At 42.9% G+C, this 252439-nt stretch overlaps 2 protein-coding genes across 7 annotated transcripts; one reads left to right on the forward strand and one right to left on the reverse strand.

Annotated features, from left to right (window-relative positions):
• Window positions 1-633: 633 nt before the first annotated feature.
• IGF2BP2 (insulin like growth factor 2 mRNA binding protein 2) lies at window positions 634-171549 on the forward strand. 4 transcript variants are annotated; one of them, XM_060198555.1, is made up of 16 exons: window positions 634-958; window positions 125910-125958; window positions 127219-127270; window positions 132632-132695; window positions 136084-136156; window positions 136244-136356; window positions 138974-139108; window positions 143183-143305; window positions 143943-144078; window positions 146240-146368; window positions 154747-154815; window positions 155736-155852; window positions 162318-162392; window positions 166285-166416; window positions 168146-168259; window positions 169657-171549. In XM_060198555.1, coding segments are annotated over exons 4-16 (1311 nt in total). In that variant the 5' UTR covers window positions 634-958; window positions 125910-125958; window positions 127219-127270; window positions 132632-132693; the 3' UTR covers window positions 169750-171549. The 4 variants fall into 4 exon arrangements, with proteins under 4 accessions (XP_060054538.1, XP_060054537.1, XP_007519841.1 ...); XM_007519779.3 differs by adding an exon at window positions 2528-2588 and having other exon boundaries at window positions 653-958; window positions 136084-136356; XM_060198554.1 differs by having other exon boundaries at window positions 136084-136356.
• Window positions 171550-186287: 14738 nt separating this feature from the next.
• Window positions 186288-227666, reverse strand: SENP2 (SUMO specific peptidase 2). Of its 3 annotated transcripts, none has more exons than XM_060198560.1 (18): window positions 227329-227564; window positions 224543-224598; window positions 219976-220109; window positions 218513-218579; window positions 216923-217013; window positions 212872-212994; window positions 211784-211949; window positions 209068-209174; window positions 207417-207511; window positions 206770-206821; window positions 205800-205863; window positions 201177-201353; window positions 199091-199222; window positions 197675-197860; window positions 195178-195257; window positions 192025-192109; window positions 191256-191351; window positions 186288-187582 (listed from the first exon to the last, which is right to left on the reverse strand). In XM_060198560.1, the coding sequence occupies exons 1-18, from the start codon at window positions 227427-227429 to the stop codon at window positions 187520-187522; spliced, it is 1875 nt and encodes a 624-aa protein (XP_060054543.1). In that variant the 5' UTR covers window positions 227430-227564; the 3' UTR covers window positions 186288-187519. The 3 variants fall into 3 exon arrangements, with proteins under 3 accessions (XP_060054543.1, XP_060054542.1, XP_007519842.1); XM_060198559.1 differs by having other exon boundaries at window positions 197657-197860; XM_007519780.2 differs by lacking the exon at window positions 212872-212994 and having other exon boundaries at window positions 197657-197860; window positions 227329-227666.
• Window positions 227667-252439: the final 24773 nt, after the last annotated feature.

The following is a 252439-nucleotide window of genomic DNA, read 5'->3' on the forward strand; positions in this document are numbered from 1 at the left end:
GGAGAGCCGAGCCGGGCTGGGAGCGAGCGCCGCGCCCGGGAGCGCGCAGGGGCGCCACTCCGTCAAGTGGCCGCCGAAGTTGTCTCGCAGCGGGCTCTGGCTTCTCACCTCCGAGACACACCTCGGCGCACGCCCGGGCGGCCGCGCGCTCACATCCGGTCCACCTTGCACGCACCCCTCCACGCTCGCCCGCAGCCCTCTCCCTCCCACGCGCGGCGCCCCTCGCGCGCTCCCACCCGCAGCCGGGGCGGGATTCCGGAGCCCCCGGCCGCGACCCGCTTCCACCCACCGCGCGCGCGGGACGCCAGTGCGGTGGCCTCGCCGAGCGCTCGGAGCGCGGGGCGCCGTCTCTCTCTCTCTCCGTCTCTCTCTCCCTCTCGGCCGCGCACACGCCCGTACAAACTCTCTCACACAGACACACGCGGAGTGCGCGGCCACCGCCCGCCGCTGCTCCTCCTCCCGCCACCGCCTCGGGAGGCAGAACGAGGGAGGCAGAGAGAGCGCTTTGTCCGCGCTGCCGCCCGGCCCGGGACTCTGCCCCGAGGAGGCAGCCGCGCCGAGTCCCCGCCTCCGCCTCTGCCCCCGGGCGGGCCGGGCCGGCCGCGGTGGGGGGAGCCAGGCCGAGGCTGAGGCTGAGGCTGAGGCTGAGGCTGAGGGTGGGGGTGGGCGGAGGGCGGGGAGGGGGGGCGGCGGCGGAGGAGGAGAGACGCGGGCAGCGCAGGCGGCGAGGCGCGCTGGGTACCGGGCCGGGGGAGCCGCGGGCTCGCGGGGAAGGGCCGGATGATGAACAAGCTTTACATCGGGAACCTGAGCCCCGCCGTCACCGCCGACGACCTCCGGCAGCTCTTCGGGGACAGGAAGCTGCCCCTGGCGGGACAGGTCCTGCTCAAGTCCGGCTACGCCTTCGTGGACTACCCCGACCAGAACTGGGCCATCCGCGCCATCGAGACCCTCTCGGGTGAGAACTGGGTGCTGCCCACCCCCCACCTCCCGGTCCGTGGGCTTCGTCCCGGACGGAGCCCCGAGGGAGGCCGAGCAGGGCGGGCGGCGCCCGGCGGGGGGCTCCCACGCCCGCACGCTGACTTCCACGCACCAGCCCGCAACTCTTCCCCCTCGCCGCTGCCGGGACGCCTCGCGCCCCTCCCCCAGTGCCCCCCGCGCCGCTCCCTTCCCGGTGTGACGCTCCGAGGGTCCCCGAGACTCGCTCGCTCGCTCTTCGGGGGCACCCGGATTCCTCGGGCGCCCCGGAACTGCCCTCTGGAGCCCCCACCCCAACCCCTTGGCTTTGCTCTTCCCCCCTCTCTGCCCTTCCCGCCACCCCTTTTACGGGGACCCCCACACCCTGTACCCCGATCGCCCCTCTCTGGACCATACCCCTTCCCATGCCTCGTGCCCGCTCGCTCTCCCGCGTCCCGGAGCCGCACTCTCCGCCTGAGCCCCCTCCTCACCGCACCCCGCCGGCCCCCACTTTCGGCACCCCTAGGCGCCACTTCGCTGACCGCCCCCCCACATACCCTCCGAGGTCCCGGGCTCCCCCACTCCCCTGCGTGGTGGCACCTCTCTCTCTCTCACTTCTCTCCCGAACCTCAGTCCCCCTCTCGCTCAGTCTCCTATTTTTCTCTGAATTTTTTGTCCGATTTTATTGAGAAGAACTCGGGGCTGGGGGCTTTCCGCCGCCCGTCCCCCCGCCTCCTACTCGGCCAGAAGCACCTTTTTACGAGGTGCCCGGTCTCAACTCGGTGGGGGCCCCGGGCTGAGAACCGGGAAAGAGGCGACCGGGGGGCCCGCGAGCGCGCCCAAGCCCAGACGGGAGACGGAGGGCGACACACACCAGCTCGCTCGCTCGCTCTCACCCCGCGCTCCCCCGCTCGCCCTCCCGCACGCGCTCCCCGTGGCCCCGCGCTCCCTGCACCCCGTGGCCCCCGCCCCGACCCTGCGGAGCCCCGGGCCCGTCGCGCGCGGGTGGGGGCGGCGGCGGGGCGGCGGCGAGGCCAAGGTGACACCCCGAAGCCGGCAGGAACTGGGCTCCGGCCGCTGCGCACCCGGCAGGGGGCTTCCGCGCGCCTCGGCCCGGGGGTGGGTGGGGGGCCTCGGCTAGAAAGGGGCTGGGGGGGGCGGAGGGGATCTCGGTGGAGCCTTGGGGTCCCAGTTAGCGGGATCGAGGCGGGGGGGTGGCCCGCAGGGGAGTGGGGCCGTGCCAGCCCTGCAGCTTGTGTTTCAAGTGAGCTCATCCTTTCAAATTGGCGCCGTTCTTTATTAAATGTGTTTTTCCGGTAGTGCCACCCACAGCTCTACCTGGGGTCGGGACGGGCGCCGCACCTTTTCCACCGCGTCCGGGGAAAACGGGGTGCCCGCCTCTCTGGCCTCGGGGACCGGAGTTTGTTGGGCTTCGGCGGAGTAGGAGACCCCTGCAGGGCGCCCGTAGGCGGAGCCCAGGCGCTCAGCTCGGTGCGCGCCCCTCCTAGCCCCCCACCCCCACGCGCTTGCTCTAAGGAAGGTTCTGAGTGCTTTAATTTCTCTTTTAAAGGTAAAGTGGAATTGCATGGGAAAATCATGGAAGTTGATTACTCAGTTTCTAAAAAGCTCAGGTAAATATATTTTGCTGTGTGTGTGTGTGTGTGTGTGTGTGATTTGGCTTATTCACGTGCACGTAAACAATCAGTTATAAACTATTTTTGTAGCTTAAAAACTTTTGTCAGGGGCGATGGCAAGGTTTACAAAGTTGCTTTTTTTTTTTTTTGCTTTCATTATATAAGGTGTTTACTGTACTTTAAAACTATTTACTGCCATATTGGAAGTGGGGGTGGGGGGTGAGGTACAGTAGAGCTAACTCACTGGGACTGTTTAGCTTGTTTATCAAAGCGTGCCTCCCACCCCCCACTTGCATCCCCACTCCAGCACAATGGCAGCAAATGCTTGTCAAGACTTCCTGTGAGATGCTAAGAGTAAATATTTACTGTGTCAGCTAAATTGCCTAACTAAACTTCGCGATTAATTAGTTTTCTTTTTCAGATAGCTTAATGTCGAGTGATAAAATAATCCAGTAAAGCGTCTAGTGTATTCCATAGCATTTTAAAGAAGCAGGTTGTTTGGATCGGATATCAGTTAAAAAACACACTTAAAAAAAAAAAAAAGTCCCTGAGACTGCTATTGCTTCTGAGCATTTTTTGTTGTTGTTGCTTTTAAGATGTGCTTAAGGCTAAACAAATACCATGGTGGAATCTATAGTCATACTTGAGTGCATGGCTGTTAATGAAGAAGCAAAAGGTTTGGTAGAAGTTGGATTTCTCCACAGTGATTGGATTATTTGAGAATATCTGCCTTCCAGGAGAAAATGAAGGAGGACATCTTTGTTTAAAGTTTATTGTGGACTTTAAATTTGGACTCTTGGTTACTCATTCCAGAATTTTTCCCCTATGTGTTGTAACTTAGTTTATATCCCATTCACATACATTTCTTCACCATTAGTCATTAATTAGCAGAATTGGAGACTCAAAGTCAAGTCTTTGGTTTACCAACTTTACAGTTGTGATAGCCAATAATGTAACTTGATCTTTGCCAGAATGAATAGATTTTAAAATAAACTATCCCAATTTTATAAATACTTAAATATTTTGAAGTTTTGTAAACCATATGCACATTTTCAGATGTTTTTTAATGTAACCATCAGAACATCAATTTTTTTTCCCAGCAAATGATTCTATAGCAGATCAGAAAACTATTTGATGCCTTTAGAAAAGAGATGAAAGTTGTGATTTGCAGTTTCATGGAGATAATGTATAATTCTATGTTATTTTTTTTCCTCTTGGAAAAGATTAGTGTGTAATTTTTTTCAGTTAAGTATTCTAAATCTGAGTATTTAAATTTTTTTTTTTTTTTTGCTTTAGAAATTGAGATTTTCAGATTAAGGATTTATTGTATCTTAAATTATTTGTCTCACAATACTTAAAATCTCAAATATATTGAACAAGTATTGAAAGAACCACCAAGATGTTGGATGGACTTATGTCTCTACACATGCTTAATAATTCTAATGGCTGTATAGTTTCTCTGAGTCCTTTTTGGGCTGTAACTAGTAAAAATCTTCAGAATGGTCTCATTTCAAGTTGCAGAGCTTGTCATTTAATGTTGTTGTAAGAGTGAAACAGTTTAGATCTAAAGTGGTTACCATCATCTAAAACTCACATGTATACTTTTTAGCTTATCCCTTTCAAAATGTCGTTACTTTTCTCTTACCTACAGTGTCCTTTAGATCATTTTATTGTGCTTCTATGGGTTCAGAATTAGAAATATCGTCCCCTTCCTTTTTTAGTATGACTTAAAAAAAGTGCAGTCTAGGACTTATGCACCCCCTACTAGTACATGAGTTTCTTGAACATGGGGGCCATATGAAATACCTAGGAGGTAGGCTAAAATGTGTTGTGTATGATTCACAGCACTAAAGCTGCCTGACATACCAAATGGATGTATAATCTGCTGCTGGAGAGGGTTGCATCATTTCTGATTGGGAGATTTTAATCCCCCCCCCTTTCATTTATTTGTTTGAAATGCAGAAATGAGTTACTCGCACTGCAGGGTAAGGGAGATAGAACTAATGACTGGCGTGTACAGAGCTCAGACTCCTTGGGTGAGGCAGCTGTGTGTTCTCAGGGAACTACCACGGTGATGGCTGTCTCAAAGCTGGGAACTGCGATATTTGAAACCAAAGCTTTTATGTTATATGTTGACTGGGTGCTCTTTTATTGAACTTTCAGAAAATTAACAGGACAAAAACAAATTTATCAGAGCCAAGTCAGTTGTACATGTAATTTCATATAAGTTAATGTGAAAATATGAAATCATTTAATCACATTGCTTGCTTGTTTGAAAAATAATTTAACATCACACACACACACACACACACATATATAACATATATATATTTCTGATTTCTTTCTGTTCCCAAGCATTAACTTTAATATATACATTCCAGGGAGTCTGGCTGTAGCGCAGCGGGTTAAGCGCAGGTGGCGCAAAGCACAAAGACCGGCATAAGGATCCCGGTTCGAACCGCGGCTCCCTACCTGCAGGGGAGTCGCTTCACAGGTGGTGAAGCAGGTCTGCAGGTGTCTATCTTTCTCTCCTCCTCTCTGTCTTCCCCTCCTCTCTCCATTTCTCTCTGTCCTATCCAACAACGACAACAACAATAATAACTACAACAATAAAACAACAAGGGCAACAAAAGGGAATAAATAAATAAAATAAATATTTAAAAAAAAATATATATACATTCCAAATTGTCCAAGCTAGTGATACTTTGGGAAGAGATTTTTTTTTCTTATAAGTTGTGAATCATTATTATGCCACATATAAATTGGACCTTTTGTTAAATCTCATAAATCTCATTCTAGCATCATTTTATATATACTATTATATTAAGCAGACCGACTACAGTTATTTTCTTAGTCATCCCGAAGTAGAAAACTTCTTTTTCTTTTTGCCATGCTTTTCCTTCTTATTAAATGCAAATTATTGTAATATAAACCATGTATAAGTCTATACTTTCTTTACTTCCTAAGTTGGTTTTAGGGTCTGTTGAATGAAAAAAAAAAATTTTTTTCCCCCCTCTATTTCTTGGTATTTCCCTCATATTTTTTGGTAGTGTATGTGTATCAGAGCTTTCTTAAAGAGGGAAAACTGATAAGCATTAAAATTCTATTAAAATTGTGGCAGCTTCTTTGATAGAATTTCATTTTTGATGCTGATGAGTCTGGACAGAAAGTACATATATGCATATCTATACACACATTGCTACATTGTTTTGAGCTATGCCATGCAAATCTGAATGTACTTTGTATCTAAAGTTGAATGATTCTGTGAGAACCAAAACTTTGAAAAATGCAATATCTGCCCACTCGTAGGAAGTAACTAAGTGGTGTGAGACATGCTTTCACCGAGATGGTGTGAATAATATGAGGTAGTGTAGGAAAAAGCTATGAATTTGTCTTTCATGAGTTAAAGACCAGTAATCGTATTCTCTCCAATGCAAATGAATTTGGTCTCCTATAGGAATGTTAAAGAAAACAGTATCTCAATTGTATTTTGCTTGTATGTACTACATTGTGTATAGTTGAATTAAATACCAAAAAAGAAAAAAAAAAACAAAAAACCAACCAACACCAAGCCCTCCCAGCAACAAAGACTTTTTGCTGCATCAGTTTTGAATTTTGTGGAAATAGAAAGGGCTTTATTAGATGAAAATTATACATTCACCTCCAGTTTCAATAACTTGAATTCAAGATTGATAGAATTAAATTACATAGATTTAATATGTGGCTATAACATATTAATATAAAACAAATAAATAAAATTCTATCACACTGTTAAGATTACTTTTGATTCTACTTTTTAAAAAAAATATATATTTATTTATTTATTTATTTATTCCCTTTTGTTGTCCTTGTTTTATTATTGTTGTTATTGATGTCATTCGTTGTTGGATAGGACAGAGAGAAATGGAGAGAGGAGGGGAAGACAGAGAGGGGGAGAGAAAGATAGACACCTGCAGACCTCCCCTGCAGGTGGGGGAGGCGGGGCTCGAACAGGGATCCTTACTCCAGTCCTAGCACTTTGTGCCACCTACACTTAACCCACTGTGCTACTGCCCAACTTCCTGATTCTACTTTTAAATGGACATTTGGTTTCTCACTTTTGAAAAGGCTAGTATTTTTTTATGTTCTAGGTAATAACAAAGAGAATAACAGTTTTATGATCTCTAACAGATAAGCCCTATAATGAAAACAGAAGTAATAGAATTTTACTTTATGATTCAGGTGACAATATAGTCTTAATTCTAGTTGACAACCTAAAAACACCGGTCATTTGATGTTTTCACATTATTTGTTTAAATACTACTAACTAATGATGTTTACAAGTCAAGCTAGATTTTATATATTGCTTGATTTTTCTAATTCATTAAACTTATCATTTAAAAATTATATTGTATATATTTATAAAAGTACTCTAAAAGATAGTCTGGTAATATACAATACTCTTAACCAAATTGTATTTTTTCAATGACAGTGATGTTTTCTCGTAATTGTGGTTGGATAATATAGATGACCAATAAGGTATAATCTTAGAGTTATTTTTCTTTTCTTTTGTTTATATATTTTTAAAATTTATTTATTTATTGCCTTTTGTTGCCCTTGTTGTTTTATTGTTGTTATTGATGTCATCGTTGTTGGATAGGACAGAGAGAAATGGAGAGCGGAGGGGAAGACAGAGAGGAGGAGAGAAAGACAGACACCTGCAGACTTGCTTCACCACTTGTGAAGCAACACCCCTGCAGGTGGGGAGCTGGGGGCTCGAACCAGGATCCTTACGCTGGTCCTTGAGCTTTGCTTTGTGCCACCTGCGCTTAACCCGCTATGCTACCGCCCGACTCCCAGTTCTTTTTCTTTTCTTTCATCCTTTCTAATTTCCTCCCTCCCTCCCTCCCTTCCTACCTACCTTCCTTCCTTCCTTCCTTCCTTCCTTCCTTCCTTCCTTCCTTCCTTCCTTCCTTCCTTCTTGGGTCTCTCCCATGTGCATCCAGGAGGTTATATGTTTTTTTTTAAATATTTATTTATTCCCTTTTGTTGTCCTTGTTTTTTATTGTTGTAGTTATTATTGTTGTTATTGATGTTGTTGGATAGGACAGAAAGTAATGGAGAGAGGAGGGGAAAACAGAGAGGGGAAGAGAAAGATAGACACCTGCAGACCTGCTTCACCGCCTGTGAAGTGATTCCCCTGCAGGTGGGGAGCTGGGGGCTTGAACTGGAAGCCTTACACCAGTCCTTGTGCTTTGGGCCACCTGCACTTAACCTGCTGCGCTACTACCCAATTCCCAGGTTATATGTTTTTTAATGTACTTTTTTATTCTTTTAAAAAGATGAAGATTAGTAACATTCATATGATATTTATACACAATGATCTAAAGTATAATGTATTTTATTTAAAAATATTTATTTAAAATGATATTAGAAAGTTTATAACTAATTTCATATTATGTAAGTAGTAAATATTATTTACTCAAAATGTTTTTTTTTTTGTGGTAATGGTTCCAGTTTTTCATTCGGGGGTTTGTAAACGATATTAAAATAAGCATGAACCACTTGTAACTGGGGAGAAATCTATTCAAAGTAAAGAATCTATGAAAGTCAGATTTCCACAGGAACTATTTATACATATATGATACATTTTGACTTTCTAAATATTTGCTCTGTACTGCTGAATCACCCTTCAGAGCTACTGCTGATTCATTCTTTGAAGCCGGCTAATGAAATCCTCAAAAGTAAATGAGCAATTGGTCAGATTTGTTAGAGAATATTATTTGAGCGAAGTGTGTCATCTCTGATTCAGTGGGGTGTGTGCACATGGGTGTGTGTACTTGTGTGTTTTTGGGGGGATAGTAGTTTCAGACAGATGATATCAGGAGTTTGGGAAAGGAACAAATCTTAATTAAGCAACAGTCCCTCTGCATCTTAGTCTTAACAAGGAGTATGAAAATCCCTTTGTTTAAACCTTGCGGCAAAGGGAATTAAATGCAGCATTTGCCTTGAGTAATACATAACTCTTGGAAGTGGTTAGCCTTATGCAACACAAGGCACAGGTATGTCTAGTGACGGTTTCAGTGAGCAGATTGCTGGAAGAAGCCTTAAAAGCATAATCTACTCACTCTTCTTTTAGCTTTAATATCCCCTCTCTGAGAGAGTAAGTGATTCTATAAGAGACCCCGACAATTTAAATTTTTTTTCAATTTTGAAAAAATTCAGTATTTGGATATGCATGTTGATTTAGAAAGTCCACACTTCTGAAGATGATTTATCATTTTGTATTAAAGAAGCACTCAGTTAATTTCATTAGAAACTTAATTTCTCTAGAGGTTGTTTAAAGAGTTGATAATTATTCAATTAAAAAATTTATTTTTTCACTTTTGTTGCCCTCATGGTTTTATTGTTGTAGTTATTATTGAGGTTGTTGTTCTTGGATAGGACAGAGAGAAATGGAGAGAGAAGGGGAAGACAGAGAAGGGGAGAGAAAGACACCTACAGACTTGCTTCACTACCTGTGAAGCGACTCCATTGCAGGTGGGGAGCCGGGGGCTTGAATCGGGATCCTTCTGCTGGTCCTTGCCCTTTGTGCCACCTGCACTTAACCCGCTGCACTACCACCCAACTCCCGATAATTATTCAATTTTATATATTTCCTTTTTATTTATTTTTTATTATATTTCCTTTTTAAAGATTTATTTATTTATTTTTTGACTCCAGGGTTATTGTTGGGGCTCAGTGCCTGCACCATGAATCCACTGCTCCTGGAGGCCATTTTTTTCCCCTTTTGTTGCCCGTGTTGTTGTAGCCTTGTGGTTATTATTGTTATTGTTGATGTTGTTTGTTGTTGGATAGGGCAGAGAGAAATCGAGAGAGGAGGGGAAGACAGAGGGGGATAGAAAGACAGACAGCTACAGACCTTCTTCACCACCTGTGAAGCGACTCCCCTGCAGGTGGGGAGCGGGGACTCGAACCGGGATCCCTACGCTGGTCCCTGCGCTTTGCGCCACGTGCGCTCAACCCACTGCGCCACCGCCGGACCCCCTAAAGATTTATTTTTAAGAGAGGATGAAAGAGAGAGACTAGAACACTACTGAACTCTGGCACATGGTAGGACCAGGGATAATAAAAAGTACTTTAAAGAATAATATTTATTTATTTTAAATTATATTTATTTACTTCTTGAATAGAGACAAACCCGAAATTGAGAGAAATGGGAAAATAGTGAGAAAGACATCTGCAGCACTGCTTCACCACTTACAAAGCTTTCTACCTGTAGGTGGGGACCGGGGTACCCAACCCCATCCTTTGGCATTTTTTTTCTTTTAAAGATTTTATTTATTAATGAGAAAGATAGGAGAAGAGAGAGAGAGAGGAATAACCAGACATCACTGTAGTACATGTGTTGCCGGGAATTGAACTCAGGACCTCATGCTTGAGAGTCCAGTGCCCTAGCCACTGTGCCACCTCCTGGACCACTCCTTGGGCATTTTGTAACATGAGTGCTCACCCAGGTACATTACCTCTTGCCTCGTATTTATTTATTTTTAAGAATTGTATTTATTTATTAAATTCTTTAAAATTGTTTTTATTTATTGCATAGAGACAGCCAGAGGGAAGGGTGTGATAGAAAGGGAGACAAGAGACACCGCAACACAACAGTGTTTCTCCACTCATAAAGCTTTCTCCTCAGGTTTCGACTGGGGCCTTGAACCTGGGCCCTTGTCCATTGTAACATGTGCGGTCAACCAGGTGCATCACCTCCCAGCCCCTTTAAGTGGGTTAAGCGCAGGTGGTGCAAAGCGCAAGGACCTGAGTGAGGATCCCAGTTTGAGCCCCCGGCTCCCACCTGCAGGGGAGTCGCTTCACAGGCGGTGAAGCAGGTCTGCAGGTGTCTCTCTTTTTTTCCCCCTCTTTGTCTTCCCCTCCTCTGTCCATTTCTCTCTGTCCTATCCAACAATGACATCAATAACTACAACAATAAAACAAGTGCAACAAAAGGAAATAAATATAAAAAATATTTTTTTTAAATTATATTTTAGGGGGTCGGGTGGTAGCATAGTGGGTTAAGCGCACGTGGCGTGAAGTGCAAGGACCCACCTAAGGATCCCAGTTCGAGCCCCCGGCTCCCCACCTGTAGGGGAGTCGCTTCACAGGTGGTGAAACAGGTCTGCAGGTGTCCATCTTTCTCTTCCCGTCTTCCCCTCTCTCCATTTCTCTCTGTCCTATCCAACAATGATGACATCAACAACAACAATAACAAGCAAGGGCAACAAAAGGGAAAAAAAAAGACTTAAAACAAAAGAATTATATTTTGGGGAGTCGGGTGGTAGCACAGCGGGTTAAGCGCAGGTGGCGCAAAGAGCAAGGACCAGCGTAAGGATCCCGGTTCGAGCCCCGCCTCTTAACCTGCAGGGGCGTCGCTTCACAGGCGGTGAAGCTGGTCTGCAGGTGTCTCTCTTTCTCTCCCCCTCTCTGTCTTCCCCTCCTCTCTCCATTTCTCTCTGTCCTATCCAACAACGACAACACTAACTACAGCAATAAAACAACAAAGGCAACTAAAGAGAATAAATAAATAAAGAAATATTAAAAATAATTATAGTTAAGCACACATGGCACAAAGCACAAGGATCGGTGTTAGGATTTCGGTTCGATCCCCTGGGTCCCCACTATAGGGGGTCGCTTCACAGGCGGTTTTGCAGGTTTGCAGGTGTCTTTCTCTTCCCCTACCTGCCTTCCGGTCCCCTCTCGATTTCTCTCTGTTCTATCCAACAACAATGACAGCAATAACAACAACAATAATAACATCAGGGGGTCGGGCGGTAGCGCAGCAGGTTAAGCGCACATGGCGCAAAGCACAAGGTTAAGCTTAAAGATCCAGATTGGAGCCCCCCTGCTCCCCACCTGCAGGGGGGATCTCTTCACAAGTGGTGAAGCAGGTCTGCAGGTGTCTGTCTTTCTCTCCCCCCTGTCTTCCCTTACTCTCAGTTTCTCTCTGTCCTATCCAACAACAATGACAGCAATGACAATAACAATCACAACAACAACAATAAAACAACAAGGGCAGCAAAAGGGGAAAAATAAGTCTCTGGGGCAGTGGATTGGGCATGGAGCCCTAGCGATAATCCTGGAGGCAAAAAACAAAACAAAACAATAGTAACAACAAAGATAAACAAGGGCAACAGAAGGGGAAAAAAATGTCCTGAGGAGCAGTGGATTCATAATGTGGGCATCAAGCCCCAGTGATAACCCTGGAGGCAGGAAAAAAAAGAATTATATTTTAATACCATAAAAGCATCTTCATGTTTTCCTATTTTTAAATTTTTATTTGGCAAAGCTTGGCTTTTACTGACTCTTTTTATTCCCCCTCAGGAAGAGACGGAGGGCTGTTGTTGGCACACCCAGTTAAGTGCCCATAGTACTATGCTCAAAGACTAGATCTAGGGCCCTGCTCTGGGATGGCTTCACAAGGGGTGAAGCAGGGCTGCAAGTGTCTGTCATTCTTTCTCTTTCTCTACCCATGGTTTCTCTTTGTCCTATAGGATAAAATAAGAAAATAAGAAAAAAAGAAAGAAAGAAAGAAAGAAGGAGAAAAAAATGGCTGCTGGGAGCTGTGAATCCAGCAACTGGAGGCAGAGAGAGAGACAGAGAGAGAAAGATGGATGATGAGGCAGAGAAATGAGAAAAGATCACAGCAGGGAAGCTTCCTCCAGTGTGGTGGAGGCTTGAACCTGGTCCACACATGGCCAAGTAGCACACTATTCAAGTGAGCTGTTTTTCCAGATTCCTAATAAAGGGAGTGCTGGGACGTGGCAAAATCAGTTTTCCATACCAGTTAACTACTTCATATCTATAACAGTATCTTTAATCATAAGCATAACCTTTCCCAAGATGTGATTGATTTCCTAATTTGAAGGATAGGACAAGTTTGCTTAACAAAACTGTCCCCTATTATTTGTGAGTGAAGGTTTATCCTTTTTGCTCTCAAATTCAAATTCGTTTTGGGAAGTTACTTTAAGACACTGTAATTGAAGAGACTCTAGTAGCAAATAAACGTGAATACCTGCCAGCAAAGATAGCAGCTCCCCCCCATTTATCACCATTAAACTATTTAAGAAAATCTTTTACTTTATAATTTGAATTGATGCTTACAAAGTTGTAATTTTCATTTGGTGGCATGGGCTGTATGGCTTCTATTTTGGGACGCAAAATTGCAGAGTGCTTAGAGCATTATTTTAAGGTTTTACTTTTCCTGTTTTGATCATGGACTTTAGTCTGATCTTTCCATAAAATAGTCAAGAAAAATTATTCTTGTCTACAGGTAAAAATTAGATTCAGTTGCTTTGGCTTCCACAGAGAAGGGGTGGTGGTGGATATAACAACCGTTTCTTTAATTTGGCTTAGAGTTTGATGATTATTAAGGTGTAGAATAAGCAGACAAGTGAAGACAAAGTCATTTTTGTTAGTGACATTCAGGTCCAAAAACCTATCCAGTGTTCATCTTTTAATAGATATGTCTTCTCCTTCAAACCTGTGACTTCCAATAAATAGTATATTTGCACTTTTGAGATACATTCTGTTCTTTAATTTTCTAATTATTTATCTGTGCTTCACTTCACTTTTTAAAAAATATTTATTTATTACATTTTGTTGCCCTTGTTTTATTGTTGTAGTTATTATTACTGATGTCATTGTTGGATAAGACAGAGAGAAAGGGAGAGAGGAGGGGAAGACAGAGCGGGAGAGAAAGATAGACACCTGCAGACCTGCTTCACCGCTTGTGAAGCGACTCTCTTGCAGGTGAGGGGAGCCTTAAGGACCGGGATCCTTAAGCCGGTCCTTGCTTTGGACACCTGTGCTTAACCTGCTGCATTACCGCCCAACTCCCTCACTTCTTTTTTAATGACTTATTTACTGGAGAGAAGGGGAGGGAGAGGGAGAGAAACGAACCTCAGTATCACTCGGCGCATATGATGCTGAAGATTGAATTTGGGACAGCATGATTTGAGGAGGCTTCAATACTTTGACCACTGTGCTACCTCTGTGGCTACTCTGCCCTCCCTCCCTTCCTCCCTCTCTTCCTTCCTAACTCCCCCCCCCCAATCACCAGGGTTATCTTTGGGGCATGGCACCTACACTAGTAATCTATTGCTTCCAGGGAACATTTCCCTCCCCCCCTTTTATTTTATTGGATAGAACTGAGATAAATTGAGAGGGGAAGGGGAGATAGAGAGGGAGAGAGAGAGGAGCCAGGTGGTGGCGCACCTGGTTGAGCACACGTTACAGTATGCCAGGACCCAGGTTTGAGCCCCCACTCTCCACCTGCAGGGGAGTCGCTTCACAGGCAGTGAAGCAGGTCTGCAGGTGTCTGTCTTTCTCTCCCCCCTCTCTGTCTTCCCCTCCTCTCTCCATTCTCTGTCCTAACTAACAACAATGACAGCAATAATAACAACAGGGAAAAAATAGCCTTCAGGAGCAGTGGATTCATAGTGCAGGTACTGAGCCCCAGTATAACCCTGGAGGCAAATACACACACACACACACACACACACACACACGTTACTGAGGTCTGCTGAGCAAGTGTTATAGGGTGTCTGTTTAATAACTGCATATATATGAAAATAGATTTATTTGTGAGTGATCCTTTGCAACAATACTACTTTATATCAATTTGCGTTGCCTGTGCCAAAGGTGGTAGGAAAAATAATTGGAAGCAAACATTGGGAATTAAAAGACTGTCAGCGGTGTTGCCTTCTGCGTGTTCACAGACAAATGGTAGGGTGAGTGGGTGAGTAGGAAGGCTGCCTTATTTAGCAGATTGGATACTGTTGCTACAATACATTTTTCCTGTTAGTTACTCAGTTCATACTAGGAAATAAGACATTGGTAAGGAAGGCATTTCTGTCAGCATCTGAACCAAATAGATTCCACAGTAAGCTTTAGCCCTGGTCCAACCTAAACTGAGCTCAAAGAATAACTTCGGTGGGTTCTTTTTTTATCTTATTTTATTTTACTTTTATTTTTTCATATATTTATTCCCTTTTGCTACCCTTGTTTTATTGTTGTTACTGATTTTGTCATTGTTGGATAGGACAGAGAGAAATGGAAAGAGGGGGGACGACAGAGGGGGAGAGAAAAAGATAGACACCTGCAGACCTGCTTCACCGCTTTTGAAGCGACTCCCCTGCAGGTGGGGAGCCAGGGGCCCGAACCGGGATCCTTACGCTGGTCCTTAAGCTTTAGCGCCGCCTGCGCTTAGCCTGCTGCGTTACCTCCCGACTCCCCTTGGGTGGGTTCTTTATAGGCTTTAAACAACTCATTCCTGGAGGTCAGGATGTGTTTTGTTTAAGAGTTTAAAGTACTGGCAGATCTTTCCTCAAAGGACTCTTTTTTAGGGGCATAAAGATAGAAAGCAAAAGACACCTCAGTGCTCTACTGCTCATAGATCTCCCCCTTTGGCATAGTTCTCCCAGAGTGGTTGGTGGATTGAGCCCAGGTGTTTGTGCATGATAAAGTGTTTGCTCTACTCAGTGAGCTATCTCCCAGATCTCCAGGTCTCTCCAGTATATCTATATTTGTCCTGGGGGGAAAAAACACTTTAAGCTTTTTTGTTTGAGACCTAGGGGAGTTGCGTAAGTTTGGCAGGCCTTTTTATCTGTATTTAAAAAAATGAGGGGGGGAGGTGGTGGTGTACCTGGTTAAGTGCTCACACTACAGTGTGCAAGGACCCAGGTTCAAGCCCCTGGTTCCCACCTGCAGGGGGGAAGCTTCACAAATGGTGAAGCAGGGCTGCAGGTGTCTCTCTGTCTCTCTCCCTCTCTTTTTCTTTCACCCCTCAATTTCTCTCTCTGTCTCTATCCAATAATAATTAAATACAATAAAAAGTTTGGGTGGGGGAGATAGGATAACGGTTATGCAAAGAGACTTTCCTGCCTGAGGCTCCAAGGTCTCAGGTCCCCCCTCCCATACCACCATAAGCCAGAGCTGGCTAGTGCCCTGGTTAAAAAAAATGTTTGTGGGGCTGGGTGGTGGCACACCTGATTGAGTGCACATGTCACAGTGTGCAAGGCCCCAGGTTCAAGCCCCCAGTTCCCACCTGCAAGAGGGAAGCTTCACAAGTCATGAAAGTTGAATGTGTTTCTCTCCCCCCCTTTTTTTCCTCCAGGGTTATTGCTGGGCTCAGTGCCTGCACCATGAATCCACCGCTCCTGGAAGCCATTTTCCCCCCTTTTTGTTGCCTTTGTTGTTGTAGCCTTGTTGTGGTTATTATTATTGCCATTGTTGATGTTGTTCGTTGTTGGATAGGACAGAGAGAAATGGAGAGAGGAGGGGAAGACGGGGGAGAGAAAGATAGACACCTGCAGACCTGCTTCACTGCCTGTGAGGCGCCTCCCCTGCAGGTGGGGAGCCGGGGGCTCGAACCGGGACCCTTAAGCCGGTTCTTGCGCTTTGCGCCACATGCGCTTAACCCACTGCGCCACCGCCCGACCCCCCCACCTTTTTTTAACCAGAACACTGCAGCAATACTTCACTTGTGAAGCTTTCCCTTTGCAGATGGGGACCAGGAGTGATATGTACATTGTTTTTTTTTTTTAAATCTTTTATTTTATTTATTATTGGTTAGAGACAGAGAGATATTGAGAGGGCAGGGGAAATAGAGGGAGAGAGACAGAGGGACACCTGCAGCCCTCTTTCACCACTCACGAATGTGTGTGTTCAATCAAGAGCACCACCACCTGACCCATCTTTTTCTTTTTTCCCAGTGAGTATCTATGGGGATGGCCAGGCAGGGTTGGAAGGTGCTTAATGTGCAGACCTGTGCCCCCTTTTTGCCTGAGGTTTGGAGAAGCCAGGGGAGGCATGCGTGCACTTGCTCAGTGTGATGGAATGTGTGGGTTCCCTGGCTCACACTTAGAAGAATGTGTAGCAGCCATGCGCCTTGATGGTTGTGGGGTCAAATGGCGTGGGCTTTTGTGAGTGATTAAAAAGTGGGGAAGGAATTTCCAGGTGCTGAAAGCATTTATTCCCCCCCAAAACTGTTTTCTGTTCCTGAAGTGTAATTGTGTTTGTTCTGATATGAGGTTGTAAAGAGGTGTGTGTGTGTGTGTGTGTGTTTGTGTGTGTGTACCTTTCTGTTTTTTTCTTTTTTTGCCTCCAGGGTTATCACTGGGGCTCGGTGCCTGCACCACCAATCCACTGCTCCTGGCGGCCATTTTTCCCATTTTTATTGCCCTTGCTATTATTGTTGTTATTGCTGTTGCTGTCGGATAAGGCAGAGAGAAATGGAGAGATGCGGAGAGAAAGACACCTGCAGACCTGCTTCAGCGCTTGAGAAGCGACCCTCTTGTAGGTGGGGGATCCGGGTTCTGGAACCAGGATCCTCACGCTCTTTGTGCCATGTGTGCTTAACCTGCTGCGCTACCGCCAGGCCCCCGTGTGTGTGTATTTTTAATTGGAGGATAGAAAGATGTGGATGCATGATCTGGTCTTTATTTTGGATCCCCCACCACGTTGGATCCATCTGTGTATTTTTCCCCTCTCCAAACTGAGAGTAGTGTTTTCAAATTGTGGGCACTGAATTTATAAATTGAACTTTTTCTTTTGTTTTAATACTTTGCTTATTTTTAATAGAGAGAAATAGAGAGGGAAAGGGGAGATAGAGGGAGAGAGAAAGAGAGACACCCGCAGATCTGCTTCACCATTCCTAAGACTTTTCCACTGCATGGGGGGTGGTGGTCTGGGGCTTGGATTGGGGTCTTTATGCATGATAATAAATGTTCTCTACCATATGAACCACTGTCTGACCCTTACAAATTGAACTTTTCAAAACTCTTGAGTAGTCTTTTCACCAAAGGTGATGAAGTGAGGAATCTTTTAAAAAAATAAATCTTTTTAAATGTAAGACTTTCTCTCCCTTTTAAGTAAAAAAAAAAAAGTGGTTAATATTCTTAAAAATTTAAACTGCTTAATGTTTTTCATTTTATGCACTGATGTTTTTTCCCCTTCACAAATGAGTTGAGATGATCGACACTGGTTGCCAAGTTATTGGAAAGAAAGAAGGCAGCAAAATCGCTCGTGTGGATCCAGTGTTGCTTTGCCATGTGCGCGACCCAGGTTTGAGCCTGGCCCCAGCACATTGAAGGACACTTTGATGCCTTGGTCTCTTTCACTCTCTCTGTGTCTGTCAGCTTCTTTCTATCTCTATCTAAATAAAGGGGGGGGGGGAGATGGGGGATTTTAGTAGTAAGTAAAATGATTCTTTTCAAAAATGTCATAAAGGGGGGTGGCGGGGGGGCCTGGTGGTAGCGAAGCAGGTTAAACGCACATGGTGCGAAGCACCAGGACCTCCCCAAGGATCCCAGTTCAAGGCCCTGGCTCCCCACCTGCAGGGGGGTCGCTTCCCAAGTGGTGAAGCAGGTCTGCAGATGTCTATCTTTCTCCCCCACTCTCTGTCTCCTTCTCTTTCAATTTCTCTTTGTCCTATCCAACAACAGCAATGGCAATAACAACAACAAGAAGGGTAACAGAATGGGAAAAATGGCCTCTAGGAGCAGTGGGTTTGTAATGTTGGCACAGAGCCCCAGCGATAACTCTGGAGGCAAAAAAAAAAAAAAGTCATAAAGAACTAGGAAAAGAATTGGTTCCATGATAACGATAACTTATTGTTGCTATTATTACTCTTTCCTTTCTTTCTTTCTTTGTCTTTCTTTTTCTTTTGTGGTTTTCACTGGGACTTAATGCCTGTATGAGTCTACTACCCCTAGATGATTCCTCCTCCCCTTTTAGATGTATAGATGGAGGGAGGAAGGGAGGCAGAGTGAGAGAGAAAGAAGGAAAGATACTATAGCACTGTTTGCCATAGCACACTAACTACCTCTTTGCATGGTCCTCCCGTATGGTGGTCAGGGAATGGAACCTGGATTTTTCATGGTAGAGTGTTCACAATACCATTTCAGCTATCTCTTATCTCAGTTCAGTATATTTGATTATTTATATCTTAAGGGGATTACTAGGGAAGAGTTAATTCTTCGTTTCATTGGTTTTGTTTTCATGATTTGCTTTGTATCTGTTTTGTTAGTCATCTCAAGACAATGATTTTTATGTTCAAAATGATTTGTTCACATATAATTATTACAATCAAGGATTTAATATTTGTCTTAATAGTTCCCAGACCAAAGACATATTTTTTATTTCCTATTGAGCTGCTTTCAGAAATGTATGTGTATATATATATATATTTGCCTTCAGGGTTATTGCTGGGGCTCAGTGCCGGTACCATGAATCCACTGCTCCTGGAGGCCATTTTCTCCCCCTTTTTTTGCCTTTGTTGTTGTAACCTTGTTGTTGTTATTATTGTTGTTGTTGTCGTTTGTTGTTGGATAGGACAGAGAAATGGAGAGAGGAGGGGAAGACAGAGAGGGGAAGAGAAAGATAGACACCTGCAGACCTCCTTCACCTCCTGTGAAGTGACTCCCCTGAAGGTGGGATGCCTGAGGCTCGAACTGGGATCCTTAGGCTAGTCCTTGTACTTTGTGCCACGTGTGCTTAACCCGCTGCACTACCACCCGGCCCCCTTTTCTTTCTTTCTTTCTTTCTTTCTTTCTTTCTTTCTTTCTTTCTTTCTTTCTTTCTTTCTTTCTTTCTTTCTAGATAGACAGACTGACCAGAACATTTCTTAGTTTTGGCTTATGGTTGTGCTGGGCATTGAACCTGGGAGCTCGGAGTCTCAGGCCTGAAAGTCTTTTGCTGTCTATCTGGCTGGCCTTTAATATTTCTGACTCTCCTTCCTGTTAGAGTGCCTTCTATCTCCTGTCACTTTCACTTTAGTAAACAACAGCCTCTTTGCATGCCCATTATGCCATCTACCTTCCCACCTATTTATTTTTCCTTCCTCCTCCTTTTTCTCCTTCTCCATCCCCTTCTCCTCCTGCTCCTCCTCCTTTTTCTTCTCCTCTCAGTGGTACGGAGTGTTTCCCTTCAGGAACTTTTCTGATAGCTCCTTGGCCAGAGTTTGCACTCTAGTTCTTGGCTGAGTCATTAGAATCAACTGACTTTGAGGAGTCATGAGTCTGGTGACACAGAACCCACTCAGTCATTGAGAACAAATTTTTTTGCTTCAGAAGGTCCAAGTTGTTGACCTTCCTATGCCTTCTTCAGGCTAAACAACCTCTTAACCTATTCTGCCTGCTCCTCTCCTCCTCCTCCTCTTTTTTTTTTTGTCAAGCCTCATACTTTCAAAGCATGAGCTCTACCTAATAGCTATACCCCTACCTAGAGTTTACTAGTTTTTATCTGTTGTGGGGGTTCCAATAAAAATAATAAAGTGGGAGTTGGGTGGTAGTGCAGTGGGTTAAGCGCACGTGGCATGAAGCGCAAGGACCATCGTTAAGGATCCCAGTTCAAGTCCCTGGTTCTCCACCTGCAGGGGAGTCACTTCACAGTTGGTGAAGCAGGTCTGCAGGTGTCTGTCTTTCTCTCCCCCTCTCTGTCCTCCCCTCCTCTCTCCATTTCTCTCTGTCCTGTCCAACAGCGATGACATCAATAATAACTACAACAATAAAACAACAAGGGCAACAAAAGGGAATAAATAAATATTTTTAAAAAAGAAAGTGTTTTTTTAAATAATAAAGTATTTTCACCATCTCTTCTTTATCTGTATTCCACATGTAATTGAAAGTGTCCGATAGCTGTTTTTTTTAATTTCTTTACATATTTCACTTAGCATAATAACCTGTAGTTGCCTCTATCTTGTTCTGTCTGAATATGGCCACAAGACTGCTCAAATCTGGTATGAAGTGGTGCCAGGGGGTTTGACTTGCAACCTCTGAGGCCTCAGACGTATTCAAACACTGGTGTTCAAACAGGCTGAATTATCTCTCTAGCCAGTTGTCTTTTTTAGATATTTTATTTTATTGCCAACAGAATTATTGCTGGAGCTTAATGTCTACATAACTGCACTGCTCCCTGTGGCCCCACTTTCCCACATTTTATTATTTTATTTTATTTATTTATTTTAAATATTTTTTTATTTAAATATTTTATTTTATTTATATATATATATATTTATTAATGTTTTACATTCAACAATAGTTTGTACATGCACAACGTTCCCCAGTTTCCCATTTAACAATACAACCCCCACTATGTCATTCATCATCCTTCATGGGCCTGTATTCTCCCCACCCACCCACCCCAGAGTCTTTTACTTGGGTGCGATACGCCAACTCCAGTTCAGGTTCTACTTGTGTTTTCGTTTTTGATCTTGTTTTTCAACTTCTCCCACATTTTAAATAGAGGGTGAAAGGCAGATTAAGTTATAGAGGGAGATGGAGAGAGGGAGGGAGGGAGGGAGGGGAGGGAGAGAGAGACAGAGGGAGAGAGAGGGAGAGAGAATGAACAGAGGAAGCTTCCCCCACGCCCACGGTACTCCATGTAGAGAGCCGGTTCTCTTGACTATGGTAATATGTGCACGTTACCTGGTGAGTCACCTGCTGGCCTCCTCTTGGGTCTATTAAATGTTTAAAAATGGAAGTTCCACGAAGTTTTAATTTTTTAATTCTTTTTAAAATTAATTTTTAAAAATTTACTTATTACTGGATAGAGACAGAGAGGAAGGGCAAAGGGAGATAGAGGGAGAGAGACAGAGAGACACCCGCAGCCCTGCTTCACCACACTCGTGAAGCTTTCCCCTGCACGTGGGGACCGGGGGCTTGAACCTGAGTCTTTGTTCACTGTAATGCGAGCACTTAACTAGGTGTGCCACTACCTGGTCCCTTTATTCTTTTTTTTTTTTTTTTTGCCTCTAGGGTTATTGGTGCCTGCACTAGGAATCCACTGCGCCTGGAGGCTTTTTTTTTCTAATCCCCCCTTTGTTGTCCTTGTTTTTATTATTATTATTTTTTATCATCGTTGTGATTGTTGTTGTTGATGATGTTACTGTTGTTGGATAGGACATAGAGAAAAGGAGAGAGGAGGGGAAGACAGAGAGGGGGAGAGAAAAATAGGCAACTGCAGACCTGCTTCACTGCCTGTGAAGTGACCCCTGTGCAGGTGGGAAGCTGGGGGGCTCGAACTGGGATCTTTATGCCGGTCCTTGCGCTTTGTGCCACCTGCACTTAACCCATTGTGCTACTGCCTGACCCTCCCCTTTCTTCTTCTTCTTTTTTTACTTTATTTTTTAATATTTATTTATTCCCTTTTGTTGCCCTTGTTTTATTTGTTGTAATTATTGTTGTTGTTATTGATGTCGTCATATTTAGATAGGACAGAGAGAGATGGAGAGAGGAGGGGAAGACAGAGTGGAGGAGAGAAAGACAAACACAGACAAACACCTACAGACCTTCTTCACCGCCTGTGAAGCGACTCCCCTGCAGGTGGGGTGCCATGGGCTCCAACCGGCATCCTTATGCTGGTCCTTGCACTTCACACCACAGTGCACTTAACCCGCTGCACTACCGCCCAACTCCCTCCCCTTTATTCTTTCAACTGCTGCATCTTGAATGCTTTGAATATTGGAGGTAACAGCTTATTAAATATTATAATTAAATGATTAAGTGATATGTATAAGTAATGTGATAATAAAATAGTAACTTTTATTTCTGTTCTTTATTTTGAAGCTGGAGACACAGTGGAAGAGTAGCAATTTAAAGATTTTACTCTTTTGTGAGGGTGTCTTACAAACTTTAGACTGGATCTATTGGCCTGAGTGAAATCAGCCTTTTCTTGTGTGTGTTTAATTTTATTGGTGATTTAACTGATTTGTACAATTATGAGGTAACAAGGGTATAATTCCACATTGTTCTCACCACCAGAGTTCTGTATCTGCATTCCCTTCACTGGAAAGTACAGTATTTTCCCCCAGATATGGGCTGACTGTTATTTCCATAATTATCTATCTATCTGTCTGTCTGTCTATATTTGCCCACCTGCGGGGGAAGCTTCATGAGTGGTGAAGCAGTTACTGCAGGTGTCTCTTTTTCTATCCGCCCTTCTCCTCTTAATCTATTTGGAAAAAGCCCACACCAAACAACCAGCTATTCTTTCATTGCAAATTATTATAAGTGGGTGTAAGAATCAAATGTAATATGTGTTTTTATATAGTAAATGAAGAATGATCAATTTAGGGAGTCGGGAGATAGAGCAGCGGGTTAAGCGCACGTGACGTGAAGTGCAGGGACCGGCAGAAAGATCCCGGTTGGAGCCCCCGGCTCCCCACCTGCAGGGGAGTCGCTTCACAGGCGGTGAAGCAGGTCTGCAGGTGTCTATCTTTCTCTCCCCTTCTCTGTCTTCCCCTCCTCTCTCCATTTCTCTCCGTCCTATCTAACAACGATGACATCAATAACAACAACAATAAAAAAACCAAGGGCAACAAAAGGGAAAATAAATATTAAAAAAAAGATCTTAGATCTATTTAAAAAAAAAAACGAATGATCAGTTTAAGCTAACAACATCCAAAGTTATTGTGAAAACAAAAGCAGACAAGTGCAAAAAAAATGATAGCATATTTCATTGGATGAGGTGGTTCATAACCAGGAGAGCGATGGATTGTAATTATTAATTGTAAACAAGATGCTGTTAAATGTTCTGTATTAGTAACTTGTACTGCATGCAAGTTGTTCCCAAATTTGGCAACTTTTACAAGTCCTTATTTTGGAAGAGTAGGAGGGTTTGATGGAGGGTGAAATGTATTGACACCTGTCTTTGGGAGATGTGGGAATGTATCATTTTGATATGAGCACTTCTAGAAGTCAACATCTCCTCCGTAAGATGATACTAAGGTTATTTTAAAAAAAATCAAAGCAACAAAGTTGTTATTGCGCATATTTTCTGAGGACTGTGGCTACCGCTTAGCTAGGTTGTTGGAGCTCAACCACTTTGTATCTGAAGGCTCAGATGTTTAACTGTGTGGTTATTGACGGCAGGTCTCTCAGTTTCTGTCTGGATATTGGATGGACCTCTCAGTTCCTCTCAGCAGCAACTTTCTGAATGAGTAAACCTAGAGAGACCCCTGCCCTTGGCATCATCAACTGCACATCAAGTCTATCTTTTTTATTCTTTTGACATGCAATTCTAATCCAACACACACTCTTTGATCAGGAATTACTCAAGATGTATACACCAGAGGTGCAGACTGTTGGCATCATCTAAAATTTTGTTAGACCAATCAAGGAAAGTTAGCAAATCAAAGAGGGAACTGGTTGATTTGTGACTTGTACTGCAAAGAATCATCCCTTTGTGTTAATATTTATTACCAGAACATTGCTCAGGTCTGGTTTATGGTGGTGCTGGGGATTGAAGCTAGACTTTGGAGCCTCAGGCATGAAAGTCTTTTTTACATAACCATTATGCTATTCCTCTGCCTCCTGTATTAAAATTTATAATTAACTCCTTCTGGAGTAAAACAATTCCCTTATATAACAAGGCGCTTATTGCTACTGAATTCTGATATAATCTTTATTTAGCCTTAAAAATGTATTAAATTTTTTTTATTGTCTTTGTTTATTGGATAGAGACAGCCAGAAATTGAGAGGAAGGGGTTGGTAGGGAGAGAGACAGAGAGACACCTACAGCCCTGCTTCACCATTTGTGAAGCTTTCCCCCTGGAGGTGGGGACTGGGGGCTTGAACCTGGGTTCTTGTGCATTGTAACATGTGCGCTCAACCAGGTGCACCACCACGCAGCTCCCCCCAAATTTAATTATTTATGAGAGAACCAGAGCATCATTCTAGCACATCTGATATCAGGGATTGAACTCAGGACCTTATGCTTTTAAGGCCAAAGCTCTAGCCACTGTACCACCTCCAGGCCTGCAGTTTATTTTAGTTTTCATGACTCATTGCAGGACAAGGAAGGCAAATGTCATGGTCCTCATTTTACAGTTTTTTAAAACTTTCTTTATTGGGGGATTAATGGTTTACAGTCAACAGTAAAATGCAACAGTTTGTAGCTGTATAACATTTCCACATAACAATACAGCCCCCTACTAGGTCCTCCTCTGCTGAGCTGAGCAGTGCTCTCAGGAAAAATAAATGTAGGTAATAATAATAACAACTGTAAATGATAATAACAAGATCAGAAGGGAAAGCACCATGCAGAACTTTAACTGGAGTTGGTGTATTACACCAAAGTAAAAGGCTGGGGTGGGGGCGAGGGTTCAGGTCCTGGAACATGATGGCAGAGGAGGTCCTAGTGGGAGGTGTATTGTTATGTGGAAATGTTATGCATGTACAAAGTATTATCACCCTTAGGCCAGGTCCTCCTTCATCATCATACACCAGGACCTGAAAGTTCCCCCACTCCTCAGAGTCCATTACTTTGGTGCAATACATCAAACACACACACACACACACACACACACACACACACACACACACACACACACACACACACACACACACACACATTTGCCTCTAGGATTATTGCTGGGGCTCAGTTCCTGCACTACGAATCCACTGCTCCTGCTGGCCATTTTTTCCTTTTTGTTGTTGTTGTTATTGCTGTTGTTGTTGTTGGATAGGGCAGAGAGAAATCAAGAGAGGAGGGGAGACGGAGGGAGAGAAAGATAGACACCTGCAGACCTGCTTCAACGCTTGTGAAGTGACCCTTCTTCAGGCCGGGGGCTTGAACTAGGATCCTTAATGCCAGTCCACTACCACCTGGCCCCCATAATTTTACATTTTAAAAATGTGGAACTTGGGCCTGATGATGGTGCACCTGGTTAACGAGCACGTTACCTTGAGAAAGGACACACACTTAACACACACCCATACACACCCATACCTATTTTTCCTTCTCGTATTTTCCCATCTTAGGAGAACTCTCACAACACCCTTTCATTACTTCTCTTTCTCTCGACCTCTACTTGAGCAAGACTGTAGTGGGAAGAGAGAAGCATGAAAGTTAGCAAAGTAAGGACTTATTCTTAGAATAAACATTCCTTTGTTACAGCATTCCTATTAGAATTTATCTGTAGAAAAAAAATCTGGTATTTTTCTATAGGAATGCTGTTGTGGAGACAACAAGTTATAATGACCCTGTAAGTTTTAAATAGCTAGACAGGATACTTAATTGCACCTAGAAATTTCATTTTGTTAAACTTACTGTGTTCTTTCTCCTCAAGCAGTCCAGTGGTTAGGTAGGTACTGTGAAAACTGGACTTCCAGATGAGGTCAGCTCACTTTGATACCTACTATGGGGATAAGGGTCCTGTTATCTGTATCTGTGTTAGCGGATGCTACTCCCATGTTCCCAAATACCGGCATGAACTAGATGAAACTTAAGGAAGAGAAAGTTCTGCATTCTCTATTCTCACCCTCCAGTTTTTCAAGTACTGACTTCCTTCTTTCCTCCCTCCCTTCCTTCCTTCCTTCCTTCCTTCCTTCCTTCCTTCCTTCCTTCCTTCCTTTCTCCCTCCCTCCCTCCCTCCATCCCTTCCTCCCTCCCTCCCGCCCTCCCTTCCTTCTTCTATTCCTTTCTTTCTCTCTTTCTTCCTTTCTTTTTTCTCCTCCTTCTTGTAGTTTTTTATTATCTTTATTTATTGGATAGAGACAGCCAGAAATCTAGAGGGAAAGGGGAGCTAGAGAGGGAGAGAGACAGAGACACCTGCAGACCTGCTTCACCGCTTGCCAAGATTTTCCCCTGCAGGTGCAGACTGGGGGCTCCAGCCTGGGTCCTTGCAGAATGTAACATGTGCGTTCAACCAGGTGTGGCACCACCCACCCCCTTGTTTTCTTAAGTATTTATTTATTGATTGATGGGAGAAAGCGGGAGCAGGAAGGACACCAGAGCCTCACTGTGACATAGGCAGCGCTGGGGCTGGAACTCAAGGCCTCATGTTTGTCAGTCCTGTGCCCTAGCCACCACACTGACTCCTGGGTCACTCTCAAGAACATTTATTTAATTTTATTTTTCAAGAACCCCCTCTGCCTTCCTACCTGAACAGAAAAGTCAGCCCAGGAACAGTGAAATCATACCTGTACAAGGCCTCAACTCCCTTGGGGGGGGATATATATATTTATTGTGGCCCCAGCTCAGAGCCCTCTTTACCACCAAGAGAACCAGCACCTTCTGCTAGGCAGGACTGTGTCTTTCTCTTCCTTTCCAGTTGTTCACATGAGTGTTGACACTGATATGACAACAAGTTGCCAAACCCTTTATTTGGTTTAAAGATACTACAGAATTTACATGGTATTGATATTATTGCACAGGAATAAACTACATTCATTCTCTACCCCTCGCCTATCAGTATGAATCTCTGAGAAGAGTCAGATCTTGGAGAAGCATAGCTGGGCTGGGAGCTGGGCACAGAATGGTGTTAACCACTTTGGGCATTCATGTCTTGGAAGTGGAGTCCCCCCCCCCCCACACACACACAAAGCAGTGAATACAAACTGTTATGGTAGCATTGACCTGTAATTACAGTGAAAGTGAGACACCCCTGTTAGACTCTATGATTTTTTAAAAAGTAGTTATTTATGAGGGTCAGGTATTGGTGCACCTGGGTTCGAGCCCCTGCTTCCCACCTGCAGGGGAGCAGGGGATGGGGAAAGCTTCATGAGCAGTGAGGTAGGTCTCTAAGTGTCTCTCTACCTCCCTCTCTGTCTTCATGTCCCTTCTGAATTTCTTTTTCTATACTCTTTTTAAAAATATTTATTCCCTTTTGTTATCCTTGTTGTTGTTTTTATTGTTGTAGTTATTGTTGTTATTGATGTCATTGTTGTTGGATAGGACAGAGAGAAATGGAGAGAGTAGGGAAGACAGAGAAGGGGAGAGAAAGATAGACACCTGCAGACCTGCTTCACTGCTTAGGATATATCCCCGGGAGAGGAATTGCAGGATCATAGGGTAGGTCCATTTTTTAAAAAAATTTCTTTATTGGGGAATTAACATTCAACAGTAAATACAATAGTTTGTACATGCATAACATTTCCCAGTTTTCCATATAGCAATACAACTCCCACTAGGTCCTCTGTCATCCTTGGATCTGTATTCTCCCCACCTACCCACACCCACCCCAGAGTCTTTTACTTTGGTGCAATACAACAATTCCAGTTCAGGTTCTACTTCTATTTTCTTTTCTGATCTTGTTTTTCAACTTCTGCCTGAGAGTGAGATCATCCCATACTCATCCTTCTGTTTCTGACTTATTTCACTTAACATGAATTTTTCAAGGTCCATCCAAGATCGGCTGAAATGGTGAAGTCACCATATTTTTATAGCTGTGTAGTATTCCATTGTATATATATATCCCACAACTTGCTCAGCCACTCATCTGTTGTTGGACACCTGGGTTGCTTCCAGGTTTTGGCTATTACAAATTGTGCTGCCAAGAGCATATGTGTGCACAGATCTTTTTGGATGGGTGTGTTGGGTTCCTTAGGATATATCCCCAGGAGAGGAATTGCAGGATCATAGGGTAGGTCCATTTCTAGCCTTCTGAGAGTTCTCCAGACTGTTCTTCACAGAGGTTGGACCAATTTACATTCCCACCAGCAGTGCAGGAGGGTTCCTTTGACCCCACACCCTCTCCAGCATTTGCTGCTGTTACCTTTTCTGATGTGTGACATCTCACAGGAGTGAAGTGATATCTCATTGTTGTCTTGATTTGCATTTCTCTGACAATCAGAGACTTGGAGCATTTTTTCATGTGTTTCTCGGCCTTTTGGATCTCTTCTGTGGTGAATATTCTGTCCATGTCCTCCCCCCATTTTTGGATGGGGTTATTTGTTGTCTTGTTGTTGATATTTGCAAGCTCTTTATATATTCTGGTTATTAGCCTCTTGTCTGATGTATGGCATGTAAAGATCTTCTCCCATTCTGTGAGGGGTCTCTTGGTTTGGGTAGTAGTTTCTTTAGCTGTGCAGAAGCTTTTTAATTTGATGACGTTCCATAGGTTTATGCTTGCTTTAGTCTTCTTTGTGATTGAAATTGTTTCATTGAAGATGTCTTTAAAATTCATGAGGAAAAGAGTTCTGCCAATATTTTCCTCTAAGTATCTGATGGTTTGTGGTCTAACATACAAGTCCTTGATCCACTTGCAATTTACTTTTGTATTTGGTGAAATATAGTGGTTCAGTTTCATTCTTTTGCATGTTTTAACCCATTTTTTTCCAATACCATTTGTTGAAGAGACTCTGCTTTCCCCATGTAATAGTCTGGGCCCCTTTGTCAAAGATTAGATGTCCATAGGTGTGGGGCCTTACTTACGGGTTCTCAATTCTATTCCACTGGTCAGTATGTCTATTCATGTTCCAATACCAAGCAGTTTTGATGACAATGGCACTATAATGCAATTTTAGATCTGGGAGAGTGATGCCTCCAGTTCTGTTCTTTCTTCTCAAGATTGTTTTGGCAATTCTAGGTCTTTTCTGGTTCCAGATAAACATTTGTAGCATTTTTTCTATTCTCCTAAAAAATGTGCTTGGGATCTTGATGGGGATAGCATCCAATTTGTATATGGCTCTGGGTAGTATAGTCATTTTGATTATATTAATTCCTCTAACCCATAAACATAGAATATCTTTCCACTTCTTTGCGTCTTTTTCTATTTCCTTGAGTAGTGACTCATAATTTTCAGCATACAAGTCTTTCATTTCTTTGGTTAGGTTTACTCCTAGATATTTTATTGTTTTTGTTGCTATAGTAAAAGGAATTGATTTCTGGATTTCATATTCTTCTAACTTAAGTGTTTGCATAGAGGAATGCCACTGACTTTTGAATGTTAATTTTGTAGCCTGACACCTTACTGTATTGCCTGATGATTTCCAAAAATTTCTTGCTGGATTCCTATAGGTTTTTCTATGTATATTTTCATGTCATCTGCAAATAGGGAGAGTTTGACTTCTTCTCTTTCAATCTGTATGCCTTTAATTCCTTGCTCCTGCCTGATTGCTATGGCAAGAACTTCCAACACTATGTTGAATAGTAATGGTGATAGTGGGCAGCCCTGTCTAGTACCTGATCTGAGAGGAAATGCTTCCAGCTTTTCACCATTGAGTATGATGTTGGCTGTAGGTTTGCTATATATAGACTCCACTATCTTCAGGAGTTTTCCATCTATTCCCATTTTTTTGTAGTGTTTTGATCATAAGGGATGTTGTATTTTGTCAAAGGCTTTCTCTGCATCTATTGATATGATCATGTGGTTTTTGGTCTTGCTTTTGTTGATGTGGTGGATCACATTGATTGATTTACATATATTAAACCAACCTTGCAAGCCTGGGATAAACCCCACTTGGTTATGATGAACAATCTTTTTAATATACTACTGTCTCTGGTAGGCTAGAATTTTGTTCAATATTTTAGCATCTATGTTCATCAGAGATATTGGTCTGTAGCTTGTTTTTTTTTTTTTTTTTTTTTGGCTGTGTCTCTGTCTGCTTTTGGTATCAGAGTGATGTTGGCTTCATAGAAGCTGGCAGGGAGTACTCCAGTGTCTTCAGTCTTCTGGAAGACTTTTAAACGTAGAGGTATTAGTTTTTCTTTGAAGGTTTTGTAGAATACATTTGTAAAACCATCTGGTCCAGGACTTTTATTCTTGGGAAGGTTTTTGATAACTGTTTCAATTTCATTAGCTGTGATGGGCCTGTTCATGTTATCTAGTTCCTCTTTACTTAGGTTTGGAAGTTGGTAGGTATCTAGGAAATTATCCATTTCTTCCAGGTTCTCTAGCTTGGTGGCATATAGTTGTTCATAGAAGCCTCTCATGATATGCTGAATTTCTGCGGTGTCTGTTGTGGTATCTCCTCTTTCATTTACTACCTGATTTATTTGGATCTTCTCCCTTTATTGTTTTGTGAGACTGGCTAAAGGTTTGTCGATTTTGTTCACTCTTTTGAAGAACCAACATTTACTTTCTTTGATCTTTTGTATGGTTTTCTTGTTTTCAAAGTTATTGATTTCTGCCCTAACTTTAGTGATTTCTGTCCTTCTGGTTTGCTTTAGGGTTCCTTTCTTTTCTCCTCCTCCTCCTCCTCCTCCTCCTTCATCTTTAAGATGTGCAATCAGGCTGTTTATTTGTGTTTTTTTCTTGTTTCCTAATGTGTGCTTGTAAGGCTATAAACTTCCTTCTCAGTACTGCCTTAGCTGTGTCCCAAATATTTTGATAGCTTGTGTCTTCATTTTCATTTAAGTCTCGAAACATTTTGATTTCTTCCTTTATTTCCTCTTTGACCCAGTAGTTGTTAAGTAGTGTACTGTTGAGTTTCCACATTTTGGGACTATTACTAATTTTTTGTTGTTAACTGTTAATTTAATTCCACTGTGGTCTGAGAAGATGCTTGGGATGATTCAATGTTCTTGAATTTACTGATGCTGTCTTTGTGGCCTAACATATGGTCTATCCTTGAGAATGACCCATGTGGGCTTGAGTAAAATGTGTATTCCAGTTTCTTGGGATGAATGACTCTGAAAATGTCCAATAGTTCTAGTTTAACTATCTCCTCATTTATCTCCCTTATGTCTTTATTGATTTTCTGCCTGGATGATCTGTCCAGATGAGAGAGTGGGGTGTTGAAGTCCCCTACTATAACTGTGTTGCTGTTAATATATTACTGTAGCTCTTTCAGTAGATGTTTGATGTATTTAGATGGCTTCTCATTGGGTGCATAGATGTTAATAATTGTTAAGTCCTCTTGATTGACTGATCCTCTGAGCATTAAGTAGTTACATTCCTGTCTTTTTTAAATCTTATCTATTTTAAAGTCTATCATGACAGATATGAGAATAGCTGTTCCTGCCCTTCTTTGTGGGCCATTGGTTTGTATGATAATTTTCCATCCTTTCGCTTTGAGTCTGTGTTTGTCTTTTTGAGTTAGGTGGGTTTCTTGTAGACAGCTTACTGTTGGGTTGTCTTTTCTGATCCATCTTCCTACTCTGTCTTTAGTATATAAAGAGCTCCTATATAAAAGTTGCTTTTATTTATTTAGAATGGGTTCTGTGATGCCAAGCTTTTTTAAAATTTATTTATTTAAGAAAGTATTAATTAACAAAACCATAGGGTAGGAGGGGTACAACTCCACACAGTTCCCACCACCCAATCTCCATAACCCACCCCCTCCCCTGATAGCTTTCCCATTCTCTATCCCTCTGGGAGCATGGACCCAGGGTCATTGAGGGTTGCAGAAGGTAGAAGGTCTGGCTTCTGTAATTGCTTCCCCGCTGAACATGGGCGTTGACTGGTCTGTCCATACTCCCAGTCTGCCTCTCTCTTTCCCTAGTAGGGTGTGTCTCTGGGGAAGCTGAGCTCCAGGACACATTGGTGGAGTCTTCAATCCAGGGAAGCCTGGCCAGCATCCTGATGGCATCTGGAACCTGGTGATTGAAAATAGAGTTAACATACGAAGCCAAACAAATTGTTGAGCAGACTGAAAATATTTTAACACCATTCTTGTAGAGTTTTAGAGTGTTCTGATATATGGCCTATTTATGGTGGTCTGATTATTTATAGGAGAACTTCCAGAACTTCTTTCAGGTCAGGCTTGGTGATAGTTGATTCCTTCAACTGTTGCTTGTCTGAGAAGGTTTTATGCTTCCATCTAGTCTGAATGACATTCTAGCAGGATACAGTATTCTTTCTTGAAAGCCATTCTTATTGATCACTTGACCGATACCTTGCCATTCTCTTCTGGCCTGTAGTGTTTGTGTGGAGAAGTCTGCTGCTAATCATATGGGTTTTCCTCTGTAGGTGACTCTTTGTTTTTCTCTTTCAGCCTTCAGGATCTTTTCTTTATCCTTATTCCTTTCCATTCTAAATAGGTTGTGTCTTGGTATCTTTATGTCTGGGTTAATTCTGTTTGGGACCCTCTGGGCTTCTTGAATCTTTATGTCTTTGATGTTGTCTAGACTAGAGAAGTTTTCAGTTATTATGGCCTGAAGAATGCTTTCTTCCTCTCCCTCTCTTTCTTCCTCTGGTAAGCCAATAATGCGTATATTGTTTCTTTTGAAGTCATCCCATAGGTCTCTGTTGTTGTTTTCAGAATCTCTTAATCTCTTTTTGAGATCTCTTACTTCTTTTTTAGTTGTCTCTAATTTTGTCCTTGATCTTGCTAATTCTGTCTTCAGCCTCATTGATTCTATTCTCTCTCCCCTCTACTGTTTTCTGAAGTTTATCTATTTTGTTACCCTGTCCTGAAACTGTTTTCGCTTGTTCAGCTAGTTGTGTTCTTAGCTCAGCTATTTCAGCTTTCAGCTCTCTAATAACCTTGAGATAAGTAGTGTTTTCTTCCAGAGTCTCATTTGTTGTTTCTGTATTTCTGATGACAATTCTTTGGCAAACGCTAGAAGAAGATGATGACAATTCTTTCAAACTCTTTACTCACTCCTGTGATTATTTCCTTAGCTAGTGTTTGGATGTTGACCTCATTATTTTGTGTTTCAGCCTTTGGGGGGCTTTTAGCTGGACTCTTGTCCTAGTTCATTTCTCCAATATTTCTTCTTGTTGGTTTAACCATTTTGTATATTATGTTATGAGGTTCCTCTCAGTACTTTTCAAATTACTGATCACTCTTACCTGGATTGACTTGTATCTAAGTAAGGTAACTAAAGGGTTCACAGCTGTTGAAGTTAACAGTTGTTTCAATAGTATTTTAATCCCTGATTTGAAGCTCAGTGGCTTAAAAGCCTCTTTTGTGCTTTTTCTTCTCTGTAGGCTATGGGAGGCTGAGGGCTTTTAAACTATAAGTAGGCTTCTTAGCTTAATCACCGACTCCTGTCCAAGAGATAAAGCAGGGTGTGGCAGAGATAATCCAGTGGTTATGCAAAGAGCCTTTCACAGCTCCACAGCTATGCCACTGAGGTATAGGTCTTCTCCTGGGTTTCCTGGTTAGTTGTCTGCCCCCTGGTGTCAGTCAGCACAGGGCCTCCCTGCTGCTGCTCCAGATTCTGAGGGTTGTAGCAATGGAGACTCAGAGTTGCACTTGGTGAGTCTCAGGGGAGTCCTCTCCTCCCTTCAGCTGTCCCCTTGTTGGTGGAACAGACAGACTGGAGGTGGTGTTTCAATTGATAAACTGCTGGACTCTTACCAGCCACTTAACCTCTCCTCGCTGTCCACCGGCCAAACGTGTTTGCATTCACTGGTGATTTGGTGTGTCCTGAAGTCGTTCTAGTCCTGTCTTGTTTCAGTCCCAGGTGGTCTCAGTTGATCCAGGAGAGAGACCCCCTCTGAATTTCTATCTGTCCTAGCAAACAAATGAAGGATGAAAGGAAGAAAAGAAAAATGGCTGCTAGGATTGGTGGATTTGTTGTATAGCCGTGAGCCCCATTGATAACCCTGGTGGCAATAAAATATTTTACTGTTATGTTTTCATTTTATAGGGCAGAGAGAAATTGAAAGGGAATGGGAGATAAAGAGGGAGAAAAGGAGAGACACCTGCAGCACTGCTTCACTGTTTGTGAAGCTTCCCCCCCGTAGGTGGGGACTGGGGCTTTAACCCGGGTCCTTGTGCATGGTAATGTCTGCACTTGGTCTAGGCCTTCCTCCTTTGGTTTTTAATCCCAAAGTTTGTAATCAATAGTTGGGCATCTCTGAGAACCCTTTGTTCTGCCCTCAAGGTTGAGAATGCCATTTGATTGCCATGGCACCACAGTGATGGGAGGTGAGTTGGAGGGTGTGGGGGGCTGTGATACCTTTTAAGTCCTTCTCTGCCTCTGTAAGTTGCCATCAACCCTGTCCAGGCCCACAGCTTTCTGTTTGCTGAAGACCAGGGTGGAATTAGTTCTCCATGTCCTTCTCAGAACAGAGGCGTCACAGCAGCCCAAATGCTCAGAAACATGCATGTGTGATGGGGATCCTTTTTACTGCTGTTCACAGAGCAGGAGGGTCCAGCCTTGTTTTACAAGCACCTCACATGTCTCAAGTCTGAATCAAAACTATGTTAGCCTTTAATTTCATCATTATATTTTTATTCATACAACTTCGTAAGTGGCATAGTCTCACCATGACAATTTTAGTAGAATTGAACTTGAACTGAAAGTTATGTAATTAATTACAGCTGCTAATTGAATTGAGCTTGTAACTTGATAATACAAGGCCCACAGCTGACAGGTGGTTAATCCCTACTGCCTAACTTCTTCATTTGTGTTCCTTACGATAGGATTTAAAACAACTATCCCAACAAGATTTCTGCAAACTCTTAAGTGGGCATTATTTGCTAATCAAACTAGGAAGCTGGTGACTTCCACCCCCGGCCCTCGCCCTGAGGTCCTGGTCTACCTTCATGGGGGCTCTCTGTGCGATTTCTGCATCCCACAAGTTTAGTGCTTTGACATATTCTAGTTACTATGTGAACAGTTAGTCATGTGGCTATTTTCAGACAAGATCAGTGTAGCTGTGCTCATTAATTTACATTCTGAGCTTCCAGTGAGGGAATAAAATCTGTGAATAACCCTCTCTCTCTTTTCTCTTTTTGATGTCCACCTTGTAGGTGGGAAGTCTTTCTTAAAATTAATGAATGCTGATATAATTTTATGAATGAAAGTAAAAAAATTTTTTTTTATGCCACCATCGTTATCTCTGGGTTTGCTGCCTGCATGATGAATCCACTTCTACCTGTGGTCATTTTTACCATTCCCCCCCCTTTTTTTTTTACTTGAAAGAACATAGAGAAATTGAGAAGGGAGGGGGAGATAGGAAGAAAGGTAGACATCTGCAGACTTGCTTCACTGATTGTGAAGTATACCCCCTGCAGATGGGGAGCGGGGTGGGGCTCGAACCCGGGTCCTTCCACATGGTGATATGTGTGCTTATCTGAGTGTGCCACAGCCTGGTCCCCTAAAAGTAAATGTTTAAAATACGATTCTTTAAAGAAAGCCTTGATCAAACAAGATAATTTCCATCAGATGATAAGAGTATAATTTATTTCAAGACTCATGCAAACATATGGAGTTACTGCCTTAGTTGAGTGTCAGTGTGGTAAGAGAAAAAAAGGGGGAGGGGGTCAGCTGAATTAATTTTGGAAATTTGTTGTAGTACTAATCAGGTTTTTTTTTTTTAAGTTTTTATTTATTTATTCCCTTTAGTTGCCTTTGTTTTATTGTTGTTCTTGTTATTGATGTCCTTGTTGTTGGATAGGACAGAGAGAAATGGAGAGAGGAGGGGAAGACAGAGAGGGGTGAGAAAGACACCTGCAGACCTGCTTCACTGCCTGTGAAACGACTCCCCTGCAGGTGGGGAGCCGGGGGCTCAAACTGGGATCCTTACTCTGGACCTTGCGCTTCGTGCCAAGTGTGCTTAACCCGACTCTCAGGGTTTTGTTTTTTTTTTAATTGTCCTTATTTATTGCATAGAGACAGCCAGAAATCAAGAGGGGAGGGGGAGATAGGGAGAAACAGAGAGATACCTACATCCCTGCTTCACCACTCGCAAAGCTTTCCCACTGCAGGTGGGGACCAGGGGCTTGAACCTCTGGGTCCTTGTACATTGTAATGTGTGCTCAACCAGGTGCGCCACCACCAGGCCCCCCAATCAGGTGTTTAATGTCTTCAGTCAGTTTTCAGTCGTCCAGAAGAAAGGGAGGAGGAGAGGGCTAATAATTGTTTACATCATTAAAATGTTCCTGGCAAACAGAGAATGTGTTAGCAGTTCTCTCTGCTAACACTCTCTCCCACTCTTCTCTCTAGCCAAGGAGTAAAGGACTTGTCTTAATACTGAGTCAGGGTTTAAACTTAGCAAGACCCCAGATTTAGTAAATGTATGCTTTCAGTGGTTCTGGGAAGCATGTCTAGTAAAATGAGCTGCACTCGATTCATACTTTTAACGCTATGTATATTCCACCCAGTTCTTAAAAATGTCGCTTTCAGGGGAGTCGGGCGGTAGCGCAGTGGGTTAAGCGCATGTGGCGCAAAGCGCAAGGACCGGCGTAAGGATCCGGGTTCGAGCCCCCAGCTCCCCACCTGCAGGGGAGTCGCTTCACAGGCGGTGAAGCAGGTCTGCAGGTGTCTATCTTTCTCTCCCCCTCTGTCTTCCCCTCCTCTCCCCATTTCTCTCTGTCTTATCCAATAACAACCACATCAACAACAACAACAATAACTACAACAACAATAAAAAAGACAACAAGGGCAACAAAAGGGAAACTAAATAAAATTAAAAAAAATCTTTAAAAAAATGTCGCTTTCAGATAGTTAGTTCATTTCTTAGTCATACAGTGACTCGAATGTAATCCTGATCAGAGCTTTTCACAGGGCCTTTCTTTCTTCCTTTCTTCCTTTCTTTTCCCAATGAACCTTGATTGCTTTAAATGCACTGGATTTCATTTTGCACATATGCCAAATACAAGCGCAATTTAGGATCCAGTTTTTGGGGAACAGTGTTAAAATAAGCAATTATTAGAAAGTTGTGAGGTACTCAAAATAATTTGATTTCCCACCCCTCTTATTTACTAGTGATTCAAGTGTCTTACAAAATTATAAGATTCCTGGGTATATTTTTCCTACTCAGACATAGTGCACACAAAAGTCACCCTCTACCATAATCACAATAGTTCTCACAGTGTCCAAGAGAGACTTTAAAAAAAATTTTTTTTAAACTTTATTTATTGGATAGAGACAGCCAGAAATTGAGAGGAAGAGGGAGACAGAGAGAGAAGGAGACAGAGAGATACCTGCAGCCCTGCTTTACCACTTATGAAGCTTTACCCCTGCAGATGGGGACCAGGGGCTCGAACCCGGGTCCTTGTGCACTGTAACATGTGCACTCCCCTCCCCTCCCCTCCTCCCCTCCCCCTCCCCTCCCCTTCTCCCCTCCCCTCCTCTCCCCTCCCCTCCTCTCCCCTCTCCTCTCCCTTCCCCTCCCCTCCCCTTTCCTCTCCCTTCCTCTCCCCTCCCCTCCCCTTTCCTCTCCCTTCCTCTCCCCTCCCCTCCCCTCCCTTCCCCTCCCCTTTACTCTCCCCTCCCCTCCCCTTTACTCTCCCCTCCCCTCCCCTCTCCCTTCCTCTCCCCTCCCCTCCTCCCCTCCCCCTCCCCTCTTCCCCCCTGCCCTCCCCTCTCCTCTCCCTTCCTCTCCCCTCCCCTCCCCTCCCCTCCTCCCCCCTCTGCTCCCCTCTCCCCTCCCCTCCCCTTCCCTCCCCTCCCCTCCCCTCCCCTCCCCTCTCCTCCATTTTGTTGCACTTGTTCTTGTCATTGTTGCCATTGCTGTTGTTGTTGTTGGATAGGCCAGAGAGAAATGGAGAGAGGAGGGGAAGACAAGGAGAAAGACACCTGCAGACCTGCTTCACCGCTTGTGAATTGACCCCCCCCCCACTCCCCAGCAGGTGGGGAGCTGGGGCCTGGAACCTGGAACCCGGATCCTTACACGGGTCCTTGTACTTTGCACCATGTGCGCTTAACCCACTGCACTATCACCCTGCCCGTTACTACGACAATTTTTCTTAGGAGCCATGATAGTTGCTAAAACGGGGTTATGGGTACATAGTATGTATATATTTTTAACCAGGAGACGGCTCAGCTCTGGCTGCTTCTCATGTAGAAGTTCGATGTTCCACTACTGCATGATGACCCCAGAAACCTCGATTAGAACAGACATGTTGAACAAAACAAAACCAACTAACCAACCAACCAATCAACCAACTACAGAATAGCTAGAATTCACTCTTTTTCTATTTTTTGACGGGAATAGGATGGTAGTAGTCTTTCACTTCCCTTTTTTTCTTTTTCAGTTTTGTCATTGTTAGGGCTCCATTCCTCCAGGATGCTTTTTTTTTTAATTGTGATTTATAAGATTATAAGTTAATAGGAGCATATATTAACACCATTCCCGCCACCAAAGGTCTGGATCCCTACCCCCATCCCTTTATAGTGAAGCTGAAAATCTACCCTCTCCCCCCACCCAGAGTTTTTTACTTTGGTGAAATACTCCAAACCAGTCAGATTCTACTTTGTTTTTCCCTGAAGGATGCTTTTCCCCCTCAGTGCAGTGTAGGAGGCTGGACTCAAACCTACGTCACACACAATGTGTCCTCCTCCCCCAGTCTCATCTCCTTGTACTGTTCAAAGTATTGGAAAAAAAGAAAACCTAAGGAAGTAATTAAATTATATGATTCCAAACATATACATGTTATTTGACATTTAATATGATTCTAAGTATGTACATATTATTTGAGATTTAATATTTTTCCTGGTAGCTGTCAATCTGAAGTGACCTAAAATTGTCCTAAAGTTTTGAGTTAGTCATATATATATATATATATATATATATATATATATATATATATATAATTTTTTTTTACCAGAGGACTGCTCAGCTCTGGCTTATGGTGGTCCAGGGGATTGAACCTGGGACTTTGGAGCCTCAGGCATGCGAGTCTCTTTGCATAACCATTATGCTATCTACCCCTGTCTGTTAGTCATACATTTATATATGGCAGCATAGTAGTTGTAGTATCTTAGAAAAGGCTTGGAAAAACATAAAATGTGAATCAGATCCTAGCTATGCCACTCATTAGTTAGATAACCCAGCCCTTCCGAACCTGTTTCCGAACCTCAGATATAGAATGAGTGAATGTGTTCTGCTTATCTCTTAGAGAGATTTTTTTAAAAAGCACCTAATATACATAAACCAGTAAGTCAGCACATTTATTTTGTATCTAGTAATATCTCATTAAAGTAGGATCAGAAATATGTAAAAGTAGGAACAGTCATTATATGATCTTGTTTTCGAGTGACTCATTGAAAACCAAGGGGAATACCAATGTACACAGGAAAAGGCAGCTGAAATAACTCACTTGGATAGCGTGCTGTTCGCCATGTGCACGACCGAGGTTCAAACCCGGTCCCCACAGTCTCTTTCACTCTCTGCCACTTATTTATTTGCTTTTTTAAAAAAGTCATTATAATTATTTTGATCTATTAGAGCACTGCTTAGCTCTGGCTTAAAGTGTTGGGGATTGAATCTGAGATTTTGGAGCCCCAGGCATGTCTTTTGTTTTGTTTTATTTGTACAGAAAAAAATTGAGAGAGAATGAGGGTAGAGAGGGAGTGATTAAGAGAGACCTGAAACTCTGCTTCATTGCTCATGAGAATTCTCCCTGCAGGTGGGGATCTGGGGCTTGAAGCCTGGCCCTTGCTCATGGTAAAGTGTGTATTCTACCAGATGTTCCACTGCCTGGCCTCTTAGGGTTGGCTTTCAACTCTTGGGCCTGTCTCACAGGTCAGGAATTGTCTGTTTCACTGGCTGATCCCCCCCCCCCCACACACACACCTTTATGCTTCTCTGCATCCTTTGTGACTCACTGGTTAGTCTCTTAGAAGTCACTTTTCTCCAGGACTCTAGGCATAAGTCTTTGTATCACCACTATGCTATCTCTCCAACTTCTGTGCATCTACCTTTAAAAAAAAATTATGGGGGTCGGGCGGTAGCGCACATGGCACAAAGAGCGAGGACCGGCCTAAGGATCCTGGTTCAAGTCCCCGGCTCCCCACCTGCAGGGGAGTCGCTTCACAGGCAGTGAAACAGGTCTGCAGGTGTCTATCTTTCTCTCCCCCTCTCTGTCTTCCCTTCCTCTCTCCATTTCTCTCTGTCCTATCCAACAACAACAGCATTTATAACAACAACAATAATAACCACAACAAGGGCAACAAAGGGGAAAAAATAGCCTCCAGGAGCAGTGGATTCGTGGTGCAGGCATGGAGCCCCAGCAATAACCCTGGAGACCAAAAAAAAGAAACCACAGGAAAATGAACAAACATCACTTTTGAAAACATTTTTAAAGTAGTACAAATTATACCTAGTACTAGCTATATGTCTTTTTGTTTGTTTGTTTGTTTGTTTGAAGAGAACAAAACAAATACATATAGACATCTCTGATTTCTAAATATCTGTAGTTTGTCAAAAGTCTTAATTTTTTTGTTTGTTACCAGAGCGCTGTTCAGTTCTGGCTGATGGTGGTGCAGGGGGATTGAACCTGGGACTTTGGAGCCTTAGGCGTGAGAATCCATTTGCATAACCATTATGATGTCTACCCTCTGCTCAGTCAATCTTTGAATTTTTATCCATGTTTCTGGAATCTTACTTTGTTGTATATCGAGGTTTTCTCTACATTAACCTGTTTGGGGTAGGAAGTTGTGTATCACTTTAAAAATATTTGTAACTGGTGGAGGGTGAGATGTGCTGACGCCTCTTTTAGGGAAATGTATCCTCGTGACAACAACTAACCTGTAAATCCGTATTTTCTCAATAAAGTAATACTGAAGTTGAAAAATCAGCCTGTTTCTTAGGTGAAGAATGAATGCATTCTCTTTTCAAATAGACAGAACATTATAATCATCACTTAACCTCCTCGCTTCTAATCCCTGGACCCCTTACCACTTCACACATAGAAGCATGACCTCCTTTTCCTATCTGCCAGCCAACCCGGACCTTTTCTCCATTTTATTTTATTTTATTTTATTTTATTTTATTTTATTTTATTTTATTTATTTTATTAGGACAGAGAACAACTGAGAGGGAAGGAGGAGGGAGAGAGATACAGAGACACCTGCAGATCTGCTTCACTCCTTGTCAAGTTTTCCCCTGAAAGTGGGGATCAGGGGCTTGAACCCACGTCCTTGGACACTGTAATGTGTGCACTTAACCAGGTGTGCCACCACCCAGCCTCCATTTACTCCTTCTTTAGTGCACATTTTCATTGAGCCAAAATACTTAATAAAGCATTTGTTTTTCTGTTGCTTTAAGCAAATGTCTTAGGCTAAGTGGAATGTTCTGCAACTTGCTTTTTGTTGTTGTTGATGCTGCCATTGGCCTCATCACTCTGGAGTGATCTATCTATCGATCTATCTATCTATCTATCTATCTATGGGGGAGAGGGAGAGAAGGAGTGATATCACAGCACCATAGCTTCCTCCAACACCTTGGAGGCTGGGCTTGAACCTGGGTCTCACACATGGCAGAGCAGCACACTATCCAACATGCCTTTTTGTATTTCTCCCTACTCAGGATCATGTTCAGGAGAATACTCCACGAGATCTGGCTTCCATTTCTGTCCTAGTTTGTTTCACCATTGCAAACAATGGCAAAGACAGACCTAACCAATATGTGTAATTAGATTCTTTCCCACTTCAAATGGTGCTGTGTCACATCTTTGTAATTTCCTCTTTAAGCATAATGTGGCTGTTTCTCTAATGTAGGTGTTTGAAAGTGGAACTGCTAGCTCGTTAAATTATGTACCTTTAAATTTGTCTAGTTAGTGGCAAATTACCCTCTGTAGTAAAACATGCACTTTTTAACTTTTCAATTTATTATTATTATTTTTAACTTTTCAATTTCTTGCCCAGCTCCTCTGAGCTACTTATTGAAGAAAAAAAGTGAGCAGAGGATAGCAGTGGTGGTCTAGATAAAAGCCAAACCATCTTAAACCTTAATGTGTGGAGCCAGGCGGTGGCGCAGTGGATTAAGTACACATAGTATGAAGGGCAAGGATCCCGGTTGGAGCCCTCGGCTTCCCACCTGTGTGTGTGGGGGTCACTTCACAAGCGGTGAAGTTGATCTGCAACTGTCTTTCTCTCCCCCTCTCTGTCTTCCTCTCCCTTCTCACTTTCTCTCCGTCCTGTCCGAAAAAAAAAAAAAAAAGAAAGAAAGAAAGAAAGGGAGTCAGGCGGTAGCACAGCGGGTTAAGAGCACGAGGCGCGAAGTGCAAGAACCCGCGAAAGGATCCCGGTTCGAGGCCCTTGCTCCTCACCTGCAGGGAAGTCGCTTCACAAGCGGTGAAGCAGGTCTGCAGGTGTCTTTTTCTTACCCCTCTCTGTCTTCCCCTCCTCTCTCCATTTCTCTCTGTCCTGTTCAACAACAACGACAACAATAATAACTACAAAAACAAGGGCAACAAAGGGGGAGAAAGCAAAATTTAAAAAAAGAAGAAAAAAATAACTTCCGGCAACATGGGAAAATAAGCTGGTCCGGCCCCTGAAGTTGTTATTTTTATTTGAGTGTATCTGTGTGTGCTTATAGTAACACACAGGCATAGGTGTGTTTCTTGAGGGAGCCATATTTATTTATTTTTAAAAATATTTTATTTATTTATTGATGAGAAAGTTGGAGGAGAGAGAGAAAGAACCAGACATCGCTCTGGTACATGTGCTGCCAGGGTTCAAATTCAAGACCTCATGCTTGAGAGTTCAGTGTTCTGCCATCTCCCAGACCATGCCATATTTATTATTATCTTTAAAAATTTATTTATGGGGGTCGGGCTGTAGCGCAGTGGGTTAAGCGCAGGTGGCACAAGGACCAGAGTAAGGATCCCGGTTCGAGCCCTGGCTCCCCACTTGCAGGGGAGTTGCTTCATAAGGTGAAGCAGGTCTGCAGGTGTCTTTTTCTTACCCTCTCTGTCTTCCCCCTCCTCTCTCCATTTCTCTGTCCTATCCAACAACAATGACAACAATAATAACTACAACAATTAAACAACAAGGGCAACAAAAGGGAATAAATAAATTAAATATTAAAAATTATTTATTACTGTATAGAGACAGAGAAATTGAGAGGTGAGGGGCATATAGAGAGGGAGAGAGACAGAGAGACACCTGTAGCCCTGCCTCACCACTTGTGAAACTTGACCCTAGCAGGTGGGGACCAGGGGCTTGGACTTAATTAACCAGGTGTGCCACCGACTGGCCCCTTATTATCTTTTCTTTCCAAGACTTCATGCCTGTATGATTCCACTGCTCTGGGCAGAGTCTACACCCCTCTTCCTTTTTATGCAGATAGAGCCAGAGATAGATAGATAGAGAAGAGAGACAGAACAGCGCTATTCCACAGCACATGACATTTTCCCTTTGTGTGATCCTCCTTGGTGGTGAGCAAGGGCTTGGACGTGAGGAAAGTGTGTATTCTACTGGGCGAACTATGTCATGGCCACCAGGAAGCTGTATATTTATAGGCATTTGAGCTCTAGCCCTAGGTGGCTTGTTAAAATTAAATCTCATGAACACTTATGTCAAAATAGTGAAGGTTGTTGAAACCAAGTAGTAGGTACACATAGGTTTGGTGTACTATTCTCTCTTCTTTTGTGTGAAGTATTTTGTGGCAATGCTTATGTATACAAACTTTAGGAGGTGTTGGTGGTATAGTGGTGAGCATAGCTGCCTTTCAAACTGTAATATAGAGGCACTCTTCGGAAAGAATTTTATTTTAAAAATATTTTATTCATTTATTATTGGATAGAGACAAGAGAAATTGAGAGGGGGTGGGGAGATAGGGAGGAAGAGAGACTGAGACACCTGCAGCTCTACTTCACCACTGTGAAGCTTTCCCCCTGCAGGTGGGGACTGGAGGCTTGAACCTGTGTGCTTAACCAGGTGCGCCACAGCCCCTCATGGAAGAAGGATTTTTCACCGGGGAGTTGGGCGGTAGCACAGTGGGTTAAGTGCACGTGGTGCAAAGCTCAAGGACCGGCGTAAGGATCCCGGTTCGAGCCACAGCTCGCCACCTGCAGGGGAGTCGCTTCACAGGCGGTGAAGCAGGTCTGCAGCTGTGTCTTCCTCTCCCCCTCTCTTCCCTTTCTTTCTCCATTTCTCTCTGTTCTATCCAACAACAACAACATCAATAATGATAATAACTACAACAATAAAACAACAAGCGCAACAAAAAAGAATAAATAAAATAAAAGAAGGATTTTTCACCTTGGTTTTTACTGCTATACTTTTCCTAGATTTCTTGTGGTAGGTGTTTTAGAAGTGTTTTATTTCAATCAGTATTATATTTTAGCTTGTGTGGGTTTTTAATTTATTCAAGTATTTTTGGAAGGTTTAAAAATAACTGTGAAAAGAATTGTTTGTACATCTGTCTACCTTAGAGCCTGGAGTCAACTTCCTATTTGGGCTTCCTCGTTCAGAGAATGTCACAAGCCATGACCGATGTTATGATCATGACATGATATGATAGCATGGTAGTGCTGGAGAGATTTGAGCAAGCCTCAGGGACAGAACTCCTATATTTATTAGTTGGTGATTACCTGGGACTCTCTATAGCAGGATTTTGTGAACTTTTTAGAACTTAGTAGAAAACCGTTCTGCAGTTAGTTCGCAGAATCTGTGAGGGTGTGTTGGATTGGATTATCTTAGCACAGATGCCAGGTGTTAGATGACCCTGGCTGAGTGAAAACACTTAAAGTTGAAATAATGAGATAGGAGCCAGGCAGTGATGTACCTGGTTAAGCATACACATTAAAGTGAACAAGGACTCTGGTTCAAGCCCCTGGTCCCCACCTGCAGGGAGAAAGCTTCGTGAGTGGTCAAGCAGGGCTGCAGGTGTCTCTCTGTGTCTTTCCCTCTCTGTCTCCCCCCTCTCAATTTCTGTTTCTATTCAATAATAAATAAAATAAAAAGATTTTAAAATAATAATAAAAACAAGAAAGAATAAAAAAGTTAAAAAAATAACGAGTCACAAAGAATTTGTCTACTTTAGGTTGTAGTTAACAAAGGAGCTAATATACTAGGCACCCTGATTTTTTTCTTTTTAAAAAATATTTATTTATTTATTTTACCAGCTCAGCTCTGGTTTATGGTGGTGTAGGGGATTGAACCTGGGACTTTGGAGCCTTAGTCATGAGAGTCTCTTTGCATAACCATTATGCTATCTACCCCTACCCTAGGCATCCTGATTTCTAATGGCATTCACTTTCCACTGTTCCACCCTTCTTCTAGTGTTTGCCCTTCTTCCGTAGCCAGTCAACAGCGTCAGATTGAAAGCTGTCAGAAGCTGCTTGTTGCTGGCTTTGAAAGTGACTGGGATCCATGTGGATTCAGTCGGCTAGGAAGGATCGTCAGTTTACCCAATGAATGGGTACTCACGGGATGCACCACGAGAAGGTCGATCCAATGCATCCCTTGTTCCACCCTGATAATGAGAATCTACCTACATTATAGAGTTTTTACATACTGAAGCAGTATAGTAGACTTGAAGGAGCTAAATTCCTTTTCACTGGGTGATCTTGGGCAAGTCAGTGAATCCTCAGAGTATAATTTCTTTGTTTAGAGGCAATGTACACAGCTAACTGCCCTCCCCTTTTACTTTGGTTACTAGGATGCTCAGAGCCAAGCTTGCCACTTACTGTAGTAACTCTTTAGTCACCTTTGACCTGAATAATTGTACTTAACACTTTCTCCTCTAGACTGCTTTCATCTTGAACTTCTTATCTAATTCCAGATTTTTGCTCTGGTTTATTTTCATTTTGCCATTTTATTATATGTCTTTACTATAAGCTGCCTTAAATATTTGCGAAACAGATGGTATGTAAATAAGGAACATTGGGATGTTTGAGAAAGTTGTTATTGTCAAGGATGAAAATAGAGGCATAGATCCAAGAACACGTTGATGGCTATGGTATCCACTCTCTTTGCTCTTCCTGGTTATCCTTTTTTCCTGACTGATCCATCTTGGTCTGGATATACTGGATGCTCGCCCACCCTCCAAAAAAGATGAAACAGTATGTACCACTTCATCATCCTTTTAATTTTTTTTATTTATAAAAAGGAAACATTGACAAAACTGTAGGATAAGAGGGGTACAGCTTCGAACAATTCCCACCACCAGACCTCCGTATACCAACCCCTCCCCTGATAGCTTTCCTACTCTTTAATCCTCTGGGAGCATGGACCCAAGATCATTGTGGGATGCAGAAGGTTCAAGGTCTGGCTTCTGTAATTGCTTCCCCGCTGAACATGGGCTGTCTCTCTCTTTCTCTAGTGGGGAAGCGCTCTGGGGAAGTGGAGCTCCAAGGCACATTGGTGGGGTTGTCTGGGGAAGTCTGGTTGCATCCTGCTAGCATCTGGAACCTGGTGGCTGAAAAGAGAGTTAACATACAAAGCCAAACAAACTGTTGGACAATTATAGACCTAAAGGCTGGAATAGTGCAGGTGAAGTGTTGGAGGGTCCTTCATTTTGTAGATAGCTAGTAGGCGTATTTTAGTTATATTTCAAAGGGCCTGTAGCTATACTAGTGTTTTTTTTTTTTTTTTCCTGTGATGAAATCTGATATGCAGGTGAATCCTAATTATTGTCTGGGAAAATGATGTCATGGCTGGGAAAAAGACCAGAAAGCTGGATCAGGAAAGAGAGTAGCTCCTTAATATGGGAAAGGGGTATAAGTATTACTGTAAACCCCATCAATTTGATGTGATCTGGGGCCCATAATTAGCTTAGGAGCCTGTGTGACCTCTGCATCCCTCTAGATCTGAGCTCACATTCTGTGGTCATGAGTAGGAACATTCCATGCTGCCCCAGCATCACCCATCTTCCTCAGGTGTAGCACAGAGTATGTTGTCCAGCCTCCCTTCGGAGGATGAAACATTCTCTACCCTTGTTGATCCACGTTGAGGGTAAGGTCCTATGGGGTCCCACAAACGGGCGTCCTTTTAATTTTTATCCTTTAAAACAGAACATGAGGGGGTCGGGCAGTAGCACAGCGGGTTAAGCACACATGGTGCAAAGTGCAAGGACTGGCTTAAGGATCCTGGTTTGAGCCCCTGGCAAGCGGTGAAGCAGGTCTGCAGGTGTCTTTCTCTCACCCTCTCTGTCTTCCCCTCTCTCTAGATTTCTCTCTGTCCCATCCAACAACAATAACAACAACAATGGCAACAAAATGGAAAAGTAGCTGCTAGGAACCAGGGAATTTGTAGTGCAGGCACCAAGCCCAGCAGTAACCCTGTAGGCGCGCGTGCACGCACAACACACACACACACACACACACACACACACAAAACAAAACAACCATGAGATATAAGACAAATGTGCTTCTGTTTGCTGTAAGTCAATGAATCTGGCTGTTGAGCCTTAAGAGTAATGAATAGAAGACCGGCATAAGGATCCCAGTTTGAGCCCCCGGCTTCCCACCTGCACGCGGGGGGGGGGGGGGGGGGGTGTCCGCTTCACAATTGGTGAAGCAGGTCTGCAGGTGTCTATCTTTTTATTTATTTATTTATTTATTTATTTATTTATTTATTTAAGAAAGGATTAACAAAACCATAGGGTAGGAGGGGTACAATTCCCACCACCCAATCTCCATATCCCACCCCCTCCCCTGATAGCTTTCCCATTCTCTATCCCTCTGGGAGCATGGACCCAGGGTCATTGTGGGTTGTAGAAGGTGGAAGGTCTGGCTTCTGTAATTGCTTCCCCGCTGAACATGGGTGTTGACTGGTCGGTCCATACTCCCAGTCTGCCTCTCTCTTTCCCTAGTAGGTTGTGTCTCTGGGGAAGCAGAGCTCCAGGACACATTGGTGGGGTCTTCAATCCAGGGAAGCCTGGCCGGCATCCTGATGACATCTGGAACCTGGTAACTGAAAAGAGAGTTAACATATGAAGCCAAACAAATTGTTGAGCAATCATGGACCCAAAGCTTGGAATAGTGGAGAGGAAGTGTTAGGGGGGTTCTCACGGCAAACTCTAGTGTGCTTCTGCTTTCAGGTATATATTTTGCAGTAGTTTACGGATACGTGTGAACATATGCTCTCTCTTACAGAAACTGGTGTATATCTAGGTTTTGGGACTTTGTTAGAAAGTGAACCACCTGAGATGGAATTAGAGTATACTGTGAAAGGAAAGGTCTCACCCGAGTAATGAAGCTGAAGGGTTGTCATTCCACATGTGAAGTCTCTAGACACAGTCTGAAGTGAAGCATGTTGAGGTGGCAATCGTTGTGTTGGTTAGGTTGTGATCGGCAGATGCAATATTATTTGATATGGATTGGAAGAGGCAGGTGTCTATCATTCTGTCTCCCTCTCTGTCTTCCTCTCCTCTCTCCATTTCTCTCTGTCCTATCTAACAACGACATCAATAACAACAACAATAATAACTACAACAATAAAATAACAAGGGCAACAAAAGGAAAAAATATATATAGAGAGGGAGAGAGAGTAGTGAACAGAAACCTCCTATTTTTAGCAGATCAAAAGAAACAAAGGAGCCCTAGGCGATCAAAACTAGAATAATTTCAACAGCAAAGTGCCTTTTTAATTTTAATTTTTTTATTCAGTCAGAGAGAAATTGAAAGGGAAGGGTGATAAAGAGGGAGAGAGAAGAAGACACTGCAGCACTGTTTCACCATTCATAAGCTTCCCCCTTGCAGGTGGGGATCACGGCTTTGAACCCAGGTCCTTGCACATGATAAGAGCACTTAACCCAGCACTGCCTGGCTCCCGCAAAACATGTTGGATTGCACCGTTTGCATCTGTTTAACCATATATATAAAATACAATATATATTCCATGGTAAGTATTCATTCAAATATTTGCAATTCTTAGAACTTTAGAAAGTAACACTGGTAATGTAATGGTATTCACACCAATAACAGTTACTACTATGACTTTTTTTTTTAATCAGAGCACTTGATTTATGGTAGTGCAAGGGATTATATTTGGAACTTAGGAGCCTCAGGCTTGAGAGTCTGTTGCATAACCATTATGCTGTCCACCCCCACCCTTGAGCTTTAAAAAAAAATTTTATTGGTGATTTAATAATGATTAACAAGATTATAACAGCGGTACAATTCCACACAGTTTCCACCACCAGAGTTCCATGTCTCATCCCCTCCATGGGAAGCTATCTTATTCTTTATCCCTTTCTGGGAGTATGGACCAAAATTCTTTATGCGGTGCAGAAGGTGGAAGATCTGGCTCCTGGTAATTGCTCCTCTGCTGGACATGAACATTGGCAGGTTCAAACCCCGCAGCCTGTTTCTGTCTTTCCCTAGTGGGGTAGAGCTCTGGAGAGGTGAGGGTCCGTGATACATTGGTGAGGTCGTCTGCCCAAGGAAGTCATCTGGATGGCATCATGGTAGTATCTGCAACTTGGTGGCTCAAAGGTGGTAAGATATAAAGCAGTACCTATTGTTCAATAAACAGGAACCCAAAGGTAGGAATAGAACAAAGGAAACTAGGAATCTTCCTGTGAGAAGAAGCTAGGAAGTCTATTTTAGGTATGTTTAATGTGGCCCATGACTTTAGTAATTTTTGCCCGAGGCTGATAGCTGACATGCAGGTGGAATAAAAATACCGTTTGGGAAGTTTGTGTCAGAGTTGAGAATAGGACTAGAAAGCTGGATCAGGGCAGAGAGTAGCTCCCAAATATGAGGAACTTATATAGAAATCATTAATTGTTAACCCTGTTGATCTGACCTAGTTCCCGTATCTATTCATATTTAGCACAGGAGCCTGTGTAACCTCCCTATCAGTTGGAGCTTACAGTCCATGGTCACAGCTAGGAACATTCTAGACTGCACCCATTTCAGGACCTGTCTTTCTCAAGTGGTCGAACGGGGTCACTCAGCCTCCCTTCGGAGAGTGGGACAGTCCCTACCACTGCTGCTCTACAGTGAGGGCCAGATCCTGGAGAGGCCCACAAGAGGGCTTATGATGATGTTCCTGATGGAAGTGACCAGTGATGGTGGAGAGAGGAATCTATTAGAGGTCTAGGTCCATCATATCTTTTTGGGAATTCAAGGATTCCCTGACTAGAGCCCCATTGTTGAGCTTTTAGTGCTGGGTGCTATTCTACATACTTTATATGTTTATCTCTTGTAACTGCTGCATATATTGTCAGTCCTGTTATTATCCTCATGTTTATAAATGAACAAGTGGGGACACAGAATTTGAAATAAGTTGCTAGAACTTACCCAAAGAGTGGTAGAGTCAGGATTTGAGCACAGGCTTCCCTCTAACCATCACATCCACTAATTTGTTTAATTACTTATTTTGGGGGAAGTCAGGGTGATTTCATGAAGTCACTTTTACTTTCTTAGGCTGATTTTATAGTAGTGGAGAAAAACAAGAAGACTTTTAGAACTTGTTGAATGTTGTTAGTTTCATTGAGTCTTGCATAACAGCCCCCTGCTTCTTTTCCTTCTGTTTTCCTATTCTCACCCCAGACTCAAGAACTGGAGTAAGATTAGTGACAGAGTTCTTTGCTCTAGAAAGGACACACTCCTCCAGAAGACTGTTCAGCACTGTATTGCAGAGATGTGGCAAACAGCACATAGCTTTCACTCCAGCACACCAGAAGAGACATGATTTTCCTTAATCAGTGAAGTCAGAACTTCCCGGCAGGGAGAGCTAGTTAGAATGAGAAGAATCTGGTGGGGAAGTAATTACAGAAGCCAGACCTTCCACCTTCTGCAACCCACAAAGACCCTGGGTCCATGCTCCCAGGGGGATAGAGAATGGGAAAGCTATCGGGAGGGGGTGGGATATGGAGATTGGGTGGTGGGAATTGTGTGGAGTTGTACCCCTCCTACCCTATGGTTTTGTTAATTTATCCTTTCTTAAATAAATTTAAAAAAAAAGAATGAGAAGAATCTGAGATGGTGAGTGCAGCTGAAGAAGTCAGACCTTTGACGCGTGCGCTTACCAGGTTAAAGTATCACACAAGAGTTGTAAAGCACACGATGCTAGAGCGCTTACCAGGGTAAAGTATCACACAAGAGTTGTGAAGCACACGATGCTAGAGCGCTTACCAGGGTAAAGTATCACACAAGAGTTGTGAAGCACACGATGCTAGAGCGCTTACCAGGATAAAGTATCACACAAGAGTTGTGAAGCACACGATGCTAGAGCGCTTACCAGGGTAAAGTATCACACAAGAGTTGTGAAGCACACGATGCTAGAGCGCTTACCAGGGTAAAGTATCACACAAGAGTTGTGAAGCACACGATGCTAGAGCGCTTACCAGGGTAAAGTATCACACAAGAGTTGTGAAGCACACGATGCTAGAGCGCTTACCAGGGTAAAGTATCACACAAGAGTTATGAAGCACACGATGCTAGAGCGCTTACCAGGGTAAAGTATCACACAAGAGTTGTGAAGCACACGATGCTAGAGTGCTCAGGCTTCTCTAAGAACCTTCTGTTTTCCTCATCTGAATGTGCAATATGAACTTGAATTTTATCTAAGAATAATGCATATTTTTGTCATTTTTTAAAAAAGCTTTTAAAAAATATTTCCTTTTTGTTGCCCTTGTTTTTATTGTTGTTGTAGTTATTGTTGTTGATGTCGTCATTGTTGGATAGGACAGAGAGAAATGGAGAGAGGAGGGGAAGAGAGAGAGGGAGAGAGAGAGAGAGAGAGAAAGATAGACACCTGCAGACCTGCTTCACCGCCTGTGAAGCGACTCCTCTACAGGTGGGGAGCCAGGGCTCGAACCGGGATCATTATGCTGGTCCTTGCTCTTTGCGCCATGTGTGCTTAACCGGCTGTGCTACCGCCCGACTCTCAGAATTATGCATATTTATTTAACATTTCTGCTTTTTAAATTACTTGAGAGTTCTTTTGCTACAAGAAAACTATAGACCTTTGTTTCTGATGAACACTGGTGCAAAGATCCTCAGTAAGATTTTGGCAAGTCAAACCCAATAACATATCAAAAGAATGATTCAACACGACCTAGTGGGATTCATCCCTGGGAAACAGGGTTGGTTCAGCAGCTGCAAGTCAATCAGTGTAACCTACCATATTAACAAAAAGAAAGATAAAAATCACATGGTCACAGTACCTGATACGGAAAAGGCATTTGACAAGATCCAACATCCATTTATGATGAAGAACCTTCAGAAATTGGGGCTAGAAGGACAGTTCCTCAACACAGTAAAGACTATTGAATACGACAAATCTATAGCCAGCGTCATTCTCATCCTTTGAGGAAAAGCTTTCAGGTACCAGAGAAGGATGCACACTAGCATCACTATTGTTCAACACAGTCTTTGAGATTCCCCACCACGGAAATCAGACAAGAAAGAGATATTAAAAGTAGACATACAGATAGGAAAGGAAGAAATTAAACTGTCACTATTTGTGATGACATGATAATATACTTGGAGAACCCAAAAGACTCCCAAAAAACTACTGGAAATAATGAATAAATTCAGTAAAGCTGCCGGAGACAGAAGCAGTACACATAAATCAGTGGCATTTCTGTACACAAACAAGGAGTCGGGGAAAAGGAAAATAAAAGACTTAATTCCATTTACAATCAAACCCCGAAGGATAAAATAGCTTGTGGTGAATCTCACAAAGGAGGTGAAGGACCTTTACAATGAAAACTATTAACATATTGCTAAAAGAAATAGAATCTGACACACAGGAATGGAATAACATTCCTTGTTTCTGGATTGGGAGGATTAATAGTCTAATGGTCATTCTACCAAAAGTGCAATCCCTATCAAGATCTCAGTGGCATTTTTCAAGGAAATTGAACAACTTGTTCAAAAATTGGTGTGGAACCACAAAAAGCCACACGTAGCTAAAGCATTTCTGAGAAAAAAAGGAAAAGTGTGGAGGTATTCTGCTACCAATTTTAGTTTATATTACTAAGCAGTGGTATAATTACTACTGTAAAACATCAACTCCCCCAATAAAGAAATTAAAAAAAAAAAAAGGAAAAAAATGGCCACTGGGAGCTGTGGATTCATAATGCAGGTACCGATTCCTAGCAATAACCCCTATGGCAAAAAAAAAGAAAGAAAGAAAGAAAGAAAGAAAGAAAGAAAGAAAGAAAGAAAGAAAGAAAGAAAAAAAGAAAAGAATTTTGATTCATACTCCCAGAGAGGGAAAAATGTTAGGGGAAGATGACCAGAGGACTCTGAACTCCAATTTCATCAGGATCTGGAGAGAGAAGAGGACAAAAGGAAGGATACTTGGAAGTAGCAATAGGTGAAGGTGTGATATAGAAAGGAAAAGAAGGCAGAACCGTAGAAGAAAAATGGGCCAATATATAAATAAGGAGACCCAGCCCCATGGTCATGGATCAATGTTTTACAGTCGACAGTAAATACAGTAGTTTGTACATGCATAACAGTTCCCAGATTGCCACATAACAGTACTAGGTCCTCCTCTACCATCATGTTCCAGGACCTGAACCCTCCTCCCCACTCACTCCCAAGTCTTTTACTTTTACTTTTACTTGAACTCCAGTTCAAGTTCTGCTTGGTGTTTTCTCTTCCACTGAACAGGTTTTTAAAAAATTTTTTTAAAAATTATTTTTCCTTTTGTTGCCCCCTTTTTATTGTTGTTGTTATTGTTGTTGTTATTGATGTCGTCATTGTTAGATAGGACAGAGAGAAATGGAGAGAGGAGGGGAAGACAGAGAGGGGGAGAGAAAGATAGACACCTGCGGACCTGCTTCACCGCCTGTGAAGCGACTCCCCTGCAGGTGGGGAGCCCGGGGCTTCTTGCGCTTTGTGCCTCGTGTGCTTAACCCACTGAACTACCGCCCGGCTCCCCACTGGTCAGTTTTTTAAAGAAGAGATATTCATGGCCCACAGACATGAAGAAATGCTTCATTTCATTATCATTAATGAAAGACAATTTAAAACTACATGGAGATTCCATTTCACACATGTGACAGTGGCCTAAGTCAACAAACCAGGAAATGACAAGTGTTGGCAAGGTCGTGGAGAAAAAGGGATTGTTACACTGCTGGTGGGAATGCAAAGTGATACGGCCCCTTTGCAAGACTATGGAGAATACTTTTTTTTTTCTTACTAGAGCACTGCTTAGTGCTGGCTTATGGTGGTTTGGGGATTGAATCTGGGACTTTAGGGAATCAGGCATGAGAGTCTCTTTGCATAATCATTATACTATCTACCTCCACCCTATGGAGAGTACTTGAACAAATAAAAATGGTATTACCTTATGGTCCGATCCAACAATACCACTCTTAGGCATTTATCCAAAGGCCAATCAAACACTAATTTGAAAGGATATACACACCGTTGTGTTCATAGTTGCTTTATTCATTATAGACAAAGAGTGGAAGCAGCCTAAATGTCCATCAACAGATGACTGGCTAAAGACGTTATGCTTTATATATTCCATGGAATACTGCTTTGCCATCAAAAGATGGTTTTGTGTCCTTTGGGTCAAAATGGATAGGACTGGAGGTGATGATGCTTAGTGAAATATGTAAAGAGATGAAAGACAACTACCAGATGGTTTCACTCATGTGAAACCTAGAGAATTGATACTTACAAAAACAGAAGCAAAGAAACTGTTTCTAAGACTTTGTAAGAACTGTGGTAGTTATCTTTTGGTGAGAGGGTGGGAACAAAGAGTTTTGGTCGTGGGTGGGGTGTGGAACTGCACCCTGTGACCTTACAGTTTTGTACCTCACTTCTAATTCCAAATAAAAACTAAAAAGAAAGTTACTCAAGAGTCTTACAGGTAATTTTATCATACTGAAACACCAGGATCTTCAATATAGAGACACAGGATTATTTCCTAACCACAGAGCATTTCAGTGGTTTGCTTGTGAGAGATGAAACAGTATCTGGGAAGTAGAAAGATGTGGCCAACTATCTTTTAGCAGTTTGCTTGCTCCTTTGGTCCTGACTGAGGGGATTTGGAGGTGTGTTGATATTGTTTGGCTGCCTGGGGTAACAATGACATGTTTTACTGCTTTTGTGAATCTGATTAGAATTGTAATGAAATCACTTATTTCCTGAAGTGTCTCGTCATCCACTCTCTGGCATCATTTAAATGCTAGCGCTTACAGGAAAGGGACAAGTTCCTCTGTCCATTTTCTTTTCTTTCCCTCCCTTTTCTTCTCTTGTCTTAATTTTTTATTATCTTTATTTATTGGGTAGAAACATCCAGAAACTGAGAGGAAGGGGGAGATAGAGAGGGAGAGAGACAGAGAGACACCTACAGCTCTGCTTTACCACTTGTGAAGCTTTCCCCCTGTAGGTAGGAACTGGGGGTTTGTACCTGGGTCCTTGTGAATTGTAACGTGTGTGCTCAACCAGGTGTAACACCACCTGGCCTCCCATTCCATTTTTTTTTTTTTTAATTCTAGAGCATCTGACCAATGGCTTTACTCAGAGCAGAGATTTGGAAGAATAAAAGAGAAAAGGAAAGAAAAATAGAGCTTATTTCATTTGGAGGATAACATTGAAGTTCACTATCTACAACAAATACAATGAGATCAAGTTCTAATGAGATTCTTTTAGAGACTGCAACATGAAGAATAGATTTTTGGGAATAGGTGAAATTGGAAATCTTTCAGATACATGTGGAAGTATGGTAAAGGTCAAACTCTGAAGGACTAAGCCTCTTCTTTTAAAGCAAATAGAACATATACTGTGAATAAAACTTCCAGTGGTGGCAACTGGGGAAATAGTTCAATTGGTAGACTGATGGATTTGCATGCCTGAGGCTCTGAGATTCCTGGTTTGATCCCCAGCACTGAATGTATTAAAGTGGTGTGCTGACTTCTCTTTCCTCTCTCTCATGTGGAACTCTTCTCTCAGATGAAATAAAACAACTAGGGCAACAAAAGGGAATAAATAAATAAATATTAAAAAATAGATCTCTTCCTGATTTCTTTTTTTAAAATATTTATTTATTCCCTTTTGTTGCCCTTGTTTGATTTGTCGTCTACCATGATTTCCTGTTGCTCCAGCTGTGATGAACCCCCGTAGGTGCTCCACTTGTCTTAGTCCACGGTTGCTGTTAGTTAAGCTCCCTCCTACATGCATCTCTCAGATGCTGTGGGACATGCAGTCGACTTCAGGGCGACTCCCCTCCCCTGTCTCCTAGCTTGCTAGGCTACACAGACAAAGCACTTCTGAGTTTCTCTTCTTCATCTGTAGGCATTCTTAATGTAGACATTCTCTCTGTACCTCGGCCACAATTAAAGAAGCAAATGCAATATTTGTGAAAATATTTTGCCATGTGTAGAATCAGCTGTAATTGTCAACCACAACTACTGTTCACACCACCAGGATGCTATCTGCTCTTTGGTATTCCCTCTCATACCACATCTCGGTTTTTTTTTTTTTTTTTTTTTTTTAACTCAGAGAGCTGGAGTTTCCTGTAAATCATGAGACAGGCTCCCTGGCACTGGGCAGTCCTGAATCCTAACTCTATGGCTGTAGTTCCAAAGAACAGGAAGATAGGTTTCATTTATTTATTTTATTATGTCAGTTATACATCTGTTGCCACATCCCTTCCTGAGATATGCATTCTCTTGGCATTTAAGCCCAAGAGGGAGATGATTTCCCTATTACTTTCTGAGGGTCTTGGAGGAGGAGTCATTTCCCTTACAGGAAGAGCTGGAACTTACATGGTTTGCGTGGGTCCCTCGTCCACCAGGGCTGACCTTTGGGAAGCAGAATATAATGGCTGCCATTATGGGCAGTCAGCATTTTGCTAGAGATAAAATATGAGAGGGTGGTTTTGTTCATCCTTAGTTTGTGTGTTTTGCTAACTAGGCAGCCAGCATGGCAGAGACATATAGCTCTCTTGGTTCATGTGGTTTTATGGCTGAGACAGAATTGCTGCTAATCTTTGGAGACCCCGGTTTCTCTATATGTAATATGAACTTGAGAGCAAATCAAGGTATGGCCTGTAAACGTGTCACAGCCTCATCCATTTTAGAGTCATAGGCTTTCAGAAACATTTGCAATAGGAATGGGGAGACCCCATCCAAACACTTTTGTGCCTGAGGCTGTGAGCTCTTAGGCTGCTCTTAGGCTTAATTCCCAGAACCACCATAATCCAGACCTGAGAAGTGCTCTGGAAAGGAAGGAAGGGAAGGAGGAAGATTTGCTGTATCTTCATACCTTTATTTTTGTAGAATTGATCATTTAAAGATGTTTGTTGACTATGGAAAGTCTCAAAGTGAAAGTATGACGTTCTACCACTAGGGGGCGAGACTGCCTTAGTCACATGATCTGTACCTTCAAATTGGGTTTCAATCTTTCACTTAAAATTTCTGTTCTTTTTAGAGAGACAGGCTGGGAGTAGGTATCGACATGATCTGTACCTCCAAATTGGGTTTCAATCTTTCACTTAAAATTTCTGTTCTTTTTAGAGAGACAGGCTGGGAGTAGGTATCGACATGATCTGTACCTCCAAATTGGGTTTCAATCTTTCACTTAAAATTTCTGTTCTTTTTAGAGAGACAGGCTGGGAGTAGGTATCGACCTGTCAAGGCCCATGTTTAGCGGGGAAGCAATTACAGAAGCCAGACCTTCCACCTTCTGCAACCCACAATGACCCTGGGTCTATGCTCCCAGAGGGTTAAAGAATAGGAAAGCTATCGGGGAGGGGGTGGGATACGGAGTTCTGGTGGTGGGAATTGTGTGGAGTTGTACCCCTCTTATCCTATGGTTTTGTCAGTGTTTCCTTTTTATAGATAAAAAAATAAAATAAAATTCGGGAGTCAGTCGGTAGTGCAGTGGGTTAAGCACACATGGCGCGAAGCGCGAGGATTGATGTAAGGATCCCTGTTCGAGCCCCTGGCTCCCCATCTGCAGGGGAGTCGCTTCACAAGCAGTGAAGCAGGTCTGCAGGTGTCTGTCTTTCTTCCCCGTCTTCCTCTCCTTTCTCCATTTCTCTCTGTCCTATCCAACAACGACATCAACAACAACAGCAATAATAACTACAACAATTAAAAAAAAACCAAGGGCAACAAAAGGGAAAATAAATAAATATAAATAAAATAAATAAAATAAAATTTCTGTTCTTTAAAATTTTTTAAAAATTGTTATAATTTATTGGATAGAGACATCCAGAAATTGAAAGGGAAGGAGGAGATAGAGAGGGAAAGAGACAGAGAGACATCTGCAGCACTGCTTCACCACTTGCAAAATTTCCCCCCTGCAGGTGGGGACCAGGGCCTTAAACTAGGGTCCTCTTGTATTGTAATAGGTGAGCTCAATCAGGTGCATCACCATCTGCCCCCTAAAATATCTTGTTTGTTTGTTTGTTGTTGGATAGAGAGAGAAATTGAGAGAGGATTATAGAATCCTTTTCCCCCTTTATTAGGATTAATAGTTTACATTTGACAATGAATGCAATAGTTTGTACATGCATAACATTTCTCAGTTTTCCTATAGAATCCTTTTTATAGGTAGAATAATCTGATAAAATCATATAGAAACAGAATTATATTTGGAAGATAATGATGGTAGTGGGAAATTGTTTCAGAAGTTTTTTTTTTTTTTAGGAACTACTGTAATGTAGTGCTATAAGAATTTTTCTTGGCAGTCTGGCGGTAGCACTGCGGGTTAATCACAAGTGGCGTGAAGGGCGTAAGGATTCTGGTTGGAGCCTCCAGCTCCCCACCTGCAGGGGAGTTGCTTCACAGGTGGTGAAGCAGGTCTGCAGGTGTCTCTTTCTCTCCCCCTCTCTGTCTTCCCCTCCTCTCTCCATTTCTCTCTGTCCTATCCAACAACGATGACATCAATAACAACAACAACAATAAAAAAGGGGGCAACAAAAGGGAAAATAAATAAATATAAAAAATTTAGTGGTCCAGGAGGTGGCGCAGTGGCTGAGGAACTAGACTCTCAAGCATGAGGTCCTGAGTTCAATCCCCGGCAGCACATGTACCAGAGTGATGTCTGGCTCTCTCTCTCCTCCTATCTTTCGCATTAATAAAATAAATAAACTAATAAAAAAATTTCTCCTGGACTTCAGTTGTTTTGATATGTGATCTCACTTCTGGAGAATGGGATCTTACAGTAGTTTGATAAATCAGAAAAGATTCTATTGAGGTAAGTACCACATAGAATTTGGGGGTAGAATGAAAAAAAAAACAAACAGGCTCCAAGTCGCATTTCTAGGAACTTCACAGAACTGTCTTGCCTAGAGAACTGTTATCACCGCTTCTGTTTGGAAGTTTCAGAGAGGGTTGCCTCTGCCAACAGAGAAAAAGCAGAGACCACACTCTTGTGTTTCCACTCTAGTGAGAAATATTGGTGTTTTGAGTCCTGTTTTAGGAAGGACTTTTACATGATAGTAGACTGTCAAACATGGCAAGAAAGTTTAAAAGCTTCTAGATAGTCATGCTTGGTGGAGATCCAAGAAGCAGTTGTGTAATGTGAACACCTATAGATATATGTTAGAATACTCAATCCAGTCCTGGCCTTGCTTCTTTTTTTTTTTTTTTTTTTTTTTGTACCTCCTCCAGGGTTATTGCTGGGCTCGGTGCCTGCACCATGAATCCACCGCTCCTGGAGGCCATTTTTTCACCCCTTTTGTTGCCCTTGTTGTAGCTTCGTTGTGGTTATTATTATTGCCCTTGTTGATGCAATTCGTTGTTGGATAGGACAGAGAGAAATGGAGAGAGATGGGGAAGACAGAGAAGGGGAGAGAAAGATAGACACCTGCAGACCTGCTTCACCGCCTGTGAAGCGACTCCCCTGCAGGTGGGGAGCCGGGGGCTCGAACCGGGATCCTTACGCCGGTTCCTGCGCTTTGCGCCACATGCGCTTAACCCACTGCGCCACTGCCCGACCCCCCAGCCTTGCTTCTGAGCAGTAACAAGACCTTGAACAATCCATTCCAAACTTCTGGACTCTCGTCTCTGAAGAGGCAACTGTAATTTCTGCTGTAGTTTGCTAACTCCTGTTCTGGACCATGCTTAAGATATTTCAGTCTGTAGAGTTGCTTTTTACCTTAGTGAAGTAGCAAACATTTCCCTTTTATTTTACACTTGAGCTCTCTCTGAGACAGAGAGAGAGAGAAAGAGAGAGAGAGAGAGAGAGAGAGCAGAAGATTCTACCATCCATGGAGTTTCCTTGGTGCTCTGGAAATCAAACCTTGGCCTGATATATGATAAGGCAATGCATTGCATATATGCTAAGCTATATTGGGAGCTCCTGGATTTGTGTGTGTGTGTGTGTATGTGTGTGTAAGAGTTACCATCTTTATTAACTCTCCAGGCTAGACTTGATAGTAGCTTCCCATTATTATTATTATTTTTATGTTTTTATTGCCACCAAGGTTACCATTGGGCCTCAATGCCTGCACTATGAATCCACTGCTCCCAGCAGCTATTTTTTTCCTTCTCTTTTCCTTTTTTTTTTTTTTTTTACACCAGAGCACTGCTCAGCTCTGGCTTTTGGTGGTGCGGGTGGGACTTGACAGAGCCTCAGGCATGAGAGTGTGTTTGCATAACCATGGTGTTATCTACTCTCCTCCCTTTCCTTTTTGTTTCTTTTTATTTGATAGCATATAGAGAAATTGAGAAGGGAGAGAGGGATAGAAAGGGAAAGAAAAAGACACATTCAGTTTCTGCTTCACCACTCATGAAGCTTCTGACCCTGCAGGTGGGACTGGGGGCTTGAACCCAGGTCCTTATGCCTGGTTCTTCTAGCATTTGCCCTTCTTCCGTAGCCAGTCAACAGCGTCAGGTTGAGCCTGATGTAAAGTTTCAAGACCTCCTCTGAATCTGGAGAGGTGGCAGTCGTTGACTATGTGGGTCGTAGTCTGTCTGTAGCCGCAGGGGCAGTTCGGGTCGTCTCTGGCTCCCCAGCGATGGAACATAGCGGCGCACCGGCCATGGCCTGTTCGATAGCGATTGAGGAGGGCCCAATCATAACGTGCTAGGTCAAAGCCGGGTTGACGCTTGCAGGGGTCTGTGATGAGGTGTTTGTTCTTTACCTCAGCTGACTGCCAACTCTGTTTCCAAGAGTCTGGAACAGAGAAGTTCAGTGTAGGCGTAGGGGACCAGATTGCGTGACGAGACGCCAAGCGTTGAACAGGGTGGGCGAAGATATCCGCGTATATTGGCAGGTCCGGTCGGGCGTAGACGTGGGAAATGAACTTAGTTGATGCCACATCCCGACGAATATCTGGCGGGGCGATGTTGCTAAGAACTGGCAGCCATGGAACCAGGGTAGAACGGATGGTTCCAGAAATGATCCTCATGGAGGAGTATAATTTGGAATCGACCAAGTGGACATGGGGGCTACGGAACCATACTGGGGCACAGTATTCTGCAGTGGAATAGCATAATGCCAGAGATGATGATCGTAGTGTGGAAGCGCTCGCGCCCCATGAGGAGCTGGCCAGTCTTGCAATGATGTTATTCCTCGCGCCCACCTTTGCTGCAGTTTTTATGAGATGTTCGTGAAGTGACAGAGTGCGATCGAGAGTAACGCCAAGATAGACTGGCTGGGCTTCATGCCGGATTCTCGTATCGCCAAGCTGCACATTAAGCTCACGCGAGGCCGAGGCATGGTGTAGATGGAAAACAGATGATACCGTTTTTGCAGTGCTAGGGATTAGTCGCCATTTTTTACAGTAATCAGATATCAGAGACGTGTCTTTCGTGTTATGCCTGGTAATATGTGTGTACTCAACTGGGTGCACGTTGCCACTCCCCACTCCCTTGGTTTCTTCTTTAGTCGAATTGAATTCGTGTGCTGGACTGTGGGAACATGAGATACCTTACCCCTAGGTGAGAATACTCTGAAGCAGGAATTAGGTTCTAAGAACTCCACACTTTCTTAATTGTCTTTATCTACTGGATAGAGACAGCCAGAGGAGGGAGATAGAAAGGGAGAAAGAGAAACACCTGCAGCAGTCTTTCCCTCTGCAGGTAGCGAACCGGGGCTCAAACCTGGGTCCTTAGGCACTGTAACGTGTGCGCTCAGCCAGGTGCACCACCACCCGGCCCCAAGAACTCCACATTTTTTCCTTTCCTTTCCTTTCCTTTCCTTTCCTTTCCTTTCCTTTCCTTTCCTTTCCTTTTTTTTTTTTTTTTTTTTGCCTCCAGGGTTATTGCTGGGCTCAGTGCCTGCACCATGAATCCACTGCTCCTGGAGGCCATTTCCCCCCCTTTTGTTGCCCTTGTTTTAGCCTTGTTGTGATTATTATTGTTGTTGATGATGTCGTCGTTGTTGGATAGGACAGAGAGAAATGGAGAGAGGAGGGGAAGAAAGAGAGGGGAGAGAGAAAGATAGACACCTGCAGACCTGCTTCACCGCCTGTGAAGCGATTCCCGTGCAGGTGGGGAGTCGGGGTCTCAAACCAGGATCCTTTCTCCGGTCCTTGCGCTTTTCACCACGTGTGCTTAACCCGCTGCGCTACCGCCGGACCCCCAAGAACTCCACATTTTCTACCCGGTTTTCTTTTGTGTCTTTCATGTAGGGAAAGAGACAGGACAGTCAGGTGCTTACTTCTCTTATGGGATAAACTAATTGTGCTGAGTGTCATTTGCCCATACATTTCCACAATCCATGTTGCTCAACTCCCTTTCCTCCTTTTGGAATGTTCTGTATTTAAGTTTATAGCTTTGCTGCCTTCCGGACAATAAGTCCCCCTTCTCCCCAAAACAAACCCAACCTTGTAACTATTGTAGACTCATCAAATTGCAAAAATCAGATCCAGAGTGATTTAAATTTTAAAAAATTATTTATTATTGTATAGAGATAAGTTGAGAGGAGTGAAGGAGAGAGAGAAATAGAGAGACAGAAAGACACCTACAGCTCTACTTCACCACTTGTGAAGCTTTCCCCCTGTAGATGAAGACCAGGGCTTGAACCTGGGTCCCTGAACACTGTACTGTGTGCACTCAACCAGGTGTATCACTGCCTGGCTCAGACCCAGAGTGCTTTTTTTTTTTTTTACTGGGGGATTAATGGTTTACAGTGGACAGTAAAATACAATAGTTTGTTACATGCGTAACATCTCCCAGTTTTCCACACAACGCTATAACCTCCACTAGGTCCTCCTCTGCCATCATGCTTCAGGACCTGAGACCCCCCCACTCCCCCCCCCCCCCGGCCCACTCCAGAGTCTTTTACTTTGGTGCAATACACCAACTCCACTCCAAGTTCTGCTTAGTGTTTTCCCTTCTGCCGATCCAGGTTGTTTTTAGTCTTCTTCAGGTTCCATAGACTCTCCTTCAATCAGCAAAAGCCCAAGAGCAGTGTAAACGATATCAATCAAGGGGAAGATGTCTGATGTATAGCGGTGAGCTTTTTCTGTAACTTGGCGCTTCACAATTTCTTGGTCACCTAAGAACATCTTTATAATTCCATTCACTTAACTTTGCCATTTCTCAATTTTCTTTTCCTCCTGGGTGTAAGCTGAGAGTAGAGGGTGTTCTAGGTATATTGGCATCTAGAAATAGGAAGCAGACCGGTGGAGGTGCCAGTGAAGAAGGTGGAGGGAGGCAGTGTGGGTATGTGGGGAGAAGAGAGGTGACTAGAGAGTGGGGAGAAAGGGACGCTGTGTTTGTCTTGGTGCACCTGCCATTGATGAACCAGGTGACCCTCCACCTTTGGAGGACATCGCTCCTCATGAGTAAACTTTGTTCATGTGAACATTGATTTTATTATTATTATTTTTTATATTTATTTATTTTCCCTTTTGTTGCCCTTGTTTTTCATTGTTGTTGTAGTTATTGTTGTTATTGTTATTGATGTCATCGTTGTTGGATAGGACAGAGAGAAATGGAGGGGGGGAAGACAGAGATGGGGAGAGAAAGATAAGACACCTGCAGACCCGCTTCACCACTTGTGTAGTGACTCCCCTGCAGGTGGGGAGCCGGGGGCTTGAACCGGGATCCTTATGCCAGTCCTTGGCGCTTTGCGCCACGTGCGCTTAACCCGCTGCGCTACCGCCCCATCCCAGAACATTGATTTCTTGGTGACGAGCACTTAGACTAACTCTGGGATTGACTGATTCAAAAAACTATATTTAATTTTGCTTTGCCTGTATCCTTTTTATTTGAGCTCTACTAAATATAGTTGGAAGGAGAAAACAGTGTGTAAGGCAGAAGTTAAACCATGCCAGCACGTTGGCAGCTCTGGGACCGAAAAATAAAACTTTAAATTTGCTTTCTATTTTGGGGACATCACAAGATGTTTTGTGCTTACGCTCATCCCTAAGTCACAAATGGGTAGGAGGGGCTGGGAATTAAGTAATCTGTCTTTTGAAAAATACTAACTTGAAATTGAGTTAAAATTAGCAAAGTGAAGAAGGGGAAGGAACCAAACATCGAACTCAGCCTTTTGGGAAGCAGAATAGTAGACAACTCACTGGGGTAGAGGAGGAGGCAGATTTCCCTCCAGTGTTTGGCCTCTGCTCCTGCACAAAGCCCCATTGTCTCTGAGTCAGGGGTAAGACCAGGTGCTTTAAGAACAGACTTGGCGCGAGTCGGGCGGTAGCACAGTAGGTTAAGCGCATGTGGCCTGAAGCGCAAGGACCAGTGCAAGGATCCCGGTTGGAGCCCCTGGCTCCCCACCTGCAGGGGAGTCACTTCACAGGCAGTGAAGCAGGTCTGCAGGTGTCTTTCTCTCCTCTCTCTGTCTTCCCCTCCTCTCTCCATTTCTCTCTGTCCTATCTAACAATGACATCAATAACAACATTAATAACTACAACAATGAAAAAGAAAGGGCAACAAAAGGGAAAATAGATTTAAAAAAAACAACAACATAGGCTTGGCATGTGAGATCCGTCAGTGAGCTTTGACACAGGTCAGCCTCTTCTTGAGACTGTGATCTAAGAATCAGCGTGATTTCTGACTAAGTAACCCTCATACCGCGAGCTGTTTTATCATAACATAATTATCACATATTAGATGTGGTGACTGCCTATTTTTAGGCATTTCCCTTCTGGGAGTCTTGGTGTGGATGGCCTCTAGAAAAGCTTTCTCAGGCCCTATGAAACAGTCCTCCTTTTCTGAAAACTTGGTGGTTTACAGATAAATTTCTCTAGAAGTCTTTCACCTTATTGTTTAGGAAAGGTTACCCTGAGGACTTGGCCTCCACTTGGAGTGTCACTTGTCTCTTAGGACATATTTGTAATCTGCTTTTATTATTGTTATGGTTATTGTTGTTGTTGGATAAGACAGAGAGAAATGGAGAGAGGAGGGGAAGACAGAGAAGGGGGGAGAGAAATAGACATCTGCAGACCTGCTTCACTGCTTGTGAAACGACACCCCTGCAGGTGGGGAGCCGGGGGCTTGAACCGGGATCCTTGCTCTGGTCATTGTGCATCGCACCATGTGCACTTTAACTGTAATCTGCTTTAAATAGCCAGACTCTCTTCTCATTTGAGCAGGTGCAGAAACAACAGCAGGAGAAGCCACGACTGTGCAAGGAAGTCTGAGCTAATCACTTCCATTCCCAGAAAGCCCAGTTTGTGCTTAGAGGATCTTGTAACCCAGCCTTCCTAGGATCCAACCCCAATACAATGTCACATTTCATAACTATATGCATAGAGAAGCGACTAAAAGAAATGTGCCTAAATATCCCAGTGATTTTCTTCTGGTGATGAGCTGCCTTGGGATAGCCTTTGTTAACTTGTGTTTACTTTCTGATCTCGGGGCTGGGTGGTGGCTGAGTGCACATGTTTCAATGTGCAGAGACCTGGGTTTGAGCCCCCAGTCCCCCCATGCAGGGGAAAACTTTGTGAGTGGTGAAGCAGTGATGCAGGTGTTTCTCTGTCTCTGTCCATTCCTCTCATCCTCTTCCCTCTTGATTTCTGTCTCAGCCAATAAATAAAGATAATAAAAAGTTAAAAATATATTTTAAAAGTTCCACTCAGGGGGCTGGGTGGTAGAGCAGCAAGTTAAGTGCACATGGCATGAAGCTGTAAGATAATCAGTAGAGTACCACTCTGTCATTTAAAAAGATGACCTTGTAGGGACCGGGTGGTAGTGCAGTGGGTTAAGCTCACAAGTGGTGAAGCAGGTCTGCAGGTGTCTATCCTTCGCTCCTCCTCTTTGTCTTCCCCTCCTCTGTCGATTTCTCTCTGTCTTATCCAACAACGACAGCAATAACAACAGTAATAATAATAATAATAATAACAACAACAATGATAAATAGCAAGGGCAATAAAAATGGCCTTCAGGATCAGTGGATTCTTAGAGCAGGCACTGAGTCTCAGTGATAATCCTGTAGGAAAAAAAAAAAGATGGGGAGCCAGGTGGTAGTGCAGCGGGTTAAGCACAGGTGGTGCAAAGTGCAAGGACCAGCGTAAGGATCCCAGTTCAAGCCCCCAGCTCCCCACCTGCAGGAGAGTCGCTTCACAAGTGGTGAAGCAGATCTGCAGGTGTCTATCTTTCTCTCCCCCTCTCTGTCTCCCCCTCCCATTTCTCTCTGTCCTATCCATCAATGAAGACATCAGTAACAACAATAATAAGTACAACAACAATAAAAAAGAAAAATAACAAGGGCAACAAAAGGGAAAATAAATAAATATTAAAAAAAAAAAGACGACCTTGTGTCTTATGGGACAGAATGGATGGGACTGGAAGTGATTATGCTAAGTGAGATAAAAACATGAATGACAGTTTACTGGATGATTTCATTTACATATGGTATACAAATTACTAAAACAAACTTGTATAAAAATAATAATAATGGGCTTGGTGACGTATCTTGTTGAGCACACGTTACAGTGCCCAGGGACCTGGGTTGAGTCCCTGATCCCCACCTGCAGGGGTAAGCTTTGCATGTGGTGAAGCAGGGCTGCCGGTCTCTCTCTCTCTCTTTCTTTCTTGCTCTCTCTCATCCCCTTCTCTCATGATTTATGGCTGTCTCTATCCCGTAAATAATGATAACAAAAAATGAAAAAAAGTAAATTGTTCTGGTGAACTTTTCTGCTTTATTAAAGTATGCAGAATGTAATTGAATTATTTTTTTTGTAACTTTGACTTTTGTTTGGGGTCCTGGTGCATGATGGTGGAATAGGACCTAAGTTAGAGGTGAGAGTGTTTTGCACATACTTATGGGGGAGATGAGAAATCCTACTCACATGTTAACAACTGTACTCCAAACCATTAACCCCCTATAAAATGATTATAAAAAAAGAGAGAGACAAACCAGTGTCCCATTTCTCTCAGATATATAGAGAATACACAATCAAAAGGATACTTTGAGATAAAATTAAGCTGACTTTTACCCTCTGTGGAGGTTATTGGAAAGAAAAGGGGGGATGGCGGGCGGTATCACAGGGGGTTAAGTGCACATGGCATGAAGCGCACAGACCAGTGTAAGGACCAAGGCTTGAGCCTCAGGCTCTCCACCCACAAGGTGATCGCTTCATAAGCGGTGAAGCAGATCTGCAGGTGTCTGTCTGTCTTCCCCACCTCCCTTGATTTATCTCTGTCCTATCCAACAACAATGGCAACAACAAAGACAACAAAAATGGGAGAAATGGCCTCCAGGAGCAGTGGATTCTTAACTCAGGCACTGAGCCCCAGTGATAACCCTGGAGGCAAAAAAAAAAAGAAAGGAGATCTGGAGATGATGAGCAGAGCAGTCTGTGGTGTTTAGGCACTAGAGCTTTGGTGGATATGCTGAGTAGTATACATAAAAAACTTTTATGTTTACATGTATAGTTGTGAAATTTTACTCCTAAAATATTATTGTAAAGCAAGTGGTGGTCTATATACACAATGGAATACTACTCAGCTGTAAAAAATGGTGATGTCACCGTTTTCAGCCGATCTTGGATGGACCTTGAAAATTCATGTTGAGTAAAATAAGTCAGAAACAGAAGGATGAATATGGGATGATCTCACTCTCAGGCCGAAGTTGAAAAACAAGATCAGAAGAGAAAACAGAAGTAGAACCTGAACTGGAATTGGTGTATTGAACCAAAGTAAAGGACCCTGGGGTGGGTGGGTAGGGAGAATACAGGTCCAAGAAGGATTCAGAGGACCTAGTGGGGGTTGTATTGTTATATGGGAAATTGGGGAATGTTATGCATGTACAAACTGTTGAATGTAAAACATTAATTTCCCAATAAAAAATAGTAGAAAACCCCCAATGTTATATTAATAAATATTTAACAGAAAAGATACTGTAAGAAACTTGTTTTCTTTCAGACAGGGCATTTTCCGCATCTTTTCCACATATCAGAACCACCTCTCTCCACATGCACAACCAAACCAAAACCCAGCAAGCAAATTCTTCTTCATTCAAACTCCTCTAAAACCACAGAGCAGGGTAGAACATGTTTATCACATGGAAAAGGAAAACCCAGCCTCTCATTTTGACTGTCAAGTGGCTGCCCACCTTAGAATAATATACTTTTCACTCTGTGCCCCCTTGGATTTAATACAGGAAATGTTGTTTTACTAAGCTGTTCTTTCATGTTCTGAAACATGCTTGCATGTTACCATACAGTAGTGTTTAAATTCAAACCAAAGTAATTTTGTTGCAATGAAAATATTTCAATTAATGTTTATGGTTAGAACATATAAACAAAACTTGGGTCCAAATAAGTTGATTAATCATTGCATTCCTGGGTACAGGAAGAGTTTTGTTGGATTCTATCGAGAGAAGGATTAATGTCCTCTGCCTGTGAGGTCCTTTCAGGAAGCTTCTTCTTGTGAAAGCCTGGGTTTTAATGTTACTTGTACAGGCTATTTTTCTTCTGGCAATTGCCAAACAATCGATACTACCAAGTAAAATATGCGAAGTAGCCAGCACTCGGAATACGGACGGTTCCTCACCATTACAGCAGTGCAGCTGTAATTCTTTGAAAAGTCTCTGTCTTCTCTTTCTCTCTCCTCCTCTCTCTTCTTTCTTTTCCTTCTCCTTCCCTCCATAAATGTGGAGTCCCAGAGTGACACTGCGTGTCTTTTTTCTTCTCTTTTTAATCCTGATCACCAGCTCTGTCATATTTAGTTCTCTAAACCATTGAACTTCTTTACATATTCTTTTCTCTCTCCTCTCTCTGTTTCTTTTCGTTTTTCTCTGTCCTCTTACACACACACACACACACCTCTGTTTGCTTGTACAGCAACAAAGTTAATATAACTTCACTGAAGTCACCTTTAAAGTGCCTGTGTGACTCCACTGCATCGGGAGGCCTCCTCCCACCCTATACAGAGGGTGAGAGATAGAGAGGAAGAGTCAGAAAGACAGCACAGCTGAATGAATACGTACTTTGAATGTTTAACCACCACCGCTGACCAGAACCTAGGTCCTTGTACGTGGTAACATGTATGCCCTACGTGCAATATTTTTATTTATTTTTTTAACTTCTTCATGTTCAGCAGCTAGCTTACTTAGTTCCTGGTTACATGATTGGAACCTGGAAATACTTTTTTGAATGCATGAGAATGCAGAGGAGTTTTCTGATGTCTTCATAGAAGACACTGGATTTAGGGGGCTGTGCGGTGACTTACCTATTTAAACGCACATTACCAAGCCCCTGGTTCCCGTGTTCAGGGGAAAGCTTCACAAGTGGTGAAGCAGTGCTGTAGGCATCTCTCTGTCTCTCTCTTTAAATTTTTTTATTGGTGAGTTAATAGTGATTTACAAAATTTGAATATAATAAGGGCATAATTTCATCTCTCTCTTTAATCAGAGCACTGATCAGCTCAGGCTCATGGTGGTGTGGGATATTGAACATGGGACTTTGGAGCCTCAGGTGTGAGAGTCTCTTTGTATAACCACTCTACTGTCTACTCCTGCAAAGTTCTCTGTCTCTATCCTCCTCCAGCAGAATAGTTCTCTCAAGGTCACAGATGTAAGTTGACTCTGTCTCCCTGTCTATTTTTTTTTGACCATTTTTAAAAAATTTTTTATTTAAGAAAGGATTAATGAACAAAAACATAAGGTAGGAGGGGTACAACTCCACACAATTCCCACCACCCAGTCTCCATAACCCACCCCCTCCCATGATAGCTTTCCCATTCTCTAGCCCTCTGGGAGCATGGACCCAGGGTCATTGAGGGTTGCAGAAGGTAGAAGGTCTGGCTTCTGTAATTGCTTCCCCGCTGAACATGGGCGTTGACTGGTCGGTCCATACTCCCAGTCTGCCTCTCTCTTTCCCTAGTAAGGTATGTCTCTGGGAAGCTGAACTCCAGGACACATTGGTGGGGTCTTCAATCCAGGGAAGCCTGGCCAGCATCCTGGTGGCATCTGGAACCGTTTCCAGAAGATGTGACCAGAGCACACGCTGTTAGCAGCTTCTCAGTCTGCCATCTTCCCAGAACTCTTGACCATTTTTTCTACAGTCCTGCCTTCACTTCCTTTGTAAGTCACACCTGCACCTATTACTACTTCTTAGTGTCCTTCCTTTTTCCTCTTCTCTCTCAGATTAGTTAAACAATGCCTAACTTCCTCTGATGTGTTCCAAATTTGCTTCCTTTTCAGTGATGGTATAAAAGCAAACATTCCTGGTGATAAATGTTTTGGGTCCCAGTGCAATTGGGGTCCAGAGCCCTATGGTCATCTTCCCCTATCTTTTTCTCCCTCTGGGAGTATGGACCAATTTTTTTTTTTTTTTTTTAGGAGCAGAAGGAAGTAGTTTTGGCTTCTGTAGTTGCTTCTCCTTTTGTACATGGATGTTGGCAGGTCAATCCACATACCCCTAGCCTGTTTGTTTCTTTGTTTGTTTTTCTTTTTTTAAAAAATTTTTTATATTTATTTATTTCCTCTTTTGTTGCCCTTGTTTTCTTTTTTATTGTTATTGTAGTTATTATTGTTGTTGTTGATGTCGTTGTTGGATAGGACAGAGAGAAATGGAGAGAGGAGGGGAAGACAGAGAAGGGGAGAGAAAGATAGACACCTGCAGACCTGCTTCACCGCCTGTGAAGCGACTCCTCTGCAGGTGGGGAGCCGGGGGCTGTAACCAGGATCCTTACACCGGTCCTTGTGCTTTGCGCCATCTGTGCTTAACCCGCTGAGCTACCGCCCGACTCCCTGTTTCTGTCTTTCTAAGTAGATAGGACTCTGAAGAGCTGAGGTTCTGGGACATATTGGTGAGGTCATCTGTCCAGAGAGGTCAAGATGGAATCATATTTGGCCCTGCAACTTGGTGGCTGAAAGGCAGTAAGATATTAAGCAGAAAAAAAAAGTTTAATACACAGGAACCAAAGAATGGGAATAAAGCATATGGGAATAGTGGCCCAAGGGTGGAAAAGAGTTAGGATATGTATTTTAAGTATGTTTCTAGGGGCCCATGACTTGAGTAATTTTTGCTTGAGCTTGGTAGCTAACATGAAGGTGGAGTAGAAATATTCTGGGAGGGGTGGAGGGTAGATAGCATAATGGTTATGCAAAGAGACTCTCATGCCTGAGTCTCCAAAGCCCCAGGTTCAATCCCCTGCACTACTGTAAGCCAGAGCTGAACAGTGCTCTGGTTAAAAAAAAAATAAAGGAAATATTCTGGGAGGATAGTGTCAGAGTGAGAATAGAACTAACAAGCTGGATTAGGGCAGAGAATAGCTCCTAAATTTGAAAAAAATATATAAATACAATGAGCTGTTATCACATAGATATGACCCAGGGACCATGTATACTCATATTCGGCACAGGAGCCTGTATACCTCTGAATCCATGTCAGTCTGTATTGTCAGTCCATGGTCACAGCTTGGAACCTTCTGGCTGCACTCATGTCAGGGCCAGTTTTCCTCAAGTGGTAGGGTAGGTTGCTCCAACCTCCCTTCAGAGAGGGGGGCAGTCCTTACATTGCTAGTTTATAGTGCCTTTCTCCCTCTCTCAGCCTTTTCCCTTTTAATTTACTTCTGTCCTGTCAAATTAGGTGCATAGAAAATTAAAAAAAAAAAAGAAGTCAGATTTGAGCTAGACACTCAAGTGTGAATAGAATTTAAAGAAGGAAAAGGTGTCAGAAGTGCATTTAGAAACATAAAAGTGCCCATGTTAATGTACCCTAGGAATAAAAACAGTACATTTTCTAGGCCAGTGGTATGAAAAGAACCATGGAGTATCTTTTAGTACTAAATGAAGACAGTCAACTTTTATCCTGTAGTCACCTGAGCTTTTCTGATCAGCAGAGACGTGACTGGACTGATGGAGAGACCAGTTCTGAGGCTGGCTGTTGAAGAGGCTAGTTTTTCATTAAAGACGAAGTAGGTGAGAGGCTGACCTTTGTCTAAGTGTTGGGTAATAAGGGTAGGAACTAGGATATTGGATGTGGAAGCTGAAGGAAAACAGTAGGTGGAGAGATAGTTTGATGTGAGAGGGAGGAAGACCCGGTGTGTGAGTAACTAGATGTATCAGTATTTGCCACCACAGTAAATGCAAGGAAGCAGGATGATAAAAAGATAAAAAGGTATCTCAGCGACCCAGACCTGGGAGAGTCTTGGGAGAAGGTCAGTGCTGTTAAGTCTTCTGTAAGCTGGATGGCAGGAGGAGGTTTGAGGAGGTAATGCTTTGAATGGGAGGCACCGGGACGTGAAAATGTCCACTTAGCAGTAGGCCTTCGCCTGGCTGTGTTCTACTTGTCTCTTTGGAGTGGCCTTGCCTGCGTTTGACACAATGGTGGATCTTCAGACCCTTTCTCCTTTCTGGTATCTTAGAGAAAATGATAAATAATTTTCTCCTTTTAAAAACATTATTTATTTATTTATTTGCCTCCAGGGTTGGTTATCACTAGGGCTTGGTGCTTGCATTATGAATCCACTGCTCCTGGAGGCCATTTTTTCCATTTTGTTGTTATTGCTCTCGTTGTTGGATAGAACAGAGAGAAATCAAGAGAGGAAGGGCCAAAACAATCTTGAGAAAAAAGAACAGAACCGGAGGCATCACACTCTCAGACCTCAAATTGTATTATAGGGCTGTTGTCATCAAAACTGCTTGGTAATGGAACATGAATAGACACACTGACCAGTGGAATAGAATTGAGAGCCCAGAAGTAAGTCCCCACATCTATGGACATCTAATCTTTGACAAAGGTGCCCAGACTATTACATGGGGTAAGGGGAGTCTCTTCAACAAATGGTGTTGGAAAAAATGAGTTGCACCATGCAGAAGAATGAAACTGAATCACTATATTTTACCAACTACAAAAGTAAATTCCAAGTGGATCAAGGACTTGGATGTTAGACCACAAACTATCAGATACTTAGAGGAAAATATTGGCAGAACTCTTTTCCTCATGAATTTTAAAGATACCTTAATGAAATGAATCCAATTACAAAGAAGACTAAGGCAAGTATAAACCTATGGGACTACATCAAATTAAAAAGCTTCTGCACAGCTAAAGAAACTACTAGCCAAACCAAGAGACCCCTCACAGAATGGGAGCAGATCTTTACATGCCATACATCAGACAAAAGGCTAGTAACCAGAATATATAAAGAGCTTGCAAATCTCAACAACAACACAACAAATAACCCCATCCAAAAATGGGGGAGGACATGGACAGAATATTCACCACAGAAGAGATCCAAAAGGCTGAGAAACACATGAAAAAGTGCTCCAAGTCTCTGATTGTCAGAGAAATGCAAATAAAGACAACAATGAGATATCACTTCACTCCTGAGAATGTCACACATCAGAAAAGGTAACAGCAGCAAATGCTAGAGATGTTGTGGAGTCAAACGAACTGCTGGTGGGAATGTCACTTTGTCCAACCTCTGTGGAGAACAGTCTGGAGAACTCTCAGAAGGCTAGAAATGGACCTACCCTATGATCCTGCAATTCCTCTCCTGGGGATATATCCTAAGGAACCCAACACATCCATCCAAAAAGATCTGTATACACGTATGTTCTTGGCAGCACAATTTGTAATATCCCAAACCTGGAAGCAACCCCGGTGTCCAACAACAGATGAGTGGCTGAGCAAGTTGTGGGATATATATACAACGGAATACTACACAGCTATAAAAAATGATGACTTCACCATTTTCAGCCGATCTTGGATGGACCTTGAAAAATTCATGTTAAGTGAAATAAGTTAGAAACAGAAGGATGAGTATGGGATGATCTCAACTCTCAGGCCGAAGTTGAAAAACAAGATCAGAAAAGAAAACACAAGTAGAACCTGAACTGGAATTGTTGTATTGCACCAAAGTAAAAGACTCTGGGGTGGGTAGGTGGGGAGAATACAGATCCAAGAAGTATGACAGAGGACCTAGTGGGGGTTGTATTGTTATATGGAAAACTGGGGAATTTTATGTATGTACTAACTATTGTACTTACTGTTGAATGTAAAATATTAACTCCCCAATAAATAAATTAAAAAAAAAGAGAGAGAGGAAGGGAAGACAGAGAGAGGGAGAGAAAGATAGACACCTGCAGACCTGTTTCACCATTTGTGAATCGACCCTCCTGCAGGTGGGGAGGTGAGGGCTCAAATTGGGATCCTTATGAAGGTCCTTGTGCTTCACGCCATGTGCGCTTAACCCGGCTGTGCCATCACCCAGCTCCCTGATGTATGGTTCTTAAAGCGTGATGTTCTTACCATGTGAGAACTTTGTGAGGTGCAAATGCGCAGACCGTATATCAGAAAATATTAGAGGTGAGTCCTGCAACGTGCGTGTTAAGTCCTGAGGATGCTGACAAAGTTTAAACAAAAGGCCAAGGATATAGCTTCCATTTTGAAAAAATATAGGCCCTATTTTCAGAAAGTTTATGGTCACACATTAAATCAACACAAGGGATAAAAGCCAAGTTGCCACTGTGGTTTTGGTGTACTTTTAATTTTTGTTAAAGATGTGTGCTTGCCTGATTTAGCTCAGGAACAGGCTCTGGTCTTGCCGAGCCAAGATTATTAATGTTCTTGGCTTGCTGTCAGGGACTTTTTTAAAAAAAAAAACACATGGCAACTTTGCTCATCGAAATAGTGCCACTGCCTTTTAGTGAGAGACCACATATCCTGGCTAATCCCAAGTTCTATTGTGACTTCATTCCTCTGCCCCACTTGTTAGTAAAACAACTTGCAATCTTTTCTCCAAATCACCCAGAGGAAGAGGTGATGGTCACAAAAGGTAAACCCGCATTCAAAGTTCCTCCTACTTTTCAGTGCTTTTAAATATGTACCTGGGAGGAAATGGCTCAGGAGTTAACCAAAAAGATTCAAGGATAGACAGTCACAGAGTCTGTGTGGAGGCCAGTCTCTACTCAGAAGAGCATGCAGTTCACTCATTGTCTGCACAAATTATACTAGCTTTCATTGTTTGTTTGAACAATGAATTCCTGCATTCATTATTGGTTTCTCATCAGTAGCTGCTTGTGTGATTACTGTTGATTCTATTCCTTTCTTTTTATTTATTTATTTTCCTTTTCGTTGCCCTTTTTACTGTTGTTGTAAGTATTGTTGTTGTTATTGATGTCATTGTTGTTGGATAGGACAGAGAGAAATGGGGAGGGGAGGGGAAGACAGAGAGGGGGAGAGAAAGACAGACACCTGCAGACCTGCTTCACCGCTTGTGAAGCGACTCTTCTGCAGGTGGGGAGCCGGGGGCTGGAACTGGGATCCTTACACCAGTCCTTGGCGCTTTGCGCCACCTGAACTTAACCGATTCTATTCCTTTCTTTCCCTCTTCCCTCCCTCCCTCCCTCCCTCCCTCCCTTCTTTCCTTCCTTCCTTCCTTCCTTCCTTCCTTCCTTCCTTCCTTCCTTCCTTCCTTCCTTCCTTCCTTCCCTCCTCCTCTCCCTCCTTCCTTCTTTCCCTGTGTGGTTATCAACTGGGGCTCGGTGCCTGCACTACAAACCCACTGCTCCTGGCGGCCTTTTTTCCATTTTTATTTCACAGGACAGAGAGAAATGGGGGAGACAGAGAGGGAGAGAGAGAGAGACACCTGCAGACCTGCTTCACCGCTTGTGGAGTGACCCCCCCACAGGTGGGGAGCCGGGGCCTCTTTCCAGCATCCTGTGTGAGTCCTTGTGCTTTGTGCTCTATGCGCTTAACCCTGTGTGCCAACGCCGGACCTTCTCCGTTTTATTTCCTCTTGATAGTGTTTTTTAAGTTTAAGAGTCTAATAAATAAAGTAATAGTTTCTTTTAAGCACAGCTGTGCCACATTTATGCTTAGGTTATATTGCCATTCGTATTAAAATCAAACAAATAGGGGGCCAGACTGTGGCACACCTGGTTATGTGCTCATATTACAGAGCATGAGGATCCAGGTTCAAGCCCCTGGTCCCCACCTGCAGGGGAAAGCTTCACAAATGGTGAAGCAGGGCTGCAGGTGTCTCTCTGTCTCTCTCCCTCTATCCTCTTTATCTCCCTTCCCTCACAATTTCTCTGTGTCTACCCAATAATGACTAAATAAAAATATTAAAGAAACATTAAAAAAAATCAAATATAATGGGAGAAATTTTAATTTTTTAAAGTGCTCAAACACATGAACTTTAGTAAAACCACTCTGCACAGACATTATTACTACTAAAATTAAAATAGAAGGGGTCAGACGGTGGCACAGCTGGTTGAACACATGTATTAACATGTTCAGGGACCTAGGCTCAAGCCCCATCCCTGCCTGCAGGGAGAAGCTTCACAAGTAGTGAAGCAGTGCTGCAGGTCGCGGTCTCTCTCTCCCTCCCTCTCTCTCTCTCTCTCTCTTTCTCCTACCTCCAGGCTTATCACTGGGGTACATAGTACCTATTCACTGCTCCTGGTGGGCAATTTTCATGTTTCATTTTTATTGAATAGAACAGTGGGAAATTGAGAGGGGAGGGTTAGATAGAGAGGGAGAGAGAAAGATAAGACACCTGCAGACCTGCTTCACCACTTGTGAGGCGACCCCCCTGCAGGTGGTGAGTGGGGTGCTTGAACCGCTATCCTTACGCTGGTCCTTGCGCTTTGTGCTACATGGACTTGACCCAGTGCGCCACCGCCCAGCCCTTCACCCCCCCCTCTCTATCTTCCCTTTTCCTCTCGAATTCTGTCTCTAGCCAATAAATAACAAATAAAATATATTTAAATAGCAAGTGAGTCTATTACAGATTGGAATAAAAATAAACAAAACAGAACAATCTAATTAAAACACCCTGCCTCAGTGATGCTGTAATCAAACCACCACAGTTTTCCCCTTCCAAATGGTGATGAGTGTGTGTGTGGGGAATGGTCCACAGTATAGTTGTTGACACATGGTGTACAGCTTCTCATCTTTCCATGATGACTGTCTGCAAATCACTCTTACCTCCAACTTAGCAATTTTTAATAAAGTATGTCTCTCATACAAGTTATTTTGCTTTAAATCCCCCTTTCCCCCTCTACTCCTCCCTCGCCCCTTCCCTGCCTCAGAGCACTGCTCAGCTCTGGCTTATGGTGGTGCTAGAAAATTGGACCTGGAACCTTTGGTACCTCAGGCATTAAAATAATTTTTTATAGCCATTATGCTACCCTCTCAGCCCTCTCAAATCTCTGTGTTGGGGTTTCAACTCATTGGCTTCAGACTCCTAAAACACTCAGCTAGTACTTGAGAACTATCAGTACTTCTTTGAGCCAAATAAAGAAATATAACTAAAATATATTGAAGTAATTCAATTGCAAGCTATAAAGATTCCTTCTAAGGTACTGAGATTATGTTAGAAAAGGAAGAGATGCAAGAAAAAAAGACATCACAGAGCTTAGAACATAGATTATCAGACTATAACGGTTTGTTGTAGCATAGAATAGCTTACTCAACGGAGTTGGGCGGTAGTGCAGCTGGTTAAGTGCAGGTGGTACAAAGTGCAAGGACCGGCGTAAGGATCCTGGTTTGAGCACCCCGCTCACCACCTGCAGGGGGGTCACCTCACAAGTGGTGAAGCAGGTCTGCAGGTGTCTTATCTTTCTCTCTCCCTCTCTACTAACCCTGGTACTGGTGCAGGGGAGTCACTTCACAGGCGGTGAAGCAGGTCTGCAGGTGTCCATCTTTCTCTCCTCCTCTCTGTCTTCCCCTCCTCTCTCCATTTTTCTGTCCTATCCAACAATGACAACATCAATAACAACAACAACTATAACACTAATAAAACAACAAGGGCAACAAAAATAATATAAAAAAAAGAACAGCTTACTCAAGCTGCTGTATAAAGATCCTAGAGTTACTATCAGTAAAGAACAATACAGGTAGAAGGGTTTCGGCTGGAGCAATTCTATGCCGTTATTATTCGCCATGCTGATCTTTTCTGTAGGAACCTCTCCTTGATACATGCAGTAATGACAAATGCATTGAAAGGTCTTCCTCCTCTCCCCCCACCCCCCTTCATTTTTTCATTCTGCCTTAATTCTGCTGAAAGCAGAGAAAATCAAGGGCTGGAGAGATATCTTACTAGCTATGGCACTGTAATAAAAATTTTTGTATTATAGCTCAGAAGTATCAAAAAATGAGACCTGAGGCCACCTGCAGGGCAGGGAGTTAGGTTTATTTTACGTTAACAGGTTACAGGATGATTCCTACCAGACCTGAACACCCTTGTCCGCAGCCCCCAATTTTTATCAGTTTCAAGCTGGGTGTGGCACAGCTGATTGGTTACAAACAATCCATCAGGGTGCTGATAAGAAAGGTGAGAACGGGTTGGCTACCATCAGAGCCCACCACTTGGAAGACTGGATTGTGGATGTGGGGTGAACGTCCACTAGGAGCCTCTGGATTTTTCATTTCATTCCCTGCTTTGTCATGAGCTTATGCTTGACCCAGGTTTGAAACCCAGTACTCTACATGGGCAGTATTTTTAAAAATATTTATTTATTTATTTATTACCTTTTGTCGCCCTTGTTTTAATGTTGTAGTTATTGTTGATGTTGTTGCTGTTCAGTAAGACAGAGAGAAATGGAAAGAGAAGGGGAAGACAGAGAGGGGGAGAGAAAGATAGGCACCTGCAGACATGTGAATCGACTCTCCTGCAGGTGGGGAGCCAGGGGCTTGAATGGGGATCCTTAAACCGGTCCTTGCGCTTTGCGCCACCTGCGCTTAACCTGCTGCCCAATTCCCTACATGGGGAGTGTTAGCAGTAGTACTGGGGAAAGCTCCAGTGCTGTGGTGTTTTTCTCTCCCCTTTGTCTCTGAATGAAAAAGTCTGGAGTGGTGAAGTCATGCAAGTGTGAAGCCTGGCTCACTCGTGCACGCGCTCACAGAAGAATAGCTGGGTGAAGTTATTGCTAGATCATTTTTTCACCGAAAGGGGAGATACTTTAAAATTACTATCTATTCGTAAAATAACTTTAATGACTGGAGAGGCCTAAGAAGATTTTTTTTTTTTTTTACAGAATCTCTAATGGTATCAACGATACTGGAGTTCTTTGTGCCAAGAACTCGGGAAGCAGGTTCATAACAGAGCTGTACTGGCCTGAATTTTGAATACGTGGGACTAGCCAGACGGTCTGGTGCCGGCGGTGTGGGCAGAGTGGGTTGGGTGACAGTTGATATATCCTAGACCACAAGATGAGGAATTCAGCGTCTAATGATTGTTACATACTATGTTTTTACCAATACCTGCTGCTGGCATAGAATTTGCTGGTTGGGAATTTTAAAAAATAAACCAAATTCTATATCTTGAAAGAAAGTTTTTATATAACCTATTATTGGAAAGAAAGAAAATTGATAGTTCAAAAGGTTGCTGCCCGGCTTGCCATAACAGTGACAGCAGCGGGCTTTGTGGCGTGTTTTTTCAGTTGCCGGTTGCTGCTTTTGGTGCCGAGACAGTATTGCTTGCTTACGGACACGCTGAGCATAGGCAGGCAGTACGTCATCGGTCTCACAGTGGGCCCATCAGACCGACCCATTATTCCTTCCCTGCCTTTTGTGCTACTGCTGCTTAGAGTAGACTGAATAGACCCCCTAAAAATGTGATAGGAATTTTTTTTTTTTTGCCCCTGGGGTTTTCACTGGGGCTCAATGCCTGCACAACTCCACCATCCCTAGTGACTGTTTTTTAATAGAAGGATAGAGATAGAGAGGGAGAGATGTAGACTACTGTTTCAACATTCATGAAACTCTTCCCCTCCCCCATCCCTCCTCTGTGCCCCTGTAGGTGAGAACTAGAGACTTGAACCTGGGTCCTTGCATTCTATTGAGTGAGCCACCACCTGGCCCCAGGAAAAACTTTCATGATCACATTTGGGACATAGTGTATTGAAGAAACTGAAACACTGTTGTCTGCTTATTACCACTTACTACTATTTTTAATCCTTTAAAAACAGAGCACCAACCCGGTGGAGTGCACATGTTACAATGCAGAAGGACCCAGATTTGAACCCCCAGCCCCCACCTTCAAGGGCAAGCTTCACAAGTGGTGAAGCAGATCTGCAGGTCTCTCTCACTCTTTCTCTCTCTCTCTCTCTTTCTTTTTTACTGTTTTAAATTCAGTAAAGGAAATCTGCAGGTGTCTTTCTGTCTCTTTTTTAATTTTTTTAATTTTTATTTATTAATTACAGGATAGAGACAGATAAATTGAGAAGGGAGGTGTAGATAGAGAGGTAGAGAGAGTCCTGCAGACCTGCTTCACCACTTGTGAAGCTTTGCCCCTGCTGGTGGGGACCAGGGGCTTGAACCTGGATTCTTGCACACTGTAGTGTGAGTGCTTAACCAGGTGCACCACCACTGCCCCCCATTTCCCCTTCCCCTCTCAGTTTCTGTCTCTATCCAAAAAACCAAAACAAACAAACAAAAGAAAACAACCAGAGCACCAAAGACCTCTAAGCCAAGGGTTGGTGACTATATCAAAACACAGAGACCCTGAGAAATGATGTCAAAATATTACTAGTTTTCAGAGCTTTTAAATATCTTACCATCTTATACTCTATAATATTTTCCAGAGTAGTAAAGGACATGTATTTACAAATTGCGAGTTAGGTACATTACATTCATAAGTAAATGAATTTTGGAAAAGCGATGATGAGACAAGGGAAGTAATTCTGTTGGTACATAGTTGGATGATAAGCCTCAAATCCTGTTAACGTGGAGGTTGTTCGTTTAGGTGTTTTCTAGGTCTCTGGCTTCTTCTTCTTCTTTTTTTTTAACTGGTTTTTGCTTTACTTGTATTTTAAATTTTAATTTGATTAATTAATTAATTAACTTTACCAGACCACTTGGATGCCTGAGTTGCACAGCAGATGTGCAACTCAGGCATCCAAGTTCGACATCCTCGAGGAAACACTCATGAAAGACATGTCTCTGATATCTGATGACTGTAAAAAATGGTGACTAATCCCTAGCACTGCAAAAAACGGTATCATCTGTTTTCCATCTACACCATGCCTCGGCCTCACGTGAGCTTAATGTGCAGCTTGGCGATACGAGAATCCGGCATGAAGCCCAGCCAGTCTATCTTGGCGTTACTCTCGATCGCACCCTGTCATTCCACGAACATCTCATAAAAACTGCAGCAAAGGTGGGCGCGAGGAATAACATCATTGCAAGACTGGCCAGCTCCTCATGGGGCGCGAGCGCTTCCACACTACGATCATCATCTCTGGCATTATGCTATTCCACTGCAGAATACTGTGCCCCAGTATGGTTCCGTAGCCCCCATGTCCACTTGGTCGATTCCAAATTATATTCCTCCATGAGGATAATTTCTGGAACCATCCATTCCACCCCGGTTCCATGGCTGCCAGTTCTTAGCAACATCGCCCCGCCAGATATTCGTCGGGATGCGGCATCATCTAAGTTCATTTCCCACGTCTACGCTCGACCGGACCTGCCAATATACGCGGATATCTTCACCCACCCTGTCCAACGCTTGACGTCTCGTCACCCAATCTGGTCCCCTACGCCTACACTGAACTTCTCTGTCCCAGACTCTTGGAAACAGAGTTGGCAGTCAGCTGAGGTAAAGAACAAACACCTCATCACAGACCCCTGCAAGCGTCAACCCGGCTTTGACCTAGCACGTTATGATTGGGCCCTCCTCAATCGCTATCGAACAGGCCATGGCCGGTGCGCCGCTGTGTTCCATCGCTGGGGAGCCAGAGACGACCCGAACTGCCCCTGCGGCTCCAGACAGACTATGACCCACATAGTCAACGACTGCCACCTCTCCAGATTCAAAGGAGGTCTCGAAACTTTACATCAGGCTCAATCTGACTCTGTTGACTGGCTACGGAAGAAGGGCAAACGCTAGAAGAAGAACCAGACCACTGCTCAGCTCTGGCTTATGGTGGTGTGGAGGGTTGAACCTAGGACTTTGGAGCATCAGGCATGAGAGTCTCTTTGTATAATTCATTATGCTATCTGTTCCCAGCTATTATTATTATTGTTACTTTTTATTCCACTATACTTCCAAAAGGAGGCAGACTTGGAAGAAAAATGAACCTATATTCAAATTTAGTGTGACTACATTTGTACATATCTTAGATCATTACACTTAAAATTTCAATTTAAAGCATCAAAAAAATTCTTTTTCTCATCTTGCTTCCAAACATTATTTTCTCTTGATAAAATATTTCAAGAAATTTCTGCAGGAGTCTTTAGCCTAAGAATTTATCTCTTAAAAATGAAAATTTTAAGTGTAGGTTATAAGTAGATGTCTGTTTTGCATGCTATAATATATATGCTTCTTGCTAACTTTATCTCCACCTCTTTTTTTAATATTTATTTATTTATTCCCTTTTGTTGCCCTTGTTGTTTTATTGTTGTAGTTGTTGTTATTGATGTCGTTGTTGTTGGATAGGACAGAGAGAAATGGAGAGAGGAGGGGAAGACAGAGAGGGGCTGAGAGAAAGATAGACACCTGCAGACCTGCTTCACCGCCTGTGAAGTGACTCCCCTGTAGGTGGGGAGCCTGGGGCTTGAACTGGGATCCTCCTGCTGGTCCTTGAGCTTTGTGCCACATGCGCTTAACCCGCTGCGCTACCACCCGACTCCCCCTTTATCTCCATTTCTGCTCCACCCCCATAATAATTTTCCTCATGGAGATTCACAAAATGTATTAAGCCAAATTATGTCTCATACCCATGTTTGTGAGAACTGGCATTTTTATTCCAAAGAGAGGAGCTTTCAGTCTGAGCTAGGGTTTTGGAATCACTGTTTCTCTGTCCTCAGATGATAGGATTGATGGATGCCCTTAAGACCTAGTGGTTTAGTTGTGGTTCTGTTTGAAGGCGGGTCATCTTCCAAAGCCCAGTAGCTTGGATTCTTTAGTTAGCAGGGGACAGAAAGGAATGGGCATGACTTTGCCAAAAAGGGAGTTTTCAGACCACCCACCAGAAGAGGTAGGGTAGAATTTTTTTTTTTTTTTGTCTCTGTATAGAATCTTCCCAGAACTTCTGTTTTTCATTGCCACCCACTGCAATATTAATTGGTGCCACTGATATTTTAACCTGTTGGGAAAGAGCTAAATGATGTATTTGTGACCTGAACTATTTGTTGGGTCAGCTACTCCATCCTTTCATTTTTGTGGCCAGTGCTTTGTTTATGAGTGTCTGTGGTTTCCGGCTTCAGTGACTAAGGGTGGGAGTTGTGGGAGCTGAGAGGAGAGCACACACTGGGGACACTTGAACTCTTTTTTTTCCTGAATCCTGTCAGGCATTTTTTGGTTCTATCTTGGCTGGATAGCATTTTCCTCTAGTTTGTCAGAAAGGAAAACCACACCTTGCTTGGTGTCACCAATTAACAGGTAGGGGTTTTGCTCAGTAAATATTTGTAGAACCTCCCTTTGAGATTACCTCAAACCCTGTATAACCTTTTACCTTTGAAAATTTATTCTGTCTTTGACTTTTTTCCTTTCTAGCTTTCCAAGTCATCATTTGGGCCGGGCCATCTAGCTGAGAGGGATAGTGATGGTGAATTTCTTCTCAGGCTGGGCACCACAGAAACATGTCCTTCCTGATTGTTAATCTGAACTTGATGCCCCTTTTCCAAGTGAGAGAGAAGGAGGGGGAGAGGGGGAGGGAGAGGGAGAGGGTGAGAGAGAGAGAGAAGGGGGAAGGGAGAGAGAGAGAGAGAGAGGAGGGAGAGGGTTCATGGGAAAAGGTCAGTGTCAGATTGTCTTTCACTGTTTCTGCCTTTCATTTGTCAAATTAAAACGCTTGTGATCAGATGAAGAGTAAAACATCACATAGAGAGAAATGATACCTCCAAGCCTGGTGAACCATAGCATGGCAACAATTCTGCCATCCTCCTAAAAGCTATTCCTTGTCTGTGAACAAGATCAGTGCTCCCCAGTAATTTGAAAATAAAATAGAAACAAAACTAAATGACCCAGACCAGGGAATGAGTTAGCAGGCAGTTTCATCTTTTTAAAAAAAATTTAAATTATTTATTTATAAAAAGGAGACATTGACAAAACCATAGGAAAAGAGGGGTACAACTTTGCGCAATCCCCACCACAACACCTCCGTATCCCTTCCCCTCCCCTGATAGCTTTCCTATTCTTTAACCCTCTGAAAGTATGGATCCAAGTATGGATCATTGTGGGATGCAGAAGGTTCAAGGTCTGACTTCTGTAATTGCTGCCCCACTGAACATGGGTGTTGACAGGTCAATCCATATTCCCAGCCTGTCTCTCTCTTTCCCTAGTGGGGAAGGGCTCTGGGGAATGAGAGCTCCAGGTCACATTGGTGGGGTTGTCTGTCTGGGGAAGTCTGGTCGCATCCTGCTAGTGTCTGGAACCTGGTGGCTGAAAAGAGAGTTAACATACAAAACCAAACAAATTGTTGAACAATCATGGACCTAAAGGCTGGAATAGTGCAGATGAAGTGTTGGGATGTCCTCCATTTTGTAGATAGTTGGTAGGCATATTTTAGTTATATTTCAAAGGGCCTGTAGCTATACTAGTGTTTTTTTTTTTTTTTTTTGCCTGAGCCAGAAATCTGATATGCAGGTGGATCCTAATTATTGTCTGGGGAGATGATGTCATGGCTGGGAAAAGGACCAGAAAGCTGGATCAGGGAAGAGAGTAGCTCCCTAATATGGGAAAGGTATAAATATTGTTGACTGTAAACCCCATCGATTCGATGTGATCTGGAGCCCATAATTAGCTTAGGAGCCTGTGTGACCTCTACATCCCTCTAGATCTGAGCTCACATTCTGTGGTCATGAGTAGGAACATTCCATGCTGCCCCAGTATTGACCCATCTTCCTCAGGTGTAGCACAGAGTATGTTGTCCATCCTCCCTTTGGAGGATGGAACATTCTCTACGATTGTTGATCCAGGTTGAGGGCAACGTCCTATGGGGGCCCACAAAGAGGTCTTTTTTGTTGTTCCTCATCTTTGTTAAATTCTATCAAATAGTGAGTTTTCAATGTGTAAGATGTGTTAAAGAAAAAGAGAAACGTTAATGACATAATTCCAGTTTTATATAACAAATATCAGGTCATCCATAGTTTCCTTTGACGGGCTTATGGGAGACTTTAACCTGTTCTCATTCCTTACTAGAAGCATTTGTTACCTTATGTTCTTTCTTCTTACAGAGCATACCATCTGCAAAAGTATATTAAACATATTAAATGAAGTTTAATGAGTCTACCCATGGCATGGATATTGAAAGCAACACTACTTTTTTTGGCTTCTCTAGTCCTCTTGATTTAAAGTTTGATGAACTCACCACTTCCAGTAGCCCCTTCCTCCAGGTTTTGTTGATAGCAAGAAAGGTCGGGATTAATTTAGAGGGAAGAGGGAGATGAAGAAGGAAAGTGCGGGCTCACTTCTGGAGGCGGGGCTCTGAGCAGCAGCGGCTGTGCTTCTCTGCTCTCCTCTCCCGGTCAACTAGGAACGCCAAAGGAGTCCACCTGCGACTGTGACAAGACAGGACTAGAATGACTTCAGGAAGCCACGAAATCACCAGTGACTGCAAACACGTGTGGGTCATGGACAGAGAAGAGCCTAGGCAGAGATTCAGAGGCTGACAGTAGTCCGGCAGTTTACCAGTTGAGAAACCACCCCCAGTCTGTTTCACCAGCAAAAAGATGGCTGAAGGGAGGAGAGGACTCAACCCTAAGACTCACCAGATGCAACTGTGAGTCGCCACTGCTACTGCCCTCAGAGGCTGGAGTACCATGGGGGAGGCCCTGTGCTGACAGCAGGGGACAGAGAACTAACCAGGAAACTCAGAAGATGTATACCTCGGTGGCCTAGCAGTGGGGCTGTGAGAGTCTCTTTGCATAACCACTGGATTATCTCTGCCACACCCTGCTTTATCTCTTGGTCAGGAGTCAGTGATTAAGCTAAGAAGCCTACTTATAGTTTAAAAGCCCTCAGCCTCCCATAGCCTACAGGGAAGAAAAAGAACAAAAGAGGCTTTTGAGCCACTGAGCTCCAACTCAGGGATTAAAATAATATCAAAACAACTGCCAATTTCCACAACTGTGAACCCTTTAATTAACTTACTTAGCTACAAGTCAGTCCAGGCTAGAGTGATCAGTAATTTGAAAAGTACTAGGAGAGGGACCTCATAACATACTCTATATAATGGTTAAACCAACAAAGGGAGTGGGGCGGTAGCGCAGTGGGTTAAGTGCACGTGGCGCAAAGCGCAAGGACCTGAGTAAGGATCCCGGTTCAAGCCCCTGACTCCCCACCTGCAGGGGAGTCGCTTCATAGGCAGTGAAACAGGTCTGCATGTGTCTATCTTTCTTTCCCCCTCTGTCTTCCTCTCCTCTCTCTGTTTCTCTTTGTCCTATCCTACAACGATGACATCAACAACAATAATAACTACAACAAAAATAAAAAACAAGGGCAACAAAAAAGGAGAAATGAACCAGGACACGAGTCCAGCTAAAAGCCCCCCAAAGGCTGAAGCACAAAATAATGAGATCAGCATTTTCAGAGTCATTCATCCCAAGAAACTGGAATACACATTTTACTCAAGTCCACATGGGTCATTCTCAAGGATAGACCATGTGTTAGGCCACAAAGACAGCATCAGCAAATTTAAGAGCATTGAAATCATCCCAAGCATCTTCTCAGACCACAGTGGAATGAAACTAACACTTAAAAAATCAACAAAGATTATTAATAGTCCCAAAATATGGAAGCTCAACAGTATACTACTTAACAACTACTGGGTTAAAGAGGAAATAAAGGAAGAAATCAAAATGTTTTGAGAGCTCAATGAAAATAAAGACACAAGCTATCAAAATACTTGGGACACAGCTAAGGAGTACTGAGAAGAAGTTCATAGCCATACAAGCACACATTAGGAAATAAGAAAAAGCACAAATAAAAAACCCGATTGCGCACCTTAAAGACCTTAAGAAGAAGAACAAAGGAACCCTAAAGCAACCAGAAGGACAGAAATCACTAAAGTTAGGACAGAAATAACTAAAGTTAGGGCAAAAATAAATAACACTGAAAATAAGAAAACCATACAAAAGATCAAAGAAAGTAAATGTTGGTCTTCAAAAGAGTGAACAAAATCGACAAACCTTTAGCCAGACTCACAAAACAAAAAAAGGAGAAAACCCAAATAAGTCGGATTGTAAATGAAAGAGGAGGTATCACAATAGACACTGCAGAAATTCAGCATATCATGCGAGACTTCTGTGAACAACTATATGTCACTAAGCTAGAGAACCTGGAAGAAATGGACGATTTCCTAGATACCTACGGACTTCCAAAATTAAGTAACGAGGAACTAGATAACATGAACAGGCCCGTCACAGCTAATGAAATTGAAACAGTTATCAAAAATCTTCCCAAGAATAAAAGTCCTGGACCAGATGGTTTTACAAATGAATTCTACAAAACCTTCAAAGAAGAACTAATACCTCTACGTTTAAAATTCTTCTAGAAGATTGAAGACACTGGAATACTCCCTGCCAGCTTGAAGCCAACATCACTTTGATACCAAAAGCAGACAGAGACACAGCCAAAAAAAAAAAAAAAAAAAAAAAAAAGCTACAGACCAATATCTCTGATGAACATAGATGCTAAAATATTGAACAAAATTCTAGCCTACCAGAGACAGTAGTATATTAAAAAGATTGTTCATCATGACCAAGTGGGGTTTATCCCAGGCTTGCAAGGTTGGTTTAATATATGTAAATCAATCAATGTGATCCACCACATCAACAAAAGCAAGACCAAAAACCACATGATCATATCAATAGATGCAGAGAAAGCCTTTGACAAAATACAACATCCCTTATGATCAAAACACTACAAAAAATGGGAATAGATGGAAAACTCCTGAAGATAGTGGAGTCTATATATAGCAAACCTACAGCCAACATCATACTCAATGGTAAAAAACTGGCAGCATTTCCACTCAGATCAGGTACTAGACAGGGCTGCCCACTATCACCGTTACTATTCAACACAGTGTTGGAAGTTCTTGCCATAGCAATTAGGCAGGAACAAGGAATTAAAGGGATACAGATAGGAAGAGAAGAAGTCTAACTCTCCCTGTTTGCAAATGGCATGATAATATACATAGAAAAACCTAAGGAATCCAGCAAGAAGCTTTTAGATATCATCAGGCAATACAGTAATGTGTCAGGCTACAAAATTAACATTCAAAAGTCAGTGGCATTCCTCTATGCAAACACTTAAGTTAGAAGAAGATGAAATCCAGAAATCAGTTCCTTTTACTATAGCAACAAAACCAATAAAATATCTAGGAGTAAACCTAACCAAAGAAGTGAAAGACTTGTATGCTGAAAATTATGAGTCACTACTCAAGGAAATAGAAAAAGACACAAAGAAGTGGAAAAGATATTCCATGTTTATGGGTTAGAAGAATTAATATCATCAAAATGACTATACTACCCAAAGCCATCTACAAATTGAATGCTATCCCCATCAAGATCACAAGCACATTTTTTTAGGAGAATAGAAAAAATGCTACAAATGTTTATCTGGAACCAGAAAAGACCTGGAATTGCCAAAACAATCTTGAGAAAAAAGAACAGAACTGGAGGCATCACACTCCCAGATCTCAAATTGTATTATAGGGCCATTGTCATCAAAACTGCTTGGTACTGGAACATGAATAGACACACTGACCAGTGGAATAGAATTGAGAGCCCAGAAGTAAGCCCCCACACCTATGGACATCTAATCTTTGACAAAGGTTCCCAGACTATTAAATGGGGTAAGGGGAGTCTCTTCAACAAATGGTGTTGGAAAAAAATGGGTTGCACCATGCAGAAGAATAAAACTGAACCACTATATTTCAGCAAATACAAAGGTGATTTCCAAGTGGATCAAGGACTTGGATGTTAGACCACAAACTATCAGATACTTAGAGGAAAATATTGGCAGAACTCTTTCCCGCATAAATTTTAAATTTCATCTTCAATGAAACAAATACAATTATAAAGAAGACTTAGGTAAGCATAAACCTATGGAACTACATCAAATTAAAAAGCTTCTTCACAGCAAAAGAAACCACTACCCAAACCAAGAAACCCCTATAGAATGGGAGAAGATCTTTACATGCCATACATCAGACAAGAGGCTAATAACCACAATATATAAAGAGCGTGCCAAACTTAACAACAAAAAAACAAATTTCCCTATCCAAATGTGAAGAGAGGACATGGACCGAATATTCACCATAGAAGAGATCAAAAGGCTGAGAAACACATGAAAAAATGCTCCAAGTCTTTGATTATCAGAGACATGCAAATAAAGACAACAATGAGATATCACTTCACTCCTGTGAGAATGTCATACATCAGAAAAGGTAACAGCAGCAAATGCTGGAGAGCTTGTGGGGGTCAAAGGAACCCTCCTGCATTGCTGGTGGGAATGTCAATTGGTCCAACCTCTGTGGAGAGCAGTCTGGAGAACTTTCAGACTTACCCTATGACCCTGCAATTCCTCTTCTGTGGATATATCCTAAGGAACCCAACATACCCATCCAAAAAAATCTGCATACATATATGTTCTTAGCAGTACATTTTTAAAAAATTTCTTTATTGGGGAATTAATGTTTTACATCAGCAGCACAATTTATAATAGCCAATACCTGGAAGCAACCTATGTGTCCAACAACAGACGAGTAGCTGAGCAAGCTGTGGTCTATATACACAATGGAATACTACTCAGCTTTAAAAAATGGTGACTTCACCATTTTCAGCCGATCTTGGATGGACCTTGAAAAAATCATGTTGAGTGAAATAAGTCAGAAACAGAAGGATGAATATGGGATGATCTCACTCTCAGGCCAAAGTTGAAAAACAAGATCAGAAGAGAAAACACAAGTAGAACCTGAACTGGAATTGGCGTATTGCACCAAAGTAAAAGACTCTGGGGTGGGTGGGTGGGGAGAATACAGGTCCAAGAAGAATGACAGAGGACCTAGTGGGGTTGTATTGTTTTATGGAAAACTGGGAAATGTTATGCATGTACTAACTATTGTATTTCCTGTTGAATGTAAAACATTAATTCCCCAATAAAGAAATTTAAAAAAAAAAGAGAGAGAGAGAGAGGAAAAAAAAAAAAGGAGAGAGTGCAAGATAATTGCAGCACTGCTGCACCACCGGTGATGCTTATCTCTCCAGGTGGGTACTGAGGGTTTGAACCTGGGTCCTCTAACATGGTAATGTGTGTGTTCAAATGAATGCTTCACCTCCAGGTCCCCAGTAAGAATTTTACTTCATACATAATAGGTGTACGTGGTTGAGCACCCTGGAAAAGAAATGAGAGGTTTCCTCTTTTATTTGAAAGTAGAATTGACAAAATAGAGTTACTTTCTAATAATTTATGAAACACTGTGGAAACCTGTTTTTCTAGTTCTGTTGAAATCCTTTGTTCCTTTTTTTTCCCCTCAAATTTTTCTCTTTTGTTGCCCTTGTTGTTTATCGTTGTTGTTATTGTTGTTGTTGGAAAGGACAGAGAGAAATCAAGAGAGGAAGGGAAGACAGAAAGGGGGAAAGAAAGACACCTGCAGACATGCTTCACAGCCTATGACGCAAACTCCCTGCAGTTGGGGAGCCGGGGGCTCAAACTGGGATCCTTACGTTTCAAACCTCCATGTGCGCTTAGCCTGCTGCACCACCGCCCGCCTGGCTCCCTCCTTTCTACCTTTTAACTGCTATAGGACTAGTGACATATAGAGTTTTTTTTTTTAGCTTTGACATTCTGCTGTAAATCAGAGATTTTTTAACCAAGTTACAGTTTTAACTTGCATTTGCCAGTTTCTCCAACACCCCCCCCCCCAAAAAAAAAATTTAATTAGAAAGTCAAGGGTGAGTGAGTTGAAGTGACCAAAACTTCCTTCAGTGCCATGGGGGCTGGGCTGAAACTTGGACTGCACATGGAGCAAAGGAGTGCACTATCCACGTGAGCTGTTCTGCTGTCCCCTACCCCTTTCTCGAAGTGTGCTGCTGAAATCTGTATTACACAGTTCTATATTTCTTAGGATATTGTACAATCCTAGACACTGATATCTGTATCTTTATCTAGCAACATGTGAAAATACACAAAAGGGCAATTCTTAGGAGTATTTTTGTTATCTGAAAATGAGCTGTTACCATTAAGAAGTTCTTATACTTGTTTTACTAGCTTTGTCCAGTTGATATATTTTTGTGGGAGTGAAAAGTTACTCACTTCAATTATATATGCCCTTTCATCATACTTGAGAAACTATTTGTTAAACATCCTTTTAACATTTTATTTATTTATTTATTTATCTATCTATCTGTGAATGAGAATGTGAAAGAATCAGAGCATTACTCTAGCTATAGGGAATATTTTGTGTTGGTAGAAAGTAACTTGTTTTATATTTTCTTCTGTTTTTATGCTTTCAAAAACAGTCCATTGGGGGTAGCTAGCATAATGGTTATGCAAAGAGACTCTCATGTCCTAGGCTCCAGAATCCTATGTTCAATCCCCTGCACCAGAGTAAACCAGAGCTGATCAGAGCTCTGGTAAAAATAAATAAATAAATAAATAAGCAAACAAACAAAAACAAAAGTAGTCTGTTAGTTGGGGGAAAAAAGTAATAATGCTTGATCTTGGCAATGATGTGTTAAGAGACTCTTATATTGAAGATAAGAATATATGCTAATACACTATTTTTGGGAAACTAGTTTGAAATTTGAGGCTTAAGTATGGACATCCCTTTGACCTCACACTCCATTCTAAGTACTAAGAAATTACCCCAATTTTGTAACAAAGTAAATCAGAAATCCAGCAGCAAACAGCTTTCTGATTTATTTGATCTGAACCAAATTAGTACTTTTCTAAGAATGTGGGAAGATTGTGGAAACTTTTTCTTGAAGTTTGTGTTTTGTTGTTGTTCTCCTGTATTATCCAACCCATTCTCTATACACAGTAGATGTCTAGTGAGAACCCTTAGTGAGTGAACAAATGGGTAATTGCTTCAATTGTAACAAAAACTACCAAACACACAAAATCAGGTAACCTTTACTCCTGTTACCAACACCAGGCTTAACAGCTATTAGTTGACTTTCTTGCTCCCAATTGTTACCATTTTTCTGTTTATGCCTTTAACATTATATGAGTAAGACACCGCATGTCTTCTTCCAGCAAAGTTCTCTGTAATCCGCAAAGTGACTTTTTTCTATTTTATGTACTCTTGATTCAATCAGAAGTCTCACTTTCATTTTCTAGAAGAACAACTGAGGCTTGGAGGAGAACCAGGACTAGAACTACCAGTACTTACTTATTCCAGGGTGTGTGTGTGTGTGTGTGTGTGTGTGTGTGTGTGTGTATGTATATGTGTGTGTATATATATATATATATATATATATTTTTTTTTTTTTTACAATAGGAGACTTTTGAGAACTCCTAGGAAACAATGAGTACCTAGAATGTTTATTAAGGCAGGGTGTGCATAAGTTCCAGAAAGATGTTGACAGATTAGAAGGAATTTATAGAGGAGCCAACACTGTGGAAGGAAGGACGTAGGAGAGATGAAAGGGTCTAAATATGTATAGTGTAGCCAGAGGATGATTAAAGGGGATATGATAACAGCCTCTAAGAATGTGAGGGATGTAAACATCATGGGAAGAGATAATGTATTTAGAACTGATCAAAGCAGTATATAAAAAGAAATAAAAATTAATGTTAAACATTAAGGAAAGTTGTTTTTATAGAGAGAGTTGTTAGCTTGTAAATTGAAATCCCCAGCAAAGTTTCAAAAGCCCTATTTACAAGCCATTTATGACTGCAGTATCTATCCTGCCTACTTTAGGAGAGGAGATTTCCAGTTCTAATTTGGATAGCTGAGATCATGGCCCTTCCTAGTATGGATTTGCCACCCAGTTCTGATTGCACAGTTTTGTATATCAGCCAGAGGAAGAGTCTTATTACATATTTGCAGAAGCTAGTCCTGGGCATGCAAATGTCATGCTGTCCAACGTTGCAGATATCCATGAAGCCTCAATTAAAAACTTAAGAGTGGGGGGTCGGGTGATAGCACAGTGGGTTAAGTGCACATGATGTGAAGTGCAAGGACCAGGGTAAGGATCTTGGTTCAAGCTCCTGGCTCCCCACCTGCAGGGGAGTCACTTCACAAGTGGTGAAGCAGATCTGCAGGTGTCTGTCTTTCTCTCCCCCTCTCTGTCTTCCCCTCCTCTCCCCATTTCTCTCTGTCTTATCCAACAATGATAACATCAACAACAACAATAATGACTACGACAATAATAAAAACAACAAGGGCAACAAAAGGGAAAATAAATAATAAAAAAATAAATAAAAAAGGAAAAAAAAAAAAAACCCAACCAAAAACCTTACAGTGTAACTGACTAGTACTGCCATCAGAAGGCTACTCCGTCTGTGGTGTTTGGTCCTTGCTAAGAATTTCAGCTTGTGAGTAAGATAGAAATTGTTCCGCACTATATATAATCAACAGCCACATCAAGCAAGCCAGTGGGAACGTTTTGGAAAGAACCGAGGAGGAAATGGAGTCCTCTGTGCTTTGAATACAGTAAAATATTGCTGTTGCATGGGGAGGGAATTGTCTTGCATGTGTGTGTTGTCATAGCCCCCGACAGGCGCCAATAAAACCAGAGGGTAGGGCTGACGAGACAGCTCTTGTGGGAGCACACCTGCGTTGCGTGTTGGATACTCACCCCCACCGCACTGTGTGTGGGGGTAGGGGGGTAGGGGGAGCTTCAGTCCTGTGCTATCTCTTGCTGTCTTCTCTATCTGAAAAATTGACCTGGGGGTGGTGAAACTACAATGACGGCAAAAGGAAACAGGGGGAGTCGGGCGGTAGCGTAGCGGGTTAAGCGCATGTGGTGCAAAGCGCAAAAACTGGCATGAGGTTCCCGGTTCGAGCCCCTGGCCCCCCACCTTCAGGGGAGTCGCTTCACAGGCGGTGAAGCAGGTGTGTAGGTGTCTGTCTTTCTCTCCCCTTCTCTGTCTTCCCCTCTTCTCTTCATTTCTCTCTGTACTATCCAACAATGACAACATCAATAACTACAACAACAACAAAAGACAACAAGGGCAACAAAAGGAAATAAATAAATAAATAAGGAAACAAAGATCCTGAGGATAAAACTAAAAAAAAGTGTCCGTCCTTTTTTGGGGACGTAAGCAATGGAGCTTTCTCTGTCACACAGGAGTCCAGCAGGAGAGACGTTTGAACTAGATGTGAGTTTAGAGTCAGTCTTAAGAGGGGAAGTAAAAAAAAAAAAAAAAAAAGAGGGGAAGTGTTATGTTTTAATATGGAAGAATCAGAGGTCTCCTGGGGTCCTTGGAAAGAGCTGCAAGACTTTCAGACCTGGGAAAGAATGAGCCACCATTCCTTTGAGTTCACATGACCTCTAGTGAGAGTAGGCCCATTGCCATCTTAGACCTTAAAGTGCCAAGTGACTTCAACTGAGTGCAGAAGCAGCCAACTTTGATGATCCGGTGAATTTGATCTGGCCGACTGAACATGACTGGAAGAGGTGGTTTGGGGAGAAAGGGAAGGGGGCTGGGCCGTGGAGCTCCCGGTTAAGTGCACATAGTACTAAGCACAAGGATCTGGGAGTTCCAGCACCCAGTTCCCCACCTGTAGGGAAGACGCTTCAGAAGCAGTGAATCAGGTCTGTAGGTGTGTATCTTGTCTCTCCTTCTGTCTTCCCCTCCCCCTCTCAGTTTCTCTCTGTCCTGTGCAATAAAATGGAAGAAATGGCTGCCAGGAGCAGTGGATTCATAGTGTCGGCACTGAGCCCTAGAAATCCAGAAATAACCCTGAAGGAGGGAGGGAGGGAGGGAGAGAGAGAGAGAGAGAGAGAATAGGAATATTGTAAGAGATCAGCTTTTGCCGGGACGGCCCATCAGCCTACCAAGTTAGAGATGAGCTAGGACTTGAATTGGCGATGCACGTTAGTTATACTGTCTCTAAGTCCGTCTTTCCCCATCTTTGGGGTGTTCTCCTTGACTGCCACTATTCCCAGCCCCACTTATTCACTCTTTCAACAAACTTAATGAGCTCTACTTTGGTAGCTGGTTAGGAGTTCATGATGATGAGCATATGAATTTAGACCACAGTGGAAGGAATGAAAAGAAGAAGGGAGATTATTTTAAAGATAGAGCTGGGAGAGGGAGAGAAAGGGTGAGAGGGGCAGAGAGGAGGACACCAGAGCACCAAAGCTTCCTTTTAATGAGGCCAGGCTCTAAACTGGGTCCTGCACGGGAGAAAGCAGCACATTATCCAGGCGGGCTGTTTTCTGGGTCCAGGAAGGGAGATTTCTGGCGGGGTTTCAGCGCTATAGGAGCAGGTGGGATATTGGTGGCTGGGAGGCAGGATAGTGGCAGAGTTGTGACTACAGCCTGGGACTTGCGGTTTCTGAGTGCAGGTAGTTTTCTCTCTGTGCTCAACTCCTCTTCTCAGTGGAAGTTTATAATTTAACTTATTTTTCCTCTGAGCAAGAACTTGATATTAAAAATCCGTAGACAACCCCATATAGGCAGATATGAGACTATATACTGATACATTCCTTAGCAATCTGTGTGTTCCAGGTCCTTTAAGATAGGTATAATTTGCTGTGTCTAGATTAAGGAATTTAAATGTCATAAAATCTAGTTCTGTGATGTAATGTCATAAGATTATTTATTTTTAGGTTTGAGTGCAAATTCTTTATTTTTTAGAAATTTTTTACTTATAAAAAGGAAACATTGACTAAACCATAGGATAAGAGGGGTACAACTCCACACAATTCCCACCACCAGAGCTCTGTATCCCATCCCCTCCCCTGATAGCTTTCCCTGTTCTTTATCTCTCTGGGAGTATGGGCCCAGGGTCATTATGGGATGCAGAAGGTGGAAGGTCTGGCTTCTGTAACTGCTGTGCGCCGGACATGGGCGTTGCAGCCTAGATTCTAGCCTGGCCCTCACCTTATGCGAGGGAGCTTTGGTAGTTTGGTATATCCTTCTCTCCCCCATTTCTTTCTCTGTCTCCAAACAGTCAGCGTAAGAGGGGTGAAACCCTGTGATGACAACAACAAATGGGTAGTGACTGTGTCTTTATTTCTTACAATTTGAAGAAGCTAATGCTTTTCCAGCCAAAGAAAGTTGAGTTTACAGTTAATTTTTACTGCGGTAAGCAACACTTAAAAACTATTGTAGTCCATGCTAATGCTGCCATAAGACAGTGTAGACAGTGTCAACACATTTCCCACCTCATTGGAAACCCATCAAAATAATTGCTAGGTGAGCTGGGAGGACACACACTACCGTGCATAAGGACCCAAGTTCAAGCCCCTAACCCCCACCTGCAGATGAGAAGCTTGATGAGTGGTGAAGCAACACTAAGTTGTTTCTTTTTATCTCTCCCTTTCTGTCTCCCCCCCCCCCTCAAATCTCTGCCCTATCAACTATAAAAGAAAAGGAAAAAAAATGCCAGGGGCAGTAGGTTCCTTGTGCAGGCACTGAGCACCAGCAATAACCCTGGTGGAAGTTAAGAAAAATTGCTGGGTGCCGACACTTTCTTGAAGAAGAGTTTTTAGCGCTGCAAAAGTGAGTAGTCTCTTGACGTGCCCAGGTTCTTTGCTCAGAAAAGGTAGAATGGATGAATAGAGGCAGCGAGTGATTGAAATAAGCATTTCAGTTAGACCTTTGTTGGTAAATGAAGAAAATGTGCAGATAGTCATCATTTTAAAAACATTTTTGAATCTTTATTTATTTCACAGAGACAACCAGAAATTAAGAGGAAGGGGGAGATAGAGAAGGAGACAGAGAGACACCTGCAGCACTGCTTCACCACCTGTGAAGCTTTCCCCCTGCAGGTAGGGACCGGAGGCTCGAACCCGGGTCCTTGCATACTACAACATGTGCCCTCAACCAGATGCACCACCACCCAGCCCCCACATATGGTTATCTTACAATCTTGTAAACCAATATTAAATCAGTGATAAAAAATAAAGCATTAAGAAAAAAGAAGAAAATGTTCCTATGACATTGGGACTCAGAAGACATAGGTTTGAGCTTTCCCATTATTCTCTCTGCACTTGTGGGGCAAATTATTGTGCCAATGTGTGTGTTTCCACCCTCGTACTTCCGTGCCACCGGCGTCATTGCGGGGGCTCAGTGCTTGTGCACTCCGCTACTCCCGGGAAGGTTTTTCTTTTACCCTCCCTTTATAAAGGATGAGACAAAGAGGAGAGACACCCTAACACCGGTTCAGTGGTTGCGGAGCTTCCTCCGTGCGTGCACTCCCATGCGGTGTTTGGGGGCTCGAACCCTGGTCCTAGCACACTGTGACATGGGAATTCTACCCGGTGAGCTGCATCTCAGCAAGAAGTGACGGAGCAGAGAGGCTGGCAGCAGCTGGGAAGAATTGCAGAGGTTTCCCTTGTTTTACTAAGGAAGTGTGCACCCTCTTGTGGTGATACCGGGGGCTTCAGGGAGCCTACAGGAAAATACTTGAATGTTGGAGTTAGTGCAGTTTTCTAAGAGATTGTCACCAGAAAACCTTTCCCAGTAAGAAATGTACACACTTGATCTAAACACACGACCAAGCTGCGCAGTGGATATACTGCTTAGTTCTTACCTAGGATTTGGAGGGGAAAAAAAGTACTATATCTCACTGCAATCATAGTAATTTCCCTTCATTTCTTCCCTACTCCATTTAGTTTTATTAGGTTACTTACTTAAATTTTTTTATGATTAAATTTTATTTATTTATTTATTTATTGGATAGAGACAGCCAGAAATCGAGAGGGAAGGGAGAGGTAGAGAGGGAGAGAGACACCTGCAATACTGCTTCACCCCTTGCAAAGCTTTTGCCCTGCAGGTGGGGACCAGGGGCTCAAACCTGGGTCCTTGTGTATTGTAACATGTGTGCTCAACCAGGTGTGCCACCACCTGGCCCCAGGTTACTTACTTTTCATATATATAAATATATGTATGGACCTTCCTTTATTCTGTTTACATTTCCTTACTCTCCCCAGATTTAAAATGTTATATAGCTTCATATGCAGAATTTTTTCTGTGCTAAGATAAGAGGTTTTTGGCACATAGTAGATGCTCAATAAAAGATTGGGTGGGTGCTATCAATCTACTATTCCTCAGTTTCTTTTTCTCTTTTACCACTGCCTATTGTCTTTTCCTGGCACCAGTTTTGTGGAAATACACGGGAACAAAAACTGGGTATGGGATTTTATTTATTTTTAAGAAAGTTTTAATTATATTTATTTATTTATTTATTGGATAGATATAGCCAGAAATTGAGAGGAAAGGAGAAAGACAGAGAGACACCTGCAGCATTCCTTCACCACTTATAAAGCTTTCCCCCTGCAGGTGGGGACTAGGGGCTTGAACCTGGGTCCTTGCACACTGTAATGTGTGTTCTCAACAAGGTGCACCACCACCTGGTCCCTTTAATTTGTCTTTTTATTATTATTATCTTTACTGGATAGAGACAACCAGGAATCGAGAGGGAGGGGGGGTTAGAGAAAGAGAAAGAGTGACACCTGCAGCCCTGATTCACCACTTGCAAAGCTTTCGCCCTGAAGGTGGGGACTGGGGGCTCAAACTCAGGTCCTTGAGTATTGTAACATGTGTGCTTGTTTATTTATTTATTTACTTGTTTATTGGATAGAGACAGTCCCCTGGGTATGGCATTTTAGTCACTCAGCATCTTTCTTTCTTTCTTTCTTTCTTTCTCCCCTTTTGTTGCCCTTGTTGTAGTTATTATTATTGTCATCATTGTTGGATAGGACAGAGAGAAATGGAGAGAGGAGGGGAAGACAGAAGGGGGAGAGAAAGATAGACACTTGCAGACCTGCTTCACTGCCTGTGAAGCGACCCCTCTGCAGGTGGGAAGCTGGGGGCTTGAACCAGGATCCTTACACCGGTCCTTGCACTTTGCATTACCTGCGCTTAACCCACTGTGCTGCCGCCCGACGCCCTCCTTTTTCTTTATAATAAAATAGGGGAGGTGCAAGAAGAGATGATTGCCTAGTTTTTGCTGTGTAGGAGTAAGGAAATGAGAAGAGCCCGTCCTTTGGCAGAGTGTGAGAAGGCTGTGAATGTCTTAACCTCCCTCCTTTCCTGGGTGAACACAGGGAGGGAACAGCAGAACAGTAGAAGGAAAGTCAGAAGGAAGGGAAGAGATAGGATGGACAACAGGATAAGAGAACACTGTGTGTGAGGGTGGGTGGGTGGGAGGCTTAGCAGGACAGTTACGGCATTCCAGAAAGAAGTTGTAACATCCTGAGCTATGTGAACATTTTTCTAACTTAGGCTCGTTGTATTGTCTGTGACATTCACAGGAGGATTATCTGACTCAACAGCCTTTATTCCCACACATTGTTTACTCTAAGTTTGGGGGGGAGGTCTTTTTCTTTCTTTGAGTTGTGAAGTCCCTGATCATGTTGCAGCAGTTCAAGCCACGACAGTGATTTTTCACAGTTGATGGTGTGTGCTCTTTATTTTACTAAAAATTTCTTTTTGGAACCTGGTTATTTAGAAACATTTTGTTGACTCCAGAAAGCTCATGTCATGGGTGTCATAGAGGGAGGTAGTGTGGGAACTTTATAATTTCAGGCTTCACACCAATCTTTTTTTTTTTTAATCTTTATTTATTGGATAGAGACAGCCAGAAATAGAGAGGATAGGAGAGATAGGAAGGGAGAGAGAAACAGAGATACCTGCAGCCTTGCTTCACCACTTGCAAAGCTTTCCCTTGTGTACTGCTAACATGTGCGCTGCCACCCGGTCCCCTCCAATCTTTTATATTATTATTCTTAATTTGATAAGACAGACAGAAACAGAGAAGAATGGGAAGACTGAGAGGGAGACAGAGAGACACCTGCAACACTTCTTTAGCACTCACGACGCTTTGTCCCTGCAGTTAGGGACCAGGGACTCAGGCCACTTACAGTGACACAAGTGCATCATTGACTGTGCCACCACCCAGCTCTACACACCACTCTTGGAAAGAGACATGACAGTGAAAATGTCAGTCGTGCTGAGACACACTAGAAAACCCAAAATATTCCTCATGGCTGGACAACCGTTTTCCCCAAGAGATGTGAGGTCCATTGGAAGATTTCTTAGGAAAGAGTCCATCAGTTTCATTAATTGAACTGCTTTATTTGTATTCTTTATTATATTTATTTATTTATTGGATAGAGACAGCCAGAAATCGAGAGGGAAAGGGGCGATAGAGGAGAGAGACAGAGATGCCTACAGCCCTGCTCACCACTTGTGAAGCTTTCCCCCTGCAGGTGGGGACCGGCGTCCTTGCACTCTACAACACATGCACTTAACCAGGTGCACTGCCAACCGGTCCCTGGACTGATTTTTTTTTTTAAGCTTCATTTTATGTGCTAAGTACTGGGCAAAGTGCTGGAATTAAGACAAAATTCTAGCTTTCACATTGCTAGCTGAGAGAGAGAGAGAGAGAGAGAGAGAGAGAGAGAGAAGCAAATATCAGAACCATGCACTTAGTGCTGTAGAAAAGGAATTTTCAGGGTAGTTGGAGGCAGGGAGCAGACCTGAACACCTATTGTGATATTATAAGACTCCCCCAAGAAGCGCTAGAATTTCCCAGGCCGGGAGAGGCAATCTGGAAACTGAAAGCAGTTGAAAATGGGCTCCTGAAGCTCCCTGAGCCGTTCGGGAAGTTGACGGAGGCTAGTCATGGGACCCCTCGCCTGGAGAGGGGGAGGCACTGTGGCCTGCTCTTTGAGGTTTTCTTCTAGATTCATGTTGTACAGCAGTGATTTTCAAACATTCGGCTTCTAGACTCCTTTATTCTCTTGCACGTTATTTAGGACTTTGACATGGTCCCCCTCCCCTTTCTTTTAATACAGAGAAATTGAGAGGAAATGGGGAAAGAGAAATGGGGAGGGAGGAGTCAGGCGGTGACGCACCGAGTTAAGTGCACATAGTATGAAGCACAAGGACCCGTGCAAGGATTGTGGTTCAAGTCTCCGGCTCTCCACCTGCGGAGGGGCCGCTTCACAAGAGGTGAAGAAGCTCTGTAGGTCTCTCTCTCTCTCTCTCTCTCTCTTTCTCTCTCTGTCTCTCCCCCCCTCTCTCCCTCCCCTCTCTATTTCTCTCTGTCCTATCTAATGAAAATGGGAAAAATGGCCTCCAGGAGCAGTGGGTTCATAGTGCAGGCACCGAGCCCCAGTGATAACCCTGGAGGTGAGAAAGAAAGAAGAAAGAAAGAGAGAAAGAAAGGAAGGAAGGAAGGAAGGAAGGAAGGAATAGAGAGGAGAGAGAGCACAAGAGCAAATGTGGGGGGGGGGAGAGCGAGCCATAGTACCTCATGGACCTGCTGGTGTGACTACTGAAGTGGGCAGTGCAATGCATTAAAACTAAGTGTTGGGGGTAACTTAGTAGAGGAGGGGGTTCTTTGCATGTGTGAAGCCCCAAGTTCATCCACAGCATCACACCTGACGGAATAGCTGCTCTACTTTCTATCCTCTTTTCTTATAAAATAAATCTCTGTAGACCCCTCAGGTGCTGTGATTCAGAATACCCTGCACCACTGACACCTTCTTTTGTTCAACCACTTAACCTTGGAGTAACCCACTTCCAATTCTAGCTTTAAGGTCAAGTGTTAGTCCAACCTAGCCCTCCTGTGTCTGTCCTGAAGTGAAGAGGTGGTAGAGATGTGTATAGAACCACTGGTTCACAGCTTCCATCCCAAGGCCCTTTTCCAGGGGTCTGTTCTCTCCTGGTTACCACCCAGACTGACTCTTCCCCTAGTGCCTGATATCTCTCTTTTTTTTTTCTTTTCTTAGAACTCCCTTTGTTCCTGGAACTTTTTATTTTTCCTAGAATCTGAGTGCCTGCACCTTTTTTCTATACCCCCAGTGAATTTTAAAGAATGTTATGGTCATTAATGAATCTATTTTCACAGCCTCCCTAGAAACAAGCCTCTTCCGTGTTACAGATCAAAGAGCTTGTTACTGACATGAAAGGAAGCCAGCCAACTGGCCTTCTGCACATGGATGGCAGGCCTCATTCTAATCTTGCCTTGGCTTTTGACTTACTGTGTGGCCTTTGTTTCCTCATCCAACGATAATATCTACCTCACAGGAATGTTGTATAGTTCAACAAATGCAAAGAACAGCTCCTCTTAAAGGCTGGGAAGATAGGTTTTGGATCTGCTAGAATGCCAAAAAACTCAAAGCACTTTATGGCCAGCTAATCTGTACTTTATCTTGGTGAGGTAGTTAAGTGGCAGGTGTTTCTGTGCCCACTTTATATCCTTAGAAATGTGTATTTCACCGTTTCATTTCAACAGTCCCTATCAACTCACCTTTTCAAGACTCAGAAAGTTGTCCTAATGAATGCAGTTTACTCTGATATACTAAGCGGGCATTGTGTCATTCCACTCTCCAGCTTGTGTGTCTGATTTTACTTTTTGTCAGAGAGGGAGAATGTCTTCCTCTGATCCTAGATTCCAGTATTTATTTACTTACTACCCAGTCTTCATCACAACTTCATACTTGAAATGTTCCATCTCTCTTGGAGGACTTTTTTCTTTAGCCCCAGGCAGAGGGGGAAAGGCAGAGAGACAGAGAAGGAGAAACAACATAGCATTGCCCCACCACTCATGAGACTTCCCCATCTCAGGGTGCTCGGTGTGGTGGTGGGAGCTTAACTCTGGTTCCTCCTGACTGCTAAAATGTATGCTAGCTCCCACATCCTCTGGTCTCCTTTGTAGTTGTGGTCTTTCTTCTCAGGATTTTGCTTCTATGACCTCTCTGCAGCATTTAGTACCAACAGTGATCACACCTTTCTGAAACTTGGTTGTGAATTTATACTGCTAGACTTCTTCTTCTGCAGCTGACAGAACTTCACCCCTCCAATCTTGAGTTTCTGCTGAGGTTAAGTGCTCTTCTCAGCATCACCTCAGAGGTGTTTGAATCCATTTTCAAGGTTTTAATCCGACCAAATGGTCAATTTCAGGTCCTTAAACTCTAGCTTCTTGCTTGCCACTTCCTTTAGCTTATCCTGACATCATGTAGATTCAACATGTTTAGAAGGGGATGTACTTTCTCTCCCCACTACCAGAAAAAATCGGTTCCCCGTTTGGGTCATTCTGTTAATCTTTGGAGTTGCTTGAACTGTTTTCTTATAACTCTCACATTGAATCTGTACCTTCTAACACCCACCCACCCATATTCATGTTTTTGCATTGCATGAACCTCTCTCACTGTCTCAGTGATGTCCTACTAGGCCTTCCATCCTCACCCCCACACACTCCAGTCTCAACCAACTGTATTCAAGATAACATTCCTGAAACCTTCTTCTTGCTTTGCCACCACTTTGAGTTTACTCCCCAACTTTAAAACATTTGTGTTTTGACTTTAAAAAACAACTGTAGGGGGCTGTGTGGTAGCGCACCAGGTTAAGCGCTAGTGCGAAGTGCAAGAGCCAGCGCAAGGATCCTGGTTTGAGCCTCCGACTCCCCATCTTCGGGGATGGGGGTCACTTCACAAGCGGTGAAGCGGGTCTGCAGGTGTCTATCTTTCTGTGTCCCTCTCTGTCTTCCCCTCCTCTCTCCATTTCTCTCTGTCCTATCCAACAACGATAACAACAACAAAAATGGGAAAAGATGGCCTCCAGGAGCAGTGGATTTGTGGTGCAGGCATTGAGCCCCAGTGATGACCCTGGAAACAAACAAACAAAAAAAGTTATTCTTCTAATCATAGAACTGTGCTACAGTTTAAAAACAAAACAAACAAACAAACAAAACCAAAAAGAAAAAAATTGTAGTGTTAACAGATCAATCTAAGTAACATTAAACACCTGCCAGTTTTTTTTTTATACACAGAATCTTTGGGTTAAGAATTGGGGAAGGATGCAGTGAATGGACTTGTTTCTTCTTTATGATGTCTGGGTCTTCTGCTGGGATGAGTCAGAAGTTGGTGTGGCTTGGTGACTGGTCACTCGCTTCCATCTTTGGAGAGATGTTGACGTCAGTTAGAATGGAGGTCTTTCTATAAATAACAGCATGGTGGCTGGGTTCTAAGAGCAAACATTCTTAAGAGAAACAGGGTACTATCTAACTTCACAAACCAGACTTCATTGCTTTCACTGTGCATAAGAAAAGGGATGTAGAATCTCATTTCTCAGTGGAAGAGTGTTCAAGTCACATCACAAGAAGAACACATGGATGCTTTTGTTGCTTTTATCTTTGGAAACTATAATCTATTGCAAAGTTCAGCCTGGGATGGGGATTCTTTTAAAATACAGTTCAGCTTATCTTTAAGTAGAACATGAGAGCACCCAGTAGTCACACAACAATTCCTATGTTCTGTATTGAAAGACTTCTTGTGTATTCATTTAGACAAAGTTAACAGGGAGATGAAAGCAACTTTGCTCAAGGTTACCAGTTAGTAAGTAGCTGGGTGGGGCTTGCATGCGGTATCTTTGACTCTTTAGACTTAACCTCCAGTTATATGATTTAGACTCTGACCTCCCCACTTAGCCATTTGCAGTTCTGAGTGGACCACAGCTCAAGGAAAGTAAGATTCCTGTTGACTGACGGCTTGAGCCTGCTTTGTCTTTGAACGATATACAACTCAAGTAAACAGAAAGAGTCCAGGGATGATCTTGGTGATTCTCTTTCTGCCTCTTCGGGACTCAGCCAGGATATGTCATGCATGTGCTTCTGAGACACTATTGTTCACTCCTGCTTGCTCCCAAGCACACTTAGCACACATTATGTCCAGCACGTGTTTGCTTTGATCTTATGCTCACTTTAGCCGCAGTTAGAGTTACCGAGACTTGTCTTCAAATAGTTAGGCTTTTTTGCTGACTGGGGTGGGCTTCATCTAGCCCTCTTGGAACTGCCCAACCTGAGCCTGCTTACTATCCTGGAGTTACCTCTTAACCTTGTTCATACTAATTTTTGTTGTTCTTGTCACTGGGCTTCACTGCTCTGGGTTGACTTTTTCAGATAGAGAGAGGGAGAGAAGGAAAGAGCCATGGTTCTGTAGTTCTTTTCAGCGCAGTGGGATTTGGACTTGAATGTGGGTTATGTACAAGGCAAAGCAGACACACTATGCAGGTAAGCTATCCTGCTGACGCTTTGCTACCTTGCTTTATCTGGGGAGTGACTGCTTTTTCTCGAATGTTCACGTCAGTCTGCAGCCCTCTTCCCTCAGGACTGGTTACGGCGCTTGTCTGATCTCACATCATTTTCTGCGCATTTCTCTAGAGTGGTTTTTGTTCTTTTCTGTAATCGTCTGTTGTTAGTCTGTGTGACCTTGCCACTGGGTGTGCCACATTCTTTCTTTATAAAACTCTTTGTAGAAAGGGTTTTCCTGGGCTGGGTGGTGGCACACCTGGTTGAGCACATGTATTACAATGCGCAAGGACCCAGGTTCCAACTCCCGGTCCCCACCTGCAGGGGGAAAGCTTTACGAGTGGTGAAGCAGGGCTGCAGGTGTCTCTCTGTCTCTCTCCCTCTCTATCACCCCTCTCCGTCTTGATTTTTGGCTGTCTCTATCCAATAAATAAAGATAATAAAAAAGGGTTTCCCTAGAGACCTTTCTAGCCTTAATACTCTGTGAAGATAACTTTATCCAGTTAGCTTTTGACTGTTGAATGCTGTGGAGCCAAACAGTGAGTTCTAAATATTGAGACCACAGCCTAGTGTCATCACATCTTTCTTTTACCTCTCTCCCTCCTCCCCTGTCTCCTTGCTTTCCTCCCTTCCTCTCTTCCTAGCCCCTCACTCCCTCTTACTCCTTTTCTCTCTTTCTTCTTCCCTCTCTCCTTTATTGCAGAAGTTCAGTGCCTGCATATATCCACTGTGCCTGGCTGTCTCCTGCCGCCCCCCCCCCCCCCCCCGCTCTAGATCAAAGGTGGGAGACCCGGAGAGAAAGAGAGACAATATAGTATTGCTCCACTGCTTTTGAAGTTTCTGCCCTGTGGGCACTGCCTTGTGGTTGTCCAGGTTTAAACCTGGGTTCTCTCTCTTGCTTAATCGTGTATTCTACTGAGTGAAGCATCTCCTGACTATCCGATGTCATCATTTCTTATTTCTTTTTTTTTTTTTTTTTTTTTTGCTCCAGGGTTATTGCTGGGCTTGGTGCCTGCACCATGAATCCACTACTCCTGGAAGCCATTTTTTCCTCCTTTCTTGTTGCCCTTGTTGTTGTAGCCTCATTGTGGTTATTATTATTATTGCCATTGTTGATGTTGTTCGTTGTTGGATAGGACAGAGAGAAATGGAGAGAGGAGGGGAAGACAGAGAGGGGGAGAGAGATACCTGAAGATCTGCTTCACTGCCTGTGAAGCGACTCCCCTGCAGGTGGGGAGCCGGGGGCTCGAACCAGGATCCTTACGCCGGTCCCTGCGCTTTGTGCCACATGCGCTTAACCCACTGCGCCACCGCGCGACCCCCCAATGTCATCATTTCTAAACTATAGAAGTTTAGTTGCTGGTACAATTTTGATTGTGATCCTGTCAAGACGTGTGTGTGCGTACGTGTGCATGTGTGTGTATAGGGTTATAACTGACTGGATTAGCTGGGTTAGAAACATTTCCACAGTTTAAAAACTCTTTCACCTTTCCAAATAAACCTCAACAGACTCTAATTCTGAAGACTCAGAATATTAAATGTGAATGACTTTTCTTTAGACAAAAAGGGGAAAAAATCAGTTCTTAATTCTTAAAAGCAAGAGAAAAAAAAACACCCATCACTTTAGGGGACAAGACAGTGTTTTTTAAAGATTTTTTTTAAATTTATTTTTTATTTAAGAAAGGATAAATTAACAAAACCATAGGGTAGGAAGGGATACAACTCCACACAATTCTCACCACCCAATCTCCATATCCCACCCCCTCCCCTGATAGCTTTCCCATTCTCTATCCCTCTGGGAGCATGGACCCAGGGTCATTGTGGGTTGCAGAAGGTAGAAGGTCTGGCTTCTGTAATTGCTTCCCCGCTGAACATGGACGTTGACTGGTCAGTCCATACTCCCAGTCTGCCTCTCTCTTTCCCTAGTAGGGTGGGTCTCTGGAGAAGCAGAGTTCCAGGACACATTGGTGGGGTCTTCAGTCCACGGAAGCCTGGCTGGCATCCTGATGGCATCTGGAACCTGGTAGCTGAAAAGAGAGATAGTTAACTTACAAAACCAAATTGTTGAGCAGTCATGGACCCAAAGGTTGGAATAGTGGAGAGGAAGTGTACTTGGGGGGGGTACTCACTGCAAACTCTAGTGTACTTCTGCTTTCAGGTATATATTTTGCACTTGTTTATGGATATGTGTGAACATATGCTCTCTCTCACAGAACCTGGTGTATATCTAGGTTTTGGGACTTTGTTAGAAAGTGATCCACCTGGGATGGAATTAGAGTGTACTATAAAAGGAATGGTCTCACCCGAGTAATGAAGCTGAAGGGTTGTCATTCCACACCTGAAGTCTCTGGACATAGTCTGAGCTGAAGCATGTTGAGGTGGCAATCGTTGCGTTGATTAGGTTGCGATCGGCTGATGCAATATTATTTGGTATGGATTGGGAGAGGCATGCGGGAAAGTGGGCCCTATCCTAAGATTCCAGGACTGGGGGAAATATAGGCTCTATAGTGGAGATGTGAGGTTCCTGCTGTCTTAGGGTTCAAAAAGACAATGGATAGTTAATGTTATCATCACATTATTTGGTAATTGGGTTAACTTTGAAAAGTCCTTTTGTTAGGGTTTGCTGTATAGTACCCAGTATCTTGTAAATAGCTGTGCCACTGTTTTTAATATATTTTTTATGTTTATTTATTTATTTTCCCTTTTGTTACCCTTATATTTATTGTTGTTGTAGTTATTACTGTTGTTGCTATTGATGTCATCATTGTTAGATAGGACAGAGAGAAATGGAGAGAGGAGGGGAAGACAGAGAGGGGCTGAGAGAAAGATAGACACCTGCAGACCTGCTTCACCGCTTGTGAAACGACTTCCCTGCAGGTGGGGAGCCGGAGGCTCAAACCGGGATCCTTAAGCCGGTCCTTGCACTTTGCGCCACATGCGCTTAACCCGCTGTGCTACTACCCGACTCCTGACAAGACAGTGTTTTGTGGCTAAAAGTTTTTCTCCCTTATACACAAGTACAATCACATAGCTATATATATTTTATTTATTATTTTAACCAGAGCACTGCTCAGCTCTGGCTTATGATGGTGCAAGGGATTGAATCTGGGACTTCGGAGTCTCAGGCATGAGAGTCTCTTTATAACCATTATGCTATCTAACCTGTCCCCCCCTTTTTGCCTCCAGGGTTATTGCTGGGGCTCAGTGCCTGCACCATGAATCCACTGCTGCTAGAGGCCATTTCCCCCCTTTTGTTGCCCTTGTTGTAGCCTTGTTGTGGTTATTATTATTGTTGTTGATGTTGTTCATTTTTGGATAGGACAGAGAGAAATGGAGAGAGGAGGGGAAGACAGAGAGGGGGAGAGAAAGATAGACACCTGCAGACCTGCTTCACCGCCTGTGAAGTGACTCCCTTGCAGGGGGGGGAGCCAGGGGCTCGAACCGGCATCCTTACACTGGTCCTTGCCCTTTGCACCACGTGCACTTAACCCGCTGTGCCTGACCACCCCCCCTTTTTTTTCACCAGAGTATTGCTTAGCTCTGGCTTATGGTGTTACAGGGTTTGAAAATATGTGCTTTATATACACATGTGGGGTTGTTGAAAAAGTCATGACACAATTTATTTATTTATTTATTTATTTATTATTTAAGAAAGGATTAATTAACAAAACCATAGGGTAGGAGGGGTACAACTCCACACAATTCCCATCGCCCAATCTCCATATCCCACCCCCTCCCCCAATAGCTTTCCCACTCTATCCCTCTGGGAGCATGGACCCAGGGTCATTGAGGGTTGCAGAAGGTAGAAGGTCTGGCCTCTGTAATTGCTTCCTCGCTGAACATGGGCGTTGACTGGTCGGTCCATACTCCCAGTCTGCCTCTCTCTTTCCCTAGTAGGATGGGTCTCTGGGGAAGCTGAGCTCCAGGACACATTGGTGGTGTCTTAAATCCAGGGAAGTCTGGCCGGCATCCTGATGACACCTGGAACCTGGTGACTGAAAAGAGAGTTAACATACAAAGCCAAACAAATTGTTGAGCAATCATGGACCCAAAGCTTGGAAAAGTGGAGAGGAAGTATTAGGGAGGTACTCACTGCAAACTCTAGTATACTTCTGCTTTCTTACTTTGGTGCCATACTCCAAACTCAGTCAATTTCTGCTTTGCGTTTCTACTTCTTTTTTTTTTTTTTTTACATGCATAACATTCCCCAGATTCCCATTTAGCAATACAACCCCCACTATTTCATTCATCATTTTTCATGGACCTGTATTCTCCCCACCCACCCACCCACCCCAGAGTCTTTTACTTTGGTGTAATACTCCAATTCCATTTCAGGTTCGACTTGTGTTTTCTTTTCTAATCTTGTTTTTCAACTTCGGCCTGAGAGTGAGATCATCCCATATTCATCCTTCTGTTTCTGACTTATTTCACTCAACATGATTTTTTCAAGGTCCATCCAAGATCGGCTGGAAACGGTGAAGTCACCATTTTTTACAGCTGAGTAGTATTCCATTGTGTATATATACCACAACTTGCTCAGCCACTCATCTGTTGTTGGACACCTGGGTTGCTTCCAGGTTTTGGCTATTACAAATTGTGCTGCCAAGAACATATGTGTACACAGATCTTTTTGGATGGATGTGTTGGGTTCCTTAGGATATATCCCCAGGAGGGGAATTGCAGAGTCATAGGGTAGGTCCATTTCTAGCCTTCTGAGACTTCTCCAGACTGTTCTCCACAGAGGTTGGACCAATTTACATTCCCACCAGCAGTGCAGGAGGGTTCCTTTGACCCCACACCCTCTCCAGCATTTGCTGCTGTTACCTTTTCTGATGTGTGACATTCTCACAGGAGTGAAGTGATATCTCATTGTTGTCTTGATTTGCATTTCTCTGACAATCAGAGACTTGGAGCATTTTTTCATGTGTTTCTCGGCCTTTTGGATCTCTTCTGTGGTGAATATTCTGTCCAATTCCTCCCCCCATTTTTGGATGGGGTTATTTGTTGTCTTGTTGTTGAGTCTGGTAAGCTCTTTATATATGTTGGTTATTAAACTCTTATCTGATGTATGGCATGTAAAGATCTTCTCCCATTCTGTGAGGGGTCTCTTGATTTGGGTAGTGGTTTCTTTTGCTGTGAAGAAGCTTTTTAATTTGATGTAGTCCCATAGGTTTATACTTGCCTTAGTCTTCCTTGTAATTGGATTCGTTTCATTGAAAATGTCTTTAAAATTTATGCGGAAAAAAGTTCTTCCAATATTTTCCTCTAAGTATCTGATAGTTTCTGGTCTAACATCCAAGTCCTTGATCCACTTGGAATTTACTTTTGTATTTGGTGAAATACAGTGATTCAGCTTCATTCTTCTGCATGTTTCAACCCATTGTTTCCAACACCATTTGTTGAAGAGACTCTGCTTTCCCCATGTAATAGTCTGGGCCCCTTTGTCAAAGATTAGATGTCCATAGGTGTGGGGCCTCATTTCTGGGCTCTCAATTCTATTCCACTGGTCAGTGTGAATGACACAATTTTTGGAGAGAAAACCAGGAAAAGACGGCATGACTTTTCCGACAGCTCACTCTGTGTGCATGTGCCGTGCACATGCATAGAAGATGCCATCAGTACAGAACGCTGGATCTGTCTGCCTGGCATCCTAATATAAAGGGATGCTGCTACACTTCTCTAGTGAGCTGTGAATCAGCTCATGGTCATTTCCTGGAGTCTCTGTGTGGCCTGGATCCAATGACCTGTTTTTCGTGTGACTATTCCAGTGTGGATCCTACAAGCCTCTCACTTTACTTCTGTGACCCTACTCTTCCACCATATCGTCTACCTCTGAGTGCATTATAGCTCCTCCAGGAAGCAGAAGATGGTGTGATGTTGTAAATTTAAAGCTGTTCCAGTTGCTCCTCACTAGTGCTTCATTTAAAAAAGAAATTGCTAGCTAGCGGGATTATTGCTGGGGTTTGGTGCTTGCACAGTGAGTCCACTGCTCCTGGTGGTGTTTTTTGTTTTTTAAATAGGGACAAAGAGAAATTGAGAGGGGAGGAGGAGGAGATAGAGAGCTAGGGAGAGAGACACCTGCAGACCTGCTGGTGAGGCTTTCCCCACTGCAGGATAGGATTGGGGGCTTGAAGTAGCTGGTAAAGGAAGTCGAAGGCATTGCCACATTAAGATACGATTTCTGTTTTAAACTTTATCTCATGACTGACAAGTACAAAGAGGAGGTGGGAGAGACGGGGTACCAGCACATGACTGGCATATGTGCTGTTGAAGTCAGGAATAGATGCTTCTAAGTCCAGACCTTTAGCACAGTGCCACCTCCTGGGCACAGTGTGATTTAGTTCTTGTTGCAAACCTCTTTTTTAGTTTTTTTTTTTTTTTTTTTTTTTAATAACCAATGAATTAATCTTTGTTCAGATGTTGCTCCTTTGGCATGTCCTGACAGCAACTTTTTCTGTTTGTGCCTCAGTTTCATGTCCGACAAAATGGGGATTAAACAAACACTTCCATCTGGCAGCTTCTAAGAACTGCCAGGGAGGCTGGTTTGTGGTGAGTTAATGATTGCTTAGGCATTATCTGCCAGCCAGAAGAAAAGCACCTCACACACCAAACAGACCAGAGGCTGCCCTGACTTGTGAAGGGAACATTCTTTGTAAGTAGAGAGACTTGAAGGGAAAGCTAACATAGGTGAATTTACCGTAGGGTTAGTGATTCCTCCTGATAGAGGGAACTCACTGAGTGTATTTTCAAATGAAGACAAAGGGGGCGGTGGACAGAAAGGCAGGAGGAGGGGGCCGGGAGGTAGTGCAGTGGATTAAGCGCACATGACGCAAAGCACAAGTATCAGCATGAGGATCCCAGTTTGAGCCCCAGTGGGAGTTGCTTCGCAAGCAGTGAAGCAGGTCTGCAGGTGTCTGTCTTTCTCTCCCCCTCTCTGTCTTCCCCTCCTCTCTCCATTTCTCTCTGTCCTTTCCAGTAATAACAATAATAGCAACAATAATATCAGCAAGGGCAACAAAATGGCCTCCAGGAGCAGTGGATTCATAGTGTAGGCACCCAGCCCCAGCAATAACAAGGAAGACAGGTGCATGGGAACCTACTTGAGCGTAGAATGATAAATAGCATCTCTCTGTTGTAGACTAGCCTGAAAGTACAGATTTTAAAGACAGAACTGATATGTGTGAACACGTATCAAAAATGAAAGTGACGGGGGCCAGCAGATAACTCACCTGGGAGAGTGTCTGTATGAGGACCCAGGTTCAAGCTCCTGACCACCACCTGTGAGCACTTCGCAAAAGGGGAACCTTCTTGAGTAGTGAAGTGTAGCTCTCCTTCTTTCTCCTCTCTCTTACCTCTACCAGGGCAAGGGTAGTCCATCAGGAGTGTTGGAGTCTCAGAGACACAAAGCCCTCATGGCAAAAAGTTGCAATCTTCACAATAAAATGGGAGGCGGACACTATAAGTAGAGACTATAGACCTCTTCACATGCATTCACTTGACAGTAACTGGTTAAAGTCCACATACTAGTTTTGTTGTTGTTGTTTTGGGTAAAATGCTTGGATGTCTTGTTCTATTGGCAGTACACAGTGGGTGGCAATTAGGACTGCTTCATAACAGCCACCCACGTGTGTTTGCATGTGCACATTGCTTACACACACACACACACACACACACACACACACACACACACACACACACACACACATCATCATCATCTGGGTATTCCAGATCTTTCTGTGTCTCCCCCCCCCTTTTAAGCAGAGCACTGCTTAGCTCTGGCTTATGCTGGTGTGGGGGCATTGAACCTGGGATTTTGGAGCCTCATGCATGAGAGTTATTTTGCATAACCATTATGCTGTATACCCCTACCCCATCCTCTCCCTCTCCCTCTCCCCCTCCCCCTCCCTTCCCTCTCCCTCCTCCCCCCTCTCCCACTCCCTCTCCCTCCCCCCCTCTCCCCTCCCTCCCTCCCTCCCCCCTCCCTCTCCCCTCCCCCTCCCTCCCCCTCCCTCTCCCTCCCCCCACCAGGGTTATTGCTGGAGCTTGGTGCTATTACTGTTGCTCATGGTTGTCACTTTTTTCCCCTTCCCTCCCTCCCTCAACCACCCACTCTCTCCCTCTTTCCTTCCTTTTTCTCCTTCTCCCATTTTATTTTATAAGACAGAGATAAATTGAGAGGGGAGGGGGGAGACAGAAAGAGGGAGAGTGAGTGAGAGAAAGAGAAAGAAAGACACTTGCAGTCCTACTTCACTGCTTGTGAAGCTTCTCCTCTGCAGGTGGGAGCAGGGACTCAAACCCAGGTCCTCTTATGCATGGTAATGTGTGAGTTCAACTGGGTGCACCACCGTCCAGCCACCATCACTTGACCTTTGTTTTCTTTGACCAGGCTACCCTTGGAGTAATGTGCCAGCCTTATATTAATTATTCTTTGATGTGTCTTAACCATTTGCAGTTACCTCCTCACTCAGCACTATTACTTAATCATGCAAAGCATAATTCCAGTCCTTCCACATAGCTCGGTGTGAACAATTCTAATGTCATGAATCTCAGTTTCTTTATCTGAAAAATGAGTTAGAGCACATGGGTTACCAGGTATGAGGGCCTGAGTTCAAGCCCCTGGAAGCTTTCCATGCTATGGAACAGTGTTGCCGATGTCTTTCTCTATTTCTGTCTCTATCGGGAGAGAGAGAGAGAGAGAGAGAGAGAGAAACAGAGAGATATGCAAGGAACAATAGTGTCAATGTGTAGGCACTGATCCCCAACAATAACCCAAGTGGCAAAAAAAAAAAAAAAGTTTAATGGTCCATCTTGCAAGGCATGATTGTGGTCCTGACTTTCTTTCTTTCTTTTTTAAATTTTTACTTATAATAAAGAGGAAACACTGACAATACCATAGGATAAGAGGGGTACAACTCCACACAATTCTCACCACCAGAACTCCATATCCCACCCCCTCCCCTGATAGCTTTCCTATTCTTTAACCCTCTGGGAGTATGGACCCAGGGTCATTATGGGGTGCAAAAGGTGGAAGGGCTGGCTTCTGTAATTGCTTCCCCACTGAACATGGGCATTGACAGTTCGATCCATACTCCCAGCCTGTCTCTCTCTTTCTGTAGTGGGGCAGGGTTCTGGGGAATCGGAGCTCCAGGACACATTGGTGGGGTTGTCTGTCCAGGGAAGTCCGGTTGGTATCATGATAGCATCTGGAACCTGGTGGCTGAAAAGAGAGTTAACATAGAAAGCCAAACAAATTGTTGACTAATCATGAACCTAAAGGCTGGAATAGTGCAGATGAAGATTTGGGGTCTCCGTTTTGAAGACAGCTAGTAGGCCTATTTTAGTTATATTACAAAGGGCCCATGACTATACTAGTTTGTTCCTGAGCCTGACCTCTGATATGCAGGTGGATCCAAGTTAGTGTCTGGGGAGATCATGTCATGGCTGGAAAAAGAGCTAGAAAGCTGGATCAGGGAAGAGAGTAGCTCCCAAATATGGGAAAGGTGTATAAATATTGTTGACTATAAACTCCATTGATTTGATCTGGGGCCCATAATCAGCTTAGGAGCCTATGTGACCTCTGCATCCCTGTAGGTCTGAGCTCACATTCTGTGTTCATGAGTAGGAATGTTCCAAGCTGCCCCAATTTCAGGACCCATCTTCCTTAGGTGGTAAATAGAGTATGTTGTTCAGCCTCCCTTCGGAGCATGGAGCATTCTCTACCATTCTTGATCCATGGTCCTGAATTTCTGAAGACATGGTCCCTTTAAGCTGCATGGAGGAGGTCTGGGAATCCCAAAACAGACCATCAGTATATTGATTTTTGGGGGAAAGATTTTTATTTATTTATTAATGAGACAGTAGGAGGAGAGAGAGATAGAGAAAGAACCAGACATCACTCTGGCACATGTGCTACTGGGGACTGAACTCAGGACCTTATGCTTGAGAGTCCATCATTTTATCCACTGTACCACCTCCTGGACCACACAATGTATTGATTTTTTTTTGGCGGATCAGAATACCACTCAACTCTGGCATATGTGATATGGTATTTAATCTGGAACCTCTTGCCTACATGTTATGTGTGCTACCTCTAAGTGAGCTAGAATAACGGAGTGTTAACTTCACAAGAACCAAGACCATTTCCCCTGGTCTTTTATAGTCCCTTGTTAATCTTTGCCTCTCAGATTTTGATGATGAATTGTAACATACCTCCTATAGTCATACTATGGAATTCTTTCTCATCTGCTGCCTGCAAACAATACAAGAATGGAAAGATTAATCTCTTGGACACCAGACAAACCTGTGTTCAGATTGTTGTAATTTAACTTAAAAAGGGTTTGCGGGGCTGCTGCAGTGTGTGAAAGGATTCACAGCGGGGAGCTGGGAACTGGTTTAAACAATACAAGGTTTATTAAGGTAAAACAAGTAAAAGGCAAAATAAGCACTTAGCATCAAGGGTTAAGAGTACTCTAGGTCCATAAAGTCTGAGTATAGTTATCAAAAGTTTAGTCCTATAGATAAACAATTATCAGCTCTGGTAAAGTTGCTCATGGCTGTAGAGGGGTCTAAGTTTACCAGCTAGCAGAGTCACACGTGTTCAGTTCCCAGGAGAAGTAGCGATGGCAGATACCCGGCACACTTCTGCTGAGATGCATCTGACCAGGAGAAGCAGCAGCAGCCAAAGAGAGCAACCTGCTCCAAGTCCCTTGCTTTTATGCATTCCCTTCTCTGAAGCATCTCCTCAGGGTGATGTCATTGTATGCTAATAGCCTCAAACTCCTGTTGGGGTCACAATACCTAGCATGAACTATGGCTTTCCTTGGAACCTTTGCCCATCAAACTGAATTCTTACAGTTCTTACAGTGTGTGGTATATAGGAAATTTCTATAACTCATTGGACCACAGTTGAGAGCCCATTGGTAAGTTAAATTCTCTTCTGATCCAGTAGCTAGAATGGTAATTCAATAAGATGAGGTATGGACTGATGAAATAACTCAGTGATTGAATACAAGAATCGTGTGCTTGAGGTCTCAAGTTCAATCCCTGGCCCCACATATGTCAGAGTTGAGGGGTGCTCTTTTTCTATCAAAAATAAATCAAAATTCAAAAGTGTATAAATAAATAAAACAACTCACAGTACTAAGGGAGTTTAACTATTGACAGTGCCTTGGGCATTGTCCCCTGTCTTCTTCCTCATCTCCTAGACTGAGTTCCTGAATAGCAGAGACTGTGATATGAGTTATTTATCTGCATCTCCCAGTTGCACTTGCCTGGCATGGTACAAAGCTGTCAGTGAAGGGAATGAAGATGTCACTTCTGTTCATTCTCATTCATGCCTCTCTCTAACTCACAGGATCTGTGTTTTCAGCCTTATAAACATGAGTGAATTTCAGTGGTTCTTACTTCCATTCCAGAAAATATTATAATGGTAGGGTAGTCTATCCTATCAGTGTAGGTCTAGTACAAAAAAAAATGTGTTTGCTTGTCCTCTGCTGACTTCAGGTGTTGCTTGAATTCATATCTGTTATCACCTGCAATTGCATTCTGTACTAGTTTGCCTTTTGCCAGTTAATTCTCTGCTGTTTCAGAGCTCACTCTCCACCTCTTGAAATCCTGCTGGCTCACACTCTAATTTCTCTTAGAACTTTTGATTGTTAGAGATGTTTTTACAAGTTCTTAGCCATGGGGTTCTTTTCTTCTAGCCTTTACAAACTATTTTTCTTGGCTCACAGATTAAAATCTGTCTATCTATCTGTGCCATTGAAAGATTATAAAACTCCTGAGTCTTATTCTGAGAATAAACTACTCACACAGAAATTTTCTTTCCTTCAAAGGCTCCCCCCCCCCCCCCCCGGACAATTTAGTGCTTGTACACATTTCTATAAGAGGGAGTGATATCCGTCATGTTCTTCTGGGAAGGTAGCAGGCAGATCTGGACAACTCTTGACACTGAAGAAGATCTTAGAAAGAGGTCGTATGGCCTCAGCGAAGTGGAATCACCTACCATAGTTGTGTGTCCTGCCCAACTGTCCTAATGCCTCACCTAACAGTCTGTCCACCACGTCCCAGGTGACATAACCTCTGCAGCCATGGGATAAGCTCCCTCTTATAGCCCTACTGACTTTGTTTTTATTTTATTTAAAAGAAATATTTTCAGGCTTAGACACCCTCCTCATACCTTGTACTTCACTTCCCTCAATCACTCTATCTACTCAACTAACTACACAAAAGAAAGTAAGATATCTCCTAATCTCTTCTGACAACATCAGCATTATTGTCACCCTTTGATAATCTTTAGAAGGAAAAAAGTATACAATTGGCCTAGAGATATCCTGGCAAAAATATATGTATTAACTAAAAGACAATTGTTGTCTCTTGACAACCTTTATTAGAATCATCATTTAAAAAGTTTGAGACATTCAATCAATTTTCCCCCTCATATTAATTAAATAGTGATTTATATGACTATGAATTAATAGGAGTGTATATGAACACCATTCTCACCACCAAAAGACTTGTGTCCCATCCCATCCCACTCCATCCCATTCCATCCTACCCCATCCCACCCCACCCCATCCCACCCCACCCCACCCCACCCCACCCCACCCCACCCCACCCCACCCCATCCCATCCCATCCCATCCCATCCCATCCCATCCCATCCCACCCCATCCCTCCCCCCCACCGCCTGCCCTGTTAAGCAGAACATCCACCCTCAACCTCAACCCAGGGTTTTTACTTTGATGTTCTACTCCATACTCAGTCAAATTCTGCTTTGAGTTTCCCTTTCTGTTCTTCTTTCTCCACTTCTGTTGATGAGTAGGATCATCCCATACTCGTCTTTATCTTTCTGACTTAGCTCATTTAACATAATTCCTTCTAGCTCCATCCAAGATGGGTCAGAGAAGGTGGGTTCATTGTTCTTAATAGCTGCGTAGTATTCCATTGTGTATATATACCACAGCTTTCTCAGCCACTCATCTATTGTTGGGCACCTGGTTTGCTTCCAGGTTTTAGCTATTATGAATTGTGCTGCTGTGAACATAGGTGTAGACATATCTTTTTGGTTGGGTATCTTTTTGGTTGGAATCCTTGGGGTATATCCCCAGGAGAGGAATTACTAGGTCATATGGAAGGTCCATGTCTAGCCTTGTGAGAGTTTTCCAGACTGCTCTCCAGAGAGGCTGGACCAATTTACATTCCCACCAGCAGTGCAGAAGGGTTCCTCTGTCCCCACAGCCTCTCCAGCATTTGTTGCTGCTGTCCTTTTTGATGTATGTCATTCTCACAGGGGTGAAGTGGTATCTCAATGTTGTTTTTGTTTGCATTTCTCTAACAATCAGTGACCTGGAGCAATTTTTTATGTGTTTGTTAGCCTTTTGGATCTCTTCTGTAGTGAATGTTCTGTTCATATCCTCTGCCCACTTTTGGATGGGGTCATTTGCTTTTTTGTTGCTAAGTTTGCTGAGCTCTTTGTATATTTTGGTTATTAGTCTCTTGTCTGATGTATGGCATGTGAAGATCTCCCATTCTGTGAGGGATCTCTTTGTGTGATAGTTTCTTTGGCTGTGCAAATGCTTTTCAATTTGATGTAGTCCCATTGATTTGTTTTTGTTTTAGTCTTCCTTGTAGTTGGGTTTGTTTCATCAAAGATGTCCTTGAGGTTTTGGTGGGAAAGTGTTCCACCAATGTTTTCCTCTAAGTATTTGATAGTTTCTGATCTGACATCCAGTTCCTTGATGCATTTGGAGATAACTTTTGTTTCTGGTGAGATAAAGTGGTTCAGTTTCATTTTTCTGCATGTTTCAACCCAGTTTCCCCAGCACCATTTATTGAAGAGAGCTTCCATTCTCCATTTAATACTTTGGGCCTTCTTATCAAAGATTAGATGTCCATAGGTGTGGGGGTATTAGAATCATCAAACAAGTAAATGGAGTAAGGCTCGAGGCTAACTTAGACTCCACTAAAATCTTAGGGACATTTCCTAATCATCTTGAGGCCAGACCCTATAGACCAATTTTTCCCATGCATCATTTGTTGTATCCAACTTGGTTTGAGTCCCTGCTCCTTGGTGAAGCAGGTCTGCAGGTGTCTCTCTTTCTCTCTCCCTATCCCCCATCAGACAGTTTATGTCTGTCCTATCTAATAAAAATGTTACACGTTACAGTGCTTAAGGACCCAGGTTCGAGCCCCCAGTCCCCACCTGTAGGGGGAAGCTTCATAAGTGGTGAAGCAGTGCTGAAGATGTCTGTCTCACCCTCTCTATCATCTCCATCCCTCTCAATTTCAGGCTGTCTGTATCCAATAAATAAATAAAGATAATATAACAAAATAGGGAATAAAGGGGAGATGGTCCCAGCAATAACCCTGGTGGCAAAAAAACAAAAACAAAAAACAAACAAACAAAAAAACCCATGTATGTTAGTAGGAGGCCAAATAAATTATGGGACATTCACAAGGGTGATGTGTGAGCGCAACCAGGTGTGCCACCACCCACCTCATTCACAAGTGTGAATCCAGATGTTAAAAAGAAATAATGTAGTGTCAACAACTGTACTGTAAACCATTAACCCCCGCCATCAAGTGACAGAAAGAATAATATAGAACCCAGGAGATGACTTAATGTCCCTAATGAATAATGCATGGTTGGCCCTGCTTGAGCCCTAGGCTTGATCCCCAGCACCACGTGGGAGCATCACGCACAGCACCAAGGGAAATTTGTGAGTGCGGCATCAGTGCTTTGGTGTCTCTCCTTATCACAATAAATGCTGAAGGAAGGGGTCGGGTGGTGGCGCAGCGGGTTAAAGGCACGTGGCGCAAAGTGCAAGGACCGGCGTAAGGATCCCAGTTCCAGGCCCCCCCCCCCCCACCTGCTGGAGAGTTGCTTCACAGGCGGTGAAGCAGGTCTGTAGGTGTCTATCTTTCTCTCCCCCTCTCTGTCTTCCCCTCCTCTCTCCATTTCTCTCTGTCCTATCCAACAACGGCAACAATAACTACAATAAAACAAGGGCAACAAAAGGGAATAAATAAATATAAAAAAAAATAAATAAAATATACTTACAGAATAATTTGATAAAGCTGGCATCAGAAGCTGGGAGGCTAAGACTAGGTGCAGAAAGGATCGATTTTGGTTTTTTGCCCCTACAAGATCTCCTGAGCTGTGTATAAGGATTATGTTGTTTTTTTTCTTTCAAATAACTTGTTTTAAAGAAACCAGTAGAGTGGTAGAGCATCAGTGTTCAGATTTGCGGAGAATCAATCATGTGGTGAATCACTGTGTAACTTCAGTAACATAAGTCCTGTCATCCTGGTGACCCACCACCTGGACCCCTTCACTTGAAGTCTCACTCTTTCCAGTTACCTAGACCACTGGAGTTAGAAAGGGTATTTCCACTAAGTCAAGATGATGCAAATAAATGTTTTCCGCTAAGCATGACATGTCTTGAGTTTCTCTGACTTGATGCTAAAGCCTGTACCTTTTAAACGTGTATATGGGGGCCGGGTGGTGGCACACCTGGTTGAGCGCACAGGTTACAATGCACAAGGAACGGGGTTCAAGCCCTCAGTCCCCACCTGCTGGAGGAAAGCTTTGTGAGTGGTGAAGCAGGGCTGCAGGTGTCTCTCTGTCTCTCTCCCTTTCTACCTCCCCCACCCCTCTAGATTTCTGGCTGTCTCTGTTCAATAAATAAATAAAGATAATTAAAAGAATTTAAAAATATTTATTCCCTTTTGTTGCCCTTGTTTTATTGCTGTAGTTGTTATTGATGTTGTCATTGTTGGATAGGACAGAGAGAAATGGAGGGAGGAGGGGAAGACAGAGGGGGAGAGAAAGACAGACACCTGCAGACCTGCTTCACCACTTGTGAAGCGATTCCCCTGTAGGTGGGGAATTTAAAAAATTAAAAAAAAAACATGTATGTGAGCTAAAATGTGGATGTAGACTTTACAGAGTTCTTTAGATCAAAGTCACAATAACAAGTGGAGTATCACTCAATACTAATTAACCAACATCTGAATTAGGGCCTAGAGCTGTTTTTATGTAGTGGAAACACAAGCTTTGATCTAGTGGTTTGTGACCTCAATGGAATTCCTTGGAAACAATTAATTAGTCTATTTCACCATCCTATGCCAACACTCATATATATCTGTAGAAAATTTACAAGCTTCTACTTCATTGTGCCAGACTTTTCATTCATAGTAAACTTCATGAAATGATCTTTTATCTCCAAAAGTTGTGTAAGAGTAACCTTAGAACGTTCTAACACAAAACTTTCAGTAATAAGGCAGAAAGGGGGAGGAATGAAATAAGTTTTGACTATAGGTGTGGGTTGTGATATAAATTGAATCACAGGGAGTTGGGCTGTAGCGCAGCGGGTTAAGCGCAGGTGGCGCAAAGCACAAGGACCCGCATAAGGATCCCGGTTCGAACCCCGGCTCCCCACCTGCAGGGGAGTCGCTTCACAGGCGGTGAGGCAGGTCTGCAGGTGTCTATCTTTCTCTCCTCCTCTCTGTCTTCTCCTCCTCTCTCCATTTCTCTCTGTCCTATCCAACAACGACAACAACAATAATAACTACAACAATAAAACAACAAGGGTAACAAAAGGGAATAAATAAATAAATATTTAAAATATATATATAAAAAAATTAAAAAAAATTGAATCACAAACACTATTTCTTTTGTTCTAAGCCAACTACTTAAAAAATACTATAGGGGTAGCGCACGCAGCGAGTTAAGTGCACGTGATGCAAAGCACAAGGACCAGCGTGAGGACACTGGTTCGAGCCCCCGGCTCCCCACCTGCAGGGGAGTCGCTTCACAGATGGTAAAGCAGGTCTGCAGGTGTCTGTCTTTCTCTCCCCCTCTGTCTTCCCCATCTCTCTCCATTTCTCTCTGTCCTATCTAACAACGACATCAATAACAATAATAACCACAACAATGAAAAACAACAAGGGCAACAAAAGGGAAAATAAATAAATATATATAAAAAATACTATAGGGGGCCAGGCAGTAGCACAGCAGGTTAAGCACACGCGGCGCAAAGTGCAAGGATCCTGGTTCGAGCCCCCGGCTCCCCACCTGCAGGGGGTGTCGCTTCACAAGTGGTGAAGTAGGTCTGCAGGTGTCTGTCTTTCTCTCCCTACCCCTGCCCTATTCAACAACAGCATTGACAACAGTAATGACAACAACAGCAACAAAATGGGAACGATGGCCTCCAGGAGCAGTGGATTCGTAGTGCAGGCACCAAGCCCCAGCAATAACTCTAGAGGCCAAAAAAAAAAAAAGTACTGTGTAGGCAGGGGTACGTAACATGATAGTTATGCAAAGAGACTCTCATGCCTGAGACTCCAGAGTCCCAATTTCAATCCTCCACACCACCATAAGCTAGAGCTGAGGAATGCTCTGGAAAAAAAAATACTGTATAAAGATTATATTATTTATTTCTTTAAAAAATAACATTTTAGGGGGCTGGGTAGTAGCACAGCGGGTTAAGTGCACATGGCCTGCACACAAGGACCCTAGTAAGGACCTCGATTCAAGCCCCTGGCTCCCCACCTGCAGGGTGGGGTCGCTTCACAAACAGTGAAGCAGGTCTGTAGGTGTCTTTCTGTCCTGCTCTGTCTTTCCCTCTTTTCTTGATTTCTTTCTGTCTTATTCAACAACACCAACAATAGTAATAATAATAACAACAACAACAAGGGCAACAAAAATGGGGGGAAATGATGGCCTCTAGGAGCACTGGATTTGTAGCGCAGGCACCAAGCCCCAGTGAAAATGCTGGAGGCAAAAAAAGAAAAAGAAAACATTTTAAAGAAACCAGTAGAGTGATAGAAAATAAGTGTTCAGATTCTGTTTAAGTTTCTGTAATCTTCTTTATTGGGTTGTTAAAAACTGTGACCCTACTTAAACTCTAAAAATGTTGAGATGGATCTTTTTAATATTGCTATCTTGTAATTTCATGAAGATAGTCCCCTGCCCCTTACCCTCTCTCTCATTTTAAATTATTAATTTATTCTTTTTTAATTGACACTGGGGTTGTTGCTGGGCTCAGTGCTGGCAATGTGAACCCTCTGCTTCCTGTGCCATCTTTTTGCCTCCCCCCCCCCCCCCCCCCCCGTGCCCCATCTATTTTATTTTATTGGACAGAGAGAAATTGAGTGGAGGAGGAGATTGAGAGACAGACACCTGCAGACCTGTATCACTGCTTAGGAAACAACCCCCCCCCCACTAGATGGGGAGCAGGGGCTCCAAGCTGGGTCCTCGGGCACTATAATGTGTGCACTTAACTGGGTATGCCACCGCCCGACCCCGACCACCTCCCCCCCCCCCCCCCCCACAGGTTTCTCTTTCTTCTCCTCCTCCTTGGAAAAAGACAAACAACAACAACTGTACCTTTCTCCTCTCATCTTAACTACCTGGCAAAGGAGAAATAGCCTTTCTGGATGGGGCCAGGAGTGCTTTCCCCAACCCTGACCTCCAGGTGTGTTTCTGCTTCTCCTGTCCCCTCCCTTTCCCTCCCCTTCCCCTTCCTCTCCTCCCATCTCCAGCCCATGCTGAACAGGCAACTAGAAAGCAAGGATCCATTCCTTTAGGAAGTCGCCATCCAGCGAGGGTAGGGGGTGGTGCACCCTTAGGACAGAGACCCCGGAGGAATAATTAGAATCAGATGTTACAAAAGCTGAGAAGGAAATAGTCCTGCCTGGAACCTTTCTGCAAGTGTGAACATGTCTGAGCTGAACTTTGAAGGACACGAAGATGTTCTTTCCAGAGGCTAAGGAGGCGAACTGATCAGGTACCCCGGCAAGAAGACACTTCTCCTCTGCCCTTCCTCCTCCTCCCCCTCCCCCTTTCCTCCTTCTCCTCCTTCTTAAATTATAAATTGTGATTTATTATTGATTTACAAAATAACAGGGGGCTACACCTCCTTTCTGTTCCCATTACCAGAATTCTGGACCCCCATTCCCTCCATTGGAAGTCACAGCAGCTCTCCTGAGGTTGTAGATATGGGTTAACTATTATTTCTACTACTATCTGTCTATACTTGAAAGGAGACACTGCTCCTTTCTGCAAATCTAAATTCCCGTTTCCCCATCCTCTCGTAGAAATGCTTGCATACCCTGCATACCCCCTGCATCTTGTCCTTCTCAACTGCTGGCCTCCTGAAGATCTTTCTGGGTCTGTCACTTCTTCTTGTTGTCTTTTGTCAGGGCCAGAACCTTATGTGCGTTTATATTTGCATAAAGAAACAGAAGGACACAAACAACAAATGAGTGTTTGTGGAGAGAAAGAGTGTGGATGGATGTAATATTGTTACTATTCATAGCAAATATTTTTACAATATTCTAATTTTGAGTCATGACTGTATTATACATTAAGGAATAAAACATGTAGAATTTTATTTATTTATTTATTTTTACTTTTTTTTTTTTTAACTATCTTTATTTATTGGATAGAGACAGCCAGAAATCAAGAGGGAAGGGGGTGATAGAGAGGGAGACAGACAGAGAGACACCTGCAGCCCTGCTTCACCACTCATGAAGCTTTCCCACTGCAGGTGGGGACCAGGGGCTTGAACCCGGGTCCTTGTGCATTGTAATATGTGCACTCAACCAGGTGTGCCACCACCTGGCCCCCTTAAAACATGTAGAATTTTAAAAAGAAAGTCTTGCATTGTTGGGGTGAGTGCATCATCAGATCTTCTATTTATTTATTTATTTATTTATTTATTTATTTATTTATTTCCTTTTTGTTGCCCTTGCTGCTTTTCATTGTTGTTGTAGTTATTATTGTTGTTGTTATTGTTGTCGTCATTGTTGGATAGGACAGAGAGAAATGGAGAGAGGAGGGAAAGACAGAGGGAGAGAGAAAGACAGACACGTGCAGACCTGCTTCACCACCTGTGAAGTGACTCCCCTGCAGGTAGGGAGCCAGGGGCTTGAACCAGGATCCTCATGCCGGTCTTTGTGCTTTATAATCTGATTTTTTTTTTTACTACTACATATGTGACTTTGCTTACCATATTCGAGTCTAGGTACCTTTTGTGGTAGGCTCAGTTGTCGGAACACCATGCGTTTTGAGGAGGAAGGTGGTAATTTTGTAATTAGAACCCATAATACAATTTAAATTCTAACTGCCTTGGTAGGAAATTGAAAAACACACCTTTATTTAGTCCTTTTAGCTTGTTCAGACCTCTTAGATTTATTCTTTATTTTCTCCCCCAAATAACTGAGACTTTATGACATTTTGTATCATAAAAACTCACAATTCATCATCAGAATCTTTTACTGACTCCTCAGTGGTCAGTGAGAAAGTGAATTGAACGTTTCTCTCTCTTTAAATTGTTTTAATTATCTTTATTTATTGGATATAGACAGCCAGAAATCTAGAGGGGAGGGGAGGAAGATAGAGAGACACTTGCAGCCCTGCTTCACCACTCATGAAGCTTTCCCTCTGCAAGTGGGGTCCAGGGCCTCAAACCTGAGTCCCTGCGCACTGTAATATGTGCGATCAACCAGGTGTGCCACCATCTGACCCCCCCCCCTTTTGGTTAAAGTTTGTATCTTGAAGAAAGTGTTAACAGTTTGTACTTGTATTTTTACAGGAGCAGGAAAATTCAGATTCGAAACATCCCTCCTCACCTGCAGTGGGAGGTAAGCCAGACATTTCTGTCTTACTGTCTTCCTGCCCTCTTTCCTCACCTTCCCTTTTAATAGGTTGCCATGACATTTTCTTACTTTTTAATTTCCTTTCATATTAGGGATTAGAGACTTTCAGACTTTTCTCACAAAGCTTCTCGGTTCTATTTCTTTCTCTTTCAGTACCACAGTGTGCATAATCTGTCATGAATTAGGGGGTTCAATTTGTCCCCTTTGTTGTGCAAGATGCATGTACTTTGATCTCTCTCTCTCTCTGCCTCCCTCCCTCTCCCCCCCCCCCCCCCCCCCAGAGCACTGCTCAGCTCTAGTTTATGATGGTGCAGGGGATTGAACCTGGGACTTCAAAGTCTCAGGCATGGAAGTCTCTTTGCTAACCATTATTATGCTATCTTCCCCAGTCTTTTTTGTTTTTCTAAGCATCAACCAGCAAATTATTAAAGAAAATGCATGCCTGATTTGTGATTTTTATCTCATGGTTCTGTCATCTTCTTTTACAGTTTTCATCTTTACAAACTTAAGATTTTGAAAAAAAAATATATGGATGAATAACAAACCAATAAAAGTTGAAATTTCTTTTATAGTTTGAGCAGCTTTTGTTTATTTTGAATCAATTACTGTAAGAAACCAATAAATATATTTTGAGGGTAATAAACCTTCTGAAGGATTGCTACAGTAGAAAAATAGATTATAAGGAGCTGTACCATTGAGCTGCTTAAAAACAAACCGACTCTTGTTTTATTTCCCACCCCCAAAATCAGAACAGCCTTAAGGAAACTATATGCTTTGTTTAACATTTTTCATTACTTAAAAAAGCCTTTCTATTATGGAAAATTACAAGTGAACATATCGTCTCATCAATCATGTAAAATAAAGAAGTCCCTAGAAACACAGAAGGTAGACTGGTTTATCTTCCCGGGAGTAGTGATCCTTGCATTTTACTCTGAAATGAGACCCGTCTCCTTTTGAGAGCAGTAAATTGTTTCCAACCGTTGTGGTGGATGCCACTGTTAACACTGACTACGGTTCTGAAATTTTGCTTTGTCACCACAGTGATCATATTACTCAGGAGGCAATGAACAATGAAAATCCCATATGTTTATTCATATCTGACTTTTTATGAAGGACTTCAGTTATCAGTTTAGGTAGATTGCCCCTGGCCCTGTGTTTGGATTGCTTTAGTCTATCTGCTGGGAGATATTACTGTATGAGCACAGACTTGCCTTCCCATTCTGACAATGAAGCATTTTGTTTCAGGTGTTGGATGGACTTTTGGCTCAATATGGGACAGTGGAAAATGTGGAACAAGGTAATAAGTGAAGAAACATGCCTACTGAATTTTGAGAGGGACGGAGGTTCTTTTTTATAGGCTGGGTTAACTCCAGGGAGAAATTACTCTGGAGTATTTCTTCCTAGGGTACATGTTTGCCTATCTATGTGAGAGACCCTTTCCCCCCCATATGATAGGATATATTTTTTAAAGGAATATAATTTTCTTATGCTCTGTACACTTTTTAAAAAAGATTATTTATTTGTTTATTCATTCATGAGAAAGATAGGAGGAGAGAGAGAACCAGACATCACTTTGGTACCTGTGCTGCCGGGGATTGAACTCAGGACCTCATACTTGAGAGTCCAATTGTATTCACTGCGCCACCTCCCGGACCACACTTTTTTTTAAAAAAAGTTTTTTATTTATTTTATTTTTGAGAGAGATGCAGAGAGAGAAAGACACAGAGAGAAACACCAGAGCCCTGCTCAGCTCTGGCTTATGGTGGTGCGGGGGTGGGGGTGGGGGATTGAACCTGGGACCTCGTCGCCTCAGGCATGAGAATCTCTGCCTAACCACTATGCTACCTACCCACCCACCCCCCGCCTTGCTCTGTACACTTTTCAAGCACTAGCAAACACTGAGTGAGTTTAAGTCACTAGTAGGAAATTGGATTTTAACTATTCCTGCCTTCCTCTTTCTGGCCAAGAAAAATAGATTCCTAATGTCTTGCACTTTGTTTCTCAGTGAGCAGGGTTCCAACCCCAGAATGTCCTAGTGCTGGTGAGAGAGCAGATACTAAGGCTCTCCGCAGCTACAAAGGAGGACTCTTTCATAGAGAGCTCATAAACCTGCATTTGCAGAAGTGTACCCCAAGTGAATTTTGTGCATACCTAACTTTAAGAGCCGCTGTTTTTTAAAATATTTATTTAATTTATTTATTCCCTTTTGTTGCCCTTGTTGTTTTATTGTTGTAGTTATTATTGTTGTTGTCGTTGTTGGATAGGACAGAGAGAAATGGAGAGAGGAGGGAAGACAGAGAGGAGGAGAGAAAGATAGACACCTGCAGACCTACTTCACCGCCTGTGAAGCGACTCCCCTGCAGGTGGGGAGCCGGGGGCTGGAACCGGGATCCTTACGCCGGTCCTTGTACTTTGTGCCACCTGCGCTTAACCCGCTGTGCTACAACCCGACTCCCAAAGAGCCGCTGTTTTAGGAGCAGTGTTGTGAATGCACAGAAATACACAGAGTTCTTCCTGCTGCCCTATATTTAGCTTTTGAAACATGAAATGCTGCGATTTTGAAAAGACAGTACCTGAAACTGATTGCGCTGTATAGCTTTAAAAAAGTCCTACGGGGAGTTGGACACACATAGTGGCACACCGGGTTACGCACACATAGCACAAAGTGCAGGGACTGGCTCCAGGACTCTGGTTCGAGCCCCAGACTCCCTACCTGCAGGTGAGTCGCTTCACAAGCAGTGAAGCAGGTCTGCAGGTGTCCATCTTTCCCACTCTCTGCCTTCCCCTCCTCTCAGTTTCTCTCTGTCCTATCCAACAACAACAACAACAACAATAACAACAGTAACAATAACAACGGAAAAAAGATAGCCTCCAGGAGCAGTGGATTCATAGTGCAGGCACTGAGCCCCAGTAATAACTCTGGAGAGGGGAAAAAAAAAGTTGGGAGTCTGGTGGTAGCACAGCGGGTTAAGTGCACGTGGTGAAAGTTCAAGGACTGGCCTAAGGATCCTGGTTCGAGCCCACGGCTCCCCACCTGCAGGGGAGTCCCTTCACTGGCGGTGAAGTAGGTCTGCAGCTGTGTCTTTCTCTCCCTCTCTGTCTTCCTCATCTCTCTTCATTTCTCTCTGACGTATCCTACAACGACGACATCAATAACAACAACAATAAAAAAACAAGGGTAACAAAAGGGAAAATAAATATTTTTAAAATTTCAACCAGGTGAGCTGCGCCATCACCCATCCCCTAAATATTATTTTTGACTCTCTTTTTTTTTCCTTTCTCTTTTCCTTTCTCACCTTTTTGAGAGTCTCACAGAGGAGATTACATACCAGAAAAATTCACTTTATCTGTCAATTGGGGGGATGGTGAGCTTAGAACCCCTGAATCTCCACCATAGGTCCAAGATTAAGAATCCATATTTGCACTGGGTTTGGGACATGGCTCACTCAATAGAGCACACAGGTTAGCACCTATGAGGACCCAGGTTTGAACCTCCAGCCACTACTTGGGAGCATCTGCAGCCGGGAAGCTTCACGAGCCTCGGAGCCATGTGGTAGAGCTGTGTAGCAACGAGCCCCAGTGGTAACCCTTGCAACCAAAATAAAAGGAAGAATTCTTGCACTATATGATTTTAAAAAAATATTTATTTTATTTATTTATTCCCTTTTGTTGCCCTTGTTGTTTTATTGTTGTAGTTATTATTGTTGTTGTCGTTGTTGGATAGGACAGAGAGAAATGGAGAGAGGAGGGGAAGACAGAAAGGAGGAGAGAAAGATAGACACCTGCAGACCTGCTTCACCGCCTTTGAAGCGACTCCCCTGCAGGTGGGGAGCCGGGGGCTGGAACCGGGATCCTTATGCGGGTCCTTGTGCTTTGCGCCACCTGCGCTTAACCCGCTGCGCTACAGCCCGACTCCCCGCACTATATGATTTTATTAGATCTTTATTTCTTTCTTTTTAAAAATATTTTATTTATTTATTAATCAGGATGATAGGAGGAGATAGAGAGAAAGAACCACACATTCACTCTGGTACATTCACTGCCGGGGATTGAACTCAAGACCTTATGCTTGCGAGTCCAATGCTTTAATCCACTGCGCCACCTCCCAGACCACTTTACTAGATCTTTCACAAGCAGTTTTATTGTGGTTTTCTTGAATTATCTTTGACATGATATTATATGGAGACTCCTTGTCTCCTAACAGATTAAGTGTTTTTTAAAAAAAAAAAACTTTTAAAAAATATTTATTTATTTATTCTCTTTTGTTGCCCTTGTTGTTTTTTGTTGTTGTAGTTATTGTTGTTATTGATGTCGTCGTTGTTGGATAGGACAGAGAGAAATGGAGAGAGGAGGGGAAGACAGAGAGGGGGAGAGAAAGATAGACACCTGCAGACCTGCTTCACCGCTTGTGAGGAGACTCCCCTGCAGGTGGGGAGCTGGGGGCTCAAACCGGGATCCTTATGCCGGTCCTTGAGCTTAACCTGCTGTGCTACCATCCAACTCCCGCAGATTAAGTGTTTTAAGGGGAGGGTTTGAGATACATATACTTGTTTTTGAAAAATCAACATTTTTGCAATAAGCTTATTGGGTGGATTGAGAGAATTTTATCTTGATATTTTTTATCTCCATATTTGAATTTACTTTGAAATTATGACTTTGGAAGGAGGGGCAAGCATTTATGAGCCCAGATAAATCAACTCACAAGATTAATCTCTCTCTCTTTTTTTGCTGGAGGTTTTTAAAAAATATTTATTTATTCCCTTTTGTTGCCCTTGTTCTTTTATTGTTGTAGTTATTATTGTCATTGTTATTGATGTTGTTGTTGTTGGATAGGACAGAAAGAAATAGAGAGAGAAGGGGAAGACAGAGAGGGGGAGAGAAAGATAGACATCTGCAGACCTGCTTCACTGCCTGTGAAGCAACTTCCCTGCAGGTGGGGAGTTGGGGGCTCGAACCGGGATCCTTACACCAGTCCTTGCGCTTTGCGCCACCTGTGATTAACCCGCTGCGCTACTACCCGACTCCCAGTTAATCTCTTTTTAACTAGTTTGTGAATTCTCTCCTTCAGTCAAGTGAATTGAAATTACAGCTTTTCTTTATAACACACCGTTACTAGGCCCAACTTACACGAATAGTCCGAGAAGTTCAGTCAAAGGGAAACAAAAATAGTAAATGCTTCATCCTTGTTAGTGAATGAAGACTTTAAAATATTCTCTTATTTTATGCATATATCCAGTCAGTTAAAAAATAAATGTGGGGCAGGGTGGTGGCATATCTGGTTGAGCACACATGTTTCCCATGTGCAAGGACCCAGGTTCAAGCCCTCAGTCCCCACCCACATGGGGGAAGCTCTGTGAGCAGGTGGGACAGTGCTGCAGGTGTTTTTCTTTCTCCTCCTCTCAATTTCTGTCCTGTCCAAAAAAAAAAAAGAAGAAGAAGAAGAAGAAGCTTTAAAGGGCAAGAAAAATAAATAGGTAAATCAAATCTGATGCAAACAACTTAAAAAAACAAATAAATGCAAATTATAATGAAAACCCATACCTTATTAGTGATATAAACTTGTAAGAGAGTGCTTTGAAAGTACATCTTAAAAATCATGTTCTTTTGCCTAGTTATTATTCTTCAGTGATTTTTTTTTTTACAAAAAGGTAATTAATTCAGAAGAACACAAATCAAGTGACTGTAATCGAAGTTATTCTTAGCAACACTATTTAGAATAGAAACGACTCATTTGTCAAGTAGGGAAGGGTTAGGCAAAAAGCACGGCACATTTACTTTTATGTAGGCATTACAACAATACACAAATAACCTGCATATACATGTATACACACAAAAGTGTCTATAAAATAAATTAAAATGTAGCTGAATTGTACAAAAACTGAACATAAAATGTGGCTGTACAGTTGACTCTTTTCAGTTTCAAAGGAACTTTATGTTATTTACACAGTTAAGGAACAGATGATACATTTCCATTTGTTAGAATTAATAATAGAATAGATTCTAAATTCAGTGTCATTGTTAGTGCTGAGGAAAACAGCCCTTGTCTGCCTTTCAAGTCTGTAACTTTTGCTGTGTAGTCAGTCACTGTTGTCCTTTAGTTCTTCAGATCATTGAGATGGTCCTGTCTTCCATTTAGTGGTCTATAGAGCTTTGAGGATCCTATTTCCTACATAAGAAAAACTAAAGATATCAAAAGTTCCTACTTTTGATTTTGTGATTTTAAAAAAGACATGGACCACAAATCTGGATAGTTCACTTGAAACAGTTGATTATTAAATGTCCATAAATGAAGATAAAAAATTCACGCTGGGCCAGGAGGTGGTACACTTGGTTGAGTGCACAGGTTACAATGTGCAAGGACCCAGGTTTGAGTGCCCCAGTCCCTACCTGTAGGCGGAAAGCCTTTACAAGCAGTGAAGCAGTATTGCAGATGTCTCTCTGTCTCTCTCCCTATCACCCCCTTCCCTCTCGATTTCTGGCTGCTCTCTATAATAAATAAATAAAGATTATATATGTATATATATTCAAGTAACTATAGAGTTAGGGTGATGAACATTTGGTTGCTCTTTTGTTTGTTTTTTGTATGTTTGCTAAAGTTTGCCAGAATGTGACAATTTTTTTTTTTCCTATGACAATGTAATTTTTGCTTCTTTCCTAGTCAACACAGACACAGAAACTGCTGTTGTCAACGTCACATATGCAGCAAGAGAAGAAGCGAAAATGTAAGTGGATTTGCACTTGTTTCCTTTGAGAAACTTTGGAGCATAGTCTTTGAATTCCTTTGAGCCCCATGTTTATACTCTTTTTCTGCACAAGTAAAGATATTTGACCTACCAGTGAAGCTCCAGGGCATTTGTGCTACTTGTGACATATAAGTAATTCTATAGGAAACTTACACCAAGATGCCTGTCTCTTGATAAAATACTTTATCTTGAAAAATATTGAGCATCCATATCAAAACCACAAGTTGGGGGATGGCGGCAATCTCATTTGGATAGTGTGCGGCTTTGCTATCTGTGCAGTGCAGGTTGGAGTCCAGCCCTCACAGCACTGGGGAAGCCTCCATGCTGTGGCCTGTTCACTCCATGTGTCACTGCCTCTCAGTCTCTCAAACAAACAAACAGACAAATCCCCAAAGTTGGAAGCTTGTCTTGAATGGTCTGGCACAGAGGAGACTAGCTCTGTAACAGTACATCTCTTAGTCTGTGCTTTGCTGACCACTGGGAGCCACTGTCACCTGAACTTCCTCCTTGAACTGTGAGGAGGAAGCACATACCTATTTTTAAAAGATCCTTTTATGGGAGTCAGGCAGTAGTGCAGCAGGTTAAGCGCAGGTGGTGCCAAGCGCAAGGACTGCCATAAGGATCCCAGTTTGAGCCCCCGGCTCCCCACCTGCAGGGGAGTCGCTTCACAGGTGGTGAAACAGGTCTGCAGGTGTCTATCTTTCTCTCCCCCTCTCTGTCTTCCCCTCCTCTCTCCATTTCTCTCTGTCCTATCCAACAACAATATCAATAATAACTACAACAATGAAACAACAAGGGCAACAAAAAGGAATAAATAAGTAAGTATATTAAAAAATCCTTTTATTAGGGAGTAATGATTTACAATACAGTTATCATGTGAATCCAGTTTCTTGTCTCCTCATGCTAGGCTTCTGTGCATGGCTTCTCCTCTCCCACCACCAATTTAAGTCCTTTCCCACCTGCTGCCTCACTGCCTTCTTAACCCCACCCCTTCACCCCTACCTGTTTTCTATTCTGTTTTTTCTCTCTTTGTGATAGTAAAAGAGGGGTCCATCCCAGTGGTCCCGGTAGCAGAAAGACTGGGAATGGTTAATCACAGACCAACTGGCTTAAGATTTTTTTCCCTACCCCTATTCACATCCTACTCCCTACTCATGACTTCTGTTTCAGTGGTGTTTAATATTGATCTTGACTATTAATGGGCGTATGATCTGGCTTTTACAAAGACAACAGAACAGTTTCCTTCTTGTAGGAGGTCTTTGATGTTCCTGTAAGGTCATTGTAACTAGAATTATTATTTCTTTAAAATTTTTTAATACTCATTTTTTAATTTATTTTTGATAGAGATGGAGAGAAATTGAGAGGGGAGGGGAGAACAAGAGGGAGAGAGACAGCACTGTTTCTCCACTTGTGACGCTCCTCCCCCTCATGCAGGTGGGCACTGGGGATTTGAACCTGGGTCCTTGCGCATTGTAATGTGTGTGCTCAACCAAGTGCGTCACCGCACAGTGCTGAATTATTATCTTTCTAAAAACCTTTTTTAAGGTGCATTTATTTTCATTCATTTGAGAGAAAGAACCAGAGCATCAGTCTATGCCAGGGATCAAACTTGGGCCCTGAGTCCAGTGCTTTATCAACTACACCATCTCCCAGACAGCAACTATATAGAATTACTATCACATATAGTCATTCTTTGTGAAAGTGGTGTAGACTTGGTTCATTAGACCAACGTTATAGTTTTTATTTTCCAAAGCTTCACATACACAAAGGAGTTTTTTTCCCTTTTGTTGCCCTTATTGTTTATCAGTGTTGCTGTTACTACTATTGTTGTCCTTGTTGTTGGATAGGACAGAGAGAAATGGAGAGAGGAGAGGAGACAGAGAGGGGGAGAGAAAGAGAGACACCTGCAGACCTGCTTCACCGCCTGTGAAGCGACTCCCCTGCAGGTGGGGAGCCGTGGGCTCAAACCGGGATCTTTACCCTGGTGCTTGTGCTTTGTGCCACGTGCACTTAACCCACTGTGCTACCGCACAATTCCCCACACAGGAATTTTACGTGTTCTCAAGCCAACAGTTTTCAAAAATTTAATTTTGCTTTGAAAGGGGCAAATAGTTCATTTACTCTTGAGTTTGTAACACATGCAGGTTGGACAGATATCAATTCATTTCTACAGTTTTTGTTCAGCTGCCGCCTAGATAAACCTCTGTACATATAACTTGCTGCATTTACTGCACTTAGAAAGTGCTGCTAAATATTCACCCATCACTATAAGGTCAGTGCTGTCCAGGAATGTGAACAGAGTTCTACTTCATGCATAACATTTTTCCCTCTTTACCAGAGCATTGCTCAACTCTGGCTTATGGTGGCACTGGGGATTGAACCTGGGACGTTTGCTGCCTCAGACATGAAAACAGCACACATGTCACCATATGATGGCCCAGGTTCAAGCCTCTGGTCCTCACTTGTGGGAGACAGGTAGCTTCATGAGCAATGGAGCAATGCTGCACTGACCTGCCTTTCTACTTATTCTCTCTTCTCTTTCCTTCTTTGCATTCCCCCGTCTATCTTTCTCTTTCCCTGCCTTCATTCTTTCCTTTCTTTCTTCTACTCTCTCTCCCTCTGTTAGAAAAGAAAGGAAAAAAATGAACAAAAATTCTACCAGGAACTGTGAAATCATTGTGCAGACACCAAGCCACAGTGATAACCTTAGAGGCAAATCGAAAAAGAAAAATATTTGTATCATGATTAAAATGAGGGGAAAAGTGAGTCATAGTCTTTTTAAAAAATATTTATTTATTCCCTTTTTTTTTGCCCTTGTTGTTTTATTGTTGTAGTTATTATTGTTGTCTTTGTTGTTAGATAGGACAGAGAGAAATGGACAGAGGAGGGGGAAGACAGAGAGGGTGAGACAAAGATAGACACCTGCAGACCTGCTTCATTGCCTGTGAAGTGACTCCCCTGCAGGTGGGGAGCCGGGGGCTCGAACTGGGATCCTTACACCGGTCCTTGCGCTTTGCGCCATGTGCGCTTAACACGCTGTGCGACTCCCATGAGTCATAATCTTATGCCAATATTTACAGAATGTTTGAAGCAGGTGGGTGCTGAGTTAGAATTGGGTGGTTTAGAAGAATGTAGCATGCAGCATATGGCTAGGCCTATACATTGTGTGATTTTTGTGCTTAATCATTAGTCATGAGCTCCAAGGAGAGCAGAGATAGCATCTGTCTGCTCACAGGTGTGAGTGCAGGACCCTGCCCCTCACATGGACAGCTAGGAAAGGACAGTGAATGGATGAGTCCACTGACCAAGAGGCTCTTCTCTGACATTGTTGTCTTAACAAAGCTTGCCTGTCTCCATTGCATTTTAGGGCCATCGAGAAGCTAAGTGAGCATCAGTTTGAGAACTACTCCTTCAAGATTTCCTACATCCCGGATGAAGAGGTGAGCTCCCTTTCACCCCCTCAAGAAGCCCAGCGTGGGGACCAGTCTTCCAAGGAACAAGGCGACACCCCTGGGGGCTCTTCTCAGGCCAGACAGATTGATTTCCCGCTGCGGATCCTGGTCCCCACCCAGTTTGTTGGTGCCATCATCGGAAAGGAGGGCTCAACCATAAAGAACATCACTAAGCAGACTCAGTCCCGGTATGTGCTTCCGGGGAGTCCTTTGCTTTCTCCTGGCGGGTTCCCTGAGTTCTGGGCGGGAGGTCCCCAGCCACCTGCAGGTTCCTGTTACTTGCATCAGCAGCGTGTGCGTGCGTGCGTGCGTGTGTGTGTGTGTGTGTGTGTGTGTGTGTGTGTATTTGTGCACGCACTGCTATCATGTATGGGATGGCGGCTTCTTAAAGCAGAACTACTAACAGCAGACTAACATGAAGCTGGGACTAAAATGAGCTTTCATGCCAGTGGCCTAAAGGTCATACCCAGAAACACTAATGCCCACCAAGAAGGTTCTGATAACCTCACAGCCAAGTATTGCTTTCAGAAGCTAGTTAATGGTTGTAAATGCATCTGTTTCTAAAACAGCAGAGGTGTAGGGCTGAACTTTGTGGGACCTTAGCGCCCACTTAACTTCCTCTCCCAAGTCAGAGACCTGAGCAGTAATCAGTCTTTGCAACCACCTAGGCAGTCTCACAAATTGCTACCCAAAGGAAACAGGTGAGTCACTCCTATCTTGAGCAAAAAATAAAGTACATTGGTCTTCTTTGTATTTTTCTGTCTAGTAAAACTGAACTCGTAGTTATAGTAGATAAAATGACTTGTAGAGTTTTTGACTTTTGTATGGTCATAAGATCGCAGAATGGGGAGTCGGGCAGTAGCGCAGTGGGTTAAGTGCACGTGGAGCGAAGTGCAAGGACGAGTAAGTTAAGCCTCTGACTCCCCACTTGTAGTTGAGTCGCTTCACAGGCAGTGAAGCAGGTCTGCAGGTGTCTGTCTTTCTCTCCCTCTCTCTGTCTTCCCCTCCTCTCTTTATTTCTCTCTGTCCTATCTAATAACAACGACATCAGTAACAACAATAAAAACTACAACAACAGTGGAAAACAACAAGGACAACAAAAGGGAAAATAAATAAATATAAAAAAAAATTTTAAAAAGATCACGGGAGTCGGGTATAGTGCAGCAGGTTAAGCACAAGGACCAGCTTAAGGATGCCGGTTCGAGCCTCCGGCTCCCCACCTGCAGGGGAGTTGCTTCTCAGGTGGTGAAGCAGGTCAGCAGGTGTCTGTCTTTCTTTCCCCCTCTCTGTCTTCCCCTCCTCTCTCCATTTCTCTCTGTCCTATCTAACAACAACAACATCAGTAACAACAACAATAACTACCACAAAAAAAAGGGCAACAAAGGGGAAAATAAATAAATATAAAAAAGTTTTAAAAAAGAAGAGAAAATGATCGCAAAATGATATAATTCAGAAAGTATAGGACTTGAAAATAAAAACCTGATTTTTACCCTGTAGTGGCTGTATGACTTTCTAATTTTATTTTAGCCTCTCTGAGCAGCCGTGGCTTCTTTTGTAGGCTAGGATTACTGTGCTCATTTGGACAATCAAGCAAGTTGAATAATATAACTACTAGAAAGTACTTACATTTTAAGGCAACAAATTTACTGACAAATATCGGTATTAGCTGCTTAGCCAAGTGCAGTCAATGAGCATCTTGTGACCTGACAAGAAGAACATCATTTCCTTTAAAGTGTCTGAATTACTCCCAAATCAGACCCTAGTATGAGTCCAGAATTTATAGTCATAGAAATAAATTGATGAGCTAGTGGGGTAAAGTGCTTTCTGATCTTCATTTTAAAACTAATCATCCGTCTCTCTCTCTCTCTCTCTCTCTCTCTCTCACACACACACACACACACACACACACACACACACACACACACACCTACCTCTCTTCCATCTGAGTGTACTCTTACTGCAAAGGTATATTTCACTGACATGCCTTTTTGGAACTAAGATTGTTTAAAGTACCTTTTAAAGTGCAACAACTTTGAATAGAAATGAGGTGACTTCTCAAAGTCTGTACCTATTTTTTTTTTTAAGTAGGCCAAAGACTTGGTGTGAACTTTCTAACAGCCAAAATGAAAAAGGTTTTTAATGTTAACAAAAACTATTCGAGTCACAATTATCCAAAGAAGTCTGATAAAGTCATCAAGTTTTAAGAGCCTGGTAAGAATGCAGCCCACCGGTGGAAAGGAAGCTGAAAACTTAGGTCATGCTTCTGTTTTCTATCCGTACTCAAGTATATAAAGCTTGCTTGCATTAGTGTTTGACTTAGATCAATTAATATATGGCTTTTTAAAGGTTGTAATCAGTTCAGAGATGGGCACTGTGCCGGTGTGCTGTATTATGCTGCTCAGAATTCTTCACCCCTACAATCATTTGTAAGACTGCACAGGATACCTTGTTTATCAAACTGGCTTCCCCCCCAAGTTGGTATGGTGACATTGTCCCACAGCACTCCTATAAGAAATATCTGCTTTAGGGAGCTGGGCGGTAGCGCAGCATGTTAAGCGCACATGGCGCGAAATGCAAGGACCAGCGTAAGAAATATCTGCTACTCAGTGGAGCTGCAAGTCATTCACTTTGGGTGCGAGAGCCCACTGCTATGCTGCTTGCTGCCCTCCCAGAGGAGTGACACGGAGTGCAGACACACGATGACACACTCGTGTCCTTTTCTCTCTTTCCTCCATGTTACACTTCCTTATTTCCTGGATATCAGAAGGTGATGTTGTGCTGTGGCTCCCGATTCTCTCTCTGCAGAGTAGACATCCACAGAAAAGAGAACTCTGGAGCTGCAGAAAAGCCCGTCACCATCCACGCCACCCCAGAGGGGACCTCAGAAGCATGCCGCATGATTCTTGAGATCATGCAGAAAGAGGCTGATGACACCAAACTGTAAGTTCACATGCAATGCCCTGACACATAGTAAGAAATAAAGAGAAAATTCTCATTTATTTAACATAAGAATTCATTGACTGATTTAAAAAAATAAAATAAAATTATATATATATATATATATATATATATATATATATATATATAGGCACTGCTTAACTCTGGCTTATGGTGGTGCTAGGGATTGAACTTGGGATCTTTGGTTTGTAAAGCAAGGAAATCTTTTTGCATCACCACTATCTTATCTCCTCAGTCTCCCTAGGAGAAACAAATCTTACTGGATAGAGACAGAGAGAAATTGCGGGGGGGAATGGTAAGGGGAAGAAACAGAGAGACACCTGCAGCCCTGCTTCACTACTCATGCAGGTGGGAACCTGGGGTTTGAACGTGAGTCCTTGCACACTACAATGTAGTGCTTAACCAGGTGTGCCACCACCTCACCCCCCCCCCCACTAAGAAATTTTTAAAAAACTGTATCTATTACTTAGTAAAGGGAGCAGGGGATAACTGTTAAGGTATCTTTTTCTGGGGGTCGGGCGGTAGCTCAGCGGGTTAAGTGCAGGTGGTGCAAAGCACAAGGACCAGCGTAAGGATCCCGGTTTGAGGCCCCGGCTCCCCACCTGCAGGGGAGTCACTTCACAAGCGGTGAAGCAGGTCTGCAGGTGTCTATTTTTCTCTCCCCCTCTCTATCTTCCCCTCCTCTCTCCATTTCTCTCTGTCCTATCCAACAACAACAATAATAACTACAACAACAATAATAACTACAACAACAATAAAAAACAAGGGCAACAAAAGAGAAAATTAAATATAAAAAAAATAAAAAGATATCTGTTCCCAAACAGAATGAAGTGGGAAATAGATCTTTTCTACTTATAATAAGACATTCATCCACTTGAGTGCTTCTCTTGGTGGTCTAGATGCTTCCCTAACTCACGGCCAATCATCACTGGTGGGGTATTATGTACCCATGCTATTCAACGCCATGCGGTGATGGAAATATTCTGTGTCTTGACTATTCAAGGTTATATCACGCTTGGAAAGACAGAAGCCAGAGGTCAGAGTAGTGAGCAGGAAACTAGGAATGAGCAGGGCTGGGGAGACAGCATAATGGTTATGCAAAAAGACCTCCATACCTGAGGCTCAATGGTCCCAGGTTCAGTCCCCAGCACCACCATAAGCCAGAGCCAAGCAGTGCTCTGGTCTCTTTCTGTATCTTTCTCATTAAAATAACATAAACAAATTAAAACTGAAAAAAAAAAAAAGAAAAAGAAAATAAATTACAGAAGATACTGCTCCAAAAACATCAAAAAGAACTAAAATAAATGAAGACAACACAAGAGCTTGATGAGGCAATATATAAAGGAGAAACATTCTTTTTTTAAAAAAAAATTCTTTTTATTATCTTTATTTATTGGATATTGACAGCCAGAAATCGAGAGGGAAGGAGGTGATAGAGAGGGAGAGAGACAGAGAGACACCTGCAGCCCTGCTTCATCATTCACAAAGCTTTCCCCCTGCAGATAGGGACTGGGGGCTCAAACCCCGGTCTTTGAACAATGTAATATGTGTGCTCAACCAGGTGCGCCACCACCCGGCCCCAGGAGAAACATCCTTTTTTTTTTTCTTTGCCCCCAGGGTTATTGCCAGGGCTCGCTGCCTGCACCACGAATCCACTGCTCCTGGAGACCATCCCCCCCTTTTGTTGCCCTTGTTGTTCCATCACTGTGGTTATTATTGTTGTTGTTGTTGCTGTCATTGGATAGGACAGAGAGAAATGGAGAGAGGAGGGGAAGGCAGAGGGGGAGAGAAAGATAGACAGACACTTGCAGATCTGCTTCACCGCCTGTGAAGCAACTCCCCTGCAGATAGGGAGCTGGGGGCTCGAACCGGGATCCTTACGCTGGTCCTTGAGCTTTGCACTACGTGCACTTAACCTGCTGCGCTACTGCCCGACTCCCCAGGAGAAACATTCTTATCATCAGGGTACCAGAAGGAAAAGAGGGAGTTTCTCAACAGAAACCCGAGATACTAGAAAGCATGTATGTACATTTCTAGGTTTGGTTTTTGGTCTTTTAATAGAGCTGCATTTTCCCCCTTTTCTTTTTTGCATCACTGGGGAATGAACCAAGGGTTTTGTACATGCCCATTACTACCAGGTAACATCCTCGCCCTCCACCCTTTCATTCTTTATGCTGGTTGGGGGGAGAAGAGAGAAGAAATGGGTGGGTGGGAGGAAGGAGGAAAATAGAGAGAGGGAGAGACAAGATGAGAGAGAGAGAGAGAGAGAGAGAGAGAGGGAGAGCGCATCACTCTACCATGCATGTAGTTTATTTTGGTGCTCTCCATGGTATCCCCAGAGCCTTATGCATGGCAAAGTGTGTGTTCTGCCCACTGAGCTATTTTTTAAAAATATTTATTTGTTTTTCCTTTTGTTGCCATCCATTGTATCCACTGAGCTTTTTTTTTTTTTTTTTTTGGGCTCCTTAGAAATCTGCATTTCAAAGGTCAGCTTCTCAAGTTTTATTTGATTTTTTTTAATTGAGTTGTTTTCTTATTTTTATCTGTATATGTTAAAATGTTTTGCTGGGCTTCCCAGAATTTAAAAAACAAACAAACATAAAAAAGAAAATCTTTTCCTGGTCTTTGACTGAGCTCATGCAAGGGGATGCCTTCACTAGTCAGCCCAGCAGAACCTCTCGGACTTCTGCAGCTTTCTCTCCTGCCAACTTCTAACTGTGAAACTGCAGCACTAACGTTTTGTCCACTTGCTTTCGGTGACTTCCAGATTTTGGCACCAGTCTTGTTAGCACCTAGAATCAGACAAGACAGAAAACAATCGCTTGTGCATAGCCGCTAGGCAAGGCAAAGGTTGGATTCCTGGTCCAGTTGGTTTCCATCTCTCAAGGGAGGAACCCTGATGAGTGGGGTTTCTGTCCTCTCTGTGCAGTACAGAGGAAGAAACAGAAATAGATATGTCAAATGCCACACTTTGTCCTACTGCTTTTGCCAGGACCTCTTCTGGGTTTTATCATGGCCTGTTATAATTTCTCAACTGTGATCTTGAGGGTTCTTAAAGGTTCTGACCTTCTACTGTACGTTGATCGCTTTGTAGAAGTAGGTGGCCCTGTAGCCTCCTCCTCTGATATATGACCACTCTCATTCCTTCCTGTGCCTTTTTAAGAGCAAAGAAAATCTTCTTAAAGTCACTCACTAGACTTTAGCTCCAGGGTTGTTGCTGGGGCTGGGTGCCATCACTACAAATCCATTGCTCCTGGAAGCCATTTTTCTTTTTCCTCCTCCTCCTTCTTCTTCTTTTTTTTTTTTTATTTATTTTTTATTTTTTATTTATTTATTCCCTTTTGTTGCCCTTGTTGTTTTATTGTTGTAGTTATTATTGATGTCGTTGTTGTTGGACAGGACAGAGAGAAATGGAGAGAGGAGGGGAAGACAGAGAGGGGGAGAGAAAGACAGACACCTGCAGACCTGCTTCACCGCCTGTGAAGGGACCTGCCTGCAGGTGGGGAGCCGGGGGCTCGAACCGGATCCTGATGCCGGTCCTTGAGCTTAGCGCCACCTGCGCTTAACCCGCTGCGCTACAGCCCGACTCCCTTCTTCTTTTTTAATAGGATAGGGCAGAGAGCAATTTAGAGAGGAGGGGATGGTAGAGAGGGGGAGAGAAAGATAGACACCTGCAGACCTGCTTCACCGCTTATGAAGTGACCCCCCTGCAGGTGGGGAGCCGGGGGGCTCAAACTGGGGTAATTATGTGGTCCTTGCACTTCGTATTATGTGTGCTTAACCCAATGCATTACAGCCGGGCCCTGCTAGACTTTTTATTGAACCTCATTGGTCAGATATGCCTCATATACCCACGTTTGTCCAGTCACAACTGGGGCGTGTAGTTACCATAATTTGACTTGTGTTTGTCAAGATTCATAGTTTGGGCTGGTAAGGGCCATTTGGTACCTGACTGAAGTGACTTGTTTTTTTAAAGGAAAAAAAAAATGTCAATAACTCTTGGGAGGCAATCACTGTAGCCACTTTAAATGTGAAATTGCTGCTTATTTCTTGTAGAACCGAAGAAATTCCTCTTAAAATCTTGGCCCACAATGGCTTAGTCGGAAGACTGATTGGAAAAGAAGGCAGAAACTTGAAGAAAATTGAACATGAGACAGGGACCAAGATAACAATCTCATCGTAAGCTGCCCTTCCAGATCTTTTGATTATCAGTACATTAATTCTTTTTTTAAAAAAATATTTATTTCCTTTTGTTGCCCTTGTTGTTTTATTGTCATACTTGTTAACATCGTTGTTGGACAGGACAGAGAGAAGTGAAGAGAGGAGGGGAAGACAGAGGGAGGGAGAGAAAGATAGACACCTGCAGACCTGCTTCACTGCCTTTAAAGCGACTCCCCTGCAGGTGGGGAGCCAGGGGCCCGAACCGGGATCTTTTCACCACCCGTCCTTGCACTTCGCACCATGTGCGCTTAACCCGCTGTGCTACCACCCGACTCCCCAGTACATTAATTCTAATAATGGAAATTTTTAGCATTTGCTACCTTCAACTTGTTTTGCTTTTTCCTAAAACGAAATTATAAATCCTGTAGTTCTCTCCAGCACCATCAAAACAAATACGAAAGTACTTACCAGACAAACTTTTCCTACTATAAATATGATCTGAGTCACTACAAAGATTTCAGCTCTGGTGGCAAATATTGTGTACATCGGGTAGTGAAGGAGCTCGCCCTACCTCCTCCACCAAGACTTGCTTGTGATTGAGCTGGGAGTTTTATTTTTCCTTTTGAAAAGATTTCTTTCTTTTTCTGGTAACTAGCTTGCAGGATTTGAGCATATACAATCCGGAGAGAACCATCACTGTGAAGGGCACCATTGAGGCCTGTGCCAATGCAGAAGCAGAAATCATGAAGAAGCTTCGAGAAGCCTTTGAGAATGATATGCTGGCTGTGAATGTAAGTGCCTGGTGCTTCCTTTTCGATGTGTTTTCAGGCAGGACTCACTCAAGCCTGGGTAAGAATAATTGTCTTTATGGGAGTCAGGTGGTAATGCAGCGGTTAAGCGCAGGCAGCGCGAAGCACAAGGACCGCTGTAAGGATCCCGGTTTGAGCCCCCGGCTCCCCACCTGCAGGGGAGTCGCTTCACAGGCGGTGAAGCAGGTCTGCAGGTGTCTGTCTTTCTCTCCCCCTCTCTGTCTTCCCCTCCTCTCGTCATTTCTCTCTGTCCTATCCAACAACGATGACATCAATAACTACAACAATAAAAAAGGGCAACAAAAGGGAATAAATTAATTAATTACAAATGGGAAAAAATAAAGATAAAAAAAGAAGGAGTTGGGCAGTAGTGCAGCGGGTTAAGTGCACGTGGTGCAAAACGCGAGGACTGGTGTAAGGATGCTGGTTCAAGCCCCCGGCTCCCCACCTGCAGGGGAGTCACTTCACAAGCGGTGAAGCAGGTCTGCAGGTGTCTGTCTTTCTCTCCCTCTCTGTCTTCCCCTCCTCTCCATTTCTTTCCATCCTATCCAACAACAATGAACAATGACATCAAAAACAACAATGACAATAAAAAAAAAGGTAACAAAAGCGAATAAATAAATAAATGTTTAAAACAAGAAAGGAAAGTAATACCTTAAAGTAGATACGCAGAGGTATTTCTGACTTTCAGGGACAAGGACATTAAAATAATCATAAAGGGGGCCAGGTGGTGGTGCACCTGGTTGAGCACACATATTACAGTGTGCAAGGACCTGGTTCAAGCCCCAGGTTCCCATCTGCAGGGGGAAAGCTTCATGAGTTGGTGAAGCAGGGCTTCAGGTGTTTCTTTGTCTCTCTCTCTCTACCTCCCCATTCTTCTTGATTTTTGGCTGTCTCTATCCAATAAATAAAGCTAATAAAAATTAAAAAAATAATAATCAAGGGGGCTGCACGGTGGCAGCTCTGGTTGAGCACACATTACAGTGCACGAGGATCCGGGTTCGAGCTCCATTCCCCACCTGCAGGGGGAAGGCTTCATGAATGGTGAAGCAGGGCTGCAGGTGTCTGTCTGTCTCTGTCCCTCTCTCTCCCCCCTTCCCAATCAATTGCTGGCTGTGTCTATCCAATAAATAAATAAATAAATATAACAAAAAATTTTAAAAAATAATGAAGAAGCTGGCAACCAGGTAGTTAGTGCACAGAACTGTGTTTAAGGCCCCGCAGAAGGAATTGAGTTTGAGACCCCCACCCGCAGAGGGGCGCTTCACAAGCAGTGAAGCAGGTCTACAGGTGTCAGTCTTTCTCTCTTCCACTCTCTCTCCCCCTCTTCTCTTAATTTCTCTATCCTATCCAATAAAAAAGAAAAAATGTCTGCTGGGAGCAGTGGATTTGTAGTGTTGGCACTAAGCCCCAGAGATAACCCTGGAGGCAAATAAATAAATAAATAAATAAATTAGCTAACTAGTGAATTATGGTAAGTGCAGTGGATAAATTAGTGTTAAACTATTAATATCACAACTCTGTATGTTAAAATTAGTTCACATATTTGTTAATTAAGAAAACACTATAGGGCTGTGGAAATAGTTCAACATTAGAGTGCAGGACTTACATGCCTGATGACCTGGGTTCAACCCCTAGACCACCATAGTGATATGTCAACTACCCTGGAAGGAGCGTGCTTCTCCTTGTCTGGCTAAGTCCTATTCATGTGGGTTTCCCTCATCCTGGAAGCTGCCTTAAAGCCCAAAGGCCTCAACGCAAGAACCTTTTGCACACTTCTTGCAGGGTAGTTGACACAGAGACTGGCTCAGGAGTGAGAGGGGAGTGGGACTGGGCAGACTGCAGCAAGGGAGATAGCAGGAAAGAGGCTGGTCAAGGGGCCTAGGTCTTCAGGAAGAGTCTAGTTTTCTGTGTCAAGTTGTTTATACATTCTCAAGAATCGCAGAGACTTTAAAAGGATGCAGTGGTCAGATTAAGGTTTGGAGGTGTCACCCTGGCATTCAGGTGGGAAAGAGGTGTGTAGGGTCAGGAGAGCTTGCCAGTAGACACGGGTGCCATCCAGACAGGAGCTAAGGGGTTGACCTGGGCAAGCTGGGCCCCCCTGGCCTCCTCCCCTCATGGTATTCCCCGTTTGTGTACTCAGCAACAAGCCAGTCTGATCCCAGGATTGAACCTCAGCGCACTTGGCATCTTCTCAACGGGACTGTCCGTGCTGCCTCCACCATCAGGGCCCCGGGGAGTCCCCTCTGTGCCCCCCTACCACCCGTTCGCTGTAAGTAGCCCAGCGTTCAGAGATGTGCTCGCTTGTGCTCTCGCCACCTCTTTTGGCCTCGTTTCTCCACGTCACAGCCGAAACTTGAATTCGGATTTTTGTTGCCCTTGTTGATTATCGTTGTTCTTGTTATTATTGCTATCATTGTTGTTGGATACGACAAAGAGAAATGGAGAGAGGAGGGGAAGGCTGTGAAGAGAAGAGAAAGATAGACACTTGCAGACCTGCTTCACCACTTGTGAAGCAACACCCCTGCAGGTGGGGAGCCAAGGGCTCGAACTGGGATCCTTACTCCGGTCCTTGTGTTTCCTGCCATGTGCACTTAACCCACTGCGCTACTGCCCGACCCCCAATATATATATTTTTAAAAGCCTCTATTGGAGAAAAAAAGGAGTTGTTGGCTCAAATTAGAACCTTTATGACTATTGCTCACTTATTAAAATATTGAATATCTGAATGATTCTTGACTACACACACACTCACACCTATGTCTATAATTTAAATGCATAATATTTTGTTTATTTACTTAGGCAAAGGCAGAAAGAAATCAAGAGCGGACTGAGGAGATAGAGAGGGAGAGAGATAGACGATTTCCCCCTGCAGGAGGGGGCTGAGGGTTTGAACCTGGATCCTTATACATTGTAACAGGTACACTCAACAGGTGGCGCCGCTGCCCAGCCCCGTGTATGTTAATCTTAACACAGTGACTGGCTTCTCAGGTCTCTGTGTTCTGTGTTTTCCCTGGGGCTTGAAATCTATATAATCTACCATTTCTGATGATTTCCTCCCTTCCTCCCTCCATTCTCATATTCTCTCTCTCTCTCTGGTGAGAGACAGAAAGGGGAGAGGGACAGAGAGAAGGGAAGAGACCTGTAACTCTACTCCACCACTGGTGAAGCTTTCCTTTAACAGGAGACAACCAGGGGCTTAAACCTGGGTCCTTCTTCATAGTTATATGCCCACTGTTATCAGGTGAGTCACCGTCTGTCCCCACTATTGAATTAAACACTCATTATATATATGTGTGTGTATGTGTGTGTATGTGTGTGTGTGTGTGTGTGTGTATAGATAGAGATATATTTTTTAAATGAGAGAGAATCTGAATCAAAGCATTGCTCGGCCACATGTGATGCCAGGGAGTAAACTCAGAAACTTAAACATTGCAAATCCAGTGTTCTATCCAGTAAGCTGTCTATTGAGTTTTTAGTTCACTAGTCACATCTTTATTTTATTATTTTCCTTGCCATAAGAGTTATCACTGAGACTAAGTGTCAGCACTATGAATCCACCACTAATGGCAGCCACCCCCCTCCATTTTATTTGATAGGACAGAGAGAAATCGGGGGGGGGGCATAGAGAGGAAGAGAGGGGCTGGGGAGATATCATAATGGTTGTGCAAAGAGACTCTCATGCCTTAGGCTCCAAAGTCCAAGGTTCAGTCCCCATCACCACCATAAGCCAGAGCTGAGCAGGGCTCTGGTTAAAAAAATAATAATAAAATCAAAAATTAGAGAGAGAGAAAAAAAAAAAAAACCTGCTTCAACACTTGTGAAATGTCCTTCTTGCAGGTTGGGGAAGAGTTGGGGACAGGGGCTTGAATCTGGGTCCTTGTGCATGGTAACGTGTGTACTCAACTGGGTGTGCCACCACCTGGCCCCGCTGATCACGTGTTTAATTTCCAAGATTAGCCTCGCTCCTTTTTCCTCTAAGCAGTCTCACCTCCACCCCCCCCATTTTTTATTTGTGATTTAATAGTCCCACACCACACCTACCACCAAAGTTCTGTGTCCTCACCCTCCCACTCCCCAAAGATAACCACTTTAGCCCCCACGAGTCTTAGAAACTGCTGGCTTGCTTCTGTTCATCCATGTGTATCAGTCCTCTGGATTCCACATGTGAGTAAAAGCATCCAGCAGTTGCCTTGTATCTCTCATTTCACTAAGCATAATTGATGTCTGTGTTGAGAGTTTTTGTTCCCAGGATGGGACCACACTTTCCTGTATGTTCTGAGTTTTTGTGAAAATAAAAGAAATCACAGGAGAAAAAAAAAGAACATTTTTGCAATGAGAGCTGAAGGAAAGGTACTCTAGGTGGCAGAAGAGCTCGAAGCAATCCAAGGATTGCTTACCCCCCAAGGATCTGAGCACAAAAGTTGCAGGAATTCCTCTTTCATCCTCAGTGGCAGGACAGCTCCCAGGGCAAGGACTTGGGAGGAGCAGGGAACTAACTTGATGCTCTTCAAGAAAAGCCAGACCAAGTGAGCCACACCTCTTCACTAAGCTGGTTAAGCACAAAGCACAAGGACCTGCGTAAGGAGCCTGGTTTGAGCCCCCGGCTCCTCACCTGCAGGGGGTTCGCTTCACAGGCAGTGAAACAGGTCTGCAGGTGTCTATTCCACTCCCCACCCCACCCGTCTCCCTCTCCTCTCTCCGTTTCTCTCTATTCTATCTAATAATGATGACATCAGTAACTACAACAATAATAACTACAACAACAATAAAAAAGGACAAGAGGGGAAATAAATATATATTTAAAAAAACTTAAAAAAAAAAAAAAGTTGTGCCGAGAATACTGGTGTCAGAGCACACTCTTGTGGACATGAGCCGTCACCACAACCTCCTTAAATGATGGGAATTTGTTTTCTTTCGGAAGTTACAAATTCAAGTTTAACTGACTCTGTACTAAAAGTGCTAAGATTTCAGCAAGATAATTTAAAAGAATTTTACATGGTCTCATAGTTAGTAATATTTCCTATACTTTAAAAAAAAATTTCAGACTTTGTATTACTTCCTAGTTCTTTTGTTCCATTCAAACAGCTGAGTTGTTTAATGATTCAAGTCTTAATTTTATATTTTAACTCAATGTACTCGGTTTAGAAAATTCTATTTTGGGCAGCCCGGGGGTGGGGGTAGATAGCATAATGGTTATGCAAAAAGACTCTCATACCTGAGGCTCCAAAGACCCAGGTTAATTCCCCTGCACCACCATAAATCAGAGCTGAGCAGTGCTCTGATAAAAATAAATAAATAAATAAATAAATAAAAGGAAAGATAGAAAAGAAAAAAAAGAAAACAAGAGGGGGTCGGGCCGTGGCGCAGTGGGTTAAGCGCATGTGGCGCAAAGCGCAGGAACCGGCGTAAGGATCCCGGTTCGAGCCCCCGGCTCCCCACCTGCAGGGGAGTCGCTTCACAGGCGGTGAAGCAGGTCTGCAGGTGTCTATCTTTCTCTCCTCCTCTCTGTCTTCCCCTCCTCTCTCCATTTCTCTCTGTCCTATCCAACAACGAATTGCATCAACAAGGGCAATAATAATAACCACAACGAAGCTACAACAAGGGCAACAAAAGGGGGGAAAAATGGCCTCCAGGAGCGGTGGATTCATGGTGTAGGCACTGAGCCCAGCAATAACCCTGGAGGGAAAAAAAAAAAAAGAAAACAAGAAACCCCTGAAAATTCTGTCTTAAGAATAGACATAAATAGCTTAATATTAAGTATACAACTATAGAAGTAACAATCTTCAGATATTTACTACTTAGGGAACTTATCTTTTATGAAGAGGAGTAAAAATGCAGGATTTCAACCCATTGAGTATGATTACAGCTTATTTCTCTTAAGCTGTAGATGAAAAAAGAAGAAAAACTACCATATTAATTCAGCAGGTTCAAAGTAAGAAAGTCATTTTGAAGAACAGTATTTCAATTGAACCCTTATATTTATTAGGTGAAGGAAAGTGTGAGAAAAAAGTAGAATTAATGCAAACACTGCAGTTTCTTGAGAGCTTCTTTGGAGGTTCTAGCAGGGGAGCGCAGCTACTCGTATACTCTCAACCTCTCTATTCGGGGAAGGCCGTCCTCTTCAGACCAAGTGCACATGTAGCGGTGAGGGAGGAAGGGGACACCCGCCTAGCCAGCCAGATCAGCTGAATCAACCCTGGCGATCAATTGGGTGACAGATGTTGCAGCCAGATCGCCCTCACATCCACACTGCAGTTTCTTTTAAGCTACCAGGCACAGTTGGAGATGCTTCCCTTCCTCGCATGTAGGTGCAGGGACACCCCAGATCCTTCCTGTGTGCTCACACCTGTTGTTCACCAAGGCCAGTCCTTCATTTTCCAAGTTGTAGGTTTCATTTTCTTGGTCGGGAGGCATCGAGAAGGAGGTGGAGATCAGCAGGAGGTTTGCCCAAGGGCTGTGAGATGAAAGCTTGGTCCCCTAGCTGCAAGCCTCGCTGTTGACATGGTCTCCTTGAAATTGAGAGGGGAGGGGACCAGGCGGTAGCGCAGCGGGCTAAGCACACATGGCATGAAGCGCAAGGACCGGAGTAAGGATCCTGGTTCAAGCCCTGGCTCCCCACTTGCCGGGGAGTCGCTTCACAAGTGGTGGAGCAGGTCTGCAGGTGTCTGTCTTTCTCTCCCCTCTCTGTCTTCCCCTCCTCTCCCAATTTCTCTCTGTCCTATCCAACACAACAATGACATCTATAATAGTAGCAATAACCACAACAACGATAAAACAACAAGGGCAACAAAAGGGAGGGGGGAAGCCTCCAGGAGCAGTGGATTCATAGTAAAGGCACCGAGCCCCAGCACTGGAGGCGAAAGAAAGAAAGAAAGAAGGAAGGAAGAAAGAAAGGAAGGAAGAAAGAAGTTCGAGAGGGGAAGGGGAGCTAGAGAGACACCCTTAGCCCTGCTTCACCACTTGTGAAGCTTTCAGGGGCTTGAACCTGTGTCCTTGTGCTGTGTAATGTGTGCTGTTAACCAGGTACGCCACCAGGCTCTCTTCACTCCTTCCTAAATTCTCTGGTGGAGCTTACTTTTCAGGGGCACGCTTGCTTCTTTTATCTATCTATCTATCTATCTATCTATCTATCTATCTATCTATCTATCTTAAATATTTATTTATTGTGGTCCAGGAGGTGGCGCAGTAGATAAAGTGTTGGATTCTCAAGCACGAGGTCCTTTGTTGTTAAAATTTTTCGGAGGCTCTAGCCGGCTGGGTTAGCTTCACGGGCGGGTAACAGAGACGTGGAGACAACGGCTGGGCAGGGAAGCTGTATTTCTTTATTCAGGAACAACGATTCATAAGCTAAGACAAACTAATCACCAAACAGAACTCTGCTGTCTCTTTGCGGCGGCACAAGCACTCCCTCTTACTCTGTAACTCGGGAACTCTCCAACTCTGGAACTCTGGAACTCTCGTACTGGGGAACCCTCTGAAACTCTTCCACTGTGGAACTCTCTCTTACTCTGTAACCCTGAAACTCTCGAACTCAGGAACCCTCCCTCGGGGTTCCTTGGGGTGGGGCCAAGCAGGCCCACAAAATTAACAGGACTGATCCAATTCTCTTGGCGGGGGAGGGCTAGAACAAACAAATGTAAAGCATACGACAAATTCCTGAGTTCAGTCCCCGGCAGCACATATACCAGAGTGATAATCTGGTTCATTCTCTCTCTCCTATCCTTCTCATAAAGAAATAAATATTAAAGTCAATAAATATTTATTTATTCCCTTTAGTTGCCCTTGTTGTTTTATTGTTGTTGTAGTTATTATTGTTGTTATTGATGTCATCGTTGTTGGATAGGACAGAGAGAAATGGAGAGAGGAGGGGAGGACAGAGACAGGGAGAGAAAGAGAGACACCTGCAGACCTGCTTCACTACTTGTGAAGCGACTCTCCTGCAGGTGGGGAGCCGGGGCTAGAAGTGGGATCCTTATGCCAGTCCTTGTGCTTTGCGCCATGTGCACTTAACCCGCTGCGCTACTGCCTAACTCCCTATTTATTTGTTCATCTCTTATCATTTACCCCTCTGTGAGTATGGACTAAAATTCTTTTCGGGGTGCAGAAGATGGGAGTTCTGGCTTCTGTAATTGCTTCTCCACTGGACATGGGCATTGGCAGGCTGATCCATAACCGCAGCCTGTTTTTATCTCCTAGTGGAGCAGGGCTCTGGAGAGGTTTGGTTCCAGGACAAATTGGTGAAGTGGTTTGCCCAGGGAAGTCAGGATGGAATCATGGTAGGATCTGCAACTTGGTGGCTGAAATGTAGTAAGATATAAAGCAGGACAAAATGTTTAATAAACAGGAACCAAAAAGCAGGAAGAGAGCAGATGGTAGTAGGGATTTTAGGGTAGATAGAAGGTAGGAAATCTATTTGAGGTATGTTCCTAGGAGCCCATGACTTTTTAGTTTTTGCTTGAGTTTTGATAGCTGACATGGAAGTGGACAAAAATATTGTCTGGGAAGATGGTATCAGAGTTGAGGACAGTCGTCCTCGTTAGTATAGTGGTGAGTATCCCCACCCGTCAAGAGCTGAGAACAGAACTAGAAAGCCAGATTAGGGCAGAAAATAGCTCCCAAACTTGAAGAAAAGATACAAATACAATTATTTCCTACACCGGTCTTACCTGGGCCCCATAGCTATTCATATTTAGCTATTCATATTTAGCACAGAAACCTGTATAACCTGAATCCCTGTAAGACTGAGCTCACAGTCCATAGTCACAGCGGGGGACATTCTAGGCCACACTCATTTCAGGACCAGTCTTCCTCAAGTGGCAGAGTATGCTGGCCCACCTCCTTTCTGAGAGTGGGGCAGTCCCTGCCATTGCTATTTTATAGTGAGGGTATAGAGAGACTCACATAAAAGCTTGTGATGACATTCCTAATAGAAGTGACCAGTGACGGTGGAGAGAGGGATCTGTTGGAGGTCTAGGCCTATAGTATCTATGGCGGAATCCAAGGATTGATTCCATGACTAAGACCCCAGGTGATGAGGTGGCCTGGTATTGGCCAAGATAGCCATCATTAAGTGAGCCAATCTCTTGCCTCTTTCCAGTTTTTGTAGTCCCCCCCCCCTTTTTTTTTCCTGAATTTAGATTATCTCTCATTTTTTAAAGTATTGAGGTCATTAGTTGTAGCCAAGTCAGTCTTAGGTTTATGGGGTCTGGTCTCAAGTTAGGGAGGAAATAGACCTAGGATTTTAGTGGGGTCAAAGTTAACCTCAAGGTTTTTTATATATATATTTTTTGCATTTACTTGCTTGATAATTTCTAATAAAGGTTGTCATAGGCACATTAATTGTCCTTTGCTTGATATATAATTTTTGCTAGTATATTTCTTGGCCAACGGTGTTTTTTTCTAAAGAATGTCAAGGAGAGACAATAATGCTGATGCCCTGTAAGGAGAGACTAAAAGATGGAAGAGGATGGTAGTTTTACAATTGATTAAAAACTCTGAAAAAACAAACAAACAAAAGATGGAAGAGTAGATTTTACTTACATTCTTTTGTGTAGTTAGTTTAGTAGATAGCGTGACTGAATGAAGTGAAGTCGTGGGTAGGAGAGGAGGGTATCCAGGCCTAAGTAGTAAGTATTTGATTTGAAAATGTATGGTCCTTTCTTTAGGCCATTCTACTAGATTGCCAAACTCATTCAGTCTAAGTCTAATCACAGAGGACTACTAAGCACTTTCACTTTGAGGTATATAACCGGCCCTGACTTATGGATACAGGTACCCAGTACCCTAGGCACTAGTCTATATCTAGAATCTGTAACTGATAGAAAACGCACCATCTGAAACGGAACTAGATCTCTCCATATTTTAGGGAAGTCCTCACCAGGTTAAAGGAGTTGAGCGGTTGGCATCTCAGGCTTGGAATGTCTGGAGTCAGTCTGCGGCAAAAAGGCATGGCAGTATGACTTGGCATGGTGGTACCAGTAACACTTGCTTTTAAATAAGTCATAGGTACTGTTCTAATTCCTTCTGTTTTAATCCATGGTTCACAAAAATAGAACTTGCTCACCCAAGGACAGGTTAAACTGTGTATATGAGATCTCTACTCCTAGTAGAGCTCACACATTACCATGCAGAAGGACCTAGGTTCAAGCCCCTGGCTCCCACCTGTAAGGAGGATGCTTTGCAAATGGTGGAGCAGTGCCACAGGTGTCTCTCCTTTCTGTATCTCTCCATCTTTGCTTCGCTCTCGTCTCTCACCTTCTATACAGGAAAAAAAAAATGGAAAAGAAAAAAGATCTTTGAGAATGGTTGAATCGTGCAGGTGCTAAGCCCCAGTGATAACCATAGTGGCAAAAAAAAAAAAAAATCATTAGGGATGGTTGAATCGTGCAGGCACCAAGCCCCAGTGATAACCGTAGTGGCATCATCATCATCATCATCATCATCATCATCATCATCATCATGTCCTCATTCTCCTGCTAAGTTCCTGGGAAGTCTAGATCAGCAGTGGGCCAGTGATGAAACTGGAGTAGAGATCTGAGAGGCAGAGGGACGTGGGTTGCACCTGCAGATCTTGCATTCCCTGTATCTGGAGAGTATCCCTCAGAGCGCCAGCTGACTGACTGACCGGCTGCTTTTCTCATATTGCAGACCCACTCTGGCTACTTCTCCAGCTTGTACCCCCCTCATCAGTTTGGTCCATTTCCACATCATCACTCTGTAAGTGTTCCCTTGATGTGACCCCACTTCCCACTTCTCTCTGTTCTATAGTTGGTACCACCTCATCCTTGGTGGATTGACCTGTGGATGTTCACGGTGTAAGTACTGAATCCTGTGGTTCTGAATAGTCCCGAGAAGGACTCAGCACAGGCTGTAAGTACACCGGAAGCTCTTTGAAGAGTCGTCGCAACTCCACTCAAGAATCCTGCTTATGTTTCCCAGTCCTGTAGGTGGCTGGAAGCTGTTGCAGTTGCGTGGTCCAAGGGTCCAATCAGGATGTAGCTAGGTGGGAGGAGGGCTCCTAAGGTCTTTGAACAAAGTCTAGCGGATGGGGTCTTGACATTGCCACCCCACCCCCCACCCCTGTATCACGGACCTCTAGAGGCCTTGCCCAGGCCTCTGCTTGATCACCATGTGACTCGCTCAGGGCAGAATATGACTTGTGAAACTTGTCATCCCTGGCTACGAGATGGACTGGGGAGCTTTCCATTGCTGCTAACAGGAGTGGAAAGAGTTCCTCAGGGCTTCACCCTCAGGCCAGGTATGTTTTTATAATTACTGAGCCTTTAGATCGGGACACAAAGAAATAGTCACATTTGGGCCCACCAGAAGGCTCACTTCATAGGGTGCACATATTATCACGCGCAGAAAACCTGGGACCAGTAAGCTTTTGGTGCCCACTATGATTGACTGCGGCTCAAGAGGAACTCGCTCTTTGGTTGTTGTGTGATGCTGCCTGTGTTCAAGGTCACTGCTCTTCCCAGCCTGACAGTCCTTGACCAGAGCAGAATCCCAAGCACCTCTCTGGCTCCTTCCCTGGGTAGTGGGACCACCACATCCCATGGCTGTAGCAGGTATCGGTGAGTATCTGAAGGAGAAACCCCAGTAGGAATGATGTCTATGTGATCTTATCCTTCCAGTATCCAGAGCAGGAGATTGTGAATCTCTTCATCCCAACCCAGGCTGTGGGGGCCATCATCGGGAAGAAGGGGGCGCACATCAAACAGCTGGCTAGATTTGCGGGGGCCTCCATCAAGGTAATTGTGCGCCTGTGTCCCACTCTTCTCCTCTCCCATCTCTGTTCCTCTCACTCTTTATTTCTTTTGTTTCTTTTGTCTGTTCTGGGCAAGTTTCACACTATATAGGGGCAGAACCTTATAGGATCTAGAAATCTTACCCTTGGGAGTCAGGAGGTAGCACAGCGGGTTTAAGCGCATGTGGTATGAAGCGCAGGGACCGGCATAAGGATCCCGGTTAAAGCCCCTGACTCCCCACCTGCAGGGGAGTCACTTCACAAGTGATGAAGCAGGTCTGCAGGTGTCTATCTTTCTCTCCCCCTCTCTGTCTTCCCCTCCTCTCTCCATTTCTCTCTGTCTTGTCTAACAATGACGACATCAATAATAACAACAATAATAACTGTAACAACAATGAAAAACAACAAGGGCAACAAAAGGGAAAATAAATAAGTTTCTTTAAAAAACAAAAAAGAGGGGGAGTCGTTCAGTAGAGCAGCGGGTAAAGCGCAAGGACCGCCATAAGGAATCCCGGTTCAAGTCCCCGGCTCCCCACCTTCAGGGGAGTCGCTTCACAAGCGGTAAAGCAGGTCTGCAGGAGTCTCTCCCCCTCTCTGTCTTCCCCTCCTCTCTCCATTTCTCTCTGTCCTATCCAACAATGACGGCAATAACAATAACTACAACTATAAAACAAGGACAACAAAAGGGAAGAAATAAATAAATACTAAAAAAAAATTTAAAAAAAGAAATTTTACCTTTAGGGACTATTTTCATCTCTCATCTTTTACATCTGTTGTTCCTTTTGTTTCTTTGTTTTTGTGCAACTATTAACTGATTATTTTTTTGGGGGGTGGGTAAGATTAGGGGTTTCTTAGAAATCGGTGAGATCATCCATCTTGCCTTAGCAACAGATAATTTCAGACCCCTTGAGATAAAGGGAATCTAGAAAATTATCAGGTTGATTTTGATAGTTTTTTTCCTTTTTTTAACCGCTCTTTAGAGAGGCGGGGGAGACAAACTAAAATGTTAGGGCCAAGCTGGTCCTCTCTGGATTGCCACGGTCTCCTCTTCAAAAGAAGACGCAATTGCGGAATTTTTCCCAAGCTGCCGTGGAGAAATAGCTTGTCTGTAGTAGGTGTTCACGCTTTGCTGGTTTCCACTTCAAACCACCTCCCATGGCTTTGAACAAATAACTGAAATGAAAAATTATTTGAAAAAGCAATGATGAGGGGGCCAGGCAGTGGTGCCCCTGGTTAAATGCACACACCACAGTGCACAAGGATCTGGGTTCAAGCCCCTGGTCCCTCCCCCCACCCCCCCCACCCCCGTCGGGGAAAAGCTTCATGAGTGGTGAAGCAGGACTGTAGGTGTCTGTCTCTTTCCCTCTCGATCTCCCCCTCCCTTTTCAATTTCTTTTTTTTTCCCTTCTCAATTTCTGTCCGTCTCTATCTAATAGAAATAAATAAGTAAAAAAAATTTAAAAACAGAAGGAAAAAAAGAAAAAGAAAGCAATGGTGAAACCCAGATAGATTTTTGAAAGCTTTTGGCAAAACCAAAGAAACAGTCCTAGGATTAACTAGAGAAATTTAGGAAGGAAGGCCCTGATGTGTGTAATGTCTGGGAGTCCGGCTTGCTGCAGATACATGCCTATACCTTGCCTACTCTAGCACAGTGTGCAGAACCTTCCAAAAAACTGAAAGGGACAGATTATTCGGCCCTGGTCCTGCTCCAAGCCCAGCTCTCAGCTCTGACTGAGTCTCCCTAACCCCACCTCTCGGAAACAGAGTTTCTGTTGTTATGTAAAATAATCTGCTACCCTGGGACAAGCCGGAATTCTGAACCAGAGTCTCCTGACTTGGAGAGAAAGAATGCTTATGTTTTCTTCCCAAGAAGTGCCGGAATTTCTCCCACAGCAACTGTGCTAAAGAGAAAAACAAAAAGTCTGAATAGCACAGAACAAGAATTGCAGTGAGGCTACAGAAGACTTTTATTTAACGACCTGATTGCTTTTCTGCTGCTTTGGGTCCTCTTACGTCACCTGCTATATGGATAAGCCGGGTGAGAACCCGAGGATAGGGAGGGTCAGCGGTGGGTATGGATGGGGGTGCTTTGTACCCACAAGCATCCTGCAGTGAGGCCCTGACCCCGCCACTGACAGGTTGTTCTGTGGGCTGGCCAGCGGCATTTCTTAGCGTTCAGTCCTGTGGTCTGAGACTTCTTGCAGTAAGCAGAATGAGGTGATTTTTAACCAACACAACCTGACGGATCATCTCAGCAAATCCTCCTCATTTTCCCCTGAGAAAAGTGAGACTTAGAGGGGGCCAGGCAGTGGTGCATCAGGTTAAGTGCACATAGTAAGAAGTGAAAGGACCTGTGCAAGGATGCCGGTTTGAGCCCCCGGCTCCTCACCTGCAGGGTGGGGGGGGGGGCGCTTCACAAGCAGTGAAGCAGGGTTGCAGGTGTCTCTCTGTCTCCCTCTCTATCTTCCCTTCCTCTCTCAATTTCTCTCTGTCCTATCCAATAAAATGGGGGAAAAATGGCTGCCAGGAGCAGCACCGGGCCCCCCAGCGAGGCGAAGGAAGGAAGGAAGGAAGGAAGGGAGGGAGGGAGAAAAGTGAGACTTAAAGAGGTATAGCAACATAGCCATGCAGCTAGACTGACTCTTAGATTTCATTTCTGCTGTCCACAGAATTTTGAGCAGGTACAGGGGCTAATTGCAACGATAACTTGTTGTTGTAGCGGTCTGGTGTCGGGCTGCACCGCGGAGAAGAGAGTGGACGTCCAGAGCAAAGGGGTACACAAATCTTTGTTATAGGATGGGGGGGGGTTGGCTCAGACCACGTGGAGTCAGCCGACAATGGCCGTCCCCACTACCTGACCACGGGGGGAGAGAAGGGGGCGAGATCTGAGAGAGGGGGAGCTGAGAGCCCAGAGAGGGGGGGGTGAGGGGGCTTTTTATTGGGCGACAACCAGGGGTGACGTATGGGGCCAGGACTGGTTGAAGGGGGCACTGCTAGGATTTCACTGGGCGTAGTAAAACCTGGGGGCGGAGACTGCATCAGAATAATTCCTCAGCAACATCTCCTATCCCTTTATATCTAAATGGACACAGTAAAGAAAAATGGAATGGAGCAGGCTTAAATGTTTTTAAGGAATGCCGTGCTCAGGTGGGAAGATGTAGGACTTTCTGTGGAGGAGGGAAGGCTTAAATGGCTGCCAACCTTGTGAGATTTATGCGTCCTCCTGTGCTCAACCCCTCTTTAGAGAGAGAGACTCATCTCATAGGTTTAAGCGCAGCCTGCTCAACCATCTCTTCACAATATCTCTACATCTTTTCTATCTTTCTATCTAGTAATAGCATAAGATGTTCAAAGTCTGTAAAAGACTATCATGGAGCAGAAACCCTTTGGGCATAAACCTAAAGGATATAACAAAACAGGAAGGGACAAGTAGGGGAGTAGTAAAAGCCAGTGTGAAGTGAAGGGAAGGGTTGGTGTGTAAAGGAACATTCCCTGCTTGGGGAGGGGGAAGGGCAAGGGTACATAAAGAGGGGGAGGCGGGAGGGCATGACACACCAAACAGAGGGGCTATTTGGCATTGTATAGTCCTCAAGGCAACAGTCTGTAAAGTCTATGAATTACTCAGGATCAGTCTATGAAAAACCAGCAGCGTGAAGGGAAATAAGCTGCTTTAAAATTGTGTAAAATGTATATAGGGTATGTCAGAAAGTCCGATACAAGTCTCAGTCCGAAGTAGATGGCTAGGGGAAGAATTGGCAGGGGATGCGACGCTGCATGAGGGAGGTCAGCCGCTGGAATTTTGCTTTTCTGTAGATAGCCAGCTGGAACCGCCAACACGTGACAGGCAGGTCAGAAGCAGGAACGGCAAGCAGGCATGAAGAAAGTTCTGTCCTTGGAGTCTGTGTATCAGGTTCTTCACGATGTCACGTTGAGTGACATCTAGGGTTTCGGGGGGTGTGCCACTGTAGTCGTGCCATCTAGTGGGTGACGTCAGGGTGTGCAGGGGTTCAGATGGTTTTTCCGGGATTCCTGTGAAAGAAACACAAACAATCTGCTTCTCGTGGTTAATTTAAACTTGTAACAAGTTATAGGTTTGTTATAGTTGATACCTCGATGATTATAATTGGTTTAAAATCTCTTTAGGATTTTATTTAAAGGTCTTCTAATGTGACCTCCTGTAGCAGTCTCTACCGCAGGATCTTGAGACCAATTTTAGCTAAAATATGTATTTTAAACAGACTCAAATTGCTTAGAGAGTTAACGCATATTCGTGACAATGATTTTAACGTTTACAGTGCCAGATTGATGCCAGATCTGTTGTGGATTAATTTCCACAAGATAGTTTACAGGGCCAGATGTTGTTGTAGCGGTCTGGTATCGGGCTGCACCGCGGAGAAGAGAGTGGACGTCCAGAGCAAAGGGGTACACAAATCTTTGTTATAGGATGGGGGGGGGGGGGTTGGCTCAGACCACGTGGAGTCAGCCGACAATGGCCGTCCCCACTACCTGACCACGGGGGGAGAGAAGGGGGCGAGATCTGAGAGAGGGGGAGCTGAGAGCCCAGAGAGGGGGGGGTGAGGGGGCTTTTTATTGGGCGACAACCAGGGGTGACGTATGGGGCCAGGACTGGTTGAAGGGGGCACTGCTAGGATTTCGCTGGGCGTAGTAAAACCTGGGGGCGGAGACTGCATCAGAATAATTCCTCAGTAACAATAACTCTCCACTTACTATTGCCCAGAAGATTCCAAGACCCAGAGAACCATTGATTTTTGAAGATCACAGAGCTGAAGAATGTGAGAGCTGGGATGTAATCAGATTATCCTGTTTCTGATCTAATATGGGGTACCAGAGCCCTTCCCAACCATTTATATTTAAGAAGATAAGTAGAAGGTTGGAGAGAGAGCACAATAGTCCTGCAGAAGACTTTCGTGTGTGCGGCTCTGAGGTCCCAGGTTCAGTTCCCAGCACCACCATCGGTCAGAGCTGAGCAGTGCTCCACTGAGAGAAAGAAGGAAAAGAAGGGGCTGGAGAGAGAGAAAAGAGGAGCTAGATGAGTGGAGTGCAGTGCCTCAACCTTCTCTCATGGCGTCCCTGTGGCCTTTCTGGATCCCAGCAGAATGTGTGAGATGGTTGCATCACTTGCTGATGGCTTTGTGGTGAGCAAAGGGTAGCAGGGCTGCACCAGGGAGACAGCATGGACTCTGCAGCCTAGTGAGATCCAGAGCTGCATTATTATTATTATCATCATTAGTATCATTAATTGGATAGCGAAAGCCGTAAATAGAGGGCTGTGTGATACACCTACCTGAGCACATGTTACAGTGCACAAGGACTCACGTTCGAGCCCCTGGTCCCCACCTGCAGGGGGAAAGCTTCATGAGTGGTAAAGCAGTGCTGCAGGTGTCTCTCTGTCTTTCTGTCTCTCTCCCTCTCTTATCTCTCCCTTCCCTCTCCATTTCTGGTTGTGTCTATCCAATAAATAAATAAAGATGATAAAATTTAAAAGAGAGGGAGCCATAAATGGAGAGAGAAGGGGAAAGTAGAAACAGAGACACCTACAGCCCTGCTTCCTTCACCAGTAGCAAAGCTTTCCCCGGGCAGGTGGGGGCCGGGGGCTTGAACCCAGGTCCTTGTGCATTGTAACATGTGCTCTCAACTAGATAAGCCACTTCCCGGACCCTTGCCTGTCTTCAGGTGTCACAGCAAGGGACACATTTAAAGCTGTCGGGGCTGGGAGAGAACCTGAGACTAGTAGGGGGAGCAGAGTCCTGGAAGGGGTGGGGTAGGGACAAAGCCAGGTCAGGAAGAGGCAACCCCAACCCGTAAAACACAATGTTTGCAGGACAACGCTGAGTCCTGTCACGCATCTTTCCTGCAGAACAGCTGTTAGCAGGACTCAGAATGCTGCATAAAATCTAGCCCATGGTGCCCTTCAGGGCCACTAAGTCTTGATCTTGCTTCAGCCTGTCTCCTCATAGTCTTAGCAGGCATCTCCCACAGGGCCCTCGTTCCTGCTTCCTCTCTAGGGAGTGACCTGTGGAGTGCCACTCCAAAACTGTAGGTGCGACCATGCAGCCCTCGGACCTTTGGTCTGGTGAATGCCAGACAGTGGTCCTGTGGGGGTGGGGGGGTGTTTTTCAGAATATTTGGGCCCCATCTGGTTTGGCAATCTTGTGCCCTCTTTCCTTGGAGCTTTCGATTCCCTTAACTGAGCTATAGGGAGCCCCTCATTACTGGTCCTGGGAGCAGGGACAGACAGAGAGTACTTCCAGTGAAGCAGTCTGCCTGGGTGGCCAGAGACCCAGTCTGATACCGGCTGTATGGTCATGAAGGCGTTAGGGTTAGACAAACCTCCAGAGGCAGTGTGGCCTTACAGCCTCTTGCTATTGGGTGAGCCACTCAGACAACCAGGAGAGCTTGGGGAATACAGCCAAGTAAAAGTATTCTCCTCTGTCCTTATGAACTGCAGATTGCCCCTGCAGAAGGCCCGGATGTCAGCGAAAGGATGGTTATCATCACCGGACCACCTGAAGCCCAGTTCAAGGTTAGTGCCAAGGGCCCCTTAGCCGTGTAAGCTCTGGTCACAGAGAAGCCTGTCCAGGGTGCAGTTGACCTTCTAGCCAGGAACAGCCACCTAGGACGACGCACTTTTTTTTTTCCCCTTTCTTTTTTAGTTTTTATTTATAAAATGGAAACACTGACAAGACCATAGGTTAAGAAGGGTACAATACCACACAATTCTTGCCACTGGAACTCCATATCCCAGTCCCTCCCCTGATAACTTTCCTATTTAACCCTCTGGGAGCATGGACCCAGGGACATTATGGGGTGCAGAGGGTGAAAGGTCTGGCTTCTGTAATTGCTTCCCCGCTGAACCTGGGCATTTATAGGAAATAAACTTAAAAAAATTATTTAATTAAATTAATTAATTAATTAATTGCATAGAAACAGCCAGAAATTGAAAGGAAGAGGAGGGAGAGAGAGAGACAGAGAGAGAGGCCTGCATACCTGCTTCACCACTTGCAAAGCTTTCCCCCTGCAGGTGGGGGCTTGAACCTGGGTCCTTGTGCATTATAACATGTGCACTCAACCAGGTGTGCCACCACCCAGCCCCTAGGATGCACTTTCAAGGTTCCACTGTCTTTCGTGTCATGACTGACTAGTCTCTAATTCAGCCTGTCTCCCTAATGGCAGACTGTTCCCTTTGCACTGAGCCCCCCTTCTTTCTCAGAGGAAAGTAGATGTCTGTCAGTGCCCAGCCCCAATGAGCCTCATTGACTCACTGAGAGGATGAGCCTCAAAATCTCATCCTCAAGCAGTAGTACAGTGGGTAAGTGCACATGGTGTGAAGTGCAAGGACCCGCGTGAGGATCCCAGTTCAAGTCCCAGCTCCCCACCTGCAGGGGAGTCGCCTTCACAGGCGGTGAAGCAGTTCTGCAGGTGTCTATCTTTTTCTCTCCCCCTCTCTGTCTTTCCTTCCTCTCTCCATTTCTCTGTCGTATCCAACAACAACCAAGAGCAACAAAATGGGAAAAAATGGCCTCCAGGAGCAGTGGATTTGTAGTGCAGGCACTGAGCCCCAGTGGTAACCCTGGAGGGAAAAAAAAAAAACCCATCCTCTGGGATACCTGTGTTCCCTCAGCTGTGGTTTTGAGGATGTAGGTTCTAGACTCAGTCAGACATTTATACCTTTGAACTGTGGGGCATGAGCATGGTTTGGTCGGGTACATTGGTCCCAACTCCCCTGGAAGATTACAATTTGAGTTTTCCAAAAAGCAGAAACATGTATTTTTAGTATAATCCTTAACATTAGAAGTATTTTATGAATACTTCTAATGAATATTTTATGAATATAAGTATTTTATGAATACTTCTAAGACAGAGAGGGGGAGAAAAAAAAGTATTTTAGGACCATCAAGGTAGCTCACCAGAAGGGTACCTGATACATGTGACCCAGGTTTGAGCCCTATACACCACTCAGGAGTATGATGGCACTGGGGGTGGGGGAAGCTTTGGTAATCTCCCTCTCCCTCTCCCTCTCCCTCTCCCTCTCCCTCTCCCTCTCCCTCTCCCTCTCCCTCTCCCTCTCCCTCTCCCTCTCCCTCTCCCTCTCCCTCTCCCTCTCCCTCTGCCTCTGCCTCTGCCTCTGCCTCTGCCTCTGCCTCTGCCTCTGCCTCTGCCTCTGCCTCTCCTTTTCCCTTTCTTTCACTGAAAAATGTTGGCCCAGAGAAGTGGAGCCATATTGATGACAAAAAAATAAATAGGTAAAGGTAATTTTTTTTAATTCATTCATTTCCCTTTTGTTGCCTTTTTAAAAAAATTGTTGTTGTAGTTATTATGGTTATTGTTATTGATGTCATCGTCATCGTCGTTAGAACAGAGAGAAGTGGAGAGAGGAGGGGGAGACAGAGAGGGGGAGAGAAAGGTAGACACCTGCAGACCTGTGAAGTGACTCCCCTGCAGGTGGGGAGCCAGGGGTTCGAACCCAGATCATTGCTCTGGTCTTTGTGCTTTGCACCACGTGCACTTAACTGCTGTGCTACCGCCCAACTCCCAAAAGTAATTTTTAAATTAGTCTAAGAAGAGATTGGAGAATAGCTTTCCTAGTAGAATGCACACTTTGCCATGAGTAGGACCCGGGTGCAAGCCCCTGGCCCCGGCAGAGAGCACCACGCAAAGGAGGAAGCTCCCAGTGGTGGAGCAGCACTGGTGTCTCCCTCTTCTTTGCTGTCTCTCTTTCCCTCTGCCTCTCACTCTCTGTCTTAGTAAGAAGAAAAATAAGAATCTGCTGGGAGCTGTAGAATCTTTGGGGCATGAAACCCAAATAAATTGGTCTGAGAAGACAGTTAACACATATGGACTCATCCAAGAACAATAAACCTTATATACGTAAATGGATAAATAAACTGCTGAAAGGAGTGAGATTTTGATGCATTAGACAACATTCCACAAAGTGAAAGAAGGCAGATATACTGAGTGATTACATTTTCTGTAAAAGTCCAGAAAGGACAGAAAGCAGACATTGTCAGTAGTTAGTGGCCCTGAGGAACTAACTGCTACTAGGTACCTTTTCTGTTGTTGTTGCCAGGGATTTGCCAGTCTGGACCTACTTTTTCAGGTAGGAAAAGAGGCAGAGACATAGAGAGAGGGAAAATGTCTACAGCATAGAAGCTTCCTCCAGATCAGTGGGGCTCTGGTTCAATGTGGGTTGTGTTCATTGCAAAGCAAGCACACTATCCAGATGAGCTATTTTGCTGTCCCCATGGAGGACAAGGGGCGGGTATGAGAATCACTGACGTGTCCTAGAAGGTGGCAAAGCAGGTAGGTCAACAGAACTTACAAGCACGAGATCTTTAATTCAGTCCCCGCACCACTGCCGGAATGATGCTCCTCCCTACCCCACCACCACACCTTGATCTTGGGGGGGGGCAATCTTCTCTTGATCTCTTGACTCGCTTTCCGGAGTTAGCTATCAGAAAGTAAGATCAGAGGGAGTCGGGCAGTTGCGCATTGGGTTAAGCAAACGTGGTGCTAAGTGCAAGGACCGGCATAAGGATCCCGGTTCGAGCCCCCGGCTCCCCACCTGCAGGGGAATCACTTCACAGGCGGTGAAGCAGGTCTGCAGGTGTCTATCTTTCTCTCCCCCTCTGTCTTCTCATCCTCTCTCCATTTCTCTGTCCTGTCCAACAATGACATTAGTAACAACAACAACAATAATAACTACAACAACAATGAAAAACAACAAGGGCAGCAAAAGGGAAAATAAATACATATAAAAAATAAAAATTAAAAAAAGTAAGATCAGATTCATCATGTTCAAAGACTACCTACCTTCCTTACTTCTATGCTGTAACAACCAGAGATCTGAACCAATGATGAGAGCATGTTCAAAAATCCCTGATCTGTTCGTTCGGCCAGACATTTGTAAAGGCAAGGAAATGTAGCTGAGGGCCGGGTGGTGGCACGCCTGGCTGAGCGCACATGTTACGGTGCTCAAGGACCTGGAAATGCAGCTGAGGGCCGGGTGGTGGCGCGCCTGGCTGAGCGCACATGTTATGGTGATAAGGACCTGGGTTTGAGCCCCCGGTCCCCACCTGCAGGGGGAAAGCTTTGTGAGTGGTGAAGCAGTGCCGCAGCTGTCTCTCTGTCGCTCTCCCTCTCTACCTCCCCCTTCCCTCGATTTATGGCTATCTCTATCCAATAAACATAAAAAAAATTAAAAAGAAAGAAATGAAGCAGAGCTCTGTCCCACCACCCGGAAAACTTCTCCGAGGAGGTGGCTGTGTGCAAACCATGAAGACACGAGCAGCTGTGTGAGTAGGCTCACGGGCGGTGCACAGCCGGTGAGGCTGGGGGGCAGGGGTGTACTGTTGCCTGGACCCCCCTGGCTCCCTGGCAGGTGACCCTCACCCACCGATACTGTCTCACTCATGTAGGCCCAGGGGCGGATCTTTGGGAAACTGAAAGAAGAGAACTTCTTTAACCCCAAAGAGGAAGTGAAGCTGGAAGCCCACATCAGAGTGCCCTCTTCCACAGCTGGCCGAGTGATTGGCAAGGGCGGCAAAACCGTAAGTCTGCTCCTATCATAGCCCACCCCAGCACTCACTCTCTCTCCAGGTCCCCTGGGGGAGGCTCTTCATGGACAGGGATGTGATTAGCATCACTGCAGAATTCAGGACCTTGAGTCCACGGTGCTCAGTTAGGCACTGAAAACATCAGGGCTCTGTGCCTAGAAGCCCCATATCTGCGTTAAATGCTGGGAAATGAAGGCCTCCACTCCATCAGTGACAGGGGGCTGCCTCCTACAGTCCTCTTTAAACACACAGGGCCTTGAAAATAACAGTGGGTTAGAGTTCCACTTGACCTGTGGTGTTGAAGAGCACACACATAGTAAGTTCTAGGCAAGCTGGAACTGTAAGTAGGCAAAGCAAAGCAAGTGGTTCGCAGAGGAGTAGACTCCTGTGTCTCTCCGTCTCCTGTCTGCTCGTTTTAGAGCCTGTTGCTGATTGATCTGCTCTTCCAGAGACTATCAGCTCTCCACTGAGTGCTTACCAAGCTCACTTAGTACTCAGCACTGCGCAGCACTGTGACAGAGACCTGGGTCTGGCAGGCGCGCACCCTGGAAGTCTCAGCTTGCTGAGGCAGGTGAGGAGGAGCACTAAGTCCAGGAATTAGCTTTTAAGTCAGGGAGCTCAATAGGGGCTGGAGACTTCACAGAGGAGTGGAGCTGAGATGAACTCGAATGTCAGGGAGAAAGAGCCAGCAGCCCTAGAATATGAAGAGTGTGAGAGAGACTTGGAGGCAGGAACAGAATGAAGAGCCAGGGACAGAACGGGACTTGGTTGGTAAGGACAGTTCAGGTGACCAGTCGGGCTCCCCAAAGATCATTGCATCACCGTCAGCCCGTCCGGGAAGCACACTGACAGCAGCCCCAGAAGCTGGTCCCTGGAGCTGGACTCTCTCTCCCTTTCACTCAGCTTCCCAGAGCCCTCACCACTATTGACCCGTGTGACCGGGACAGGGCAGCCTGAGAGGTGTCCCGGATGGCAGGAGAGGAGAGCAGAGCAGAGCGGACCCCAGCCTCCTTGCCCTGCTCCACTCCTGTGTCGGACTCTTTGGTGGGGAGGCCTCTTCCCGGGCGAAAACTTCCAGGCTTACCCGCTCTGTTGCGCACCAGATGCAGGGGGGCCCAGAAGGAATGTCCCGGGGCAGCAGGGGTGAGCGACTGGGTCTTTCCGTATGTAGCAAGAGGCGCCACCAGAGATCACCAGGGGAATGTGTTGGGCACAAAAATCCCTTTATTGAACAGCAAGGCGGGGCTTATAAGGGGTCGCAGGAGGAAGTGACGTGTACACCATATATGGTAGGGAGGCAAAGGGTCTGGGGGAGGTCAGGACTTTTCCAGTAATTGTTGAGCAAGAGGTTTAATGGTTAAAGGAAGGAGAAAGCAAAGCTATCAGTATAACCAGCAGCCAGAGCTGATCCTGAGGGCAGAGAGAAGATAGATCAGATATGATCAAAGGAATGGAGTGGGTGGGGAAGTAGGGAGGGGGCTTTCAGGCAAAGCAATGATGATGCAGATAATAAGGGAGTGGGCTACTGTGAGGCAGGGAGGCTGATAGGCGGGACAGATCCTGGAGGCCATGTCCTTCCTTGCTCGACCTCTTAGTAGACAGAGACTGATAGGATTGGGCGTGCCCCTCAGACCCTCACTTTTCAATGGGGGAGGGTCCCCGCCAAGCTCTACCATATCCTCACAATTCCCTACACTCCTGAACCCACATTCCCCCTTCACAGGTGAACGAGCTGCAGAACTTAACCAGCGCGGAAGTTATTGTGCCTCGTGACCAGACACCAGATGAAAATGAGGAAGTGATCGTCAGAATCATTGGGCATTTCTTTGCTAGCCAGGTACCTGTGCTGGGAGGGCCTGGTCTCTCCCACCCATCTCTTTTCACTTCTCTAAGCGCTCAGTGGCTTTGTCAGGTGGTCTTACTTAAGGCCTGTGCACATTGCCCATGACCCATGACCCAGACCCAGACCCAGACCCAGACCCACCGGCACAGGTGGAACCTCTTCCTGGCTGTTTTTTCAGAGGCTCCCTGGAGGGCAGGAATAATCCTCCCAGGTGTGCTCGAGGATCTTGAGGGAGAATATAAACTAGGGAGCCATGCCAGGCACATCTCAAGCCCCTGATATGCTCAAGTGCGAGGCCTCCCACTCAGGCCTCAGTCAGTCTGTCTGCTGGGGGAGCCATCTACCAGCCTGACTCTGAGACCCAGACTACGTTCCAAAGCCTCCCTCTGAAGGGCTGACGGCTCCTTGCTGGAGATCCGCGTTTCCCTCCTCTCGTATCTTACCAGGCTCCAGGGCCTCCACACAGTGCCATCTCGTTTATTCTGAGGGGCCAGCAGCTGGGCATCACCTGGCCCTGCTTTTGTGATGCTGTCTGTGGGCTGGATTCTTTTTTTTTTTTTGTATTTTATTTATTTTATTTTTGAGAGAGATGCAGAGAGAGAAAGACACAGAGAGAAACATCAGAGCACTGCTCAGCTCTGGCTTATGGTGGTGCGGGGGAATTGAACCTGGGACTTTGGAGCCTCAAGCATGACAGTCTCTTTGCATAACCATTATGCTATCTACCCCTGCCCATGGGCTGGATTCTTGGACAGAGTAGTCCTGGTCCATGCTTGATGCCAGTGAAGGCAGTGTAGACTTCCACTGGCGTGCCTGAGTGCTGGGAGGTTGCCCTGACCTTACCCCCCAGGGCTCTGTCCACTCTGCTGAGCTCCCACCTCAGCTCCTGCAGTGTCTTGGGATGTGTCTGAGCCACCAGATCCTTGCAGGAGTTCCACCTGCAGTGGGATGAGAGGTCGGGTTTGGGATCCTGCTTCCCCAGTTGTTGAGGGCAGAATACCTGAGACAGCATTTTATTTCCTTCTCATCCCATTGGACACTGTTCTTCCTGGTGATTCTAGAAAGGGGAGATGAGGCAGCACTGGAAGTGGAAGTACGTGCAATTGGAAGGAGAGCATTGTTAACTGCTTGAGTGTGCTGCAATTAGCTAGAAGCTTTAGGGGTCCCGCCCCCTCTCCCCACACCCAGCAACCTGAGGGGAAGGTTGGGCCCATTGCATTTCCAGGCAGGACCCCCCCCTCCCCCAACCAGTCACTCACCCATGAGGGCCTCAGTTCTTCTCAGCTTACCACCCCCTTCATTCCAAACCCTAACCCCACCACCCGTCTCCTTCACATATCCTCAGAACCGGGTTCCCTTCTCTCTCCTGCCCCTCCTCTCCTTTGCTGCAGACGGCACAGCGCAAGATCAGGGAAATTGTACAACTGGTGAAGCAGCAGGAGCAGAAATACCCTCAGGGAGTCACCTCACAACGCAGCAAGTGAGGCTCCCACAGGCACAGCAAAACAACGGATGAATGTAGCCCTCCAACACCTGACAGAATGAGACCAAACACAGCCAGTCAGACCGGGAGCAAACCAAAGACCATCCTGAGGAATGAGAAGTCTGCCCAGGCACCAGGGCCCCTGTAGAGGCCCTGAGGAGCTGAGGGGCCAGGAGGGAGGCTTGGGCCCCCTGCCTCCCTCCGGGCCTCTGCAGGCTTCCCAGCCATCCACTTCATTCACTGGGATCTCTTCTTACTCTCACCAAGCTATCCCTTTTAGTTGAACTAACATTAGGTGAATGTGTTCAAAGCAAAGCAAAACTTCACACCCTTTTCTTTCTGTGGACAAGTTGTCTCTGTACATGTGTGTACATATTAGAAGAGGGAAGATGTTAAGATATGTGGCCTGTGGAGTACACAGGGTGCCTGCAGCATTAATATATTTTAGAAATAATATATCAAATAACTAACTCCAATTTTTAATCAATTATTAATTGTTTTTCTCTTCCTTTCTTTCTTTCTTTCTTTCTTTCTTTCTTTTTTTTTTTTTTTAAGAGAAAGCAGGCTTTTCTAGACTTTAAGGAGTAAAGTCATTGTTTGGGAGGCCTAACAGTTTAGTGAGGAGCTTTGAGGCCACTCATGCAAAGTTCACCCAAAGGGAAAGCTCGTGTAAAGGACACTGCCAGCAGTTCCGGGTCACCTGTGTTCGTCAGCAGAAGGGATACCATCTGTCTCAAGAGGAAACTGTCTCTTCATCCCTGTCTAGTTCACACATGCATATCTCTTTGCTTCACAGGTTTTAAACTGGTTGTTTTTTTTTTTTTTGCATATTGCTATATATAATTCTCTGTCTTTCTGTTTATCTCTCCCCCTGCCTTATTCTCCCTCCCCTTCTTCTCCATCCCTTTCTTGTTCATGCCCTCATCCCTCTGTCTCAGTTCCCATATCTATGCACTCCCCCCCCACCCCCAGGCAAAGCAGTGCTCTGAATATCACATCACACAAAAGGAACAAAAACGAAACACACAAACCAGCCTCAACTTACACTTGGTTACTCAAAAGAACAAGAGTCAATGGTACTTGTCCTAGCATTTGGAAGAAGAAAACAGGAACCCTTCAGACCAAACAATGAAAAATCCCACAAGGAAAGAATGTATTTTGTCTTTTTACATTTTGGTACATAAGCCGTCAGTATTCATCAAAATGATTTCTTTCTTTTTAAAAAATGTGGAGAATAGAAATTTATGAGGTCGTTGGCCCAGGGCGTTAAATTTACAAAATTTTTTTAACGAGAAAAATACACACTAAAAAAAGCTACCTCAGGTGTTTTTTACCTCAGCACCTTGCTCTTGTGTTTCCTTAGAGATTTTGTAAAACGGATAGTTGGAGCATTTTTTTATTTTTTTAATAAAAATGAGTTGGAAAATAAAAAAAATATCACTGCCAGCCTGGAGAAGGTGACAGTCCAAGTGTGAAACAGCTGTTGTGAATTGTCTTCCGCTAGCCAAGAACCTGTATGGCCTTTTTTTGGGGACGAACCTTAAAAAAATGTTTATTGGGGAAAAAAAAATGAGAAAGAAAAACAGAGAAAATATTGGCGATGTCCTGAATTTCAATAGGGTACGTGCCATTAGGGCTTTCTGCGCTAAAGGATGAACGTGTACTGGTTATGTGAAGAAGCCATTTTACCACCAGACTGCAATGCCAGTTTCCTCTACTGCAAACAGTGTTCTGTGACAAAAAAAAATAAATAAAAGCAAACAAACAAACAAAAAGAAAGAAATATATCCAGCTAACAAGAGCCTGGTGTCTGTCTCTTTATTTCATTGAGCACTGCTCACACTCAAGTGTAAGCTGAGTGCTGACTCAGAGGGTTCTTCGGCAAACAGGCAGTGTCAACAGTGAGGACTGGTCAGCTATACAGAGGAGGACAACCTCTTGCCTGCAGGCTTCACTTCAGACTGTGTCCAGAGAAGTCAGGCGTGGAATGTCAACCCTTCAGGCTCATTACTCAGGTGAGACCTTTCCTTTCACAGGATTCTCTAATTCCATTTCGAGTGGTTCACTTCCTAACAAAGTCCCCAATACATTCACATGTATCCATAAACTAGGGCAAAATATATACGTGAAAGCAAAAAAAAAAAAAAAAAGAAATTTTTTTTTTAAGGTTTTATTACTAATGAGAAAGATAGGAGGAGAGAAAGAACCAGACATCACTGTGGTACAAGTGCTTCCGGGGATTGAACTCAGTACTTCATGCTTGAGAATCCAATGTTTTATCCACTGCACCGTGTCCTGGACCATATGAACATCTTTTTTTTTTTTTAATTTTCTTTTTTTCCCTTTTGTTGCCCTTGTTGTTTATTATTGTTGTTGTTGTTGGATAGGACAGAGAGAAGTGGAGAGAGGCGGGGAAGACAGAGACGGGGAGAGAAAGATAGACACCTGCAGACCTGCTTCACTGTTTGTGAAGTGACCCCCCTGCAGGTGGGGAGCTGAGTGCTCGAACCAGGATCCTTATGCCAGTCCTTGTGCTTTGTGCCATGTGTGCTTAACCTGCTATGTATGAACATCTTTTTGTGTAACCATTATGTGGTCTACCACCCTACTTTTAAAACCTTTATGACATGTAAGTTCCACTACTATGGTTCGCGCGACCAGACTGGTGGTCAGGAACAGACCATCTGCACTTCATTTGGTCATTTGAAGTCCTGATAACCCATGGTACCATCTTCCCTTTGCCCTCATTTCGGACTCAGTTCCCCTGCCCACTTAGTGAGAGAACAAACCAATCCATGAATGACCCAAAAGCCACAGGGACCCCAGGTTGAGGTGTCCTGGTCTTGTGAACAAATGGAAATGTCGTTCCTATTTAAAAAGAAAAAAAAAGGTTTATTTATAAGAGAGAACTATAGCATAACTATGACACATGTGATGCTGGGGATCAAACTTGCTGCTTGAGAGTCCAGCACTCTCTACTGAGCTACCTACCTCCTGGGCAAGGACAGTTTTAAGTCAGATCTAAGGACTTGGTAATGAATCTGCCAAGAAAAGGAAGTATTAGAGTAGGAGAGAAGAGGAACCTTTAAAAATATATCTTTGGGGCTCTGCTTTTCATATTTCATCTCTTGGCCTTTGTTCCAGCTTCAGAATCTGATGTTTAGCCCTCTTATTTCAGATCTATTAATTTCTACAATACTTTCAGGGTGGGGGTGGGGTGGGTAGGTAGAGCACCTGGGAAATAGCACAGCAGTTATGCAAAAAGATTTTCAGGCCTGAGGCTCCAAAGTCCCAGCTTCAATCCCCGGCACTAGCATAAACCAGAGCTGAGCAGTGCTCTGGTAAATAATAAATGAAATATTTCTCCAGGCCTGTGAAAGAAAGACAGGGAAGGAGGTACTAAGATGATACCTGTCTTGCCTAAGTCAGAGCACCCCAGACGTAACCCAGGTACGGAAATGGGGACGGACACACACATACACACACACACACACACACACTCTCTCTCTCCCTCTCTCCCTCTCCCCCTCTCTCACTGTGGCCTTCTTCCTAAACACAGATATTCTTCCTCAGACCTGTTCTCTGAGAATGCAGGGTACAGAAATGGACACACACACACACACACACACACACACACAGGTTGGAAACTGAGTGGTGCAAGCACCTGTCCTGAGAAGATAAATTGTACACATATGGTAACCCAGGGTACTGAAATGGGTACAGACACACACACACACACACACACACACACACACACCCTCTCTCTCTCTCTCTCACACACACACACACACACACACACACACACACACACACACACACACACACTATAGCCTTCTTCCTAAACATAGATATTCTCCCTCAGACCTGTTCTCTGAGAATGCAGGGTGCAGAAATGGACACACACGTTGGAGACTGAGTGGTGCCGGTACCTGTCCTGAGAAGATAAACTGTACACATATGATGACTGCCTTGTAAAGTGTAAATCCCCCCAAAGTGTTATATATATATATATACTACATTGGTCTTGGGACCAGGAAAGTGAATAAGCAGGTAGTACACAGCCATTTTTTTATTTCTCTGAAATTGTATTTAAAGTTATTCACCTCAGTGTTAATAAGGTAAACAGTTAGTGCTCTGTGCCAGTATTACTGGGCCTGTCCATTGCTGGCAATAGACTCTGAAGAGACCCATTTCTTGACACTGAAAAGTTAAATAACTCTTCTCAAAACATACCTAGGTCCCAATACTTGCAAATGTATTACATGCACTATTTCTCCTTCAATTTTTCAGTCTTAACATTATTAGTACATATCAATGGATGTTCAAATGAAGTCATTGTATTAGACAATATAAACACTACATTACATATTATCTTGCAATTTAAAGAACACATCCACTTTTTTTTTTATTGGGGAATTAATGTTTTACATTCAACAGTAAATACAATAGTTTGTACATGCATAACATTCCCCAGTTTCCCATAGGTCCCCCACTAGGTCCTCTGAATCCTTCTTGGACCTGTATTCTCCCCACCCACCCACCCCAGAGTCTTTTACTTTGGTGCAATACTCCAATTCCATTTCAGGTTCTACTTGTGTTTTCTTTTCTGATCTTGTTTTTCAACTTCGGCCTGAGAGTGAGATCATCCCATATTCATCCTTCTGTTTCTGACTTATTTCACTCAACATGATTTTTTCAGGGTCCATCCAAGATCGGCTGAAAACGGTGATGTCACCATTTTTTACAGCTGAGTAGTATTCCATTGTGTATATAGACCACAACTTGCTCAGCCACTCATCTGTTGTTGGACACCTGGGTTGCTTCCAGGTTTGGGCTATTACGAATTGTGCTGCCAAGAACATGTGTACACAGATCTTTTTGAATGGATATGTTGGGTTCCTTAGGATATATCCCCAGGAGAGGAATTGCAGGGTCATAGGGTAGGTCCATTTCTAGCCTTCTGAGAGTTCTCCAGACTGTTCTCCACAGAGGTTGGACCAATTGACATTCCCACCAGCAGTGTAGGAGGGTTCCTTTGACCCCACAACCTCTCCAGCATTTGCTGCTGTTACATTTTCTGATGTATGACATTCTCACAGGAGTGAAGTGGTATCTTGTTGTTGTCTTTATTTGCATTTCTGACAATCAGAGACTTGGAGCATTGAGTGAGAAACACATGAGTGTTTCTCAGCCTTTTGGATGTCTTCTGTGGTGAATATTCTGTCCATGCCCTCCCCTCATTTTTGGATGGGGTTGTTGTCTTGTTGTTGAGTTTGGCAAGCTCTTTATATATGTTGGTTATTAAACTTTTGTCTGATGTATGTCATGTAAAGATCTCCCATTCTGTGAGGGGTCTCTTGGTTTGGGTAGTGGTTTCTTTTGCTGTGAAGAAGCTTTTTAATTTGATGTAGTCCCATAGGTTTATACTTGCCTTAGTCTTCTTTGTAATTGGATTAGTTTCATTGAAGATGTCTTTAAAATTTATGTGGAAAAGAGTTCTGCCAATATTTTCTTCTAAGTATCTGTTAGTTTGTGGTCTAACATCCAAGTCCTGGATACCTCGAATTTACTTTTGTATTTGGTGAAATACAATGGTTCAGTTTTATTCTTCTGCATGTTTCAACCCATTGTTTCCAACACCATTTGTTGAAGAGACTTTGCTTTCCCCATTTAATAGTCTGAGCCCCTTTGTCAAAGATTAGATGTCCATAGATGTGGGGACTTACTTCTGGGCTCTCAATTCTATTCCACTGTGTCAGTGTGTCTATTCATGTTCCAGTACCAAGCAATTTTGATGACAATGGCCCTATAATACAATTTTAGATCTGGGAGTGTGATGCCTCCGGTTATGTTCTTTTTTCTCAAGATTGTTTTGGCAATTCTAGGTCTTTTCTGGTTCCAGATAAACATTTGCAGCATTTGTTCTATTCTCCTAAAAATGTGCTTGGGATCTTAATGGGGATAGCATTAAATTTGTAGATGGCTCTGGGTAGTATATTCATTTTGATGATGTTAATTCTACCAACCCATGAACATGGAATATCTTTCCACTTCTTTGTGTCTTTTTCAGTTTCCTTGAGTAGTGACTCATAATTTTCAGTATACATGTCTTTCACTTCTTTGGTTAGGTTTACTCCTAGATATTTTATTGTTTTTGTTGCTATAGAAAAAGGAACTGATTTCTGGATTTCAATTTCTTCTAACTTAGTGTTTGCATAGAGGAATGCCACTGACTTTTGAATGTTAATTTTGTAGCCTGACACCTTACTTTATTTCCTGATGATTTTCAAAAGCTTCTTGCTGTGTTCCTTAGGTTTTTCCATGTATACTATCATGTCATCTGCAAATAGGGAGAGTTTGACTTCTCTTCCAATCTGTATCCCTTTAATTCCTTGCTCCTGCCTGATTGCTATGGCAAGAACTTCCAACACTATGTTGAATAGTAATGGTGATAGTGGGCAGCCCTGTCTAGTACCTGATCTGAGTGGAAATGCTTCCAGTTTTTCACCATTGAGTATGATGTTGGCTGTAGGTTTGCTATATATAGACTCCACTATCTTCAGGAATTTTCCATCTATTTCCATTTTTTGTAGTGTTTTGATCATAAAGGGATGTTGTATTTTGTCAAAGGCTTTCTCTGCATCTATTGATATGATCATGTGGTTTTTGGTCTTGCTTTTGTTGATGTGGTGGATCACACTGATCGATTTACATATATTAAACCTACCTTGCATCCCTGGGATAAACCCCACTTGGTCATGATGAACAATCTTTTTGATATACTGCTGTATCCGGTTGGCTAGAATTTTGCTCAGTATTTTAGCATCTATGTTCATCAGAAATATTGGTCTGTAGTTTTCTTTTTTGGTTGTATCCCTGTCTGCTTTTGGTATCAGAGTGATGTTGGCTTCATAGAAGCTGGCAGGGAGTATTCCAGTGTCTTCAATCTTCTGGAAGACTTTAAAAAGTAGAGGTATTAGTTCTTCTTTGAAGGTTTTGTAGAATTCATTTGTAAAACCATCTGGTCCAGGACTTTTATTTTTGGGGAGATTTTTGATAACTGTTTCAATTTCATTAGCTGTGATGGGCCTGTTCATGTTATCTACTTCCTCTTTACTTAGTTTTGGAAGTTGGTAGGTATCTAGGAAATCATCCATTTCTTCCAGGTTCTCTAGCTTGGTGGCATATAGTTGTTCATAGAAGCCTCGCATGATATGTTGAATTTCTGTGGTGTCTGTTGTGATATCTCCTCTTTAGGGTTCCTTTACGTTTAGTCTGCTGCCTGGCATATGACAGAGTGGTGCTCCAGTCTGTTCCTGTTTCAGAAAATAAAAATTAAAAAAATTACAGTGAGCACACAGCTACAAGGGAAACCAAATGTATAATTTTCAATAAGGACATAGGGATACTTTTACCTGAGTCCTTATAATTACAGATTGTTTTTGAAATTTTGACATGCATGCAAAATAACTTCATTGGGGGCCAGGTAAAAGTATCCCTATGTCCTTATTGAAAATAATTATGTAAAATGTTTTTTAACTGAAAAATAAGGCAAATAAAACTTGTGAAAAAATGAAAAGTACTGAGACTGTCTAAACTATAAAGGTTTAAATCATAAGGCTGAAGTACAGTTAAATTTAAAATTGAAGTTCAATATAAAAAATTACCTTGGGGGGCCGAGTGGGAGCACAGTGGGTTAAGTGCACAAGGCGCGAAGCGCAAGGACCTGCAAAGGGATCCCAGTACGAGCCCCCGGCTCCCCATCTGCAGGGGAGGCGCTTCACAGGCGGTGAAGCAGGTCTGCAGGTGTCTGTCTTTCTCTCCCCCTCTCTGTCTTCTCCTCCTCTCTCGATTTCTCTCTGTCCTGTCCAACAACAGTGACAATACTGGCAACAACAATAATAAACAAGGGCAACAAAGGGAAAAAATGGCCTCCAGGTGCAGTGGATTCGTAGTACAGGCACTGAGCCCTGGTGATAACCTTGCAGGCAAAAAAAAAAAAAAAATCCCTTTGGAGATTAGGACATGGTTGGGTGGTGGCATACCCAGTTAAGCACACATAGTACTAAGGACAAGGATATGGGTTCGAGTCCCTATTCCCCACCTGCAAGAAGGATGCTTCACAAGCAGTGAAGCAGGTCTGTATCTCACCTCATCTCTACCCCCCCCCCCCAGTTTCTCTCTGTCTTGTCAAAAAAATAAAATAGGGAGAAAAAAAAAAAGGCTTCCAGGAGTGCTGGATTCATAGTGCCTGTACCATGCCCCAGTGACAGCCCTGGTTGGCAAAAGAGAAAAAAAGAAATACATGTATGTAAATATAAATTTCTTTTCTATGTCTATATAGTAAAGATATACATATGTATAACGATATATATCTTTTAAATATATATATCCGGAGTTCTTCCCCCTCCCCTAAATGTCTTTAGGGAGGGGTGGTGGCACACCTGATTGAGTGCACGTGTGCAAGGACCTGGGTTCAAGGACCTTGGCCCCCACCTGTAGGGCAAACTTCACAAGTGGTGACAATGCTGCAGGTTTCTTTCCTCCTGGTTTCCTCTATTTCTTTGTCTCTATCCAAAAACAAACAAACAAACACAAATGTCATTACTACAGCTTCTTTGGCATATACCTTGGCTTGTATCATTCCAATGTATGCTTCTGTAGTTTTTATTTTTTTTGCCTCCAGAGTATATTGCCGGGGCTTGGTGCCTGCACCACGAATCCACTGCTCCTGGAGACCATTTTTTTCCCCTTTTGTTGCCCTTGTTGTTTCATCATTGTTGTGGTGGAGAGCCGGGGGCTTGAACCGGGATCCCTACGCCGGTCCTTGCGCTTAGCACCACCTATGCTTAACCCGATGCGTTCCCTTCCCTTTTTTTTTTTTTTAAATTTCAAACACAAGTTTATGAAGTAGAAACTTAGAGAGCCTGTCATTAACTACTGTTAATTGTAGGACATAATTTTCCAGCTTTTTTTTTTGTGTGTGTATGTGGTAAATATAAGAGCATTTCCCCCTCATGGGTGTAAAATATAGACACTGCCTAAGCTCACTTTTAAAAAAATGTATGTATGTATTTAATAATGTTTTTAAAATGTATTTATAAAATGGAAATATTGACAAGACCAGAGGATAAGATGGATACAGTTCCACACAGTTCTCACCACTAGACCTCCATATCCCATCCCCTCCCGTGAAAGCTTTCCTATTCTTTATCCCTCTGGGAATATGGAATCATTATGGGATGCAAAAAGTGGGAGGTCTGGCTTCTGTAATTGCTTCCCCACTGAACATGGGTGTTGACAGGTCGCTCCATACTCCCAGCCTGTCTCTCTCTTTCCCTAGTGGAGAAGGGCTCTGGGGAAGCGGGGCTCCAGGACATATTGGTGGGGTTATCTGCCCAGGGAAGTCAGGTTGGCATCATGGTACCATCTGGAAACTGGTGGCTGAGTTAAGGTATAAAGCAGAACAAGCTGTTGACTGATCATGTATCTAAAGGCAAGAATATAGCAGATGAAGATTTATTAGAGGTTTCCATTTTGGAAAAAGCTAGTAGGTCTATTTTAGGTATATTCCAAGGGGCCCATGACTTTACTAGTTTTTGCCTGAGCCTGACAGCTAACATGCAGGTGAACCCAAGGTATTGTCTGGGGAGATGGTGTCATAGTTGGAAAAAGGACTAGAAAGCTGGACCAGAGAAGAGAGAAGTTCCCAAATAAGGAAAAGTTTCTAAATACTGTTAACTGTAAACCCCATCAATTTGATGTGGGGCCCATGTTCAGCACAGGAGCCTGTGTATCTTCTGCATCCCTGTGGGTCTGAGCGGCTGCACTAATTTCAGGACCCATCTTCCTCAAGTGGTAGAGTATGTTGCCCAACCTCCCTTTGGAGAATGGAACAGTCCTACCAATGTTGATCCACATTGAGGGCAAGGTCCTGTAGGGGCCCACAGAGGGGTCCATTATGTTGTTCCTGATGGAGATGACCAGTGACAGTGGAGAGAGGGATCTTTTAGAGGTCTAGGCTAGACCCACTTTTGTGCCTTCTTTTTTAAAAAAAATATTTATTTTCCCTTTTGTTGCCCTTGTTTTATTATTATAGTTATTATTGGTGTTGTTATTGGATAGGATAGAGAGAAATGGAGAGAGTAGGGGAAGACAGAGAGGGGGAGGGAAAGATAAGACACCTGCAGACCTGCTCCACCACCTGTGAAGCGACTCCCCTGCAGGTGGGGAGTCGGGGGGCTCGAACCGGGATCCTTACTCTGGTCCTTGCGCTTTGCGCTACATGCGCTTAACCCTCTTTGCTACTGCCTGACTCCGATGCCTCCTCTTCTTTTCTCTCAGAACTCCCTGTCTCTTATAAAGCAGATGATTGTACTTAGGTCTACCCAAATATTACAGGATAAATTCCTTTTTAAAAAATTTTGTCTTTATTTACTGGATACAGACAGCCAGAAATCAAGAGGGAAGGAGGTGATAGAGAGAGAAAGACAGAGAGACACCTGTAACACTGTTTCATCACTTGCAAAGTTTCCCCCTTGCAGGTGGGGACTGATAAGGAAAATTCCTTAAGTTTCTTTCTTTTGCCTCCAGGGTTATTGCTGGGGCTGAATGCCTGCACCACGAATCCACTGCTCCTGGAGGCTATCTTTTTCCCTTTAGTTGCCCTTGTTGTTTTATCATTGTGTTGGACAGGACAGAGAGAAATGGAGAGAGGAGGGAAAGACAGAGAGGGGGAGAGAAAGACAGACACCTGCAGACCTGCTACACCATCTGTGAAGCAACCCCCCTGCAGGTGGGCAGCTAGGGGCTCGAACCGGGATCCTTAAGCTGGCCCTTGTGCTTTGCCCCATGTGCGCTTAACCACTATGCTACCACCCAGGCCCCTCGTATCTTTTTTTTTTCTTCCCTCATATCTTTTTTATGGGAGATCATTTAGTCCACTATGTGTGCTGAACATAATACAATAAATCAGTTTTAATTGACCAGTGGAATTTAAAAATGGGCTGAGTATTAGATGGCATTAGCAGTTTTTCCTTTGTTTTCTAAATGATCAGTTTTACAAGATTGTGTTGTCTGTCACAGGGATATAATGTCACACACTCCCCAAATAGATATTAGTATAGCTCACCCTCCACCAACGACCACTTTCCCCTCCTTGTAGCCCATTGACGAGTTCCTATTTTGGAAGGCATAAAATTATATAGGCTTGCTGTTGTAGTTCCGGAGAGTCTTAGGTATTTAAGTAGAATGACACAGCCCTAATGGTGGTGGTGGTGCTGAGTGAGCCAGAATTAAGCATGCGATTCACTTGCCTAGACCCCAGGGGTCCTAGGTCCGAGGTCCAATCTGTGCCACCACCATAAACCAGAGGTGGGCAGTGCTGCAGGTCTCTGTATGTTTGTGCCTGTCTCTCTCCCTATCTTCCCCTTCCCTCTCAGTGTCTGCCCGTCCTATTAAAAAAAAAAGTCACTGGGAGAACTGGACTTGTTGTGCAGGCTGGTGACAATTAAAGATTTTTTTATTTTATTATTTTTTTTGGCTTCCAGGGTTATTGCTGGGGCTTGGTGCCTACACTAGGAATCCACTGCTTCTGGAGGTCATTTTTTCCCCATTTTTGTTGTTGGATAGGACAGAGAGAAATTGAGAGGGGAGGGGAAGATAAGAGGGGGAGAGAGAAAGGTAGACACCTGCAGATCTGCTTCACTGCCTGTGAAGAGATCTCCTTGCGGGTGGGGAGCTGGTGGCTTAAAAACTGGGATCCTTGTGCAGGTCCTTGGGCTTTGTACTATGTGCACTTAAAAAAATTTTTTTTCCATAGTAGGTTCTGGAGGAAGAGCTCACTGGGTAGGGTAGGGTATCTGCATCGCCATGTGTGTGACCTAGGCCCAAACCCCAGTACTGCACCGGAGGTGCTATGACAATGCTGGACATTTAGATGCTATAGTGTCTCTGTCTCTTTATTTGAATGGAAAAAAGTGGCTTAGAGCTATGGACTCACACATACCCACACACACACTCCCAAATCTATAGCATTTTTTAAAACAAAATTACCCATGAAGAGTAGACATTAAATTTCTGAGAATGAACTTGTCAGTTCAGTAGATAGAAATCATCCTAGAAGCAAAAACCTCAATGGGTGATTCCCCCCAATTTTGTATTTTCTCTAGTAAATAGAACCATCTTCCCCTCTTGTTTTAAGAACTGACTTAGAGAATAGGAGAGAGAATCATAACATTACTTAGGTATAAGTAATGCTCTACCAGTGAATTATAACAACTCAATTTTTTTTTTTTTTGCCTCCAGGGTTATTGCTGGGGCTCGGTGCCTGCACCACAAATCCACTGTTTCTGGAGATCATTTTTTCGCCTTTTGTTGCTCTTGTTTTATCATTGTTGAGGTTATTATTGTTGTTGCTGTCATTGGATAGGACAGAGAGAAATGGAAAGAGGAGGGGAAGACAGAGAGGGGGAGAGAAAGACAGACACCTGCAGACCTGCTTCATCGCCTGTGAAGCAACTCCCTTGCAGGTGGGGAGCCGGGGGCTCAAACCGAGAAACTGAGTTCCTTACGTTGGTCCTTGCACTTCGTGCCACATGCACTTAACCCGCTGCGCTACTGCCATAACAACTCAATTTTTGATTAAAAAAAGATTCTTCTGAAAGAATAACCTAGTGAGGGCTGAGAAGATAGTATCCTAGTTATGCAAATAAAAGGCTTCATAACTGAGGCTCTGATGTTTCAAGTTGAATCCTTAACACCAGCACAATTCGGTGCTCTGGTAAAAAAAACAAAAACTGGGAGTTTGGCAGTAGCACAGCGGGTTAAGAGCATGTGGCACAAAGCACAAGGACCGGCATAAGGATCCCGGTTCGAGCTCCCGGGCTCCCTACCTGCAGGGGAGTCGCTTCATAGGTGGTGAAGCAGGTCAGCAGGTGTCTTATCTTTCTCTCCCCTCTCTGTCTTCCCCTCCTCTCCCCATTTCTTTCTGTCCTATCCAACAATGACAACATCAATAACAACAAAAATAATAACCACCACAACAACAATAAAAAAAAAGGGCAACAAAAGGGGAAAAAAAACAAAACTTGTGCAGATGGTCTGTTCCGTAATACTGACTAAAGTAAATGTTTGCTGGGGAGACAGCAGAGTAGTTCTGCAAAAGACTCTCATGCCTGAAGATCTGATGTCCCAGTTTCAATCCCCAGCAACACTGTAAGCCAAATCTGAGCAGTGTTCTGGTATCTCTCTCATTAACAACCATATATATATATCATTACATCCATATAATAGAACATTGTTTAGCAATTAAAATGAATATTGAAGATGAATTGGAAAAGGGATTGTTATAGTCATGTCTATATAGTATGATTCCTATTTCTTTGTAGCAAGAAACAGATGCATCATGAGTGTGCACAACACAAGCATTGACATGCCTGCGAGGAAAGGCCAGGATGTACACCAGACTGCTGTTAGCTTCAGACAGTTTGCGCAAGTCTTATTCCCCTACCATTACCAGGATTTTACTTTTCTACTATGAACACCTGCTACTGGTATGGTATATCTAAGGAAAAATATGAGTGGAACCACAAACTTCATGATCACCACGTTCTTTTTAAAATTTTATTTATTTTCGGTAGAGACAGAAAATTGAAAGTGAAAGGGTAGACAGAGAGGGAGAGAGACCTGCGGCACTGCGTCAGCCCTTGCGCAGCCTTCCCCTCCCCAACTGCGGGTGGGGGCCGAGGGCCTGAGCCAGGGTCCTTGTGCATGGGAACACATATACCCCGCTGCATGCACCACCGCCTGCTCTTGAAGAGGCAGTGTGTATGCTTTGGCGCAGGGCTTGGCTGTGCTCCCCAAGTGCATATCCAAGGCTTGCTCCTAAGAATTCTTACATCTGCTTCTCCTAGAACTTTCCAAAGTGCTTAATAAGACAGTTTTACTGATTTCACATAGTTCAAAGTTCAAAATTTTACAAATGTTATATTAAGATGTTAATCTCTTATAATGTTGGCTCTGCATCTCTAAGAGAAAAAGACATGGTACACACATTCATCGAGTGAAAGCATCCTTTGTTATACATGCTACATAGAAGTTAGTCTTCTAGTATACATATTTTAGGAAGTGCCAGTGTAAAACCTCAAATTAAAAAAAAATCAAGGATTGTTTACACCACTATTTCCAATGAATGTGTTGACAACTTCTGGTCCACCCCCTCCCCCACATTTAGTATGGTTCATGTTAAAACAGTCCCGCCTTGATGATATTTTTGTGTTATCAAGCCTTGTGGTTTTCTGCATAATTTGCATCTTGCTGTCAGGTCATTCAGAAAAAGGTTTTTAAGCTGTGGATTTAAACTATGGATCCATTAAGCTGAAAAACCAAACTTGGTCACAACCCACATAAAAAAAATATATTAAGAAAACATTAATCCCCCAATAAAGAAATTTAAAAAATTATATTAAGGACAGTATATGAAGGACAAGTAATGTTTTTTTTGAAACTTTTGTATCCACATATAATCACATATATACAGGTCACAATATAAATGCATTTTAATATGAGTTGCCATTAAAACATTTGAAAAAAATCACTGGATTAAAGTGATGAACTAAGAGGTAAACAGACAAACCAATACATACTTCAACACACTCAAGCCCTTCCCTGTATATATAAGTTGGATAAAATAAATTATAAAAGCAATATAGTCAGCCAGAGCCCCAACTTATTTGTACCAAATGCTTATGTGAATACTGAGTAAAAATCTCTCAAAACATATTATATTTTAAAGAGGTTAGGTACCCAATTAAAAGCCAATTTAAACAATACATTTTTGAAGTATAATACTAAGGTTATTACAAACAGTGTTTTTCTACATTGTTTGTTTGCATCTGAGGTCCCCTATATCTCCAAAGACACACCGACCCTGCAATCCCTGCATGCAGACCTTGGTTCCCAGCACCAGGCAGCTCCTTACACTGCAGTCAACATCCACCACTCAAGATAACCTTCCTCAGCTGTGCTTAGGACTTCAAAGGGAGAAGAGAGCAGAGGGTTTAATAACCTTGGCAGTTTAATAACTTTGGCAGGTAGAACATCTATATACCCCAAGTGTTTCCTTCCCCGTGTTCCATCTCTCAAAACTATATATATATATATATATACACATATATATATATTTTTTTTAAATATTTTATTTATTCCCTTTTGTTGCCCTTGTTGTTTTATTGTTGTAGTTATTATTGTTGTTGTCGTTGTTGGATAGGACAGAGAGAAATGGAAGAGAGGAGGGGAAGACAGACAGGGAGAGAGAAAGATAGACACCTGCAGACCTGCTTCACCGCTTGCGAAGCGACTCCCCTGCAGGTGGGGAGCTGGGGTTCGAACCGGGATCCTTATGCTGGTCCTTGTGCTTTGCGCCACCTGCGCTTAACCCGCTGCGCTACAGCCCAACTCCCTATATATATATATTTTTATCTTTCTCTGTCTTCAGAAGAGATTACCTGTCTATGGCCATACCACCCTGAACACGCCCAATCTCGTAAGAGATTTACCTATGACCACAACATGATTCGCTATACCTTTTCAGACTTCCGAACCACTACACACACACACACACACACACACACACACACACACACACGTCTATTTATTAACCATTATCTTTTTTAAATTACCTGACAGCTTAGCTCTGCTCATAAATAGTATTTTTCCATACCAAGAGAGATATGTCAGTACACAGTTAAGCATGATCTTTGGTATCTCCAATTCAGGAACTCAGAATGCTACTCTCTACTTAACTCTTTGCTCTTACCAATTTCATTATGTCCTGGGAATTTGTTAAGGGCATCCTGAAGAGTATACATTCATTGAAAGCTACTTTAAAAAGTCTCTCAAATACTTATAGTACACATACATTACACACACACACACACACACACACACACACTCATTCATTTGGACAAAATACAAACTGCCATTCCTACTATGAGACACACACCACCCCCCGCACCATGTCTCCACCAAGGTACTAAACTCTCAAGTGAAACCTACCAATGCCAGCAGGAACGTAATGCTGGCGTGGAAATATCTGCAAATTTCTTTTGGTTATCCAGCTGCATCATCCTGACACACCGTCACAGACCCAGGAGCCCTGGGGAGAACAGGGGCTGCAGGAAGGATTCTCTGTTCTGTCTTGACTTCAGGGACATAAGCACAAAGAGCTCACTCTAATCATCACTGAAGTATGTGGCCTCTGGTTTGGCCAGCAAGTAGGCACAGCAGTTTTCAATCTGCACTACTGACTCCATGCCAGATCTGCTCCAGGTCCCAGACCAATACTTTCAAGCATCATTGGGGAAACTGGTTGTAGCAGAACTGCCTCTTTGACCAGCAGTTTAGGCACTCCATGGCACACGTTAGTCCATAGCTAATACATGCCCAGCTTGTCTAACTTTACCTCTTGCTTTTGTGTAGCAGGATAAGCTTTGGAGGTTTAACAAGGGCTAGAAATCATTTCAGCATATACTTTTCAGGTTCTGCCAGACAACCTTTTATTACATTGGAAAAGCAACACTAGGCACTAGATCTTGCAAAATATGTTCTGACCAACTCTCAATCTTCTGAAATTAAAATTTTGTAACATCTGTAAAGTTTTTAATGAACAAAAAAATACAAACTTTCATATGCAAAATAGACTATTGTATAACTGGCAATCGCAGAGCCAAGTGGTAAACTTTCTTCCACAAATCCCAGTGGGGCAAGTAGGGTGGGGGTGGGAGGAGAGAGGTGAATGGACATCCTAATGAGTATAAAACTTAATTTCAGCTTTATATATATAAAAAAAAAAACCTTTGAGAAAAAATAGCTTTAAATTGAATAGTATCTTCTGAAATACATAGTTCAGGCCAGCCCTCACAAGTCTGCATTTTAAATTCAACCAGATCTGGGATGTATATGATGATACAGGTTTTACAGTTATGTCAAATCCAGTTTCAAGAGTAGCTAAGTCACCTCATTTCCAGGAAGTTAGGAAGTCTAGTTTAGAATGACCATGACAGTCTCCTGAAGACTGACCTCTTGGATAGGCGGAGTTCCTTGGCTAGAGGTCCACCCCATGCCGACGCTGTCAGACTTCCTCTATAGAGCACTGAGATCCCCACACCAGTGCTTTCCCAGCATTCTCAAGCATCAAGGAAAGTAAGACCTCCAGCTTCAAGTTGGCAGTTACTGCTCCAGCATTAAAGAAGTGAACACTTCCTTCTTCCCCCAACTGATTACCCTCCTGATCTTCAGCAGGGAGTGGCAGCTTGATTAACATTCTTTTTAGAAATAAATAATTCAAATAAGTAATTTAGAGTTAACTGTAAAAGAGCAGTAGGACATGACCGCCGCTCATATCTGAAATGAGTGAGTGAATGAATACACATGAACAAACACACAGAAAAAAAAAAATCATATAATAAAATCTTGCATTTCCCACATTCATAGGGAAAAAAAAAACTTTAAAAAAAAAAAAGTATTAATTAGTGTTTGTTCTGTGTGGGTTGAATTGTCCAAGGCTCTGAGCAGGCACAGTCTTACACCAGGGTTACAAGTTCCCCTCCCGCACGTCAAGTACAGTGAGGGGCCGTCACACACTTGCCAACTCAGTGCCTGTGAGAGAACAGAAGTGACAAAGGGACTTTTCAACCCACGGTGCATGAGGTATATGGAGACATCTGTCCATGAACGAACCACCAGCAGCTAAAGGGAACAGCAGGGCATTTTCACAGCAATTGCTGATGAAGGATTTCCCATACCATCTTCTTCCGGAAGAGAGGCATCTGGTTCTGTAGAGAATCCAGACAACGTAAACATTAGGTAAACTGAAAGAAGAGAATTATCAAAGCAATAGAGCAGCCAGGGCCCAACTCACTTTGTACCAAACACTCATTTGAATACTGGATACTTAGGAGTTTTTTCAAAGACTCTGCATCATCAGGCATTTGTCTCCTTAGTTAACTTGGGACCTCATTTAAAAAAAAAAAAATTTTTTTAATTTGCTTTTTCCCCTCCTTTTGTTGCCCTTGTTGTTTTATTGTTGTAGTTATTATTGTTGTTATCGATGTCGTCGTTGTTGGATAGAACAGAGAGAAATGGAGAGAGGAGGGGAAGACACCTGCAGACCTGCTTCACCGACTGTGAAGGGACTCCCCTACAGGTGGGGAGCCGGGGGCTCGAACCAGGATCCTTTAAAAAAAAATTTTTTTTTATTATCTTAATTTTTTTTGGATAGAAACAGCCAGAAATTGAGAAGAAAGAGGGAGACAGAAAGGTAGAGAGACAGAGAGACACCTGCAGCCCTGCTTCACCACTTGTGAAGCTTTCCCTCTGCAGGTGGGGACCAGGGGCTTGAACCCAGGTCCTTGCACACTGTAACATGTGCACTTAACCAGGTGTGCCACCACCTGGCCCCTCGAACCGGGATCCTTATGCCAGTCCTTGCGCTTTGAGCCACATGCATTTAACCCGCTACGCTACCCCAGGACCTCTTTTTTTTTTTTTAAACATTGTGATACACACACTCATGAAACCATAAAAAGGGTCTGGGGAGGGAGCCGGGCGGTAGTGCTGTGAATTAAGCACACATGGTGCAAAGCACAAGGACCAGCATGAGGATCCCGGTTCGAGCCCCCGGCTCCCCACCTGCAGGGGAGTCGCTTCACAGGTGGTGAAGCAGGTCTGCAGGTGTCTATCTTTCTCCCCCTCTCTGTCTTCCCCTCCTCTCTCCATTTCTCTCTGTCCTATCCAATAACGATGACAATAAAAATAATAACTACAATAAAAAACAAGGGCAACAAAAAGGTAAAATAAATAAATATTTAAAAAAAAAAAGGGTCTGGGGAAATAAGCATAACAGTTATGCAAAAGACTTTCATGCCTGAGGCTTCAGAGTCCCAGGTTCAGAGCTGAGCAGTGCTTTGATCAAATCTTAAAACATGCATTAATAGTGAAAATACCTAGGTAGTAGCACAATAGGTAGCTCCTGTTATTATATGTCATCAAAACAGTCAGACATGAACATTTTGCTTGTGGAAATGATCATCTCTATTTAAATTTTAAATATCCATAAACTTCTTTCTGCTCTACCAATTTGTTGTATATTGCCAATGAGAAGCCAGATTTGAAGCAACTTCTCCTGTTCAAATCTCATGAGTTTCAGATAACAACTTTTGATGCAGAAGCATCAAAGAATGAGATGCTTTCATTTTTATATCATTCTGCTTTAACTGCTATTACTTGGGCCAGTTTTTGAAGCAGCAACACAAAACAAATCTGAAATCTCCTATAACTCGACTTGTCCTCCTTCAGATGGATTCAGTCCATACCCTGGAGGTTTTCCTTGTGTCTTACTATAAAGTGTTATGTCACTTTATTATAAACTGAGAATCACATGCATTCTTATATGGAGAGGTCTACAAAGTCCTCACACAGGGCTAGCAAATTTCATTAAATAGCTCAGAATTTTATTATAATAATGAAAAAGCAATGTGTGTTTCTCGGTAAAACTGCTGAATAAGAAGTACTTTAAAAATTAGAATGATAATTAATTCAGTATGGGGAGCCTTATTATTTCATGTTGCTTAAAAGCTTGGAATGGGGGAGTCAGGCTGTAGCGCAGCGGGTTAAGCGCAGGTGGCGCAAAGCACAAGGACCGGCATAAGGATCCCGGTTCGAACCCCGGCTCCCCACCTGCAGGGGAGTCGCTTCACAAGCGGTAAAGCAGGTCTGCAGGTGTCTATCTTTCTCTCCTCCTCTCTGTCTTCCCCTCCTCTCTCCATTTCTCTCTGTCCTATCCAACAACGACAACAACAATAATAACTACAACAATAAAACAACAAGGGCAACAAAAGGGAATAAATAAATTAAAAAAAAAAAAGCTTGGAATGGGGTTATTCTAGTACTCAAGAAGTTTGATTTGTCGGCTGAGCAGTGGTGCACCCAGTAAACCACACACGTTACTGTGCACAAGGGCATGGGTTCATGCCCCCAGGGGGGAGCTTCTCCAGCAGTAAAGCTGGGCTGCAGGTGCCTCTCTGTCTTCCTCTTCCCTCTTGGTTGTCATCCAACAAACAAAATAAAGAAATTCTAGTCAGCATCTACTATTGTTAAGATAGGAACTCTGGTTTGTATTTGTTATTGCCATTACTTCCCCTATCTGGTGGGGAGGGGAGAAGCCTCACAAAAGGTGAGACAGTGCCGCAGGCCTCTTTCTCTCCTGCTCTTTCTCTCCCTCAGCCTCTCAATTTCTCTCTGTCTCTAACAACAAAAGAAAGAGGGGGAGATGGCCATCAGGAGCAGTGGATCCATCATGTAGGCCAGAGTTCTAGGGATAACTGTGGTGACAGTAAGGGGAAAAAAGGACAATTTGGAAGACAACACTTATCAAAATAAAGTCTAAGAGAAATATGTCTGGGCCAGGTGGTGGTGACACTGGTAGAGCGCACAAAGCACCATGTGCAAAGACTCCGGGATAAGCCCAGGTCCTACCTGAAGGGGGGAAGCTTCACGAGCAGTGGGCAGCTCTTCAGCTGCCTCCCCCACAACACTCTATCAGGTGAAAAAAAAAAAGAGGGGCTGCCACTAGGGGTGGTGAAGTTGTGCAGGCACTGAGCCCCAGTGATAACCCTGTGGCAAAAATAAATAAGAAAAAATGTATTTTAACAAGAGTTGTCTTCTTTTGTACAAAAAGGTTCGGTTGAGAATCCGCTAAATTCCCCAAAGTTCTCGATATATATATAATTAGTAGTGAAAGAAAGTAAAGCAGAACATCATTCTGGCACATGCAATGGCAGGGATCAAACTTGGCATGCTTGTAAATCCAGCTTTCTGGCCACTGCACATATTCCGACACATTTGAATTTCTACTCAAATGTAAGTCTTGGAGAGCACAAGGGAAAGCATTCACAGTTACACCTTAGACCTACAGCTTAAGTTCACATAACGCCTCATTTTTCCTTGCCATTACACGTTCTAACGTATCTCATTTTTCCTTGCCATTACACATTCTAACGTATCTCTTTTGACTAAAAAATATCAGTAACATCAGAAACGAGTGACTATGGAGCTCTGAAATACGCAAAGTTCTCCACTGGTGACCAAAGATAATAAACCAAAGAGCATATGTAGTGATGAAAGTTGATGTCAGTAAGAATAGAACAGTTATCTTCAAGGTTTACAATAATAATAGTAGCAGTGGGGGAAGACAGTATAACAGTTATGCAAACAGACTCTGAAGCCTGAGGCTTCCAGGTCACTGGCTCAGTCCCCTTCAGCACCAAAAGCCAGAGTTGAGCAGTGTTCTGTTATTCAACAACAAAAATAGTAATAGTAGTAGCAGCAGCAACAACAGCAAAGCTTTCAATCACTTAAGAGTTTAATTTGTACCTCGCACGGGAAGATACTTGGTTTATCTTAAACATTTAGTGCCAAGCGAGCAGATGAAGTGGCATTTTCACTCACCTGAGTGAATGTGATAGGTCTGTCTCTAGAGATATAATCTGCATATTTACAAGTAAACATTCCACAGTCACTCCCATTCAACTGTTGAGGAATTTCCTAAAAAATAAACCACAAAAAACAATGATTTTCATCAAACACACACTTCTTTGGATTTTTTTTTTTAGTTATTACAAGGGCAAAGAGTATTATAAGGGATTAATTTTAAAAAATTAAGGCCCAGGTGGTGGCGTACCCAGTTAATCCGCGTTCACGCCCCAGTTCCTCACCTGCAGGAGAGAGGCTTATCAAGGTAGGTCTGCAGGTATCTTTATCTCTCAAAGGAAAAAAGAAAAGGGGAGGGAGGAGGAAGCCACCCAGGAGCTGTGGATTTATCCTTATAGTTTATGTTAAGTCTGGTGTTAGACAAACAGACATAGTCTCTATGTGGTATAAAGATTCTAACCACAACATGGAGGATGTGACCACGTAGAAAATATTTTTCATAACTGAAAAGCATAGTGAGCCTTCTATCTCTCAGTTCTTCTTAGACAAACCCATAACAAACTGTCAGAGGTTTAACATTCAGTACCTAAAATAACAGCAGCTTCAAGGCCCAGGGCATGATGCAGCAGACAGCACCAGGCTTAGAAGCGCCGGTCTCAAGTCTGGTCTCTAGTGCTGCACAAGCATGACTAGGGGATGAGTCAATGGAGGGAGGAAATCGAGTCTATTTAATCCATTCTTATGAGTACAAGTAACAACGTATTTCAAACAAACCGTCATCACTCACTTGTGGCTTCATGCTATAATGGGTCCACTCCAGGAGATTCAGATCAATATTTCTTTTGGTCTTACTTTCATCCTGTAAATACTGACTAAAACAAAAACAAAAACAAAAATAAATAAATTGATGAATACCCGTGGAAATGTACCTCTATGGTTACAAAGAACTTCATGGTGTTTGAACAGACACAAAATTGCCATGCCTATTTTAAATTATGCACAGTACCCCCTAATAACCATTCTGGAAGTTACAGCTATTTATGCTATGCATTCTTCTAGTTCTTTACTCCACCCTAACACCATATGAAAATGTATTTTATTTTTATTTATTTATTTTTTTGTCTCCAGGGTTATCTCTGGGGCTTGGTGCCTGCACCACAAATTCACTGCTTCTGGCAGGTCATCTTTCTTCCATTGTTGTTGTTGCTATGTTGGATAGGACAGAGAGAAGTTGAGAGAGGAGGGGAAGATAAGAAAAGAAGAGAGAAAGATAGATACCTGCAGACCTGCTTCACTGTAGACCGTCCCTACAGGTGGGGAGCCGGGGTCTCAAATGGGGATCCTTTAGCTGGTCCTTGCGCTTCACGCTGTGTGTACTAACTCAGTGCACTACCACCTGGCCCCCTTTATTCTACTTTTAAAGTACACTACAATTTATTTTTCTTTCTTAAAAATAGACAACAAAAATCAAAAAGTCACTGCTAATGGATAAAAAAATGGGGGGGGGGAGACAATTCTAAATTAAGAGACTAAAGAAAAATGAAGTACATGTTTGAAAACCTGCAATAAGAAAAATACAGGTCCATGAAGGATGATAGATGACATAGTGGGGGTTGTATTGTTAAATGGGAAACTGGGGAATGTTATGCATGTACAAACTATTGTATTTACTGTTGAATGTAAAACATTAATTCCCCAATAAAGAAATAAATAAAAAAAAAATAAAAATAAAAGTAGCCAAACTGCAAACTCTCCGGAAGTCTATAATAGCCGCGGTGGTTACTGCTGATGATGGTGGCTGTGATGTGGAACGCTGCCCCTGTAATGTCATCATTTTGTAAACCACTATTAAATCACAATGATGTTACACTTTAGAAGATCACAAGCCACTAAAATATCTAAGATTTTTGCTTTCCAAGAACTGATTTTCATTAGGATGATACTGATTTAACTGAGAATGTAGCCGAGTGGCCTAGTGGAATGCCGGTGTATGGGTCACATTTAATAGCCATCTGGAGAGCTGGATAATATTAGTCACTTAAGGGAGTCGGGCGGTAGTGTAGTGGGTTAAGTGCATGTGGCACAAAGCACAAGGACCAGAGTAAGGAACCCGGTTCGAGCCCCGGCTCCCCACCTGCAGGGGAATCACTTCACAGGCGGTGAAGCAGGTCTGCAGGTATCTGTCTTTCTCTCCCTCTCTCCGTCTTCCCCTCCTCTCCACTTCTCTCTGTTCTATCCAACAATGATGACATCAATAACAACTACAACAATAAACAACAAGGGCAACAAAAGGGAATAAATGTTTAAAAAAAATTAGTCACTTAAAAAAAAACACCAGAGATATATACTCCATAGAAATAGTGAATTTCTGTTATATATGCACAATGGCATTATCTCACTAGAAAAAATTACTTAAAAATAAAAAAAGGAAATGTATGAATCCTAACTGACTTCTTGGATTAGAAAAAAACAAAACAAACATAAAGGTACCTGAGGCAATTGGAAAATCAAAGTGTGTTCATATATATACATGTAAATTAATTAAACATACAGGGGCCAGGTGGTGGCACACCTGGTTGAGCGTGTATGTTACAATGCACAAGGATGCAGGTTCAAACCCCCACTCCCCACCTGCGGGGGGGGGGCTTCACAAGTGGCGAAGCAGGTCTGCAGGTGTCTGTCTCTCTGTCTCTCCCTGCGTTCTCGATCTCTGGCTGTCTCTATCCAATACATAAAGGAAGACAATAAAAATACTTTATAACACACACACACACACACATATATGAACACACTTTCAGTTTCTGATTGCTTTAGGCACCTTTATGTTTGCGTTGTTTTTTTTTCCTAATCCAAAAAAATAATTATACCCTAGTATGTCACAGAAAAATTACAGTTTTGAGTGGGAAGATGGTAATGGGGAGGAAAAAGAAAAAAAATTATGACTGTAAGTTAGGGGGAGATAGCATAATGGTTAAGCAAAAAGACTCTCATGCCTGAGGCTCTGAGGTTCCAGGTTCAATCCTGCAAAACACCATAAGCCAGAGCTGAGTAGTGAGAGCTGAGTAGTGGTCTGGTAAGAAGAAAAAAAAAAAAAAATTATGGGAGCTGGGTGGTGGCGCACCGGGTTAAGCACATGTAGTATGAAGAGCAAGGATCCCAGTTTGAGCCCTTGGTTCCCCACCTGCAGGGGAGTCGCTTCACAAGTGGTGAAACAGGTCTGCAGGTGTCTTTCTCTCTCCTTCCCTCTATTCCGCTCCTCTCTCCATTTCTCTCTGTCCTATCAAAAAAAACTGAAAACCTAAATGTCCACAGTGGATTCCTAGTGCAGGCAACGAGCCCCAGCGATAACCCTGGAGGCAAAAAAAAAAACACAAAAAAAAACACAAAAAAACTACGTATCTGTAATAAAAGTTTTGGGTAACAATAGCCTATAGTGAAAAGTCAGTACTACTTGTCCTTTCCCCAGTGGCATTAAACCTCAAGTAAGTTAAGATTAATTGTCCAAATTGTTGTATTGCTTTATTTCTTTATGTAAATATAGAAACATTCTAATAATAAGGTAGTGAGTGAAAAAAAAAGTGTGAGTGAAAAAAGAGAATTTAAAAATAATAATAATACTTCCAAACAAAATTCTTTAGAACTTGAAGAATAATGTATCAATCCCACGGAAATCTAATTCAAAATCCAAAGATTCAAATAAGATATATTGCATTATAACACATGACAAGCTTGTTTTCCATGATGTCACTAAACAAGACTTAACAGGTAAAGTAATATACTAGGTTGTTTCTTTTAGAATAAATTATGTTTCAAGTCCTGAACAACAGAGAAGATAATCTTCACTACATATTCACCTACCACTGACTAGAGCCTCCTAGTATTAGGTAACTCGCCCAATAAGTACAGAACTAGGCAACAAGAAGTTGTAACCTTTACTTACAGAAGAATCTCACAGATCCGGTGCCCCTTTTGCCCCATAGAATCCAGGTACTTCAGACACTTTTTCCTTAGGTCTATCACCTATAATAGAAAAACAACATCCAGAAACACCTCAGTCAGGAGAGAGGTGAGACTTTCATGTCTAAAAATTAAAGTATCTTCTAAAAAATTCAACACATGTAACAACACGAACAAATTTCTAAGATAGGTTTTTTAAAAATGGCACAGATATGAGCTTAATTTCTTAAAAAAATTTTTTAATATTTATTTTTCCCTTTTGCTGCCCTTTTTTTTCATTGTTGTTGTAGTTATTATTGTTGTTGTTATTGATGTCGTCGTTGCAGAATAGGACAGAGAGAAATGGAGAGAGGAGGGGAAGATGGGGAGAGAAAGATTAGACACCTGCAGACCTGCTTCACCGCCTGTGAAGTGACCCCCCTGCAGGTGGGGAGTCGGGGGCTCAAACCGGGATCCTTATGCCGGTCCTTGCGCTTTGCGCCACATGCGTTTAACCCGCTGTGCTACTGCCCGACTCCCATGAGCTTAATTTCTATAAAATTATATCTATTTCCAATGAAAGACCTAGAAACTTGTTTACTGAAACATGAGAATGATGATTTTTTTCTTATACATTTGACAGTAAAACTATATTATTATGTAAAAAAAAATTAACAGGTAACATTAAAACAGCAGCAATAACAACAAAAATACCCTATGTGTTGAAAGTAAGAATGTGCCTCCTTTACAGAGAATTCTAGTTTCCAAAGTTATCCAACTCAGGCTCAAACAGGAACTCTACAGATTATGCCTTACCAGAAAGTAGTAAAGTCATGGGCCTCTTGGAATATACCTAAAATAGACCTACCAGCTCTTTCCAAAATGGAGACCCCAAATCTCATCTGCTATAGTCTTGCCTATAGGTTCCTGATTACTAAACAATTTGTTCTGCTTTATATCTTACTGCTTTTCAGCCACCAAGTTGCAGATGCCACTATGACAACAATCTGACTTCCCTGAACAAGACAACCTCACCAATATGTCCTGGAGTCCCTCCCACCTTTCCAGAGCCCTGCCCCACTAGAGAAAGATAGGGACAGGCTGGGAGTATGGATTGACCTGTCAACACCCATGTCCAGTGGAGAAGCAATTACAGAAGCCAGACCTTCCACCCTCTGCACCCCATAGTGATGGTCCATGCTCCCAGAGGGATAAAGAATAGGAAAGCTTTTAATGGTGGTCCGGGAGATGGCATAGTGGATAAAGCATTGGTCACTCAAGCATGAGGTCCTGAGTTCAATCCCCAGCAACACATGTACCAGAGTGATGTCTGGCTCTTTCTCTCTCCTCCTATGTTTCTCATTAATAAATAAATAAAATCTTTTTTAAAAAAAAAAAAAGGAAAGTTTTTAATGGAGGGATGGGATATGGAACTCTGGTGGCAGGATGGGGATCCTTACCCCCATCCTTGTGCTTCGCACCATGTGTGCTTACCCACCTGGCCCCTGGCCATTTTCTTAAATAATAATGAAGACTATATCCTCTTATGCTATGGTCTTGTTGATATTTTTTATTTTATAAATAAATAAAAAGAGTATGCTTTACATGCACAACTAGACTTTCACCAGGCAGACTAAAAAAGGTATAGTCTTCATTATTTAAGAAAATGGCCGGGAGTCGGGCTGTAGCGCAGTGGGTTAAGTGCAGGTAGCACAAAGCACAAGGACGGGTGTAAGGATCCTAGTTCGAGCCCCCGGCTCCCCACCTGCAGGGGAGTCGCTTCACAGGCGGTGAAGCAGGTCTGCAGGTGTCTATCTTTCTCTCCCCCTCTCTGTCTTCCCCTCCCCTCTCCATTTATCTCTGTCCTATCCAACAGTGACGACAACAATAATAACTACAACACCAAGGGCAACAAAAGGGAATAAATAAATAAATAAATATTAAAAAGAAAAGAAAAGAAAATGTCCAGGGGTCAGGTGGTTAAACACACACGGTGTGAAACACAGGGATTGAGATAAGGACCCCGGTTCCAGCCCCCAGCTCCCCACCTGCAGTGGCGTCGCTTCACAAGTGGTGAAGCAGGTTTGCAGGTGTCTATCTCTCTCTCCCCATTTTTGTCTTCCCCCTCCTCTCTGGATTTCTCTCTGTCCTATCCAACAACAACAGCAATGGCAACAATAACAACAACAACGAGGGCAACAATATAAATAGCAAACAAGCAAAATGATAGATTTTACTTACATATCTAAATTGTACCAGTTAAAATATTAACTGGAAGACATATTACATTTATAAAGTAAAACGTAAAGAATGTATTTATATGTCAATAGTCACTAGGGTGATAAGGGAGGACAAAAAACAATCCACTCCAGGAGCAGTGGATTTGTGATGCAGGTGCCAAGCCCCAGTGATAGCCCCAGCAAAAGAAAGACAAAGACAATGGCCGTTATCTAACAGTCTAACAATCAAACCTCTCAACTCACCACCAGGCTCCAATGGACCTTACGATGAATAGGCACTAGAATAAGTTCTTGTTCAAAGAGATTAACTCCTTTGGTCCATCTTTTCACTGCTTGATAACCCCCAGACTTTAATTTAGGATAGAAGAAAGTGCTGAATGCATGAAGTGTCGGATAGCCTTGTTTTTTATTTCTTTCCATTAGAAGATTCATGTAAAAATTAATGACCTATAATAGCAAAAGCATAAATATCAGAACTTGCCAAGAACATTACTGAAACCAAATTTATTCCTAGCTGGACTATGGAGAACTACAAGATTAACTTACTCAAAGGAGGAAGGGTACTAATGAAAGTGATAAAGAGGTTGTCCATGACAGAAAATAAAAAAAAAATTATAGGTACGAAGTGGAAGAGATAAACAAGAAATGAAATCGTACCTGGGAGATGGTAGAGTAAAACAGACAAGAGAAGAAGTCTAGGGAGAAAGTCTGCAACAATAAGAAGGCGTACGCAACTGCATCACACAAAAAGTACATGGAAGGCCCGGCTGAAAGTCAGCTTTGGCTGGCAAAATGGGCCCCCTGAACAGTGCGCATCTTTCCCACATGTGCAGCCCTGGTTGAAGCCCAGCACCCCTGGACTGGAGGAGGCAGCTGTGCTGTGGGCTTTTCCATTCTCTCTCTGCATCTTTGTTTTTGTCTCTATCTGACAAAAGTCATCCCAGAGCAGTGAAGTCCCAGTGATGACAAAAATAAATAAAATCAAACAGCAAACGAGCAAAATGCTAGAAAGGTTTTACTTATATATCTAAATCATAATAATTAAAATGTTAACTGGAAGACACATTACATTATAAAGAAAAGCATAAAGAATGTATTTATATATCAATTGTCACTAGGGTGATAAGGGAGGAAACAAACAAAGAATAAATACTGCTCAGTTGGTCAAAGAACCAATGGGAAAGCCGGGAAGAACTAAGAGCCAGCTTACTTTGTAAGAATAAACATAGATAGCTTAGGCAGATTTTTATAGTTATCATTCAAATGAGATAAGAGATCTATAACAAACAGGATAGCTCTTTACTGCTGAAAAATGTAAATGGCTCCTATAAAAATTCATCTAAAATAAAGTAACATTTACTGCTTCCTTCCATTCAGCAGCTGCTCCCAAGGCTTATGAAAAAGTGTCATGGACGATCAGAGTAAATGAAGGATAGATGAAATTAAGCACAGATGCAGAAGAGACTCATTTAACAGTGACAATGAGAATTAGCTTTTCATATATATATATAAAAGATCTAAGGTGTTATTTGTTTTAAACAAATCTAAAAGTAATTGGGTAGAATTCATTTTGGTTAAGGATAGTAAATGGCTAACCACAATGACAATCAGAGGCAGGGGAGAGAGAGAGAGAGAGAGAGAGAGGGGGCATGTGTGTGTGTGTATTGGTCAACTTACTTCATCGTTGAGCCAGTGATAGTTCTTCAAGGTCTGGATATCTCCTCGAGTGATTCGCAGTTTGAAAGCACTACTTAAGATTTCATCCTGTGGGCCATGGCCTAGGGCATTACTAATTTCCTTTTCCATGTCCTGAATTATAAATTTCAGATAATGCTATTTTAATATAGAACTACTACCAGATACTGAAGGTCTAAGACTGAAAAAAGCTTTTCACTTTTTATAATATTTTAATATAGAACTACTACCAGATACTGAAGGTCTAAGACTGAAAAAAGCTTTTCAGTTTTTGTAATACTTGACCCTTAAGAAAAACATGTAATCAACGTAGTGAACTAAATTATGAAAAGATTTAAATTGAGACTACAAAGCAATCACACTAATATTATGAAAATCACTGCACTTATTAGCTTTTAGAACAATAACTTCATGATAATATTTATATTTAAAGTAAGTTTCAACTACTGTCCCACTACTATTTCTTCAGCACTGCAAGCTAAATATGGTACCAAATGCTTGAAATACATCATAAACCCTTGTTTGTGAGGAAAGGATTATTGCTACTTCACAAAAGAAGTCACTTTTTTTTTTTTTAATTCCATAATTTGGAGCATGTTACCTCAGCGGACTTAGGTTCCATGCTCACCATCATGGGATTATTAAGTAGCAGAGTCAATAATTCACCCCAGGAGTATTTAAAGCCCTAGCCTTTACTTTCTTCATAAAATTATAAGGTATTTCAGACTGCTACTACTTACCTCCTAAACGTTTATTTTAACACAACAAAATAAGAAAAATTAGAACAAATAAGGGATCATACATTTTTGACATAAAGAGAACGATTTAAAATAGGCAGAAACGGCAAACCCAGCAGCAGTCTAGCAGAAGCCTCATTGAATAGATGGCTGCAACAGTTTAAAAAGGTACCAATAAGGCGGGGTAGATAGCTATAATGGTTATGCAAGGAGACTCTCGTGCCTGAGGCTCCAAAGTCTCAGGTTCAATCCCCCCGCATCACCATAAACCAGAGCTGAGCAGTGCTCTGGTAAAAAAAAAAAAAAAAAAGGTAGAGAGAGTAAAAACATACTTACACTATTGGCTGAGTCTATAAACTCAATAAAATGATGTGGATCTAAACATTTTTACTATTGCTCTACTAGACTATAATTTTGCTATTTTAGGGGTAAGTCTCTTTATGCCCAGTGATACTGTATGCACAAGAGATATTTACCGAATAGAGACCTCACCTACTAAAGATAAGGGTGAGTCAAGATGAGATTTTTTTTCTACCTACACTCATTTTCTTTCTTTTCTATTTATTTTTCCTAATTCCAAATATAGTAATCAATGAAAAAGAGCAATTGAGGAAATCATAATCACTTAAAAGAAGTTCAGTGAATCTATTCCGTATGCCAGGCCCATGTTACAAAACCCCAAATATTTGAAGGTTAGAAAAAGAATCTAGGATGAAGATAGTATAACGGTTATACAAAGAGACTCTCATGCCTGAGGCTCCAAAGTCCCAGGTTCAATTCTCCATACTACCGGAAGCCAGAGCTGAGCTGATAAAAAAAAAAAATCCATAAGCTAATGATATTTACTCACATTTATTACACATTAATCTGATCTCTTATTCCATCCTCACAGATTACTAATGATCAGAGTAGCCAGTGTCTGAACAGCCCTTGTGTCAGATTTCTTTCATATATTCATCCCTAGCCGGTAGAGACTCCTCAAAATAAAACATTAATTTGTCTTGAGTAAAGATTAAAAAGCATATCTCGGGAGTCAGGCGGTAGCACAGCAGGTTAAGTGCAGGTGGCGCAAAGTTCAAGGACCGGCATAAGGATACTGGTTCGAGCCCTAGCTCCCCACCTGCAGGGAAGTCCAAGCGGTGAAGCAGGTCTGCAGGTGTCTATCTTTCTCTCCCTCTCTGCCTTCCTCTATCTCTCTCTGTCCTACCCAACAACGACGACAACAATAACTACAACAATAAAACAAGGGCAACATAAGGAAATTAATGAATAAATAAATTTTTTTTAAAAAGCATATCTCTTATTCTGTTCAACATAAAAAAAAAAAATACCTCTGTAAGTTCATGAAGGTCATCCGTCCTTTTATCCCTCTCTTTAGCTAAGCAGTTTTTCTCTCTTGTCTCAGGTATGGATGATTTCCTTCTGAGTAAGCCATTGCTTCCACTGCCCAAGCGGAGTCGAGCTGACACTTCTTCAGATAAGTCAGGTTCTAGCTGGTGTCCCCTTCTCTAATCAGAAAAAAAAGTTTACATTCTACTAACGTGTTCTATACATGCACATATAAATAAATACACATACAACATGATATAAATAAATACACATACAACATGAAATGTTTTGAAAGAAAATAGAATTAGAAATTCTGTCCAGGGAGTCGCGCTGTAGCGCAGCGGGTTAAGCGCAGGTGGCACAAAGCACAAGGACTGATGTAAGGATCCCAGTTCGAGCACTGGCTCCCCACCTGCAGGGGAGTCGCTTCACAGGTGGTGAAGCAGGTCTGCAGGTGTCTATCTTTCTCTCCCCTCTCTGTCTTCCCCTCCTCTCTCCATTTCTCTCTGTCCTATCTAACAATGATGACAACAATAATAACTACAACAATAAAACAAGGGCAACAAAAGGGAATAAATAAATAAATATTTAAAAAAACCAGAAAATCTGTCCAGTAAAAAGAAGGAAAGAAAATCTGTCCAGTAAGTAAAGCTGGTTTAGCAAGTCTGCTTGTGCCTATGACAGAGGCCGCATAAAAATGTTCACGACTTGGTCCATGAGGAGGGACCTACTGTGGGGATCAGTGTTTTGCAGACACCTAGCTTGGTGAGATGAGAGATTGCACCTATATGTCAACAACTGCACTGCACTGTAAACCATTAACCTCCCAATAAAAATAAAAAGAAAGAAAGAAAGAAAAAAGTTCAAGACTTAAGGTTCACAGGATACCTAAATTACCAACCATAAAAGAGAATACTCCAGAAGTAGAAAGTATTTTCTCCTCTCTTATCTCAATTAAAAATAACATAGTCAAAAGAGATTTTGCAAAGTTTTAAAAAAGAAAACTATATAAGCCGTAACTGTAGCAGGATAAACCATGCTATAATAGGTAACCTGCCTTCTATTTCATAATTTAAAAAATTAACTTGTAGAAAAATGTACAAAACATTAGTGTATCCATTAGCCTTTTATGAAATTAGCATCTCTGTATCCACCATCCAGTTCAATAAATAGAACTGCATCAGCATCTGGATGCTGACAAAATTCTTCCTCATGGTATGTAACCCTTTATACTGAATTTAAGTTATCTGGTAAGCAAATTAATTTAAACTCAAGAAATTTATTTAGAACTGTAACTTTGATCTAGCCTCAACACACTTCAATCTAGCTTACTTTCAGATTCTATGAACCCAAAAGGGGATGGTCCTTCCTCAAGGTCTTAGGAAGCAAAACCTTCAGGCTCAGTAAGGATCAAAATAGCCTGTAGTTGTCAGCAAGGCAACAAGGACCAACCCCTCACCTACAACCCAGTCTTTTCTCTGGCTTAGTCTTCCTCTTCTTTCAGTTCTTGCTTTATAGGTGATAAATGATCATTAGATACAAAATGCTTTGCTTTAAATCACTGGGAATGGTAAACATTAAAGAAGGATAAGTTCTTTTTTTTTTTTTTTTTTAATTTCCTTATTAGGGGAACTAATGCTTTACATTCGACAGTAAATACAATAGTTTGTACATGCATAGCATTTCCCAGTTTTCCATATAACAATACAACCCCCACTAGGTCCTCTGTCATCCTTTTTGGACCTGTATTCTCTCCCCCCCACCCCCACCCCAGAGTCTTTTACTTTGGTGCAATACACCAACTCCAGTTTAGGTTCTACTTGTGTTTTCTGATCTTGTTTTTCAACTTCTGCCTGAGAAGGATAAGTTCTAATACTTAAGACTTGCCACTGACTTAATGCAATCCAGGAGTTTTCTGAGAAAGTAGAATATAGACTGGCAAGCATGTGTTTGATTCCTGGCATCACATATGCCAGATTGATATTTCTCTGGTTCTCTCCTTCTTATTAATAAATAAAAATAAATCGTAAGACTTGATCACATTAATAATTAATATAAAGCACCCCCTAAGCTGCAGTGTTTCTATGTACCTAACGTGAAATAAATTAGGGATATATATTTTGGGGTATTAAATAGTAAAACATTTTGCTACTATTATTTAAAATTGGCAAATCTTATTTGAAGACTTAGTCAGAAAGTGGAAAACCTAATTCTTTTTTTTTTTTTTTCCCTCCTCCAGGGTTATTGCTGGGCTCGGTGCCTGCACCATGAATCCACCGCTCCTGGAGGCCATCTTTTCCCCCCTTTTGTTGCCCTTGTTGTAGCTTCGTTGTGGTTATTATTATTGCCCTTGTTGACGCAATTTGTTGTTGGATAGGACAGAGAGAAATGGAGAGAGGAGGGGAAGACAGAGAAGGGGAGAGAAAGATAGACACCTGCAGACCTGCTTCACCGCCTGTGAAGCGACTCCCCTGCAGGTGGGGAGCCGGGGGCTCGAACCGGGATCCTTACACCGGTCCCTGCGCTTTGCGCCACATGCGCTTAACCCATTGCGCCACCGCCCGACCCCCGGAAAACCCAATTCTAATCATAAGAATTGCCAGTATTTCAAGTGGGTCCTAAATCTTGACTCTGAAAATAAAATCTTGAGCACATCACTTCTTTATTTTTTTCCTTTTTTCTTTTTCTTTTTCCTCCAGGGTTATCACTGGGACTTGGTGCCTAGACCACGAATCCCACTGCTCCTGGTGGCCATCTTTTTCCCACTGTTGTTGTTGTTGTTATTATTGCTTGTGGATAGGACAGCGAAATTGAGAGAGGGGAAGACAGAGAATGGGAGAGAAAGACATCTGCAGACCTGTTTCACTGCTTGTGAAGCAACCCCTGCCCTGCAGGTGGGGAGCCAGCAGCTTGGATCCTTTAGCCCGTCCTTGTGCTTCACACTATGTGCGCTTAACCTGGTGCAGTGTGCTACCCTCAGCCCCCCATCACTTCTTCCTTCTTTTCTTTTTTATTTATTTTATCACTTCTTTCTAAGAGATAGATGGTTTGTAAATTTTCCAAAAGAGGGAGTCGGGCGGTAGCGCAGGTGGTGCAAAGCACAAGGACGGATGTAAGAATCCTGGTTTGAACCCCCGGCTGCCTACATGCAGAGGAGTCGCTTCACAAGCGGTGAAGCAGGTCTGCAGGTGTTTATCTTTCTCTCCCCCTCTGTCTTCCCCTCCTCTCTCCATTTCTCTCTGTCTTATTCAACAATGATGATATCAATAACAACAATAACTACAACAATAAAACAACAAAGGCAACAAAAGGGAATAAATATTAAAAAAATTTTTTTTCCCAAAAGAGGCTAGGCAACACAGATAAAGCTGAATATGGGTCCCAGATCAGATCAAATAGATGGGGTTTACAGTCAACAATATTTATACATTTTTCCCATACTTGGGAGCTACTCTCTCCCCTGATCCAGCTTTCTGGTCCTTTTTCCAGCCATGACATCATCTCCCCAGACAATAACTTGGATCCACCTGCATATCAGATTTCAGGCTGGGCGGGGGGGGGGAAAGACTAGTTATAGTCACGGGCCCTTTGGAATAGAACTAAAATAGGCCTACTAACTACAAAACAGAGACCCCCCACACACACACAACTCTTCATCTACACTATTCCAGCCTTTAGGTTCATGATTAGTCAATAATTTGTTTGGCTTTATATACTAACTCTCTTTTCAGCCACCAGGTTCCAGATGCTACCATGATGCCAACTGGACTTCCCTGGGCAGATGACCCCACAAATGTGTCCTAGAGCCCCGCTTCCCCAGAGCCCCACTCCACTAGGGAAAGAGAGAGACAGGCTGGGAGTATGGATCGACCTGTCAATGCCCATGTTCAGCAAGGAAGCAATTACAGAAGCCAGACCTTCTACCTTCTGTATCCCACAATGACCATACTCACAGAGGGATTAAGAATAGGGAAGCTACCGGGGAGGGGATGGGATACTGAGTTTTGGTAGTGGGAACTGTGTAGAGTTGTACCCCTCTTTTTGTCAGTGTTTCCTTTTTATAAACAAAAATTAAAAAAAAAAAAGATAGGGATCAAGGCAAGATGGTCTCTTAAAAGATGGCTAACACAGGTGTCAAACTCTAGCAACTCAAGAAGGAAGGCTAAGTTTTATAATATCAGTATTTGCTGATTTTGCAAATGATGAATTAGAAAAAGTAATATATGTCACCTTCCTTATTTTTCATGGATACCAAAATGTTTTTTTATTTAGTTTCCCTTTTGTTGCCCTTTTAATTTTATTTTATTTTTATTGTTGTTACAGTTATTATTGTTCTTATTGATGTCATTGTTGTTGGATAGGACAGAGAGAAATGGAGAGAGGAGGGGAAGACAGAGATAGGGAGAGAAAGATAGACACCTGCAGACTGGCTTTACCGACTGTGAAGCGACTCCCCTGCAAGTGGGGAGCCAGGGCTTGAACCGGGATCCTTCCACCAGTCCTTGCGCTTGGCGCCACATGTGCTTAACCCGCTGTGCTACCGCCCGACTCCCGGATACCAAAATTTTAACAGCAGCAGACAAAACAACAAAAAGATATGAAATTTAACTAGGGTTTCTACTTACACCTTCACTTTCAAGTCTGATTCCCACTATCTTCTCTGGATCAGAAAATTTTCCCTTTGGACACCTAAGGGGTGAGGTGGGGTGGGGTGGGGTGGGGTGTAAAATAAGATATTCCAGATTGAGTGATTTTAACTTGGTACAGGCTAGACTAGTTTTAGATATAAATTTCAATACTTTGTATACAAAAATTGGCTTGAGTTTGTATCCACTCTAAACTGAAAGTCAACAAATATTTTTCATAAAAAGATCACACAGTAAATACTTTAGACTTTACAGGCCATTATCAAATCTCTCCAACTTCCACTGTAGTTTAAGAATAGTCAATATGTAAATTAATGAACATGCCTGTGTTCCAACAAAACTTTACTTACAAAAACAGGCAGACCAAATTTGGCCCATGGGTCATAGTTTACCAAACTCTGCTATAAATAAACTATTATCAAAAACCTAAAACACAGAGAACTGCCTTCTCTGTTCTACACTAGAGATGCTGATAAGGTGGGTGTTTTCTCAACTACATCCTTATATAAGTGGCACCTATGTCTACGGCCATACCACCCTGAACATGCCCGATCTCGTCTGATCTCGGAAGATAAGTGGCACCTATGTCTTCTAACCCCTAATGCCTAGAAGAGAAAGGCTTCCTCCCAAGCTCATGTGGATAACTAACCTAAGAAATAAATACTGTGGTGACCCAGGAGAGGATGCAGCGAATAAAGCATTGTACTCAAACATGAGTTCCTAATTCTGATCCCTGATACTGCACATTCCAAAATGATGCTCTGCCTCCCTTTCTCTCTCTTTTTCACTAATGATTTTTTTTTAAAAGAGATACCTATGTATTTATGTATGCTGGTCCTTTACCAGAGGTAAGCAGAGTTCACAATTCCTCGGACATACTCATTAAAAAATATAGCTTGTAACGAAAAAAAAAAAATCAAAAGAAAACAAAGTGAAATAAATTATGTACCTCTTTTCACTTCTCACTGAACAAAGAGGTCCTCTTGTTTCAACAACTCTATCTGTGAGGACAATAAAGAAAAAAAAAAGAAATGTTTCCTTTAATAATCATCTATCTGGAATTTCAATGTATATAATTTCCAAAGTATTAGTATATACACTTGCTGAAATGCTAACTGGATTTTAAAGACACTAAGCTTCTTACATGTTGCTTAAAAATACATAAGGGGCCAGGAATATAGCTTTATGGGAGTGCAAATGCTTCACATGTCTGAGAAGCTGCATTTGATCCTAACATACACCGCCAAGATGAGGTCTTCTTCCTTAAATATAATCAGTATAAACTGATATCTATCTAGTAAACTGTTGTTCAATAGACAGTGTAGAAATAAAAGGAGTATATAGTAATTGATTTCAGGTTCACGAAATATTTGCTGCTATGAAGGTAGAAATAAGAAGGATTCCAGGCAATCTACTTCATCTTCAAATAGCTCCTTTAGTAAACTACTGACAGTAGATAAGCCTGAGTCAACGCCTAGGGACCTAACAGTGTTTTAAAGTTTACCACACCATCTTTTACTAGGATGCTATTTTCCAGTTTCATAGCACGCAAACTAATTTCAACATATCAAGATATGGCTAGATTTGGGAACTCACATTGTTTTGGAACAAACTGAGTTGTTTTGACTCCGTGACTTTGCTCGTCCCCCCAGCCTTTGGTCTTTAATGTGTCCATATGACTTCTTTGAGAACTTAGAAACACAAAAAATGAAGATCATGACACAAAAGTAAAGTCTACTATTAGTACTCATTATCTCTGCCTGGCAAATTTCTCCACACAGAAGTTACTGACTACACTGAATCATCATGTTACAAGAGAGAAGATGCATCCCCTGGGGCTAGAATAAAAGTACAATCTTCCTTCTAGTAATTCAGCCAAATTAGCTAATTTCGGTGTCTCTACTTGCAAAAGTGTATATGCTCAGTTCCCAGCACCACTTGGACTGAAAAATCTCAGCAAGTAAAACTCAAGTCAAAAGATGGAAAATCTTAAAGGGTAAACTGAAAAAGATACTAAAACAACACATTAAAAATCAAGCCAGTTTGAGGATTTTGTTGACATAACAAAGTCTATGAAACATGTTGTTCCTTCTAACCAAAGTAGCAAAAATGTTAATATTCAGACTAAGATAATTCAAAAAAAAAAAAAAAAATTCACAAAGCTAAAATTTCCAGAAAGAGAAGAGGAAGACAGCTCACATAGTAAAGTGTGTATCTCACCAAGGGTGAGTGAGGCCCTGGGTCAGAGTTCTAACATGTGAGAGCAAAAAGACAGCGGCACTATGGGAGCTCCAGGGATGGGGAAGCGGCACTGAGCTGTCTCTTCCCTCTCTTACATCAGAGAATGAAAAAACTGGGCCAGGGAGCCACTTGGGGGCGGTATAGCACATGTGTGAGGCTCTGGATTCAAAAACAACAAACGTTGCTATTTCTGTATTGACAAGCTAGATAGTTTTGTGACTTTTTCACTTTCCTGGGATCCCTTCTGTGTATTCTCACACTCCTTAAAGGATTACTCTAGCAGCACTCAATCCTGAGCTAATACAGTCTAGTCCCCTTTTTACAGGCAAATAAAAGGCTAGACCTCAGCTTCTTTTGCTACTCCCATCTATTTACTCAAAGCATTAGAATATTAATAATGCTTATTAATAAAAATTCTCATAAGAAAACTTCTTATAGCCTGTGGTGACTTTAAACTTGCAGGCTTGTTTTCAAATAAGCTAAAATGCCTACCATTAAGACGCCTCAGGGATGGTGTAGTGTCAGAGAAAAAGTAAGTAATATAAAAAAGGGGGGAGAAAAGTTGGAAAGGAGAAAGAAAGACAGCCCCTCCCCGTGCCAGTCCCCCCACCCCCCCCCAAAAAAAGCCTGAGACTGAGGGAAGCAAGTATTTTGAGGAAGTTGAAAGACACTCTCTTGCCCCTGGGAGCTCAACTTTAACCAGTGTGGTTCCACTTTTGTACATAAAAGTTTCAAGAAAGAATTTTTCTGAACAAAGAATTCTAAAGCTAACAGAAAATTCTATTTTTGTTCTATACAACTCTTCTATATCACCCACTAATGGATACAAATTTCAGGTAAATGACATAGCTAGTTCTCAAGCTCTCTTTTTAAATGAAGCCCACCCCACCAATTCCCACTCCAAAAATAAGCAAAAAGCTGCCTGCCAAAGCCTTTATCTTATTACTCATTTTTACCTGTGATGAGTTCTGCCTAACAAAGCCTTTATCTTATTACTCATTTTTACCTGTGATGAGTTGAAGTTCCAGGAGGAACAGAGCTTCCATGGCCACCACCTTCCTTAAGTCGCTCCAGTAACCTTCGGTACTTTTCTCTTTCCTCATTTTGAACACCCTAAGTAATTCAAAGTGTGTCAGATGACAAGCACATTAAAGCTATGTAATTAAACCATAACAGAGGTCTGGTGTAGCCCTTGGTTGTGTCTTATTTCTTACACAGTGTTTTTAAAAAGTTTGAGTTAATTACCAACTTTGTACATTTGCAAAGAAAAATTCAAAAGTCTGGTCTCTTGAAAAACTGAATCAACAATCTACAGCTGTGTGGGGCCTTTTGCCTTACATGGGTCATTTAGCCCATTTCACTCATTACATGAGCTGCTAAACTTGGATGACATCTGTTTTTTTTTTTTTTTCTTTTTTTTTAAACAATAGACGTGAGTTGACCTCCAAACTAAGCAGAAATCACCCCCTTGCATAATCAGAACATTCAACTTCCAAAATGGAACTGGTATGACCAAAGTCACCCAAGCACTTTCTGTGGCCAGACTCAGTCAACACTCAGTCAGCTCTGCTGTCTGCTCATCCCACTCACCATGCCTTCCTGGACAACACACTCTCCTGACTTCTTATTTTATCTCAGTCTCCACTGCAGAGTATTTCTTCTTCTGCCTGCCCTTAAATGTGGGTGGTTCTGCCCATTATCTCTTCTCATACTACATTCTCTCCCTAAATGAACTCTTCAGTCCCTTGGTTTACATAACATCAATATGCAAGATTTAGAAATGTTAAAAAAAAAAGAAGCAGCCCAGGAGATGGCTCAGTGGGTAGAGTGCATGCCTTGCCACACGTTAGGTCAGAAATTTAATTCCAGGCAGCACATGGGAGTACCATGGACAGCCCCAAGGGAACTCCATGGATGGTGGAACTGTGCTTAGGTCTCTCTCCCTTCCCTTCCCTTCCCTTCCCTTCCCTTCCCTTCCCTTCCCTTCCCTTCCCTTCCCTTCCCTTCCCTTCCCTTCCTATCCCACCCCCATCTCAAGATACAGATTACATTTTGAGCTAAGGAGTTAGCTCAGCAGTATGGCATATACACAGGTCCTGAATTCATTTCCCAGTATGGCACTAAAAACTCATTTTTCAGAAAGTAGGGAGAGAGGGAGAGGGAGAGAGAGATCCAGAAACCCTGCCTCCTTTTCAACTCTCATCATCACATATATCCAAGAGTCTGTGGAACAGATCTTCTGATGTTTAAACAACATCCAAAGCTGAAGTCATCATCTTTCCTCTAAACATGTCAGGTATTTTAGTCAGTAACACAGAGTTAGCCAAGACTTAAGATATCTGGGACTCATGCTTTCTCTCCTAACTTTACATCCGTCACACAGAACCTATTATTATGCTATTGCCAGCATCACCTTTTAATATTTCTAGGCTCTATTTTGTGCATATCTCTGACATACTTGCTCAGTCCCTGATGAGAGATCATTTCTGCTTTCTTATCTATGAGGTAATGATGCTTATGAAATTCCTATACTTCAAACTCCTATCTCTATGGTTCATTCTTCCCTCTGCCCAACTCTTGTCTGTTGACTACAACTATGTATATGTAATCTCCTAGAGAAAACTGACTATATTTACTCAAAATTTTTATTATTATCTTTATTTATTGGATAGAGACAGCCAGAAATCAAGAGGGTAGGGACAGAGAGGGAGACAGATAGACACCTGCAGCCCTGCTTCACCACCTACAAAGCTTTCCCCCTGCAGGTGGGGGCTGTGGGCTTGAACCTGGGTCCTTAAGCACTGTAACATGGTGAGCTCAACCAGGTGCATCACCACCTGGCCCCATTTACTCAATTTTTAACTGACTTCTGAACAATTAGCAGAGCATCTGAGATTGGTATTAGAGAATGAACTCAGGGTTCTGTGCACTCATGGTACCATGGATAGTTTCCCAGAACCAATTCTTTCATTTTGTATTTATAGAGAAGGAGAAAGAGAGCCAGAGACAAGAGCATATAAGACAGAGAGGAGAGAAACACCATCACCCACGGAGCTCCCCCCAGTGTCACCCAAGGTGTTCCCATGTGGCAAGGTGAGTGCGCTCTACCAAGTGAGCTATCTCCTGGCCCTCCCCGCTTCAACCCCCAAATATTTCTGACTCAAACCCCCAAAAATTTCTAAATGGCTCAGAAAGCCATTTAGAAATTTTCAGTAGGTGATGTGCTGGGGAATGCCAGATACAGGGATAATTTAAAATTTTCCTGAAATAAGTGAAGACTTGAAGAGGGAAGTGATGACTGTTGATGAAGACATCATGCTAAGTGCCCTGAAAAGGGAAGGAAAAAGCTGACCTATACACCACTTACTTACCTTATTTAATCACAGTTATTGCAGTTCATTAAAAACAAAAACAAGTTCAAACAATTCAGGCTTCCGGAAAAAATACAGATTTTTATACTCTTCCTAATATTTTTTTTTTAATGAAAAAATAACATTAGAAAACCATCTGAAATATATATGTGCAGACTTATCTCTCTAGAAAGACACACACAAGTTATCCATTTAAATTTTGACAAAAGATAAACTTGGTGGGGGGGGTCATGTGTAGAAGGGAGACTGGGAAATTTATAATCTTATACCTTTTGAATGATGTGCCACAGTGCATATGTTATTTATTTTTTTTCATAAAATATTTTTAAAAGAAAAGCTAAAAGAACTTACCTCTTCCACAGTACAGTGGGGACGCCTCAGCCCCTTGCCACTCTCTTCAGAAGCCTCTGTTACAATCTGTTCCTGAGGTCTCCACATTAAGGAACTCTCTGGATTGCCTCTGCTATGGCGACGGCCACCCGGTCTTCTAGTATAACCTTCTGAGTTCATAGTAAAACTGAAAGACAGAAAAAGGAAGGAAAGAGCAAGGATGGAAGGAAGAAAGGGAGGGAGGGAGAAAGGAAGGAAGAAGTGAGTTGTCACCAAGGTGCCCAGAAGGTGGGACAGTGGATAAAGTGTTGCATCAGTTTGATCTTTGACATCAAATATTATTCTCTGGTTTTATCCCCCTCCTCTCACTCTCTCATAAATAAATACATCTTCAACACCAACAAACCCAACCAACCAACCAACCAAACAAAACTATTTGCTGATGACAAATACACATGGATAACCCTAAAGAACTTAAAAAAAAAACAAAACAAAAAACCATTGTTGGTTTTTTTGGTTGTTTTAAAACACAAGTAGAACCTGAAATGGAATTGGCGTATCACACCAAAGTAAAGGACTCTGGGGTAGGTGGGTGGGGAGAATACAGGTCTAAGAAGGATGACAGAGGACCTAGTGGGGGTTGTATTGTTATATGGGAAATTGGGGAATGTTATACATGTACAAACTATTGTATTTACTGTTGAATGTGAAACATTAATTCCCCAATAAAGAAATTAAAAAAAAGAAAGGTCAATACTACTCAGATTCCAAAAGATAACATACATAAAAGAAAATTATAGAACAGTCTCTGATGAACATAGATGCAAAAATCCTCAACAAGATCTTGGCAAATAGCAATATTTTCAAAACAGTCATATACCATGGACCAAGAGACAGTCCACCTTAGAATGAGTGCCTTGTAACCTGGGAGGTGGTGGAGTGACAGAGTGATGGACTTACAGGCATGAGGTCCCAAGTTCAATTCCCAGTATCACACGTAGCAAAGTGATGCTCCAGTTTTTGTTCGTTCCCTCTCTCTTTCTCTCTCTCTCTCTCTCATCAATCAAACAATATTTAACAAACAAACAAAAAATGAATGAGCACCTTACCATGCACATGGACCTGACTTCAAGCCATTTCGCCACATGAGAGAACCATGGATGTTATCAGGGGAGCTCCATGCAGAGTGGAGCCGTGCTATGTATCTCTCATCTCTCTGTCTCCCTCTCTCTCTGTAAAATGAAGAATGAAAAAAAAATTGGACCAGGGCAGTGGCATCACATATGTGCGAGGCCTCAGAACAGCACTGGAAAAAAATAAAGGCATATACTATGACCAAGTGGAATTTGTATCCTAGGGATACAGAGATGGTTCTAATATGCGAATCAATTAATGCCAAGTAACACACCAATGAAGAGATACAAGTTATACCACCTTATCAACAGATGCTAATAAAGCATTTTAACAAATTTCAATACATATTTATGATCAAACCCTCAAACACCAATAATAGGAGGAACGGTACTTAATATACTAAAGGCCACATATGGAAAGTACATAGCTAATATTATACTCAATAGTGAAAAATTGAAAGCTTTGCTTTTAAGATCAGAAATAAGAAAAGGATGTCCACTCTCAACAATGTTGTTCAGCATAATTTAGAAAGTCATAGCCAGAGGAGTTTGGTGAGAAAGATATAAACGGAATCCAAATTAGAAATGAAGTAAAACTATTTGCTGATCACATAATACCCATGGAAAACCCTAAAGAACTTAAAAAAAAAACTGATACAAATTATAAATGAGTACAGGAAAATAGCAGGATATAAAATCAATATATAAAATTTACTGTATATAATCAAATAATGAATTAAAGGAAAGAGAAATTAAATAATTCATTTATAACTGTACCAAAAATAAAACAGACTTAGATGGAAACATAGGTATATATCGTTAGACTTAGACGACCCCCTGGCTTTCATCTCCAGTGCACCCAGTGTAAATAAAATAAGTAAATGCACTTACATCAAATTGGAGTTGGTGTATCGCACCAAAGTAAAAGATTCTGGGGTGGGTGGGGGGGAGAGTACAGGTCCAAAAAGGATGACAGAGGACCTAGTGGGGGTTGTGTTGTTATATGGAAAACTGGGAAATGGTATGCATGTACAAACTATTGTATTTACCGTTGAATGTAAAACATTAATCCCCCAATAAAGAAATAAAAATATATTTTAGTAATTGTTGGTCATTATGCCTGGTCCCCTGCATTGCTGGATGCTGTGGTCTATTTACATAATCATTGTTTTGCCTGAGACCTGACCTGACTGCAGGGTATTAGTTTATCCCATTGGTTAGAACCTTCGCAATAGCTGCTATGGAAGCTTTTTACCTTCCTGCTCCTTTCTTTTCTCCACCCCCTCTCCTAGCCATTTTCTTTTCTGACCTGCCACTTCCGTTTCAAAAGATATAAAGGCATTGTCTCTTATCAATAAAGGCACTGCATTGCATTCCCGCACAGCCACGAGTTCCTGGTCTCTTCTCTCTCCGATGATGCTAGCCCGGCAAGTAATAAAAAGTAGACAAAAAAAAAAAAAAATGCCTCGATGGGGAGTCAGGCAGTAGTGCAGTGGGTTAAACACAGGTGGCACAAAGCGCAAGGACTGGTGTAAGGATCCCGGTTCGAGCCCCCCAGGTCCCCACCTGCAGGGGAGTCGCTTCACAGGCGGTGAAGCAGGTCTGCAGGTGTCTTGCCTTTCTCTCCCCCTCTGTCCTTCCCTCCTCTCTCCATTTATCTCTGTCCTATCCAACAACGACGACATCAATAACAGCAACAACAATAACTACAACAATAAAACAAGGGCAACAAAAGGGAATAAATAAATAAATATTTTTTTAAAAAGGATACCTCTATGGAAACTGGTATGGAGATGATTTAAAAACAAAAAGAAAAAAGCTCCAGAAAACTAAATGGCTGTTGAAATAGCTCACTTAGATAGTGTACTGCTTTGCCATGTCTGTGTCTCAGGTTCAAGTCCAGCTCCCACCACCTTGAAGGAAAGATAGTGTACTGCTTCGCCATGTCTGTGTCTCAGGTTCAAGTCCAGCTCCCACCACCTTGAAGGAACCTGTGATGCTATGGTTTCTCTCACTCTCTGCTTCTTTCTCTATTTAAATAAAACAAAAAGAAAACTATAAAAACGAAACAAAAAACTAAAAGTGGAAATATACTATCCAGCAGTACAACTCCTCGGCATTTATTGGAAAACTCTGAAACCACTACTTTGAAAGGCTATTTGCATCCCTATGTTCACAGCAGCATTATTCATGACAGCCAAAACATGGAATCAGCCCAAATGCCCATCAACAATGGCTGCATGGAGAAATTATAGTCCTTAGTAATTAAATAAAAAGTGCAGTTGTGTTTTGCAACTAAAAAAAAAAGCTGAAGTCATATCTTGCAATTAAAAAAAATATTTGGGAGCTACTTTCTTCCCTGTTCCAGCTTTCTAGTCCTATTTCCAACTCTGACACCATCTTCCCAGACAATACCTTTAGCCCACCTGCACGTTAGCTGTCGAAAATTAGTAAAGTCATGGGCCCCTTGAAATATACCCAAAATAGACTTCCAAGGTTTTTTGTTTTTTTTTCCTCCAAACTTGAGACCTTAAATCTCATCTGCTCTATTCTTACATTTAGGTTCCTGATTATTAAACAATTTGTTCTGCTTTATATGTTAATGCTTTTCAGCCACCAAGTTGCAGATGCTACCATGACACCAACCTGACTTCACTGGACAGACAACCCCACCCATAATGTATCCTGGAACCCCACCTCTCCAGAGCTATTCCCAGCTTTGACACCATACAATACCTTTAGCCCACTTGCATGTTAGCTGTCAGGCTCAGGCAAAAAACTGTAACGTCATGGGCCCCTTGGAATATACCTAAAATAGACTTACTAGTCTTTTCCAAAATGGAGACCTCAAATCTCATCTGTCTTTACTTTTAGATTCCTGATTATTAAACTATTTGTTCTGCTTCATATCTTAATGCTTTCTCAGCCACCAAGTTGCAGATGCTACCACGATGCTAACCTGACTTCACTGGACAGATGACTTCACCAATGTACCTTGGAACCCTACCTCTCCAGAGCTCTGCCCTACTAGGGAAAGATAGAAACAGGCTGGGAACATGGATCGACCTGTTCAGTGGCCCATGTTCAGCAGGGAAGCAATTACAGAAGCCAGACCTTCCACCTTCTGCGCCCCATAATGATCCTGGGTCCATGCTCCCAGAGGGATAAAAAAAACAGGAAAGCTTCCAGGGGAGGGGATGGGATACAGAACTCTGGTGGTGGGAACTGTGTGGAATTGTACCTCTCTTACCCTACAGTTTTGGCAATCATTATTAAATCAATAAAAAAATTTTTTTAAAGTACTTAAGCTGTGCCTTTTATGATACTATGGACAGGCGGTATTGTGAAAAGTGAACTAAGTCAGGAAATGAAAGAAAACACAACATAGCTTTACTTATATGTGTAATATAAATAATCAAAGCAAAGAAAACCAGCAAAACACAGGCATACACATAAAGAACTCTTTGGCAGGGGCCGGGTGGTAGAATACTGAGTTAAGCGCCATGATGCGAGGCGCAAGGACTGGCATAAGGATCCTGGTTTGAGCTCTCGGCTCCCCACCTGCAGGTGGGACGCTTCACAATGAAGCAGGTCTGCAGGTGTCTTTCTCTCCCCCTCTGTCTTCCCCTCCTCTCTCAATTTCTCTCTGTCCTGTCCAACAACAGCAATGGAAAAAAGATGGCTACCAGGAGCAGTGGATTCATAGTTTGATTCTGAAAAATATGGTGGCCGCCGGTGGGAAAGAGGCTTTATGGGTGGCATGGTGGGAGGAGTCAGTGGAGGAGTATCATTCTGCTAGTGTGACAGCACTGGAACTTTGGTAGGGGGTGCAGGGAGACTTATGATACATGTGTAGAGGTGTAGAGCTATACTCCCCAAATCCGACAGTATTGTAAACCAGTGACAAGTCAATAAAGTTTTGATTTTAGTTTTTTAGATTATATAATAAAGATGAAAATAACTAACAATAGCAAACACCTAGTAAGCACAGGTTTCAATTTTCAGAAAGACAGAAATTAACACTTACCCAAAGGAAGGCAGAACTCTGCGAGGCTGATCTCGGGTTACAGTCACTCTGATCTTTGGATAGTCACTTATTCCATTAGGAGATTTATTACCTATTTTTAACATATTTTAAACAGATGTATTAGAAAAGGAATGCTGTTGAGTGGTGTACATTGTAGACTACATTGTAGGATTAGGATTCCTTTCTGCATAAACTTTGTAACAACCTAAAGTGAAAGCAGTAGCACTTAGCTTGTCTTTTATTTCAGAGAGGTAATATGAAATAAGACTTTCCTAGTTTTGCTTCCTGGGACAAAAAAAAAAAAAGACAAGAACCCAGTGATTACAAACTCTATCATACAATCAAATTCAGTAAATTGTCGGATTGATTCTGCTTTCCCAAAAACATAATTTTAAAATGAAAAATGAAAAATCTTCACATTTCATTAGAAGTTGCCAACACTTGTGAGATGGTTACTGTACTTCAAAAAAGGGGTGACCCTATTTTCATTGGTCACAGAGCATGGTGTCCTTTTGAATTCCAAAATGCAAAGAGGTGCAAAACAAGGCAGCTCTCCTTCTCCTTCTTCTTTCTTCTTCTCCTTCACAAATCAGTAGCAGTAAAGCTGAAAATAATCTGAATTTATTTGTTGGTGAAATCTGACTTTGGGCTATCAAGATAGCTCAATTGAATAGTGTGCTAGCTTTGTCACACACACAACCCAGGTTCAAGTCCAGCCCTCACTACACTGAAAGAAGTTTTTCAGTGTTATGGTATCTTTCTCTCTATCTCTGTCTTTGTATTTGGCCTGGGGCAGTGAAGCCCCAGCAATGATTAGAAAAACAAAAGCATAGAAAAATATATCATGGGGAGTTGGGCGGTAGCGCAGCAGGCTAAGTGCATGTGGCAAAAAATGCAAAGACGGGCATAAAGATCCCGGTTCGAGCCCCCAACTCCCCACCTGCAGGGGAGTCACTTCACAGGCGGTGAAGCAGGTCTGCAGGTGTCTCTTTCTCTCCCCCTGTCTGTCTTCCCCTCCTCTCTCCAGTTCTCTCTGTCCTATCCAGTAACAACATCAATAATAACGACAACAACAATAAAAAAGAAAAAAGAAAAAAACATCATGGCTTTCTGGAAATCCAGTAATAACTATAATTCAATTTCAGTTTATAAAGAGGTTTCTAATCGCAAAACTCTGAGAAATGGAGACCCACTATTATTCTCCATCGGATGATATCCTTCAAAGACAAGGCTTCATTGCTTTATGTTTTGCCATTAAGGATCTTGTTATTGCTTCCAGACATATAATGCCTGGCACAGAGTAAGTTCTATGGATATTCTGGATATGCTTTTTTTTTTTTTAATGAATGAACTTTGATCTAAGCTAGAGACATTGATAATACAAATAAAACAAAACTGAACTCAAAGAACAAGCTAAAGGAAAGATATTTGCTTCTCTTTTTTTTTAATGTAGAAAGATTACCTCTGAAAAAATGTCTCTGCTCTCATCTCAACCCAAATTTTTATTTATTTTTATTTTTTATAGTCTGAAAACTAAGGGGTTAAATGGCAGAAGGGGGTAGATAAGCAGAAATATTTTGACCATCTCACCTAGTTTCAGCATATTGTTCCAGGATTCAGAACCTGTCAGTTCACAAGATGAAGAGTTTGAAAATACCTTAAAAAGCAAAGAGAATTACCTCTATAGCATCTAAATTTTAGAATTTAAGTAAATTTCTTGGGCTGGGTAAATAACACAATGGACCTTTATGCCTGATATACCAGAGGCTCTAGGTTCAATTCCTAGGACCGCTATAAGCCAGAGCCAAGCAGTGCCCTGGTTAAAGACAATGTTTCTTAAAAACAAAAAACATTCTATTTTGGTTATTTAACTAGCTCACAGAAGGGATAATATCAGTAAGACCAAATGTTTAATTTGTATAAGCTCACAAAAATGTTATTAAAAACATATATTCTTAGATAAGAAAGGATGATTCATGGTTAGATTCTTTATAAATATTTTTAACTGCCTAATTTATATTTTAAAAGACTATTTACTATGAGAAAGAGAATGAGAGAAGAGAGACCAGAGAGCACTGCTCAGCTCTGGCATAAGGTCGTGTCAAGGACTGATATCACCTCCACAACATAAGGCATGCATATTAGATTCTTAACGGATGAGGCTATCTCTCTGGCCTAAATGTTACATCTAAACCATTAACTCTCCCTCTCTCTCTCTTTCTTTTTTTTTTCCTATCAAGACTAGTAAAGGCATAAACACTACTGGAAAAGAGTCATTCTGTACTGACCAGTCCCTAAAAAAAAAAAAGAGAGAGAGAGGACAAGGACCGGCATAAGGATCCCAGTTCGAACCCCGGCTCCCCACCTGCAGGGGAGTCGCTTCACAGGCGGTGAAGCAGGTCTGCAGGTGTCTATCTTTCTCTCCCCCTCTCTGTCTTCCCCTCCTCTCTCCATTTCTCTCTGTCCTATCCAACAACGACGACAACAACAATAATAACTACAACAATAAAAAAAAAAAGAGAGAGGAAAAATTCATTTTATTCATATGCAACACAGCAACAGAGCACCACTGCAGTGCACACACTCTGCCGCCTGAGCTATCTCCCTGTCCACTCTCCCAACCCCCCTTTCTACTAAACAGTATGAACCCAGTGCCTTGAGCATATACAATACCTGCTAGGTAACCTATCAGACCCTAATTTTCTCTCTCTTTTAATTTGTTGAGTTATTGGCAAAGTCGTGATGCATTTTTGCACAGAAAAATATGTCATGACTTTGCTGACAATCCAAGAAAGGGAGAGAAGACAGAGAGGAAGGAGAGAAACACAGCAGCACTCCCCCACCTGTGGAGCTTCCCCAGTATAATCTGTGGTACTCCTGCCTGTGTGATGATGCGGGTGCTCTTACCTGCAGGGACTCCTATGTCCCAGGTAAGCTATCTCCCCACCCTAAATGTTAATTCCTGAAAACAGAATACTGCATTTTTGAGATTTAACGTTAATAATTAAGCTGAAGTGTCAGTTGCCCCAATGAGCTGCTCCAGCCACACTGACCTCTCCTGAAGGGGTCGCATTGCAAGTTCCATTACAAGCGGAAGTCACCATAGGCTTTGTGGTCAGCTGGAATGGGAATCCAAATAAACTGGCAGCATTGTAGAGTGTGTTTTTCACGTGGTGAATAAAGCAATCTAGAAAATATAATATATACTATCTAAGCATAGAGTAAAAAGCTTCTAGCAAAAACAGCATACTTGAAAAAAGCCCTCTGTTATTTTTATTTATTTATTATTATTATTATTATTTTTAACCAGAGTGCTGCTCAGTTCTGGCTTATGGTGGTGCTGGGGATTGAACCTGGAACCTTAGAGCCTCAGACATGAAAGACTTTTTTGCATAACCACAATACCATCTCCTTGGTCCTAGAAGTCCTACTTTTCAATCTTTGAGATAAGAAGGTATTTGTAAATTTCTTTTCCTACCTGCATAACTAGGATTTCAGAGTTGGGATTCTCTTTAGTAAAAAATCTGAAATGCTACAATACCATGAACTTATCACTTTAGCAAACCATATACTCATTCACAAAAAATGGGTTCTGAAATGACAACTTTTATGTAATGAGTATCCAAATATATAAAATAAATCATCAGAGATACATGGGTACAGTTTACACAACCAAAAGCAGGCAGCCCCTGAAGACGGCAGAATCCTACAAGAAGCAGTATCCTTTCGTTACTGATGTGTCCGTACTTTCCAGGAGATAATACAGCTGTCCTAAACAACTATTTCCTAAATCCTCATTCTAGCTTGGCTACCACTAGAGTTGAAATTAATAAAGTACAAAATATGCAGCTCTTAAACATCTATGATGAAGCCAAACTCCTGGAAAAGATCCATCACCATGGTCCAGGAGGTGGAGCAGTGGTAAAGCTTTGGACTCTGAAGCATGAGGTCCCGAGTTCGATCCCCGGCTGCACATGTGCCAGAGTGATGTCTGGTTCTCTCTCTCCTCCTATTTTTCTCATAAATAAATAAATCTTAAAAAATAAAAAAGCCATCGCCAAGATCTCACTCACCACTCCTTGCCACATAAGCTAGATTACAAAATAAGAAAGTAAATAAATAGGAGGCGTAGCTCTCTCCCCTCCCGCACACCCAGCTTCTGTCACAGTACTTCTCTCTTACTTCCTATACTGCTCATTTGTTTTCTACAATTTCTTATTCCCTACTACCTTAGCCGCAGTCTGTTTTAGAGAAAAACAGCCCAACGCTGAAAATGGTGGCCTTGCCACAAAACGCACATTTAAGATATAAAATACTTTGCAGAATGATAGGGAATAACTTAAATAAGGCAGATGTGATAACTGGTTAAACAGAATCCAATGTGAAATAACTGTAACCAGAGAATAGCAAAAGAACCACAGCTAGCAGATGACTTAGTTCTCATTTAGTAAGTACCCAGAGAGAATTCCAGATTCTCCCCCCAATAATGTTGAGGAGTATCACTTAGACTCTTCTATTTCTCTCCTACATGAGACTGCACTTAATTCAGAATGTCACAAAACTGAACACCAAAGGGCAAGAAGTATCCTTAATAACATCATTAAGTGGAAGACATCAACAGCATTTCAGTCTATTATCCTAAAAATTGTGTCAAGATTTGGCCTGAGAGAATGTTTAAAAAAAAAAAAGTCTGACCTGTCTGTAAAACGGGAATAAGAGCTTACTTAGACAGTGAGAGCAGTGAGAGCAGTTTGTTTTATTATGTGTGCAACCCGAATGCAAGACCAGTCCCCACTGAAGGAACCTTTGATGTTGTGATCTTTCGTGCCACCTGCGCTTAACCCGCTACGCTACCGCCCGACTCCCAATGCTGTGATCTTTTATTCTCCCTCTTTCCCTCTCCCTCTCTCTCTGCTTCTCTTAAAAACAACAACAAAAACATCATTTTCTTGAAATCAGATTGCGCTTCTAACATCTATAAAACGAGGTGCCAGTAATTCTAAGGTCTTTCTTTTTTATTTTACCATGTTTCTCTCTCTCAAAAGCGACCATTTAAACTGTGCTGTCCAATATAGTAATCAACAGCGACAAGTTTAACTAAAATGAAATTCATTAGCTCAACACTAGCCTCATTTAAAAAAAAATTGATTGATTGATTCATAAGAAATGATAGGAGAGAGAGAAAGAACCAGACATCACTCTAGTACATGTGCGGCTGGGGACTGAACTCAGGACCTCAAGCTTGAGAGTCCAATGCCTGATCCACTGCACCACCTCCCAGACCACAATACTAGCCTCACTTTAACGGCTCCAGAGCCATCCTCATAGCATTGCCACAGACCTATACAAACTACCAATAAGCATCAGCTGTGGGACCTACTTCATCCCTTCCTTTAGGTTTCTTTCTAGAGTTTCCATTCAGGAAAATCATAATACGTATTTCAGAGAAAGAGAGGCTTGACATAGAAGTTCCTAAAATAGAAACCATAATTATTTCACAAGCTTGATATGGCTCCTGAATGTATGAGATGTCACCAAAAAGATTATTTTAACTATACAGTTACTCATGTTTTTCTTAAAATGACTCACTTTTCTTGCTAATTAAATGTATCCAAAAAGATTATTTTATTTATGTATTTATTTATTTATTTATTTTTGCCTCAAGGGTTTATCGCTGGGGCTCGGTGCCTACACTACAAATCCACTGATCCTGGTGGCCATTTTTTCTTTTTTTGGATATGACAGAAACTGAGAGGGGAGAGGGAGAGAAGGAGACAGACAGATACCTGCAGACCTGCTTCATCACTTGTGAAGTGACCCCCCTGCAGGTAAGAAGGCGGGGGCTTGAACTGGGATCCTTGCGCTGGTCCTTACACTTAGTACTATGTGCGCTTAACCTGGTGCACCACTGCCCAGCCCCCTCCAAAAGATAATTTTGTACTGCTACTATAAACGAAAAATATTTGTCTTATAAAGAAACTTGATCTCTCTCTCTCCAACTTACTTCCTGAGTTCTATTCAGTATTTCCTAAATTGTACAACTCTCCCATACTGTCCTTCTGCCTAGAATGTTTTTCCTCCCTATTGCTGTTGATATCCTACCCATCCTTCAAGATCCAACTCATATACTAGTTCCATCAAATATTTGATATTCTTTACTAGTCAAAAAGTGGATATTTTGTTTCTACTTTTGCTACCATCTTTATTACTTCATTGTATCTTCCCTGACATTAGTCATTAGTACTACTTATGTGCTAGTCACCCTCTTTATTATTTATTTATTTTTGTAACATGTGGGCTCAGCCAGGTGGGCCACCACCCAGCCCCTATTTTTGCTACAGAGGGATACATACCAGAGCACTGCTTGCCAGTTTGTGATGCCAGGGATTGAACCCTGGGTCTCACACATGTAGCACATGTGCTTTACGGCTGAACCAACTTCCTGATTTCTTTATGTATTTGTCTTATACCCCCTTCCGTACAGCTATCTACGCCAACAATTACAAAGTCCCTAGAAACACAGACCCTGCCTTACTCATTTTTTAAATATTTGCTGTACAGTCTAATACACTGTTTAGCATTAAGATATAAACACTCATTGGATTTAAATGAAGTCTTAACACAGATATGTCCACTATCAACTACCACATCTAGAAATAGATTCAACTTCATGTTTGTTTGTTTTTTGAGAAAAAGGCGTATTCTTTTTTTAAAAAATATTTTTATTGGAAGGATTAATGGTTGATGGTGTATGTGTAAAATTTCTCAGTTTTCTGCAAAACACTCTCATCCCCAGTCTAGTTTTTCCTCCACCATCTTGCATCAGGACCTGAAAAGTCCCCCTGCCCTCCAGTCCTTTACTTTGGTGCAACACACCAAACCCAGTCCAAATTCTACTTTCTGTTTCTCAGCTTCAGTCTATGAGTGAGAAGGAAAGAGGGATATCTAAACATTCCATTATGCCTTTTTCATTGAATCTAGCTTTGTTTTCTTCTATCAAGCTATACCTTGATACCCACTAGATACAGGAAGTAAACAATTTGGGGATACCTAATTGAGTGGTTCACTCAGCTATCTCTCAGCTTGAAGCGGTTCTTTTTTTTTTTTAAATTTATTTATTATTTATTCCTTTTTGTTGCCCTTGTTGTTTTATTGTTGTAGTTAGTTATTATTGATGTCGTTGTTGTTGGATAAGACAGAGAGAAATGGAGAGAGGAGGGGAAGACAGAGATAGGGAAAGAAAGATAGACACCTGCAGACCTGCTTCACTACCTGTGAAGTGACTCCCCTGCAGGTGGGGAGCCAGGGGCGCAAACCAGGATCCTTATACCGCCCAACTACTGAAGCGGTTATTTATAATGTTTCTTTACTTGAGAAAAAAAAAATCTTTTCTTGATAGGAGGATTTAGAATGTTGTTAGTGAAGACTGAACATTTATTTGGAAGTTTATTTTATAAAGACAATCTTGGTAACAGTAGTTGACTCTTAAAAGATAAGTGCAAAAAAAGGGGCAGGAAAGAGCTTTACTTTTTACTGTGTATACTCTTTATATCTGAATTTGTTTCATGCATATATTTTCCTTATCTAAAAAAACAAGGTTTTAATATTAATATTCCTTACCTAGTCTTGGTCTTTTGGCTGGTATTTCATCAGTATCCACTGTAGAAAACAGAGTGCTGCAGAGAGAAATATACACATATACATGTATATACATACATATGTGTGGATATATCATTTACATAGACACAGATCCACTTTTTAAAAAAAAGATTTGTTTATTCCTTTTTGTTGCCCTTGTTTTATTGTTGTTGTTGGGTAGGACAGAGAGAAATGGAGAGAGGAGGGGAAGACAGAGAGGAGGAGAGAAAGATAGACACCTGCAGACCTGCTTCACCGCCTGTGAAGTGACTCCCCTGCAGGTGGGGGGGGGGGGGCTCGAACCAGGATCCTTACGCTGGTCCTTGCATTTGCCCCACCTGTGCTTAACCCGCTGCGGTACAGCCTGACTCCCCAGATCCACTTTTATAAGTAAGTCTACTATTCATACAACACACAATTCTCCATTACTTTATTAGAACCAACTATGTTTCAAAAGAACATGCTACTGTATATGGCTTCAGCATGAGAACTTAACACAACAGTTTCAACTATCTGAGAGTCCCTAGAAGTCCCATCATCCAGTAGCTTATAATTTGGCTCAAGTACGGACTTTAAAGCCTTAAAAGTTCTTAGTCAGAAAGGTGTCACATTTCACTGTTTGATTTTTTTTTTAATCATGAAAACTATATTACAGTGATAACTGGGGAAAATTTTTTCAACTTAAAAATGATAAAGGCTCACAACACACTATATATGGCTGGCCATAGTTCATAGTGCAAATAAATATGCAGAATAAATCCTAGCAGAATTCCATGTAGATCCTAACTTTAAACACACCAACACTAAGAATTTGGCAGCTGGGGAGCCAGCTCACCTGGTGAAGTTTGGGAATTACATGCAGTGGCATTACATATACAGGAGTGCTGCTCTGGCTTCTTTCACGCTTATGTGAAACTCTCTATCTAATGTGAAATAAACAGAGAGCTAAATAAATCTATGAAGAGTTGTTTGAGAGGCCAGGAGAGAGCTCAAGTGGCTCGAAGTCTAGGTTTGAGCTCTGGAATCACGTGGTAGTGCCACAGCTCCTGGGAAGTTCTGGTACTGTGGTGTCTGTCTACCTCCCCCGACACTGATCTGTTTGTCGTCTGTCTATCTATGTATCTATCTGAGAGGAAAAAGTCCAACGGGAATGGTCCATGAAGCAGCCCAGTGACCAGAATGCTAGACTCACACATTAGAGGTCCCTAGTTAGATCCACAGCTTCACGCATCCCAGAATGATGCATTTCCACACTCTCTCTCTCTCTCTCTCTCGTTTTTGCACTCTCTCTCTCACTGTCAATAAATTTTTAAAAAGAAAGGAAAAAAATATACAGGGTATATAGCAAATGTGAGCCCCCTATCTCCCACTCAAAAAATAGAGTTGAGATTAAGGATGTGTGGTCAAAAACAGTTTTGATGTCCCTATCATCATCGCTTCTTGGCCTTTTGGCTAAGATCAAGTGTGATGTCCCTATCATTATTTCTGTGACTAGTAGAGATTCACAGCAAAAAGAGGAGAAAGAAGGTGGAATTGAAATTCCTTTGTTCAACAAATTTGTAGTACCAAGCGCACATCAGGCTTTTATGCTCTTGCATAATGCTCCTCACAGTAAAACTATCAAAACATCACTCCAATAAATACTAAGCACCACTCTAGGCACTTTACATGTTCTCAAGTGATTAATATGTCAAATCTACAGAAAGGAACAAAAAAAATAAGTTAAAGCCATGCCACCTCTAGACTACATGATGGAATTTAGCCAACAGTCAGTTTCATCAATGACCCGCAGCCTCACCCTCATATTAATCATTTTGTTCTCTCAAGCTTCACGAAACCACTCTTTAAGAAACACCAAAATTAATACTTGATCACTGCAAGTTAAGGGAAATACACCACTGATACGGCACTTTCTACACTGTCTTAATTCTTAGGCAAGAGCGTAGACACTGAAAAGGGATAAGCCAAGGGGAAAAAAACAGAACAGCTTTAAGTTTATTCATTAAAGTTTCCCCAAAACTTTAAATGAATAAGGGACAGACTTCTGAACTTCCTCTTTTCATATGCTAATTCTGAAGCACAGAACCGCTCTTCCTCTTGCACCGCCCCCCTTCTAAAATGACACAAACCCACTGTTTGACAGCTGTTTCACAAGACAGTTGCAAAAAAAAAAAAAAAAAAAAAAAAAGACAGTTGTGTCTCTGGTGCAGACAGAACAGAACTTGATTTCAAAACGGCTCTGGGCAAGCTTAGGAGCTCAATTCCCTTAACAGAATTTAACTGCCAGAGATGAGACTCTAGGGTGAGCTTTTAACCCAATGAACCATTAATACATATGCATATATAAAAATATTAACTATTCTCTTCAATGTTCAGTTTTCAACTTAAGAGCAGCAAATGATGGGCCAATGCCCTCTGTTGACAGCAATCGCCTAGACTTTGGCGACAACGCCAGAGATCCCACCATCCCCGCCCACTCCAGAGGGAGCAGCTCTCGAGCTCCAGTTCCTTCCATCCTCCGAGCTGCATCCGCGCAGCGTGCGGGAGCGGCTACGTCACCGCGACGCCCCCGACCCCCGACCCGCGACCTCCGACCCCCGACCCGCGACCCCCGACCCCCGACCCGCGACCCGCACCGCGGCAGCCTCGGCCCAGCTACCTGCCCCGGCGGAGCAGGACCTGCCGGTCTGCACCTGCGCTGCCCCGGCCGCCCCGGGCCCGGGCTGGGGTTGGGGTGGGCGGGCAGGACAGCCGGCCTCTCCTCTCACCTGTTCGAGCGCCGCCTCTTCAGGGGGGCCCGGGCAGGGGGCACCGGCCGATCGCACAAACGGAAAATGGTGCCGAGAATCCTAACCAGCCATTTGTACATACCAGGCTCAAGCAGCAGCGGCGGCCGACACACCCCGAGACGCAAACCCCAGAGCTGTCGCCGCCGCTGCTGCCTTCGCCGCCTTGGCCACCACCACCAGGGCTCAGTCGCCGACTTGTGACGCGATCCCAGGGCCCGCAGATACAACGTCCCCAGGGCTAACGAAGGCCCCCGCCAGACCCCGCTCTTGACGTCACCTCCTCCCTCCCGACCGGAAAGCATCTTCGCCCTCCATCTGCGCACGCGCAACCGAGCACCCACTTCCCCACTTGCAAGCATAGCAACCGGAATGCCTGCGGAACGGTCCCGATCCAATCAACGACGAGCTTCCAAAGGATGTGGGTGGGGCTTAGTCTGCCAGAGCCAATCGTGAGACGGCCCGCGGGCCAAGGCCCACTGGCTGCACTTAGAGCTTCACCCGCGAGAGTGGGCTCCCAGGAGACCTCCCAAAACAGCAGGTGCTCAGTGTACCTTTGCAGAGTTCTCAGAATAAAGGTACGCCCCAGATGAATGAGCAAACGTTTACCGTGCTGACTGTCCCTTACTTTGCAACATATCTTCTATTTGGTACTTCACAGGCATAGCCACCTTCACTTCTCGCAACGACCACATGAGGATAGGGAGTCTTGTGCCATTTTTTAAAAAATATTTTAATTTATTTATTATTGGATAAAGACAGTGAGAAATTGAGAAGGAAGGGGGGGATAGAGAGACACTTGCAGTCCTGCTTCACCGCTCATGAAGCTTTCTACCTGCATGTGGGGACTAGGGCCTTGAACCTGGGTCCTTGTGCACTGTAATGTGAGTGCTTAACCAGAGGCGCCACCTCCTGGTCCATTTTTTTTTTGCCAATTTTTAATAAATAAGTAAAACAGGGAGTCCAGCGGTAGCGCAGCGGGTTAAGCGCACGTGGCGAAAAGCGCAAGGACCGGCCTAAGGATCCCGGTTCGAACCCCCCCCCCCCCGGCTCCCCACCTGCAGGGGAGTCGCTTCACAGGCGGTGTCTATCTTTCTCTCCTCCTCTCTGTCTTCCTCTCCTGTCTCCATTTCTCTCTGTCCTATCCAACAATGACGATGTCAATAACAACAATAATAACTACAACAACAATAAAAAACAAGGGCAACAAAAGGGAAAATAAATAAACATAAATAAATAAGGAGAACAAGGCCTAGAGCAAATGAGTAATTTTCATATGACCACACAAGCTAGCAAATGGCAGATGTGAAATTGAAATGGGAGTCTGAGTACCAGTGTTGCTGACCCAGGTGCCATTGGCTCATCCTGAGGGGTGATAGAAACTAATGGATCAGGGAGGTGAGAGAGAGTGTGCCTCGAACCCGGTAAAGCTTCTTGTCAGAGTCCAGAAAGAATTCAGGGACAAAGACACCAGTGCTCGATCAGATTTATTGAGGGGAGAAGGTGAAAGGTGAAAGTACACAGAGGGAATGCAGGTGGATTATAAAATGAATTGTACTGCCCTTTGGAGGGTGGAGGGAGGGAGATTATATAGGTTCAGTCTAGGGCAGGTGAGCTTTTCACTGGCCCCCCTCTTTTCTGACCATATTTGGCCATTTCAGAACTGTCATCATGACATCAGATGCATGATGGGACCCCTCCCAACCTGTATGTAGATTTGAATATAGTGATGGTATAATAAGGCTGAGGGTAAGGGACTGTTAAGTAGACTTCTTGGTTCCAGATGGTTTCTTCCAGCTCTTGCTCGTGCCTTGGACTTGAAGTGGTTTGATGTGACCAACAAGTTTTTCTGGTCTTCCGTTGAGATAGATGACTAGAGACTGACCAGTGTAGACTGACTTGCAGGTACCACTTTTTCCCTCAGAAAAGAGACACACAGCACCAATGCTTTTCCTGGTGCATTTTTTTTAAGTTTTTTTTTCTAGTATCTTTATTTATTGGATAGATACAGCCAGAAATCAAGGGGTTAGGGAGAGACAGGAGAGAAAGAGAGAGAGAGAGATGAAGACCTGCAGCACTGCTTCACCGCTGGCAAAGCTTTCCCCCTGGAGGTGGGGACTGGGGGTTTGAACCTGGGTCCTTGTGCATTGTAACACATGCACTCAACCAGGTGCACCACCACCTAGCCCCTCCCTGGTGCTTTAACAAGCCCATGTGGTGTCACGGCTCAAACCATAAACCAGAGCTGAGCAGTGCTCTGGTCTGTCTCTCTCTCTCATTTAAATAAAAACTTGCCCCCTACAGGTGGGGACCAGGGGCTCAAGCCTGGGTCCTTGTGCACTGTAATGTATTTACTTAACCAGGTGCACCACTGCCTGGCCCAAAATAAATATTTTTAGAAGAAAGTAAATACAGGGCAGGGGTAGATAGCATAATGGTTATGCAAAGAGATTCTCATGCCTGAGGCTCCAAAGTCCCAAGTTCAATCCCCTGCACCACCAAAAAGCCAGAGCTGATTAGTGCTCTGGTTGGAAAAAAAAAAAAAAGAGTTTTTTTTTTAAAAAAAAGAAAGTAAATGTATAGATTAAGTTTCTAGTTTTCTATTACCCAATCATTAAAACTAGTTGGGTTGATTTTTCACCAAATTTGAAGGTTTCTTTAGAATTTTCTGACATATAGTCTATGACAACCCTGACATTTACTATGGACCGCTCTGGGGAGCATCTTGAAAAGAAAGACAGCCCCCGGCTCCCCACTTGCAGGGGAGTCGCTTCACTAGCAGTGAAGCAAGTCTGCAGGTGTCTCTCTTTCTCTCCCTCTCTCTGTCTTCCCCATGTCTCTCCATTTCTCTCTGTCCTATCCAACAACGATGACATCAATAACGACAATGATAACTACAACAATAAAACAAGAGCAACAAAAGGGAATAAATAAATATTTTAAAATTAAATTAAAAAAAAAGAAAGACAGATCTCTGGATGGAAACACCTGAAAATGAGGTGCAACAGGAGGAGGAGGTGCGTCCAAGGTGAAAAAGATGCTTCTGAATCGAACAGCATGAGCCCCCTAAGTAGTTAGTGATGGTTCAAGTGAGGTACTAAGTTGAAAACTGTTGGATAGTATGCCAGCTCCCTCCCACTCCCCCCCCCCCCCCCCCCCCCGGCTTAAACACCAGTATGTCTGTATGAGATTAGTTTGATCCCACTCAAAGCTGTGGTCTATTTACATAAATCACTTTTATATTTACATAAAGCACCACCTTCCCTCCAGGACATTGGTGGTTCAGTGGTAGAATTCTCACCTGCTCTGCCCCCTCTCCTTGTCACACCCTGATCTTCCACCAGTCACTTTTCGCTCCACCCTCTCTATGTCACATCCTGTTTCCACCCTACTTGGAGAGTATAAATACAGCTGCTCTTCTGATTAAAGACACTTGGAAATTGCTTTCAGGCTCCGAGAGTTCCAGAGTGTATCTCCTGCGAAGTTAGTTAGTGCGGCACGAGTTCCTGATCCCTCTCCCATGCAGCAGCCTAGATCGGCTCCAGTTGAGTTCTCTCCAACCCAGAGAGCACTAGCTCGGGAAGAAGCACCCTCAGGCTATCCCGGAAGAAAACTTTCCAAATTACATGGGTGGATTTTTTTTTTTCATAGTTGTCTCTCCCATAGAAAGCTCTCTGCATGTTCTAAGGAATAATTGTTTTTAAATTAAAAAAAAAAAAAACAATGTCCAGAGTACTTGTGATCAATGTTTGGAAAGCCAGCTATGAAAAATTAAAAATAGAAATCTAGTTTTAATAGTAGTATTTTGAAAGAATTTAAGCTCCAAATGAATCCAAAATGCATGACAACTAGGGGCATTAATTATGGACATTCCCTCATTAAAAAACGATTTATTTATTTAGTATAACAGAGAGAGAGAGAAAAAATGAGGGAAAAGGATAGGGAGAGGGAGAAGGAGGGAGAGAGAAAACTTCACTTGAAAGAGAAGGAGTCGGGCGGTAGTGTAGCGGGTTAAGTGCGCGGACCGGCATAAGGAGCCCGGTTCGAGCCCCCAGCTCCCCACCTGCAGGGGAGTCGCTTCACAGGCGGTGAAGCAGGTCTGCAGGTGTCTGTCTTTCTCTCCCCGTCTCTGTCTTCCCCTCCTCTCTCCATTTCTCTCAGTCCTATCTAACAATGACGACATCAATAACAATAACAACAATAATAACTACAACAATAAAAAAACAAGGGCAACAAAAAGGGAAAATGAATAAATATAAAAAAATAAAAAGAAAGAGAGGGAGCAGGGTGGTGGTGTATCCCTTTAAGCACACATAGTACTAAGTACAGGAACCTGGGTTGGAGCGCCTGTTCCCCACCTGCAGCAGGGACGCTTCACAAGTGAAGAAGGTCTACAGGTGTCTATCTTTCTCTCCCTTACTCTACCTCCCTCCTCTCCTCCCCTCTCAATTTCTCTATCCTATCTAATAAAAAAAAAAAAGGACACCAGAAGTGATGGATTCATAGTGTCAACACCGAGCCCCCCCAACCATGAGCCCCCCTGATCGAAGACAGAGAGAGAGAAGAGAGAGAAACCAGAGTACCACTCCAGTACATTTGATTGAAGGGATCAGACCTAGAGCCTAGGCATTCAAGTCTTGTCCTTTACCAGCTGAGCCACCTCCCTGATGCTATTGACCTTTGTACAATCAAAAAACAACTTTAAATAAGTGTTATGCCCAGAAGTTCGAGTCCTGATCTCACACAAAGACCAGAATTACATGCAATGGCAAGAGCCTTTATTAGCAAGCTTAAGCTTGGGCCACCAATACCCTTCCACGCAAGGGGAGAGTCTGTGACCTCAGATCATTTTTTATCCCACCTTTTCATAGTTATCACAGGGTGGGTACAGGTGGAAATATTTACATGGAACAAGGAATAGTTGGTTTCAGGTTAACGGCTGTTCTCAATATTCGGGGCTTTTCTCTAATCTCACATTCCCCCCTTGTCTTTTTGTAACTTCTAGGGCCAATCTTGGGCCAATCTCTGTTTCTGACTACTGTCCCAGTATCAATGGGTGTGAGGAGCAGTAATAGCAGGAATGAAGATCAGAGTCACAAGCAGAGCAACTGGAGCTTGAGCGGGTGTTTGGGGACAAACTCGAGTCGCCATCTGGTCCTGAACTCTCCCGCTTCTACTGCACGGACGTGGGTGTGGTGGATCCACAGGCCGATACTGTCCACCTTCAGGGCCGTGGGGGTGGCTAAGATAACGGTATAAGGTCCTTTCCACCGGGGCTCAAGTGTGTCTTTTTGGTGGTGTCTCACCAGGACCGAGTCTCCGGGCTGGAAGGGATGAGGGTCTGCAGGGGGTACAGCTTCATATATTGCTCTCAGTCTTGGCCACACATGCTTTTGGGCTTGAGCTGTTGTCTGTAAAGGGGCAAGTAGGTCTTGATCATTAATATCAGCGAGCAAGTCTGATCTCAAGGCTGGGATTATGAGAGGGGGACGACCGAACATGATCTCAAATGGGGTCATCTTTGCAGTATAGGAGGTAGTCCTTACTCTATAAAGAGCAAAGGGAAGGAGAGTTACCCAGTCTACGCCAGTCTCCATAGTTAATTTTGTTAAGGACTCCTTTAGAGTTCTGTTCATCCTTTCTACCTGTCCTGAGCTTTGGGGCCTGTAGGCACAATGTAATTTCCATTTTTCCCCAACGACACCTACCAAGTTCTGGGTTACCTGAGAAGCGAAGGTTGGACCATTATCTGAACTTAATTAAATGGGCATACCAAACCTGGGAAAAATCTCTTCGAGTAGTTTCTTCACCAGTGTCTGGGCCGTCTCCCTCTTGGTCAGGAATGCTTCAGTCCATCCTGAAAAGGTATCTACAAACACTAACATGTATTTATACCCATATTTGCTTGGTTTTACCTCAGTGAAGTCTATCTCCCAGTAGGCACCTGGTCTGGTTCCTTTCTCATGCACCCTGGGAGTTCTAGGCTGGTTGCTAGCATTTGTAAGTCTGCAGGCTTTGCATTCCGCAACTATTTCCTCAATCAGTTGGTTCTTGTTGTGGATTCTCAGGCTGGCTTCTTGCAAAAGTTTGGCCATTTTTCTTTGCCCCAGGTGGGTGGTTCTGTGTATATGCTGTAGCAGGTGTTTGGCCAGGCTTGGGGTAAGATGAGTTCGCCATCAGCTGTTATTCACCACTTACCGTGCAAGAGCCAATTCATCAGTTCTTTTTAATGCGACTTGTCTGGCTGTGGTATCTGCTAGGCAGTTGCCCTGTGCCACAGGACTTTCTCCCTTTTGGTGCCCAGGGCAATGTATTATGGCTACCTCTTCTGGCATCCAGATAGCCTCTAACAGATCTAATATTTCTTATTGGTTTTTGATAGCTTTACCATCAGTTGTTAGAAGCCCCCTTTCTCGATATATATAACCCCGTGGATGTGGGCTGTGGAAAAGGCATAGCAGCTATTGGTGTAGATGTTAAGTCTTTTCCCTTTTCCCAGGTTGAAGGCTTTTGTGAGGGCAATTAATTCAGCTTTTTGGGCTGAAGTTCCAGTGGGTAGGGCGGCAGCCCACACAGCCTCATGTTCAGTAGTTACCGTGGCCCCAGCATACCTTACCCCATCTCTGATGAAGCTGCTCCTGTCAGTATACCATTTCACTTCTGTTCCTTTTAAAGGCTGGTCCTTCAGATTTTCCTGGAGGCTAGATGTGTAGCTCAGAATCTTGGAGCAGTCACGTAAGGGATCGTCTAATTCAGGGTCAGGAAGCAAGGTAACTGGGTTCAAGGAAGCTTCATTTACTAGGAAGCTAACAGTTTTCCCAAACTCCATTGGCCCTAGTCACTGAGCTCACCCAGTTCTAGTATTTTTGTCTTATTGCCCTCAGTGTCCTTTTTGTCTCTTTTTTTTTCTCAGACACTCTCTGGCCCAGTGACCCATCTCTTTACAATATGCACATTGCTCTTTAAGGAGCTTCTTTTTCTCCCTCCCTGTATGGACCTCTGCTCTTTTCAAACCCTTGGGGAGGATGGGCCTCTCGGCCTTTCCATCGAGGGCATTCTGTGGTGGCTGCCAACAATACCTTAGTGAGGTTGCGTGTCTGTCACTTGCTAGCTGCTGTCATTGTCTGTCATTGGCGTTCTTCAGGGGTTTCTCGGTTGATGAAGACTTTCCTCACTACTGCCAACAGTTCCTGTAAAGACTTATCTGCAGGCTCTGTCCCCAGAGGCAGAAAACTCCCCTCCTTATTAGGTTATGTCCACAGAGGCAGGAAACGCCCTTTGAGGCAAGAGATACCCCCAGAGGCATGAAGCGTTCCCAGAGGCAAGAAATGCCCTTTCGCCTGCTAGGCCTTGCCCTTTGAGGTAAGAAACGTTGGGTAGTATGCCAGCTCCCCCTGGCTTCTGCTTAACCAAGCACTGGTATGCCTATATAGGGATTGGTTTGATCCCATTCAAAGCGTTCTATTTACATAAATCACTTTTACATTTACATAAAGCACCACACTCCCTCCAGGGCATTGGTGGTTTAGTGGTAGAATTCTCACCTGCTCTGCCCCCTCTCCTTGTCATACCCTGATTTTTACCAGTCACTTTTCTCTCCACCCTCTCTGTGTTGCATCCTGTTCCCACACTACTGGGCTAGTATATTTATAAGGACAAGATTGTTTGTAGTTTTTAGTTTAGCTTAGCTTGGTATAGATTGTGCTGTGTCCTGCATGAATAAAGAGATACTGCATACAGCTCAACCATGAGTCCCTGGTCGTCAATTATCCGCCCATGAAGCCAGCCCGGCGAAAAACAACATATTTTCTGGAGTTTTTTCCGGATATCAGGGGCAGCCTGGTTTACAAAGGCCATAATTACTGCTGACTTATTTTCTGGAGCTTCTGGATCTAGGGGAGTGAACATTCGATATGCCTCCATAATTCTTTCTTTCTTTTTTTTATTTATTTAAGAAAGGAGACATTAAAACTATAGAATAAGAGGGGTACAATTCTGCACAATTCCCAGAACCCAATCTCCACATCCCACCCCCTCCCCTGATAGCCTTCCCATTCTCTATCTCTCTGGGAGTATGGATCCAGGGTTGTTGTGGGTTGCAGAGGGTGGAAGGTCTGCCTTCTGTAATTGCTTCCCCGCTGAACGTGGGCATTGACTGGTCGATCCATACTCCCAGTCTGTCTCTCTCTTTCCCTAGTAGGGTGGGGCTCTGAGGAAGTGGCGCTCCAGTACACATTTATGGGGTCGTTTATCCAGGGAAGTCTGGTCAGCATCCGGAACCTGGTGGCTGAAAAGAGAGTTAATATACAAAGCCAAACAAATTGTTGAACAATCATGGACCTAAAGACTGTAATAGTGCAGATGAAGTGTTGGGGGTATTCCCTGCATGCTCTTGTGTACTTCTGCTTTCAGGTATATATTTTTCCCCCAGTTTATGGGCACAGGTGAACCTATGCTCTATTTCAGGGGACCTGGACTATATCTAGGTTTGGGGACTTTATTGGGGAGTGGAACACCTGGAATGAAATTAGAGAATACTATGAAGGGAAAGGTCTCACCCAAGTGTTGAAGCTGAAGGGTTGTCATTCCACACCTGAAGTCTCTGTCACAGTCTGAAGTGAAGTATGCTGGGGTGGCACTCGTTGTGTTGATTAGGTTGCGATCCACGGATGCAATATTATTTGATTTGAATTGAGAGCAGCATGTAGGAAAGTGGGCCCCACCCTAAGGTTCCAGGACTGGGAGAAATATAGACTCTATAGTGGAAATGTGAGGTTCCTGTTGTCTTAGGGTTCAAGAAGACAATGGATACTGATTGTTATCATCACATTATTTGGTGATAGGGTTAACTTTGGAAAGTCCCTTTGATAGGGTTTGGGTATAGTACCCAGCATCTTGTATATAGCTGTGCTGTCAGTTGCTTCTGTTCTCCCTGGTCTAGGCTTTTGGGAGAGAACATATCAAAGACAGCCTATGTATTAAAAATACTCAGTCTATGTTTTAAGAAGTTCTAGACATATCAGTTTTTCGCCTCTCATATTAATTAAATAGTGGTTTATATTCCATAATTCTTTCTTTTTTAAATTTATTTCTTTATTGGGGAATTAATGTTTTACATTCAACAGTAAATACATAGTTTGTACATGCATAACATTCCCCAGTTTCCCATTTAACAATACAACCCCCACTATGTCATTTATCATCCTTCATGGAACAGTATTCTCCCCACCCACTCACCCCAGAGTCTTTTACTTTGGTGCAATATGCCAATTCCAGTTCAGGTTCTACTTGTGTTTTCTTTTTTGATCTTGTTTTTCAACTTCTGCCTGAGAGTGAGATCATCCCATATTCATCCTTCTGTTCTGACTTATTTCACTCAACATGATTTTTTCAAGGTCCATCCAAGATCGGCTGAAAACAGTGAAGTCACCATTTTTTTACAGCTGAGTAGTATTCCATTGTGTATATATACCACAACTTGCTCAGCCACTCATCTGTTGTTGGATACCTTGGTTGCTTCCAGGTTTGGGATATTACAAATTGTGCTGCCAAGAACATATGTGTCCACAGATCTTTTTGGATGCATGTGTTGGGTTCCTTAGGATATATCCCCAGGAGAGGAATTGCAGGGTCATAGGGTAGGTCCATTTCTAGCCTTCTGAGAGTTCTCCAGACTGTTCTCCACAGAGGTTGGACCAATTGACATTCCCACCAGCAGTGTAGGAGGGTTCCTTTGACCCCACACCCTCTCCAGCATTTGCTGCTGTTACCTTTTTTGATGTATGACATTCTCACAGGAGTCAAGTGGTATCTCATTGTTGTCTTTATTTGCAATTCTCTGACAATCAGAGACTGGGAGCATTTTTTCATGTGTTTCTTGGCCTTTTGGATCTCTTCTGTGGTGAATATTCTGTCCAAGTCCTCCCCCCATTTTTGGATGGGGCTATTTGTTGTCTTGTTGTTGAGTATGGCAAGCTCTTTATATGTGTTGGTTATTAAACTCTTATCTGATATATGGCATGTAAAAATCTTCTCCCATTCTGTGAGGGGTCTCTTGGTTTGGGTAGTGGTTTCTTTTGCTGTGAAGAAGCTTTTTAATTTGATGTAGTCCCATAGGTTTATACTTGCCTTAGTCTTCTTTGTAATTGGATTCGTTTCGTTGAAAATGTGTTTAAAATTTATGCGGAAAAGAATTCTGCCAATATTTTCCTCTAAGTATTTGATAGTTTGGGGTCTAACATCCATTCCTTGATCCACTTGGAATTTACTTTTGTATTTGGTGAGATACAGTGATTCAGTTTCATTCTTCTGCATGTTTCAACCCATTGTTTCCAACACCATTTGTTGAAGAGACTCTGCTTACCCCATGTAATAGTCTGGGCCCCTTTGTCAAAGATTAGATGTCCATAGGTGTGGGGCCTCATTTCTGGGCTCTCAATTCTATTCCACTGGTCAGTGTGTCTATTCATGTTCCAGTACCAAGCAGTTTTGATGACAATGGCCCTATAATACAGTTTGAGATCTGGGGGAGTGATGCCTCAGGTTCTGTTCTTTTTTCTCAAGATTGTTTTGGCAATTCTAGGTATTTTCTGGTTCGAGATAAACATTTGTAGCATTTGTTCTATTCTCCTAAAAAATGTGCTTGGGATCTTGATGGGGATAGCATTAAATTTGTAGATGGCTCTGGGTAATATATTCATTTTGATGATGTTAATTCTTCCAACCCATGAACATGGAATATCTTTCCACTTCTTTGTGTCTTTTTCAATTTCTTTGAGTAGTGACTCATAATTTTCAGTATACAAGTCTTTCACTTCCTTGGCTAGATTTACTCCTAGATATTTTATTGTTTTTGTTGCTATAGTAAAAGGAATTGATTTCTGGATTTCAATTTCTTCTAACTTAGTGTTTGCCTAGAGGAATGCCACTGACTTTCGAATGTTAATTTTATAGCCTGACACCTTACTATATTGCCTGATGACTTCCAAAAGCTTCTTGCTGGATTCCTTAGGTTTTTCCATGTATACTATCATGTCATCTGCAAATAAGGAGAGTTTGACTTCTTCTCTTCCAGTCTGTATCCCTTGAATTCCTTGCTCCTGCCTGATTGCTGTGGCAAGAACTTCCAACACTATGTTGAATAGTAATGGTGATAGTGGGCAGCCCTGTCTAGTACCTGATCTGAGGGGAAATGCTTCCAGTTTTTCACCATTGAGTATGATGTTGGCTGTAGGTTTGCTATATATAGACTCCACTATCTTCAGGAATTTTCCATCTATTCCCATTTTTTGTAGTGTTTTGATCATAAAGGGATGTTGTATTTTGTCAAAGGCTTTCTCTGCATCTATTGATATGACCATGTGGTTTTTGGTCTTGCTTTTGTTGATGTGGTGGATCACATTGATTGATTCACGTATATTAAACCAACCTTGCATGCCTAGGATAAACCCCACTTGGTCATGATGAACAATCTTTTTGATATACTGCTGTATCCAGTTGGCTAGAATTTTGTTCAATATTTTCGCATCTATGTTCATCAGAGATATTGGTCTTTAATTTTCTTTTTTGGTTGTGTCCCTGTCTGCTTTTGGTATCAGGGTGATGTTGGCTTCATAGAAGCTGGCAGGGAGTATTCCAGTGTCTTCAATCTTCTGGAAGATTTTTAAAAGTAGAGGTATTAGTTCTCCTTTGAAGGTTTTGTAGAATTCATTTGTAAAACCATCTGGTCCAGGACTTTAAATTTTGCGGAGATTTTTGATAACTGTTTCAATTTCATTAGCTGTGATGGGCCTGTTCATGTTATCCACTTCCTCTTTACTTAGTTTTGGAAGTTGGTAGGTATCTAGGAAATCGTCCATTTCTTCCAGGTTTTCTAGCTTGGTGGCATATAGTTGTCCATAGAAGCCTCGCATGATATGTTGAATTTCTGTGGTGTCTGTTGTGATATCTCCTCTTTCATTTACTATCTGATTTATTTGGGTCTTCTCCCTTTTTTGTTTTGTGAGTCTGGCTAAAGGTTTGTCGATTTTGTTTACTCTTTCGAAGAACCAACATTTACTTTCATTGATCTTTTGTATGGTTTTCTTATTCTCAATGTTATTTATTTCTGCCCTAACTTTAGTGATTTCTGTCCTTCTGGTTGTTTTAGGGTTCCTTTGTTGTTCTTCTTCTAGGTCTTTAAGATGTGCAATCAGGCTGTTTATTTGTGCTTTTTCTTGTTTCCTAATGTGTGCTTGTATAGCTATGAACTTTCCTCTTAGGACTGCTTTAGCTGTGTCCCAAATATTTTGATAGCTTGTGTCTTCATTTTCATTGAACTCTCGAAACATTTTGATTTCTTCCTTGATTTCCTCTTTGACCCAGAAGTTGTTAAAAGTGTACTGTTGAGCTTCCACATTTTGAGACTGTTACTAATCTTTGTTTGATTGTTAAGTGTTAGTTTAATTCCACTGTGGTCTGAGAAGATGCTTGGGATGATTTCAATGCTCTTGAATTAGCTGATGCTGTCTTTGTGGCCTAACATATGGCCTATCCTTGAGAATGACCCATGTGGAGTTGAGTAAAATGTGTATTCCAGTTTCTTGGGATGAATGACTCTGAAAATGTCCAGTAGTTCTAGTTTATCTATCTCTTCATTTAGCTCCATTATGTCTTTATTGATTTTCTGCCGGGATCATCTGTCAAGTTGAGAGAGTGGGGTGTTGAAATCCCCTACTATGATTGTGTTACTGTTAATATATTGCTGTAGTTCTTTCAGTAGAAGTTTGATGTATTTAGATGGCTTGTCATTGGGTGCATAGATGTTAATAATTGTTAAGTCCTCTTGATTGACTGATCCTCTGAGCATTAAGTAGTGTCCATTCCTATCTTTTTTAATCGTATCTATTTTAAAGTCTATCGTGTCAGATATGAGAATAGCTGTTCCTGCCCTTTTTTGTGGGCCATTGGCTTGTATGATAGTTTTCCATCCTTTCACTTTAAGTCTGTGTTTGTCTTGTTGAGTTAGGTGGGTTTCCTGTAGACAGCATATTGTTGGGTTGTGCTTTCTGATCCATCTTCCTACTCTGTGTCTTTTAATAGGTGAATTCATGCCATTGACATTTATTGATATCAAAGATTGAAGATATTTTAACGCCATTCTTGTAGAGTTTTAGAGTGTTTTGATATATGTCCTATTTGTGGTGGTCTGGTTGTTTATAGGAGACCTTTCAGAACTTCTTTCAGGGCAGGCTTGGTGATGGTTGATTCCTTCAACTGTTGCTTGTCTGAGAAGGTTTTGATGCCTCCATCTAGTCTGAATGACAGTCTAGCAGGATATATATAGTATTCTTGGCTGAAAGTCTTTCTCATTGAGCACTCGATAGATATCTTGCCATTCTCTTCTGGCCTGTAGTGTTTGTATGGAGAAGTCTGCTGCTAATCTTATGGGTTTTCCTTTGTAGGTGACTCTTTGTTTTTCTCTTGCAGCCTTGAGGATCCTTTCTTTATCCTTATTCCTTTCCATTCTAAGTATGATATGTCTTGGTGTCTTTAGGTCTGGGTTAATTCTGTTTGGGACCCTCTGGGCTTCTTGAATCTTTATGTCTTTGATGTTGTCTAGACTAGAGAAGTTTTCAGCTATTATGGCCTGGAAAATGCTTTCTTCCTCTCCTTCTCTTTCTTCCTCTGGTATGCCAATAATGTATATATTGTTTCTTTTGAAGTCATCCCATAGGACTCTGTTGTTGTTTTCAGCATCTCTTAATCTCTTTTTGAGATCTCTTACTTCTTTTTTAGTTGTCTCTAATTCATCCTCAATCTTGCTAATTCTGTCTTCAGCCTCATAGATTGTATTTTCTCTGCCCTCTACTGTTTTCTGGAGTTCATCTATTTTGTTGCCCTGCTCTGATACTGTTTTAGCTTGTTCAGCTAGTTGCCTTCTTAGCTCAGCGATTTCAGCTTTCAGCTCTCAAAGAACCATGAGATAATTAGTATTTTCCATATTCTCATTTGTTGTTCCTGTATTTCTGATTACAATTTTTTCAAGTTCTTTACTCACTCCTGTTATTATTTCCTTAGCTAATGTTTGGATGTTGACCTCGTTATTTTGTGCTTCACCCTCTGGAGGACTTTTAGCTGGACTCTTGTCCTGGCTCTATTCTCCAATATTTTTTCTTGTTGTTTTAACCATTTTATATATTATGTTATGAGTTCCCTTTATCAGTATTTTTCAAATTATTGATCACTATTGCCTGGATTGACTTGTGTCTAAGTATGTTAATTAAGGGGTTCACAGTTGTGGAAGTTAACAGTTGTTTCAATCCCTGAGTTGGAGCTCAGTGGTTTAAAAGCCTCTTTTTTTTTTCTTCCCTGTGGGCTATGGGAGCCTGAGGGCTTTTAAACTATCAATAGGCTTCTTAGCTTAATCACTGACTTCTGACCAAGAGATAAAGCAGGGTGTGGCAGAGATAATCCAGTGGTTATGTAAAGAGACTTTCACAGCCCCTCAGCTATGCCACTGAGGTATAGGTCTTCTCCTGAGTTTCCTGGTTAGATCTCTGTCTCCTGGTGTCCCTCCCTGTCGCTGCTCCAGATTCTGAGGGTAGTAGCAATGGAGTCTCAGAGTTGCACTTGGTGCATCTCTGGGGAGCCCTCTCCTCCCTTAAGCTGTCCCCTTGTTGGTGGAGCAGACTGGAGGTGGTGTCTCAACTGATAAACTGCTGAACTGTTAGCAGTCACTTAATATCTCACTAGGCTCCTCTCTCTTCTCTGTCATCAGCCACACGTGTTTGTACTCACTGGTGATTTAGTGGGTTCCTGTGGTCATTCTAGTCCTGTCTTGTTTCAGTCCCTGGTGGTCTCCTTTGGTATTCCTAGTTGATCTGGGAGAGAGAGCTCCATAATTCTTTCTAAGAAGGCAGCTGGGGTTTCTGTTTTTTCCTCTTGCACACTACTAACCTTGGCCAAATTGGTGAGTCAGCATGATGCAGCCCGAAGACCACCCATTAGAGTCTGGCGATAGACCCAGAGCTTCTCCTTATCGTCAGGTGAGTTCAAACCCCAGGTGGGTCTTATCAGAGGGAAACTGGCATCTATCAGGGCTGGGTTTAAGGTGGGGTTCCTGTCCACCCTAGGCACAAGTTTTCGGGCTTCTGAGAGGATCCTTTCTCTTTCTTCCATGTTAAAAAGAATCTGTTAAAGCTGCATCCAGTCCTGTTTTACCTCTAGACCCAGATTATGAGCTCTATATTTGACAAAACTGATAATGAATACAGAGACAACACACACAAAGAAAATACAGAGACAACACACATAAAGAAAATACAGAGACAATATACTCAAAGAAAACACCAGCGGCCCAGCCACCAACACTCTGAACCAACAGATGGGAGGACAGCTTTTTGTCGCTTCGTGGGCGCCACCCACTCTCCCCTTCAAAATTTGTGAGGGGGATCCAATCCCCTACAACAGGGCCTGAGATGTCTCCCAGGACCCTGGACCCAGAGCCACCCAGCATGTCCGCCTTCGACTCCCAAGGGGTCTCTTGCTACAGATACCTGAAGTTTGACCAGTCCTGAATGCTCAGTGAGGTGTTCCTTTAGTGAGATGGGGATCCTGGACGGGCCCCCAAATGTTATGCCCAGAAGTTCAAGTCCCCATCTCATGCAAAGAAGACCAGAATCACATGCAATGGCAAGAGCCTTTATTAGCAAGTTTAAGCTTGGGCTGCCAATACCCTTCCACGCAAAGGGAGAGTCTGCAACCCTGATCATTTTTCATCCCACCTTTTCATAGTTATCACAGGGTGGGTACAGGCAGAAATATTTACACGGAACAAGGAACAGTTGGTTTCGGGTTAACGGCTGTTCTCAATATTTGGGGCTTTTCTCTAATCTCACAATAAGTAAAACCATTAGCCACTGTCTTGCCAGTGCACACATAGGTCTTCCTAAAGCATTACCTCCTTTGAAATATTCTGTGCAGCACTCCAGAAATAATCAATTCCTGAAAGCAGTGAGTTTGCACTGATTTTACAGGAGACATTGTGAGAAATTTACGATTTCTAAAACAAAGTAGCTCTGCTTCTTGAAAAATTCTGATTAAACCAGCAAAGTAGTATGCAGCTCTTTTCCTCCTTGTTTTATAATAAAGAATCAATAATTCTGGTGGTGAAAGAAAGAAATAAAGTTGATTATATGACTATATATATATATATATTCAGGTTATTCTAGTATTGTAGAAATTAATCAAGAAAAAAACACTTATCTTTTCAATTTTATACTGAAAGCAAGAGGTAGTAGGGTCACTGATGCAGATAGAAGACAAAAGGATATTGTAGTGAGTCAGATAACAGCTTGGATCCCTAGACTTTGACAAGTGGGGCACAGGTCACTTTTCCTGCTGCTGACGCCAATAAAGGTTATAAAGCCACCTGCCTCCCCACAGTTCCATTTCCATACCTGTTTTTCCTGTCTGTACATTTGGAAACTTGCCTGTTTCTCTCTCTCTCTCTCTCTCTCTCTCTCTCTCCTTTTCCTTCTTTCCAAGCCCCCTTTTTAAAAAATTGTAATTAATAGTGGTTACAAGATTGTAAGATCACAGATTACAGTTCTCCTCTGCATCTACCACCAGAGTTCTGTGCCCCCCACCCACCCAACGATAACCACTATGGTTCTCATACTTGCTCCTTTCTTCTCTATTCTGTTTCTCTGTGGTAGATGATTTCTGGATTTTTTTTAAGCCTGTATAGACTGAAACTAGGAAAATTGTAGTACTCTTAAATTGTGATTGCTTATCAGTTTCACAGTGTTAAGAAAACTGACCATTAGTCACTCTTGATTAGCCCATGAGAGATGAAAATAAAAATGGTTTTCCCTAGAATATCATTTAAATACCTGTTAACAAGCTAACTATTATGAGTTGGCCCGTCCTTTGCAATTAAAAAAAAAAAGTTATTTTGAAAAAGTTATAGTCTCACAGGAAAAAAAAAATTCTCTTACAAGAAGTTGCAAAAAAATTAGTTAAGGGGTGTTCCTTATTCCTTCACCTGGTTTCTCCCAATTGGTACAACTTATGCAACTAGAAGGCACAATCAAAATCAGAGAATTGATATTGGTATAGTCCATATATGTTAATTTAGTTTACGAGTTTTATATGTGTGTATGTAGGCAGGTCTATGCAAACTTACCAGATTCCTGTAACCACCATTACAATCAAGAAACAACTAATCTACTATTTAGACATTCCTTATAGTCACACCCATTCTCCAGTACTGTTTCTCTCCCCTCCCCTAATCCTTTGAACTATTTTTTTTACCCCCTCTGAAGCACTGCTCAGCTCTACCTTATGGTGGTACAGGGAACTAAACCTGGAACCTCAGAGCCTCAGGCATGAGAATCTATTTGCATAAGCATTATGCTATCTCCCTTGCCCATTAAAAAAAAATTTTTTTTTTTATATTTCTCACTAACTCAAATGAAATGGAGATGAATTCTCCCACTGACTCTTGTGATGTTTGAAATGCTGGAAGTAGAAAAAGCACACAGCTGGGACATTAGGGGACCTCTGTACCCACCAGCAGGAAAGGCATTTATAGTAACACAGAGGCCTCCCCACAGAAATGAATTTTATTCCAAACCTGGCTAGTTTACAGGAAAATGTACACTGGCTCTGTCTAGATAATTACTTGGCATGGTACTGAAACTGAGACTAGCTCAACAAATATTAATCAGGCAGGTACACTGATAGAACAGGGTGAAAACATTCCATAAGAAGTTCCCAAGAGAAGTTGTTCAAGAGGACAGTTGTCTTTTAATTAGTAGAGCTTACCACAAATGGAAAAGTTAAAAAAAAAAAAAAGCTAATAGATCATCTATTTGGTTTTCCTACGTTTTTAATTGTCGTAGTTATTGTTGTTGTCATTGATGTCATTGTTGTTGGATAGGACAGAGAGAAATGGAGAGAGGTGGGGAAGACAGAGAGGGGGAGAGAAAGACATCTGCAGACCTGCTTCACCGCCTGTGAAGTGACTCCCCTGCAGGCAGGGAGCTGGGGGCTCGAACCGGGATCCTTATGCCAGTCCTTGTGCTTAACCCGCTGCACTAACACCTGACCCCCGTTTTCCTACTTGTGTATCCTAGTTTATTTCACTAGGCACAAGACAAAAGTCTAACATTGACTCAAGTTCTGACTACGGCCATCCACCTGCAATATCACTATTGAAAGGTGCCCTCCATTCTGATTTTTCTTTTATCCTTTTAATTTATTTATTGGCTAGAGACAGCCAGAAATTGAGAGGGAAGGGGAGATAGAGAGGAAAGAGAGACAGAGAGACACCTGCAGCACTGTTTTAACTGCTTGTGAAGCTTTACCCTCCTCCCCAGGTGGGGATCAGGGGCTTGAACCTGGGTCCTTGCTCACCGTCATGTGCACTTTGCAACCTGCCTTCTGCAGAAAAAAAAAAAAAAGGAGTTTCTGTGAAGTAGTAACAATGTGTAGATTCAGTTCTGTAATAGCGATAGTTACAAAATAGTGAGCACATTTGCCTATTGTTGATTCTATCTCATTTGATCTACATGACAATTTTAATGTGTGTGTGGGTATTGCTGGGGCTTGGTTCTGGCACTACTAATCCACCACTCCTGGCGGCCATCTTCCCCCGCCCCCCTTTTTTTTTTATTGTATAGGACAGAGAGAAATTGAGAGGAGAAGGGGAGATAGAGAAAGAAAGAGAAACACCTGCAGACCTACTTCACTTTTAGGGAGCGGGGCTGGAACCTGGGTCCTTGTGCAGATTCCTATAACCACTATTACAATCAAGAGACAGCTAAAATGCTATTCAGATATTCCTTATACTACTGCTTTATAGTCACACCCATGTTCTTGTGCATGGTAACATATGCGTTTAATACAGTGGCCACCACCTGATCCCCATTTACATGTTTTGTTTTGTTTTTTTGCCTCCAGGGTTATGTCTGGGGCTCCGTGCCTGCACTAGGAATCCACTGCTCCTGGAGGCCATTTTTTATGTTTTATTGCCCTTCTTGTTGTTATTGTTATTGTTGCTGTTGGATAGGACAGAAAGAAATCGAGAGAGGAGGGGAAGACAGAGAATGGGAAAGACAGACACCTGCAGACTTGCTTACTGATTGTGAAGTGACCCCCTACAGGTGAGGAGCCTGAGGCTCAAACCGGGATCCTTAAGCCAGTCCTTGTACTTCGCGCCATGTGCGTTTAACCTGCTGCACTCCCTCCCTCCCCCCCTTTACATGCTTTTAAAAAGCGGATGACCTTTTTATTTATTATTATTTTTTGAAACTTATTTATGAGAGAGAGAGAGAAAGAGAGAGATGCCAGAGAACTCTGGCTCATGTGGTGTTAAGTAACCAGGAACCTTAGACGTGCAAGTTCAGTGCTCTGTTTCTCTTGCTCAAGTTCTGGGTCACACTGAGGCCCTTAAGGAGGCTGGAAATTACCAGGTAGCACAGATCCAGGGTTGCTACTTTTCAATAGTTACTGCCAAGGCACATAATCCTTTTAAAAGGTTGGGTTTGGGACAGTGTTGGATCCCTGCCATTGCATGTGTCAGAGTGATGCTCTCCTTCTCTTTCTCATAAATAAACCTTAAAGATTTAAATTTTAAAAACAATAAACACCTGGGTTGATCTTGCTATACTGATTACTTGGGAAGCATTGCTAGAAAGTATTGATACTTCAGTAAGGAATTCTCTCCTGTTCAAGCAAGGTCCAAGTGCACAGAGCTGATAAACTTATATGAGAAATGTAACTTCATAAACACCTTTTGGTAGACAACTTTAAATGACTAGTGGCTTTTATTTATGCTTTGAGTGCAAATGTCTTTTTATATTTATTTATTTATTTATTTTCCCTTCTGTTGACCTTGTTTTATTGTTGTTGTAGTTATTATTGTTGTTGTTATTGATGCCATTGTTGGATAGGACAGAGAGAAATGGAGAGAGGAGGGGAAGATGGAGAAGGGGAGAGAAAGAGAGACACCTGCAGACCTGCTTCACTGCCTGTGAAGCGACTCCCCTGCAGGTGTGGAGCTGGGGGCTCTTTTGGGATATTGTACAGATGTGCTGCAACATTGGCAGGGCCCACAAACCACCATATTCCATGCGAGTATTATCATTTACATATCAGTCTTCTGCCTTGTTTTAAAATGACTCCCCCGCTACCATATTACCCCTCAGGGTATCGCCTTTCTGCCAGCTGAAACCCTAGCAGCCATTGCTACGGAAGCTTTCTGCCTTCCCAGAGTGTCTTGTTTTCTCCACCCACTTTCCTAGCCAATCCCGTTCAGACTTGCCACTTCTGGTTTTTACCCTATAAAGCCTGCTGCTGTTCCGGTTTCACCCTCTTTCTCTTCCGCATCCCGACCTGGGAAGGGCTGGTGAGCATAGCGGGAGGTGGCCATTTTGCTAGCTCCACGTGGCCTAAACCCATTGTGCTCGCACCCAACTCTGGGACATCCGCGTGAAAAAGATTTGCAGTCCCGCTCTGCCATGAGTTCCTAGTCTCTTCTCTCTCCTGCAACGCAACCTGACAGGGCTCAAACCCGGATCCTTACACGTGTTCTTGCACTTGGCCCATGTGCGCTTAACTCGCTGCATTAACTCCCAACTCCCGCAAATGTCTTTTTATTGTCTCTCTCTACTTATTCTTTTTTAATTTTTTATAAAAAGGAAACACAGAAAACCATAGGATAAGAGGGGAACAACTCCACACAATTCCCACCACCAGAGCTCCATATCCCATCTCTTCCCCTGATAGCTTTCCTATTTATTCTTTTTATTTATTTATAAAAAGGAAACATTGACTAAACCATAGGATAAGAGGGATACAACTTCACACAATTCCTGCCACCAAAATTCTGTATACCATCCCCTCCCCTGATAGCTTTCCTATTTATTCTTTAACCCTCTGGGAGTATGGGCCCAAGGTCATTGTGGGATGCAGAAGGTGGAAGGTCTGGCTTCTGTAATTGCTTCCCCACTGAACATGGGTGTTGACAGGTCGATCCATACTCCCAGCCTGTCTCTCTCTTTCCCTAGTGGGGTGGGGTTCTGGAGAATCAGAACTCCAGGACACATTGGTGGGGTTGTCTGTCCAGGGAAGTCTGGTCGGCATCCTGCTAGCATCTGGAATCTGGTGGCTGAAAAGAGAGTTAACATACAAGGCCAAATAAATAGTTGATCAATCATGAACTTAAAGGCTGGAATAGTGCAGATGAAGAGTTGGGGGTACTCCATTTTGTAGATAGCTTGTAGTCATATTTTAGTTATATTCCAAAGGGCCTGTGGCTATACAAGTTTTTTTTTTCCCCCCTGAGCCTGAAATCTGATATACAGGTGGATCCAAGTTATTGTCTGGGGAGATGATGTCATGGCTAGAAAATGAATGCTGGATCAGGGAAGAGAGTAGCTCCCAAATATGGGAAAGGTGTGTAAATATTGTTGACTATTTGATCTGGTCTGGGGCCCATATTCAGCTTAGGAGCCTATGTGACCTTTACATCCCTGTAGATCTAAGCTCACATTCTGTGGTCATGAGTAGTAACATTCCAAGCTGCCTCAATATCAGGACCCATCTTCCTCAGGTGTAGCACAGAGTATGTTGTCCAGCCTCCCTTTGGAGGCTGGAACGTTCTCTACCATTATTGATCCAAGTTGAGGGCAAGGTTCTATGGGGGCTCACAAAGGGGTCAATTTTGTTGCTCCTGATAGAGATGGCCGGTAACAAAGCGAGAGGGATTTATTTGAGGTCTAGGCCCATCATGTCTGTTCGGAAATCTCAGGACTCTCCGAATAGGGCCTCAGCTGATGAGGTGGCCTGATAGTGACTAAAAGAGTCATCGTTAAAGTATGCCAGTCTCTTGCCCTTTATTCAGCTTTTGCAGTCCTTGCTTTGATAAGGTTAGCTTTGGAGTGAGTGAGATAACTGTAATAGGAAGTAGGTGAGGAGGGTATCTAAGTCTAACTAGACACTATTTCCTTAGGAACTTTATACAGATTCACTGCAGACTATTGTGTACTTTTGCTTTCAGGCATATAATTTGCCCTAATTTATGGATACATGTGAACATATGCTCTATCTCACAGGACCTGGTCTATATCTAGGTTTGGGGACTTTGTTAGGAAGTGAACCACCTAGAATGGAATTAGAGAATCCTATGAAAGGAAAGGTCTCACCCAAGTAATGAGGGTACTTATTCTTTTATTTAAAACTTATTAGACCATCTGAAGAAATAGCACAACTGGTAGAGTGTCAGACTTGTATGCCTGAGGTTCCTGGCTTGACCACCAGCACTGCATGTGCTGGACTGGTACTCTGAGTTCTCTCTCTCATTTGTAATAAAACAATGTCTTTTAAAAAAGTAAATAATGTTCAGCGAGGAAGCAATTACAGAAGCCAGACCTTCTACCTTCTGCAACCCTCAATGACCCTGGGTCCATGCTCCCAGAGGGATAGAGAATGGGAAAGCTATCGGGGGAGGGGGTGGGATATGGAGATTGGGCGGTGGGAATTGTGTGGAGTTGTACCCCTCCTACCCTGTGGTTTTGTTAATTAATCCTTTCTTAAATAAAAAAAAATTAAAAAAAAAAAGTTAAAAAAAAGTAAATAAATATGGAGTAGGGCAGTAGTGCAGCGGGTTAGGCGCAGGTGGCACAAAGCGCAAGGACTGGCGTAAGAATCATTTCACAAGTGGTGAAGCAGGTCTGCAGGTGTCTGTTTCTCTTCCCGTCTCTGTCTTCCCCTCCTCTATCCATTTCTCTCTGTCCTATCCAACAACAACAACATCAATAACAACAACAACAAAACAACAAGGGCAAAAAAAGGGAACAAATAAATATTAAAAACAAACAAACAAACAAGGGCCTGGTCGTGATGCACTCAGTCGAGGGCACATAGTACCATGTGCAAGACTGGGGATGTGTTGGTGTGTGCAAACGTCACAAGCGGTGAAACAGTGCTGCAGGTGTCTTTTTTCTCTCCTCTCAGTTTCTCTATATCTACATTCAATAAAGGAATGAATGAATAATAAATTAATTAAATAAGACTTATCAGTAACTTGAATAAATATTGCAAGCACTTTCACCAGAAAGGTGAAAGCTTATAGTTTTAGTACACAACGTAACTGCTTCCAACACTGAGGAAAGGATCCTGGACACATCTCTAAATTTTCTTGCATTTATTTTTTTCTTTATTTAAAAAAAAAAAAAAGATTGGTGGCCAGGGTGGTGGTGTACCCGGTTAAGCTCTCATAGTCCTAAGAGTAAGGACCTTCACGAGGATCCTGGTTCCCCACCTGCAGGGGGGATGGTTCACAAGTGGTGAAGCAGGTCTGCAGGTGTCTCTCTTCCTCTCTCTCTCTCTCTCTCTCTCTCTGTCTCCCCTGCCTCTCTCAGTATCTCTTTGTCCTATCTAATAAAGCCAAAAACATATCTGTCAGAAGCAGTAGATTTGTAGTGCTGGCACTGAGCCCCATCAAAAACCCTGGTGGTAATAAATAAATAAATAAATTTATTTCGACAGCCAAGTGGTAACAAATCTGGTAGAACATTCACACATGTTATGATGCATAAGGACCTGGTTTAAGCCCCTACTCCCCACATGTAGGAGGCAAACTATACAAGTGGTAAAGCAATGAAGCAGGTATTTTTCTCTTTCTCTCTCTGTCTCCCCCTTTTATCTGAAGTAAACAAACAAACAAACAAACAGTATAAAAAGCTGTATCCTCAGATATGTAACTCTTTCACACTACCACTGAAGAACCACACCCTGACCATAAGTTTTCTCTTAAAAAAAAAAAAAAAAAAAAGGCTGGGAGATAGCTCACTTGGTAGGGTGCCTGCATTGCCGTGCATGCTGTCCAGGTCTGAGCTGTGTGGACCACATAGAGGGTACAATGACAATCGAGAAAGCTTCCTGTTGTAGTGTCTTTCTCTCAAGAACAGTAAATTCTGCACTTAAGAGGCCCAATTAACTGATAACAAACAAACAAATAAATAAGTAACTGTGTTTAACAGACTATTAACATGGAAGATCATGCAACTTGCCATGCTCACAGCCCTGGGTCTGAGACCCAGTACCACAGAGAAGTTTCACAGCAGCAGGGCAAATTCTACTGGGTGACAGCATCGCTGTACTATATTTTCCTTTCTCTGTGTGTTTCCATCACTTCTGCTCTCTCTAAAAAAGGATGAAAAAGTCATCCTAGGAGCAGTGGTGGAGTGAATACTTGAAACCTCAATGATGTCTTTAAAAATTAATTTAAAGGTAGTTGGGCGGTAGCGCAGAGAGTTAAGCACACGTGGCGTGAAGCCCAAGGAGGCCCGCAAGGATGCGGCTTGGAACCCCCGGCTCCCCATCTGCAGGGGAGTCGCTTCACAGGCGGTGAAGCAGGTCTGCAGGTGTGTGTCTCTCTTTCTCTCCCCCTCTCTGTCTTCCCCATTTCTCTCTGTCCCATCTAACAACGACGGCAACAATAATAAAAAACAACAAGGGCAACAAAAAGGAAAATAAATGGTAAAAACTTAAAAAAAAAAAAAAAAGACAGTGGTCCGGGAGGTGGCACAGTGGCTAAGACACTAGATTGTCAAGCATGAGGTCCTGAGTTCAGTCATTGGCAGCACATGTACCAGAGTGATGTCTGGTTCTTTCTCTCTCCTCCTATCTTTCTCATTAATAAATAAATAAAATCTTAAAAAAAAAAAAAAAGAGATAAGGGAACTATGTAGTCTGGATAGCAAGAAATGAAAATATACAAGCTCATAGGAATTTCCTGTAATCTGAGTTAGATTTTTACAAATACTGGTATATTGCTTAGACTTCATGAAACATTCTTTTAAAAATTTCAAATATGTGCTTATTTATTTGTTAATGAAAAGAGAGAGAGAGAGAGGGAGGGAGGGAGAACCAAAGCATTATTCTGGTACATGTAATGCTGGGATTGAACCAGGGATAACTGAAAGTAAACATTATCTACTTTACCATTTCCTGGGCCACTTACTGAAATATTGTTAACAGAATCTAAAGACTACCTTGTGAAGAATGAGTGTGTGAATTAACATAAAAAGTAGTTTTGTATACA

The sequence above is a fragment of the Erinaceus europaeus genome, chromosome 9, assembly GCF_950295315.1.
Source record: "Erinaceus europaeus chromosome 9, mEriEur2.1, whole genome shotgun sequence".
NCBI classification, from domain to species: Eukaryota; Metazoa; Chordata; class Mammalia; order Eulipotyphla; family Erinaceidae; genus Erinaceus; species Erinaceus europaeus.

Bases quoted from the DNA above. Each gene is read 5' to 3' on its own strand.
- IGF2BP2 (XM_007519779.3), top strand. From the start codon at position 781: ATGATGAACAAGCTTTACATCGGGAACCTGAGCCCCGCCGTCACCGCC. The intron at 2,589-125,909 runs GTAAATATATTT...GTATTTTTACAG, and splicing joins TCAGTTTCTAAAAAGCTCAG to GAGCAGGAAAATTCAGATTC. The intron at 162,393-166,284 runs GTTAGTGCCAAG...TCACTCATGTAG, and splicing joins CACCTGAAGCCCAGTTCAAG to GCCCAGGGGCGGATCTTTGG.
- SENP2 (XM_007519780.2), bottom strand. From the start codon at position 227,651: ATGCTTTCCGGTCGGGAGGGAGGAGGTGACGTCAAGAGCGGGGTCTGG. The intron at 207,512-209,067 runs GTAAAAATGAGT...TGTGTTTCTAAG, and splicing joins GGAACTTCAACTCATCACAG to TTCTCAAAGAAGTCATATGG. The intron at 187,583-191,255 runs GTGAGTGAAAAT...GATTCTCTACAG, and splicing joins GACCTATCACATTCACTCAG to AACCAGATGCCTCTCTTCCG.